At 46.6% G+C, this 283,756-nt stretch overlaps 15 protein-coding genes and 1 non-coding gene across 27 annotated transcripts in view; 10 read left to right on the top strand and 6 right to left on the bottom strand.

Annotated features, from left to right (window-relative positions):
- Window positions 1–110,354: 110,354 nt before the first annotated feature.
- hira (histone cell cycle regulator a) lies at window positions 110,355–126,948 on the bottom strand. 3 transcript variants are annotated; one of them, XM_018728750.2, is made up of 25 exons: window positions 126,186–126,948; window positions 125,289–125,351; window positions 123,285–123,395; window positions 123,104–123,194; window positions 122,893–122,987; window positions 122,442–122,537; window positions 122,053–122,213; window positions 121,652–121,819; window positions 120,711–120,824; window positions 120,328–120,398; window positions 119,382–119,487; window positions 118,921–119,127; window positions 118,615–118,700; window positions 117,603–117,779; window positions 116,639–116,827; window positions 116,047–116,248; window positions 115,861–115,959; window positions 114,711–114,859; window positions 114,388–114,549; window positions 113,875–113,933; window positions 113,380–113,485; window positions 112,827–112,949; window positions 112,346–112,509; window positions 112,164–112,252; window positions 110,355–111,991 (listed from the first exon to the last, which is right to left on the bottom strand). In XM_018728750.2, the coding sequence occupies exons 1-25, from the start codon at window positions 126,220–126,222 to the stop codon at window positions 111,875–111,877; spliced, it is 3,042 nt and encodes a 1,013-aa protein (XP_018584266.2). In that variant the 5' UTR covers window positions 126,223–126,948; the 3' UTR covers window positions 110,355–111,874. The 3 variants fall into 3 exon arrangements, with proteins under 3 accessions (XP_018584266.2, XP_018584267.2, XP_018584265.2); XM_018728751.2 differs by having other exon boundaries at window positions 116,639–116,830; window positions 123,104–123,143; XM_018728749.2 differs by having other exon boundaries at window positions 110,356–111,991; window positions 116,639–116,830.
- Window positions 126,949–127,044: 96 nt separating this feature from the next.
- mrpl40 (mitochondrial ribosomal protein L40) lies at window positions 127,045–128,977 on the top strand. The gene is made up of 4 exons (XM_018728752.2): window positions 127,045–127,171; window positions 127,872–127,955; window positions 128,262–128,420; window positions 128,648–128,977. Exons 1-4 carry the CDS (start codon window positions 127,134–127,136, stop codon window positions 128,955–128,957), a joined length of 591 nt encoding a protein of 196 aa, XP_018584268.2. The 5' UTR covers window positions 127,045–127,133; the 3' UTR covers window positions 128,958–128,977.
- A 403-nt stretch (window positions 128,978–129,380) lies between these two features.
- On the bottom strand, window positions 129,381–132,016 carry c21h22orf39 (chromosome 21 C22orf39 homolog). Its single transcript, XM_018728753.2, has 4 exons — window positions 131,961–132,016; window positions 131,609–131,769; window positions 130,991–131,158; window positions 129,381–129,726 (listed from the first exon to the last, which is right to left on the bottom strand). Exons 2-4 carry the CDS (start codon window positions 131,642–131,644, stop codon window positions 129,595–129,597), a joined length of 336 nt encoding a protein of 111 aa, XP_018584269.2. The 5' UTR covers window positions 131,645–131,769; window positions 131,961–132,016; the 3' UTR covers window positions 129,381–129,594.
- A 1,623-nt stretch (window positions 132,017–133,639) lies between these two features.
- ufd1l (ubiquitin recognition factor in ER associated degradation 1) lies at window positions 133,640–139,621 on the bottom strand. Its single transcript, XM_018728665.2, has 12 exons — window positions 139,473–139,621; window positions 139,000–139,132; window positions 137,939–137,971; window positions 137,713–137,834; window positions 137,016–137,146; window positions 136,584–136,656; window positions 135,778–135,846; window positions 135,290–135,358; window positions 135,152–135,202; window positions 134,381–134,469; window positions 134,215–134,296; window positions 133,640–133,920 (listed from the first exon to the last, which is right to left on the bottom strand). The coding sequence occupies exons 1-12, from the start codon at window positions 139,473–139,475 to the stop codon at window positions 133,846–133,848; spliced, it is 930 nt and encodes a 309-aa protein (XP_018584181.1). The 5' UTR covers window positions 139,476–139,621; the 3' UTR covers window positions 133,640–133,845.
- Window positions 139,622–139,860: 239 nt separating this feature from the next.
- cdc45 (CDC45 cell division cycle 45 homolog (S. cerevisiae)) lies at window positions 139,861–147,151 on the top strand. Its single transcript, XM_018728689.2, is given in 18 exon segments — window positions 139,861–140,034; window positions 140,681–140,740; window positions 140,849–140,941; window positions 141,048–141,185; window positions 141,565–141,717; window positions 142,263–142,400; window positions 142,403–142,453; window positions 142,558–142,619; window positions 143,124–143,174; window positions 143,454–143,573; window positions 144,119–144,250; window positions 144,422–144,520; window positions 145,010–145,171; window positions 145,678–145,816; window positions 145,971–146,054; window positions 146,136–146,254; window positions 146,491–146,567; window positions 147,029–147,151. Coding segments are annotated over 18 exon segments (1,794 nt in total). The 5' UTR covers window positions 139,861–139,983; the 3' UTR covers window positions 147,094–147,151.
- Window positions 147,152–156,152: 9,001 nt separating this feature from the next.
- Window positions 156,153–158,522, bottom strand: cldn5a (claudin 5a). The gene has a single exon (XM_029247466.1). The coding sequence runs from the start codon at window positions 157,717–157,719 to the stop codon at window positions 157,072–157,074; it is 648 nt and encodes a 215-aa protein (XP_029103299.1). The 5' UTR covers window positions 157,720–158,522; the 3' UTR covers window positions 156,153–157,071.
- Window positions 158,523–159,786: 1,264 nt separating this feature from the next.
- Window positions 159,787–184,392, top strand: zgc:63587 (septin-2). Of its 2 annotated transcripts, none has more exons than XM_018728695.2 (13): window positions 159,787–159,919; window positions 166,481–166,532; window positions 167,040–167,139; window positions 167,394–167,480; window positions 167,939–168,062; window positions 170,645–170,779; window positions 170,875–170,992; window positions 177,412–177,513; window positions 177,618–177,763; window positions 180,007–180,090; window positions 180,377–180,434; window positions 181,731–181,839; window positions 182,873–184,392. In XM_018728695.2, the coding sequence occupies exons 2-12, from the start codon at window positions 166,506–166,508 to the stop codon at window positions 181,797–181,799; spliced, it is 1,050 nt and encodes a 349-aa protein (XP_018584211.1). In that variant the 5' UTR covers window positions 159,787–159,919; window positions 166,481–166,505; the 3' UTR covers window positions 181,800–181,839; window positions 182,873–184,392. The 2 variants fall into 2 exon arrangements, with proteins under 2 accessions (XP_018584211.1, XP_029103029.1); XM_029247196.1 differs by lacking the exon at window positions 159,787–159,919 and adding an exon at window positions 160,850–160,909.
- A 220-nt stretch (window positions 184,393–184,612) lies between these two features.
- On the top strand, window positions 184,613–206,073 carry septin5a (septin 5a). Of its 4 annotated transcripts, XM_018728691.2 has the most exons (12): window positions 184,613–185,635; window positions 185,849–185,862; window positions 196,964–197,054; window positions 197,692–197,778; window positions 199,755–199,878; window positions 200,350–200,484; window positions 201,337–201,454; window positions 202,019–202,120; window positions 202,470–202,566; window positions 203,266–203,401; window positions 203,564–203,666; window positions 204,034–206,073. In XM_018728691.2, exons 1-12 carry the CDS (start codon window positions 185,593–185,595, stop codon window positions 204,091–204,093), a joined length of 1,110 nt encoding a protein of 369 aa, XP_018584207.1. In that variant the 5' UTR covers window positions 184,613–185,592; the 3' UTR covers window positions 204,094–206,073. The 4 variants fall into 4 exon arrangements, with proteins under 4 accessions (XP_018584207.1, XP_018584209.2, XP_018584210.1 ...); XM_018728693.2 differs by lacking the exons at window positions 184,613–185,635; window positions 185,849–185,862 and adding an exon at window positions 191,363–194,176; XM_018728690.2 differs by lacking the exons at window positions 184,613–185,635; window positions 185,849–185,862 and having other exon boundaries at window positions 195,483–197,054.
- Window positions 206,074–206,855: 782 nt separating this feature from the next.
- On the top strand, window positions 206,856–209,381 carry gp1bb (glycoprotein Ib platelet subunit beta). Its single transcript, XM_018728696.1, has 2 exons — window positions 206,856–207,191; window positions 208,364–209,381. Exons 1-2 carry the CDS (start codon window positions 206,961–206,963, stop codon window positions 209,009–209,011), a joined length of 879 nt encoding a protein of 292 aa, XP_018584212.1. The 5' UTR covers window positions 206,856–206,960; the 3' UTR covers window positions 209,012–209,381.
- A 1,978-nt stretch (window positions 209,382–211,359) lies between these two features.
- On the top strand, window positions 211,360–229,967 carry dhx37 (DEAH (Asp-Glu-Ala-His) box polypeptide 37). Of its 2 annotated transcripts, none has more exons than XM_018728707.2 (28): window positions 211,360–211,568; window positions 211,886–212,004; window positions 212,841–213,010; window positions 213,632–213,744; window positions 214,300–214,645; window positions 216,104–216,252; window positions 216,604–216,696; window positions 217,027–217,123; window positions 217,218–217,331; window positions 219,067–219,168; window positions 219,271–219,385; window positions 219,911–220,009; window positions 220,686–220,753; window positions 221,013–221,151; window positions 221,259–221,335; window positions 222,086–222,318; window positions 222,449–222,560; window positions 223,200–223,306; window positions 223,931–224,119; window positions 224,212–224,336; window positions 225,534–225,650; window positions 226,729–226,901; window positions 227,048–227,162; window positions 227,640–227,777; window positions 228,334–228,428; window positions 228,575–228,648; window positions 229,304–229,401; window positions 229,573–229,967. In XM_018728707.2, the coding sequence occupies exons 2-28, from the start codon at window positions 211,905–211,907 to the stop codon at window positions 229,647–229,649; spliced, it is 3,435 nt and encodes a 1,144-aa protein (XP_018584223.2). In that variant the 5' UTR covers window positions 211,360–211,568; window positions 211,886–211,904; the 3' UTR covers window positions 229,650–229,967. The 2 variants fall into 2 exon arrangements, with proteins under 2 accessions (XP_018584223.2, XP_018584224.2); XM_018728708.2 differs by having other exon boundaries at window positions 211,360–211,572.
- A 1,721-nt stretch (window positions 229,968–231,688) lies between these two features.
- trnaa-ugc (transfer RNA alanine (anticodon UGC)) lies at window positions 231,689–231,760 on the top strand. The gene has a single exon. It is a non-coding gene; the product is annotated as a tRNA-Ala (tRNA).
- Window positions 231,761–232,373: 613 nt separating this feature from the next.
- LOC108920143 (clustered mitochondria protein homolog) lies at window positions 232,374–247,060 on the top strand. 3 transcript variants are annotated; one of them, XM_029247176.1, is made up of 26 exons: window positions 232,374–232,697; window positions 235,110–235,219; window positions 235,346–235,517; window positions 235,881–236,018; window positions 236,340–236,500; window positions 236,580–236,734; window positions 236,829–236,951; window positions 237,117–237,252; window positions 237,382–237,474; window positions 237,912–238,639; window positions 238,805–238,878; window positions 238,955–239,059; window positions 239,731–239,876; window positions 239,975–240,127; window positions 241,576–241,638; window positions 241,721–241,956; window positions 242,051–242,135; window positions 242,664–242,817; window positions 243,187–243,326; window positions 243,527–243,607; window positions 243,768–243,893; window positions 244,080–244,189; window positions 244,670–244,763; window positions 244,960–245,088; window positions 245,549–245,622; window positions 246,031–247,060. In XM_029247176.1, exons 2-26 carry the CDS (start codon window positions 235,133–235,135, stop codon window positions 246,566–246,568), a joined length of 4,101 nt encoding a protein of 1,366 aa, XP_029103009.1. In that variant the 5' UTR covers window positions 232,374–232,697; window positions 235,110–235,132; the 3' UTR covers window positions 246,569–247,060. The 3 variants fall into 3 exon arrangements, with proteins under 3 accessions (XP_029103009.1, XP_029103008.1, XP_029103007.1); XM_029247175.1 differs by having other exon boundaries at window positions 232,374–232,731; window positions 239,776–239,876; XM_029247174.1 differs by having other exon boundaries at window positions 232,374–232,731.
- Window positions 247,061–247,077: 17 nt separating this feature from the next.
- Window positions 247,078–251,479, bottom strand: srrd (SRR1 domain containing). 3 transcript variants are annotated; one of them, XM_018728705.2, is made up of 8 exons: window positions 251,256–251,479; window positions 250,952–251,124; window positions 250,638–250,678; window positions 249,986–250,176; window positions 249,802–249,900; window positions 248,838–248,989; window positions 248,124–248,169; window positions 247,078–247,539 (listed from the first exon to the last, which is right to left on the bottom strand). In XM_018728705.2, the coding sequence occupies exons 2-8, from the start codon at window positions 251,107–251,109 to the stop codon at window positions 247,285–247,287; spliced, it is 942 nt and encodes a 313-aa protein (XP_018584221.1). In that variant the 5' UTR covers window positions 251,110–251,124; window positions 251,256–251,479; the 3' UTR covers window positions 247,078–247,284. The 3 variants fall into 3 exon arrangements, with proteins under 3 accessions (XP_018584221.1, XP_018584222.1, XP_018584220.1); XM_018728706.2 differs by having other exon boundaries at window positions 250,010–250,176; window positions 251,260–251,467; XM_018728704.2 differs by having other exon boundaries at window positions 251,260–251,341.
- A 291-nt stretch (window positions 251,480–251,770) lies between these two features.
- Window positions 251,771–259,239, top strand: tfip11 (tuftelin interacting protein 11). The gene is made up of 13 exons (XM_018728703.1): window positions 251,771–252,140; window positions 252,698–252,851; window positions 253,309–253,465; window positions 253,557–253,684; window positions 254,250–254,405; window positions 255,125–255,307; window positions 255,598–255,912; window positions 255,993–256,099; window positions 256,216–256,384; window positions 257,090–257,333; window positions 258,055–258,197; window positions 258,307–258,472; window positions 258,846–259,239. Exons 1-13 carry the CDS (start codon window positions 251,917–251,919, stop codon window positions 259,193–259,195), a joined length of 2,496 nt encoding a protein of 831 aa, XP_018584219.1. The 5' UTR covers window positions 251,771–251,916; the 3' UTR covers window positions 259,196–259,239.
- A 1,790-nt stretch (window positions 259,240–261,029) lies between these two features.
- LOC108920142 (netrin-G2-like) lies at window positions 261,030–278,177 on the bottom strand. Its single transcript, XM_018728675.1, has 7 exons — window positions 277,950–278,177; window positions 272,984–273,627; window positions 271,606–271,782; window positions 269,270–269,289; window positions 263,363–263,530; window positions 261,740–261,874; window positions 261,030–261,250 (listed from the first exon to the last, which is right to left on the bottom strand). Exons 1-7 carry the CDS (start codon window positions 278,175–278,177, stop codon window positions 261,030–261,032), a joined length of 1,593 nt encoding a protein of 530 aa, XP_018584191.1.
- Window positions 278,178–280,427: 2,250 nt separating this feature from the next.
- med27 (mediator complex subunit 27) overlaps window positions 280,428–283,756 on the top strand; it is a 7,592-nt gene continuing 4,263 nt past the window's right edge. Inside the window, exons 1-3 of the mRNA XM_018728683.1 lie at window positions 280,428–280,648; window positions 281,221–281,365; window positions 283,033–283,163. Coding sequence (XP_018584199.1) covers window positions 280,446–280,648; window positions 281,221–281,365; window positions 283,033–283,163 — 479 coding nt within the window. The 5' untranslated portion in view covers window positions 280,428–280,445. The remainder of the gene's footprint in view (window positions 280,649–281,220; window positions 281,366–283,032; window positions 283,164–283,756) is intronic.

Here is a 283,756-nt window from a genome sequence, read left to right as displayed (position 1 = left end):
TTCAGAACCGCTCATCCCACATGGGGTCACGGGGAACCGGAGCCTACCCGGCAACACAGGGCGTAAGGCCGGAGGGGACACACCCAGGACAGGACACCAGTCCATCTCAAGGCACCCCAAGCAGGGCTCGAACCCCAGACCCACCGGAGAGCAGGACTGTGGTCCAACCCACTGCGCCACCGCACCCCCTTTGTCACTGCCTATTGTAACTTAAATTCAAATGAAAATATGTCGCACGTCATGTTTTTGGATATTAACTTGAAAACTATTTTTTCATCCTCTGTTTTTACACAGTTTCTTTGGGTGTATCTACCAGTTTAATATTTGTATCAAGCTTCCTTCTTTCTTGTTTAGTAACTTTCCAGTTATGGTTTTAGTTAAAAATTTTCTGAAATACTACAAGTATTTTATTATAGAAAAAAGATCAAACTCCAGTCTTGAGATAAATTGCAATGAACCATGAATCACAATAAATCCAATGTTCACGGAACGTTTTACACAAAGAGCAATAGCATATTGTAAGAAAATATGGACGTGGCCTGAGTGACGTCGCACGTGACCGACCGAACTTCCCGATTTGCCCCAGCAGTCCTCTCCTTACTCGTCAAAGGAGCTGTGCGGAGGTTAATAAATCTCGGAGGCACCACAGTGATTCATCTGCCCTCTCAATCTCTCTGGGAATGGCCACATAAATCCCGTCTTCGCCTCTTTGTATAACAGAAATAACTCACAGCATTTTACAGTTATGGCTGTAAAATACCCGCTGGAAAATGCATCAGGTCATGACACTATGAAGAAACGCTTCTTTAGGTCCGACAAATTGTCATATGGACTTTGGCAGATTGACAACTTATTGACTGGCACTTAAGGAGAAACAAGGCGGTATAATAGGACATGCGGTGAGAGGAAAATCAAGTTAAGAAATGGAAGCGGCTGGGGGGCTGGGGGGGCTGGTTCTGTCCCGCTGGTGAGAGCCTTTGCGAACAATCTCCTGGAAGGAGGCACACAGGTCACGCAGAGGCGCCAGACAGTGTGTTAACAGGACAACAAGGGTGTGACATGTAGCAACGTGAAGAGGAAGGTCACTCGTGCCCTTGTTTCAGCATCAGAAGCACATTTCAGAGCCGGCAGGAAGAGCGAGGAGCAAAAACAGAAAAGTTTCAATTTGCATGAGAAGTACTCGCATTCAGCTTATTTCAGCACATGGCTTTGTGCCTCCGATCTGCACGTTGCAACGCGCTCCCGTGCCATGGAATCCTGTCCAGGCCGCAGGAGCTGTACATTTTACATCGTAATGTTTCTGGAATGCTCCTGTTCCTCTTCTGCTGTTCATCCGGGGAATCTATATCAGGGGTTCTTATGCAGGGGTCCATGGGACCCGGGGGGTCTGTGGGTGGGCTTCAGAAGGACTGCGAAGCACAAAAAATTAAATTATTAAAATGTTATTAGTACCTTTTCGGTGTCATCCTTTTTCTCCTGCGCCGAAAAAACTCAAACTCCAGTGAGACAGCAGAAGAAAAAAATCTTGCCTTCTACAGCACATCTCTAAATGGGGTTCCAAGTGGTGTAATTTGATGTAAATGATGACCAAAGTGATAAAATGAGACAAATAAACTTAAGAACAATGCAAAGGCTCATCGAATGAAAATCCGTATCGTGGAAGAACACAAACAATGATTTCACGTCGCTTAATGGTTTGTCAAAGTAATCACCATTTCCAGAACGCCTTGAGATCTGGTGGGTGGGGCCGCCCTGGGAGGGTCAGGGTGGAGCTGGTGGACGTGTCCCCACTACCTGCCCTGTCCTGCTCCAAACGCTTTACACTTATCCTCCCAAGAGAGGAGGAGGGAGCCTTGGCGCATATTGAACCATTTGGCATTAAGAGCAAATATAAAGTCCTGAGTAAAACAGCCCAAGAAATGGATTAATGACAAATGGTTTGTTTCACACTGCAAACTAAGAGAAAAAGTCACAAGGTCATCAAATGAAGAACAGAGGCAGAACGATAAGCAGGAATTACGGCTTCGTTACAGCGAGAGCGTCGAACAATGTAGAAATACACACAGATAGAAGAAAGCAGAGTCTTTCCAAAACGAAATAAAAGCAATTGAAGAATCAATAAATTCTAACAACTTCCAGGAAATCTGGCACTTCCTACAGGGAAACGACGCAGAACAAAATTGATCACTCAAAAAGGACGTGCGGAGAACCCATTTGAAAAACCTTTACTCCACGAAATCCGTGAGCCCCGAAAAATGAAGGATGTGAAAAAACTGAATGAAATGGAAATTTTAATTACATTGTACTATCAAGCAGTTTCAGGCTATATGTGTGTGTGCGTGCATCATATCTCACACAAAGACCTGACTGAAAAACTTCAGGATCTCGAGCCCAGAAAAGCAAGTGGCCAGACAGCATCCTCGGTTCATCACAGGGATGACGGATTTAGACGGACGGCTCAAAAACGGTTCAGCTTGGTTCTGGGTGCGAAACACATCTCTCGCATCTGGAACAAGGATCATAACACATGAAATCCAAAAGTGGAGACAAACTGCACCCTAATAGTTCCCAAAGCTCATGTGTGAGCAGTAACATGGGATGTTATTCTGTAGCTTCATCAAAACAACAATTATAAACTGCTTTAGCAAACAAAGAGCATTGAGTAAAAGTCTGGACAGATTCTTCCCAAATTACAAAACGCTACATCGTATTTTCTCATTGACAAACATGACCTAAGAAAAAGCGAGAAAGGCCTTGTATGGCATTAAAAAGTCAATTCAAAGTGAAACATCAATTGGAATCTGGATTAATACTGCAGTCAGTTCTAGAACCCGACGCTCGATATGGCAACAAAGTGTGGGCTCCACCCTTCAAGTAGGAATTTGAAAGATGGGACAAAAATAGAGCTGAAATCCTGCACAGGACACTTTGTAAATGTTTACTCGGTAATAATACATGCAGGGCTGAATGAAACACAAAACACAGGACACACGCGGAATGTGAACACACACAGACACACCACAGAAATGACACTTTTGCACCCGGCTGCAGCTGCCGACAAAGAAGGAAGTGTGAGTTACCGTGATTTACCCACTTCAAATCAAGAGATATTGTCCCTCTTGTCCTCTTGTCCCACGAACAAGTCCAGCTGTCACACGTGCTTCAAGCGATCGATATTCTAAATTGCCCACCATGTGTGTGTGTGTGTGAGACTGTGTGTTGCTTGGATGTAAAACAACGTCAGCTAAATATTAGAGAGAAAAGTGTCCGCTAAATGAATAAATGTAAATGTAAAATTAACAACCAGAAAAGGGTTTACTTATACATGACAAAAATAACAAATTTTTTTCTCACCAACCCTGACAAAGATGCAACAAATAGCAGAAACGCTCACACGGAGCTCGGCATCGGTGATTCCCACAAACATTCGACACAACAAGCACTGAGTGAACCTGGGAAAATACTCATGGGAACATTTAAGAAAACATTAGGGGACTTGACACAACAAATAAATTAATTTAGTGATGCAGAGAAACTTAATTACGTTTTGGTATAAGACAACATGGGGAAAAGACTTCATGTCGTGTTGACAATGACAACCGGCTATTGATTAGAACCTATGTCCTCTCACACCACTGAGGTGCCTTGAGACAACAGCATTTCTTGCCGCGTTACCGTGGTATAATGTTACGTGATACATCTTTATTCAGGATCTCATTATTTTGTTGTTAATTTCACCCCCCTACAATGAGTTCACTTCCCAAAAAACCCTAACTCTACAACGAAGTATGGTTGTGCCAGCGTTATGTTGTGGGGACTCTTCTCATTAACACACCCTCAGAACTTAGGGAATAGGGTGGAACTTAAGGAATGATGGATGGCAGAAAGTGCACGGAAATATTACAAGGGAATCAGTTGGTAGGCAATTCAGCATTCAGCAGCACCAGGATCCCAAGTACAGAACCGATGCATCAATGACATGACTCGGGAACCAAAGGATTGTCCTGCAGTGACCCAGTGAGTCACGATGAAAATACAAAGTGGAAAATGATACGACCGTGTCATCTGTAATTCAACAACATTTCAAAACATTTGCGTCATCCAAAGAACTCTATGCAGACGTAGAAAATAAACAAAAACAATGCAAAGAATTCACATGAAGGCCAGGGTCCGAATAGTTTTGCAAGACAGAAGGACCGCAAATAGATAGATAGATAGATAGATAGATAGATAGATGTGCTGTAAACACAAAGCCAACATGATACAGAAATTAAAACCGCCCAAACAATCTGGCACGGGATGTGCGATTGGTTGCTCATCATCTACAGGCTCTATTAATCCATTTCTGTTTCCACATTAAGATTGTATATATGGAGCTGTTCATTATCAAAATGGATTTGGGTTCATCCACGCATCGCTGGATACCAATCGTCTTCTGCACGGATTTGTGCCTGATACAGCAAATATGCAAAAAGCGAACACTATTCTAATGCATTCATAATATGGATCCTCGCAACGAGACGAAAAACAGGCCAAATCCTTTGGCATCCTGATCATATGCCTCACGGCTTCATCGGGAGTTTATGAGTTCCTTAGAGCAAGTGGAGCAGAGCGGGGGATTAAGTCAAGTCATGCATTAAAAATGACTAATTATAATTCCTGGCGAAAAAAAACAGCATTGTAAACGTTTGATAGTGGACTGCTAGTAACGTACAGCAATTCCGTACTTTCTTCAGCTGCCAACCGAAAGATTACCGGATGACCCAAAGGTGCCTTGGGGGTAAAATTGTTGTATCTTCGGTTTCTCGTCACGGAATCACCGGTCTGAGCCACTGCCAAACACGTTCTTCTCACATTTTCGGAAGTTCAGACATCAATTTATAAAGCAATAAAGTGTCTCGCAGAACTGAACTGGAGGTGGGACACTGAGCACAGAAGTGCTGAATATCAAGGGAAGTTTCCGTCAGCAAAGTGGGAAATCTAGTATTCTCTGTAAACTATTTACACGAGAAATGTATAATTCATAAAAATAAAAACATGTTTGGATTTAAATGGACTCAAAATGCATTTGTTTGGAGGCAAGCCACTAGGATCCAATTTCTGTATTGATCGAGATGCACATAGAATACAGTTCATCAGATCGAAAAATTTCAAAAGACACCAGATTGAGTGCGAATCTTTGGAGCCCAAAGGGCCCAAATACAGTAATACCACCGTCTTTTTGCGGTATAATCCTGCGGAAAAAAGCAACGTTTGTGTTGCAAAACAAACGCTGCGTATAAAGCGCCTGCTACTAGAAGATACAAAAAGGAGAGAAGGAGAAGTTTTCACGAGCTCCTCATAGGGATCAAGGATTTTGTCTCTATATCTGTGTGTGACCCAAACTGGCGAGGTAAACAGCATCTGTGTGTGTGCTGGTTTATCTGGGAAAGCCGCCGGAAACAGAGGAAGCAAACAAGAGCAAAAGCAGCCCAGCTCAACAAGACACGCTGAGTGAAGATGGACCATCGGCGAGGTCCAGTGGGGAGGAAAAGCACGTGGGACACAACAGTTACCCTGTATAATGGACCTGTACTGTACTGTACTGCACTGTATTGCACTGTACTGCACTGTACTGAACTGGAATGGACTGGACTATGCTGGAATGGACTGGACTGTACTGGAATGGACTGGACTGGACTGGAATAGACTGGACTGGACCGGGCTAGACTCATATGTACTTTACTATACTGGACTGTACTGCACTGCACTGCACTGCACCGGACTAGACTGTACTGGACTGGACTGGAATGGACTGGACTCATATTTACTGTAACAACCGCTCATCTTCCACATTAAAAGCAACGAGAATAAAAATGTTGGCAGTAAAGAAAAGGCTTTCAGTCGGGCTGCTGTGACTGACAGCACACGGTTTATAATATTAATAATTAAGTTACTGGTGAACAATAATTTTAGGTATTTTCCAATAAGAGAAAACCGCTAAAGAACTGGTTCTTTCAGTTACCGCTGAGTGCAAGTCGGCGTGGGTTTGTGCGAAAAGCGCCTTTACGCCGTATTTGGCCCGGAGTTCGTGTTTCGAGACGTAAGAAGGCCGGTCCGAGTACGTCGCGAACAAGGGTTAGAGGGTCGTGCGTGAAAAGCTCACGCTGCTCCTCGGTGTCATTCGTCTCCCACCTCAACTTGCCAAACACCGGAGGTGCTATAAAGCTACTGCCCTGAATCACTGGCGCTTGTCGGAAACAATGTGTTGCTCCGGCATTAAAGGTCCGTCGCGTCCAGCACGCTGAGCCTGAGCCCTTCAGCCCCTCGACCATTAATTCCTCCCTCAAGTGCTTCTGCTGCTACAAAATGCATGTTAAAATTGCTTATTGTTCTGGTGACCGTGGGGAAGAAAGGGAAACACCGGCCACCCGCTAAGACAGAAAAGAGCGGATCTGTGACTCTCCGGTGAGTCGCTGTTCAGGGGAAAACACAAGAGGGTAAGAAAATCGATAGTGTCTGATTGTTCCCGGCCGTCCCGCCGCATGTTGTTCACAAAGACCATTTTTTCCCTGCTTTTCAGTGGGGGGTTTGGGAGAAAAGCAAAGGCTTCGAAGGAACACCTTTACACTGGTACCGTGACACAGACAGGAAAGGAGCATTGCTGTTCTGCCAGCAGAGGGCGCGGTGGTTGAGAGCGGTGACCCGGTACCTGACGCTTCCTACTTGTTCCGAGAGCTTAACTTCGGCTGCGCCGGTCAAGTATCAGGCCGTGAAAAAGAAGAGTCATTGGCCAAGACAGCAAATATAACTCAGCTTTTTAAAATGACCAAAGAATGAGGTTGCTAGTTTGCTGCCCAGTTCAGACATGAGGACTGATGAGAGCAGATATTCCCTGGAAGGTGAGCAAGAAGGGCAGGACAGATGTGCTTTTTGGGAAAAACAAAATGAATTTAAGGGTAAAACTAAAGTTCCATCAAGCAACTTATCAAACCAACTCGGCAAGTCGGACAAAATTATGTGCAACTTTCACCAGTAACCAAGAGCTACTGCTGCCTCTTCCTCCTCCATTTCCTCATCTTCCTCTTCCTCTCTCCATTCTTCTTTCCCTCCTGTGAATGAGCTCAGCTGCGTGGAGAACTCTGTCCGTGAGCTCTGTACACAAGTGCCAGCTGTAGCATCATTAGCCCTTTGAACGTTCGAGGGGTCGCGAGTTTCCTCCGCTGAGTGCGACGCGATGGAAAACGCGGCCTCCGTTCTGGCTCTCGCTGCTGACTGTCGCCGCGAGCCCAGAACAACCGGACGGTCCGCCCGACGGAGCTCGGAGACGCCGCTCGAGTCCAGGCCTTTGCACCCAAGACCAGGGACTCTTTTTCCGCGGTTCCGTCGTGTGCCGTAGACCCGGAGCTGCCGTGGCCGTTCTCCGCGGACAGCGGGTGCCCCCTCCGACCGCCCCAAAGTGCGCTGCCGCAGCGACGTCCGCTGGAACGCCTCGGGGATTTTATTTCTTCGCATTCAAGCTCGCGTGTTGCGGGGCAGCGAGGGCCTCGGAGTTTAATGGCTTTACTCATTCCTTTCTTCACTTTTGTGTGCCCTCTACCTTCCTCACTTTACTGTCCATACATGTCGATATATTGACTTCTCTCCCGTTACTTGTCTTACTATATTTTATTTTTTATATGTTTCTACTCTATATTGCTGTCTGGCTCGCGAATTGCGGTCGACAAAAATAAATTGAATCCAATCGAAATGTGAGTCTTTTCGCTTTCGTGACGTGCGGCAGCTCCGAGAGCAACGGTTTCGAGGTACCTTGAGCCGTGTGCTGGCGCTGGCAAGTCGCTCTATGTATTTTACGGCGTCATAAATTGCGCGCCTCTGATACGCCGAGCAGCCTCGGCTCTGCATTAGCGCACGGCCGCATTGGCTCTTTCGGCAGCAACTCTTGAAACTCCAAAAACCGAGAGCAGATGAAAAAAACAAGTAAGAACACCGAGGTGAGTCTGGTTCGAGAAGGCTCAGATATGGGATGCCGGGGAGCCTCTCGTACCATTTCATGTCTACTCAGCTACTGCTTGCTGCAGGAACACAGGCAGCGCTATTGAAGCATCCAGACAACGTTATAGATCGAATCTCGATACAGGAAACAACGTTTTTGCCCCTCTGCTATTGGAATGACTTTGTCAAGTTGCTCAGGACTCCAAGTAAATGCTCAAAAATGCCCTGTTCAGATGGACTTTCAGCCAGAGAGGCTGAGTGCTGCGAGCGAGTGTCCCAGGATGTTGTGTGTAAAAAGGTGTTGCTGCGCTTCATCATGCACATCTTTTCTGCAGTCGACACATCTGTTAAATCATGATATACAATTCTGCGTAAGTATAATTTAAAGTTTTAAAGCGCTCAATGAACAAACTCAGACCTGTCTAATGGAATAAAGAAGGGGCATCATGCCACTGATGACAACACAGATATACTGAGAATTATTTGCAAACACAGAGATTTTTTTTGTGAATTTCGTTTAGAGCAGCGCTACAGCTACATGGTCAGAGGGTCGAGCCCTTGAGGCTTTTTTGCAACCCGTTTCTTCTTACCACCTTCACTGAACCCATCTAACTGTTAGTGTCAGGAGGAGAGGCAAACAGCCTCCTGCCCTCTGCTGCCCAGGACTGTGAGACCATGAGACCAGGGTGCGAGTGCTGCAATTGACTCAAACTATTCTAACGTGTTGTTTGGTGTTTTGAATCAGATGGGCTGAGACTCAAAGTTACAGTAACTACAGTGCATTATAAGTGTTACATAATGAAGGACATAAATATACAGGATGGACACATACTGCATATTGCAGCTCATTTCCCGTGAGCGATTGTCCACACGGCTCTGCAAATTGGTCCTGCCCTTTGAGTCTTCCGGCCACAGATGACAATGTTCATAAGCGAACGAGACGGATGAAATAAGAGGCATCTGCACATTTCTGAAAAATCAATAAGGGTTCGTCAAGGGGAGTTTCAAATCAAACAGATGAGGGCTTTGTGTTCCCAAAATAAAATCTCTGGGACAATTTGCCGACTCATAATTTTTAGATGTAAGTTGGAGCTTTGCAGGTTCGCTTTGCGCTCATTGCTGTTCCCACAAATTGTTGGTGATGCCAAAGACAGAGCAGCGGTGCACTGCTACTAATGAACATATTTCTGCTGACTTGCCATATCTCTTCATACCAAAACACTGGAGGAACTCTGGGCCCCAAAACGCAGCCTATTCCAGTCTGTTGTGTGACAGCCAACAAGTTTTGAAGTTGCCGTGGTTACGGTGCCGAAAGAATCATCGTCGTTGCCTCCATTGCTGGGTCCGGTTTCCCGGCAGTCCTTTCTTCCCACTGGTGACCCCACCATCCCCGCCCCTCCAACAGGTCCCGCCCCCTTTTCTCGTGCCCCCTGACCTGCTGGTGTTACCTGTCCCACTTGATGCCCCTCTTATGGCAGCTGCCACATCTCCATCCCCTCAGAATCAGAGTTGCCCTCCCTGCAGTTCCTCTTCCAGCCCTTTCTCCTCTCTGGTGCTCTCACCTGCCCTGCTTGCTGTCAAATCCCGACAGGTGCAGACCATCTAGCCTCCCTGTTCTCACCCTCTAAACTCACTGTTCCGTCCTTCCCCACTGCCACCAGGAGTTCAGCGACTACCTTGTTATCGTCGCCATCCTGGCTAGCTGTCGAGGCTCCCGTCTTTACACATATCGTACGTCGTTCCGAGAAAAAAGCAGCGCTGCCAGTGCATCTACTGGGGAACCCTAGACTAGGACCTGTGCTGTCCGATATTCACAGGCTTCAAGGCTTCCACCTGCACAGTCTGCAGCTCCCTCACTCACTCCACTAAGTCACGTCCATTCCGCTCTCAGTCATCCTCACAAGGTCACTCTTCGCACGGCTCCATCGCCCTCGCATTAATGGTCCTCTTGATAGTCACCCCTCCCAGCCAATGCAGCTCTGTCAATTCTCACAGATTCTTCATCATTTTTAGAGACTGAACACAAATCTGCAATAACTTTAATGATGCCGGTCGCCACATGTCTAAATGCCATTTAATGCACATTTAATACGCCGAAGCTCATTCCTGCACTAATTGTGAGATTTTTTAATCCTAGCAGCTTAAACAAGTCCCGACTAGATCAATATCTCTCGAACCCCATAAACATTCCACAACACATTTCCTCACCCGCCGTCCCAAACGTCATTTTGTGTTCCTTCACTTTAAAATACCACTTCCTCCCCAATATCAATACACCCCCTACCAGTCATCTGTCACTATTTAAAACGAGCAATAAATGAGCTTAATGCAGTGACAAATGGATCTGGTTCTATTATAGGTCCGTTCTCCTCTCTGCCTTTCTCCACCTATCGAATTAACCCCCTCTGGGTTGCAACTCGGAAACACTCCAGCAAGAAGCCCCCCCCCAGTAAGTCCGTCCCAGCATTAATTAGCCTAATTCCGTAGGCTAAGTACTCCACAATCGATCACACCATTTCCCTCATTAAATTCGGTAGCTGCAGCACATGGTTAGCCAAGGTGGATATAACAACAGAATTGAAAATCCTTCTTCACAGTTCTCATGTCTGTCTCCTCACTGGAGTCTGGTGGAGGGATGACTTATTTCTCCGTTTAGCCACCTTTCAGCTCGAAAGCAGTCCTAAAATAGTCAGCTTCTTATCTGAGGCCTTGTGCCTCAATGAGTCTCAAGCGCCCTTTCTAATCCATCCACTGAACTGAACTTCTTCACAGTCACACCGTCCACCGAACTCCTCCAGTGGGCGTTTGTAGGATGCACTGAGCTTTTTCACTCCCTGGCATACCAGTTTCAGTCGAGAAGGCCCTTCGTCCATCAACCATCCGCAAATACTTCAACCTTCACTACCTCTCGAGAGAAAAACTTTATTGCATCATCGCTATCTTCCAATGTGTCCTCCAAACTTTACTGTAGAAAACATGAACTGCTACCCCTGTTGGGTCACCTCAACTTTGCTATGTGTGTATTCCCAGTTGTTTACTCTTACCCTTCTGTAGATTGTCTTTTCTGCTGAAGCCCTCTTGGATCTGGAGAAGCCTGACTGCCACTGCTTGGCAAACTGTGGTTCTGGCCTCTTACATTTACATTTATTCATTTTGCAGAAGCTTTTGTCCAATGCAACATACATCTCAGCAAAAGTACAATTTATGCATTACATTAAGAGAAGGAGACATGGCTGCAGACATGTAAGTCTCAAGCAAACCTAGTTTGTTACCTTCCACTTGCTGCACCGAGGCTCGTCGCTCTTGTCATTTCTTTCTGACCCTGACTGGATCTTTTGCCACCAGCAGGTGTTTACACACGATGCTCCTTCACTTTGACTTTCAATCGCAGAAACTCAAGGCCTCGGCTCCCAGCGTCATCTCCAGCACGTTGATATTCCAAGTTTATGTTCTTGTGAACCATGCACTCATGTTTCTACTCTTTAGTGTTCAAAAGGCCCTCTTGTCAGCAATATCTTGCCACATGTTACAATTATACCGGTGTGCCTCAAACATATTCCTCAGTTTCCACCAGAAATCCCAGATAACTTATCCCAGCTTTCACATTATGACACAATCAAACCTTAGAACCTTCCTCTGGCATCATAAAAACTTTCAAGCATCCAGCGTCAAAACTTATCTCAGTGGGTTGCGTTTCTTCTATGAACTGATGGAGCACTGAGCCTCTTTCAAAAATCCGCAGCCGATTCATCTCAATCCACCAGACATCTGATTACCACAGAAATCCTGAGGTCCCTCCTGACGTGGATTAGATCAGGCTATATTTCTCCTCACACTGACATCACTCTCAAATCAGTGTTTGCTCTCACCTTTTACGGCTTTCTACATGCTTCTGAATTCACTTCACACAACACACAACACAATCCCGCTATTCACCCGTGCTTCTCAGACCTTTGCATAAGAGATGTCCGGAGCATCGTTTTTAAAGTGCAACAGATCGGATCAACTCTACATGTTATTTCAAAATCTCTACATCTACCCGTTCCTACGAAATCCTGTGCAGATACTCTGCCTTTAGCCATCTGCTCTCCTTGACTTTTTCACTTGGCATTTGTTCCAAAAGCATAACTAGGCCATACAGTAACTCCCTGGATTCCTGCGTAACTTATTCTATACTTGTTCTTTCCGTATAGGGGTCACCGCTACTGTCCCCACTGAAGCATCCCAACAGTATCGTTGCAACACCCCGGGAAAGAGAACTCCGAACACACTTATATTTTACATCCCAGTGATACATAAAGCTCCAGCAATATGGACATAAACCAAACCCTTAATGCCATCATTCTCGTGATTCATCGACCGATGAGTCCTGCCTAATAGCCCATGTTAGGGAGCCCAACACCGTCACTTGACAATGGGCGCGAGCCCTCCGACACACTTCAAGCCCAGTTGGAAAGTATACCAAGCACTCCCCTGAATCCATGATCATAGTCTAATCCCAACTTCCGAAGTGAAGCTTGAAGCAACTAAATTTCGGGAGAGAAGTATCAGATCGAAACATGCCCACGCACACGTCAGTCATGGCAAGGTTTTAAAAGCCTCACAAACTTTGATGCTTCTGTCATGTTGGACAACCCACCACAACCCAATCTGCCCCTTTGCCCTTTTCATGTTGTCCTACAGGGGATTGAAGAGCCTTGCTCAGCAGCAGGTGCAACACCTCAATGAACTCTAAGTGCTGATGGAAAGTACAACAAACGGCAACCCAAATGCATGCTCACAGTCCAATGATTCTAATTCCTGAAAAGGCAGATTAATATAAAAATATACAAACATTTCGGGGGTTTTTTAAGCAATTCCATTATTTTCTTTTGTCAGGACTGATTTTCAAGAGGGGGGTGCGGTGGCGCAGTGGGTTGGACCTTGTCCTGCTCTCCGGTGGGTCTGGGGTTCGAGTCCCGCTTGGGGTGCCTTGCGACGGACTGGCGTCCCGTCCTGGGTGTGTCCCCTCCCCCTCCGGCCTTACGCCCTGTGTTGCCGGGTAGGCTCCGGTTCCCCGCGACCCTGTATGGGACAAGCGGTTCTGAAAATGTGTGTGTGTGTGATTTTCAAGAACAATGCAGGGAACAAGAGAAAATGATACTTGTAAGAAACTCTAATGGAACAGCAGCAAAGTGAAATCACTGCGTTCCATTTTATTTTCAGGTAATTATTACCGAGTTCATTACTCAAGACCCTGTCCAGTTAAATATAAAGCCTGTAAAAGTGGCCCAGCCTCTTAACTGCCTGTAATTTAAAACCTCAGAATCCTATGTCACAGAAATCAATACACCTTTCACTGCATACGCTGGAGAAAATGGACATTACTACAGTAAATACCCCGGTGAACAGACTTTTGAAACCACTGGACAGCAACTAAGCTCTGTGTAACTAAAGAAGCTGTTTGTATGGGTTGTGTAGCAATAAACTGAAGTAAGAGATATCCTTTTATTGAAAAGGTCGGTGACATTGAACAAGGTTGTGTCAAAACCCACTTTCGAATGAATCGTTCTTTCCAGTTCATCCCACATTGAATCAATAGGCAAAGTTTTCATTTTTATTTTGGGCAACATGTTTGTCGGTTGAGGTAATGATGTGATGCTCAAATTTGATTAGGTTTGACAATCTGACTTTTACTCAAGCCTGAAGAAGGAAGTTTGAGACTTGTTAGTAATAATGCAGAACATATTTTCCAGTTTGCCTCCATCACATTTCACAAAGGGCGACTCTGCAGCCAAAGCCTGTTCCAGAACGCATGTTGAATTTGCTGGACTCTTGGAAGGAAAGACTTCGCTCATTCAGTTGGATTCTTATACCAAGTTGTTACAAGTGGCCTCTTTGTCTGTCATTAGTTGTTTGTTTCTCTTTCGTGAGACACGTGGTTTGCCAGATGTAACTCGCTCTCACAATGACACTGCACTTACTTCTGCTCAGTTCCATACCTTTGCTCACAAAGACGGGACGCAGCATGTGGTGACTGCCCTGTACCCCCAGTCAAATGGATAAGCTGATCACGTGGTCCAGGCAACAGAGGATGCTCTACGTAGAATGTCCTCCAGTGACTCACAAATATGTGTTGCCAGGTGAACATGTCACCCCCAAACAGGCAGAAGCTTCGCACAGTTACTTCTGAATGAACGACTTTCCACAGCACTCGAGTGGCTCTACTTCATCCAGCAGTCAACATTATTTCTCTTTGCTCTCAAACAAATCCTCGCATCAATGTGTCAAAGTCCATCATTTAAAAAGAGTCTTCGGTCGGTTGACTGACCACAGCAGGCGCTCATTGCTCCCTAAATCGAGCCACCCCAGGTAGGCTTGGCAAGGCTGGAGCCCTAAGAGCCCAATGACTTATCAATTTACACTGTGCAAGGAAATCAAACCAGAAAGCAATTGTTTGACTGAAATAATGATTCAGCTGTTCCCACACTTCAATCCTGAGAGAATGAACTGTTGAGAGAATATCTTGTGTCATAGAAAGGGAAGAGCAATACATCAAATACTTCTCCTTGGAAGCTTAATTAAAAAAATTGCTGATTCTCTTTTTAAAATAACTTTTAATGGTCTTAGCAAACTGTAATTAAGGGATCACATTTGCTTCAACTCAGGAACAATGAAAGCAAAATAGCAAATACTTCTTCAGTGGAAAGTAACTTCTTTAAAAATACATGGAAAAGTTGCAAGAAAGGATGACCTAATTCTTTCAATAAATCTGGATATTTTCAATGCAGCCACTTATCATGAAAGAGCATGTCTTAATTCGGCTGTGAAGGAAGGCAGAAAAAAATAATTGAAATGGTGTTTTGTGTCATTCAGCTAAATGAGGGGAGTTTAATAGCTGTCATTGAAAGATAGAAAGTCCAGTGCATATGTTACCGGCTTGTTAATTACTGGACTGAGATACTCACTATCATTACCTCGCCGGCACTCAACACATAATAACTGGACACACAGGACGGGCAAATTATTTTAATGTAGCTATCACTGAAAAATGTAAAGCTCATTGAAAGAAAACCTTTAACCTGGGAAATGCATAAACTCTGAATGATGTCAGGGATTTGGTTTGCAAAAAAATTGAATAGAATATAGGAGACCGTTTAGAAAATAAAAACACAATATAGTAGGTTTTTTAAAATGACAATAGAAATAACTTATTTAATTAAGTGTTCAATTTCAGACACCCCAAGTCTGAAAAATAATTTTTAGAGAGGAGAGTTCCTCCCATGAGAACTTGTTGACTAGGTGGGTGGGGGGTTGGGGGTATTTCCTCTTGGAAAAAAGCTGCACATCCCACCCCAAGGTGGTATGAAACACTCTTGCTCTGACTGGTCAGGATTAAACACCAATTAGTCTCGGCACAAACCAACTAGGACTTTGAAACCAGCCAAAGCATCGGTGGACAGTAAAGACATTTTTAATAGTTTACCATGAACACCATTGAGTGACAAGTGACAAAAGCAGGTGAAATCCAAAGAAGACACGCTGGTTTGCCAAAAAAATTATTTGATTGGGTTTAAGGGGTGAAAAATCAAAGCATTCAATGTGAAAAATCCCAATTTACTGGAGTAAAAGTCAAAAGCATTGTCTTAAATTTATTCTGTACAATTTGTCAAAAAAATGACTTGAGCACAATTCATGTGTCAAGTCCATGCCCACAACTCAATCGACAGCATCTGACTCCGGTCCAGCACCTGACTAACTCCTTACCCTTTAAAAGACACTCCGCAGCTCCCAAAACTTTGCGGAATCTCGTCAGGGACAACCGCCCTTCCTCGTGACACTTCGTTCACAAGCATCGCTAACTCTCAGTTCACATCCTCCGGTTTTTGACTCTTCGCTTCGTTTCCCAACCACGTCCACGGATCCTCGTTCCTGTCCTGTTCGCCACTCGACCGACCCTTCGCTAACTCCCTCGACCTCGCTCATGGATCTTCGCCCTGACCCTGACCGCCAATCAACCGACCCTTCGTCTGTCCCGGACACCGAGAACTCGCCTCATCCCTCGACTCTGGACGAACGACGCTGCGCTTGGGTCCAGCCGTCCCGGCTCCCTGTGTTTCGCGTGACATCATGGCGTAAAAGTACATTATTATGATGATGTTTTATACTGGGCACCGGCTTTCGAGTGACACTACTCTAACTTATTGTGATGAATTTGTATGCAGCGGAATCTGCCAATGTTCAGGTACAGTTTACTAGGCTACTCACAGAAATGTACACATCCCCTCAGAGCAATGCAACTGACACACACGTCACACACTGCACACGCCTTAGATGGACTTGTCCACGAACAAGGGAGGAACACAGAACAGCACAAAACAGTTGTTCACCTGGGGAGGGAAGCAGCTTTTTGTTTGTTCTTGCAACTGTTTGTTTTTATTTTGCACTGAAGCCTGAGTGCATCTTGAAACCTGGCGCAGCAAAGGCTGAGCTCTTGCAAATAAGAGTCACAGTGGATCCTATAGAGGCCCGTAAGATTGGATCAAGTGTAGTAAAGCTGCTTTGCACTGATGTATGTGAAACAAACATCGAGAAAACGTGAGTCCTTATACATTTTTCTTTCAGATGTGCTACAGAGCTGCTGCTTTTATTTGCCATTTCAGCAGAAAAACAAGTAATATTTAAAGACAAGTTTAAAAACGGTTCTTACTCTGTCAAGACTCGGAGAAAACAAGTCATTTCCTCCTGTGCCCCACCAAAAAAGGTTTTTGGATGTATTTCTATATCCTACCATGGACTGGCATCCGGTCCATAAGTCTTTAATGGGATGATTGACCAGACCAAAGTGCTTGTGTCATGGTCCGTTCTGGAGGATCATGAAGGACCTGTTGGACTCAATTGCAGAGCGAACTGGTGTTTATTTCAAGGATGAACAGGAAGCGTGGTCAGGGACAGGCGAAGGTCTTCGATCGGCAAACGTCGTGCACAAGGACAATCCAGAAACGTGGTCGAGGAAACAGGCAGAAGGTCAAAATACAAGAAGACTGATCTGGGTTCAGGAAGGGGAAGAGACATGGGACGAGGACAAGGGCAAAGGCAAGGGCGAAGTCGAGCGAAGGCTGACTCTTGGTGAGTGAGCGCTTTGGCGAACAACGTTTCACATCCGACTTCGTTCTGCCTCTACCTTTTATGCCTCCGCTCCGTCTCCGTCGAGTCCCAGGCGTGCTCTGTCATGCCAACGACGTGGCAGCTTGCCTGATGCCCACAATGCTGTTCCACAATAGGCACCAGACCACCATGACCCTTACTTGGACAAGCTATTTTACAAGTTTACAAAGGGGATGAGCGAGTATTTCTGTTTTTCTAGTGTTTCAAAGAAGGTGCTAGAAGCTCATGTAAAAGCAGAATGTGTAGAATGTCATATATATACATATGTAGTTTGGTTTCCTCTAGCGTGAGCAAAAGGGAATGGATGGGCCACAGGACGATATTAACTGGTTTGCATTCATCAAGATGTGCAAAATATTTTCAATTCATTTTGAGCACGTGTTAATTTATATATAAACTGTTTTTAAATTCTGATTTTTATAAAATGGGTATAATTTAAAGGGTCTACATTATAATGTGGCCCTGCAGCCAAAAAGTTCACCCATTTTTACCAAATTTGCATAATAATGGTATTATTATTCAAAGAAGAACAAACAGCCTGATATTTATCACAGGTTATTGTAAAGAACTTAAGGAAAAGCTTTGTTAAGATGTTTTCTTGGTGATGGTCTCTGTCCCCACTACTTCCGTTGGGAAACACTGCAAATCATAATCACTATCAACGATGACAAGAACTACAGGTAGAGTACGAAATGTTATGGAGTGTTTCATAAACATACCTTAAAGAAAACACACAAGGTAAACTGTTTACAGGAGGTACTCAAGAGCGGAGAAAGAAAAAAGGCTCGCAGGGGGGCCTTTCATGTGCTCTTTGACAAACAAAAAAATTTTCAGAAATCATGATGGGTTTATGTTGGGATGATTTGTGATGCAAATTGAGGAAAATGCTGGGTTTGGGTGCTGGACAATGTAATATCCAGCTTGGTGTATAATAAAAATTTTACATAAAGCCCAGTACAGCCCCAGCAGACTGAATTCCACAAAACTGTGTAGAGAACATAAAGCAGCACTGGGGCCAAAACAAACCCAAAACAAGGCAACATAAATCGGAGCAAGAGCTTCACCAAGTGAGGGTCCTAAAAAATCCTCAGCTGGAACTTTAAGGTCAGGAAAGAGATTGTCTGGGATTCCACACCAGGGTTTAGGGAAATTACTCTCCCGGAGGAGTGAGAAAATTACCACAGTGGGGGTCCACCACACAAGTCCTTTTCTCCATTTCTAATTTTACGCTCCTGTTAATGAAAGTACTGCCAGCACATGCATGTAGTTAAAGCAAGGAAAAATAAGAAGGAAATCAATTAAATAGAAACCAAAAAGCTCAAAGCAACTGAAAAAGGTGGTGAGACCATGTTTTAAAGGCAATTTCAAAAGTCAATATAGTGCAGGAGTGCTTCACATCCTGTAACTCCCAAAGGATTTTCAAAATCATCAATACAAATTTATCCTGCAGCGTTTAATACATCCAAATGCCAATATCAACTCATCCCCAAAATGCATCAGCCAATCTTACACAATTTCATGCCATGTAATGAAAGTTCTCTGCTCTATTGATAAGCATCTGCCCAAGACAGCCAGCGGTTGACTCTTGGAGCAAATTAGAAACGGCCGTCCCGGCATCGCCATGTTGTGTCTCCCACCCGGTCAAAGAGTCCCTTCGGTGTGGGAAACGTCACTGGCTGCCTCATTCAGACGTGTTTCCGTTGAAGCTCATACTCTTTCAGTAGAGGTTAAATATCCTTCACATGTGAGGCTGCAGCTTGTGACAGGGTTTCAAATCATGATAATAAGCTCAACGGCTTTAATGTGGGCCATTAAACTCTTCCACGGCTCTAAAATAGGGATCAATGGGAAGCGATGTGAGCGGCTCCTGTGAACAATGAATTGGCTGTAAAGGGGATCCTTGCTGAGGAAGGTCTGGAGCCCAGCGAGAAGATAAAATGCTTCAGGTTCAACAGCGTCCCTTGACTGATATCGCTTGCGTTGGGGCGCCGCCTCCAAAAATGGTGCGAGCCGTTGGTCGTGTCTTTGGAAAGAACAAGTCCCAAAAAGCAACAGCGGAGAGTCGTCTCAGGACATCCAACAGGAACTTTTCCATGAAGACAGATGGACCCGTGAGTCCCGACGTCGTCCGCAGAGCCGAACTCCGGACTGCGCAACAATGGCCTTCATCTGTGGTCCATTTTCGGCGAAAGGACTCCTGTAAAGGAAAGCGTGCGCAGCAGGCAGCCTCCCGGGCAGCGGCGAGCCTATCTGCCCCGAACAGGCGGACACACCTTAACGCAGGCTAGTTAACCCCGGCTGCGCTTGGGGGCAAAACAGTGCAGAGACGTCAGGAGGCCCAGTTCAGGGGAAATAGAGCGAGGCTCTTTAAGGTGAGTCGTGGCCCAAGTCCCGCTACATTTCCCTGGTGCCTGGAAAAGGCAGACTTTATTGAATCGCCGTATTTTCGTTGTTTTACGCCTGCTTTCTCTGCAGTTAAATGGAACGTGGAAACTCTGGAGAAAATTGTGTTTGTAATGCAACTGTTTGGCAGAAATACCTCGAAACAAGGAGAATACGGGTGAGGAAGAACTCGTACTTTTTTCTCGTCTACAGAATAAGACAGAAAAGGTTTCTTAATGTATTTACCCATTTTATTTTTCCTGTCATTTCCCAAACTTTGCTCAACGTTTCAAGACACCTTCTTCTAGCAGGAGCTTCTTTCATTCTATCAGTAAGAAAAAGAAAAACAGCTCCCAGGTTTGCTGTGTCAGACTGCTGTCAGGTCTGCTTGAATTTTTTAAATGAATTGAATTTCACCATTAAATAAAAAATTCAAACTTTCCCAACATTTTAAAATAATTCATTTTCGTGCCTCAAAATTCAAACCTACATCCGAACAAATTGGTTTCAGCTGTGAGGCAGCAGCACGATCCACTGCACCACCTCTAGAGAAGATTGATGGTGTTCGCAGCTCAGGTTGTTCATTCAGATGTTCAGGTGATGACGTCACCTCGACTGGCGATGAACCGTTTGCAGTCTGAGCACCAAACTCAACGAACACCTGAGTCATTTCGGTACTTTTTTCTTTTTTTAACAACATGTTTAAAATTTGACTTTTCATCCATTACTCGAGGAAGTGGTCCAGTGAAGCAATTCAGTCCCTGCACCCCTCTGAAGAGCCCACCAGCCATTATTTGTGTGACATTTGAAGTGGGAACCTTTGGACAAGGTGCTCGATTCTTCAGCAGTCCTGAAAAACAAACCCTCTCTTGGGCTTTTATACCATCATGGTCGCTCACATAAGGATTTACCAGCTTCACCTTGCAGTTGAGCACTACGAAGTACATCTATGCATTATTATCTGCGAATGAGATTCCGTATTTGTGGCTTGTTAAAGCAGCATGCTGGATCACAAGCTTGGACGTTAGAAAGACACCATATTGCGCTGCATTTCATGCTGCGCAAATAATTTATAATCCATTGCACATCTGTTTATAGATATTTATATATTTTGCTTTTTCGTTGTGTATGCATATATAGATTTTAAATATTTTTTACATTTTACTACTTGTTATTTTTTTAAACTGTTATGTCGGACAGCTGTATAAAGCATTTCACCGCACGTCCTACTGCGTATGGTTGTGCATGCGACAAATAAAATTTGAATTTGAATTTGATTGTGAATTTTGAAAGGGAAAATGTCAACTTGGTTTTCTCTTGTCAGGGTCACATAATTACAAAGCCTACATTGTACTTTGCAGGGTTTCGTGATGTCCGCGTGTCTATAGAAATTAATTTGCGTTCTGGTGAAAGCAGGAAACAACACACTCCTGCCGTTAAAAAGTAGTAATAAAAAGTATAAATAATGTAAATTTGTCCATGGAACTGCAAATTACTTTCGGTATACAAAGATTTTCAGTCTCTTTGGCTACAGATCAAATTTTATTCTATTTTATTATTCTCGGCTGGCTAACACAGAATTTCAGAAATGGGAACAGACAGAATGCATCTCTTCAGCTGTACATATTTTGAACTTTCTATTTTGCACCGGGGGGTGCGGTAGCGCAGTGGCTTCAGCTGGGTCGGTCTCTGGCGGGCCTGGGATTCGAGTCCTGTTTGGGGTGTCCTGCGATGGACCGGTGTCCTGTCCGGGGTTAGGCTCCGGTTCACCATGACCCCACTCGGGACAAGCGGTTTCAGACTGTGTGTGCGTGCGTGTGTGTGCGTGTGTGTGTGTGCATTTTGCACCAAAAATATTCACAAAGGGAAACAAATATTTACTAAGATTTGTTACAAACACATAGATTTCCACACACCCATCGAGTGCGCTTACAGGTTTCGGCATCTTCACCTCCAGTCACATCTTTTTTTACTGGCGGGTGGAGCAATGGAAAGGCACACAATTTAATCAGGAGCAGAACCAATTAAACGTTTGGTTTTGGAGCCACTTTAACAAGCCTTGATAAATGACAGCAACTCGCCCGTATTCCCAAGGAACAGGTCATACCCACAGCTGCCGGGAGAAGGCCGGGTGCAGCGCCGGTGCCGTCTTCCATGCCATCTGTTTTCCTTCCTGCCGCGATTGCTCCACTCCTGCCTTTACAAGCACCTCCTCTTTCTTTCCATGACTCTGACTCAGGCAGATGGAATTCACAGGGAGGCATCTGAGCAAGCATCTGTGGCAGCATCTGGCGCTATGACCTCCCTTTCCAGCCCCCAAATCCCAGCACTGTAAACAATGCATTCCCCCCCCTAGCGCCCAGCGTGGGTGCTGGGAAAGTGTGGTGTCATCACAAAGACACGGTTCCTTTTGTTTCCCCCTAATGTATTTGCATACTTCACTGCCTTGTTATGCCTTTTGTTTCAGAACAAAGTGACCAAGAAGGTATAATTCATTCCACAGTATTGTATTATGCAGTGTGTAAAAGGAGGGGGGAAAAAGCTGTGTAGGTAAAAAAAAATTACAAGTCATTTTAAACGGAAGTAAATAAGCACAGTCTGACAGTCTCACATCTGAGCAGCAAGCGTGTAAAGGGCGTCTTAAACACCACAGGGAGACAAGGAAGACAAGTTTGAGAGAGTGATGACAAATTGCAGAGTGACTCAAAAAATGTCCATGCTTTCATAATCACCAGGACCGTGAAGGGCCGTAAAGGGGTGACAGGAAAGAGTTGAGCAGACAAATCGAACCTAAGAAATGGTTTACACCATGTCATGTTAGATTCTTTTCCACAGCCCTTATTGACCATAAGTGGGGCTACGAGCATGTCGAACCCCTGCTCCATCCAACGCCCTGGGACTGGGTGCTGTCCGTGGTGCTGAACTCCAGTGCCACCCTGACTAATGAATTATGAAAACGATAATCAGAACTGGTTCAGCAGTTCGCTGCAGCCTCAAGTTGTAGTTTGGGACTTTGCAGTCTAAAGACCGGCAGTTTGAGCTCCTCTCCTCTCCTCTTGTACTATCGTTGAGGAAGGCACTTAGCCCGATTGTCCCTGTAACACCCGGTTCAGTAAATGTGTGAATCATTACGAAGTGATCCCTCTAACATTCCAAGTGACCTTGGACAAAGCAGTCAGCTAAGTGAGGGTTAATAATAATGAAGTGAAAGTTAGAAAAGGGTACCATGTATGTGTGAAAGAAATCTTTCCCCCTCCCCTTCAGCCATAGGAGACCCTGAAGGAAATACACTCAGACACGCAGACTTTTCACAACAACATCGTTGGGACAGCCCCGGAAAGTGGGTGTCTCCCTGATCGGTCTTTATTGCCTGCTTTTATTTGCTGAGCTCGTACATAACTCATTTCAGGGCGTTACAACAGGTGTGTTCAATGTTTTCCTGCCTTTTTGCCCAGTAACTTTCCTCTCCTTTGTTCTTAAAACTCATCACCCTAAAGCTGAACCACCAAACCCCCATCAACCAGCTGACCTTAAACTGACCTCACTCCAGGCAAGGCAGGACCACCAGCTTCTTATTTACATTTATTCATTTACCTGACAGTTCTCTCCAAAGCCACTTACAATGTTAAGGTTACAGTTATTTACCTGTTCATACAGCTGGGTAGTTTTAGTGGAACAATTCAGGGTAAGTACCTCACTCAAGGGTACTATAGCCTGAGGGGGGGATCAAACCTACAACCTTTGGATCCAAATTCAGTGGCGCTTCCCAATACGCTACCAGCCGTCCTTACCCGTAATGTGTTCTTGGTGTCCGCAGCCTGCCTTTACCAGATAACCTCTGAGCTGGTGCCTGGTACGGCCTGCTCCTCGCACTGGACCTTCTGCACCAGTTATAGAACGCGTGCATAGAAAGAATTCTACGTTTAATGCATACCATCATTTCTGCTCCATTTTCTTATTTTCTCTCACATGTGTCAATTGCTTTAATTTCAGAGTGAGTAGAATAGAAAGAAAGGGACATGCCTTAAGAAAAGTAGGGACGCAAACAAATACAGCAGTAGCAGGAAAGAATCTCCCAAAATGGCAGCTTAACCTACGCTGGTTGTCAATGGAGCGCAGGTGCCCCACGACTGCGGGAAAAACGAGCCTCACTTCACGTCTGTAGTACAGTGAGGCATCTCTTACTTACTTAAAATGCTGGGGGGCACTAAACCTACTCATCTGTGTCCCCCAACAGCAAACATCCCAACACAACTGCATTGAGCCTTGATTGACAAATGTATTCACCTCCTCATTTGAGATTTATCTTTGCAATTGAACACATTCTCACGATTACTGTACAGTTTTTTACAACCATATCATCATAAAATACATGACTCCAGCAGAGTGGAAGCCAAAACATAAGTCACAGTGAAAAGTGTAGAAAGTGTAAAAGTGAAGACACACTCTTAGAGATGATCACAAGATATTTCGACAGAAGTACATTCAAAGATTTTCAAGAGTGGATTTACATATTTCAATTGTCAGAAGTGTGTTCCGTTCCCAAAATCAGGGATAGTAATAAACCGAATGTGAAATTTGGACGTCAGTAAATGTGCTCCCCAAAGAAGAGAATTAGGACCCCATTTCCCGAATAGAAAACAACATTTTGAAGAGAACAACGGCTACAGGTGGTAGAAAAGGTCAGAATAAGCCGCTACAGGGCTAAGACCATTAAAACAAATTGCTTCCATAAACATACAGGATAATTTTATGTTGGAATTGAAAAACACTTGGAATACAAACTGACAAAAGAATGACTTGTTCAGATCATTTGACAAATTTTATGCAAAACACGGAAACTGACGGCTGTCCGAAAAAGGTGTAGCGAAAAGCACAAAGCAGTGGGCATCATGTCAACACCTAATGAGGCCTCTGGATTTGAAACACCGTGTCCGGTTATGGGTTTGGCGGGATGAAGGGGACCCAGAAACCACAGAAACAGGATGATGAAGAGCAAGAAGATGGAAAGCCAAAATCAGGCTTGAGATCTTGGAAGCAACACAAACTTTTCATTGTTTGCGGGAGTTGGCTGCGGTGTTAACATTTATAAATGAGATCAACGGAGTACAGAAATTAACAGTGAACAAGGAGACACAACTGGAAATTAGTTACGGAAACATTAGAAATGCATGGAATAGCTCACTGAGAAGAGCGGTGGAGCGAAAGAGCTTTTCGGCACGTTCACCACGAGGATGGTTGCATTTCAGACTTCGCCGAACGCACTTAAGGGAGGAGCGGGTTTCATGGAGCTCCAACTGGCAAAGGGCATCGATCACATTTTGCTGAAGTGCTACTTTAATGTGCTCTCAAGTTTTTTGGAAACTGCACGTTTGGGGTTGCCCGCTTTCGCCCCCTTTGCTGAAACTTTTAATTGATGATCTGAGGTTTGTTGGGGGAACATTGATGGACACTAGTCTCCCAATCCTGGTGAGGATTTGCTGTAAGACTTTGCCGGCACCACTCAAGGATGCCTTTTGTTGACGTTCTCATTCGTTTCTGTTGAAAACCAATTTTCCTGGACTTTGCTTCATCCGCTTCTCCCTTGGTTCTCACAAACCTTTCAGTCTCTGCTGAAAAGAAACATTTTCCCCGATGAGGACATGATGTTGCCGCCTCCACTGTCATTTACATGCTTTGTTGCAAACTCCACAGACAATTTACGATGAATCTTTCACAAACGGCTCCTTTCTTCTTGCCACGCCATATAGGGCAACTTTGAGTAAAGACAAAGATACTGTCAATACATGGCCAGTCCCATGAGATCACTTTTCAAATCACTGCTTACTGCACGGTGGGGAGTCATGTTTTGTGCTGAGGGCTGACGCAGCTTTTTCTGTGTGTGCTGTTTGTGCATTCTTTATCACGCACTGGAGCGTATTCACAGGGACAGACAACTTCTAAAAGGGTTACAGAGCCCATGATGCGCATTTCTGTTACTTTGCTTGTTTCAGAATCAGAGAGATGAGTCAACGTCTGGCTGTTCTTATTACGTGACAGAGGGAACACGGACTGATATACAGTACGTATTCACAGGGATAGAGTCAAACCCCTTCTTTATGTAAATTGGTAGCATTAAATTAATTCTGACACCTTTTAAACTCATGTCTTGTGTGATCTAATATCTTTTTTTCTCTAATGTACTTTTATCAAAGGGCCTGGCCAATTCGACTACGGACCGTAGTGGAGAGAAAGGATGATGTGAGACACTGTGTTCATTCAAAGCTCAGCACCTTCAAGCAGACTAGATTTTCTTAAGATAAAAATCATGTTTGAACATGTCATGACTATAAGAACGGTTAATGACAAAATGTGAAATCAATTACTTTTACAAAGCATTTTACAGCAATCACCACCTTGGTGTTTGACTTAATTAGCACTTGGTTTACAGGGTTCCTCTTCTAACTGCAAAGCGCTATTAGAAATGTCTGGGTTTTTCTCCTTGCGTTTCAACGTGGTGTTCGTGTGCCTTTAGAGACCTGGGAAGGTGTAAAGAAATCATTGCACCGCTGCTATGCAGTATTTGCACTGCTGGAAATCAGTGTTGCAAGTAAAGCCATACGGAGGATACATGAGTTCCTTTGCTCCCTCAAGAGTGAGCGATTGCGAGACTTTCGCAAACCACATTCTTCTAACTTTAATGGTGTCGCATAACATATTTGCCGTGCAGTGAATCCTGTGCAGAGCAGTCAGTAGGACGGCTACTTGACAGTGCGCCATAAATTATGTTCATCTAATTGTTCACTCAAGGCCTTGTGTATTTCACCACTGGCAGCAAAGAAAATTGCCCACAGTTCCTGCTGCACCGCTCATTTCATCCTATTTTGTGCAACACCGTTTATTCTAGTTAAGGCTCAATATGTTCGAGGTGGGCAGTCGGACAAGTACGGTTGCCTTTATTACTGTCGCTCACCGCAAAGACCAAGTGTCACATTTCCCGCGATTTTACACACGGATTCGGTAAACATGGCATCGCCCGGCTGATGTGAGCATATCAATATTGTTTTTGTCAAAAAACCTGCTCTCTGAAACCCGTACGACTCTGTGCAAGATTAAACAGGTTGCTGAGATTCTATTTTTCCCCCCAAGCAATTTTTCATACGTGGAAAAAGAACCCGGAGCGATTTTCCTATCAGAAAAATTGCAATCATGGCGCAGCAGCCCTGTAATAGCAGTAATCACAGTGCGACTGTTTCCCGCCGCTTCGCTCAAAGGCCAACTGTGTGTTTCTAGAACGTCAGGAACCGAACAGGAGGGCAAGCAGTGACTTATCATCTTCTTGTGCCCTACGGATCTCCGGGTCATTTCAACACGTACAGTACATGTCGATGTATTTATCAATACACATAACTGATGGATGTGTTGTGTTGTGTTTTTTTTTGGTGTCTTCTCAATATTTCACTATTTGCTTCTGCGCTTAAATTGATGTTTCACTCCATGATATTCTCCAAATCTGCCTGAATGATCACTTATTACACTTAAACCCAAAGTGGCTTTTCAATCATTTTGGTGCATCAGAGGAAAATACTAAAAAACAATGAAAATATGAAGTTCACCTTGTGGAGCTGCTACAGAATATTCCGCTTGTCATTGTGTCACTACCTGAAGTAAACACAGCTACTTACAGAGAGTAAGAGATTAAACTGTGCTCTGAGCCAGCGGCTCTGAACCTTTCTGGCCAAGACACCCCATCAAGGGTCGGCCAGGTGCTCAAGTACCGTATGTGTGCGCGCTAAGAAATCATGTTGTTTCGGTGTAACTTGACTCTTTTAATGCATCTCCAAATCCTAAACAAATAGACTTACTGAAAACAGTTTTTTGTCCACAGACACATAGAAATATTTTCCTAAAAATGATCACATGAAAACGCACCGTAGTGGATGCAGCCCCTACGGTAACCCCTTGTATGCCTAAAGGTACCTCAATGGTTCACGTACCTCTGCTTTAAAATCACTGCTCTCAGCTACTTGACACACAAAGTAATAAACATATCTACTAAAATAAATGATAACTATAATAATAATGACAGAGTAATGTGATGCTTCATCAGATACTGATATAACATGAAAGCTTTAGAATCGTAGATCTTTCAATTCCTAACCCTGGATTCTAGGTAGGATGTCCAGGTGAATCGGTGACCACACCTTCCCTCTGAGTGACTGTCCCCAACACCAGTGAGACCCTGAACTGTATAAACACTCAAAACAAAATTACTGTATGTGAGGGAGGGAAACCCTGACTCATCTTTTAGTGATGATGAACGGCTCTCCATCGCGTGCTAAAGTCTTGCCATCCGCACCTTCCTCAGCATCTAGGAAGGAAAGTTCAGCCACAGAATTGACCTTAATCCACTAGTAGTACTTAGGATATTCCCAGGGAGCTCTCCTCTCAAACATCCGTCTGCTCCTTCCACTTTGAAACCGTGTTCTAAGAAAGTGGTGGGATACAGTCTTACTGGAACTGTGTTCATTGAAATATTAAAAAGGTCAGACAGAAAGGAAGTGTTTTTTTTTTTTTAACTGTTACAGTCCACACCAGAAGCTCTACTCTACTCTAGTACTCTACTCTACTACCCCAACCCTAACCCTAACACCAACCCTATCCCTAACCTCTTACCCTAACCCTAACCCCTAACCTCTTACAATAACCCTAACCCTATCCCTAAGCCTAACCCTAACCCCTAACCATAACCCAAATCCTACCACAAGCATGTGGTTCACTAACAGACTGAAGTGTCTTTCTTCCACTAGAGATGTTAACATTGGAGCTGCATGACAATTGAATAAAATCTCAAGCGTGTTGCCCCTGCACAAGTCGCGCTGTACACTGAAACACGGTATGAGCGATTAAATGCTGCAGTAACACCTGTGTAGAGTGTCACACCTTGAACTTGACCATATGGCTCGAGGAATCAGTGTGAAGAGACTAAGACTCAGTGCTCTGCCATACAGCGACTTTCTTTCACCTGTGGATGAAGCAGCGACACAAACGTGGTCTTTCCCATTGAGACCCAGACCCTGTACGAAACCCCCACCCCCAGAATGCTAACCGTCTCCGGTGAGAGGGAGTGGAACCCGGAGCCAGAGATTGGATGCGAAGATGAGAAATAGCCTCTGGTCCCAGAGGCCCCCGAATCAACAGCAGGCTCCCCACTCCAACGTTGCCTCTCTGTCTCCACAAATATGGCTTCGCTTTCATCATCCACAAAAACAAATAGCCCGGGCTCGGCTGGGCCTCCGAGAATCATTTATTTGTCTAATTTCTTCCCACCATACAGAGCAGGACATTTTATTTGTTCCTGCAGTGATCGATGTGCTGGCAGTTTTTTGATTACTATAAGCTTCGATCTCCCCCCTGCAATGTAATAAGAATAAATGTTCTACTGTAACACTAAAGGTAAGGATGACTCAAAGGCTGCTTGCAAAGAAACATTGCAGGCTATTTCTGTGCCCCCTGCCTTATCGGTTTCCTTCCAGCTCCGGCGAGAATTTTTCCCAGATACCGTGTTTACGCACAGCCCTAATTGTGCCTTTGCAAACAGGGGACTTGCTCTGAAACTAATGGCTTTGGCATTTATCTTTAACGGTGGCCAGGAAACGCAAGAGCTATTTTTCCATATTTGCACAACGACTCGTATTAAGGAGCCAAAAGCAAACTGCCCTCCGATGACCTGTAGGTGTGCGAGCGAAGCAGGCGCTCTGCGCTCTCCATGCGCAGTGGAGAACCACTGCTGGGGACGTGAGAGGCCTGAGAGACACGATGCACAGCTACGGTCATTCCTTCCACGCAGAACTCTGCTCAAGAAGGCCTTGCACTGATGAATTGCGTGTTATTATTATTATCCTTTCAGTGTTTCATGCTTTATCCAAAGCAACTCGCACACGTATCCATTTGCGTGGCAGCGCGTTGGGTCGCGCCTTTTGGATGTAGGTTGGAATCCAGCTCAGTGTGCGTGGAGTGTCCGTGTTCTCTCTGTGTCTGTGTGGGCTTCCTCCAGGTGCTCTGGTTTCCTCACACAGGTCAGAGGCATGCAGTTTGTGTGAATCGTGGATGCTCTATATTGCCCGTAGTGTGTGGCTGCCCTGCGATGGATGGGTGTCCTGTCCAGGGTAGTACCCTCCCCCCCCCTCCTTGTCTTGCGCCCAGCCAACCTGGAATAGCCTCTGGACCACCATGGCCCTGAGCAGGAAGAGCAGTTACCATGAGCCACGTTGTGAGGAAGCAAAGGGTTAATGCTGGTCATAACAGAAGGAAGCCGCCAAAGACCTGAACCAGCAGCTTCATAATTCCAGGTCCTCCATTACTTCTACCTGCTCAGGACACCGATCCCAGAGGAGGAAGAAAAAAGTGTTAATAAGGCAGGATGAAGAGAACACAGGAGGAGACGATGCAGGTGTGGGATTTCAGCGCTCTACACCTGCTTTGTGGACTTTGTGCAGCACTTGCCCCCTTGGTGCCCCATTCACCACCCCCCCCCCGACCGACCACCCGCTATGCCTGTGAGCAAAGGAGGTCTTTCCGGGTGGCTGCCCGCTGATTTCTGTACCTCAGTTTCACACCCCGATAAGAAGGAAACAGCTTTTCTTATCTGTTGAAGACAGACCACCCATGTGCCCACCCACCACTGACCTCCCACAGTGCCACCAGGTGAGCCCACTGTCTTTACAGCAGTCCTCACGTCCTCATGTCCATGGGTGAGGCCAGCAGTACTCGTACCTTCTGGTGCCTTAGGTGCCACATCCGTACGGTTGTACCCAGAGCTCCGGGAGAGTGTTTGGAGAGCACGTGCGCAGATACATACACACACACACACACACACACACACACAACTCCCTCTTAGCGCGTCAGTCGTCTCAGTCCCTGACCTCTGTAAACTGTCACCTCCGCTGCCATCGTTGTTCCCAGTACAACCATGGAAACCTTCTTGTTCCCCATAATTGGGGCACAAGAGCTCAGCGTTGGCTGCAGTTTCGAGGAGCACGATTCTCAGCAGCCTCGGTCGGTCTTAGCAGCACAGGACTTTTCCAGAATGGTCACACTTCTTCTATCTGCCAGTCTTTATGCCATGGCACGTTACATTTGCATTAAAAGGGCCATATCCAAACGCAAGTGTATGAACATTTGGCAGCAGGGGGTGGTCTTCACCGTTCCTTGTGGGCAGCCTGCTTACCTCACTTAGCTGAGCATTAATTCTGCAGCAGGACCGGTTATCTTGGTAACTGCAGGACGTCCCTGGTCTGCATGCTCACACTCACACAGTACGTCTCCAGATGTGGCCCCAGGTGTGTGTGTGTGTGTGTGTGTGTGTGTGTGTGTGTGTGTGTGTGTGTGTGTGTGTGTGTGTGTGTGTGTGCTGCCACCTGTTGGTGGGTATAGATAAGCGCTGTCTCACACCCAGACTCCTTATGTAAGGAGAGGGCGGCTCTGGAAGCTTCTCTGCCTTTCACAAGGACGAAGGAAGAAGGCGAAACCTCCGACGCCTTGATCCGAGCGGAGATCCTGGCTCCAGCGAGCGAATGTTCGCTTCCCGCCCGGGATGTTACAAGGAACAGCAAATGAGCTGCGTGCTTCGAACTCCTGGGGCTGTTATTCGGTTCCCCTTACAGTACCAAACGTACAGTGCGTGTATGTTGGTACCTGGGGCTTCGATTCTGTAGACGATTGCTGGAAACATTTGTAAGCTCGTGCCGCACTCCAGAGTTGCACGGTGTGATGAAACGTCATTTTATTGCTCACCAGCTGTTAGCTACACGAGGCCTTTAGCCGCATTCCAGTGCATTACAGCAGTTTGCCGTTCTGGGGCGACGATATTCGTCCCAAAGTTCAGAGTCTCAATTTGAGAGGGTCATTTAATGTGTGTGGACCCGACCAGCCCCCCAGCACAGCCTTCCCTCCGCCGATTTGCTCACCCGGCCTTTCCAGTATGACCCCTTGACGGCTTTCCTGGGCCTTTTACAGTAAAGGTCTATCGGTTCAGCCCCATCCTCCCACGACCGAGGGTCCGAAAGGAAATGCGAGATGCGCACAAGAAGCTCATGCACACTCTCTACCTACATGGGAACTTGATATTTTGTAAATGGTCTCTTTTCCTGCCTTTTCCACTCAGTTGAGGCCTCACGAGCATTAATATGCACATAATATTCGTGCTACTCAAGAGTGGTGCTTCTCGCAGGGTTTTACCATAATCTTTCCGCCAGCGAGTGATTTCCATGGGAAACATCGGGTGGCCCACGAATGACTCCGGATACACCACTGAAGTCTGTAAGGCAGAACACATCTCAGCTGTCAAGGAGAGAATGGAGCACCCCGTAAATGTGTCACCTGGAGTCAGGTACGAAATGGGTATGGCGTCGCGTGAAGGGCACAGACAAGTGTAGCATGAAGGCTGCTGGTTCAAACCCAAACCGACTGATACTTTACTTAAAAAAATCAATCGGTTAATTTGGGGCAGTAGGTGCCATAGCGCTTATGTACGTTGTGTTCCAGGACAAACGGGCAGGGTTTGCTCCTGCTGCTTTACCCTTGAGTACGGTACTTGTACCACAAGTGCTTCAGAAAGGGGTGAACTTGCTGCACGTAGACAAAGACAGTCGCCTTGGACAAAGGTGTCGCCCCAACAAAGAATGAGGACAAGTGCGGTCGGTTCCCTCGCTTTATTGCCCTGCAAAACAGCGAAAAGTCAAACTGCATTGGCCGCAATACAGACCAGAGTCGGTCTGTCGACATCATCGACTGTCATCCGTCTCGCTTACTTTTAATTGGATAAGTAACTTAAATCACTGTTTACATTAAACTGCGTAGCATACAGTATCTCTGTCAGTGCAAAATATCTGCGTTTACCAGTTATTAAATATCGGACTCGAAGCTATACAAGGGAAAATGCAAATCATTAAATGGAGGCAAAATCCATACGTCCTACTGGAAAACAAATGTGTGTCTCTCGCCTCGCTCTGATTTAGGGCCACTGCTGCTGCTTTCTTCTCTAATGACCTGTTTCAGTGGCTGCCAGAGCCACAGAATGATTGACATTTGAGTCCAAATCTATTTTAACGGAGGGAGAGGCATTTAATCGAGGTAATGCGTTTTGTCAAATGCCAAAATCATTTAGACAGTAAATAAAATTTATTGTTGAGCTGCGGACGTCGAAAGCAAGAGCTAAAGTCATTTCAGGAGCGCTAAGTCGTTAGAAAATCATTTCACTGTCAGATTGCATTTAGCCCGATGGCAGCACACACATCATCGGTTAGATAAACCCGGAGCTCCTCGGATGTCTGCTCCGCACGGCCCTGGTACCGCCGGTGGCAACATGTCGTTTGTAGCGATTCTCCGGCATCGTGCAGCAGAAGGGATGTGAAGGACCACGAAACAGCCTCCTTTACGTGTCGCCGCCGCCATCATCGGCGTACCTCTTGCACACGTGCGCACGCACACACACACACACACACGACAGAGCTGGTGGAGCCCCGGTAGCCCGCACAATTCGGGACATGCGGACGTGTACCAGACGTGGGTCGCTGTAAATGTACACTTAGCGCAAACACCGGAAAGACGAGAAACTAACTCTGTTACAGGTGCACAAGTGTTTCATGATTCACACACAGCACCTTCCTTTCACTGGCTGTATGGAGGCTGCAGGTTAAGCAGAACAGATGATAATGAGACGCCGCCACCACCACCAAGGAAATCCTCCAAGTCGCTGGAAACGCCGTTCGCTGCGCTTGCAAAGATGTAGCGATTCATCGAAACGACTCAAATTGGTGGAGTAAATATTTCAGCTCGCTGTTTATGTGTGTTGGTGTGTGCATGTGTGTACTGTGCGGGCATGCCTACAAGACGTTTCTGAGTTAGAGGCTCCGCCGCCTTCAGATAGAGCACAAAGTGTACAGGTGTAAACACTGTAAACACTGTAAACACTGTAAACACCGCAGCTCAACTACCAGGTTTGAAAACCTCTTTATTCCGTAAGACAAATTGTTTGCTTTGTACTTCTTTAGCCCACAGGAGGTGAGAAATTGGCACGGAAGCTTCATTTCTCCTCTTTCTGTGCGTTGAGGACTCGGGGAGGGAGTCCGTCCACAGCTCCCGCAGACGTGGCGAAACTGCGAATGATGCAGAGCGCTGGTACATTTCTACGTTTCCACATTCCCTCCTGGTGGATTTCGAAGCTGTCGGCATCACGGCAACGGGAGCAGCGGAGGCGGCGGCCCGTTCCGGGAATCGCTCGGTGACAAGGCTTGGAAATCCGCGAGAGAAGCGCTCAACTTGATTTTGATGAGATTTTACCTCATTTTCCCACAAAGCACCTCTATTTGGTACTTTTAAAAAGGTTGTGCCGCAAAGCAGCGTTCCTGAAAGGAAACGGCATCGTGTTCACGAGTATCTCTAATGGGAGCGATTCACGTGCGAGGATACGGTGGGAGCAAGGCGGGTCGTGTCTAATAGCACGTTGCGCCACAACATTTCCACCGTCCCACTCTAAACGGCTGGTGAAAATGAACTGTTGGCTTTTTCAGCTGCACAGTTTCTCTTTGAGCTGCTAAACAACGTTCCTGAATTTGTTTTCTGCTCCTCCTGGCTAAAAAATGGTAATACATTGTCAAGACCTGCCATCTTGTCGGGAAAATAAAGAATAAGGGTGTAGCACTTACACAGCGTTTAACCTTCAACTTACTTTCAGAAAAAAAGCGAGTCATTTGTCAGACCCCATTTATCCACTGTTACTTATTGTGTTAAAATTCATAGTGAGGAGGCTTCAAGTTCCCCGTCCTCCTTTTCAGTGTGAAGGAGCCGAAAAGAAACAGTGGGAGTGACAGCGGCGGGCAGGAGAATACAAGAACGCGGAAGCACTTTGCTACCTGCCGCACCCCTATAAACACATCGTGAGCCTCTCTAAGCGTGGAGGTTTCGCAAACTGCATTGCTTCTCCACCGTGTCTTCGGTGCACTGACTCCCTGAACTCTTCCCGTGGATCCCTCCTCCGCGTCTCCCTCCGCTGCTCTCCTGCAGCTCCCCGCTTCGAGCTCCCCGCTCTGGTCGCGGCCTACGAGACCATCAACAGACGGAGACCGGTAGCCGCTCCCTCCAAGACCCGATCCGAGAGGTCCGACGAATGCAACACCACAGTGCTCCTTCTGCAGTGGACTAAACCTGGTCACATTTCAGGTAAGAAGGGAGGATTTACCGAGCTACTGAAAGAAAAGGTCCAGCAAACCACACGGTCGTTCCACTACAATCTGTTGAGCGGCACAAGTTCAAGAGTCGGATTAAGACTGACGTCGGCAAATGCAATTAAAGGCGGGATCACGCATGGGGTTAGTTAACGTTCCAGGGGATCGACGCTTCCTTTGGGCTTCAGCATGAGAGTGCTTATGATCCGGTTATTGGCCCCCTCTCTGGGGGACGAACACTAATATAGATTCCTTTCGACAGCCCGCAGCAGGCTTTCATCTTGTTTCTCCGCACTTTGGGCAGAGAAGAAGGGATGTTTGTGGGCGGCAGCCCAAATGGATGTTGCATCTCCAGTTAAGTGGCTTGCTATGGGTGTCTGGCCATTTTCCCCGCAGGGTGCCCCATCGGCTTGCTTGTACCACGAGAGGAGCGGAGGGCGCACCTGTGCGCGGTCGCTGCGTCCGGCCGCTGGCGGGGCAGCACTCTAAAGCCAGGGATTTCAAGAGTTTTTCAGCAGACGGGAGTCCGTGAAACCCCATCAAAGAGCCCTCTGGACAAAATTGCCTCCTGCCATTACAATTATTACCGAGCCGAACCCGAAGCGTGGTAAAGAATGTTTTGCTACCGGGACGCATGTTCCCATTTGTCCAGCAGCAAAACAGCTGTGATTGGGTTGTAAAGGCGAGGCGGGAAGGCCTGCCGTGTTAACTGCACTTCACATTTAGCTTGGATCTTAAAGCTGCCGATGGATTATCGCCTTGGCCCATTTTCCTCCACCGTCAGGTTTCCATCGTAGGAAGAACGACATCGTGCGTTCGGACGTCGAAACGAATGTGTTTTTCTGCTAAAGCATCACTCTCCTCATTTTCTCAGTCAGTGTTATAACTGTGTGCTACAATACAATATGTACAACATTAAATGTAAATGTGAATTAGCCAGTGGGATTGAATATATTAAAAAAAGAAATTGATGTTTAAAGTAGTAGATCAACCAAGCCTGGTGATATATTGGTCAATGTTTTTTTAAAATATTTTTGTGCGCTTGGTGTCCCTTGGATACATTCTAAGATGGATATGGTTGTTTTGATGAGTTTCTCGATACATATTTGATAATTGACAACATCAAACGGAGCTGGCAGTCAGCAAGTCTCTTTTACATGCAGTAGATTGTCACTAATGGAAAACGATGTGCAGTGCAGTGTGCGGCGTTGTGCTTGCAGATTTTTTTTTTTTATTTTTTGGCTGCTGTGTGGAGATTTTCACAGAAAAAAAGAACTGGTGAAAAATAAAATATGCAAATTCTATATGAGCAGTAACATTGTGCACAAGTCACATTCATACCAGGCATTAGAGCTCTGAAAGGAAATGTATTCATTGAGAAAGGGGAATAAATCTGCGTGGTGCACAAACACAATCAAGTGACTCATGTGAGACAAGCGTAGCTCTCCGGATAACCTCTCGTAGGCGCTACGACGCTCCACAAGCGCACCGCTGGGTGCCGAGCGCCGTCGTTGGCCCCAGTTTGCCGAGAAAGCAGCCGAGGGCGGTACGAGCCGTGTGACGACTGCTCGGTATTCCACGCGGCAATCAGCCCTGAATAATAAGGTAAACAATGTTGCCAAAGCACAATTGGTCAATTTGCATGTGTGAGCTATGAAGGGGGTCTTTAATTTCAGTGGCGCATTGCACCACAAACTCTGAGAATCTGCCCTGCGGCTCCAGCAATTCCATCCCAGAAAGTGGGGTCCCGGCTCGGTGTAACGAGAGCTCATCCGCACAACTGCATCGCACAACTTCCCTCCCGACACTTTTCCGCTGATTTTCGTTTGTAAGAGGGCTCACTGTGGCTCCCGCCATGCTCTGCCTTTGGAGTCCGCCCCCTGCTCCCGTGATGCCGTGCGGCGCGTCTTTGCACAGCTGGAGCAGGTGTGCGGCTCGGCCAGTCGTGTCTATGGGTAGAAACCGTTTCACTTCCATTTTCCACATTATTTGTTCAGCGGACGCTCATCGTTTTACAGTTTACCTCTTTCGTACAGCTGGACGGTGTGTGTTTTTTCTTAAAGGGACAGTTGAAGGGCTCGGCCACGACGCCCTCCTTGGGCCTCAGCTACACACTGCCCCTCTTGCAGGTTTCATTGAATAAATTACTGGGGTGAAACTGCGCCTCCAAACGTTGAAACGAAGAATGTTTCGATAACTATAAATTCTCCAAGCAAATACTGTTATTTCAATATTACTCATATGATTATGTGGCACGCAGGAGGACGGCCACACCCACTTCTGGGATCATCAGCCACATCTGACCGATGGGGGTCAAGGGCGGCTCCACACTGTGGACCTCTGACTGATGTGGGTCCAAAGTCACCCGGTGCTCCTGTTCCATGTGCCATTTGTTCCACTGCCTGCCTTATATTTTAATAAAATAAAATAGACCAAAAAAAGACAATAATTTTGCAGTGGTCAAGAAGGGCATAAGATGTGCTGAAGTGATGGACTCGTGGAATCTACATGATCTCAGCAGAATGTCAACATAACGGAGAAACCTGTTTATATCATTTCTGTCTTGAGCAGTGACTTACATTTTTGTGCATTTTAGTTTCTCTTACATTGACCGCAGGTATGAGCACGTGGTCAGACAGGTACACACACACACACACATTTTCAGAACCGCTTGTCCCTTACGGGGTCACGGGGAACCGGAGCCTACCCGGCAACACAGGGCGTAAGGCCAGAGGGGGAAGGGGACATACCCAGGACGGGGTCAGACAGGTAATTATGGAAAATGTGTGAAAGTGTGTCTGTTTGTCACAGCAGCGTGAAACTGGTATGTTCTGCACAGCACCGTAATCATCGTCATCGCCGTCATCACCTTCCTCCTCCTCCTCATCATCATCATCAATAGCACTTAATTTACTCTATCTACCCAAATTCAGTAAGCGCATTAAGACCTGGGTTCAAGCTTCTTCATATGTTTCCTAAAATACAGAACATTTCTTCCTTGGCAATTTCAGCTTCAAGGACATTAAGTTTGTGCCAAAGTGTCCTCTCTCCTTTCAAAGACGTGATGGAAAGAACTCAGAGGTCCAGTAATTTTCTCTCGTGGGCTTTCAGGTGCTTCGTGGGCTGAGTCACAGGCAGGAATCCAGCTAGAAGATGGACCACGTCCCTTGGAAACAATGGGTGCCGAGCTCCAGACTTTAATTTTGGACATTATGTAGACAAAACAATAAACATGATGGTAAAATCTGGCAGTGAACCGCATCTTTTAGTCCAGGAACAATGAGTAGCCTACTGGAACACACACAGTATTTATTTCCATCAGCACATTTTAATGTTTATTTTTTTCAATTACTCTGTATAATTGCATATGTAGATTTTTTTTTAAAAAAATTTAAAAAAACCCCACGCTTTTAGAGTGTGAATAATATGGTAACTTTCTTCTTTAAATGTTTTCTGACTTAACAGTAATGGTAGCTCGCAACTACTACGAATTAACACCAGGCTTCGATTTAGGCTGTTAAACATAAGGCATGTTGCTTTCGGGAAGTCCTTAATAAAACTCTGATTATAATGTGCAAAACTCTGGGCAAATGGGAAAACCAAAACTCTCACTCTCATCTATCATATAATGTTATATAGACACAGGTACTTATATATACATGGGTGGTTATATATACACACAGGTAGTGCATACACACACCACTCATGACATGTGCAACTTGCAATGACCTGGACTCAGGACGGTCGTCCCATCAGCCTTAAATTGTTGCGTCCTGACGTTCGGTCGCAGTGTTGGATGACAGCGCGATCCATTTGCTCTACGATAACATCAGATGTCCCCATTGTCACCAGGCACCAATATATCTTACACACTCAGTGTGTATCCATGACTGCCTTTTATTTACACAACATCTTGTGATTCCATTAAAGTTAACGTTTTTCTGTGGCTGGGAAGCTAAAGAAGAGATAGAGACATTAAAAATAAGTGCAGCGTGAAATATCAAATCAGGTTTTTGTAATCTTATTCATTAGTGTTCTTTCAACACGAATGTGTGAAATGAGTGAAAAAAGTACAAGTAAGGCCCATTGCGCAACATAGAATTCACTCGTATTAACCGTTTGTACATTTCTGTTTTAAATACAGTGTAGCGGATGGACACAGTTATGTGCAAAATGCTACGATTATAGAGTTTTTGGTGTCGAACCCTGAGATGCAGAAAATGTAAGAGAGTTGAACGTCTTCAGTTCAGAGACAAATCGCATTTCCATACAAGTACTTTGTTTAGGAGCGTTTGCGGGTTTGGTGGAGTTGATGCAGTGGAAGCCCCCACACCCCCCCACACCCCCCCACACCCACCCCCCGACCCCCCTGCAAATCAAACAGCCTTTTTCATCTGTGTGGATAAAAACAGTACCAATTAGTGAGGTCCCCCATCAATCAGAACAAACCAATTTCCTTCAATTTCCCCAATTTCCATAGTGAAGAAAACATTGTGAAAGTGGCCGTGATACCTGAAAGCCCAAAACAACAATTGTTAGAGAACACATAAATGGCCACAGGGCGTGATACTCGCATGTGTCTCTGTCTGTATTTGTGTAAGTGTGTCTCTAGGTACACTTGTTCTAATATACCATGAAATTTACCAGATGCTTCAAACCTTGGAACCAAATGAAAAGTGAAGTGTTCCAGAAAGAAATCCCAAAACTGAGGAATTAAGTTTCAAGTTATTTCCATACCTATTTAGGTCCAAGCACAAATATAAGTAGCATAACAAATGGTGGCTTTGCATGCAGACACATTTGACAAAGCCTTGGAGTAATCAGAAAAGTAAAGACTGTAGAGCTCAAGAAGTGGGACTTTCTGAAATTACCGCAGGTCCCGAAAGAGTGATGAGCACAGATTGAGCGAGCGTTCGCCTTCCATCATGGGGACATCACTTTTTGTCACCCTGGTACTTTGATTTGCGAGCTTCTCCTCCCACCCATGTTTGCAGAGAGCAGGTACTTTTTACTGCGCCAGTTATTCTTTAGGGGACGAGAACGAGGGCAAAGAGAGCCGGGGAAACAGGCCGACAGCCTTGCCACCGCTCAGAGTTCACCGCTTTCCCTTGTTCCCGATCAGGTGCGGAAGAGGAAGAACGAAAGGAAAGCAATGCAAATGTTATGTGACACCTCAACGTAAACAAATAGCACTGGGACCACTGGGCTGCTCTGCCACCCCACCGCCCTGCAGGCTCCGTGTATCCGTGCACCGACGGGCCACCAATCTTGCGAGGTAAACAATTGTTCGCTGGCATTTCTTCGCACCTGAAATTGGTGTCAGGTCCCCAGGCAGCTCCAAGCACAATTTCTGCGGTTGAAACTTCTAAAAATTTCATTAGTGAGTGGAGCTACGGTGGCGATGGCCCTGTCCCCCCAGCCTCTGTGGTGGAGTGTTGAACTGCTTCGCCTTGCTGTTCATAATCCTCCTTCCTTAATGTTTAAATACACTGATTTGGATTCCTGGCTACGCGTTACTTCATGAAAGAGCAGAATTTCTCCGCACAGTGAGTCGCTCTCTGAGCAGGAGGTTCATGTTTTTCACAAAAAGGTTCCATGAATATTAAGGTGAAGGGGGGGCTGCGTCGGGGGCTGAGTCCTTTAGTTGTGAACGTTTCGGCATCGTGCGAGATGCCATCTTCACCGCATTGGCCAAGTAACTTCACGACATCTCTCCATAGCCACCTAGACGTATGATCCTCTTAGTCAAATGATCCAGTGTAGAAGTTATAGACTGTGGTACTGATGTCAGAAGATTGAGGATCATAGGCTGGGTCACAATGGCACATGGAGGATCATGACACTGCCTTGCTTTCCACTCTCTTGTCTCACTCAATGATCAGTCTGTGGTGCATCTATTCAGGCATTTCCATACACAAAGCCAGTGTTACATTGCTAGAGCAGATATTGCCAAACAGGGATTACTTGGTCTCAGTGAGATGTTGACGCAGCTAATGGATAGCTGTGATTTACTGAGTCCAGGTTTCTTTAAGACAATCTACCCAGAGAAGTCGACTTAGGGATGCATGCAGACCCAAGTCTGTCAGCAAGCAGCGTCTTGGTTTCCCCCTCCATGACAATGAAAGCTGATCCCAGGTCAGATCTCTCAGACGGTGGTCATGTTGTTAAAAAGCATCACAGGCTGTTACAGCAGAATCGTAGCTGGCAATTCATCACCTCTGTATCCCTTGAGGAGCACAAAAGAGACATGGGAGAGACAACCGAAAAAGCAGAAAATTGTCACCTACTGCTCCACCAGGAGTGTCAGTGGGCAGCACTGCTCTTGTGGTCTGTCTTTCAGTCTGTGTTGGACTGTAACTCAGCCTTCTCTGAGATTTTCACTGAATGCTTAGTATCACCCAGATCTTGTTACACCAAATGCAAAAAATTTCACTGAAATGTCCATTTATTTGTGCGCTTCAGACATAATAGAATCAATGAAAATGTTTCTTTCCCTTATGGCAAAGTTACTAGAGAAGGAAAAGTGAAAAACCAAAGCAAGTTAACACACTGAGTTACAGTAACTAAACAGTGTCACACTAATGAAGAGTTGAGGGAGAATGAAAAGCAGCATTCGCCGTGGTCCACGACAGCAAGGACGACCTACTCCTAGCCTGCATGTTCTAATCAGTAGATTAGCACAAGCATCATTAGGATTATTTCCTGAGCACCGATCCCCAGAGACACCCATGGCCTCGATGACAAGATTCAAGCAGCAGAAGTCAGAAGAAGTAGACAATGGTGCAATAATGTGGAGTTTTATCACTGTAGATGAGCAGGAGGGCGGTAACATAATGTAATAAGTGTACAGCGGTGAAAAAAAAGACTGCGGCCTACAGAGACGTCCGTTATTCCTGCACCTAATTCTCTTTGTGTGGCTCATTTTTCTACTTCAGAGCATTGAGGGACAAGAGCTGTATGAAGGCACAAGCTCACGCGTGTCTGCTCCATGGAGAGGAACAGGCTGACGGCTGCAGGTTGAGGAGATGTAAATTCTTGGTAGTGTGCAGTGCTCACAGTGTGAGTGTGGCGGGAGCAGCCCGGCCCGGCACCCAAGGCCTGAGCCAGCTTTGCGTGCACTTGTAGTGGTTGGATGTCGCAGGGCAACACGTTGCAGAGAAGTTCAGGACACAGCTCAGGAGGTGCCCTCAGGTGTTACCCTTGAGAACAGCCTTCATGTTGAGCTGCAGCAGTAAAATAACCAAATGAGTCCGAATGAGATCAACCACCTGGGTCCAGAGGAGAATCTGGATTCCGTCTTGACTCGTACCTCCTGCTTCAGCTCCTAGCAGCCCTGTGCTCTACACTCCGAAGAAGTCATGCCTGTGCTTTCGCCATCACCGTAAACGAATGTGCGCTTGGATCCACCTACCTTGTCGTCTCAGTCATTACATGGTCCTGCAGAAAGAGGTGAAATGTTAAGATGCGGATCCAGTGTAACAGAGTTGGTTTCATTTGTTGATTCTTCAAAAGGCCTTTAAAAATATTTTATTGCTCAGGGCCTTTCTTTGACCTGTAAGATGTTTCCTCAGCAGATTCAAACATTTCATTTCATGTTCATTTCTGGCTAATAAATGAAATTAAATGTTTCAGAAATGCCACTGGCCTCTGATCCAGCTTCTCACTGGGCACATCAAGGCACAAATATGTATGAATCCGACTGATATTAGAATTAATTAAGTGGGGAAACAGGACACCGATGGCCAGTAGGGAGAGGCCTGTAGCTTCCATTGTCCTTCCTCTGGAAAACGGCCTCAGCAGTAACATCATGCTGCAGTGGGCATTTCGGATTAAATTTACAATTAAGTTCGCGGAGGCTCCGCAGGAATGCATTCGCTAAAAGATGGTGGCTAAAATAAAAAAGGCAAAAAAGTATTAACATCAAGTTTGTTGAACTTGTAGGTCATATCATTAAGGGAAAAGTAACTTTTGCGAGTCCTTTATCACTCTCGATGTGCACATCAGTGCATGCCAATTGAATTAGCCAGAGGTTCCACTTCCTAGCTCACCGTTCTGATGAGCGATACATTTCATTACATCAACTTCCATTAACGACGCACTGGATGGCAGACGGAAATGAAGCCGGAGCCTTTAACTAGCGCAAAAACTAGCTGCGAGTAAACACAGATCAATCAAGTGATGTGCTCCAGCAACTACATCTATAATTAGCAATAACTCACGACGTTGCGTCAACCAGTAACTTGCTCGTGTAGGCAGCAAATCATTTTCGTTACGTAATGAGTCAGGAAGTCGGTCTGGGTGGACATTGAAAATTCTTGCGGATTAAAAGCTGCCGCATATGTTTAGACGCTAGTTTGTGGTTCGGGTTATGAAGAACACTACCGAGTACCTTCCGCATAGAGATTTAGTGACATGCAATTGCTGGAAAGCCAAAAAAAATATACAGGATGTATAAATTATAGAGTGTATATTTTTATACCTGCTACAGTGGTATGTTGGTTCTGTTCTAAGCAAGACAACAGAACCTACTGGCCTCTCCCTGCTATATAATATACAGCACATATATATCAATACCATTTTTCAATTGTAACTTGATTTGACGCTCCAGATTGTTAGTAAGCATTTTCATCCTGAACCATTCAAATAAAGATGGGAAAGTTCAAGTAAAGATCCTTTAACCCTTAGTAGAGGTACAGGAGGCAGTGGGAATCAGTGAATTCTCAAATTAGGAAAGTCATCTTTCACTTGCGTCGCCTGCATTAACGTAGCCCACAGCTGCAGTGAATGTCACATGCGGTTTAGAGTCTCCTGGTTCTATTTAGTGTAATGACTGTATCCTTGTCATAAGGCAATCGTTTATCTTTCGCCTCTTAACAAGTGGCAATGACCTGGTGAAGGCTCTTGAGACCACACTAGATGCTATTCACTCAAAGCTAATAGGGTCTGAAATGAGCAAAGTCTGCAGGGAATAGCTGATGCAATATGGAGCCTGTTCGATTTAATTTGTTTAAAGATTTAGCACGCTGAGGGGGAAGCGGGGTTATTTCTTTCGCGAGGTTCGCGGAGCACTGTGATGATCGTTAAGGTGGGTACGATGCCATAGCGGCGAATACGTATGTAGAACGTGCACCCGTGGAAGCCACCGATGTCCAGGAAGGTGTCGGAACATTTGTACCCTCCTTTCCCCCTTTTGAGGTCAGAGGGAAAATGACACTTCGGCACAAAGTTAACATTTATACACCTGTTGATAGACACAAGTACTTTAATATGTTCTAGTTAATAGGAGTGACACTTTCAAACGTCTTACAATGCAAGAGAGAGGCTCACTGCAGGGTTTTATGCATAGCAGGAGATAAACAGCAGCGGAAAACCCGAAAGTGTGCTTGGTAAAACATTTTTATAGTACAGAGATGGCAACAGATGAAAAAGCTTGGATTCTAATTTCATGCTGCTTTTTCATAGAACATGCAGACAAATTTTCGGCTCGTGACGCGTAACATTACCTTGAGCATTAAATTGCTTAATTGAAAGTCACAAGATATTTTTGGATGAAAGGTAAAGTATTTACTGTGTGAATAACTCACTGACCTTTGAAGATATACAAAATTCAAAGATTTGACATGCTCTTCTGCATGTACCATGAGCCATCAACATGACAGTTATTTTTCTTAATGCAACAGAATCATTCAGTTTTGCCACTGCAGAATGAGTGACGTGCTGAACTCGTAGAAGACAAGAGCATGTCCAGGGTTCCCGAGGCCCACTGGTGCCTTGAGAGCTGACAGCTTCATTTCAATGCAAAGCTCAGAGCTGCTGGCTAAGAGATGTGGAGAAAACCCAGTGGTCGGATCACTGAGGGATGTTAATTAGCAGCACCAGCGATCTCAACGGGGAAGACGGGGTGAGCCAGTCGTCCACGTGAAATGCCGTGTGAAGACCTAAAGGAAAACGACCCGAGGGGAGAGCCGCCCGATTCATTCGGATGAGGTTGGAACTATATTATAAGAACGTGCTAGTAACCCTGTGCTTTTTGACATCTTGGTAATTAATGGTAGTGTTTGCACCGTGTGATACCTGGCCTCCATATTGAAAGAGTCGAAGCTTTCTCCCAATTTAAAATACCAAGCGCACTGCTGTGCTCCGCCATGAAACAAATGCCAACATGACAGACAATGTTCTGCCCCATTTCTGACAGAAATCATCCCTTGGAGCGGCAAAAAACTCTGCCAATATCCTTCACTTCGGGAGAAGAAACATAGAGCAGCTCCCATCGGCTCATATCCCCCCAAATTTGCAGTTCTTCATATTCTGGACCCAGTTCCCCAGAGGCAAAGCGGACCCTGGAGGGATGGCTGCACCTTGACAAGGTTTCCTTTCTTTTCAAAGAAGCAGGGGACAATGGCAATGCTGATGGGTGTCACCTCCATCAAGCAGGAAACCGAGAACTTCTCACCAAGTGTGAAGGAATACTAGGAAGTCAAGTCTCAGTAGTCCATTACAGACAGACAGGAAAAAAATGTATATATGATTTGATGCTGAAAAACCAATTTTTCAATCCCCCCCAGAAGTTTCACAGTCCAAGAACAGTCTTAACTATCAAGTTCAAAAATATTGTTTCATGGAGTTAGCAGTTGCAGTTACTTCCTCGAGCATCAATGTTCCGTGAGGTACCATAAGTCCGTTTTATAAAATACTTAGCAGAGCTTTAACTCTTAGGATTCATAAATAGGCAGCAATCGTATCCGTCCATCATATTACACGGTCTCATACAACATGTCCGCAACATCTTATGAAAATGCATCTTTTTTTTTATACAAAACAGGCTTATTACTAAGCAGTAGAGCAGAAGTTTTTTGGGCTAAAAAGGTAATATTATTCACTGCCTATTATGTGCTTCACTCTGCAAAATTCTGGGCTTCTTACATAACAAAACCAGCCACCATCTACCATACTTCTTCTCATCATAGCAAGAATGTCAACCAATCGCATCAGCTACGGCAATTATAACTGTGGCCAGTTGCAGGGCACAAGGGACACAGGGCAGGGCTGAGGCACAGGACAGGAGCAACGGGGATGACAAAAACAGAAAAGCCCCGTCTCTAGGTTGCTCCTCACACAACCGCTCAATAACAGCAGCCAAAGCGCTGCTCCCAAAGTCCTCAGACCAGCTGCTTTTTCTAGTCCTCCATAATGGCCCTTTATTGGGTGCAACTGGCCTTCATCCACTTAGTGCAGGGTTGGGGTCTTGAAACTCCCATCAACTCACGTAGCTCACATAACATAACTATTTGAAATAAATTGCATGAAATATTTTTTTGCACTGGTAAATTTTTAACCGTTTTTCTTCATAAAAATCATGGCAATCGAAGAATCCTAATAATGGAAATTACCCTAATTAGGCGATTTCATGGAAAGAACTAGTCAGTCCTGTTTGGAAAGGGATGGGTGTGTGTTTTGTAGTGTACAGTACCATAGCCTTCCATCCAAGTCATTTGAATTTGGAAAATGTGGGGGTTTTTTTTGTAAAAAAAATGTCCAATTTGCACAGACATGTTATGCATATGTGTCTCAATGAGATTCTCACATGAAATCAGTTTTTGTATAAATGTTGTTGCCAATGGTACATGTATTTCCCAGGGGCCATACAACACTTTTGAAAACATCCCCCATTAGCTGGCTGAAAAAACTCTTGAGCCCCCAAAATGCGCATTGGCAATCCCGAAAGGATTTGTCGAAAGGACAGTGTTTAACTGAGCAGGATGCTTTGCTGCTTCTTTTTAAGTTGCATGAGCCTGTTTCTCTTGCTAAGAGCCTAACACATGCCACATTGCTGTCCTTGAGTGTATTAAGGGGTGATGGGCAATGTGCCGGGAATAGTAAGCATGTGTGTCCGCCTGATAATTCAAAGCTCCTCTGGGTAGACATCTGCTTCTCTTTGTATTTTTGTATCGCCATCCCATTTTATTTTTTTATTTATGTTTATTTTTTTTATTAATAACATCAGTGGGACACGGCAACATAGAGGCAGAAACAGCACACCGAGAAATGACAAATCCATTCACGTACGTAAAACAAGAGCATAAGATGATAATATTTGAAAGGTGTGACCGCCCACCACCGTCTAAGGGGTACACAATCCAAAAAGGAGCCCAAAAGTGCCAGAATTCTTCTGAATTGTCATGCAAATGTTATTTTTTCTATCAGAAAGAAAGTTAAACACTGCCCATGTTAATAGGTGTGGAATAAAAGCTTGAAGATGAGAAGAGTTTTTCTTTTTCCTGCTTATCACACTGCTGGTTTACATTTGTTGAACAAAGGCACTGGCACCATATGTCTGATATGCAGGCTTCTGCGGGGTGAGGGGATATGGAGCAACAGCTCACGCAAACCTTTTTCCTGTTGCTTAAATTATGTTGTATCTAGAGTAATTCACAGCAATATCAAATTTGTCCGTTTGGCACTGAGAGCCGGTCAGATTTCAGCCCAACACCTCATTCAGTCCTATAAAGATTGCAATGTAGTGCCTGACATCCACAGCTCAAAGTCATCCATCCATCCATCCATCCATCCATCCATCCACACCCAGGAGGACACTGATGGTGGACTCAGATGGCGTGATGGCGGAAATCGCCTCTCAGGATATGTGGAGGAAACCTCCTTTTTCACACCGTCTTCATTACACAGCTCTATCCCGACGGCAGCCTGCTGTTTATGCGAGACCGTGCAGCTGTGTCGGTTATTGCTCTGCGATGCAAGTGCAAATCTAATCTACAGACCAAGGTCGGACAGGCTGGGTGCCACAGCGGCGTGCTGGGAGGCTTTCGGCAGCTTGCCGTCTGGGCGCCTAGGAGGAGGACGTCTACGATGGGAGCAGGAGGTTTTCAGCAAGAGCTAAAAAAGATGCAAAAAAATCCACTCCAGACCAACATAGAGCTCTCGGTTTAACGTACGTAACCCTGTGAAATGCACTTAGAATGTCAGGGCACAGGGCTCCTTAAGAGGAACTCATTTATTGCTTTCTCCAACAAAGGGAGCTCTTTGAAATGGTTATGGACACAAGAGATCAGAAGGACACAGGCTCGGTGCTCAAGGGCCACGGGGTGCACTCGTTTTCGCTCAGTCCCGGCTTTTAATTGCAATACTGAACTTAACTGCATGGGACGTCACCTCACCTGGCGTTCCAGGGGTCAAGGAAGCGCCCTTTTAAAAGCATTCTCGAAGATCCGCAGGACCGTGGCCCAATAGGCTTTTTGTGCACTCTGGTCCACGCAATGTCTCCACAGCGCTGGACGGAAAGGAGATTGTCCACGTGGTGCATGAGGAATTGCTTCCCTGTGGTATCTAAGCAGGGACAAGGAAGAGACTGAATAATTGTTGGGTCGCTGCTGTACTTCTGAACAGCACACTAACCCTGAAACGCTCCAGTAAACATTTTCACATTTACATAGACGAGGTGTGATCCAGTAGTACGATGAAGGTACTTAGTTTTCAAAATTATGAGATATAACATAAATTCGAGTGAGTCACCCTCAGAAGAGTGCCGCTGGCTAAATACACTCTCGTTCTCACCATCCTGCCATTTTTAGAAGAGATTCTGGAAAATTTCCACCAGATATGCTGTCATAGCTGCTTGGATCTCCGGAACCGACTCAAAACGGGTTCCGTTCTTTGTCATTTTAATTTTGGCGAAGAGAGAAAATTCGCAGGGTGCCAAGTCAGGCAAGTTCTGCAGGTACAGTGAATTTGTGAATTCGGACAGGACATTTAATAGATCCAGGATGATTCCACGTGTCAGCATGTGTGTTTGTATAACTTGGATAATATTATATTGAGCCGTTATCTGGGTTTCCATCGCGATAATACACTGAACTATTATACCACCTAATGTTGTTGTTTTGTTTTTTCGGCTTTGTTTGCTTTAGCCAGCCTTTTGGTGATTACAGTCTGCAGCAAACATGCTGTGACATCACAGTGCCATTCCACCCTCTGGGTGATCAGGCAGCCTGGGCAATCGCCAGTGCTAGAGCAGGGCAGGCAACCAAGAGCCTCTTTAAACGCAATCTCTCCCTTCCTCATTGCCACCTGGCAGCAGATTGCAAGGCGCAGAGCACCAGATGATCATTAGGGTGGCATTAAACATCACAACCAAAGAGCAGATCAGTTTAATTACCTCCTTCTCCCGGTGCCAAGGAAAACGCAGCGCAGCTGTAAACATCTGGCACCTCGGGAAGACAGTACTCTTGCTCGGGGGTCCCATCAGCTGCTGTCTAGTAGGGAGCGGATGATCCAGTTTCATGGCGATTATCACCGTCTTCGGAGAGCTGTCCTCTGGGAGTGCGAGCATTTGTTCAGACGCAATGAACATTAAACCCTGAAATCCAGAGCATCACGTACATCCCTTTCTCTCCCAGTCTCCGCATCAGGAACCGGGCCTCGGGGCAGGCCGTACTTGCTGCCTCGAGGCAGGAACTAGCCACACGGCACAGACCTCAACAAAGGGACATAAGCCATAAAGTGAAGCCTGTTTGTACACCTCGTGCCAGCGAGGATCCCTCAGCTGGAGAATCAGAGCAGGAGAATCCTAAGGTGAGAGATGTGTCATCACAGGAGAATGAGGATGAGGACTGTCCCTGAACTTAGTGTCCATGGTGTCGTTGAGTGGAGTCATGCGCCGCTTAACAACATTTCGCTTAACAGCTGAGCGCAAGTACGACGATGGTCCCGTAAAATTATAAGGGAGCTGAAAAATTCTTATCGACAAGTGATGTAATAGCACAACGTGTTCTTCACGTGTTCGTGGTGCTGCTGTAAACAAACCTACTGCACTGCCAGTCATATAAAAGTATAGCACATACAATTATGTACAGTAGATAATACTTGATAATAAACACCTATGTTATTGGTTCACTGGCGTCCCGTCCTGGGTGTGTCCCCTTCCCCCTCCGGCCTTACGCCCTGTGTTGCCGGGTAGGCTCCGGTTCCCCGTGACCCCGTAAGGGACAAGCGGTTCTGAAAATGTGTGTGTGTGTGTGTGTTATTGGTTCACATATTTACTACACTGTATTTTTTATTGTTATTTTACAGCATACTCTTTCTACTTATAAAAAAGTTTTCTGTAAAACAGTATGCTGTGTTACGCCGGCAGCAGCGTCATAAATCTCGTGTTTACCGTGTCTCTTGGCTGCATCGAGGCTATACCATGTAGGTGTGTATAAGTACACTCTGTGATTGAGGCTATACCATGTAGGTGTGTATAAATACACTCTGTGATCGAGGCTATACCATGTAGGTGTGTATAAGTACACTCACTGATCGAGGCTATACCATGTAGGTGTGTATAAGTACACTCTGTGATCGAGGCTATACCATGTAGGTGTGTATAAGTACACTCACTGATCGAGGCTATACCATGTAGGTGTGCATAAATACACTTTGTGATCGAGGCTATACCATGTAGGTGTGTATAAATACACTTTGTGATCGAGGCTATACCATGTAGGTGTGCATAAGTACACTCACTGATCGAGGCTATACCATGTAGGATGTATAAATACACTCACTGATCGAGGCTATACCATGTAGGTGTGTATAAGTACACTCTGTGATCGAGGCTATACCATGTAGGTGTGTATAAATACACTCTATGATGCTCGCACAACGACAAAATCGCGTAACGACACATTTCTCATAATGTTTCCCCACTGTTGAGCAACACATACATGTATTTCAAAGACCACCTAATGGCTGTTGGCATGTTTTCCATGGCTCTCTGCGTGTTACATCTCACATGCTAATAGCAGTATTCTGACATTTGGCTGTGATGAACTGGACAGAAGCCACCCTGGTCTGGATATGCAGCTCCTCCAATGAGTTTTTTTCTTTTTTCTCTCTCCTGCAATTCTCACTGGCAAAAAAATTATTTCCAAAGATGCCCACATATAAAATGCTTTAAACATTTAAGTTCCCAAAAATAACTGCTTAATTGTCAACTGTTGAAAGTTTAATTGGATCTTGTACCTACACTGTGGAGTCTGCTGTACATTTACAGCATTAATCTACATTTACACCCAAGGCGTATCACTCAAGTCTGCCGTTTAATCGGCTGCATATAATTTTTATTTACGGTGCTATATAAAATTATTCCTGTCATTGTCTCCTTGCCTATTGCTAGGGAATGTGTACGATATTATTTAAGAGCAAATTATTTTTAAACACCAAGCTTGATGATAAGGTTTACAAGTGTACAGCTACGCTTAATTTAGCTAAGAAGAACTGAACTGCGAACCCTTCCCACTTGCTTCTGGTGATTAGTAGAGCCTTGGAAAAGGTTAAAAATACAGCCAAGGCAGTAGAAATGGCAGAGCCACCAAGAATTTTCTGCGAGGCGAGAAGGTAACCTGTTTAAAAGTAAACACACGCAAAAGCCACACTGCTGACAGCCTGGGAGCCACAAGTACGATATTAAATACAAATGTAGAACCATTTCCAGCCCGGTGAAGATCTGGCCCATCTTGCCATGTCAAGTTAGCTGCCAGATTTACTTTGCACATATGATATTTCCTGTTCGTGTTCAGCAACAGAAATTGCGCTCACACTTCTCTTGCACCAGTGCAAAAACTTGCAGATCCGAAAACTAACTGGAGCACAATGGGATTGTTAACAGCGCTAAGAACACATTACACACAAGCCCTGTTAATGTCCTATTAACAGGCCTGTGACTGAGGATTAAAAAGTGACTCTTCGCCCACATTCGGTCACAGCAGCCTCAGCTTTGAATGGCACAACACCCGGGTTTGAACCCAAGTTTGCTTTAACTGGTACTTACTGTAACTGCACATTACACTGAAAGGGGTTTTTCAGCTTCTGCCCACTGAAACAAAATAAGTCAAGTGTATTTCTCTGTGTTTCCTTGTATAAAAGGCTTTTCTTTAATTTACTAAGAACTTTAGAAGAGCATCTCACCGATCCAAAGCTGTCAGGAGACAAAGTCTTTTTATATCTGGCACAAATTTAGACTTCACTCAAAGGAATGCGTTCATTCAACTGCTTAGAAAGAGCTACGTATAATTTAGTGTGAAATGTATGTCAGTTGAATGCACTTTTCATACAGACCAAAGCTTCTTGACCTGTCATTCAAGGCTAATAAATGTTCAAACAGATACTGAAAAGCTGGTTGTAATGTTGCACTTTGAATATAATATAGCATAGTATAGTATAGCACAGCTCAGCATAACATAGCGCAGTATAGCACAGTATGGTATAGTATGGTGTGGTGTGGCGTGGCGTGGCATAGCGTGGCGTGGCGTGGTATGGTGTAGTACCGTATAGTATAGTACAGTATAGTGTAGTGTAGTGTAGGGGGGTGTGGTGGTGCAGCGGACTTGGTCAAGTCCTGCTCTCTGGTGGGTCTGGGGTTCGAGTCCCACTTGGGGTGCCTTGTGATGGACTGGCGTCCTGTTCTGGGTGTGTCCCCTCCCCCTCCAGCCTTACGCCCTGTGTTGCCGGGCGAGGTGCCGCGACCCCTCTTGGGATGAGCAGTTTCCGTAAGTGTGAGTATGGTGTGGTATGATGTGGAATAGTATAGTCATGTCGGATAGAGGTGCCTGCTAAATTCTACATGGCAGATTGGAGAACAGCGCCTAGTAAATTAATTAATTTATTAAATGACATTTTAATTAAAGTAATTTACATTATACGCTATACAGACAAAAACCAAAAGTGAGGACATACGTCACATATAATAAAGAGAATATTTTGCTTCTGATACCAGTTAGCAGGGTCTTGCACAGCTACATTCGCCAACAACCTCTTGAGCAACATTTAATTTACATAATCTGTTTGCTGCAATCGGAGGGTATTTTTTAAGAGGGATGGGTGAGGGCTTTGATTTAATGCACCTCTTATGTCTCGGAGGCCAGTGTCTTTTCCGCCTGTTTTATGTGGTAAAGTTCCCTCAGCGAAGGATGATTTATGAGCGGGCGAGTGCGGCTTTCAGCCCCGGAGACAGACAGCAGGACGGGTGCTGATAAGTCCACTGTCTGCGTCCCGACTCCTGTTCTCGGCGAGTCGAGCTCTGCGAGAGGAGGCCCTGCAAATTAACGCTTGGCTGATCGCCTGGAGAACCGGTGGCTGCTGACGGCTCAATCTCTCAACTTGATTAGAATGCACACGTAAAGCTTTCTCCCCGCGCTGCCCCTCCGACGATGTTTCTCTCGCCACTTAGCAGTCGGAACCCTCGCAGCTCATCCTTATCGGGACAACAAATATGATTCTGTGGAAATGAACATTTGTCTTTGTTCTGCCTGCTCTTTGCCCCTTTTCTCTGTCTCTTTTGTGCTCTCGTCAGTTCTTGTTTATTGCGACACTTTGTGGTTTCGGAGCACAAAGCTCCTTTCATGAGTGCACAATTGCAGCGAAGAACCGCGGGATTAAAATGAAGCGCTAATTGTAATAATGGCCTTCATCCTCTCCGAATACATGCAAATTAAACTGAGAGCACGCGATGAGATGGAGCGAAGGAGGAGGGCCGAGGTGGCGAAGTGTTCGCGAACACGCGACAGCAGCGCCTGCGAGAAGGCCCGAGGTCCCGATGTGAGGCTGGTGGGGAAGCACCAAGACATCCTGCTAAGAGCGTAAATGAAATCAGCTTCGAACCGAGTTCCTCGCCTCTCCTATGGACCTCGACCGCAGAGTACAGGTGTCACCTGAATCCCTTTGGGCTTGGCTCCAGCCCGTCGGTGAAGAGGTCCAGAGACCTCCAGAAAGCGTGGCCTGAGCACGTGGTATAGCGCTGTAACCCTCACAGGTTACGCTGAACAGCTCCGAATTTTGTGTTTCTTACCTTCATTAAAATAACGGCCCTTCTGTTTAAGATGTGCTGCACGTGACCTTGCAACGGTGCGCGGAGCTCGATGAAACGTGCCACGTTCCACCCATATTCCATTCGATTCAATTCAATTCAGCTGAATTCAATTCAATTCAATTTCGTAGAGCGCTCTTCTCACCAGAGTGACACAAGGTGCTCAACAAGGTTGTAGCGGTAAACAAGGTTACTGACAGCAATGCAAAATTACACTTAAAACACACGTAATGAACAAAACGGTAAGCCAGCTGGCAGCAATGGATGGGAAAACAAAAAACTCCCAATCAAGCCAAAGGGAGAAAAATAAGCCTTTGTTGGCCCAAGTAGCGGTGCTGCCCACCCCTCCTGGGCATTTTTCTGTGGTGACAGAGTCCCAATAAGAGACGGAAAAGAAAAAGGGGGTGGCAATAAACAACACGTTTGGGAAAAAGGTCATTATTCTGGTAATAACAGTTAAGAGTAGAATGAGTAGATCAAGAGTAACTCTACAGTGGGAATGCAAAGGAAAAAAGTCAATCTTAAGCCTGGATTTAAAGGCTGAGACTCCAAAAGGCATTCCCGATAGTACCGGCACATTATCCCACAGCGTAGGTGCCATATAACGAAAAGCACAGCCTCCCACTGGAATCTTTTCAGTCGTGAATATTTTAAGACATCCAGCATCTCGGGTTTATAGACAACTTTCAGGAATATAGGAATGAATAATATCGCAAAGGTAAGCTGGAGCAAGGCCATTGACTACCTGGTACGTTAAGAGAATGATTTTATAATCAGCTCTGAATTTAACCGGCATCCAGTGTAATGACTTCAGAGCTGCTGTTATATGATCATATTTCCTAGCTCCAGTGACAATCCTGGCAGCAGCGTTCTGGATGATCTGACTGGACACAGTGCGACACAGACAGCCTGTTAAGAGAGCATTGGAGTAGTGGATCGGCCTCGAGATACTGTAACCGCGTGGAGCGGCTTCTCCGCATCTCTTCTAGATGAAAAGCACCTCAGTTTAAATACAGTTCTCAGCTGGAGGAAACAAGATAGATAACCTGGATAACCTAGATAACTCAGCAACACGAGAGCCAAACGATAGATCATTATCGAATAGAAGTTTTTACGCAACGCAGTCGGAGTAGTTAAAATGTGTTACAGCTACCCCAACCAATCAAGAGTATTTCTACACGATGAAATGAGCTTTCGGGCCATCATTCTTATCTTTGTCTGCTGCTCTAATGCTTAGAAACTAAAGTAAAAGATGTGCATGCATGCAATATAATAAAGCAGTAATGTCGGTGTGTCATTGATACAGATTTATGTTTCATTGGGATTTCTTCCGATGCTCATCGTTTTTCTACAGCCTGTAACTTTTCATTTATTGATGAAACACGAAATCTTTTGTAGAATCACATTAATATTGTACTATTAGCACACCCACTAGTTACACAGCGAAGCCGCTTAGTGAAGAACGGATAAAGCAAACAGAACAGTGCTGAGAATTGCTGCTGCTCTAATCTGTCTTGCGGAACTCATTCGCGATTGTGTCTCTTCTTGACATGAAAGAAAAAAATGCTAAAAACTAATGGCCTTAAAGTAGTTAAATGTCTTTGGCAAGAAGACTGTCAAACCAGCTTCTTTCCCCTTTTAAGCAGCACTGAGAATATATGTACTTTAGACGTGATTTACAACTTTATAGGAGGCAGCAGTATGACGGAAATGGCCACCCGGAGTATAGTAAACCTTTTATTTCGCATGAGGACGGGGGGGTCCTGTAGCCACCGAAAGGGACCGCGTACCGCATTTTCCCATTTCCGAAAGGTAATCACCCAGCCGGGATACCCTGTGCTCAGAAAAGGAAATAAGAAATATATTATCATTACGTGTCATTTGCTGTGTGAAATGAAAAAGAAAACCATTTCCCGAAATTAGCAAAGGACCGCGTTCTCTGCTCAGCTCTGGATGTGCGCTAAAGCAAACTGCATCCGGACCGCTGACCCTAAGCCAGCAATTTTAGTGTTTTTGCTGGTTTGTAGTGTAAACGTGAGCGGCGCAAAGGTGTTTTGGTCACTAGATACACAGAGCGACACATACAAACGTAGATATTATATAACATTATGCCACTTGCAGGAAGTCACGTGTTTCTCCGGCTGCTGACAAAGCGGCACGGCTCCACGTCAGTGCTGAATTTTACCCTACTGGACCATGTTTTATGTGGCGACCAGGTCCAACAGTAGCCGCTGCTCTTGTTTCTTTGTTCAGCAGTTAATCTCTGTCACGGAGCTCGAGGCCACTGTTTGCTTTGCCGCCCTGAATCGTTGCAGCTCTGAGAATTAAAGAGGAAAAGGTCGGCGTGTTAATTAAGCAAAGCGCTCCGGCACCTTTCGTGCGCCGATATTGGGGTCGGGGGTGCACGTGCGGGGTGCCACACCAACAGAGACCCTTCTCATCGGGGCCTTGGCCTCATCTGTTCCGCTGCCGCCGAGCAGATGCCAATCTTAATTATTCTCTTTGTCCCGCGGGGGGGCGGGGGGGCTCTCCGCGGAGAGTGGCATTTGGAGCCACGGAAACACACCTCCGTCTCACGGGATCGCTGAACCCGCACCCCACGCCCATCTCATAACCGTCTTGTCTTTCCGCCTCATCTTATTAATGACTCGGCCGTCACGTTTCCCGCCTCTCCTTCCACCTTCTCCACCCGTTACTCGCAGAGCACCGAGGCCGAACTCCCGGCGAAACGTTTCATTTGCCGTTGAATGTCGCCCTAATCCGTTTGCGTGTGACGGGGGGCAGCTGGCCGGGCAGGTGGGGGCTGGGAGCATTGTAGGGGGCCGTAGTGGCTGGTGAAGGAGGGTCGGTGTTCTGGAGGCAGTCGAGGGCTTCGCCGGCATATCTGCTCCCCGAGAATCAATGATCTGAACCTCCCGATTATTTATGTGGTCAATTACTTGGTCTTCAAAACAAGCCCAGAGTGGAAAATAAATAAACGACCAGCAGTGACTGTATAACAGGCCTGATAAATCGGGAGTGCTTTTGTGCTTTCCAGCATCTCATAATCATGCTTTGTTACCATGGCAATGAAGCTTCGGTCATTATGATGCACAGTCCTATTTGAAAAATAGTTTAAAATTTCAAAGAAAACCTTGTAGATGCAATATCCCAAAATAATCCAAGTTATACAAACTAATCAGAAACTACAAATATCCCAGATTTTAATTGTAACTGAAAGCACTGTTTAAATTTCAGGTTTTTTTACTAGAAGGCTGAATATATGAATATGTAATACAAAATTCACTCTATTCAGTCGCTGAAACTGTAAGAAATAACTGCTATATATCTTGCATCACACCTTATTTTCACGGCAAAACGTAGCGATTTTTTGGGCTGTTTTTCCTTTTTCTTTTTTCTTTTGGAAACATCTCAGCACATGAAGGATACTTGTAAAATTCAGCCCATAAATTCTGAAATAACTAAGCACTCGTGTGAGCTTCCCCTGCCTTTGACACTCCCTCCAACCATCCCCCGGGGATTCGCTATTGCAACTCATCTAGACAATTCCGGGGAAATATTGCGCCTGATGATCAGTGCTTGACAGTAATGAACATTCTGCACAGGACATTCTTTGGGAATATTTTTTCCTGTTCAGTTCTGTCTACTTTATCATCTTCCCACTGCTGACAGGACTACATTAATCCTGCCTCTGTAGCCCTCCAATACGAGGCCATGTTTGAAGGATTTGCAACTTGGCAGTTTAAAAGCCCACAGACAAATGACATCTTCCGAAAACCTCCAGTCAGGGTTCCAGGGATTAGGGACCGGACTCGGCGTCCCCGCCCAAAGTCCGGCAGGACGCGCGGAAAGTGGCCGGCGGCCTCGGCGAGAGAGGGAAAGGGGCCGAGCCCGTCGGAGCGCCGCTCGGACCCGAACCGCGAAAAACCTACGGAAAAGCATCTACGGGATTTCCTTGTCGCGGATATCGCGGAGGAGGAACCGGCAGGGTCCGCGCTTGCCGTCCCGGAGCCCTCCCCACGCCGAAACGCGTCCCCCGCTCCGGTTTCGTCCCCTGCCTCTCTGTGCATCCTCATCCTCTCACCCCCCAGCCAAACAAGCACCAATTGACCCATTTCATTTGCATTTATCGGGAAGGCTGCGCTCGAACGTGGACAATTACCGACAAGGGTCCTCGGCCATGAAAAATGCGGAGCTCTTCTACCGCGGCAGCCGAGGGCCCCCGTTGGTGACGATTCGGTACGAGTGGATCTTTGTTCCTTTCATCTTTTTCCCCCCTTTTAGTGCTTCAGTTCCACATCTGTTGAAAAGCGCAACCGATCTTAATAATAAACCCTTCTAAGGCTCAACAGGGCTTCTTTTTTTCTGGCAAAGTAGTTGCGCTGTACTGTGTGTATGTGATGTTATTTCTCGTATTAATGTGATGTCATTCGGGTCATTAATATTAGCACGTATTTCTATCCAAACATTGTACTGACCACAGAACACACACTTTCTCTCTCAATTGCCATCAGGAGTCTGAAATTTCGACAGGTGAGTAAAACAGCAGCAAAGCACCTTTACATGCGGTACGTACGTCATGGCAGCATGGGAAGCATGAGCTTTAACGCGGACCCCCTTCAACAGAAATATTACTCTAATGTGTACAGTAAACTAAGTCGTCCATGTCGTCCAAAGGAAGGCGGTGCGCTTGAATGCGTCTCACTGCAGGGGGCACGTGGGATGTTTTCGGCATCTGTCGTCTCCATCCAGCAAGGGAACTTGTGCAAATGCACAAAAGTTGCAATTAAATGTAGAAAAATGAATTAAATGGATGTGACTGAAAATGAATGAAAACAACAATGACTTCAATACATGTGGATATTTAAAGATTTTTACTGCGAGATCCCTACTCTGCCCAGTGAATATGTTCCACACGTGTAGATCCTCGTCCGCCACACCCTGCGTCTCACACCTCGTGCCTCTCTCACACAGAAACGCAGTTCGCTCCGCGCGGTTCCACTTGGAAGGACTGCGTAATGAGTGCAGTGAACTTTAAAATGTATTTACAACAACACATTTATAAATACAGCTGCTACTGTAGTGGTTAGAGCTGCTGCCTTCGGCCCCCAGGGTAACAGGTTCAAATCCTGCCTCCAGCTGTAGTACCCTTGAGCAAGGTACTTACCCTGAATTGCTCCAGTAAAAAATGCCCAGCTGTTTAACTGGGTAAACATTAAGTAGATGGACACTGTAATTTGCTTTGGCAGAAAGAGTAAATGTAACGTAGGGAAGGAATTAGCGTAGAATGCGATTCTGAAGGAACACGGCGCTACATTTCACCTGTAACATATGGAATGTAACTCAGCGGTTATGAAACGCAGCTCCGGAGCAGCGCTGTATGCCGCTGCGATTCAGGCGCCGAGTGGAATTATGTCCCCTCGCCTTTGCTCATTTTTCATAGAAAAAATTCATTAATGCCGAGAATTTATGCATATTCCCCTGGCGTAGAGTTAGAATAAATATGTGTCAAGTCTAGAGAGAGTTAGCCACCCCGAAATGAAGAGCTGAGATATACCGCAGCAATCGCAGCACTGGAGCGGGCGGAGAAGACGTGTGCGGCTCTGTAAATTTTACCCCCCTCTCTAGTTCCCATTGCATCCGCTAGTCGGTGCGTCTGCAGGTGGCACGTACGCACAAGGAAAAGCGGGACTTGGCGAGCCAGAGAAGGGCCGAAAATATGCTATAAAGTGCAGCCCGTCATCAGCTGACGTGCAGATCTTATTATTCATGGCAGAGCGAGGGCACATCTGCTGCGATCTTACTCTACAGTGGGCAGCTAACAAATGGATTCTGTGCAAGATATAAGACGGGCCCAACATTTTGACCAAGGTCACTCCCTATCCACGAAGAAATGGAGCGTGACAGATTTGTAGTATCACGGGGCAGCGTTTTATTAGTGTCGGCGAAGTGTCTCTCCGGTGCCCTGCCTCCTCCCGCAGCAGCACACCGAGGCGGAACCCGGGGTCGATTCACGGGGCTTTCGGGCTCGTTACACCAGCTAACTAATCGGGCCATCGGAGACCCTTTCAGCCACGAGAATTTGCATATTATCTTTTTACACTGAACATTATTGTGCTGTACTACCCTTTGCTCTACATCCTCCTGTATGGGTGAGAATGGAGGGAATCCAGATCTCCAGCGGAACCCCACGCCTGACTGGACACACGGCAGATGTACAAAATGTGAATAAAACGCAAAATGAACCGAGCGCGAGCAGCGTAGCCCGGGGATAACTCTGCAAGCCGTGTTGACTAAGCAGCACAATGAATTAGAACATTCATAGCGAATATGCACATCCCTTTCCTGCACAAAAGCGCGCGCAGTGTGTACTGTACATAGCAAACTGTGGCGCCACAATAATGACAAAGTGATCTCCCCCCTGTTGTATTAACCATGTAAAAATGAAGTTAATTCAGCAGCACCACTTGAGTGCGAAAGCAGATGTGTGACTCAAGAGTGAATTTCCGCTTTCCTTTTGCCAGGAGATGACTGTAATATTCAGTCAAGAGGAAACGAGGGGCCCGAAATACACGGGCTACTAAGGAAGACACATGGAAGCATAAACAACATATTAAGAGAAAGCGGGTTTCTCGCGTGCAGTGGACCAGCTTTGGGGACATCACAAAGAAATGTGTTTTGAGCACATGCTGCAGAATATTTTCTATTTTGGCTCCTGCGTGGATTCAAAAAAAAAAGCAAATATCTGATGAATGATTTTGGATATAAGAATCTCTGAACTGAGGAATGTAGCAGACATGCAGCAGTAGGTACTCTGCCTCGGTCTGCTGCTCAGGCTACCAGCTCTCCTAAGCTTATAAGCGAAATGTGAGCAGCTGGTATTGAGAGAACATGACCCGGTTCAAGTTTCTGCCCTTGAGTAAAACATATAACCTGCAGTGTTTTAATAAACCTTCCCTTCGAGTTGAAAATTACTCTTGATAAAAGTATCTAACAAACAGCAAAAGAAGCAGTGAGCTGCTGTGATTTACTTTATTAGCGTTTCATCTTCCCTGTGAAAACATCGACTAACAAATTTTGCAAATGCTCTAATTTCTGCTATTCGGTGTATCTGCAAACTAACTGTTTAATTCTGTCTGGTGTCTAATGACCTGCACTTTAAAATCTTCATTTCAGAAGCTCAGATGTATTTGTTCTCAACAATTACCTCATTATCTTCATTGTTATTTGCAGGTGTGCAACTGGTAATTACTGGGCACAGATCTACTCCCGCTTGCCGTGAATACCTCAAACTGAGGGGTGTGTAGCGCGAGGGAAGTGTGTATGTGTGGAGGGAGTGTGGCACCAAGTGGCCGAGGGGACGAAGGAGTGAGTGAGCGAGCGGGCGAGCGAGTGAGCGAGTGCTCGTTTGAAAACTGTTGTGTGTCTGTGTTAAAGCTTTCAGTAGCCAAATAAAAGTTTATTGTCCTCAATCTCTGTTTTATTTTGGGCTTTTTCTGTGCAGACACTAAACACAATGACTCATAAGATTGTAAAACGAGTCAAAATATAGCATCTACTCGCATGCTCCACTGGCTAATGTAATAAAATGCACTTCCTCCAGTTATGTGGTTTTAATCTGACTTCATTTGCTTGATGCCTTTCCTTTTCCTATTGTATAGTAAAATTCTTATGTGAAAAATGTTTAATAAACCATAAAAGCATTTTAATTTTTTTGTCTGCTGGATTGCTGTTGCCTAATGCCTTTGAATTTATTTCTTTATACATTTCTTTATAATTAAAAGGGAAAACGTGTTTTCATCAGGTATCCTGGGAGTCCCTGTTTAACAGAGAATAAAGCTTTATTTATCATTGCAATATTTCGACTACCAGAATTAGGGAGAAGAAATAATTAGGCTGCAGACAGACGAAACCCAGAGCGCACTCCGAATCCGAGTCGTGCCATTCGGCTGCTGTACGAGGGGGGCCTTCGTTGCCCCGCGGGAGGGATCGGCACCTCGGGCGCTAATAGGGTTACGCGTGAGGATACCTGGTTCCCGGTGCCGAGGGGCCTCTTCCTTCCTCCCGTCTCACACTCAGCAGTCAGGATGCTGCCGTTGGTTCTCATTGCGCAAAAAGAGCAGTGCTTGTTGAGGGCATGTTTTGCGAGCACCGAAATTCACCTTTTTGTTTTTTTAGGATATTCACAGTCGCACCTGTCACCCGTAATTAATTCACGACAAATTCCACGTCCCCCGATTAAAGTGTTGCCAAGGTGAGGCCGTGGGGCACAGCGAGGAGCTGCCAAATATGCCTCGAATTTTAAAAGTACTTGCAATATCAACAGCGTCATGTTCAAAAGCTGCGTTCAGTCAGTCGGGTCCCATGTGCATTAAAATCAAGTTGAGCGTAAACTCAAAAGGCACATGGAGGATTTCACCATGGGAACAGACTCAGAGGAACATTTTTTTTAAATACGATATTAAATAAGAAGGAAGTGGCAGCCTCATGCGGGAGTCATTAGGATTTTCACATTGTTATACAACAGCGATGTCACTTTGCCAGTTGCCCCTGTTTGTCTCAGCAGTGCTGTTTTTCACGTTGTTACCACATGGAAGGGAAACGACTTAAAAAACACAACGCTTTTCGTGGCGAAGAAAGAGGACGTGAAGCAGCTGCGATAGCGAAGGCCACGAAGGGGTCCCGTGTCTTCTGAGGGGGCGTCATCCCAGCAGTTTTCGGTTTCAGAAGCACGTCTGCATGTGATCTCACCTTGAGGAGACAGCAGAAGGTCCTGCTCTACTGGGCCTCGTCGTATTCGGCTCGCTTGGATGTATTCGGGATCTCATTCCCATGGGTTTCCTTGCACGGGGTGAGCTCAGTACCATTTGCTCTCCCGAGAGAGCGTTCCTCCTCGTCACCGTCGACGAGACGCATGGTCTAATGCCCCAGGGACTCTCCCTGCTTATTTAGACATCAAATTAAATCTCCTCTTCGAGAGAAGGAGACAAGGAGTCAACATGTTGGGAATGTAAAGGTGAGAGCAAATTGTCGGGTCGTGTAAGACAAGAATCAGATTCTGTTTTCTATTGAGAACCTTCAATGTGGTTTTGATTGAATTTTTGCGTCCGCCTATGAGACGCGGTGACACACAGCGTTTACAAACAGCCTCCTGAAGAAAGTGTGTAAATTATGCCAGACGTGGGTGTCGAATGAAAAGAAGGATTTCATGTCTTTATAACAAAATGAGAAATTATGTCTGCTGATTTTAATTTACATTTGCATTACAAGGACTGAGAAAAACAGCTTGAGAACCTAGGCTTGCCTATAGAAACCCCCGTATCCGACAAGTCCGCTATAAAGGAACCTTATCTTTTAGTGCTCTGATATATGAATCACCATTTTAACACCGAATCCCCAGCACAAAGGATTTCAGAAATGTTGAGGCCATGACAAATGTGGCTTATGATATATGGTTAATCTAAGATGTGATCTTTTGACAGTCATAATAGAGTCAATTGCAAAAAAGTAATGACTGAACGAATTAATTTACATTTATAGAGTGATAATAAGACAACATTGTGTGGCTGACAATCTATTAACCAAAATTTATTATGGGGTTAATGACCAAATATGAGAACCCGGGGGTATGAAATGGAGTCATCTTGTTACCATTTTCTCTTTCTAACTCTTTTGAACCACTGGTGCAGTGAGGAAAAAAGGTTATTTCTGCCAGTGAGATACTGGATAATGCACACTTTTCACACCATTCTATACACTGATCCCAATACCAATAGAACAGTTTAAGTGTCCAGTGGTTAGGAGCCTACAATGAGGTTTCCTCACAAGGCTTTCTGTGGGAGTAGAAATAAAATGACTAAATACAATACAGTACAATTTTTTCCTATAAAAGGAAAAAAACTGGAGGAAGGAGGGCATCATGGTGCAACGAGTAGCACTGCTGTCTTACAGCGCCTGGGTGGTGCGAGAGAATGTGGGTTCGATCCCCGCTCAGTCTGTGTGGAGTTTGCATGTTGGCTGTGTGGGTTTCCCCTGGGTGCTCTGGTTTCCTCCCACACTCCAAAGACATGCTGTTCAGGTTCCCCCATAGTGTATGAGTGACAGAGAGAGAGTGTGTGTGTGTTCCACTGATGTATGGATGAGTGACCCGGAGTAAGCAATGTATCTAGCAGTGTAAGTCACCGCGGTGAATAAGGTGTGGGCTGATAACACTACATGGAGTTCACTGGAAGTCGCTTTGGAGAAAAGTGTCTGCGAAATAAATAAATGCAAAAGTCCTATATATCCCTCTGTCCTGACCACAGACTCAATTCACAGGGTTACAAATAAAGCAAAAGACAAATCACCATATCCAAAACATATGAAAAGACTTAGAAACAATGAACAACGAATATAATTTAAAATCAAATCAGTGACCTCTGCCACCCACAACCCTGAGTAATGGGCCAGCGCTTGGTCAGTCATCTCAGGAGATTTCTAATAATGTCACCAGAAATTTCAAAAGCTTCTCACTTTGCATTCCAATATCTGTAGTATTCTGACATCCCACTTTGATGCCATCAGACGAAACCAATGAAAGACAGAGAATAAAAAGGGTCAGTTGCCACCAGCATGACAACTAATACAGGACTTAACAAAAAGACAATAAAATTGTGAACTCAATAAAGTCATCCTGCAAAAAATTCAGAAAAAATTCCTACATTTGCTTGGTGTTGTTAAAAGTAAATAAAAAATTTGATTTAAGTAACTCCTTAACACAGTATAGTCAAACAAGCAAAACTACAATGGATATTCTACACTAAAAAGAGTCTTAAGCCAGGATTTAAAGGCTCAGACTGAAGGTGCTAGCAAATCATTTTAGAGTCTCAGCCATCTGTCGCTAAATGGGTGACCTCATACCGAAATCTTATTCATTTTTGGCACTGTAAGACATTTGGCATCCAGAGATTCTGGAGAACAATCCAGAATGTAGAAACCCAAAGAATGCCTTCAACCCATAATGCGTAATGCCAGCTGTTAAACACGATGTTGAGGGTCCTTGGGTCCTTGGCTTTCTCTACATCGTCGAACAAAGGCCATGGAAAAGGAGGCCATTTTACAGAACAAGGTGCACCCTGTGGTGCAAACACTGTTCCCTCATGAGGTTCCCACTCTGGCCCTAGATCAATAATTAGAAAAGAGGTCGATCGTATCGTGTTCATCTTTTGGTCGGATGGCTTATGATCACTTAAATGGGTTACATACTATTTTTGTAATGCAAAAACAATACGAAACATTCAAGCTTGGCATCAAGGTGCATAATGAAAATGCAGCCTGATACTCAGTTATTATATCAGAAATGACTGAAATGGTAACGTTTTAATGGATTCTGGCCTCATCGCCTGGGGTTAAGTTTCAGTGTCTCTCTGTTCTTTGCCGCTATGATTCTCATTTCTGCACCACCTCTAATAGGACAATGTTATGTCATTCAAGTTGTCTTTGAATGCCTGATCTGCACAAATAAGATTATTAGCAGTCATATGGAAATTTAATGTAATGTCAATGCGAATAATGACTCTCATTTAAGGTGAAGAAGAAGCCTACGGCAAACGGGAATGTTTCAGCACGTTGTGCTAAGGCCGTGCCTTTGGCAATCCTTTCCCATGCGGGATTTCACAAGTTGGCCAACTGACCACAATGTCTGTGATTTAGCAGCCCTTTGCCTGAAAGAGAGTGAACCTTCTACACGGCCATTACAGCGCCTGCTCATACAGGAAGGTACATGGATTACATGAAGCTACATGTACATGTTTATAAAATTTACCAAACGCACTGTTGTACTTTTTTGCACGTCAAGTAGTTTTCAAACCATATTTCCATTTCTGTTCTGCATCTACAAAAGTAATTACACGGTTATATCAAGTACTTATATCATGGGCACCTTGAATTGGGATGTAGTCACAGAGCACAGATGCAACGATAGGCGTCCAGTGACCCAAGAGAGCACCTGAAATGCAAATTCTTTCAAGTCTGGGGCTCATAGACACCCTTGGAATGACTGCATGGCCTCAACCGGATGATGTCTGTGGTGTGAAACAATGTAAACAGGGAATTCTCCAGCTGCGGTGCCTAAGTTTTGGCGATATCGATATTTCAAGGAGATACAAGATAGAGGTGAACGAGGCCAGCGAAAGGTAAGCAGCTCTCAATTTTCACCAGACTTATTAGAGGACAAGGACGAAGAAATTGAGCGTGTATGTAAATATGTGTGCGCGCCATTAATGAGCGTATGTATGTTTGTATAAGAAGCAGAGAGTAGACTCATTACAGGCCACATATTCAATCACTGCTGACAGCAATAAAAACAGAAGGATCGAACGATTAAAGGAAGTCAAATTGTTCGTTCTATTCTATAAATGCGGCACATCTGCAGAATGAAGGCACGAGACAGGAGAGGACCGCACTGCCTGCTGCCCCCAACGTTTCCGCGCGGCGTCTCGGATGAGCGCTCGGAGCCGCCGCGCGAGTCCCAGGTTCAGCGGGGCTTCGTCACCTTGCCGGTCCTCATTGCGCTCGTTCGCTCTCCCAGCGTCGTCATGAAAATTGACTTCACAAGGACTGCATTCTATATTCATGTTTGTTAGACAGCGTCCATTTCTGTCAAGAAAGGAGGCTCCGGCTCGGAAGATGTGTCGCCATTAATCTCGGCCACGCGCTGCCGCTGGCCCATTTTTCAGGCAGGTCGTTGAGAAAAACCTGTGGCTCGTGTCCCTCAGGGGTCTCTATGCATTTCCCTCTCGTATTTATTGATATTCTGTTTCCCTAAATACATCACCATTTGTCTCCGCTGTCACAAGCCAGGGCTGCCGTGCGCACGAGGCGAACGGGGCACCCAGGGCAAGCAGGGCTCGAAAACGTACCGTGATTGATAGGCAATCTCGCCAACCCTGTCACCCCCGGATTTTAGCGTTTGTGCGATCGGGGGCCGGGGCTCATCGGAGGGCGCCCGACAAGCCTTAATTGCCAGTGTCCTGGTGCTAATTGCTGTGCGTATGCGGCGCGATAAGTGACATTAATTAATTTCAGAAAGGGTTTCCTGGCTGAAAGGAGGCCGAGCTGCGCGGACGGCTGCGTCTTCCCTGTTCCCAGACGTTAACCTCCCCATTTCCAGCGCTGCCTTTAATTGGGTTGCGGCCCTTAATTATGTGTAATTCCGCACTCGTACGGCGCTCCTTGTTGCCGTCGCGGGCTCGGCACGCGTCCCGCCCGCGGCCGTCTACGCGCTCTCGCTGCTGCGCGCGTCCATCGCACTCAAAGCCGGTCTCAGGTGCAGCGCCGCTCATGCACAAATGATGCGGCGAAGTACGCGGATGCATCAGTAACAGGACTAATTGTGGTTCGAGTCACACAAAGGGCCCCGCGTCTCTGCCTTAGATAACGGTGCTTAACCTGTAAAACTCGCCACTCGAGAAATCGGCCAGAATTGCATATTGAATTGACTACGCGACAAAATGACAGTAGGAGCCTCAGAATACCCTAGTGAGAATGGTACCCAGGATCAGTGTTTTGTAATGCAGCTTTTTAAAGGCTCCTGCAGAAAAAAGAGAATCTGTTCATTCGGAGGATGCTTTTCTCCTAAGTGGCGTGCGGTCGTTTCGGTGATACATGTGTTCCTATAAAGCCTTGTGTTATGGAAAATAGCACAGTAAAAATAACAGCAGTGCAGCGCGCGCGCGCGCACACACACACACACACACACACACACAATTCAGAGTCCTGAGTGCACCTGAAATGCATGTCTGGACTACAGGGGATTAAGTACACAGACTGAGCCACATTCGAACCCACATCCAAACTCACGGCCCAGCAGAGGCGAGGCTCCAGTGCTGAACCGTCTCACAGGGACCCGGCTTTGAATTTAGGTTTTTTTGCTTTTGAGCAAACTACCAATGATTTGGCAGGATCCCTTAAAATGAAGATGATTAATGTTGAGTCAACATTATAATGCGCTTTGAAGGATTTGTACACCGAGAAGATACAAATGTTATTTGTTATTTATTTTGGCAGAACTCTATTATTCCCCTCAAATTCAGTTTTTTTTTTAATTCCCAATGAATTTCATTCAGTTCGATTCTTTTTTCTTGTGCTTTTATCTTTTACTCGCTGAATGTGTGAAACTGACATCACAGATATTCGCCACACGTAATTCTCCTTGTCATGTCGGGACTATTGTTCAATGGGAAATCGCGTCTCTGCTAAATTTGCTCAATAAATGACTGCAAGGTGCAAATTTCCAGTGTTATTTCTTAATTTCTTAACTGCGGCCATCGATGGCGTTTCACCGAGGAGCGACATCCACGCCTTTCCAGGCCGCGCGCTGACTTTTCAGCTCGCTCCACAAAGCGCTGCGCTGAATAACAGGCTGCTGAGAAAGCGCCGTGTGTGTAAATAGCTTTGAGCCAACATATCTACTGAGCAATTGGGCAATGCAGTGTGAAAAAATGGACCCAAACACGGGAACAGCAAGTACCAAATAAACGACACAAACAGGATCCCTGGGCGCCCCTGGCAGTTACCACACCTCAGGACACAGCAAGTACAGGAAATTTTGCAAAAGTTGTGAGAAGTCACTCATTTTCTCATCGCCCACCTCTGGCTTCGCATTTGCGGCGTCGGACTTCCGATGGGAAAATAAAACACCGGCGACCATCAGCCAGCCGTGCCCACTAGTACACTAGCGTGAGGAATTAGGAATTAGATTTCCCAGTGGAAACCATTTTTCATGCACATTTAAAGGGCTTTAACTAAAATGAATGAATGTTTTTCCTCTTTCTCCTGATATCAGATACAGTAACTCAGTGTGGATTCATCTTGATTGTGTCATTAGAGCTTCGACTTGATTATAAAAGGGGAATTCAAGTGTGAAAAATGGGATGGCTGAGCTTATATAAGGTGGACACCGCTGCGAGAGCGAAGACCCAGGTGTTTGGCCCCGAAGACACGTGCTCAAACAGACGCTTCGCTCTTTCTCCTCACCTACAGCATGTTAGGATGTTGCTAATCCTCTTTTATTACATTATTTATGAAGCAGGCCCGACTTGTCATTGTTCCTCTTCCACAGCCCATGAACGCGGGCTCGAACCTGTGGCCGTGGGTCAGAGCAAACTTTTGTTCAGCATCTTGATGTTCCACCACTGCCGGACGATGGCGCTCCCTGGGGACACGCAGTGTAAGACACGGTGTTTACGGTATTTACCGGTTTCCTCCGCGCCAAAAAGGCTGCTTCTCTGATGCCGAGTCCCCAACATTCACCTTCTGCTGCTCAGCTACTGCCTGTACTCTACAGCTCAGTCCCCCTTCGGAAGGGGATTATATTGTGAAAAAGTTGCAATTATCCCAAAACTGCCCCAAAAATGTGGCACATCTGTACCAGAGAAAGTAGTATGCACAGGGTGTCTAAAAGGAGTGTAGGACAAACCGCCCCAGGACAAAACCCCCTCGGGACAAATAATTAAAATTTTTATTCTTCTGACTATTTGTAGTTTATGAACACTTCTCTGATTTCTAAAATACTACATTTGTTATATAATGACACTGCAATAAGGAAGGCATCATAAGTGTTGTATTGTAGCATACATTAATACTTGCATTAGAAATTTACAACATAAAACTCCTTTGTGCATAATTTGCACAATTATTAAAGAAAGCATAATTAAAAGAACATCATATCTTTGAAAAATAAAAACAATACTAAAAGCATCATTGAGTGTTTATTTAAATTTACTACCAGCTGATGCTGTGTCCTGTGCCATTCAGAAATGAATCAACACAAAGCCTGAAATATTTTCTAGGATTACTTCACTATCAAATTACTTTATATTTTTTCTTCCAATTATAATGGTATTAAATGGCAGTAAAGTGCAAAAACAGAAAAAATGGGCTTTTGTCATTTTTTTTTGTTTAGTTAAAAAGATTTGTCCTACTTTCTGTTTCAAAAGGGGGGTTTTAGGTCCTGGGGGGGTTTGTGTGGACCCCGTCTAAAAATGTGGCACAGCTGAAGTTTGCCGCTCATTCGCTCACTCAGAACTTGGCCTCATTCAAACTCACAAGGCCCCTGTAGACCAGATATCGACCTCCAATGAATTGCGGAAGCAGCACGGCAGGAGACGTGCAAAATGCACTTTTGAGAAATGTAACGCCCGGTATGCCATATGCCATAATTTGGGGCCACTTGGAAATTTGCACATATATTTGTCTTCCAGGATGGTACAGTGGTGCAGCAGATAGCGTGGCTGTGCTACGAGGTGTGGCTTCCAGCACCCTTCGGCCAGCGTGGTGCCTTCATGATCTCGCCCATTTGTGACCCCCGGCTTCAAGAGCACCTTCCAAATCCTGCACGCTAATGCAGAAGAGGAGGATAAGAGAAAACACACAAAAACATTGTACAACGAAAGGGCACAAAATAGCGGTCCGTGGCCATGGAACGAAGAGAGAAACAGACGAAGGGTCAAGCTGACGGCAAAGTTGTGAGTAAGGCGAAGGTGTGAGCAACGTTTTCCCACACAATGTTGTCTGTAGTCCTCACGTTACGCCTTTGAGCAACACACACGGTATCCAGCATCACTGGGAGCTACAGCCACATTCGAAGGGGGATTTTACGCTGCTCACACGTGATATAAAAATGCCTTGCATCCATTCAGTCAAAAAGAAAGGAGCACGTAATACACACACACACACACCATCTGAACCACTTGTCCCATACAGGGTCACGGGGAGCCGGAGCCTAACCCGGTAGCACAGGGCGTAAGGCTGGAGGAGGAGGGGACACACCCGGGACGGGACGGGACGCCAGTCCGTCACAAGGCACCGCAAGCGGGACTCGAACCCCAGACCCACCGGAGAGCAGGACCAAGGCCAACCCACTGCGCCACCGCACCCCCCTTGAGCGCATAATAGACGTGTAAAATTATTTTTTCAACGTAACGAAACAGACTTTTCAAGGAGACGGAGACGCACCACGCGAACCTGGACACGACACGTAGCGCCCGTCACATCTGAAACGTACACGTTAAAAGGTACTTGTCTAAAAATGTATCTCATCCGTATCACCAAAAGAAAGAAAATTAACAATGTCAATATAGTACTAAATGTGTGAACAGCTTGTTTAACATGCAAACTGGGCAAATGCCCTCAGTGGGGGGTCACGGGGAACGCAGGCTGCTCTTCCCTCAGGCCGCTCAACTCGAAAACCGTTTTGGATAAAAGCGTCAGCGAAGCTGTATCGACAAAGAGCGAGGAAACAAAGGTAGAGGACACTCTGCAGCTGTCTGTTCGCACCGACTGGTGTGCGTTAGTGTTATTTATAGGCGTCGCCCTTGCCCTTGCGGAGCACGCACTTCCCAGCACGCATCGCGGACTGTTCCCGTCCCTCCTGTCCCTCTGCTCCGCTTGCAGTGATCAAGGTTGATTTTGTGAGCCGCCCTGTGCAGTCGCTGCCGCCGCTCCTGTCTGTCAAAATAGATGAACCTCCGTCTCATCGCCACCTAATTACGTCTGTCATGACTGAAAGGCCCACTGACTCAGAGCCCAGAGTTCCATTAAATAAAACTCAATATTAATATTATATGAGGATCACAAAGACAAACTTTCAAATGCTTTTTATCTGGAAGTTTCGCATGTGTGCACAAAGCCAGAGACGGGATTAATAGAAAAGACTTGAGGCATATTAGTAATCATTTTTTGTCGGTACAATATTCTGAACAGCTTGTCCTTGCAGGCAAGACAGAAATCTATTTATTTCCAGACTTCACGTGCAAGTGTTTAAAATGCATGTAAAACACACTTTCGGAAGGAAGCGCTGCAGTCAATACCATAGAGCCCAAGTCCAACTTGAGTTTGGGAGCACAGGGGGTCAAGATCAAGTCCAGGAAGGGGTTAAAGGGGGTGAATCCGAGCCCAAAGGAGCAAAACCCGAGCAATAGAAATGTTACTCGACATCAGTTCTTAAATAGTTGCGAAATGCCATCATCATGCATGTGCCAAACAAAAAGTGTTACCGCGAACGTTCAGGCTGTCGGCTCATATATTAAACGTAAGTCATTAAATTAATGGCCTGGAGCCCTGTTGGTTCATGCAGTATGACGAGCTGATGATAGCTGCTGAAATTAATGGAACATCTTGACTTAGGTGTATATCATGTTATTAGAAGTGTGACATGTCAATTTTCACAGTGAATACACTAAAACCTCAATGTGTAAAACTTTACATTTATTCACTTAGCAGATGCTTTTCTCCAAAGCGCCTTACAACAAACACTGTGTAGTGTTACTAGCCCACACACCTTATTCACCAAGGTGACTTACACTGCTAGATACAATGGGTCACTCACACACTATGGGGGAACCTGAACAGTATGTCTTTGGGAGGAAACCAGAGCACCTGGAGGAAACCCACACAGACACGGGGAGAACATGCAAATTCCACGCAGACTGAGTGGGAATCAAACCCACGTCCCCTTGCGCCACCCAGACGCTGAAAGACACCGGTGCTATTCGCTGTGCTACCATGCCACCTCAGTGTGTAAAACTTTGGGACTTCACCACGGTAATCGAAGCGACCGGCTGTCGGCACTGTTGTCATGAGCCAAGTCAGCATTTCTGGCCCAACCATCGCTTTACTGGAAAGGAGCGAAACAATACAGGACAAAATATGAAATACTGCAGACATAATAGCTGAAATTAAACCAGTCATTTACAATTTCTTTCATTAGATTCGGCACTTAGAGGAGACTGCAGTGTTTACCACCTGCATCTGGGCAGAACACTACAGTGACTTTGTTTTCATGGTTGGACAAGGAAAATGGTCATTAAATCCTTTTGTCAGCAGTGTGGTTAATTTGCACATAACCCTTTTGTATTAACTATAAGAATAAACAGTATTTAATAACGTTTAAGGAGTTATTCGGCCGTGAGCCATTAGCCTCGAGTGGCCTTGTAGCATTTAGGTGTGTAATTTCAAGTGATGGGAAAAATGAGTAGGTGCAACTTGTAGTTCATTCAGCTGGGTACGTTCATCACGGCACTGAGCAGATCGTCCCGTATGCAGAAAATATGAGCATCATGCGCTGGTGGTCTTGCGAACATCATTTACGTAGATTCTTAGCATCAAGGCTAACTGAACACGACTGGCTTTCTTGAGTTACTGAACGAAAAGCTTTTAGATGCATTGAAGTTCAGGTTTACAGAAAGCAGAGTTCAGGTTCATTCATTAGAACGCCACAAGCCAAGCTGCTGAAACCAGCAAGGCTGTGTGCCACATCGGGAATTCGATGGGGGGCGGGGGAGCTACGGAAGATGGCTGAAAATTAGAAATGCTCCAGAGCAAAACATTCAGTAATGCGTCTACTGTAGTGTGGCTGGCTACTCTAATGTGTACGCAAACATGTCTAATCAGCGAAAAGAGTCAAACTTTGGCAGATTAAGAGTTCTTACCTTGTCCTTTGATTCGACGTAATGATTGCGGTTAAAAGTCGTCCTCCTGGTCTCAGATCTGAAGATGAACTCACAGATGGTTGACGTCAGCAAAGAATAATCGACAGTGCAGACAACATTACAAACATTCAATTGGTAATCCGACATAATGATGTGTAGCTAAACTCCTGTACAGACAACATCTTAAAATTCTTTTTAAATTAGCTTCGCCTGGCCTTGGAGAAGAAAAAAAAAAAAAGTCAGATTCCACCCTCGTTTGAGACCGCGACAAGACCAAGTGCAGACGTACCCAAGACAATGACACAACCAAGAGCATAAAAGCAGTACTTGTGTTGACCAGTGTCAAGTGCTACAACAGCAATCATTTAGAGCAGATATAAAACCAAGAAGATGGTCTGTTGATGGCAGAGTGCTGAGCTCGACTATGAGCACGTTCCCATTCCAAGAGGGTGTCTGCAGCAATGACCCCCGAGCGGAAACCCCACGTACAGTCCTTCCTTCATCCTGTTGACAAAACTGAAACCGTTCATTTTCACAGCTTTTCGCTCTTCAGAAGGGATCCAGCGGAGAAAGAGCAGGTGAGCTGAACGGTTCGTGAGGCCCAGGAACACCCCTTTCACCAGAAGATAGGATTTGTCTACTTAACCTGGTGTCACACAGGACCCGGGACGCTAACAAAAGTGGTGAGACAAGCGGAAAACAGAATCGAGAAGTGTAACAAAACCAAAAATGAGAATGACAGGTCTGTATCTGTGTTCCAGCGATGCGAAGTCCCACCTTGTGTTTGACCATGTCTGCAGATTCAGTGGCGAGGAAACTTATCTGCTGTAAAGACAAAGAAGCATATCTCTCCAAGAGATGAAAGGACCAATGCTTGTGTCCTATTCACAAGTTATTTCTTATCTGACACATTTTCTGTGGCATAATTGGAATTGTTTAAGAGGTAATTAAATTTATCACTTTTGAAAAGGAAGAGCCAGCTCAGCAGTTAAAATATCGGAATTGTTTCTCCTCTGGAGGCGTGTCTCTCCTTCTGTTCAGGCAATGGCAGATTGATAGAGTCGTGTGTTTGTGGGCCTCAGGCTGTCCCACGTCTTCTTCGGCCTCCAAGGAGGACCTGGAGATGGTCTGGAGCAGCCTGGTCGCGAGCGCCTGACACGAGCGTGCCGTCGGGGCGGCGGCCACTCAGTGCCTGCCCAGCTATTTGAGCGTTCCACTGAACGCGGTTGATCACCGACTTGCAACCTTACCGGCGATGAAAAGTTAGTCGCATGCGATACACGGCGGAAGGGGGCTTGTCGTCGACTCCATATGCCGCTGCTCGTGTGACATACCGTGAAGAAAGCAGCGCTGCCGGACTGAAAGACTGTGCTTTGAGAATCGCGAGTACGCGTCTACAACTGGTGCCTCTCTCCCGCGCCGCTAACATCCGCTGACTTTGTCCTCGCTCTTCTTCCTTTTGTCTTTGTTAGGCTTTCTTTCGCTGTTACGGGTGAAAGGAATAAAAATTGCCTCGAGGCCACCCGCCACACACCTCCACCTCCACCTGCCTGGCCACCCTCCGAACCCGCCATACCCGGAATACCACACGTAGCGAGGAGGAAACACGGTCAAGGAGTAGCTAGGCTGAAACGGCGGTCGCACCGGGAGAAACTCGGTGTACTTTCAAGTGCTGTAAAGTCACAAAGCGGCGAGTGAGACTAAACCCGGACTCCCAGTGCCTTTGGCGTTTTAATAATTCCATCAACATATTCGGTCATAACAAAAAGTATATTTTACCGTACTATATTTACTCGCCGAAGTCCCCTGCTGAATAATTTAAAACGCAGTTTAAAGCGTTTTTTCTGTATCCTTGAATTATTGAAGGCTTCGAGAAACAGGAATATGCTAAATGAGGAGGACGTAAGGCCGAACTAAAGAAAGAACCGTCACTCAGATTGCGCCGCTAATCCGAAAACACAAAACAGTCCCTGGCAGAAGTGCAAATTCTGCCACTTATAACTTATTTACGTAGGCCTTCCTGTGGTCCTGTTTGATATTGTGTTTCCTGGTAGAGTCTCGTTGAATTCTGACCTCAAGAAGTCCTTTTCGACCGAAGTATTCAAACTCATTGTATTCACAACAAAGCGCAGTTTGTGCTAAATAAAGAGCGCCTTAGTTAGCGCAAGTAGCTATTTTTGCTTAAGAAAACCGCTGCCTCCCTCATAGCTCTCTTTTCTTTACACAACATAATTAGCCTCTTTTTTAGAAACTCATTATCACTTGTATGACTAACGACTAAAAGAGGACAAACGGCAATAGCTGTCACCGTTTAGAATGGCACTTGCATTATACGCCGTTTGTCGTCTGGCTGCCTGTAAGGACTCGGGACCCAGAATCAAAATAACTGGCAGGCAGGCAGGCAGGCGGGACGAGCAGTTTAGTGCAGGAGCAGTCTGAACGATCCCTACGATCCAGAAAAGACAAAGGCATTGTTTAGCTGAAAAGGGAAACTGTTCGTTTCACGTTCAGCGGCGGTGCCCATCGCTCATTCCGATTTGTCGACTGTACTGCAGCTATACTCTACGTACCCTGGGCCCGGGACGGCCCGGGACGGCCCCTGATGGGCAGCGCTCCGCTGCCCACCTTTGAAAAGTGAAAAGATCGGTCATGACTGGTTTTGGTTTTGCTTCTTTAAGTTTATCGTATATTTCTTTTAGCGTTGTTTGCCCGGCGGCTCAGCGGCTTTACGCTCTTCCCTTAAAGGGGCCACATGAACAAAGCCTTTTTTGTCTGGAAAAACCTGTTGTCCTCCTTGTTGCTTCAGTCGTGCCCTTGTGGCCACCGCCACCCACAATCAAGCGCACGTGTATAAAATTAAACAATTAAAAGTTGCCTTAAAAGAACTACAGAGCGTAATTTAGAAAAACAGAACTGTCAAATTGATATTCTCCATAAGTTATTTCTTATCTGAAAATTTCTCAGTGGCACAATTTGGATTGTTAAGAGGCAATTAAGTTAATCCATTTTCAAAAGGAAGTACCAGTTCAGCAGTAAAGTATCTTAATTATTTCTCCTCCTCAGATGTGTTGAGACATTCATATTTCATAGACTGAATTGGAATATACTTCTTGAATCTAATTAGTGCTTCCCTATTGTTCTACTGTACGTGTAAAACAATGTGCTGCGAGAGAAGCAGGGAGAAAGATGGGTTGGGACCAGAAATTGGACATGTAAGGGCAAGGTGAGTGAATCCGCTCTGAAAGGTGGCCAACAAGGAAATATGAAAGCAGCTGGAGAGAAAAAAAAAAAAAAAAACAACAAACTGCGTACATGTTAGTGAAAGTTTAGGTAATAACTCTCCCTCCTTTACTTTCTCACTGAATGTGCGTATGTGTGTATACATACATAGGGCATATGTGTGTATGTTGTACACCGTATGCTGCTGCAGCCAAGAGGAATTTCCCGCTGGGATTAATAAGGTTTCATTCATTCATTCGTTCATTCATTCATTCTTTCTCGAGACCTTAAAGGTCACAGTGCTCAGTTACTTAGTGAAGATAGGAGAGTCTTACCAAGTCCTAACCTGAAGAACCTTCAGTCTTCAAGATGAACAAGTTACACATTTCCCCGGTATGATATTGTGTACTTCCAGCCTAGAGAAAAGAGGAATATCAGTAATTAAACATGACCAAAAATCACACTCATTTTTCTGTGTTTTACTGTGCAAATTATATACTGTATTTACATTTTTCTCCAGATGCATATTTACACAAGTCACATTTTTAAATATTTACTAACACATGTACAGTATTGTGAAATAAATACAGTATTTGTGTGGTAAATCTTTTTTTGTTGTAAACATATGATGTACAAACAATTGTTATATATAAATAGTGGATACAGATTTAAAATGATTACAATACTGTGCTTTATTTGTCTGTGAAACAAAAACATTACAAAAATTTTTTTTTTTTTTTTTTAATTTCTTTGTGCAAATATTTCAGTTCAGTGTTTCATATTTTGAATGATCGTGGCTCAAATTATTATATTACAGTGGGTTTCAAAAGAGGGGGGAGAGAGGGGTTGAAAAGGAAAATCTTTTAAGAAGCACCCATGAAGGAAATTAGGTTATAAAATATGATTTAAAAGATTATAACAATCATTTTTTAAAGACTTGATTAGAGGCTAATCTAAATTGAATATGTGAATGATGACCTTAATAAACGTTGTCTCCTTGACCTTCAATAAAGATGCAAAACTTGTTTAAATTTATGCCAGACCACGGAAATCCAGAGGGTGGAAAACTATCGTCTCACTCTTAAAATTTCTTTCCGATTGGCCCTCGTGCGACGCCCAACTTCAACTGTTCATACTGGGCTATAGATTAATGTATACTGTACACGTCATTATTGTGTGCTGTGCCCTTCAGAGTGATCTTACCGACGGTTCCGATTTCTCCCGACGTTCCTGCCGCTTTCAGAAGCGTTGCTGGACGTCTTCAAGCGTGACCGAGATCCGCCATCATATCCTTTCGGATGCTTTGAATGTCCTCAAATCTCTTCTCTTTCAGCTTGATTTTGACCTTTGGGAAGAGAAAAAAAACACAAGGTGCACGATCATATGGAGGGTGGAGGGTGTGGTGTCACAGGAACTTGTTTTTGCCACAATTTTGAATGGAGATGGAATTGTTTTAAGGTCGCCGTCATGGGGCAGAAACCACTGACCCTTCGGCAAAACCCCTTTGCTAAAGGCCTGATTAGGGTTAAGGTCAAGGTCAGGTCAGGGTTAGGATTAGTTTGACCACTTGGTACAAATTCCCGATGAGCAGTACTGCAAACAACAGAAACACACACACACACACAGCCAATGTACACTGGCAGCGATGGCAACACTGCACAACGTCTAAGGTTCCCAGTGTGTTATTCATCTCTCCTGAATCATGGACTTGGGAGCGTTCTCTCCACCGAGAGACAAGAGTTTCGCTCAAGAAATCCTCACTGGAGGCAGTTCTTAACATCGGGAGCATTTCTACTCCCCTTTCCCACAAAACTTGATACGCACACATCACGCCTCTTTTCCACCCACTTTTATTGATGACGGGACAAGAGATATGTCTGCATTTCAGCAGCCCTTTCTCAGCACTGCTACAGGTTAGGAAAGATTGGGGAAATGGCTTGTTCTGGGGGTTCCTCGGTAGGCCTGGTTTATACACAGCCCAACACAGCTCACTGCCTCTGTATCACCACTTGTACGTTTACATTTATTTATTTAGCAGACACTTTTGTCCAAAGCGACTTCCAACAAATTCTATGTAGTGTTATGAGCCCACACACCTTATTCACCATGGTGACTTACACTACTAGATACACTACGTACACTGGGTCACTCATCCATACATCAGTGGAACACACACCCTCTCTCTGTCACTCACACACTATGGGTGAACCTGAACAGCATGTATTCGGAGTGTGGGAGGAAACCAGAGCACGTGGAGGAACCCCACACAGACAGAACCTGGAAACTCCACACCGACTGAGTGGAGATCGAACCCATGTCCTCTCGCACCACCCACACACTAAGAGACAGCAGCGCTACTCGCTGTGCCCCCCGTAATAAGTAAAGTCTTAGAACGTCTCGATCAGACCTTGTAATGCCGTTTTCCCCTTGACTGCGGCACTCCGCACATTAATATAACAACCTATACTTTCCTACAAAATAATGCAGCAGCCTGTTTACGGCGTGTCGATGGTGCCACCAACGAGAGATGGGACACTGGACGCAGTTCTTTTATCGTATCGTAGCAGACGTTTTTAGAGAGAATAGAAACATTAAATTAGCTTATATCAATAATCAACATAATACACTGAAGAACTACACAAGTAATGAAACAACAACAACAACAACAACTTAAGGTTGAGCAGCGAAGGATTGTGGGAGGGCAGCAGATTCCCATGACCACCACAATAAAGACAACGGCAACAGGTTATTAGACAGTGCCTAGATAAGTAGGTTTATTGCTCAATTTTCTGTCTCGGGGCAATTCAAAGAACAATAACGTACATGCTGTAAATAGTGTTGCTGAATGCACTGCGCACACAATGTATTTTTGTCTGGTAGGAAAAAGTCAAACACCTATTTACATAATTTTGCATAGTACTATAAATATAGAAAAATTCCGAGGATAATAAAAAACTTGTATTTTATCACTTCAGGTGTGTGAAGCGTGACGTTAATGTCTGGGTATAAGCCTTAATGTGACATTTGAGCCTGACAGCCTGGAAGAAAGAGATGCAGAGACAGAGTGCAGTGGGGGAATGGAATGGAATGGAATGGAATGAAATGAAACAGAACAGAAGACAAGGGTGCAAGGAGGTGGCAGCAGGGATCTCAATGCTGCTCTACTCATCCATTTCCAGTCACCCTCCTCAGTGCAAGCAGGCTGAAATAAAATGAGCACCGCGATTATACCCCGATGAGTGCTCGTACGTTGGACCATCAATAGGAAATACTACACGGCATCACCGCGATCGCAGACGCTGACGGGGATCCGCTCGAAGGAGCAACACCCAAGTGCCCTGTACCCATTTCACCGTAACACAGTTTAAGTTGGTATAAATTGACTAAAGCCCCAAAGTTTCAGGTGCTCCAGTTCCGTTTTGTTCATTTTGCATCAGGACTTCTGCAAAGGTTCAGGCGGCACCTCGGTGTGATGGGACTGGCGGTGTACGGTGCACGTCATTATAAAGCGGGCCGCTATTGGCAAAGCGGCCAAAAGATGAGTGTGCTTGAGTGTGTGTGTTTGTTCGGTTATCAGCTCTTTCAGGGACAATAACAAAAAGCACCTTTCGGCACAATTTTTGGATGAACTGCAAATTCAACCAAACATTCGTAATTTTTTTACTTCCAACATCAACATTTATCACTATTAACTGCATGCTTTGGCACTACAAGTGATACTATAGCCGAATGTCAGACTCTCAAACCTTCCGATATGGGGATAGATGGGTGACAACAGGAAGATGGTAAAGACACGGTAAACCGCCCCCTGCACAAGAGCCGTAGAGGCAACTGAGCGGCAATGAAGACGAGGCACCCAGACGTGTCACGGGTTCCTGCTCCAGGGATCTCATTTTCCGAGCAGAAAGGGCTCGACTGTTCGGCTGCAGGGACTCGGCCTAGAGCTCAGTTGCCGATGAGCCAAGCGTGAAGGTCTGCGCTTCAACCTGTGCTTCTGGTTACCTCGTCAGTGTCTGTCGTGACTTTACTACGCTGAACATTGTGTGTGTTCAGGGCACTGATTTCTCTTGTGCAGTCGGGGGACAATATGAGTATTAATAAGACGGCTGACGGACTGACGAAGGCAGGGAAATTCGTTACAATGAAAATAAGTAGACCGGCACTAGTGGGGTGGCACAGTGGTTCGAGCTGCTGCCTTTGGACCCATAGGTTCGAATCCCACCTCCAGCTGGAGCACCCTTAAGCAAGGTACTTTACCCTAAATTGCGCCAGTAAAATTACCCAGCTGTATAGATGGGCACATAACTAAGTTGATTAACACTGTAAGCTGCTTCAGAGAAAAGATTCAGGTAAATATAAACGGAGTCTTTTCACAATTTAAACTGACACCCTTTGCTTAATACAGCAAGGTCCAAATCATATACAAGAAGGATAATTTCCAAACAAAAAAAAGACATTCCTGCTCCAAAAGCAAAAAAAAAAAAAAAAAAAAAAAAATGAAGATGTTAAAATTGACACTTGAGGACACTGTGTTCATGGGCTAAGCTTTATGAATTATAATCAGTATATAAACGCAAGGCACAAGTGGAATATAAGCTGAGAGCAGGTACCATTGTGGTTAGGAAAACTGGTACAGAAATAGTTTGTGGGTTCAGGTATGGAGCTGATTGTCATTGTGCCATCATTGCCATTGTACATCGCCAAAATTTTAATAGAAAACACATGACAGGATTGCTGATCCTGCTGGAAAAACACAAAAAAAAAAAAAATTACTGTTGAGTGAGGGGGTGTGGTGGCGCAGTGGGTTGGACCACAGTCCTGCTCTCCAGTGGGTCTGGGGTTCGAATCCCGCTTGGGGTGCCTTGCGACGGACTGGCGTCCTGTCCTGGGTGTGTCCCCTTCCCCCTCTGGCCTTACGCCCTGTGTTGCCGGGTAGGCTCCGGTTCCCCGTGACCCCGTATGGGACAAGCGGTTCTGAAAATGTGCGTGAAAACTTTTTCACGCACTGCTCGCATAATGTCCGTATCTGAACAGAATGAAGCTGATCTAATGAGTTATTATTGATATTTGAATAATAGCTGAAAATTTCAGTGTTCATATCGGTGCAGTAAACAGAGTCGTTGGTGACCTGGGTTCGAATCCCTGCTCCTACTGAATGTGCTTCACTCTAAATTTCACAGCTGCCGAAGTGGGGAAATCACTGTAGGTACCATGGTACAGAAACATTGGAAGCTGCCTTGGAGAAAGGTGCCTATTAGATGAATAACTACTAAAAATAATGTTATATTACAGTCTGACAACTTCAGTGAGATATCCCCAATATAGTTGGGCTATACTGGTTTATTATTATAATTATTATTATTATTATTACTGTGTTTTTCAGTTATACCCTGTTGAATTTCCAGTTAGGAGAACTTTTCCATGATTTCATGATTAAAAACCCAAGAGCACTTGATTCAATACTGACCAGACACTCTAGATTTAGGGCACATTCACTGAATTGGTTCTTGCGCTTGCAATATTTTTTCAGCAATCCATATCTACCTCCAGGATTCACCGAATCCATTTTCAAACGAGGCACAAATAGCACGAACTCGGCGACCTCAGTGTTTTCTTCTGCTAAAGGTTTCATGGTGTTTGCTTTATTTAATTGACCTTACCCTCATACACCTCCTTTGTGCATCATCTCACATCATCTTTTGCTACCTCAGTCAAGAAACTCATCCGCTGATTAATTTCAAAACGGTGGTTTTTGTGGACAAGGAATCAGCTTAGAGGGCTTCTAAAGGCCTTTACAGTCGCTTGCATGAAGCTGGCAATGGAGGGAGCAGCTGTGTTTTCAGCTGACTGCTGAATCAACTCTGTTGTCCCGAATATTGGATTAATGCCTTTTATACAGATCAGATGGGGCGGGGGGGTGGCGGCGGCGAATCATCATGGCCCAGCAAAAAGATGCACTTACCAGTGTAACTGTCTACATTATTCTGATTTTAGAAACATCTGCTCTCGATGCAGAAAGAAGGTGAGAGTCTCTTCGTTTTGTTGGGCAAAACTTGCCTCCGTGTGACGTTGCCAAGGGGCTCGTCGAGCGGCGTTTGCCAGCCGAAGCCAGGAAGCCCGTGGATTCCCATCAGACAAGGTGTCCCGACTTTCTGCTGCATTGCGGATGGGTCTGATGGGTGGCCAACGGCGAGAAGATCACTTCTCCTTCAGTCAGCACTTGGCTCTAATGCAGAGTCACTGCGTGATTTGCAGTGGGAAACGGAAGTAAAGTTGGCGAACACATCGATCGAAGGAACACCTGTCTGTTCGCAGATCTGTTGCGGACAGCAGTCTGGAAACGGAGAAAGGCGAGCAGGGCCGGGGACAGGGAACTGCTTGACCGCGGTCCTCTTCCGCACTCGTGCGAGTTAACGGTCGTGATGGAACGTAACCGCACGGTCGTGACGACCGGTAACCTCCACCCAAAGGAGGTCCACCTCTATGTTTGCAGATGTGTCTGTGGAGAACGTGCTGCGGGACAATATCAGAAGTCAGTTACGAAAAGAGGAGGCTGGAGGTTCGCTGCATGCGAACACAAACCTGACGCTTAGGGTCAGAGTCAGAGTTAGGGTCAGGGCGTCCCAGCAGTCGTGCACACTTGTTACTTTGAATCGTTCCTATAATAAACAGTAGCTGCAGAAATGGACAACAAACCTACATTTTCTGGCCCACAGCTGAGCAAACAGCAGCTGATGATGAACAACGAAAATGTACTGCAATAAAACGTGGGGAAAAACACGGTATCCTCTTCTACTCCTCCACAAAACGTGGAATTACACAATGCAGTTGAACTGCGACTCTGCCAGCGCACAGGACAGCACTCAGTTGTTAATTCAATGGATTTTCTCAGCTGGCAGATATTAACGTGCAAATGGGCCAGTAAATCTCTGCTAAATGAACATTATTGCTCAACGGGCGTGGAACACAAGAAGAGAGCAGTCGAAGCGGCTCTGCCACGTGGACTTCCGCTTCACAAGCGCACATTTCAACGGCCCGTTAGCAGAACGTGACCCGGAGGTGCGGCCGCGTGCGGCTGGGCGAGGGCTAAGGGACCTTTCGCGGCGACGAGCGCCGAGCCCCAGGACCCCCCGCAACCGCAGCGCCGTCGCTTCCGGACGTCTCCTAAATACGGGAGGCGACCGTACAGAAGGTGAGCAGCGCCTCGTTCCCCCTCGCATTTCCACTGCCGTGCGAGTGCATCTTGAAAACGGAGCTTTGCGTCACTTTTTTTTCTTTTTAATTAAAAGCAACGGCCTGGATTTGTTCATCTTTAATTATATGCTGTCCTAATGAGCGCTTCACCCGAAATGAAATTCACTTCAAATGAAGTTTGCTCCTCTTCTTCTCCTTCTTGCCTGTAGACTGAGCCCGAATGGTGTCTCTCACACACACACTCATGTCCCACCGCATTTCTTTAACTATGAGAGAGATATGATTGGGACTGCTGCCAACGTGGGGGGCGGGCACTTTGGACATCTGGAACACATCTGTCTTGGTCACATCCACAAGATATGATTCCTTTCTCCAGTGCAGCTCACCCACTCGGCCTGACAAGGATATGAAAGACATCTTTCATAAGCTGGCAGCACCCAAACTCCATTCTGACTAAGGAAAAGCTGCAGAGACCCCTTTGTTCTTATTTGCCCGACTCCCAAAAGAATTCCGCTCTAATATCTATATTTTGCAAAGTGACAGTGATGCAGGAGCAATAAACTCAGACCAGGTGCTGCATACTGTACATGAGCTGCGCACTGATTCGGTGCACGAGGGTCACGTCGTTAACGCCAAGTGTCCGTGGGTCAGTCGAGGCCGTTGCCTTCTACGGGTTCCAACAAGAAGGTTTGGGGTTATTCTCCCGTTGAACTGCGCAATTCGAAGTACCGCGGTGTTACCGTCAGACTGCACAGTGATATCAACGCGCAGGCACTGAGCAGCTCTGACGCCGATTCCCTCCTATCGTCCTTGATGCTCTGACTATCATGTGCTCAGCTCTAACGAGGGCTGTCGGTGCGCCGGCGTTCCGTACCGTTGATGGACGGGCACCTACGTCTTCGCCGGCCTATTCGTACCGGCAGACCCAAAAGCTGGTTCGAGATCTAACTGCTGGCACAGGCGCATTATCCTCATTCTCATCATCAAGTGTCGTAATGAAGCGCTCGGGCTACCGAGGGCAGGAGAGACGGCCACGTAACGTAAGGGAAGGTACGAGAAATGCCACCAACGCCGTGCCGCTCTCACCAAGAAAGGTCAACTGGCGTCGCCCACCAAAGGGACTCTAAGACACGGGCTGTAGAGGAAGAGGGAAGAGCAGAGGCTGTTGGGCAACCGAACGTCTGCAGACAAAGCGAGGGGCGCACTTGAGCGACGGTCCAGCGGCTCACAGATCGGCCCACGAGCGGCGGCCTTTGCCAGGCGACTCGTAAAACGACACGGAAAGACGCCCAGACCTTGAGTCATTTCGTGCCGTCAGCTACGAGCCAGAGATGATGCATCTCCTCTGCATCATCATCAAAAGTATTTGCATCGAAACACACAGTATGTTTTCCTGAGATTTTAGCTCGCTCTGTTTTTCATGTCAAGACGCAAAGGACAGAACACGACTGATGCACGTTAACAGGTGGAGCGGCGCTGGGTTCAGCCTACAGGTGCGGCTACTCCTCCTCCTTCTCAGGCGACTCCAATAAGACAGCGTGTCCATCAGAGGAGAGATGATAATTGCCCATCCAAAGCCGGCGCACACGCACGCACACACACACACACACACACACACACACACACACACACACACACACACACACTCACACTCATCAGCTAATGATGTGGACAGCGGGCAGTTACAAGAACTAATAAAGCTGATCCACTGCGTGGCTTCAGGGTCTGAAGAGGCTGTGCAGCCACACACATCCATTGGGGGTGATGAGCTCGCCTGGCAGAGTATTAATTACAGTTCTGGCTATTAACGCTGTGGCGTGTGGCGCACCCCCGACACCTCCCCTCACACACACACACACACAAGCAGAATATGGGAGCAGAAATATTACCCTACTATCCTGTCCCACATTGCTCACAAATGCATTGCTGTGATTGGGAGACAGAGTAGGCCACGCCCCTTTAATTCCACCCACCACCAGGTGACAATCACACCCAGGGATGTCACACTGAAAACAGGTGGACCTCCTCCGTTCCAGCTTCTCCCACCGTCACCCACCCACCCACACAGTGGCCGCTTTCCAACCCAGCACACCCCTTTGGTCATGGGGTCTCGAAACTACACAGCTCCGTTAGCACCGTGTGTGAAAAAGGGGCAGAGCTTCTTTAAAATGCAGTCTCGCTGCTCACGTAAAGCACATCTCCTTTTTTTGTAATTTTATCCAGTTGCAGTGATTCTTCCTTTTCCTGTGTGATTAAATAAAAGGCTTTAACAAATGAGTGCCCTTTATTTATGGCTGAGGGTTTTAGGGCTTATTCATAAATATTGAACCCTGCCATTTGAGAGGAGCACAGCGTTCAAGGGACCTTTCGGTGCGATTGTGTTCTTCAGATGTCTGTCACAGGGAGCAATTTAGAGCGGCCCTTTGAATGAGTATCTGTCAATAAACAGCAGATTGGGAGCCATATTCTTTAAATAACCTATTGTACCAGGCTTTGGCACATTCACTCTTTCCCCCCTCCAGAGGCTGCTGGGAAATCACTGAACGTGCCGCTACCGCCCTCTTGTGCCGCCACCGCTCATGGCAAGAAAGCCCTGACCAATGGGAGGGGGCATTGCGTTCTGCATTGTTTCGCCGCGATTGTTTCCCTGGCGTTTCGCATTCCGTCATTAAAGAGGTATCCTTCCCCGATGTTTGCGCTGCTCCTGGCGCCGCGCGCCGCTCTTATTTAACCGGCGGATTAGCCGAGAGGGGAGCGCGGCAAACAAGCAAACAAAGAGACAGACAGACAGAGCTCTGTGGAGCCGAACGCACCCGGCGCCAGCCGACCGGAACTCGCTTCCTCTCGCTCTTGTTGACTCTGCCCCGACCTTTTCACAGCCGGCTGTGCCCTGGCAGCCAGGCGGAACGCAAACAGAGCCACAGAGGGCAAAACCTGCAGGCCGCCGCACGTTCCTCGGAGCCACGAACGCTTTCGCACCGGCCCGTTCACGAGGAGGGTGCAAGGTGCCGAAAAGGCCCGGCCCAGCTGCCGATGCCGTGCCGTGGGCTCCGCGGTTCCGCTGCCGGCGTGACCTTTGGAGACGGCCCGGTCGGCGCGGCCACGCTCGCAGAAGGGGAGCTGTGCTGGAAATGAGAGGCGGAGATGCCGCAGGGCTGCCCGTGAACCCCGTGAGCCAGGCTGCCTCGCACCGCAGCCAAGCGGCCAGGGGGCAGCTCTCCGCTCGCGGATGTCGAGAGATTTGCCAGAGCGCCGGCCGTCTCTCGGGGGCGCGGGGGCGCGTCCTCCGCAGCCCGCACAAAGCCAGCATCCCAAAGCGCTCTTGCCAACGGCGCCGTGCCTTGACAAACAGCGTCTCGATGCGGTGCGGGGCACAGGAGGACGTGCAGATCAGGAGAGGGTCTTTAAAATTCCACCGGTGTGTGACAATTGCGAGAGTTTGCCGTATTTCCATCCAGCGACACGCAGCCTGGAACGGAAGGCGAGGAAGGGAAAGGGGAGGTTGAAATGCCGCGCCGCCCTCCCCACCCCACCCCACCCCACCCCACCCCCCTTCACAAAGGGTATTTTTAGATGTGAAATGGAACGAGAGGTTTGACGGCAAATCTGGTTACGGGGGACAAAGCCCGGACTTGGAGAGCACCTGCCCGAGAGAGCAGGCTGACCTTCGACCCCCTGAGCTCGTCCAATGAACGAGCCTCCAGAGATTAAAGCCTAATAGCCGTTATGTAATTGCACTTATATAGATTACGGCCATATTTCTCCAGAACCCAAAGGAAGAGCACCTATTCAATTTAAAATCAATTTTGCTCCAGCTGTTGCAGAGCATAGGCCTGTGCGTATTGTGCGAGTGTCCGTGCGCGACCGCGACCACACACACACACACACACACACACACACACACACACACACACACACACACACACACACACACACACACCATCTCCATCGGGGTCCACTTTGCCCGTGACCTTGAGATCAGGCAGCTGGGTGTCACTGACAATTTCACTGCAGCTGCATCTTAATTTGAATCCTTGCTGTTGACACACAAGAAAAAAAAAAAAAAAAAAAAAAAAAAAAAAAAAAAAAAACTTGGAATTTACCCCTAAGGCAAGAAGATTCTTGTCGCTTGAATTCAGTAGCGAAGCCTCAGTGGAAGCTGCAGGTAATAAAAAACCTCAGACAGATGACTCAGCCACAATATTGCATTACACAATTACAGCTCACACCTACTGCACCACTTTGAGTTTAGGATCAATAAGTCAAGGCAAATATTACAATATGTAAATTACAAGTGGAATTATAAAACAGGCGGCACAGCGAGTAGTGCTGTCGTCTCGTAGTACCTGGGTGGTGCGAGAGGATGTGGGTTCAGTCCCCACTCAGTCTGTGTGGAGTTTGCATGTTTTCTCCGGGTGCTCTGGTTTCCGCCCATAGTCCAAAGACATGCTGTTCAGATTCACTTAGTGTTAGTGACAGAGAGAGTGTGTTTGTGTGTAGCACGCCCGGGTGGGCTAAGGGCCAGCCGGAGCAGGGGGCGGAGCTACAGCACCAGATTCTAATCGGGAGAGGAGCCTGGGCCCCAGAGACGAAGCCGAAGGCCCAGGAAGCACGAGCGAGAGCACGCAGCCCCTGATCCCGCACCTGGAGCACCACCCCCCCCCCCCGACTCCAGCTCCCTGCGCCCCCCTCGTCCCTCTGTCCCCTGACCCGTCTACCCATTAATAAAACCCCGTAACGAGCACCGCGCGTGACCGTCTTGGCCTCCCTTCCGTTACGGCGTGTTCCACCGATGCAAGTAGCGTATCTAGCACTGCAAGTCACCACGGTGAATAAGGCGTGTGGCCTGATAACACTGCATAGAGTTCGCTGGAAGTTGCTTTGGACGAAAGCGTCAAATATAAATTTCGTTGCCTCCTCTCGAACGGCTGCTATTCGGGCTCCTGCTTTCCTCCTCCCTCACCCTGGGCTGATCACCATTCAGCTGTGGTGTGTTCACGCACACACAAGACTGTGATGCTGTGTTTGCGCGAATGACACACGAGACAAACGGCAAACCGATCCAGAATCCAGTAAAGCGCAACAGGCGTTCGCTCAAACACAGCATCACAGTCACACACCTGTGCGCCCTGAACCGGAGCTTCGTAAGAGCACGAAGTGCCAGTGGGACGGACGTCGTATCGGAGCGACTTGCGGCTGCACCCATGACACATATATATATATATATATAAAGAAGAAGCAGCACCGTTGACCGTTCACGAGACTCCGAGGCGACACGCAAAGTTGCATCACCAGCCATTTTCCCAAGAGAGCACAGCTAGAGCCCAAGAAGTCAAACTCTTTCCAACGTCACGCCCAGAAGGCAGAACAACCCGAGTAGTAATGCGTCGTCAACAAGAAACACGACGAAGCGCCCGAGAGCTCCGGCACACACGGGATGATCGTGTCCCGATACAGGTTCTCCACGCCTTAAGTTGGGGGAAAGAAAAGAAAAAAAAAAGAAAAAAAACACGTGCGACGAGAACACACTCCGGGGTTGTGCGGAGACGCACTTTATGATTTGAAACCGTCACCGAAGACTCCTTTTAAAGCTCATCATGAGCAACCGATGCTGCATGCTCTTCTTCATTACTTTCTAATTCTTTGCAGTTCCCCCACTGCTTTCTCGAGGTGTCGGTTTCTGCCGAAAGCTGCCGAGATGACGTTCTTCGAATGCAATTTTTCGCCTCCTTTTCCCTCCAGCACACACCGACCGGACAGGCGCGGCGAGGGCCTCGGGAAAGCGTCCGAACGCCGGGCAAAAGCGGATCGCCATGATGGACACGGTCACGGAGCCTGGAGAATGAGAGTGCGTGGCCCTTTTACTGCATCAGTCCACGGGCTTGAGCCGTGAAACAAAGCTGCTATATTATATATCCCTCCAGCAGTCGCTCTTATTGCGAAGAGCGCTTTTCCAAGGCCATCGTAGTCAGTGATCAATTCCTGCTTCGAAACAACCACGGCAGCAAGTATGGAAGTGTGGCAGAGGGCAACGTCGTCGGAAACGGTCAGATGGTGGGAACTACACTTGTGAAATTAAGTATTCTGTGGTTTTGTGTCCACTGGCTTCAACAAACTTTACTTAAGAGTGAGTGCGAATTAAATATTTCCGTTGCACTTCTTCAGCGTCTGTCATTCACCAGCAGCCTGACCGTGAAACTAAAATAACCTGTCGAGTTGTTCGCGGTGCCGGAAAGGTACACGAAGTTGTGACGTTAAACGTTGCTGCGCTCAACAAACAGCTCGAGGACATGATTTCGTGTCTTTATTTTGCTTTTTTCCCCCCCCGACCCGAGTGCGAGAGAACGCGACGACTTCGCTCTCTGCTCCGGGTTTCGATGTTCTCGCCGCGTTCACGTGCGTCTGGCGCAGCGCCAACCAACCAGCAACCTCCTGCACTTACCCGCAGGGATTAATAAAGCACAATCAATATTTGATATTTTATTCATAACATGATGGTTCATTTGTCAGCGGACCAGGAATACACTGACAAAGTAGAGAGAAAATTACTTATTCCAATTACTGTAGTACAAGCAGAGTATAATAGAAATAAAGTTACCAGTTAGAAAGAACTTTAAGTGAACTTTGTGTGCGTGACGCCACTTAAAGCCGGGCGGAGGGCGGTCGTGACGCTGCAGCGATTACTCCGTAAATCGTGAAACACAGGACAGGTCAGGTGGAGCAGTCAGGGACGGGGAGGACCGACTCACCCCACGCTTCGGGGCGACTCGGTCGCTTTGTTGCTGCTCCGACACTTCATTTGGTCAAGGCAGCACGAAGAGGGCCTGGCAGCCTGGCCCTGGGGTCCGGCGCCCGTGGTACACGTCTCTACTTTATTTATGGGACGCTTTAATCCAAGGAGACTTCCGATGACCCCTACAGCCAGGCTATGTAGCGTTATGAGCCCACACACCTTATTCACCGCGGTGACTTACGCTGCTAGACAGACTCCCTGTGACACGCACACTGTGGGGGAACCTATTGTGCTGGAATTCTACGCACAGCTACTCGCGTTGAGGGAAACGGCGGAACGTTGGCGTTGGACCGAGCGACTCGACTTGTAGATACGAACGTGAGATTCTCCGTCTCCGAGCACCACGTTCTCGTCCTCCTCTCTCGCCGTGTTGAGAGACCCCTGTCCTGCCATTCGTGAGCCCTTGTAAAAAAGGAAGGCCAGCGAAGGACATGAGCGCAGTTACTCGGGCGCCCGACAAACTCAAAGCGGTGCCAACTGCTCCCCGGGAGTCGACGGCTTGGGTGAAGCTTTAGCGCCCAATTACTCTGGTAATACTGTTTTAAAAAAATTAAATACAAATACCGCTAAAACATTTAGAACTTTAAGGAGTTTGTTACTCGAAAGGCCATAAGTGGAGAAGGCGCGCTACTTACGCGTACAGCGCCGTGCGACACGCACCTGTTCGGGTGGAGCGCACGTAAATGTGACCCTTCCCCAAACACGCGCAAAGATTAAGATGAATTGATGCAAATGTTTTCAGCAACTATCACAGTCGTTCATTTTATCATTTCACACAGATATTTAATTTCCCTTGTAGCACAGATGGTTGCCTGATATGCTCAATTTTCTTTCTAGTTAAACGGCATGAAATAAAATATTTAAAAATGCAGGGAACGGGAATCTCATCCACCGGGGAAAACAAAGCGCTCCGTTTTTGGCGCTCTCTCTTTGAACGTGCTAGTGTTTCCACCAGGCTTTTTCCCTTTTTTTTGGGGTGGGGGGGGGAGCTGGACAGGGACTGTTCCTTGACAGGATGCTTGTTGAAGTGTCCTTCAATGTGTCTGCTCACACTGCAAGAAGAGAACAGGAACTTCAGCAGAGGACAGACGTGTGCCTACTCTTAACAACAATCGCAGGGCTTTGCGTCACTTTACTGTTTATTACACGCTTTGAGAGGAACAGCGACTCACTAAGGCATCGTTTCGAGGGGATGGCAGTTGAACTTTACGCTTCTTGAGCATTGCTCTCCACAGATAGTTTGTCAGATACAAATTTCTGCATTTGTTCCCACTTCAGGAGGAATTACCCCGAGGTCCCAGTACTGTTCTTCCGGTGCTGCAGTTTCAGTCTATAAACTACTTGAGGACGACTGCATGCTACCAGTAATGAGTGCACTGTAAAGCGAAGAAGCGCTCATGAAGTGCTCAGTACCGCTCCAGATGGATGAGATGGGACCGGTGGGAACGTTACGATCAGGGGAGGGGGTCCTTAAATCTTTTGATGCGCCGCTCTGCAGATTTGCAAGGTAATGAAGTAATTAGTCTCAACATCTGTGGATTGATTACAGCAGAACATGAGCCCAGCGCTGCATAATGAAAACAGGACAGTGGGCAGGTATTTAGAGAGGGGGGGATGGGGGCTGGCTTCGCCCACCGAGAGCATCACACACTAAACGGAAGAGACAGCTTCATTTGAGGTGGGCCCCGCCGGCGGAGCTGCGCCGTACGACACTGCTGTCACAAGCGCGGAGTTTGCCGCCATATAAAGTGCGGAGACGACCGAAAACACGATCGAGCCCAAACAGCAAGTGGGGAGGAAAAAAAAAAAAACACACACAACACTTCATGGTTAGAGTTGCGTTTGTGTATCGTTGCCTGTATGCTACGTCCTGCATGAAAGCAAGGCGCTGGGATGGGACTCCAGTCAAAGTCAAGTTAAATACGCAGTGAAGCTTCTGCGTTCGAGGGCTTCAGAGCGAAGACGTACTAGTCGGGGCTCTTTCTAACAACAGCGATAACATCCTGATGCGCCTCACACCATGGGTCGCGCCGAACACTTATCTCCTTCTGAAGGCCTCACTTCGGTGAGCTGCAGCCGCTCCGATTCACCAAACTCGAGAGTTACAAAGCAGAAAGTCAAACGGATGAAATAATATGCGTTTACCGCTTCGTTACCGTGATTGTGGCACCGCTCTGCTGACAGTCGCAGTAAAACAGAACAGGAGACATTAAAACTCATGTGTGAACTGCTCCCCCCCCACAGAGACAAAGTGTGTTTGCGTTGCCACCCTCGACCTTGTGCACAAGCATCGCTCTTCACAGCGAACTGTGTCTTAGCTTCCTTTTTTTCCCCTTAATTGCTCCCTGGAAGCAGAGAGCAGGAAAGATGCCATTTTTGGTGATTGTGTTTCACTGCCATTACAGGAACGTGATTACACACTCCCCTATCCTTATTCCACTTTGAACAGAAGGTCATTCTGATGCTGAAAGCAGGTATTTTCTGCTTTATGCTTTGCTGCATGGTCACACTCCCTGCTCATGAGGCTGTTTGTCTCTTGCAGAATAACAGAACATGATTCCATGTAGACACCAGCTCCACGCTCTTCCGATTAGCACCAAGACTGGCGTGGCCCCAATGCACAACCACTTGGGAAATAGCACGTGGTGGAATATGTCCGATGACATTGAGGCACGTCTCCAACTGCAGGTCTGATTATCAAGCCCTCTCTGTCTCACTACAGAACTCACATACCTCAACGACACCATCCGTCAAAAGCCTGGGAGTAACAACGCAAGAAGTTTGTGCTTCTCCCAAAGAGGCATGATGGAGCAACAGGTAACTCCAGTGCCTCAGGGTCCCTGGACTGAGCATTCAGACAGATTCAAACCATACTGTAAATCTAGCAACAGAGAGCCAATGTTGCAGACCCTTCAGCTTCTGTATAGTCTAACAGAACATCACATCCCAACGGTATCTATCTCTTGGTCCAGTCTATGATGAATCTCAACTCCTCATCACTTTCCAACTGCTTCCTATGACTGCTACCTGCAGAAAAGAGTCAAAAAGATTACCCACTTTAACGTCATACATGCATAATTCAAGCATTCACATTAACACTGATTAAATCCAATTCCATACAATAATTTCAAAATGAAACAGGTGTGGCATGTGCGATCAAGGGACTGACCAAGCTGGGAGTGAGTGTGAGAGGTTCCCAGGTGCCTGTCATTGTTCCATCCCATAATCAACTCACAAGACACCAAGCACCACAATAATAACAAGGATAAAACAGCCGGTGATGAATTTGTGCTCTAATGAGTCTGTATTTTTAAGTCCTTTTGCATAATTGCCTCCACCTGGGCTTTTTATTCTATGTCCAGGTTGGTACCAGGTGCAGCTATCAGTCTTAGGTGGGTGGGGTCAGGCTATGATCATTATGGTCTCCAAAAATTTCTAACATGACCTTTAATAACTCAAGAAGTCATCAGCTGGTACTAGTGGTTAGAGCTGCTACCTCTGGCTCCAGAGGTCACAGGTTCAAATCCCACCTCCAGTAATTGTACCTTTAGTGAGATACTTAACCTGAAGTACTCCATTAATACTGTAAGTCCCTTTGGAAAAAAGCAGAAACAGGAGTGTCTTCAAAGTTCCTGAGAAAGAGACAATTATTAAAGTTGACAAAATAAAGAGCCAAAAATAAAACCTTACAAAAGTGAATAGAATGCAAAGGGAATACAAAGAAAATGCTGAACCTAACCATCTAACACAAGCAAATTTGTAACTCAAAGGCTGGAAACAAAAGAGGTCAAAACCTAAAACAAAGTCCACCATTTTATTAACTATGCAAAGTTTACATACTTAAAGAAAGAGAAACAGACAAACAGATGTCCAAACACTATACAAGTGACAAAGAAATAAAAATATCAAACTGCAGGATGGTTTTTTTTATATATATATATATATATATATATATATATAAGGTCATTATAGTATATGTAAAATCACACCAGAACATTACTATTATTATAGTTCTATCACATATAATGATGATACGTTATTATAATTTTGTTTGTTTTTCACCAAATGGCCTCCAGGAAGTTCTCTTTGAACCCACAGGAAGTCCCGCCTCTCCAGTTCAGCAAACTAAAACCATCTCTTCGAGACGGATGTTGATGGACAGGTGTCTCTCCAAATCCAAATCAGGGGAGGGAAAACCCAAAAAGAGACAAACAAAATGGACACCCTGTTCCTTCTACAATAGATGCACTTGGACTCTTCATACTTTCCTGTGAATATTACCTTGAATCATCTTTGCAAAAATAGTGGAACTTAATCCATGCTGTATAATAACCATAAAAATGTATGTTTTGTAATTTTTCTGTATGCGGTACTCTTCAGAATATAATACAAAACATTTTTATATTATTATTCAGTTGCTTCCAAACATCACATGGTGCTGTTCTTGCACCAAAAGCAAGACACCTGTGGCTCATGTTACAAACACGGTAATGCAGGAAGGTGCATTAAGTGCCGTCACGGCTCTGGTTTGGCCTATTTTACCTTCGTTTCAGCAAAACTGTACTAAGTATAGTATATAGTCAGCTATCTTATTGTTTATCCCTTTGTTCAGTGCTCTGCATCCCTTTGCGAGAAGAGTGGTCTATAAAAGTAAATTGAATTGAAAAAAGTAAATATTGATTTTGTCTTTTTTTCTTGTTTATTTGTTATGTATTTTGTTATTTATTAGTTTTTAAATCATCCAAGTTCTTAGTTGAATTTCCTTTGAGTCAGTAAGTATCACGATTCAAAGAGCGTCGGACGAAACGCCGCTATGGGGGACTGAAAATGTTTTTGACTGTTCTGAAAATGAGTTGATCTAAACAGATGGAGGTGCATCAGTACAATATTTCATTGTTGATCCGTCCTAATGAACCAAAAGAATATTACTTTTCAATTTCATTTTCAATAATCACTGTGATAGTTGAAAAGTGAAGAACAATTAAGTTCGCTGCACTGGAGGAAAGTGTCTGCCAAATGAATAGATGTAATAAATGTAAGATATGTAAGCCGCAGCTACTGTTTAATTGTGGTAATGAAGAGCACTATTGAAAAGACGTCTTTGCTGATCACTGTTACTAGTGTTCCTTCTTACATAAAGCTGATGGAACACTATTAAAACATCCCTGAGCCTTGGAACTAATGTGTTCGTATTAACACTGTCTGGATCGTGCTGCCTTTTCATGAGCATTTCTGTCCAGCCCAATCACTGTAGCTGTCAGTTGGAAAGGAAAGCAGCACACAAACGCTGTGTGGGGCATCAGCAGAGGTGGAGTCCCTCGCTGAATCTCCTGCTGTATCAGGATGCCTGGCAAATCGCTGCTCGACAAGTCCTCCTGTGCTAAATCGGGTTGTCTGGGAAAAAATAGAATTCCTACAGCAGAATGAAGAAGACATACTCAGAGAAAACTATGAGCAAATAAAACGTATCTGGACAGTGAGGTGTAGTAATTAATTGTGTCCCTTCCAGTCAGCTGGAAGAAGAAACACAGCTATGTATAAGTGTAACAGGCAGTAAAACGGTACAGCCATAATTGGCACATTTCCGACAAACACACAGCACGTATAGAAATTGGTTTGATGGTGTTGATATTTATACAAAGTCAACTTCCGAAAATAATAAGGGGCAGGAAGTCCGTTCGTAATTTGTTTTTCTTCACTGCAGTATTAAATCACAAAATTATTTTAAAAAATTTCATGCGTATACACCCATTCCTCACATGACAGGGTTAATTTGTTCCCTGAAATCACCCTCTTTTGAAGGGATAAAACTGACATTTTCTCCAGTGGAAAAAACACTCAGTCTTTGTAGAAGGAAAATGACCTCATAGTCAATAACTCACTGCTGTTGTAGGGGATAAAAAGCCAAGGGTATGAAAAGGGGAATAAAGGTTCCCCCACATAACAAAAGTAATTTTTACAAGAATTCAGAGTTATGAGCAAATGTCATTTATGAGCTCCCCTAAGAAAGGCCTTACGAGAGGAGACGTTTTCTTTCCAAGTACACATGCTGGTGACGTCTCGTGTAATGTGTATTATTATTACTACATTAGTACAGCAGTAAAGACTACCACCTACAAAGCTGAAAGTTGAGAAGACAAAAGAAAGTCCTCCGTGACACCCGAAGTGTTGAAACGTACGGAATTCTGCACTGTCGCTGTGACTGATTTTGTGATTTCATTTGCTGCTCTTTTAATGCAAATCATACTTTATAAATAACTCCGCAGAGAGGGGTTACAAGAATTACGAGTAATTACAGTAATTACGAGAACGGCCTCATTAGGTAGTATTCTGAAAATAATAATCTTTTTATATCGCACATTTTAAAGACTTTCAAAGATGTGTGCGAAGGGAAGTATGGCAGGAACGAGGGCACTGCAGGGTGCGGCTCTCCGGTCCCTGTGTGAGCGCACTTTGAGTGGTGTCCATGTTCTCCGTGTTGAGCTGAATCCATCGGAAGAGATTCCACCAGGATCGCCTGTGATTTCCACGAGTGTGAATCAGCGTTTCGCTGCCAAGTGTGAAGCAGCGTGTATGAAAATCAGCACCTTCAGTTGCGAGGTCATGATCTTCTTCCAATAAAGAGCAGGTTGCCTAGTGGAGGAGGTCAAGTGCCTTGGGGTTCCTTCATGAGTGAGTCAAAAAGGCAGCTTTGGCGCAGTGCTGTGGTGCTGAAGTGCGAGTTGAACCTATGAACACTCTTCTTGGTTCGGTATGTGTCCCCCAACCTCGCCTATGGGAGTGAGCTTCTGCTTCTGAGACAGAGGATACAAGCAGCCAAGATGAGACTCATCGGACAAGACTCTCTGGAACAGGGTGAGGAGTTTGCCCTTTCCAAGTCCTGAAGAGCCTTGGAGAGAAGATGCCGCTCCTCAGAGAAAAGCCATGTGAGGTATTTCGGCTCCTGCTGGAGTTACACCGAGAGGGGGAACCTAGAGGAGGAGATGCCGGAGCAGACCCACGACACATGGCAGAGGTTGTATCTCTCAACCAGCCTGGGAACACATGGGATCCTAGGAGGTGCTGGAGACTCTTTCTGGAAAAAGAAAGGTTTGGCCCACCCTCTCCAGAGCAAGGAGCAAGGGGGAAGAAAGTCATTGACTGTCAGGGTTCCTGTGACCAGAAAAAACTTCACCTGCTTTACACCAGTTGATGTACTGTATACCCATACATTTTAGCACTTCTCTAACATTTACACTTTTACATTCTTCCATTAGCAACATGGTGAGCCTGTATTCGCTTTCCATGACATTGCTTTCCTTCGGTGGCGCCAGCGTTGATGTGCTGAGCGAGTCCCTGTGCCCCAGGGCATGCTGGGACGCAATGTATAGGCCCAAAACACGATATAAAACGTCTAATAAATAAATTGCACAAAAATGTATTCTGTTCCAGGTAGAACCCACATGATCACATGATCATCCCTTTGTCTGTCTGCAGTCTTCTTCCAGTTTTTCAGCTCAGGTGGCCTTTCCAGTACAGTCCATTACACCTCCAAAGAGGAGTCAGTTGGGCATCATTAATGGGGTGAGATTTGCACTGGCCTGAAAATTAATCACCTTAGCGGCAGAAAGTCGGTAATTACAGCCACGTGCCCCGGTTCCGTCTCGTGCTGGCACACCTCGCATTGTGCACAAAGTCACTCTTCCTGTCTCTCTGCCGCAAAGAAGCGAAAACTCTTGTAGGTACAGCTAATGAACCTTAAACTAATAAAGCAATTCTCAATCATTCATTGTCAGTAGCTGCTCTTCAGTCAGTTTCCACCTTATTGATTTCTGCAAATTGTAGAGACTTGTTATTGTTCTTATTGTGCATTTATCAGATTTTTTTTACATATAGAAATATTTGTGCGCGTATATATATATACTGTATACGCTCAATCTTTCATCTTTGTTGTGTGAAATTTATTCAGCCCACATATAACTGGGTGCCATACAAGAAAAAAGCTCCACAACAGCATATGAAAGTAGATATGTTTTTAATTCAATGGGATTGCTTTTAGTATAGAGCAGTCGAATGAGGCAAATTAGGTAAATGATGACGGCGGGGGGGAACGCAGAAGTAAAAATGATTAATAAAAAGCACTAATTCATTTCCGTCATTCCAAACAGTAGTTTTAAGAGAAAAAAAGCCGCTCTGAGGAGTGCGGTCGCTCTGCAGCTTTCATCGTGTGTCCAGTCTGGTTCAAGGGAAATAAAAAACAATAAAAAAAGTTGAAGGATTTCAAGTGTGACAGTGAAAAAAATGAAATATTCGAATGCAAAGCACTGAAAACAAGCAGGAGAGTTTCTTTTCAGAGCTTCTGCCCTCCTCTCATGAGCGTTTTTCAAACTCTCTTCAGTTCACAGATGCTGCTGTAAAAGTGTCCCCAAAAACCCTCTTTAAATGAGTAAAAGGGAACGTGTGAAAACACGTGAAACTGACGCTGCGCTCCACAAAACGAGAAGCGCAGCTTGAAACACAGGCCGTCCAGAGAGGGACATAAATACGGTTTGCAAAGGTGACCCCGCTATGCCCTCGATCGTATGGGGTTTGTGCCGAGAAGAACTCCCTCGTCGCGTCTTCGGCTTGACCGCAACTCGAGCAGAGCGTCCTTGCGCTAGAAAAGAGGTTTTCGGTATTGAATGGAAACACAGCATTAAAAGACGATGGAAAAATAGTTTGTTATAAGAACAAAATATGAGCGACATGCAGTGATTGCCCTTGTGGAGCTTTAAGGAAGGGGAACCAGACCAGGGTGAGGACTGCATCCATGGGGGACGTGGCGAAATAGAGCAACCTCAGTATGAATTTCTTAAAAACCTACACAAGAGGTACAAAATGAATTAAAAACCGGAAATACTGCCTGCAGGCGGGAGCGCACACCCACCTCCTCTTTAGACCAGCCTCTCTTCATTATAACATTGAATGCACTGACAAGATCCTGTTTTTTCTCTTCTTGTGCATTTTTTTCCTATACCGTGTTTCAGCAAAGCACTCCAGAAGTGCACCGTACAGGGGAGACCAGGGATGATTGTCACACGTCTCTCGGTTTGAGTGCATCACAGGAGATTCGATCCGACCTGAAAGACTTTGGGTAAAAACTGGCACCGCTTTTCTTTTGTGTTATTAGCTGTCAAAGATGCTGAGAGTTTGTGACAACAAACCCCATCATGGGATTCGCTGTCACAAGGTACAGTATGGAACAGGTTTTCACCAAAAAAACCCTTCTCACTTTTTTTGCTTGCTTGACCCAGAAACTCTAACAAAAATTCAGTGAATGTGAAATTAATTTAATAATTAATTAATTAAAAATTAAAGCTCCTCTCTTCTTTCCGGTGAGTGTATGTTTGTTTCTATGTGTGTGAGCACCGCTTGTTACAAAAACAAGAGAAACATTAAAAGTTATTTTCACACACGAAACACTAATTTTACACCGGTCTGAAATGCGTTGGCAAAGTTTGGTACCTTCTTCAAATAACTGAACAAATATGATCCGGTCAAAAAGGTACAACTTTGCTAGGAAAATTATTACATTGCGCAGTCTAGTTCAGCTATAATTAGCACTGTGTTCTCACTACATTAAAAAAAATTACTGATCAGCAAACTATTATATTTCTGAACTTCACTGCAGTTAAATTTCACTTACAGAATATTAGCGCTGAAAATACTAAGCACACTTGCAATGGAATCAGAAAACTCTTATTTCACAATATTCCTCTTTGTCGGGGCTGCACCTTGACAGCAAAATGCTTTCAAAGTGGGAAAAAAAGTTGAAATGAGATCACTCCGTTTTTACCCTGTTTTCAGAGCTTTTCCATCGTCGGAGACGTGTCTGGCAGCACTGGATGTGTCTCCGCAGAAACTCCACAGTCAGGCTTACCTTTCAATCTCACGCCCATACAAGCTTGAGCCAACATGAGCCTTGAGAGGACCTGCCTACTGTTCAGGGAGCTGGGCTCTGGGCTGCATGGAAAACAGGGTGTGTACCATAGTAATCACAGTACAGCTGCACTTGCACTGACATCTAGTGGAATGCTACTTCAACACTCTGCGTGTGTGTGTGCGCGTGTGTGTGCGCGCTTTCATAGAAACCTGGCCAAGCCTTGGGAAAGGGAGATGCCACATCTGCTGCTGACCTCATGGTACAGCATGTCTGTTGTACAAGATGTCTTTTACATGACGCTTTACTCCAGAGTCATTTGCAGTGTTAAGCTACTGACGGTTGATTCACTATTTGATACATTGATCGAGAATATAACACACCGACACAGTATAGGGTACATTATAGTGGTATATTATCTATAGGATATTATAGAATAGACAATCTAACACATTCTGTCAGATGTATCATACAATGCACAAAGTTGATATGTTGCAAATTGACGGCTTTGCTACGCAGGTATTCACAAAAATGTTTAACGATTCAGTGAAAATGCTGACTGAATTGTGTGCTTCTTACCCTTGAACGTTAGTCAGAAGGGGAACAAATATTGATCGATCCCTAATGAGCCACAGATAACAAAGACAAGACGAGCTTCATATTGTTACTATTCATATCACAAGGTTGCACTGTGTACAATCAAACATTTGAACGAGGAAATTGGAATCAGCATTTTCAAAATATGCATCGGAATTTTTCTATTGCACTATTTATGTTTAAATTTTTACTTAATTACCCGCCGGTATAAATGGGTACATCATAGTAAGTGTGTAAGACTCTTTCTAGGAAAGTGTGAGCTGAAAGAATGAATGTAAAGTATAACTTGACTCTCAGAAAGGCTGTGATCTTTCACAAAATGTCCCTAGTAATAAGAGGGTAATCCAAAGAAAACTCAAGTAAACGTGCAACTACTGTTAAAAAGGTACTCAAAGTACTCGTCCAAAAATCGACTTTAGTGGCAGTTAAAAAGCACACCTGCTCAGGTTTAAATCACAGTGTGTCGACAAGGTTTGTGAGTCTCCTCTACCCCAAGTGCAGATGTGACCTCTAGGACGTCCCCACCGTAGGGCGCAGTGATCCTGATACATGTTGTACCATGCTGTACCATGCTGACAGTAAATGTGACATGGTTGCATCTCCTCATGAAGTTGAGTGGTCACCCGTTGAGTCAGTTTATCAGACAGGTGTTCTCCTGTTTTGATCAAAGTGGTAACTGTGGTAAAAAATAATGTGCTTAAACCTCTGCTTTTCATTCACTGTGAATGGATCATGTGATGAAAAAGTGACTGTATTTAATGGATGCTCTCACTTATCTCCATACAAGTCCCCCGAAAGGAGAATCGTGGCACCGGTGCTTTTTTCCCCACTAAGTCAAGCCATTCATCACGACACCAGTAGGAAACATCCCTTTTTGGGAAGGAAGCACAAAGTGCACAATTACATTTTGGATGGAGCCTGGGGTTTGGAACCAGGCAAAAGCGGCGGCGTTGATCACATTGCGGAAAAAATATCCTTTGAGAAGACGACAATCATGGGAAAAAAGACATTTCCTCAGGTAAGTGGAGGGTGGAGAAAAAATGGTTTTGTTTTCTGATTGATGGATCAGCATCTCAGTATTAGGGTCACTCACTCATTCGCTCATACGGTCACTCAGTCACCAATGCAAACACCTGAAACGCATGTCTTTGGACATCCAGTCCATCCGTGTCCTGCCTCACGCCCTCTCTTTCCAGAATAGACACTGGAGCACAGCAACGCTGCACAGGATGAGTGGTTGATGACAATGGAATGAATGAATAAGTGAGAATCTAAGCCATGAATAAATCGAGGGTCGAATGCATTAATAAGCTCTTCTTGACTGTCACATGATTGGATTCATGAACAAATCCAGTTACAGACTTCAGGCCCCAGTTGCATTCCTGAGTTGAAGGCTTGGTGTAGTATTATTGAGGCTGAGCTCAAATCCACAAAATTAATTCCTTTATTGCATCTTCCAGATGTGTGCGTTAAACAGATATACTGATCCACGGACGGATGCTCTCTGGGAATTGCTTAGAGCAAACATGCTGGTTTCTTGGATCACTGGAGTGAAGGTGGGAAACAGGGTAAGGAAGAGACTGTTGAGGCAACGAACGCCTTCCTGCCGTTAGCCGCTCACCTTCTCTTGGTCTTCGAGCGACAGAGGAAGAAACGTCTCGGCGGCTGGTGTTTCTCGGGCGTACCTGTGATGAGGTTCACACGCGGGCAGAAGGGCGCTGGCATGCAGGGAACGTCGGCCGAGCTTCGCCTGGAGTTCCTTTCTCGGAAGGGAAGACATCTCGCTGAGCTTTACCTCGGTTCCATCTTTCCCTGTGGTGGGTGGGGGTGATTGCTGACCAGGTCCTCAGCAATGTTGGCTAGAGCGCGACCGGTTCACCGTTGAAGGACTGCCTGCCCTGCGTGTACCAGGCTTGGCCCATCGGCCCTTCGGCTTCTTGTTAAGGGTTAGTTTGGCCTTGAGCACCTCTTGCTGTAACTTGGAGTTTACTGGTGAACCCCGGGCGGCACCGCTTCGAACGGCCTGATCCCACTGTAATACCCTTGAATTACCTGAGCAGCATAAATGGGCAAATAATAGTAAATGACATTGTAAAGATGAGCCAAATAAATAAAGAAGTTCTGAAGTAACACCCCTGGATCCACACTGGAGCCCAGAGAAGAACTAGTGCTGCAGGCCAGAACCTGAAACTCATTTATGCAAGACAGACTAAAAAAGTAAACATGAATCCAATTAACAAGGTATCCCATAGGGCCTCCGTCCCAGACAGCCGTCGACACAGCGAATGGCATTAAAGAACAGGACTACCGGGGCGTTTTGTTTAAATATCACTGTAGGAACAATATTCTGTGAACATGATAGCGACACGTTTTAATATAAATGGGCGACCTTGTCTGTTTAATTTCTTGGGTGAGGCACGTGGGTTGACATGAAGGCCTCAGCGAGGGTGTTTTGGGTCAATATCACACATTTAATTAGCCCTTGACCCACTGCTGGGAGAACATGGAATACTGTGGGGGGGTCATCCTTGGGCACGATTCCCTAATGCAGACCATTCATGTGGACAAGGAGACCCCAAACCTTCACGCGTCCTTCGGGGAGACCGATGACCAAGCGGGAGAGCGGAAACTTGGGCCACACGTTGCCACTCCTAAGAGCTCCAGCAAGGTGGCTGAAAACCATGTAAAATGACTGTAAAATGCCGCCTAAGAAAGGTTATTAAAAGTGGACAGAATGCCAACAGTGGTGAAGGAACTTGTGGAAAAAAGAAGGTTGCTGTACTATATTGAGTCCAAGGTTCTTTCACATGGAGATGTTCCTCTAAAGTGGTCCAGCTGTACATGTGGGTAAAGTATCAGCGCGGAAGAAAAATGAACACAGAAAGGTCAGGAGAGTCATTATGTTGTTGTGGGGGGCGAACCCGCGGTATTGTTGGCATTGCGAACTAGTGAAAACGAAGTATAGGAACGGATTCTCAGCGCTGGACTTGAGCTCTCTGGACAACGTCGGACAATGAATTTCCACATCGCAGCGGCAGAGACGACCCGCGTCCGTCCTGTGTCCTCGTAGCGATGGTGCGGCCCTACAGTTGGACGGCTGAACTGTACAGCACACACCTCCATGTGGCCCTCTAGCGTTAGACTACAAAAGTGTTTTCTCCAGGGGTTTGAGCATTTGTGCTTCTGTAGTCTCCATCTCCTCTCGTTCTCGTACACGGCAGTGTTTGCCGATGGAGGACAGCTGGTACTCTAGTGCTCACAACTGCTGCCCCCGGACCCAAAGTCCGCACGTTTAAATCCCACCTCCAGCCGTAGTACCCTGGAGCAAGGTACTCTCCCTGAACTGCTCCGGTGAATTTACCCTGATCACTCAGACGATGGAATTCAAAACAAAAACACTTTTGACAAAAAAGAAAGAAAACTTTGAGCCGCAGCCTGAAGGTCGAGTCCGAATGGGACGTCGCAGAGAGAAAGTGCGGCTGCAGGAAGGAAAGACGCGACTCATCGAGTCTCATCTCATCAGAGCTGATCTCGGTCAAGAGGTTCGCAGACGACACATGCGTATGGAGGCACTGAAATATCCACAAGACCCGAGAGCCACACGTCTCGTTCCAAGTCAAGTGTCGCCAACAAACCACGAGGAGCCGAGAGAGACGAGGCGTCACGTCAAAGCGGCGGATACAGACGACAAGGCAGGCGAAGCCTCCCAACGGAAAGGCCTTCACGAGCGCCTTCCTCCCAGAGCAGGGGGTGAAGAACGTGGCGGAACACACGAAACGGCACGAGTATCGACGCTCTGAATGCACCACTAACGCCGAGGACAAATGTTTTAAGGCCATACGGAGCATCGCTACTTAGCCGACCGTATGGGAAGCGACACGAGATGCAGATGAGAGAATCGCGGCAGCCGGCACTCATGTTATTTTTGGCGAGCTCATACGATAGGCACAAAGGAAGCCGCGACCGTTTATGCGCTTCTTCCAATACAAAGAGCCTCGTCTCCACCAGAACGACGACCCTTGTGGGAAAACGCGGTAAATTCTTTAATGCTATTTAAGCGCAAGACTCAAAAGAGGCTCAGTGACGTCTTCCTGAACGGACAGGCAAAGTGGTTCCATGGAGACGCAGCGGCGGTCCTTCGGATGGAAGTCACCATAGAAACGGAGCGCTGCGCCACGGAGTACCTGACAGCAGCGGGGCCCGGAGCGCCGAAGGCGGGAGGCGCAGGTGCCGTAGAGCGCGTTCCCCCGCAGAGCCGCCGGCTTCCCGTGCGCCGAGCTCCTCGCACCTGGTGCGCTACGGTCTGAGGACAAGGAACTTCTGCTGCTTCCGTCTCTGCTCCGCCGGCTGCACACGCAGCTTTTCGTTCTGCCAGAGTCCCCGCGGAACCCGATCCGTTGTCAACAAGTGCCAGGCGCCGTTTTCATTCACTAATCACCTGCGGAACCGTTCGTTTGCGAGGGACACGTTGATGCGAAAACACGACATCAGTGTCGCCGTGCACGTCGAGCACCCAAGCAGAATCGCTTCGGAAAAGCAACGGGACCAAAGAGCCGTCGGGGGGTCAGCGAGGCCGAGGGCGTTTCCCGTCGGATCGGCGAGAGTCGCTTGACCTCCGAACGAACAAACTCGGCGGGTCGCGGTAGTTCAGCAGCCGCGCCCGAGGACACGACAACCGAGGGCTCCGCCAACGTGCGAAGCCTTGGGCTGCGGTTCTGCGAGATCCGCATCAATAATAATTCCATCAAGAAGAGCCCAGGAGAAAGATCTCAGGTGTTTCTCCGCAGGTGAAAACAAAGGATTGCGGGAAAGCTCCTTGCTCCGACTGGAGTCGGACGTCTCCCCAAAGCTCACAGCGCCCCTCTGTGCCGGCAGCAAGGAGAAGCCGCGCCGTTTCCAGGCGTCTGGCAAGCGACACATCGCCTGGACCACAAATCTGGTTTCCACCGTGTAGAGATGCGGCGCAATCCGCCCCCCTTTGGAGGCCCTTAATTCTCTAAGTCCGTCTACTGCATGTTAAGAAAGAAGGACAACGTCAATTGCAGCAGAAGTGCACTGTGTACATACAGTATGAGGTGGGAGAGCGGCAACGTGGCACAGCAGGTAGTGCCGCCTCAGCGGTTCGGATGTGGGTTTGGATCCAAGTCGGTCCGTGTGGAATTTGCACCTTCTGTTTGCGTGGGTTTCCCTGAGTGATTTGGTTTCCTCTCACAGTCCAAAGACATGCAGTTCAGGTGAACTGGACACTCCACATTGCCCTGAGTGTGTGAATGGGTGAGTGTGTGGCCACCATGTGATGGACAGGCGTCCTATCCAGGAAGACCACCCCCATCCCCGAGCCTTGCAGCCAAGGATTCCAGGATAGGGTCTGGACCACCGCGACCCTACCCAGGACAAGCCGTTAGCGAAAGCGAGCGAGTGTGTGATGTGCGAGTGTGTGATTAGCAATAATCCGAAGAGGAGCTTCACACAGATAGTGGGGAGGGGAAGTCAGGCTGACGTGAAAAACGAAGCGTATGAAAAGACTTGGGGCCGCAGACGTTCGCTTCTGGTGCGAATAACAGCTCATAAAACATCTGGTGAGAGAAAATAGATTTATTCTCATGAAAATTTAAATATAACCAGTGAATTAGTTAAAAATAGAAGCACAGCCAGATAGCAGATCACTTAAGTTGAGGCGCTAATTGCCATGGAAACAAGTAGCAATGGATGTCGAACAGGAGGTAAAGGACAGTGAACAGTGTAAATGGAGGAAAAATACAGACGTAGCAGGAGTGCTTCTCGCCGCTCCTGAGCTCCAGGGCCGTCCACGGTGGCATCGCCACCCAGAAGTGTGGGGCCAGCCCCTCCCCATCACCCCCCTGGAACCAGCAAATCTCCCATTTCCCAGCCAACAGGCTTCACTAACTCGGGTGCGAACCCTAACCTTTCCCCAGTGCTCTCCAAACCGGTCACAGCGGGCTGATTTATGGGCCTGGATGGGGTAAGAAGGCAGACTGGCGCAGAGTCAGCACAACGTGGCATCAACAGTTATTGTCCGTTTCACTAGTTTTAAAGCCTTTATAAACAGTGGAGTTCAGCTCCTTCTCCGTAAAAAAGCACTTCGCGGAATCTACTTCTTCATTCGTTTCCTTGCCTCTTTTCTCAAGAGTGGCTTAACTTGCAGTGATTTACCCAGTCATACAGTGGGGTAATCTTAAGTATATCGATTCGTGGTAAGCCTCTTGCTCACAGGTACCGCAGCAGAAGGTGGGACTCAAACCCAGGTCCCTTGAGCACAAGGCCCCCCGTTTGAAAAATTACAAAAGTACAAAAAAATTCAACAATTAGAGAAATGTAACACCATGCTCATTAGCGGTGGCAATTTGCACACTACATTCGTTTGAAATGTAGGGTAATGACGTTAAATATCATTAGATACGCAGCGCTGTCTGACTTCTTCCAAGCTGAGGTCAAGCTACAACTCGGCACGTCTCTCCTGCCCCCTGGTGGCGGCGATGACGCTACACGGGTCCTCGCACCCGAGCCCCTGCACGACTGTATTGTGCGCGACATCCATTACCTGCGGCACCAAATGAGCTTTACCTCAAAGGGTTCCTTTCCTTTGTAAAATTGTATTAAAAATGTTGGCGGTTCCAAACGGCAGAAAGAGCGAGCGGCAAAAGCGCGGTGATTTGCGGAGGATGGAGCGACGTGTGCAGAAAGCCCCCCGACCGGGCTCCGTTTTGAAAAGCAGCCTCTGTGCGGCGCATCTCGCTGTGCCCGAGCTGCCAGGAGGGGAGGTAGAACGGCAGCGCACGCAGCCCAAGTTTCCTCTACTTGTGGTCGATCGTGGGTCGACCGTTTCATTTCCATTTCAATGCCCTTCCACTCGGCACCCCCCCCCCCCCCACTGCACAAATCCCATTTGCCGCTCATTCATCCTTCCTGCCATGCAGCACCTCGGCAGCTGAACTCTCCCTGCTGCCGGAGAGCAGATAAACCCAGCTTGGTGCTGTAGTGAAGAGCTGGTAAATGGCTCGTGACAGGAAGCTCTGGTTCCATGTAAGAATGACGTCCAGCGGGGGGGGGGGAAGCGGTACTTCAGACCGCTGTAAACCGATGACCTGATCACGCGCTTCCTCCACCTCTGCTTTCTCGACGGCACTTTTTGGCACACGTACGCCGCCGGTCCAGAACACACCTGCGCAGGGGTAACCGCTCCTGCCGGTCTGTTCCGCTCCTCACCGCCCTTTTCGTTCCTGGTACTGTGCGCTCCTCCGGTCGGCGACTCGGTCACTTGCAATATTAATTGACAGAGAGCTATTTAAACCCTCTGTAATACTTCTCTCCTGCATTTTGGGCGAGTTATTAATAGAAGAGCCAACACAGTACATTTAGTGTGTCCCTCTCCCCAACCCACCCCTGCTGTGCTTTTGTACTCAGCTGCCAAGGGGAAGGAGCTGCTCTACTCATATGGGCCCCTTTAATTATGCAGCGAGACGTGTCGTCGCCGGCGCTCCCCTGCACTCGCTGTGCGCCGACAAACAAAAAGCACGCTGGTGAATCCTTCGCGGCTGGAGACTGAGGAATTGGTGGAGCAGGCAGCAGGGCAGAGATGACCACTTTCAAGAGTCTGCAAAGGGGAGACCGCGAAGCTGTACACACAAAACGTACTCTTACCTCTACATTGGGCATCACAAACCCCAGGAGGCACCGACCAGCGGCAGAGGGGAACTCCCCTCCTCCCCGAGGGCCTGGTCCAACGGCACGGAGCGACTCTCCTCTGTGCCGCTCCGTTCACTTTCGGTGTGTATGATCAAACTCGGCACCTTCGTCCACCATCGGCCCTGTTCCCGTATTGCGTATGACTCAAGAATCCATCCAAACGTTGACTCAGTGCAGCTGGATTCCATCATTCCATCAGAGAATGCCTCTCGAGCCCCGGGCCCAACACCTACAGCACCTCTCTGGGTCAATGAAGAAGGGGCTGCAAACTGTACAAGGAGACCATCCACCCCCTACAACTACCAAGGGTCACCCATCAAGGGCTCACCTGATCAGTGCAAGGGCTCTTTGCGTCGATGTTTGCTTTTCTGTTCTAATCAGCCTGAGGACTTCAATACCAACTCATCCCAGGTCGGTCCATGACCACCTGATATGGGCAACAGCAACAGGGGACCAGCCAACTCTTTTGTCTCCTCCTACAGCGGTTGCACATCATGGTTTTTGAAGACTGATTTTCTGGGTGGAAGCAGTGGGACGCATCCTGACAAAGACCACCTACGGAGATCAGAATATAGCGCAGTATGCTTTGGAGTTTCTCGAAACCTGGCCAACATCAACGAATGGAACAGCAGCAATCTTTTGTCCTCCTATTGTCAGGGATTAAAGAAAGTCCAGGTCGAGCTCACTCGTTGGAACAAAGAGTGGACCAAGGATCAACAGATGCAATGCTCAGTCTGGATGGACAGTCTTGCTAGAGAATGTTCAACCCCCACCTGTTCATCTTCCCAAGCACACGTTCCAGAACCATTGCAGATCAGAAGAGGAAACCTGAAGGACTTTGTTCTTGTCCACACTGAAGAAAAGCAAATCACTTCGGGGTCTATCTACGTCCAGATCATAGCGGGGTTTTAGTTCCTTCAAGCAGAAGGAAGTAGACTCCAAGTTCTCGGGGTGTAGACTGTCCTGGCTTGCCCACTGGAAGGGGTACAATCCCAAGAAGCGCTTCTGGGAATCAACAAGTGACATTATGGACCCCTCTCTCATTTCCGACTACTACAGGGACCACCCGGACCATCGGACATCACGCCTCAAGGCTCACAGGGGAAACTGCTTTTAGAGCAAGGGTACCATCACGATCCCATGGAGGTGTTGTCCAACAGCAGCGGGGGATTTCTGTTCACAAGGGGGACTCCACCAATTCCCTGTTCTGCTCACGTTATTTGCTCGAGAGCTCCAGTGAGTTACACTATGTAATTAAACTCCGCGCCTGGGTCCACCACCATCCCTGATCTCATGCTGTTGCACATGATATCGGGTCCTTGTGAAAGGAACATTCCAGTAACAAATGTTACTTGGCTTGCGACAGACCGGCATCCCGTCCTGGGTGTGTGCCCCTCCCACCCCTCGGCCTTGTGCCCTTTGTTGCCGGGTAGGCTCCGGCCCGCCACAACCCTGCTCAGGACAAGCGGCTGTTGACGTTGGTTGGTTGGTTCTTCAATTGTCATTCCCAAAATTTGTTGTGGAACATCACCTGCATTGCCACATCCTGTCATTTAGTTGGCAGTAAAGAGCACCCAAACACAGTTAGGAAAGTAGGACCTGAATGACAGCGATCAATAATGAGATGAGGAAGATTGCACGTTTATGGGCTAAATCAGTCAACAATGAGCATAAAATAGAAATTTATGGAGACAACATTTTTATTTTCAGTCATTTTAAATTAATTTCAATGTAACTCAAAATTAATATCGTTAAGACTTAAGACAGCATAATTTTTATTATAGCTATATGAGTCTTTTACAGAACCTACCCAGTGAATAAATCCAGGTCTGTCCCTATTATTACACTTTCACTGATTGTATAGATAATAAAGCAAGCAAAGTGGCCAGATGCTGACACATGCTGTACACATTGCATCAAGTGAATAAAAGTTAATAAAATTTGTGCGACGGTGTCCTGTCCACATTGCACCCTGCCTCACTCCATTTTCAGGACAGGCTCTGGAACACAGCGACCCTGGTTGATGAATATGCAATAAAGCATTACAGCAAATTTTTTATTCATTATAACTTTACCTGAGGTTTTTACAGAGCCTAACCTGTGAATAAATCGAGGGGCATCTGTATTAAGCTTATACTGATGCAGTGGCTGGATTTACAAACAAATCAAGCTACAGACAGACTTCTTGTCCAGATTGTCTGCAAGCTGGGGAGCATGTAAATTTTGTGTAATGGCTCCTGTTAAGTTAGATAGCTAACAGAACAATTTCATATTTCTATGGCTGTACACTGCATACATCAGCAAAAAATTCCTGACATGTTTCCACCCCTTTAGCTAGCAACCTGGCTGAAAGAAAGAGACTTTCCTTAAAGAAAAGGTTATGTTAGCAAGAAATGTCGCAAGAGCAGGTTTATGTAGCTTTACATGCTGTTCCTCACTTAACAGGATTAAAGTACTGATCCAGGAGAAATCACACCGCTGTCCTTACAAGATTTCCTCCTTTCCATTGATTCATTTATCTAACGCTTTTCTCCAAAGCAATACAAAGTTAAGCTACTTAAAATTATGTACCCATTTATGCAGCTGGTAAATTTTACTGTAATCATGATAAGTACCTAACTCAAAAGATACTACAGCAGGATGTGGGATTTGAACTTCAACCCTTCGAGTGCAAGGTGGCAGCTCGCTGCTTTCTACAGTCTAAAAACTGGATTTTACACCAAAAAGTAACAATTATAGAAAAGTATTGCTTGCTGAAACAGCACTTCAAAAAACCTAAAAAACTGGATTTAGAGTCAGTAACATTACCAAAGCATTGCTCAATGATTTATTTGAGTTTTTCCCCTTTTTATAGAAAATGGAAAAGAAAATGTGTTGTACAAACATTTAAAAATGACTAACAGAAATAGGCTGTACAAATTGACAGGGGGACACTCGTAAACACACAGACCACTTTCAAAGTTCAAGGCTTGAACAGCGGCACGGAGCTCTAATGCTGGCTTTTTGTTAGGTCTTCTGCACTGGGAGATTACTATTCCTATTTTAGGTAAGGCGACCACACCGCAACCCGCCGCGCCTGCTGCCGTCCCGCCCCGTCATCTAGCCGAAACTCGCTGCAAATGGGGCGGTGGAATCTGCGCTTCCTCCGACACAGTGATCACAGTCCTCGTCAATTCTCGCAGCCCATGGCGCTGTTCTTTGTTCCTCTGACATCATCATTAATCGACATTTATCATAGCACTATCTTTACCAATAATATTGACGATACCACAGTAGCCAAGTCCTCCCATGCAGTCCTTTGGACATTCCTGCCTCGTGGACCTGGAGACAGGGGTTGCGGGTTTGGGAAATGGGTCCAAACGACAGACTCCTTCCCTAGCGGCGTACCTCTGTGGGCAACAAGCTGGGCGGGACGCGGCCGAGTAAGTGCTATTTGTTGCGGAGGAGCTCCAGCTGGTCCTGGTACTCGGTGAAGACCCGCTGGAAACGCAAGTTTTGCCCAATGACAGGAAGCACTTCCCGCAGCAGGTCTCTCTTCCGCAGGCCCTGCAAGTGCACACAGGAGTGGTCATAGGTTAGACCCACCCTTCCACCACTGGGAGGTTCAGCTCAGGAACTGAGACTGATGACAGACTGGCCAATGATTAACAAAATGCTGAGACTTAAGAAGTGCAAAGGGAGCACAAGCTGCCAAAAAAGCGGTTTACTGCACACTGACCAGAACAGTGTCTTCCCAGATACTGCCAGCAGATTTGTGCACTGGTCCCAGAAGGTCTTTGCACAGCTCTCGAAGTCGATGCTCGGCGCCTAAAGATTTAATGAGACTCCAGTGAGACGTCAATACGGATAGGGCTCGGAATGACAGGCATATGAAGACATTTCAACGCTCCCCTTGCTGACCTTCATTGACCAGGAAGCGTGCATAGATGAGCAGCCAATGACGGTATTCCTGGCTGGATCTGAGGATAAGTGCTGAGGCCAGCTGGTTCTCCAGGTAGGCCAGGGTCATTCCCTGCTGCAGGTGGTGAGGAGTGGAGGACAGCCTGGACGCAAGGCGGCCCGCACTACAATCAAACAGTTGAGTCAGCGAAACGAGACTCAACCAGAACACTCAAATACATTTAGACATATCTGATACTGTTTGCTTCATACTGAACCCCCCAGTCAGGTTTTAGGACCACAGATCAAATCCAGAACAAATTAAGAAGTTCTAATAATGCTGTACAGTAAAAAGGTGTCTTGGGATACTGAATATGGTTGTCTTGAACAATGGAGTCATTATGAAAAATACTAGTATTCTGTGCTCCTCAAAGTGACTCCTTCTGCCACACGCTTGGTTTATATCTGGAATGACAGTGAGCACTGAGGACACGGTACTTACTTCAACGTTCGGCCCTGCATTATGGCCAGGGGCCCCGAGGAGACCATGGGATCCTGGGAGGGAAGGAAGTTCCTGAAGTCGGCACACTGCACCAGGGAGTCCTGCTTATCGGCAATAAGGTTCCTGATGAAGACAAGAAACAGCCCATTTTTTATCTTCCAGTGAAGCAGAGAGAACGTAATTTTACCAAGTTGGTAAACACTAAATAGCTAACTCAGCTCCTTGGAATGGAAGTATTCAGTGGAAAACGGTCATTATTTTAATTACGTTATTCTGTATTTCTAACTATGAACACCAATGCTGAACTTGGGAGTCATTTTTGCATATTTTTTCCCACACTCCGATTAGTACTAGTATGGTGGTCGCTGCCACCACGTTCAAAGGTAGGTAGCACATAGTCTTCATGCAATCCTCACTGCAGTTTAAATGTATGTAAGGTACAGAACGGGACGAACAACAATAATGCCACCATGTAGTATTACAGAACCCAAGTTACCAAGTTTTTTTCCAGTAACAATCGTGTAAAAGACAAAAGGTAACGCAGCAGCCGTACCACGTCTCTAGGGAGGAGTTGAAGCAGTAAGACCTCCCATTAGAGAGGCTGATGACAGGTACACCCTGCTGGGTCAGTAGGGACTGGGAGACTGTCGTGTCTGTGCCTGCAAAAAGCAGAAAGAGAGAAAACACACACATTCATACTTTTTAGCTGCAACAAATCCAACTTATATGGGATGACTCCACAGAAATCAGCATCATAAATGCAAGCTAATTTTATTTAAGTTAAACACTATCAATACACTGCAATGGACTTCCACCCCCTCTGGGGCGTAACCTGCCCAGCCTACAGCTCTACACTTCAGGAAACGTCTCCAGGTCACTGCAACCCTGTCTAGGACAAGTGATTACGGACAGTGAGTGACAATCAATACAAATCACAGCAGTCCAGCAGTGTTTCCCCAGCCCTGCCGGAACAGAGGTGCTACTTTTTGCTATAAGCAGCAAAAATGCGCGATTTTAAAAAACAGTAAATATATGAGATTTTCCTCACCCGATAAGATAGTCAGCAGGGACACATTTCGTACCAGAATGACCTGTTTCTTCACATCCCTACAAAACAATTGAGTGCATCTTGTAAGGAAGTCATTTGGCAACAGCAGGAAGGACACTCAAACAATTCCTCAGGTGTGAAAGCAGAGTAGGTTTTGAATTTGTCCAAGTTTTCCGGAGACAACTGTAGTAGTGGAGCAGAGTTACATGGCTCAAGTCTGCAAGGAAAAGCAATGGTCAACAAGGACATGTTAAATCTTTCCTGAGCTCACATTAAACTGTCGAGCAATTTGCTTACGTGACAGCATGAGCACCAAAGTGGACTGCTGACTGATACATGTTCAGCACAACTGCTGTACATACAGTTCGGGACATGTGTGTCAGCTAAAAGAATGAAAAATCAATATAAAGGCGACCAGGGTTCAACTGAGGTGCACTTTGTTGATGAGGTCAAACCATTTGGAGAAACATCAGCTGTTAGTGCTACAGAGGTTCCCCGGGGATGGGTGCTCACCAGACCGAGAGCGTGGCACACGCCGTCAGCACCATGACGAAGGAGCCGGAGCAGTGCAGCGCGGACACGGGCGCTGGCAGCAGGATGGCGGGGAGCAGTCGTCGACCGCAGGCCGACAGCACTGACAGCGTGCGGTCCTCACAGGCCACTGCGATCACTTCGCTGTACATACAGTTCCAACAGTGAGTTCTGTCTCACAAAACAAGTCGTTCGGCATCTTCTTCCCCCACTTGTCCCCATCGCTGCGGCGTTAGCAATTTCTTTCCTCCAGCAAACAGTCCAGGCTGTGTCTGTACAAAGAGCGCGCCGGAAAGGATACTTGCCTGCTGCCCGCCACGGTGAGGATGCGGCTGGTTAGCAGCGTGTCCCATTCTCGGCCCTCGCGCGTGCACCGCAGCTGGCTGAAGCGTACGCCTCCCACTGTCGACACCTCGTTCTCCACCTCCACAAACACAGACGACTCCACGCTGATCTGTCCGGGACAGGGTGACCACTTCAGAGTAAGACACACGCGGTACAGTTCACTGTATTTAACACCATGCTAGTGAACTAAGAAAAAAATTGCTCTAATGCCAAAGTCAAAATTAAATACAGATGCTCCTCTACTTACGATGGTTTGACTTACAATTTGTCTAAGTTATGATGGTACGATAACAATACATGTTCGGCAGAATCCTTACTTCGAACACTGAATTTCGATCTGTTCCTGTACTTGCCACATGCGGTACGATACTCTCTCTACTAATGATGGGTGACAACAGCCAGCCGGAGTATCCACTCAGCCACGCTCAGTCTCTGTAGCGATCACGCCGAGTGTAAACAACTTGTCATACAACTGTCATACATACTTTAACTGTATGTGAACTGTAGTTTGCATTTCATTTTATAAACAAGATTACAGGAAAACCAAATTCTAACGGAAACACCTGTACATAGTCACTTGGTACTGTAGTTTCACAATTCGCCGCCTGGTGGTGTTGGTGTGACTGTCGTTACTGGTTATCGCACAGCTGATGGATGCTTTGGCTGGCGCCATATTTTCTGATTAAAAATTGTTCTTTTCGGTTTGGAATAAAAAGTATTCAACATTTAATGATAAAATAGGCTTTGTTTTAGATAAATTTGCGCAGTTGTAGGCTATGGTAAGCGTTCCGAGCACATTTAAGGTAGGCTAGGCTCTGATGTTCGGTAGGTGGGGTACGATATTCTTTTTCAACTTACAATTTTTCCCACTTACGATGGGTTTATCGGGAAGTAACCCCATCGTTAGTCGAGGAGCATCTGTATGTATTTCAGCTACTTTCATCCAGACGTTCACACTACAGCTGTTTATATAAGTGACATTTAGAGACGCAAGGCTACAGCGGTGCTCGGGGCCCGTGAACCATCAGCCTGGTCTCCGTGAGCTCTTGTTCCTCAGCACAGCACCTTTTTTGTACAGTATATGAGAAGCGCTGCGGGACAAACGCCGACCTGGAGCGAGAACACCTTCTGTAGGGTCACGGTGGGCAGTTTCATCGCAGCCGAAGGAGCCGCCACCCGCGAGGTCTCCTTCTCCAAGGACGGAGTCACCTGGGCACAAGTCAGAGGAAGACGCCGTCACCCCACTGTTCCTTCACATACACGGCCTTTCCGACTGAGGCCTGGGGACTCACGCACCTGCTGTACAGCATGGGACACCGGTGTCATCTTAGTGTCTTTCCTCGGCCGTCCCTTTTTCTTTTTCTCCACCACCTCTGGGCCCTCTACCTCGCCTTTCCTCTTGGTGAAGGACAGCTTTGTTACCGCCATTTTGTCCTCGCTGTCACTGCTCGTCTCCTCCTTGGGCTTTGGATCCTTTAAGGGGCCGCCATCCTTCATTCTGCATCGGACATGGTTGCACACAGTACAGCCTGAGAACCGCAGCTCTACCACCCAGCAAGCTGAACTGCATTTTAATAATGCTTCTAAAGCAAGTTCTCCTACATTCTTTACACCAGGCAATGGGCTGAAGGAACGGGTCAAAGATGCTATGAGGCACTTCAGGAAAAGGCCTCAGATGAGGAACTAATTCAGAGAGTTATAAAGAAAGAGGGTTTGGTCCGAATTTTGCTTTAGTACTCAGTGGGACACTGAAGTCAAGCCAGAGAGCAGCCCTCCAGGCTCGGAGCTCAACAGTTTCCACACCCACACTCTAATGCTGTCAGCACCCGCTTCCCAGCTGCGGTGTGTTGACTTCAGCCAGAGCATCTACCTTTAGCTCCTGCCTTACCTGTCCAGCATCGTGAGGCCAACAGCAGAGGACGAAATGGTGACCCCCGGTGTGGCCTTTGACCTCTCGGTGAACCGCGAGTCCAGGGCCTTCATCGGTTCAATTTTAGCAGCCGAGGTGAGCAGCAGGTTGGGCTTGATGTTGTTGGAGTTCACAGCAGGTGCGGCACCGGTGCCCAAGGGGTTCACGCTGCTGGAAAAGGAGAAAACGCTCTTCACAAGAACTGGCCATGCGCTGAGAAAGCACACTAGCTCATATTCAGGAATTAACATGTAGCACTGGACTCTTTTAGGACGACGCAGGCAATACATTAGTAATGTGCTTAGTTAGTTAATGTCTATGGTCAGCATATGGAAGGCATTACTTCAATGCCAGTGGCAGGTCCATTCCTCTAGAAAAGTGACAAGAAAGGTTTCCAGTACAACTGCACTCCTCACCTTTCATTTCCACTTACAACACATACTGTTTGCAAAAACACCTGGTTGGTTGCACCTGATGCTTGGCAGGATTTGACAACAGAAAATGTTAATGAATGCTAATGAGAAGGTAACCAATGTGAAGACAAGCATATGCTGCACACTATACATGCCTTTGAATATTCATGGGGCCTTGCAGCACACCAAAGACACTTAAAGGCTTAAGGATATCATAAAAAAAAGCAAAAGAGGAAGAAAAAGAGAAAGACCACATGGAGCTTTGCTTATTGCACACTGCAATTAACATTATTTTATGCCAGTGCCATTTCATCCACTTAAGTCTATATCTTGTGCTTCCACTACACCATGTGTTTAGCTGTTAAACCTCAGTGCTGTAAGTTGACTAATACCAAAATAATAACAACATGGTCTTTGCCACAAATCAACACCTACGCTATGGCCAGTACACAAAAGAAATGGTGTATGTGAAAATGCTGTTTAAAAACGGTGTGTTTAATGTAAAGCCGATAAAACGTGGGTCTCCTGACCTCTCAGCAGCGGCATCCGGAGCCTTGCCCTGGGGGGCCAGCGGGGGGTCGGAAGCAGGACGCAAACCCAGCGAGTTGGCGGTGTTGGAGTCGGAGGACAGCTGTGGTGTCAGCTGGGAGGACATGGAGGAGCCCGGCAGAATGGGAACACTGTTGAAGAGGGCCGGCGAGAAGTCCCTGGCAAAGGATCAACGCACGCTCACAGTTGGGGGGAGAAAGACGACTCCCCCAGAGACGCCCCAAAAATGTCACTAAGCTCAATTTGCATTTTACACGACCAGGTGCAGCACTCGGGATTCTGTTTAAGTGACATGTGAGGTGGCAGCGGCAGCGGGCAGCGCAGTTCATTCAGCAGTAAAAACTGTTAGCGGGTCCATGAGTTCTCCTAAACACTCGCTTCATCTTAGCAGGAACCGACAGCTGAAAAAATTACTTTGCCATTTCTTTTAGGACTTTTTCTACATACAGCAACAACTGAGAGCTATTGCAACTACCGTAATAAACTGCCTTATACCACTGTACAGCATGTTTTATTTATTATTCATGCCTTCCACCTCTCCTGGGGCATAGGCTGCCAACAGGGGCTCTCCGGGCGTTTCTGTCCACTGTACAGCATGGGTGCCAAGTTAACCCTGCCAGCATCGCTTTGTAAAGCTGTGCTACACACACCGGGGTGTATATAGAGGAAAATGAATTGGAAATGAACACTTACAAAAGACTCTCTAGGGACACAGACAGCGTTTTCGAGCTGTGCCACAAAACTGCCAAGTCACAATTTCTGACTGAAGAATGGTGCCACACTTCTCCAGTACACTTCCAGACACCTGTACACCCCTTGCTGAGGTACACCGAAACTGTTCTGGAGGCCTGAGGGGGCCCGATGCCCCATTAAAGTAGTGGGCAGCCTTGGGGTCTCCAGTATTTGGACAGTTTTGCATAGGCAAAGTAACTTGTCGCAAAGGAGTATTCAAAGAGGGAGCCTGGGCAGAGTCACGGTGCAGCGCTGTCCTACCCCGTGTCCAGCTGTGCGATACACAGCGGAGTGATCCTTCTCCTGCCATCCGCTGTCCTCGTCTCCACCTGCTTCTTCAGCAAGTTCTGCAAGCACACCCCCAAACACACATCACACTGCATCCACATCCCAGGTACTGCAGCATCCAAGAAAACGCAAGACAGGTGTTCTTGCTGCAGGGCCACTGAATACAAAGTGCTGATACACACTTCTTCCAAATTCTGGCGAAAATGAACATCATCCTTCATCTGGTTACAGCCTGAGAGCCCTCCAGGGAAAGTGTCCCCAGATGGGTATGAGCCACACCTTCCGTATGTCCTCCAGGGACTCCCCGTTGACCACACTGGTGAGTTTGGGTGCCTGGGTCTCGTGGTCAGCAGCATTGTGATGCTCCACCGGACCCTTCTCCTGCTGGTACTTGAGCATTTCCGGGTTCTCGATTATTGTGGTGGATAACTGAGCCTCTGTGGTGATGGCAAGGCTCTTCCCATAGATGTTCTGGTGAATCGAGTTCTGGAGAGGAAAAAATAATAAGTACATACTACAGAGCAACTGGACTGCACCTGCAGGACTGCGTAGTAAAACAAAGCCCTGCAACCAGACCCTTATTTAAAGCCAACTAATGAAAGTCTACTTGTTTAAAATGGACAGGTTAAAATTTGGGGTTTTGCATCTGAGAACAAACATCTAAGCAAAACACAAGGGACATTCTGAAAAAGGTCCAACATGCCTTGTGTTTTAATTAATAACCCTGCAGCTTGCTATACCTTTTCATCCTCATTGAGGGGGTCCCCAAGTTCATCCTGAGAAAAGTCAAGGAATGCCACAGTACCATCCATGGAGCACACTAGAATTCCAAGTCCATTGAGGGTCCTGTGGGTAACGGACAGAGTCACAACGAGGCACAACCCATGTGAAACTGGCACCACCGCGAACAGAGCAAGGATTACAAAGCAAGGGTGCAACAGACAGGAAGTTGTGTGTGTGTGTGTGTGTGTGTGAGAGAGAGAGATACACAGCAATAAATACTGTAAACAAATTGGGTCCGTAAGTCTGCTCATAAAAATCTCTTGCAACTGTAAAGTGACAAATAAAAGGCTATACAATACTTGCTGTCACTTTCAATTGTACCATTTATCTCTGTATCTACTGTTTCTGATGTTACTTAAACTTCCCTCTGTTGTTTTTAATGTATAAAAGCACTAATTTAGAATGACTAAAAATAAAATTACTTCTCTCAAAAAAATCGAATGCCAATTGTTGCCTGATGCACCCCATAAACACAAGCCGTGTTCTTCAACTTACTGCTCGCTGACACACACAAGAACTGGATGCTCACTGTAAACACTGTGGAGGTAGGTTGAACAAAGGTAGCCCCACACTCATTTTCTACTTCTATTCTAAGTTCTAACTTTATCTTTCAAAATGTCCATAACATTAGGAGCGCGTGTAATCTGGCGATTATAATAAGCCTTAAAGAATTATAATTAAAAACATGGATTAACTAAAAATAAATTACTGTAAGCGTATAGGACATCCTTTTTCCTGCAGACTAAGAGTAGCAGCTGCACAGTGGACGGCAGCACTGGACACACCACACAGATGGAATGAAAACCACATGACAAACTCCAAAAATGCCAAATGTACTAAATAAAGTGGAAACATGCAGAAACCCAGAATTTCAAGAGGACAAAAACACCTTGCAGGAATTACCATGCGATGTCCATGATGGACTTATCAAACAGGTCGTGGATCACTACGAGAGGACGCTTCAAGGACGTCAGCTAAAAATAGAGAAGGGCAGCATTAACACTCATCCATTATTGAAGACTGGCATTCTGTTAAACTTTCATGACTGCTAGTCTAATTAAAACAAAGTAGAAACTGAGCCCCAATACACTGTTACGACATGGAATAAGCAAAATAAATATTACGAGATCACAAGTTCGTTGCAAGACAGAGCCGTCAGGACACCGACTGAATTAGGTGTCAAGGCCACGTCAAAGACACTCCTTCGTTCGCTGGCAATCGTCGGTCTTAAAACAGCCTGAACAAGTTCCACCAAAGCGAAGCCCGTCCTCTCTGCACACACTTACCCAGACGGACACAGAGCGGTCCTTACTGCCCACAGCACAACAGCAGTAAGGGCAGCTGGGCTTCTGGGAGCTGCCATTCTTCTGCTTCTTCTTAAAAATTTTCGGGTTGAACTTCTGCAGAATGGGGGGACGGCATGAAACAAACACATGCCGTTGAAAGGAATAACACTCTAGCAAGTTAACGTGCCTGCTTGACATGAGGTTTAAGCAGCTGTAAGGGCCTGGATGAAAAAATCTGGCTCAATTTCTTTTGAACTCATGAGAAAGGAGCTGGAGCTGCTACAGTAATATACTAAGTGTGTATATAACCTGTGTGCAGCTATGAAAGCTCTACACCGTTGGCCAGTCACACAGCATTCGCCAAGCACTTGCCAGTTTTGTTATAGTACAGTTTCAGTCAAGTGTCTGCACTGCAAACAGTGTAAAAATTGGCTGTGGCACAAACAGCACTCAGTAGTGTGAGTAGCACCTATTTCAAAACAGAAAGAGCAGCTTTTTTACTGTTAATGTTATTTGCTTACAAAAGTGCCTGCTCTATAACCCTTTAACAGAGAACTGAATAAAACTTCTCACTCTCACTAGCTTTCCTTAACTGCTTCTCCAAATCATGATTCATTCTCCAAATATTATTTTACTTATTTAATAATTCTTGTCTCTGACTAAAAAAGCAGTTTATCCCATATGAGCATTGTTAGTTATATACATAGCAGCCCATGAACTAATACCCTACTTGCCACACTCCATGTCAATCCCCAGTCCTGCCTATGTCCCTGTTCGCACAATAAACACAGAACAGTTGTTCAAACTGGACTTCAGTGACCCCATATTTACTACTGCAAACAAGTAAGTGTAAAGGTACTATGCTCAGCAACATCCTGCTGTATCTTATTCATGCGTTGGGGTCAAATCCAAGTAAGCAGAATTTGGGTCGCATCCCTCACCACCACAGTCACTGCTTTCCGGTGACCCACAAAGTCCATGTTGGTCCTCCAGCCGTCCCTCTCGATGATCTGAGCTGTAGGGCCAGAGTTGTTCATGGCATGGGCCGACACCAGGTACTGCCCGTCCGGAGACCAGCTCAGGCGCAGCACGTGAGTGGTGCCTCCGCACTGGAACACACAGCGACACACCTTTAGCAACATGCCACGATGAGTGAAAATGGGCCCAGGATTATCCTTTGCTTATAGAATAGCCCATAATCGTATAAACGCATAAGCAGCACAGATGAAAAAGTGTTTTTCTTAGGCAGAGATTTAAAAGCTCACGAGGTTCACTTTTCATATGTTATCATACTGCAGTAACAGAGCTGCTGTTCACCATACAAGCCTCTATTTGGCTTTACCTCGTTGAAGGGCTTTGTGATATTGGTCTCCAGCTGCCAGTCCATGGTCCTCCACACCTTGAGGCTGCGGTCATCAGCCTGGGAGGCAATGTACTTCCCCACAGGATCCCAAGTGAGCCCTTTCACCAGGCCTGTGTGACCCTTCAGCAAGGTCACAATCTCTGAAGGAAAGAGGACAAAGAGCCTTTCAGAGGCCTACGGAGGCCATCGCAGCCAGCAGGTTTGTCGCCCTCACACTGACGTGAGGTCTGCATGACCCGCCCTGGAAGCCAGGAGCTCTGCGCAATCGAAAGACCGCAACATGAACGCAAAAATGCCTGCTTTCCACAGAGTTCCCACGTGCATATGTATGCCTCGGAAGGAAAGGAGGGGTCTACCGCAAAACACACCTGGAAACTTGCGCGCATTCCAGATGACGATAGTGTTGTCGACACTGCAGGAGGCTAGCCACACATCATGTGGAGACCATGCCACATCCATGACATCTGAAAACAGACATGCGTTAACACTGGCACAATCACCAGGGTCCCCGAGGTGTGGAAACAGAACGTGCTGCAGCAACCGAAACAATCAATCAAGACTAGCCAACGTTGTTACGGCACTTCCTCGTTCTTGTTAGAGCGATCGCCACAAAAGGTATGCCTCACTGAGCAGTTTTCTCCAAGCTTAGACTCCAAGAATAAGACTGATAAAATTACTCAACCAGCATGAGAAAGTATTTCAGTGTGTAGGAGACCGTTGTGTGGAGCAGCACAGGACAGTATGGGGACAGCGCACACGTCCCGCGTTAAGAGCGATTACACAGCCTGACCGCTTCCCCATGTCCCCGTAGTCACGTACCCCCCGTGTGATTCCTGAGGATGGTCACACAGCGCCACTGCTCCACGTTGGCCAGTTTGCTGCTTGACCCAAACACAGTGCTGGGACCGATGTATCTGAGAGGATCAGGGAGTCACAAGCATGCACCTTGTCGCCCAGCATCTCAAAATCCAACTTCTTAGCATTTGAGCACGAGCAACATCATGCAACAACACTGTGTGACGATACTTACGCTGCTCTCTTCCACACCATGACCAGTTTATCATCTCCCCCTGAGGCGAGGTAAATGCCATTGTTAGACCAGCGGACGCAGTTGACACAAGCTGCAACAAAAGGCGTTAAAGTTATGAGTGATTCTGAACGTGAAATAGTGAGGGATAAAATCAGCAGAAGCAGGTGTGATGCTCACGCACCTAAGTGATTGTCCATCTGACACAGCATCTTTGGAATGTTCTCGTTTTTCTCGTCCTCCTCCCGGAGGACCGGCGCCATGTTCCATATGACAACCTTCCCAGAGTCCTCTCCTGCAAGAGCAGCACATCAAGAGTCCAGTGCTTCTGATAAGAGCGCAGCGCTACAGAAAACTGAGCAGTGATGTGAATGAAATGTATGTCGTGAGTCCACGTTAGGACAATGTTCCCCACAGTTCGCCTGTGACCACGTGGGACAAACGTACAGTCTACAGCGATCGTTACTGCGGAACAACACATCTGACCTATTTCATCTTTCATATTTTCCTGCTGACACCTTATATTCTCTCCAGTCAGATTAAGTTTCCTGCGATGAATAAAAAGGAAATAAAGTGAGCTGAGTTCTATTACTAAATCTACACTTTGTGCTAAAAACACATCAAGATGTGAAGAGCAAACTGAAGCCTGGAGAACGCAAAAAAGGTGGGATGTGTAGTACATGAAAACTGCATTTCATCACTATAATCCAATTCTCACCTAATAATTATCGCATTTTCAACTTTCCACGCTTATTCTTTGTTATTTTACCAATCTAACAAAAGGGTTACAGTGTTGTGGTAATTCTTTAGGGGACTGTAAGCACATTACCACGGCACAGTGAGCCGAACACAGGAGTAATCTCACTGCTGCACAAAACACACAATACTGTCCTGTAAAATACAGGAAACTGTAAACCCCACCAAAATACCCCATTTTATACAGAGAGTCTTGTTTCTTTATTATATTTGCAGTTAAGTAGACACTTTAATCAGGTTCTGCACACTGTCTCTTATTTAGTGGGACGGACCTCATCTGCTTCTTTATATTACAGAAGAGTATTTTCCTGAAACATCTTTTCAAATCTTAAATCCCACTTTTATAATAAAAACCATCAAGAAAAACACATTCTTCACTTTCCATCTGCAGGCCTGTCAATGTATGTCCTGAGGTAAATACCATAGAAAGACATGGCACAAATAAGGTGTGATGGACCTACAACACAGCATGTAGAGGGGCACCGTGTAGCGTGGGTCCCTCCGTTACCAACGCACTGCCTGCCCAACTTACAAATACAACGTGGGCCGCAAATCTCCTCGTAACTCATTGTGTTCGCAACTCCAAGTCGCAATCAATAAAAACCAGGTCAACGACACACAGATCCCTCCATTTGCGTGTTAATTTTGTAAAAATCTTTGAAATACCTCCACTTATTAAGTTCACGCTACACTGACATGTGTAAATGTAACTAAAATGACTAAAAATGAAAATATTGTCTCTACCAACTCCTCTTCAACTCCTTCCTATTCCATCAACTCTGATTGTTGACAGATACGCCCTATAAATGTCTAACATTCGTCATCCTGTTATTGACCTGCAACACGAGCTGTGAACACTGGAAGCGAGTTGAACTCGGGTGGCCCCACACGTACACTCTTCAGGCACATGTTACTGCCATCAGCTGGCTTGGAGCATAAACATGTGTGACCTTCTCTGTACTACACACAGAAATTTTGGAAAACAGATAAGTGAAGAGAAGGCAATTAAAAACACATTGGAAAATATGGGTATCTCTGAAAACTCGAACCCTGATTGTAGTGAACACTGTCAGTTTACCCCAATACAGAGCCCAAGTAAAACAAAAACACCAAGAGTGAGGCCTTCAGCTGCAGAATATTCAGTGTCGTGATGTGAATTTTTTGTCTAACTATGATGAACAACATGTATCCGTACTTGATCTCACACCACCGTCTGTGGTCCTATAACTCAACTGGACTCGACAGCAAGAAAGTACCATATTGAATATGTACTGCACGCATTCATACGGTGGAACTTTAATTGTGCAGCAGCAGCACGTGGCCCTGGCTGGAGCAAAACTGAGAGCACGAGTTCAGGAGACAAGTGTGTGTGACAGCTCAGCAGCAGGGACAATGAGACAGAGTAACACAGCTGGACAGACTGGTACTTCACCTTGTCCGCCCGTCGCAAACTTGGACCCCTCGGGATGGATGTCCACAGAAAATATTGGTTTTCCTGAAAAGAAAGCAGAACGCATGTATTTGTATGTTTTCATATGTGCACAGCATACTATGTATGTATGTATCCGTTCCACGTGCAAAGCGCTCAAAGACACGTTCGTGCAGCACCGACGTCACAGCGCGAACAAAGTTGAGCGCGCGCCTGTTCCGCGCTCCAAGTGTAAATGACTATGCAAATGAGTCCCGCTCTATTTGAATACAAAGCGCCCCGCTGGCCAATGAGCGGCCCGAACACAGTTGAGTTTTCAGCTCCATGTTTGCATTCATTTCAATGTTAACGAGGGCAAATGGGCCGCGTCGCCACTTCGCCGTGAAGTTGTGGCGCCTCTCGGCTCTTTGTTGAACCAACAAACAAGCACACGTTTCGAGGAGAAATTCTCTCTCCGAGAAGCACAAACCCGCCTTAAACGCGCCGGAGTGTCGCGAATCCTGCGAATGCTGCTGCGGAGACGGAGAGTCCGCCGGCTGGGCGCTTAGCCGCCTGCTAACGGACTGAGGAGCTGCGCCGCGCATTCGACTTGGACAGAAGTTAGAGGGCGAACAAGTGCGGCGTCGACACCGCAAGGACCCCCCCGGCCCGAGGAACGCGCGGCACACACACTCAAACACACACATGATCGCCGGCGTACGGTTAAACCCGTGCCGCTCGTGCCCTCGACGCACAGCGACGAGCGAGCGTCCGGGCGGGGAAAGACTTTGAGAGAGGAGAGGCGAGGAGAGGAGAGGAGGGAGGGGGGTCCGGTGCAGAGAGAGAGACGCTCGCGCTCCGCTCAGCAAAACAAAAGCGCAAGTTCGTGGAGCGCGGATTCCGGCAGTGGGGCGCACTCACCATTGTGGTTCACCCAGCTGGGCTTCAGCAGCTTCATCTCCAGCGCGTAGCCCTCACACACACTGCACCACCACGAGCGTCGCGGCTGCGGCCGTCTTCTTCCCCCTTACGCGTCTTCCTCGCCCTCGGCCGCGCTGCGCTCCTTTTTCCCGTAGCGTGTGAGCGAAATGCCCTGCGGGAGCCTTCAGTGAAACTCCATCGCTCTCTGGCATCCCCCGAGCCCCTGGCAGCGGCTGCAGCAGCAGCAACACCGGAAGCGTCCGACCCGTTGCGCGCTCCGCCCGGAAACGCGGCGCAGGGAAGAACTCGGGACCTGGTTCCCCCGAGCCGAGCCTGGCCGAGCTGAGGACACACTGGCAGCTCACACTCGCGGAGCCGTTGTGCACACTGTTCGATATTCGGCTAAAGGGCCCCCTAACCTGCGCTCCAACCTTTGTTAATGTTTCCGATTGTGTGTGTGTGTAAGGCGCAGAATTTACTGCATGACAATCAATGTGCATAAAGTATTCAAAATTCAATTTCTTTCTTTAGAGCGCTCCTCATAAGCAAGATGAGCTCAGATACTATAGTATATATTGTTGCTCTTCACTGCTCAAAACAAGTTCCTTTTCGCTTTTGTTCTCCGACCTGAGTGGCAACGCCAGTACGAACGTGTCAGTCACGTTTGTCTCTGTCCCAGCAGACTTTTGCGCTGGTTGAAAAGCGCTGCGGAAATCCCGCAGAGGTGCAATTCGTTTGGGGCATGTTCCATTCGGGCCATACGTTCCCTTGACCCGGACATTCTACACGTAAGCCGTTAAAATCTCGCCGGAACCACAGCTGTCAGGAACGCGATACCTTCGACCCCGCGTTGCCAGCCGGAAGAAAGCAAGTGCGACACGACGACCAGCTCGAGGAGGACGGCGGGAGCGGCGGTCAGGTAGCTGTGGCGGCGGGGGAAGGACGGCCATGTGCAGCCCGATGCTGAGAGCGCTGAGCGGCCGGAGGTGAGGAGCGCAACTGGGACACACGAGCCGGGGAAGCGTGTGGAAGTTCCGTTCCTGAAGATTATTTTATTATTATTTATTTAATTAATTAATTTCCTTGCGTTTCTCGACGCTGAACGTTACGTATGCCACTGAGCTGGTCGTTATTTTGTTACTGGAGCACTAGACAGTAGTCTAGTCTAGGGTACGTCCCTTGCGCGCACACAGGTACTACAGTTGAGTTGTTGTCAGGCGGGCTTCGAACCTGCGACCTTTCGGGTCAAACCAAAGCAAAGGCAACAGCTGTAACCGCTGCGGTACCAGGCAGGCAGGTATCCCAGCTCTTCTTGTTGTGGACAATTACAGAGGAAGCCGGTGTTTGTTGTTGGAGAGAGACTGGGCACAGAGAATAAACATACAGGTGCTTGGTGTAAATGGTACAGTATAGCAGGTATACTAGTTTTTAATATACCATATTAATGCTAAATTTCACTTGCACCAAATTAATTTATAGCTGGATGCCAGCAGTGCAGTATCATGAATATGAGTGACGGGCACCTCAGAGACAGACATGATTGAGGGACATTTCGGGTCCTTGGGGAACGTACCATGTGGTCACATTCCACACACATTTCCCCCAGGTGACATGTCATGTTTGTTTGTTGCGCTCTTGCTCCATAGTAGTAATATAGTAATCATGTATCCTTTATTGTTTCTTCAGCATTGTCCCAGGATGCATCAGTCCCATCAGGCAGAGTCACTGGTTTCCATCTGTCCTGGCACTAAAGACATCTCCTCCTCTCAGGTAGGGGTGGGATCACACACCCTACTGTTATCACTGTTAAATGTACATTTATTTCTTAGGTTGACTCTCTTCTTTCCAGAGTGACTGACAACAATGTTAAGTTCCTTCCACTGATTTACCCATTTATGGAGCAGGGTCATTTTTACTGGAGTAATTTACGGTTTAAAAAAAAAAAATCTTGTTCAAAGGTTTTACAGCAGGAGATGTAATTCAAATCTGTGTTCCTCAAGTGGTACGAGTGCGACTATAACCACTACGCCACCTGCAGGGAAATACACGCTGCTGTGATGCATTTTGCTTCAACAGAGCAGAACCCGCAAAGAAGAAGAAGAAAGTCGACCCAAAACGGGACCAGGAGGCAAAAGAGCGTCTCAAAAAAAGGATCCGAAAAATGGAAAAAGTCGCCCCTGAGCTCATACCTATTGAAGACTTCATCATACCAACCAAGTACCTTGATGACCTCAGGTACCCTTGTGTCTTTCACACAAAAATGATGGCAAAACTTTGAAAAACATCCATTCTAGCTGGTCATCTTGTTTGTAATCTCAGCAGTTGTACTGTCTATAAAATGCAGTACAGATGTGGTTTCACTCATGCCCAGCATTACAAAAGACTTTGCAGGTCATACGCAGGCTTTCTGCGCCCACAGTTGTGTCCGTAATCCTAAGCAGCACTGCACGTACCCGTTCCAGAGTGCGAGCGGTGCCACAGCTGTCGTCGGAGGAGAGCGAGCGCAGAGCTATGCTGCTGAAAGAGTGGGCTCGCTACAAGCACCAGCAGCACCAGGCTGAGATGGCTGCCATCAGGGAGGCCCTGGAGGCCCAGCAGGAGGCTCTGGAGGAGCTGAGGCTGGAGTCTGAAGAGCTCTATAAGGCTGCGCTAAGGATAGACCCGGGACTTGTGCCCTTCCAGCACCAAGGACCAAGCCACACTCCACCAGTAGCCAACTACCAGGCACCAGAAGGAAAATTCAATGACATCACCAGGGTCTATGTACAATAAAAAAAATTAGGTTCCATTTACTTCTCATTCTTGAGTGCTGTCTGTTTTATATAGAGCTGTTGTACACTTTGTCTAGCCCACTCTACTTTCATATGTTCAGTCTTAAACATATAAAATATGTATTTAATTTTACATATATGTAGAGCTGATATAGGGTGCTGCTGGGGACTGGCCTCAGACCCACTCCTAAAACTGATGGCTCTGGACCATCAAGACCCTACTTTGGACAAGGAATGTTGATAATCAATGGATATAAGACCAGTTACAGAAATAAAATATTGCTGATCCATCTCTGAAGGGGGAACAGGAATTTAAATCAAAACATGGTTTCAGTTAATTTGCTATTTAACAAGGTTTCTTGTGTCAACAAAAATGTATGAGTCAATTGAAGTGACAAGTCTGAGCATTTTTATTATGTATTTTTCACTGCATGAAAGTGTTGTTTAAAAAAATTTAAAAAAAAAAAAAGGCAAACTGCCTGGTTTCAGTCTAAAACAGATACGTACTAAGTCAAATGGCAACACGCTGGAAGTTTCCAAAAGCAGTAATACAGCACGGTACAAACGAAAACCATTTCACAGGTGAGGCAGGTGACAGCATTTGCAGGTCCAATAGAAATGGTCACAGTGGAGGTATCTCAGGAGTCCTGGGGCTTGCTGTGGTCCAGCGGGAGGTACCAGTCATCTGGAGGTTTCTGCCGGAGCTGCCAGACTGGGGCAAACTTATTCTGTTCTGCCACACGGGCTCTTTCACTCTGCTGGAGCAATTCCTGAGGACACAGACCATTCAGGGTTATTACTGTACATATTGTGTTACTCTGGAGTCATTTCAGAAAAGCTTCTTATACATGGCTGTTTAACTCAACTTTGTACATATAAAATGAAATAACTTCACAGACAGTAAAGGCTTCAGTCAACTTTATGCCTGCCACATTGAAATTTTGCATAAAACTACACTATGCTACACTATAGTGGGCTCCACAAAGGTTTCCTCCACTTTCTCCAGGAAGTCACCTATGGGTGACTGGGTGCCTGTACAAAACAGCACATTCCAACACAAAAAAATGTTCAGGGGCAACAGATGGCATAGTGGTATCAGAGCTGTCACCTTGCACTTGAAGGGCACAGGTATGACTCTCACTTCCTGCTCCAGTGCCCTGTGATTAAGGTGCTTAAACTGAATCGATATAATAAAAATTACCCTGCTGTGGAAGTGATTAAGTGGCTGTAAGCAATGGGAGGCTCTGGGGGAGGAAAGTTCAATGACATCACCATTCATTTATTGTCCTGTTTTCACAATTATGTCAGTATAATAATCTATTAGCAGTCACACCTTATAAAAGTAGACTTGAGAAATCCCTCAGATTTTTCGCACAGGAACTCATTCTAAGTTCAGCGCACCTGGTTTTTCCTTGATTCTCACAACCTTGAAGTGTCCCACCATACAGCACGGCCTTCACACATACATCAATATATTAGATTTGAGTTTGCACTCATAAAATATTGAAAGTAGCAAAGTCTATGATTTCTCTCATTCACACAGGTTGAAGGACTCGCTTAAAATACGAGGTCATGTTGGATGCGGAAGCCGTGCGCTTTAATGTTCAGTGAAGTCCAAAGACATGCTGCTCAGGTTCACCTATAGTACGTGAGCGACAGAGAGAGAGAGTGTGTGTGTGTGTGTTCCACTGATGTATGGATGAGTGACCCAGCGTAAGTAGTGTATCTAGCAGTGTAAATTACCCTGGTGAATAAGGTGTGTGGGCTGATAACACCACATAGAGGTCACTGTAAGTTGCATTGGACAACAGCGTCTGCTAAGTAAATAAATGTAACGTAACGAAAAGACGACAAAGGGAAAACAGGAAGGCTTTTCCATCCACATCCACAGAAGAGCCTTCAGCGTGTGGCTGCTGTCACCTCTTACCTCCGACACGCAACACATCCACAGCGGCTCAAGCAAGCCCTCCATGTGGACAACGGCTGGGGACGAACGGCAGAGCAGCCCGTGTCGCCCCGAACGCGCACACTGACCTTGGCCTCGGCGCTGGACTCTTTCTCCCACTCTCGGCAGGCCTCGTAGTCGGCCTTCCATTGGCGGCAGGTGAGAGAGGTGCCGAAAGCGTAGTAGTGGTGGAAGCGATTCCACAGGCTCTTGCAGTGCTTCCATTCGCTCCAGTAGTCCTCACATGATCGGGGGGGCTGCAAAAGCACATGCAAAGGTTTTCATGATAGGGCAACACACAGTGTCTATCTATTATGTCCTGGAACAGCTGCTTTGGACCCAAAAGGTCTAAGGTTTGAATCCCACCTCCAGCTGTAGTACCCTTCGGCCTTGCCTTGAGCGAGGTTACTCCACACCCACTCGTACAAATGGATAAATAGTAACTTAACAATGAATGTAAGTCACTTTGGAGACAATAAAAAAAGTAAATGTTAAACACAGGAGGAGCTGCTGAGTGAGACTGAATGGGCACGAACGGATTATAATAATTCTCAGTGACAAAAAGGTCGTCCGACTCCGAGATGATGCGTAATTATTTTAATGAACAGCAACAACTGATACGACACAACTAAACACGTGCGCGTTACAGGTTTGTATACGTAACTACGGGTGTTTATGTGAAGGGGAAAGAGCGAACGCGCCCTCACCCTCCACGCCACTGCGGCTCCAGCTGCCGCTGTCATCGTCGCGCTTCTCCGCTGCCGGACGGGAAGTCAATGCCAAAAACGACTCGTGCACATCCAACCAATGAAGAGACGAGCTCTTTATGAGGTCATTTGAAGGCGTCCACTTGAAGCTACGTCACTTCCTGTTACGGCGGTTATAGATACGAAGCCTCAATAACAATAGCACAAAAGAGATGTATTAAATTATTAGAATAATAACGCACAGGAACATTAATACAGAACAACAAAAACAACTAAATTAATAACTAATTTGTCAGTCACTCCAATGACCACGAACGTTACATCAACATCTTAAAATATTACAGAAACTGACCGTTTTCCTGGCCTTCTTTACACTCCTCTCAAGTTGAACCGTTTCAATCAATTCTTCCAAGAAAAACAGAAAAGTTTCTTTGTGAGCAAATTTACACCAGTGAGTGTATATTTGACTAAGGTAACTATGAAATTAATAACGTGAGGGGAAAATATTGTTCGGTGCGTTTCTGACGAGAAATTCAGTGAGGTGTGCAGTTTGTTTCGCACCAAAAGTTTCCTTTACAGCGATACTATTTCCTGTACAGTATATTTACTGTAGGCCTCTATAGCTAGGGTGTCCTACCGAGTGCTGAGGTGATTTCCTAAGCACAAACAATTTCTTGTTCTAGAATAATAACCCACTATTCTTGACCATTACTGCCGAGATACCTTAGTAAAAGTGAATTTCACAAATATAAACATTGTTCTTTTTAATCATAAACATTGTGTTTAAGCATGAAGACATTAATGCTTTAATATTTAAACCTGTGTATAATTTTTCCTCAAATATAATCACTAACAAAAATGTATTTGTAAACCATTACTTGACAAGGGGGGGGGGAAAAAAAAAAAAAAAAATCACAGATACTGTATAACGTTATCTTCTTAGTAGCCAAATTTTACATTCATACGTGTGAACTGTGATTCACGACCTTCCCCCATTTATGAAAGAAGTTAAACATTACAGGAACACAAATGTAATCTGTAAACCCCAAAAGCCAGAAGTCTCGATGTCTCTCATTGTATGATATTCAAGCTCTTTCATTTCACCTTATGCTTCTTTTGTCTACACATGACGGTAACTCCTCTAATTGTCTTTTTTTGCCAATAGAATTTATTGGGGTGGAAAAAAAAAAAAAAAACCCTACTGTCCAAAAACAAGATTTTTGACCCCTGTAACTTCAATGGATTCACAGACAAGATGAGTGTGACTAAGAGGCCCTGGAGTGTCAGCCCTCAGCACCACAGGTGGAACTGCAGTGCTCAGTGCAGAAACACCTCTACAAGTCAGTGTTGTACTAAACTGCGTTAAAGAGAATTTAAAAAAATAAAATAATTCACAATTTGCTCACTATCGTTTCTAGTGAGTAATCAACTGAATAGAAAGAATTACTTAAGAGCACAGCCATATAATTGCATATTTAATATACAAGTTCAAAATATTTGTAAGAATAATTAAATTTACAATAACTCAGATAAACTTTTGCAAGTTTCCATACTAGAATCAGAAGTACATGATCCAATAAATCCTAAGTTTGTATCAGAATGCAAAATATGGGGGGGGGGGGAAAAAAACAAACCACACACCTCAGGAGGGGAGGGGGAAGCTTCCATCAAGTGTACTTAAACTTTTGACTAGTACTGTAAGTTTTCAATTCAAAGAGCCATCTCATGTCATTGTTTGGCTGTAACAGTAATCTCAATGATATTTTAACTGATTATGGGGCATATTTCAGAACAGATGAAACACCTTTATTGTACAGGAAGTATTACTTATTTTATACTGAATATAAATAAATTGGAACTGCCTCTCAGTACCAGTAATAATGAAACACGGCCTTATAAATAATATAGAAATGTAAAAAGCTGTTGTTTTTCTTTAAAATTAATACTTCTCCTACAAGGATCTAGCCTATCTTTAAGAAATCCAAAAACTGGAAATAGACTCATTAATAAAATATACTGGGGGGGGGGGGGGGCAACTACAACTTTCTTCTGGAAAAGAAAAAAAGGCTGAAATATGTGCATTTATATAAACAAAATAAAAAGTCATATTCCAGTTGAAGAAAAACAACAGATTTTTAATCATCACCTTGCTGCTCTGTTTTTGTGTTTGGCTGTACTGGTTCTGTGGAGCAACATTGTTCAGTATTTTCTCTCGCTACATAAAGCCAACCCGCTTTTTAGGGTTTCCTGCCCTTCTTGCGCAGAGACTGCCCCTCGCCAGAGAAGGCAATGAAACGGTTCATAGCATCCTCCTGCAAACAAACAAACATTTCAAGCTGTTACAGATGTCAAAGAATTCTTTAAAGCATTCATGAGCATTTAATATTACATTAACGTTGTAAGTCACTTTGGAGAAAAGCAGCTGAACAAATAAATGTAATATTTACTAAAAAGAAATACAGAAAACATGCCCCACAATTTCATGTAAATTTAAATATATGCATCCTGATTTTTTATTTTTTTTTTTATTTTACACTTAAAAGCAGTTTTAAATTCAGTATTTTAATGGATATAAATGTATTTGCCTCAAAACTCTTCCAACTTACATCATCCACCTTTTTCGGCTGAGGGCGAGAGTTTCGGATAAAAGTGATCTTCCCAACTTTGTAGTCATAGTTGGGGATCCCTCTACAGAAGAGATGTGTACAGACCATCTGTCATGACAGCAATAAAACCAGTTTTAAACAGTAGATGACTTGTTCACTTCCTCACCTCTTGATGTCACTTGGATCTATAGGGGCAGGACTAGGCTCAATGCCTTTCTTTTTGCCATCCAGGCGATTTCCTGAGCCTGTGAACGCCTGAGGAGAAAGAAAAGTAATCAAAAACAAAGGATTATGGTTTTATTATTCATTCATGTAGCTGAAGCCTTGCTCCAAAGAGACTTAAAAACCTTCAGTTTGTATACTAAACCGCTTACAGCTGAGTACATTCATTCCCTGAGGATGAATTCTGGGAAAGCTCTTTGCTCAAGGATGGTACAGCAGAAGGTGGGTTTCTATTCTGTATCTTTTGATTGCAAGGTGACAGCTCTAACCACTATGCTACCTGTTGCTAAACACAGTGGGGTTTTCACATTGTTATTGTATTGCGTTACTATATGAATTACCTTGCATATTGTGCTGAAATAACTAGGAACAGAGAAAGCAGGAAGAACCGGAAAAGACATACTTCTTCATCCATACTTCTTTAATCTAAATGTGGTCTAATAGCTCAATCCATTATTTAAATTTAAAAAAAAAAAAAAAAAAGTTAGCACTGGGCCTAGGAAAGGCACATGCTTCATGAGATACCAGAAAACGGTACTGTACTCACACGATCAAACTAAGGGCAGTTTACACTCACCATGTCACCTCAACTGCAAGTCTTAAAACACAAACACACAGCCAGCTAATTGGCCACATAAAGAGCCAAGTTCACTATCAAATCTATCACCCAAACTATGAAAATTTCAACTATGGACTTTACCACAGTAAAACTTACTCTGAATCCAACGTCCATGTCGGCATAACTGCTGGCGTCACCTTCTTCCTCCTAAAGGGAGGATGGACACATGATGCTAAAAGGCAGTGAGGAAATACTGAGCAACAACGTTAAAGCCTGAGATTATAATGGACGTACTGCAGGTTCCTCGTGGTAATGGGATCGTCTCTCCGGTTCTTTGTAACCCAGAGGTGCATCAAAATCCACCTGGAAAAGAACACGGATTTGTTCAAACCGCAGAGGAAATAAGACCAAGTGTGGACAGACCTGGAAAACTCGAGCAAGAAAGAACACTGTACTGCACTACTTCCATAAGTAGCTCCTAATGTAATGTATGCTTTGTAAACAGTGGTAACTTGACTGGCAGACTGTACTTCGAGAACTGCGCATCTGCATCGATATATCTCCTCCCGTTTTTGAAACACGCTTTGGTTTTCTCCGAGTTGAGTGTCACTTTGGATAAAAAAAGTTTGCTAAATGTATACTGATGTACACTAGTTATACTAACGTATAACTCCCTGGGAAATCAACAGAACTGTTAACCCCTGACTTTTACTAAATTTGAGTTCTTCCCCTCTATAGCACCGATTATGTGGCACAAGTATCAAAGGAGAAGCGAGTCTTACATTCATGTCACACTCGATGATGGATACTGCCTTGTCCGGCTTGGTCTCCATCACTCGTAGCTCATAGATCTGGTCAATGCACAGGAGGGAAAATTGTTTCACTTCATTTTTGTCCTCTTTTCATAACACTCTTCAACAATTAAAACCAATAGGAAACTGCCCACCCCTAGTAAGTGTATTAGAGATATTATGGATTCTATGTTTCAGAATTATCTCAGATTGAACACAAAAAAAGGCAGTGACTGAAATTACTGGGGCTCAACAACCTTACAATTTAATTCCCATTAGGGTTTCCTTTCAAATTAAAAACATACCATCTATAGATAAGTGTTTTTGTATTTCAGGTGAAAATATATTACCTTGATTAACACTATTCTGACTGGATTATTATTAGTTCCCTCAGAAGGTACTTGATCCAAAATGCCTTGGCTTGCCTTCAGTTTACACACAATACAACTTTGTAGTAAGAGGCTTCACAACTCCTGCCTTGGCATTTCTACACTAGTTCCCAGTTATGATGGAAACAGTCTCAGAAGTATTGCAGTTATGAGTTTGGTCACAGTTTACAAGCCGATCATTCCTAATCTCTTGACTAAAGATATAGCCTACATTGATCCGTCCAGTATTCTACCAACATCATGCTTTGGAAGAGTTTGCCCATCTGTGTCCTGTTTTACTTACCACCGCTCATTAAAGTTGGTTTAAGCATTTTTTTTTTTTTTTTTTTTAAAAACTGTCAACAAGTTCTATTTAGTTATACTGTCACTTTTAGGTTATTCTTTCTATTTGTGAGCTATTACAGTTACCTTTTCGTTGTAGTTTATAGCAATAACATCACCAGTTGTCAAGCAAGCAAAGTTTCTTAAAGCATTTTCCAGTCTTCAGAGGCACAGTTAAGGAATCATGGCCATAAGCTTGTAATCATTTGCAACGTATGATGGACACAGGCTTTCTAGATGCACTTAATGATCATATTAAATACAGTAAACTAATGTCAGAATTATGTCATAACATGCAGCAGCAAATATGTTTAAGGACTTCATGAAAAAACATTTTACATGTCACAAGCTTAACAGATCCTCTTAAGAGCAAAATGTAAAAACAATAAACACACAAAATTACATTGACAATATAAACGTAGCACATCAAAGTGGCAAACTGCAATACAGGGTCATTCAAAACTACTAAAACTGTTTCATTCACAGACTACTTGCTTCCGGTAGTAACAAAAAGGATACACAGCTTTAGGGTTCGTAATGTCCAGGAAATCTGGGCTTTGTGGCTGGAATTTGGAATATGTAGCTACCATAAGGTTGACACTTTCCACCTGTACAAGGCCCCCCTCCTCCAGAAGCAAATTCTGCATCATCTGGATGAAAAAATACAACCAGACAAGACACACAAAACCATAAACCAATGATTACCAACTAACATTATGATCCAATAGCCAGCATTTTTATTACTGATAATTATACCACACTGAAACACTGCCACAGCTAAGGATAGCCAAGAAATGGTAACCGAGAAAAGGTAGAAGCTGGGAGGAAAAAAAAAGTTTCATGACAGGCTACAGACTCAATATATATGAACTACTGTTCAGGTAGTCGACAAACTGTAAAATCATACACCAATTTATAGAAGAGAACACAGTTTCTCTCTCGCTCTCACATACACACACTCGGAGGCAGATATAAAGAGCTGGCTGGCAATATTTGAAACAGAAATACATTTGGAATGTGATAAGAAACCCATGTGAACACAGGGGGAAGAACATACATACTCCATACAGACTGATCCACAGCCTAGGAGGTGTGAGGCACCAGTTCTACTTACTGCACCACCACATAATGTCTTCGTGTACCTTATTACAGTAGAAGTGGTATGTTAGCAAGCAATAACTCAGTAGTACCACCGATTCCGTTTGTGGAGACTCACCCAGTGCGGCAGATAGCAAATACCTTCATCTGCAACAAACTCCAACACACCACAGTGTGTCATGCGGTCGGAATTCTTATTCGTCAGTTTAAACAACATCGGATATGTGATGTTAAGACGACCTGCAAGACGACACGAGACCACGCTGAGAGATGTGTCATCTTTAAACAACATACATGTTTAAATACATAACTCATTTTTGAAGTGTACACTTTCCTATACTTACTGAGTTGGTCTAGAGCAGATGGAGGCATTATGACTAAAAAGAGGAAAAAATATTTTCATTACACATATTCATAAATACACATTACACAATCAATCCATCTGCAGAAACTGCACATGCAGTATAAGATTTTGATGATCCTCAACTAATCCCAGAAACCACAGGACACAACGTGCGGTACTGCCTGCATGGGAAGCAAGGCTGCTGAATGCCAACTGCACGCACACATGCTCACTCACTCACCGTAAGGGAAAATTCAGACTGATAAGAATTAAAATGTATTAAATTGTCCATTTTCTTTAAGTTATAAATAACTAACAACGCCTTCATGCTGAGCATTGCTTCCCCACAATAAGAACAGAGGGGGGCTGGCCGGCCGTCACGCAAGCACCCCGTGCTGACTGAAGACGACCAACCACCATGATGGATGAGATGTACCACGGTGAATTGGGAGACTGGGTTACCATGCAGCAATAATGCTATTATTAGTTATAGGTAGAAGTCTTGTTTAATCTAGAAAGCCTTGGTGGGGGTGGCAGTTTGATAAATGCCTTGATAATGTATTACAGTAGTCTGTAGTCAACCGTCTTTGTTCCTTTGCCTTATGCCTTCGGTCAAGCGCTCCGTGTCGCTGCATGAGAAGAGCCCTCTATAAAAATAGACTGATCGCTTTCCATTAAACAACTTGTTGGACAGCGGGAGGAAGCCAGAGAGGCAGTAGGAAGGCCACACAAACAAAAACAGGACATTTAAAACTCCAGAGAGTCAGATTCAAACCCAGACTTGAACGCACAGCCAAAGAAAGACCGGCGTGGGCTTCAGGCCAACATAGTGCAGAAATGGGAGTCAGTGACACTGTAACACATCAAGGGACGCGCATGCGCGGTATAACCAGCACGTGATGCTAACAGGTCGCATCTAAACATCATATTAATATCATGTGAGCCTCCCGTGCTGCGAGCAAACCCTGTAGAGAGGCCTACAAACAGGCCATGATTCAGACCCCTCTCTCTGCACTGACAGGTGCGGCCAAGCCAAGGGTGATGAGCCGAACTTGGTCATACTTTTTCCTCCTTTCTCGACATCGGAGCGGTCGTTGGGCCCTGCCAGCATGGACACGGAGTAGCAGCGGTACTGTGTGGAGAAGCGGTTCTGGAAAGCCCGAGGGATCGGGTGGTCGAACATGTTGAAGGAGAACTGCGGAGAGAAGAGGAGGAGGAGGAGGAGTAGGAGGGAACAACACACGAACAGACGCACATCACTGACTTAGTAAGGCTAAAGCATTAACAGGTAGCGGTGTGTTCTTCTAGTACTACTACAGCAATTCGGATTCCACCAGAAACTCGATCGCAGGAGTTCCACTCGCACATAGATGTTTAGCTCCTCTCTACCCGTTTTGCAGGAGATCGCAATATACACAGAAGCGCGGTGCTTCTGACGCACAGTGACTCCGTTATTCCCAAGTTTACGGACAGCGAAAGACGGCAGCCACCTGGACTGCAAGCATCTCTACACTTAAACACCCACAAATACCTACCATATCTACAACTTTTTTTTTTTTTTTTTTCCCTCTTCTTCTTCTTCCCTCTAATCACTACACTACGTTTTGAAGTAGCCGATGCCTTAACTGTTATGATTCAGCTTATGTTGTGCTTTCCTTTTAAACCGGAAGAAAGAAATTAGCCGGAAATGATGACATATTGCGAAAGCCAATCACAGCATCGTTTAAGATCCTGGTGCCAATGATTGGCTGTCATTTTTGTTTTCGTCGGCAATGCCGTATTTCAGTGGGAGAGTGACAAACGATGACTTGATTGGTCACTTTTAGAGAAACCGTCAACTCAAGGTTAATTTCTATTGGTTAGTTTAATCTTCGCTAGCCAATGTAAGAAGTCTTCAATTTGGCGCCAGGTTTGTAACGCGGGATCCCTGGCCTCGAGCGAGCTAAGACCGAAGTTCTTTTGACGGTGTTATTTATTTATTTATTTGTCTTTTATTTTTTTTAACAACGTTTTTAGTGTGTCTGGCCGCAAGCTGTTAGAATCGCAATGTTTGTTACAGACATTCGCAAGGAATTTTATGACATCGTGGTAAACCAGGTAAGTAGGTCACGAGTCGAGGAGGAGGGTGTCTGACAGTTGTGTTTCTTTCTGCTTACAGGACTTGCGATATCATAAAAGCTCGGAATGTTACACACACACAACGTAGAAATAACACTGACGTGCCGATGGTTCTGTCTCATTCGCACGACTAACTAGCAAAGTGTAAGTGAATGAAGTCGCGGTCTGAGTTTGTTGCTTGTGTGAGTCTTTCCAACCGGACAGCAGCACCGCAGACTAGTGACCCAGGCAATATAATATTACTGGGCAACTTATAGAGGGGAATTCAATCAGAAAACAAGGCTGGGTTTAAGAATAAATTCTGAAATCACACAGACACACACGCATGCCATGCATCAGATCAGTTGCTGACAAGACACTGACTGACAGATGCCTTATGATCGCAGCCCGAATATTGAAATAGACACCGCGTAGCTCCAAATCAAAATGGTATTTAATAATAAATACAGGAAATGCATCTCGAATTTGAAATCACTCAGCCATGATTTGTCATTCATTAGTCACGTCCCTTGTATTCCTGTGTGCACTTTTTTACTTTGGGATTAATTAATGAACTACTGCTCATAATATCTGTGTGTGTGTGTGTGTGTGTGTGTGGTGCTCCACTTGTGTCCTCCTCCTCCAGAGAGTCGCCCTCCTTGTGTCTTTGGACGTTGACGCTTTGTGTGCCTGCAAAGTGCTACAGGTGAGTTCGCTGTGCGTATCCCTCAGATCGGCACTGGACAGCCTGATACTGTGTGTTACACCTGGGTGCTGCGAGGTAAACCGACCCAAACCCTGTGGCTGTATTCAGGCTCTGTTCCACTGCGATCAAGTCCAGTACACCTTGGTGCCGGTGAAAGGCTGGCAGGACTTGGGAACAGCGTTCTTGGAGCACAAAGAGCAGGTGACGACACATTTGTTTTGATTTTTTTCCTCACTGCTGGTACTCTAGTTCCTAGGAGGTAGGATGTTCCGTACATACTTATTTGAATGGGTTTTTTTACGTGCAGTTCCGTTATTTCGTGTTGATCAACTGCGGGGCCAACGTTGACTTGCTGGAGACTCTGCAACCGGAGGAGGAAACCATCTTTTTTATCTGCGACACTCATCGACCTGTGGACGTTGTCAACGTCTACAATGACACTCAGGTACAGTGTACACTTGAGCACACTGTGTGGGCTCCAGGCATTGCCAGGAAGACTGTTCTCTCCTACTGCTGTGCACGCCAGAGGTTTTGTATGGTTGTCTCATTTTGACATTGTATGTTTAATTGACTTTGGTGCCAAAATATGGCTGTGTAATCTGTCGTTTCCTCTGGTGTACGCAATCAGTCTGAAGGCGCGTTTCTCTGTTACATTAGTATATTTGTTTGTTCACTTTACTTATTTGTTCATTTGTTGTGGTTAAATTTTGTTCGAAGGCTGTGCTGTCTTTAAGAGGCTCACGAAGCAGAATGCTTGTGGGGAAAAAAGTGTGGAAATGGCTCAGTGTACCTCATTTAATGACACTTCACTCAATTTTCTCCAGATCAAACTGCTCATCAAGCAGGACGATGACCTGGGTGTCCCCTCCTATGATGACATCTTCCGAGATGATGAGGAAGAAGGGGGTGATCAGGACTCTGGGAACGAGAGCGATGGCAGTTCTGAGCCATCTGGGAAAAGGAGACGGTTCGACGAGGTGAGTTTAATTGCAGCAGCTCTTATCTATTCCCTGTGAATCACTCACCTTGTCAGTTCTAGATGCAGCCTGATTACATCTTCACGTGGCTATTGTCATGGATCACTTACATTTATTCATTTAGCTGATGCTTTTTTCCAAAGCAACTTACAGTATTAATGTACTTACAGCTGTTCACCCATTTATACAGCTGGGTAATTGTACCGGAGCAATTTTAGGGTGAGTACCTTGCTCAAGGGTACTACAGCTGGAGGTGATGCTTGACCCTCTGACCTTTGAACCCAAAGGCAGCAGCTCTAACCACTGAGCTACCAGCTTAAAGCCGTTTAGGTAAAGATAGCGAGCAAAAGCTGGAGTTGTATGATTTTCAGAAAATAAACAGATTATGACCAGAAACAGTAACTGAGGTGAATTGCTGTCAAAAGTATTAGCTGTTTAAATGATGAAGCATGTTGGGATGATAACCAACTTACTGTCCAAAGACACACAGAGACCCCCAAAGTAGTGTCTCACACTGTTGAAATTTCAATTTTTTTCCCTGACAGGGAGCAATAGAGAGGAGGATAGAGCGGCAAAGGGCAAGACGAGAATGGGAGGCGAGAAGGCAAGTCACAACAGTAATGGAGAACAGGAAACACTTGTTTGTTGTATGCAGCTTTGCCAAATGTTCTGTTCTGTCGTCAACAGGAGGGAAATTTTGTTTGATTACGAGCAGTATGAGTACCACGGCACAGCGGTGAGCTGCTCATCAAACTACAATTAGATGCACACTTATTTTACTACTTTAGGCAACTGAGAAGTGGTTCTTTTCTCTCTTTCTTTTCCTTTTGCATATTTCAGTCTGCAGTGGTGCTATTTGAGCTGGCCTGGGTCATGAGTAAGGATACTAAAGACATGCTATGGTAAGTGAGTAGATTTGGGAAAATGTTGATGTAACTTTGTGGGAATCTTTCTGGTCTCATACAGTACAGATTAAATGAAAAGGAAATGGTACATCATCACAGGGGCAGCTGGTAGCATACTGGTTAAAGTTGCTGCCTTTGAACCCAAAGGTTGCAGTTCCAGTCCCACCTGTACATTTACATGTATTCATGTAGCAGATGTTTTTCTCCAAAGTGATGTACATCTCATAGAAAATACAATGTGTTCATTACAGTAGCATGAAGAGACACTTAGATGCAGACACTTGATTCTTACATGCAGTAAGTTTAGTTAAGCTGTAGTACCCTTGAGCGAGGTACTAACCTTAAATCACTCAAGTACAATTACCCTGCTGTATAAATGGGTAAATATGTGTAAGTGCCTTAATTCTGTAAGCGGCTTTGAGGGAAAGGCATCATCTAAGTGGAAAAAATGTAAATTTTATCACCACCATTAAATGTGACAACTCTGATCTCTTTTGACAGGTGGGCCATCATTGGACTGACAGATCAATGGGTCCATGATAGAATCACTCAGTAAGAATAACTTGATTTAAATTCATGCTTACAGATAAGAATTTCTTTTCCTTGTAATGTGTTTATAAAATAAATGCTTTTAAAGCTGGGAAAACTAACTGGTGATGTGACTATGACTCATTTCCAAACCTTTAAGGGTATATTTGTTAACATTTATTACTGTATCTGGCTGTTCATTAAACACCATACATTGATATGTTATACATATAATCCTTTATGTCTGGTGTATGAGTGAGTCCCATGTATATCAATGTTATAAATGTTCTTTGGGTTTCCCAGTATGAAGTATGTGACAGATATAGCAGCTCTGCAGCGCCACGTCTCTCGACACAACCACTGCAATGAAGATGAGGACAACTCCTTGTCCATCGACTGCATGAGGATCTGCTTTGAATACGAGTATCCTGTCAAGGCTGTGGTGTTTACAGTTCTCCAGTTTGTCTGCTTGGGTACAAAAATTCCATGAGCTATTTTGACAGTTGTCTTGTGTAAAACCCAGCGTTCGTTCTGTTTAAGTTGTGTGATCCCTGTGTTCTACCTATCTGCTACGTGCTACTACCATACCTGTCCTGTCCTTGACGTGTCAGTCCCTCTGCTTTAAAGCTATTCTCTCTCAAACTGTCCCTCTTTTTCTCTTCTGTAATGTTTATATTTAGAATGTTTCTGTTGCTGCGGTGGCGCAGTGGGTTGGACTGCAGTCCTCCTCTCCGGTGGGTCTTGGGTTCGAGTCCCGCTTGGGGTGCCTTGTGACGGACTGGTGTCCTGTCCTGGATGTGTCCCCTTCCCCTTACACCCTGTGTTACCGGGTAGGCTCTGGTTCCCTGCGACCCTGTATGGGACAAGCGGTTCTGAAAGTGTGTGTGTGTTTCTGTTACATATGCAATTAGTCATTTGGCTCCATCTACTGAACAACAACGGCTGGATTCCTTGACTCTTTTTCCCAGTTTGCGTCTGTCCTTGTACCAACACTGGTCTCTGTACGAGAGCATCTGTAACTCCTGCTACACCTTGTCCACCTTTAAACTGTGGTCCATACAGGGGCAGAAGAAGCTCCAGGAGTTCCTTGCTGACATGGGGTACTTCTTTGCCAGCTGCATTTTCCAGATTTTACATCCATTGTGTGTGTGTGTGTGTGTGTGTGTGTGTGTGTGTGTGTGTGTGTGTGTGTGTGAATGCAACATTGTCTCAGTAAGTATGAGTCAGTTACAGTGGATGCACGGCAGCATGAAAATTAAATGTATTTCCAGTCTTCCTCTGAAGCAAGTGAGACAGAAGTTCAATTCAATGGACATCGCCATCAAGGAGAACCTGCGGGATGTCATAGAGGAGTCATCTAATAAATATGGGTTAGTGTGTCAGCATCGTGTCTACTTCTATTTCATATAGATGCACTGCTGAAGTGTAATTACTTTTTATTACTTGTATTACTTTTACACTTTTTGTTGTCCTTTTACTTGTGCTGTAGAGTGTTATGGAATATAAGGTACCTGCGTAGCTTTGTAATTTCCACAGATGTGGGGATAAGATAGTAAAAGGCCTCGACTAATTGTTTTGAGAACATCTTGATCAGTAAGTTTCAGGCTGTATTCAAAAGATGTAACTGATGTGCTGCGGGCGAGCACACAGGACACACACAGGCACAATGACATCAGCGCAGCTATATGTCCTTTTTATGTCTGTTCATACATCAGTAGAATGGTGTAGGTGTTACCACAGAACAGTAGTTAAATCCTTTTTTTAAGCTTTTTTGTGCCTTATCAATGAGACCCGAAAGACCTCTGAATAGTCTGGAAGCGTAGCAATTCCAAACACTTGTCACCCTTGCCCTCTTACAGCATGAAGGACATTCGTATTCAGACTTTCGGTGTCCACTTTGGGTTCAAAAACAAGTTCCTAGCTACCGACGTGGTGCATGCTGCCGCTGCCCTGCTGGAGAGTGTGGAGAAGGACGAGAGTGGCACCGACAACTTTATCAAGGCTCTTGACTGCCTCTCCAGGTAAGGGCTTCGTACCTGTAACAAATGTACATTCTTTTCTCTGCATTTGTGCTGAAGTCCTGAGAAGTGTGTTCTAGTCTCAGGGCTGCTCCTTGAGATCTCCACAGGCATGTTGTTCTGTGTCATTCAGTATTGCATGTAGTCGAGTTGTAATAAATGACCTTTGTTGCTAATATGACACAACCTGAAATGCATGTGTTGTGTGTTAATGCTGACAAAAAGATATTTGGGTTAAAATTTAAAAAAATGCATCAGATTTTGGTCTCTTGAATTTAAGTAAAGATCAGAACAAAGGTCTTTTGACCTAACAGGTTGTTCTTAAAAGCAAAGGCACTATTCAACTTGTAGGGAAATGCTGTAACGGTGAGGTACAAATTTTATTTATTTATTTACATGTAGGTCTTCTTTAGGGACACAGTACTGCACTGATCTTATGCAGTGGTCATGTATTGCTAAAACTGGCTTCTCTGCGTAATTTCTTCCCATTGGGGCTCTACGGGCCGTAGGAGCAACCTAGACCAGCTGCACCGAGGCATTGAACTGGCCAAGAAGAAGTTGATGGCCATCCAGCAAACAGTGGCCAGCTGCATCTGCACCCATCTCATCCTCTCGCAGGGACCCTTCCTCTACTGCTGCCTCATGGAGGTGTGTCTTTGTGCGGGGGATGGGGGTGTGTGTTTGTAGGGCATCTTCCTGGGTCTGACGTGACTTTCAGCTGTAACCACTAGTGAAGGTGGCCTCTGCTCCTTCTGCTCGTGTGTAAGGTAACTGCTCAGTGTGCGTTTGCGCTCTGATGTAGGGAACCCCAGATGTGAAGCTGTTCTCCAAGCCTCTTGCACTAACACTGCTCTGCAAGTATCTGCTGAAGTCCTTTGCTCGCTCGGTGAGTGCACCTCCACCTCCGCTATGGATACACCTCTGTGGACACTTCCTGAAATGCTCACTTGCGCCATCTCCACCACAGACAAGGAATAAGCGCTGCAAGATCCTCCCACTCGTGATGGCAGCACCCCTGGATGTTGAGAAGGGCACAGTCATTGTGATGGGCATCCCACCAGAGTGTGAGACCTCTGACAAGAAGAAGTAAGAGAGCCGCTAAGTTCTCAGATATGAACAATATTAAAATAAATGTTTTTAACTGGATTTCTACCCCCACCCCCTTCTTTTTTCCTAAGTACCTAAAGTTTTTTTACATCGACTTTGTTCCCCTCCCCCCAACTCTGCTAGGGTGATGTTCTGTGGCACCAACTGCAATGTGTAGTTGTAGCCACAGAAAAACAACTTCATGTCCCCCTCACGGCACAAGCGTTGTGTTTCAGCTTCTTCGGAAGGGCTTTTGAAAAGGCTGCGGAGAGCACAAGCTCCAGGACACTGCACGACAACTTCGACATGTCCAGTAAGTGCAGTAAGGACATTTTAGTCACCTTCTCTCTGCTGCAGACCCTGCACCCAGTGGTGGTTGTAGTCCTTATGGCCACCAGGTGGGGTAGCAGCCCCAGAGCTTGTGCTTCCCCTCAATATGTGTGTGAGCCACTCCAGGAGAAGTGTAGCTACATGTATCAGGTGCTCTAGTGACTCCCTTCAGCAAATGTTTGACGTGTCCCTGTTCCTAGTGACAGGTGGTTTTGGTCATCGACAGCAATACGTGAGCTTTCGTTCCCATCTTCAAAGAATTGTTTCTACCTTTTTTAAATAATGAGGCATTAATCTACTTTACATACATTGTCATTATACATGGGAAAAGTATGTGTTCAAATAATTTTTGCCGCAGACTGGTGAAAATACAGAATCTAAAAGTGGAGTTTGTAATGAATTCTCTTCTATTTATGTCACTGTTTCCTCCCTCTTCCTTTTCAGTCATTGAGCTGAAGATGCAGGACAGGAGCAAATTTCTGGATGCACTCGTTACGTTACTGTCATAAGGATGAATGTAGTAGATGTAAGTTAAACTATTTCCACTTTCACAACTGGAAGGACTCCCCCCCCAACACATTCTTAATGGTATTTATATGCATTACTTTTGCTGATGGTTAATCTGGGATGTTTTGCTTTTCAGGCCTGTTTCTACCCCTGTTGATGTGCAGTGTGTGGATTTTTTAAAAATCTTTTTCATAGAACTTTTCATACATTTTACCTTTTTTCCACTGCAATGTAAATACCATTGTTCATTCATGTACTGACTGATTTAAATAAATTATTTTATTAATGTGCTGAAATGGTTTTTGTTTTTCTGAAATTATATATATTGCCATTTAAACATGAGACGTATTTGAAGTGCAGAATTATCACAAAATAAACCATGCATCATTTTTAGAAGATTGAAAAACTTGTTTTTAAAATACTAACTTGAGGCTTGTGTACAATAGTGTTGACTTTGCTGTATTAAAGATGCAATTAATGCTATTAATTTTACTTCATGCTAAAAAGCATGTTTCAGCAGTTTTGAATAAAACTGATCCTGACCAGTGAGCAACATCACTGTGATACCGTTGTGATTGGGACAAACTTTTTGCTTCTTTTTTTTTGGAGTTCTCCCCCCCACTAAGTAAATGTTTATGTCCTTAATAACTGCAATTTTGTTGCTGTAATTAAACCAAATCTTATCTGTCTCCCTTTCGGTTGTTAAATTCTGCTCTGATACCACAGTGGTTTCAGAGATGCTGAAAATTACAACTGTTAAGTTAAATGTGCCTGTTGGAATGTAACTGGGGACTCGGGGGAAGAACATTGTGTGTGTTCTCAAATGCATGTTTATTATATATGCATTTCATGCTCTCATTCTGCACATTTTAAGCACCCAAAGGTATGTTTACAAGGGAAGCTAATTATACATATACAGAGAAGCCTTGATGTATTTTCTGGATGGAACACGTTGAAGGACCGTTGTGAACAAAACACGACACTGTCTCCCCAGCTTCTTTGTTGTGAGTAGTTACTGCTCCACTATTTACAGTTTTCTCCAGAGGTTCCGTTGTATCCATAAATACTGAGTGTTCCGGTTTTATCATTTAAGTTCCGCTCATGTCCTGGTACCATAAAGCACTTGACTCCATTATCAGAGGCACATTAGTATTGTAGCTCATTAAATTTGGATGTCATGGGGATTTATAGTTTTCCACAGGAAGAAAACTGAACTCACAAATTAAAGATGTTGGTTTATTGTGTACTGCTATTTTGATTCATTAGTCTCTGAACTAGTGGATCCTTTTTATGAAACAGTTATTACTTAATTCAATTAATTACATTTTTATTTTTAATTGTAAGGAACCTCATGGGCTTCAGCTTCAAATGTGACTCAGTTCTGTGTGCAGTTGACGTGTGTCCATGTCAGTCCTGTATGTATGGGTTTCCTCCCTTGTTTCCAACACTGAGGTCCTGTTAGTGTGAGATGTTCCTGTTGTTGCATATACGAGGAACCGGAATCTAACAACGACAAACCTACTGCACTCCAAAGAATATTCTATAACAGCTCGTCCCCACAAACGAAAGCTTTTCATTTTGCAGTCAGTAATTTCGGTAAGAGCTTTGTAACTAAGTTCCGTTTGTCTCTGGCACGAGGGGCGAAAACCTTTCCTAAACTACTCAGTAGAAGTGTGTATCTTTAAAAGAAAAGAATTGAACACAAGGGGATCTGCTGCCAGCCGTGATACGGAAACTGATTTTGTAGCATTGTTTTTCTCTAGTGGGGTGTGGTGGTGTAGAGGGTTTGGCTGGGTCTTGCGCTCTGGTGGGTCTGGGGTTCGAGTCCTGCTTGGGGTGCCCTGCGATGGACTGGCGTCCCGTCCTGGTTGTGTCCCCTCCTCCTCCAGCCCTACACCCTGTGTTGCCAGGTTAGGCTCTGGTTTGCCCCAACCCCACTTGGGGCAAGTAGTTTGAGGCTCTCTGTGTGTGTGTTTTGTTCTCTAGGACTGGCATATCAGTAAAGGTACCAGATCACCAAATAAGGAGGAGAAGCTGTGAGCTAAGTATTTAAGTGTGTGGTGTTAATATGCTGCAATATGGGGGGAAAAAAGTGGTGAATGTTTACTGTGGTCATAATTCAGAAGATTGTTAAAGTAGAGAGCTGCAGCTCTGCACGCAAAAGCACCCTGTTTACAGCCTGTTTATACCCTCCACCCAGCACTCTGATTGCAGGGAGGATCCGGTAACATTCTTGGGTGGTAATTACCAATTCGCTGGATGGTCCTAGTAAGCTAAATAATTGTTTATGCATGCTTGTCTTGGGAGATAATGTGCTAAGTAAACAGGGAGCCGTTGGCTACCGCAGCTCTGCTATCTCAGGGAAATAACACTTGCTTCTGGGCGCTGTTCGCAACCGACCCCCATCGGCTGCACGGCTGCGCCCCGGTGCCTGCCGTTTGCCTGTCGGTGTTTCATTCAAGGTTGCATGTGGTAGCTGCAAATGTCCAGCACTCGTACTTGTTTAGGTGTGCAGCACTGGAAGGCTACTCACAGCCCAGGGTTGAGGTGCCATTCTGTCGCCTCTGCTCATGTTCACTCTGCCTCCCTGCCCTAATTGAAGCTCTCAGCCACTTCGGGGGGGGTCACTGCTTAATCCCGAAGATGTGCCGCTGCCTCCTTCCTAAGGTGGCACCCGAGCATTCCAGGGAGATGCGCAGGTACAGGCCTCTGTCCCCGAAACAAAAGACCTCACTGTAAGCACTCGTACAGAAGAAAGTCTCTTTCGACCTGCAGGTGATCTTGAGTATCTTCAGTTGCTGATGGCTGACTGTTTGTTTTGGAGCCAATAACAGTAAGAGAGGCGAGAGGGAACGTGACACTTTGGATCCTGTTGGGCTCCCTTATCCATCTGAATTTAAAAAAAATTATCCAGGTGTTTTGAGGGCATAAAAAGTAGCATTGTACCTGCCTGGGATTAGGACCCCAATACAGTAAACATACCCTGCCGTGGACTAGTGTCTCGTCCAGGATCTAACCTGACTAGCTGTGGGCTCTACGCTTGTGGCATAAATTGTGGACCACCCCGCAGTAGTGTAATCGGTTACTGACACAAAGTTACTGTAGTAAATAACAAGTGACTGTGTTTAAGCCAGAATGAAATGTGTTCAAGCCACAATAGTCCACCTTTAATGAAGTGCTGGCCCCTTGCACGGAGGGACATCCTGTAGCACGGCCCCCAACCCCTAGAGTGTGTGCCGGCAGCGTCCTTTCCGCCCACCTGCCTCTGAGGAATGCAACACACCCACGAGCGGCAGACAGGAGGGGCTCCATCCGCCTACGCAGGAGGAGCGCCGAGGGCTTCTGGGGTCCGCCGCCTGCTACGGGCTTCATGGGCCAAGAGTGCCGCTTGTCCTTTCATAGCCAGCCCTGTCTGTGTGTCTGTGTCTGTGTGCCTGTGTGAGAGAATAGTAGCAAATGAATGATTGTCTGATTGCCCTGTGCTTCTGAAACGTTCACCATGCCACCCTGACCGCAGTGGACACACCGCTCTCAGTTCAGCACTGAGTGAGTAGTACCACCCAGCAGACTGCTGTTTTCCTCTCCGTTTCTTTCATAATGTATAATATTACTGGCACAACATAATTAGTGTCTTTAAAAAGATATTTAGAGATTTTTTCATTACTTAATGTCTCATTTAACATTAAAAAACATTTAAAAAAATAATAATTTGCCCCTTTTACTCAGGATCATTTTCTGACCTTTTTTAAAAAAAAAAAATAAAATAAATAAATAAAACCTGTCAAGTAACAGTGCTTGTATTTCTCACTGTGCGCCTCTGCAGATAGTGCTTAATGTGGAACCTTACTGTAATTCATGAAATGACTGTGTGTTTTGTTGAGGGAGCCCAGTTGCCCCACCGAAGGAAATCCTGCCTGGAAAGCCATTAAAGCAGGGCTAAGAGTGTTGCCTCTCCTTCCCCCGCGGCTTCCGGAAACATCCCTTGAATTTTCCGGAAAGGTCCATCTCCGAGCTTCAAGTCCTTTGTGCACGTAGCAGAGTGATTCGCTCCTTGGAGAAGTGCTGAGCGCTCTGCACCTGCCAGCAGCTCGACACGTTAAGTCCAGGCAGGACAGGAAGACGTTTACTGTTTTTTACAGAGACGCTGTGAGAGTTCGACTTTTTAAAAAAAAACAAAAAAAAAAATAAGAATAACGAACTAAAAACATTTATATTCTTTAAGTTCCACACCACCATTATTGGAAGTCATTCAATAGTCTTGTGCTTGTCTACACAAAGTTCTGGGTATTATTATTATGTTAGAGTGTTGTGTTACAGCTGCTATCTTGCACCAAGGTACTTACCCTGCCCTACCCCAGTAAAAAAAAAAAAAAAAAAAAGACCCAGCTGTCTTTTTTTCAGCTAAATACTTGTAAGTGGCTTAACACTGCAAATTGCTTCAGCATCAGCTAAACAAATAAACATAGTAAAATATCAATAGCTGCTGAGTGCCTCTGTTTCTCGCCAGATGAGAGCGCACACATCAGCTGCACCGTGTGTCACAAGCTCTGTTATCATTTCCATATTTTCCCCACACATTTAGATGTGTGTAAACTGTGCTTGGGGTTGGGGGGTGCGGGGGTGCAGCGGCGCAGCGGGTTTGACCAGGGCCTCCTCTGCGGTCAGTCCGAGGTTCGAGTCCTGCTTGGGGTGTGTCCCCTCCCCCTTCAGCCCTGCGCCCTGTGTTGCTGTTTTAGGCTCTGGTTCGCTGCGATCCCACCTGGGGCAAGTGGTTACATACATTGTGTGTGTGTGTGTGTGTGTGTGTGTGTGTGTGTGTGTGTGTGTGTGTGTAAAAACTCTGCTCGTATTTGTGTGCTTTTTTTCAGTGTGTACCGCTGCAGCTTTTGACCAGAGATTAAGGTGAAAGTGCACCCTGCTGTCACCCTGAAATCCGTCTTAGTCTGAACACTTGGGGTTGTGTGCCCCCCTCGCCCCTTCAGTCCCCGGGGGTGGGGGTGATGGACAAAAGCAAAAAGCCCACAGCGCTGTAACAAAGGAGTGTCCTCGGCTGTGCGACACGCTCAATCCAGCGTCGATTCTCCTTTAGTACCAAGCCCGCCTCCCTCAGATGCAGTGGGAAGCTGGCAAAGGTTTGAGAGGAGTCAACCATCAAAAGTTATAAATGGCTCTTCGTGAGGGACGTTAGAGAAGCATCAAGCTGTGTGTGACAAAGGTCTTCAGACTGCTTCATGGCCACCGTGTGTTGTTTTCACCGCCGTGCGGCCGTCATTGTGAGCTAAAAATACTGGAAGCCTTGAAATAGCAGCACATAGAGAATTTCCTCCAGAACGCAATTAGTGTCAGAACAATACCTGCTTTTTACATCGGGACACTAAGCGGCGTGATCGGGGTCCGTGTGTGTCTTGTTTTTCTCCGACTGCAGATTCCTACGTGTTTTAGCAACCGTAGCGGAAGACAGCCAAACGAGCATCTGTCCTCCTCCCCTCAAATTCACCTGCGCTGCTGCGGACAGAAAGAGAACGCGGCAGGGAGCTGAACAAAGGACGTCACACGCTCCTCTTCTGGGCTCGGTTCACTTTGCTGCCAACTAGAGGCTGGGCTAAGAAACGCGCTGCAATTTCCCTCCAGAAACAGACGGCGCTTTTAGAAAACAGGTAAATGAAGGAAATGCTATTAACTACAGATAAATAAGTGACCAATAAAATGTTTGTCCCTTCGGAAATGTGCAGCTCTAAAGGTCCTGAATGGGTGTGACCTCTTCCAAAACTGTCCTGGTTGTTCAGCTATATGGAGATTGAGGGATGCGAAGTTTGTTAATACGAAATTAGAGAGAACCTTCGGGCCAAACCCCAGACTCGCCCACTAAGCCCCACACCCCGTGCAAACTGGCACATCCTATAAATGCTGCCACTTCCGCTTCCTCCCTAACGCTCTTGCTCTGTGCTGCTTTCCCTACCCCCGTTTCCTCGTAGTCTCAAGCAGCCCCAGTTGGCCCCAGTTTGAGCGCCGCCACCCCACCCGCGTTCGAACCTCCCGTGGCTGACCCACAGCTCCATTCTCTTTTCCAGGTCCCAAGCCCAGGTTCATTCTTCACGTTTCTTCACACATTTACTGCTGCGCACTTACAGCGACCAGCTCTTGGACTCGTCCAATTCTTTATTCTCCCAGTCCCCTGCAACGATGGCTTTTGTTTTTCACCTCTGTTGCCAAACACCATTGCTTTGTCTTTTACTCCAGCTGCCTCCCCTTCATTGTCTCTTAGCTTTTATTACTCATTCTCACAGTATGCATGCCATCTCTTTTTGCGTTCCATGTCTCAAAGCCGAGCATTTTAGTAGCAGAGTTTCCCCGATGGGTCCGTTCTCCCTCCATGCCAGGCCATGCCCAATTTCCTCCCTTTCCCTCCCTTTTTCCAGCTCTGGAGTCCACCTGTCCTCCCTCGCAGTTTGCCTCTCTCCATCTCTTATCGGACGTCCTAGCACCATACCTCTGTTACCCCGTCCTTTCCCGGCCTTCACAATTGCAGTGCCCACTTTGGATAATGATGGTAGGGACTCCAGGACTTAAACTTATTTCTGAGTTACAGGTTCAGATCTCACCTGCTGCTGTAGAAGCCTTGAGCAAGGTACTGTGGCATGCAGCGCCGTGGGTTTGTATGGGGAGAAGAAGGACGCAAAGGCAGCGTTCGTTTAGAACATTTTATTCGAACACCGGCACACAGGGAAGTGACGTTCTCGGTCCGAGGACCCCGTTTCCTGCAGGACCTGCATCTCTAGCCAACCTTCCCACCTTGCTTAGTGGCCCCAGGCTTTCTCCTCTTTCTCTTTCCGGCAGACGCAAACACCCCTTTATGTTCCCCATACGTCACCGAATGCTAACCAGTTAACAATTAACACATTTCCCACTCAGAACAGTAACGCAGGTCGTTACAGTACTTACCTAAAATGTTCCAGTAAAATTACTCAGCTGTATAAATAGGTAAATAGATGCAGGTAGATTAACATTGTAAGTCACTTAAAACGTTTTCTAAAAGTTCTGTCTGTTTAGGTAGAGACAGGGAACTCTGTTTCTGTGCCCAGCCGGTAAAATGGCCCACAGGGGTGTGTGTCCACCTTCCCTCAACCCCCTTCCACTTGGTTTACAGCTCGTTTCTACTGTTTCTGGTTGCTCCTGATCAGTAATAATATGACTAACACTGAAAAATGTTTGGAACACAAAGACAGTAAATATGACTTTGTAAAAATTTTTTCACACATTTTAAATTAGGTTTAATTTTATTTAAAGTTGATGCTGCAGTCTTTACAATATTTTTGTTTGCCATGGCTTTAATCAGTGTTGTTACATAAACTACTCAAACTGAGGGACGTGTATGTTAAGCTTTTTTAATGGTATAGAACAGGTAAAAGTGGTCTGTAGCTGATGTACATCGTTCTTTACATGGTGAATCAGTGAACAGCACAGATTTTTTTTTTTTTTTTTTTTTTTACCTTTTATCTAAAACTTTCACAGAGCCTCGTCTGTAAATAAATCTCTGGAGTTATCTTTTAATAGCGTAGACAGTGCAGGGAAGCGAAAGGGGCTAAAATATGAGCACCGCACTCCCTACGGGCTGAATTGGTCATAATACGAGTTTGCGGGAATGATGATGGACTGTTTCATGTTCCGCAGTTTTACAGTAATTTAAATGTTGTGTGGAGTTAATAAAAATGACGTTAAGAGCAGTTCTTATCTCTTGTAGCTTTCCCTGAGGTTTTCACCGAACTTGGGATTTAGGGACGATTCGAGTTACGAGCTCGTAGGTTGACGCGCGCCCCCGGTATCCGGGCAACGGCGCGCCCGTGAGCGGTTGCCATGGTGAGGACTCTTCACAAGCGCCGTCTCGTCGCTTTTATTCGGGAGGCTCATTGAAGGCGCGAGCTGCGACAGCCAACCGCCCCCCCCGCCGAAAACCACCACCACCACCAACACCCCCTCTCCGACGCGCGCGCTCCCGGAGCCTCAGGGTGAGCGGAGTTGAACTAACCGCCGGACAATGCGTTCGTGAAAGGGCTCGTCCCCGTGTCCCGGGAAACAAAGCAGGTGCCAAAGTTGGAATGCCAATTAGGCGGGAAGGTCAAGGGGGGCCGCTCATCAGTGCGCAGGGGCCGACGGGAAATGCGTTCTTCTGAACCCGCGCGCGTGTATCTGTGCGCATCTATTCCAGCGTCCGCCACTTGGACTCTTAAGTGTGGGGTGTGGGGGTGAGGGGGGTGAGCTTTTCTGTTTGTTTCTTTGTTTCATTTCGCTCTTCCCGATCGTCTCACAAACTAAGGCCTCGTTCCCCCGAGATGCGCGTCACCAGGAGCGCGCGCTCGCCTTTGAGGGGAAGGTGTCTGGTGGGCTCTGGTGGGCTCTGGTGGGCTGCCGTCCCAAAGAGAGTAAAGCAGAGTGTAAACAGTGCGGAGTTGAGTCCGGAGCCGCAGGGAACATATGACCGCTTAAGCCTAAGGCGCTTATTTACTGGGACTTTCAGTAAAGCTTTAAAAATAAAATCCCTCTCAAAGCTGCGGGGTCACGGAGCGCAGCGATTCCATGAATTCAGTTGCGCGCAGTTCGGAAAAGTTCTCCATAATTGTCGCTACCCAGCGTTGTAACTTTACCGTAGTGTGGTTAAAAAGTCCAGCTGCTGATTTGCGTCGGTGGCGAAGGGCCGAAAAGTGCGCTATAGCCGCTATTCCTGCACTTAGGTTTAAGGGCCCTTAAGTTCAGCGGCAGCGACGGAGCAGAGCTTCTGGAAAGTTCTTTGTGTGAAAGGGACACGGCTCTGTCCCCTAATGGCTCCTGTCACTCCCTTTTTACGCTTTTACCCTGATTCCCAGTGGGAAAATACCGGCCTGCCTGGGAAAGCGGTACAAAACGTCGGGGAGGCGCAGTGGACGCACTACACAAAATGTCATGTTTTTGTTCACTTTGTCACAATGTGTAAATTCATAGGTGACTGTCGTTTCTTTTTTACTTTCAACGACTCATGAAAAGCAGCTAGCTGTCACGTGTCCAATTTTTACACAAAGCAAAACCGCTATTTGGACTTTGGCGTTTATTCTGTAAATAACAACAAACTTCTCAGAACAACGAACGAGCAGTCGCAGCCACGTCAGGAATAACAACTTTATTGCTAGAGTTTCGTAAGAAAACAATAAAATACAGCAGACATGATGATGACGGACACGCGGACGGAGAACATTTTGATGATTGTTACACAACCGCAACAGTTTCCTTCGTTCTGCACTTTTAGTTTTTCTCACTGGCGGAAAAACTCGCTCCAAACGGAGCACGAGGGAAAACGACAAAATTTCAATATTCCCAACTTCTGCCCAAATACCTGAGGTCGCGCGGGATCGCGCACGGGCCACTTTGTCATTCCCCGGTTCACCGTCATTCGCTTTGAAGTGGAAATTCTTACAAACTCTGGAGGAGCAGCTCGCGGGAACGAAACGAAGCGCAGCGGAGCAGGAGCGCGAGAAGCTCGCGTGGCTCGCAGTTTACCAGAGTATGGAGCGCGGGACACTCTACACTTTTATACATGGCATGGGAGAGAAGTGAAGAAAGGTACAAATTAGGGTAAGGGCGTTCGCGCGCCCACGGGGAAACGGGTAAAAGTTCCGCTGCACGCGCCGAGCGCCCGCCGAAGTGCAGAAAACCAGAAAGTTTAGAGACGGACTCTTTACTTTTTCGTTTTTTTTTTTCTTTCCCCTCCCCAATTTCTCGGCATTTTTTTTCTTCTTTATAATTTTCTAGAAAGTAACGCCGCGACTCGGTCAATTCGTAAATTTGTTTCTTCCACAAATAAACGTAATTTGTTTCCCCAGTCCTTAGAAAAAGAAATAGAGTAAACAAAAAAACGGGACATCATTTCGTTCCAATTCGAGTTCGTTCGGAAAAGCCTGGTGATGTTTTCAGGTGCGCGAAGGGGCTCCGAGCGGGAGCGCGCGGCGCGCTCACACGTAGTTCCTCTTGTCGTAGTCCCCGTTCTGCGAGGCTCTCTTGGTCGGCGCGTACTTGACCGAGTAGGACGCGCTGCCCGCCGTCGGGCACGAGCAGCAGAGCAGCGCGCCGCCGAGGAAGAGCAGCGCCGCGGCCGCCCAGCCGATGTAGAGCGACGCGCCGATCTCGCGCTTCTGCGCCGTGGGCACGTGCGGGTTGTAGAAGTCCGAGATGATGTTGTTGGCCATCCAGCACAGCGGCACGAGCACGAAGAGGCCGCTCACGATGTAGATGACGCCGCCCGCGTTCACCACGCGCGCCTTCACGGCGTCCGCGCGGATGCAGTTTGTGCACTGCGCGCCCGCCACCGTCACCAGGAGCCCGAGCACGCCGAGCAGCGCCGCGATGACGGTGAGCGCGCGCGCCGTCTGCAGGTCGTGGCTGAGCGCGAGCATCGAGTCGTGGATCTTGCACTGCATCTGGCCCGTGCTCTGCACCACGCACGACATCCAGAGGCCGTCCCAGATGGTCTGCGCCACCACGATGTTGCTCTCGATGAAGGCCGTCACCTTCCACATGGGCAGCCCGCACGCGACCATCACGAGCAGCGAGCCCAGGATGCAGAGCACCAGTCCGAGGAGCTCGAGACCCGCGGACAGCATGATCGTTCCTCGCTCTGTCTGTCTGTCTGTGTTCTCGCGCGGGCGCCTTTTTCGTGGACCGATCGATCGATTGATCGATTGACTGACTGACTGGCTGGCTGGCTGCTCGGTGTCCGACTCGTCTTGGACCGGCGCTCCGAGACCGCAAAGTTCTCTCGGTTCTAATTGGCCGTTTCAGGGCGCATCGCTTCTTCTTGATCCGTGCGACAGTCCGGCGCGGCCGCGCGTCGCTCCCCTGCACGTTGCGCGCTTGAGTGTGTGTTGAATTAAACCGCAAAGTCTATTTAGCGTGGTGGGGGGAGCGGCATCCCGCAAGTGTTAAAGCGAGCGGAAAAACTTCTGACCAATCACATCGAGCGCTCCGCCGTCTCAGCCTATGAAATTCCTTTTCGAAAGAGAACCTGGGCAACAGTTACTTAGCGCTAAACGCGCGCGGAGTGGTGCTGTTGGGGGGCTGGGGGGGGGGGGCAGCAAGCGTGTGATAGATAACGCTGTGTGTGTTTGTAGGTCTCCCGTTTTCTGCGCTCATGAGACACTTCAATAAGGCCACGCACTGCAACATAGGTATCTCTCCAAATACAGTACATAGTGAATGTTTAACCACAGTGTTACCAAACTGGCCAGGTCATTGCTGAAGAGGTCAGCAGCTTTAGTTTACAACCGCAATCTTGAGTAATTACATTTAGTAATTTCGTTACAATCGTCAGTAAAATTTCATTTTAAATTGAAGCACTGCTGCAGTGGAGTAGAATTTCCCCCTGGGATTAACAGAAATTCATCCATCCATTCATGTGTAAAAAGTAGTAGTTACCCATCATATTTTGTAACCTTTTTTCCCAAGGATATTATAATATATGCAGTGTTCCAAAACCATACTGAATATTAGGTAGGAATATTAATATATAAAACTCTACAAAACACTACATATTCTTACTAAAATTTTGTTCCTCTGCTAGCATTTCCTCTTTTCTGGGTTTAAGCTTTCATGTTATTTTTTTTTCCTTAAAACACAATTCTTTTTCTTCCTAAAAAGAATGAATGCAGTTAAACTGTATTTAAAATTATAATAGCCACACAGGCCACCAATAAAATACTACTGACTTTGATTTTATGTAGTATGCTTGGCATGCAGCTTGTGGCTTTGTTGTTTAGGATGACATGATGAATTTCAACTATTCTTAAGGTGATATTACCTCTCAATTTTCTTTTATTAACATATGTTCCTTGTGTATGCATTCTCAAAGACACAAGAACAATTTCCTCCATTACATCAGATGATTCTCTGGATAGTACACGCTCCAGTCTCCAGAAGGACATTTTGTTCTAAAATACAGCACATAAATGTATATTCATTGCAAGAACAATGGCTGGTACTTCCACAGACAGCAAAACTGATAGCAGAAGCAGTGAAATAGGCCTTCAACATCACACTGTTAAACTTCACAAAAGAGCAACAGGTGGTTATGTTTAAATTTTCAATATACATTTGAAATACGGTGGATTTCCTCCCAGAGTGTGTGTGCCTCACTTGGGCTTTTGCCCTGGTAAAATGATGTTGACAATTATACTTAATAATTATTGTCTACACAAAAAGTGCTGCAAAAAGGTTGTTTTTGGCAGTAAAACGAATAGCTGTTTTGACTGTAAGTGCCGTTATCTTTTTTTTAATCTCAGTGTTGTGTTGTTATTCTGGGTTCAATATTATTATTATTATTTATATGTTATATATACTATAATAATGTGTTTAGTTAATTATTAAATATTTATATATTATTGTCATCATTATTGTTAATACTGTTGCTATACCTGGACTAAAGATTTATGCTCAAAAACCTTTGTAATTTCACTATCTTCTGGGACACAACAACGACTACCTGTAAACCCCGTCCCGACGCTGGGGCGGCTGTTGGGAGAAATGAGTGAAGAGCGTTATGTGAAACTGCACACCGACTGCCATCTTGGCTCTGGCTCTCGACGCATTTCAGCGGTATTCCCGCCAGAGCCTGGAGCCGTAATGGCCACATCGCTTGGAAAATCCTCGCAGTCCCGCCCACAAACCACAGAAAAACTGGCATTATGGGATAAGGGCGGAATGTAGTGGGGAAGTTCCGGATTCCCTAGAGTGGCCTCGAGCGGACAGACGCAAAGAAAGAGTTCCTAAATTAATAAGTTAACGTTTATTTACGTGCAGTACCCAGAGGTAAGGACTTGTCTTGTTACAAAGTTAAGGAAACTTGCTGTTGTTGGTCTCGTTTGCGGAATCATGTAAATTATGCAGTGAGTGATAACTAGTCTAGACTAGTAGTAGTACAGGAGCGGAGCGCGTCGCGTTTCTTCTTCTCACTTCACTTGTCTTGAGAAACTGAACGCGCGAAAAAAGTTCTCGTTCGTCATTAAAGTGTAGAGAAAAGAGCGCAGTTTAAAGGCGGAGTGTGTGGAAGTGAGTTTCCCTCCCTAGGTTTGCGAAGCGTGGTTTTAGCTCTGAGGCGGCTGCCTGTACTGGGTGTGTCGTCGTGTGACTCGCCGCCCGAGACGAGTCGAGTCCCGCGCTCCCCGCTCCGCGAGCTCGAGCAACTCCTGCTCACTGACTGGAGCACGCGACATGTACACACACACACACTGACTTCCGGCAGTCATAATACACCGGCCGAGCCAAGCGTTTTCAGCGGGAATGGCGGGGATGACGGATTGGAACAACAACTCCGCCACACACACACCTGGCGTGTTACGTCACGGTAGGGCTCCGGTGGCACGCGGACCCCGCGTGAGAAACGCGTTCGTATATCGTAACTTCGACGTAGCTTTAGCCCCTCAGTAAGCCAAGTAAATCAGGCCTCCCGCACTGACAGGTCAAGTTCTGTAGAACTTTTAAGTTTAGAGAAAAGCTGTAATAATGTAAAATTTCAGTTAATTTTTCTAGACTAGAGCACTCTCGCGCACTAACAGAGGGCCGCGGCGCTTAAACGCACAGCATTATGGCATGATAACATAAGGCAAAGAAACAAATGCATCAAAATACATCCAAAACACTGTAACACTGTTATCTAATATATGTATCCTTCTCGTCCAGTGCAGCGTCCCAGTCATCTGCTCTATGGTGCAGCTGGTAGTGAACTGGTTAGAGCTTCTGCGGTTGGACCCAAAGGTTGCAGGTTGAATCCCACTTTCGGCTGTAGTACAATTGATCAAGGTACTTAACCTAAATTACCCAGCTGTATAATGGGTAAATAATTGCAGGTAGCTTAACGCTGTAGGTGCTTTCGAGAAAAGCTGAATGAATAAAGATAGATTTAAAGGCAGGGTTTACACCTAAGATGACATCTCTTCATCTCAGTGTAACAATAGTTTTTAAAAAAATGAATGAAATTACATTCGCATTTATTCATTCGTCAGATATTTTTCTCCGGAGTGACGTAGATCTCGGAGAAGAATACAAAAAGTGCATTATGTCAGTAGGAGGGATTTAGAGGCACATGATGACTCCTGAGTACAGTTTTGCAGTGTACATCACATGAGTACCTGCATATGGCCTTTTCAATATTAACCAATTTCTTATAGAACATATTAACATTTGAGCGTTTGAGGTTAAAAGTTTATTCTCAAAATTTACTTATTGTAAATTTGTCATAACCTTCCGGTCAGTGCTGTTGACTGTACGGATCTTTGTGTGCATAAATTACAGCCCGCTTTTAACTTTATCCTCACAATTAATAAAACAATTCCTCTATTTATGTGTAAGGTTATGTAGCATTTGGGATAAAGCTACAGAATGTACAGTTGCTTTAAGACACTTTTTTTTCCCTCCAACTTGGAGTTGCATTGAAATTAAAGTTAAATTTAAATGACTGAACTTAATTTCTTCCCACAAACTCCTATTTGGTGACTGTTGTTGACTGATTCATCCCTAAAACATCTTCCAAATTCCTCATCTTGTTACTGAGCGAGAAACACAGGACGTGAGCTGTGAACACTGCGAGTGAGCTGAGCGAAGGTAGTCCCACACTCCTCATCTGAGTACATTTTACTGGCAACCGAGTGCTGTGTGCGAAGATGCAGGTGGCTAATGCTCCGCAATAGAGAAATTTTAGAAAATAGAACCATGGAGAAAACACATCTTCCAATTTTTAATTGGATCTTTTAATGTGTGTAGCTCAATGAGACGGTGTACAAATAATGTGTTCGTGAAGAAGACTAATTACTCGTAAAAATAAATACATTTGACTCACCGGTGTGAACTATGCACTTCTGCAAATAATGGTGATATGCATACATGTTTTTAGCGCATGATTTTACACATTTCTTTGCATTTGTTCATATAGCTGATGTTTTTCTCCAAAGTGTCTTACAATGTTAAGCTACCTACCGTTATTTAGCCATCTATACAGCGCAGTCATTTTTACTGGGGCAGCAATTTAGGGTAAATACTCGAGGGTACTACAGCTGGTGGCGGGATTCAAACTTGGGACCTTTGGGTCAAAAGGCAGCAGCTCTAACCAGTACGCTACAAGCGGTTCCTATTATATCATTAATTAATTGATTATGTAATTATATCATTCCCGTGTCCCAGCACAGTGACATTTTCATGGCCAAGGCCGCTGTTGAGTTATGTACTTCGTGTGTGTACAGGCCGGTCCCTTGGCTGCAAGCCACATATTTATGTGCTACAATAAACAGTTTTCGGACGTATCTGAGGCTGACGATAAACAAACGAAGAAGCAAACAGCATGGCGGGTTTAGAGCTGGGGGTTCGGTAGCACTGCACAGACAGAGTTGACACTGTTACATTTACTGTCACACTCGTTTGTCAGAAGCTTTTCTCAAGCGTATATCATCTACTGTGATGTGATTCTTAAAGTACAGTCATTTAGTCCAAAACCACCTTTTTGTGACACACATCGCTTGAGTAGCTGTATGTAGAATTGACAGGGAGTATGTGTTTACATTTATTCATTTCGCTGACACTTTTCTCCAAAGCAACTTAGAGCGTTAGTCTACCTACAATTATTGACCCATTTATACAGCTGGGTAGCTTCTTTTTTTACTGGAGCAATTTGGGGTAGACACCTTGCTCGAGGGTACAACAGCCAGAGGTGGGGATCGAACATGCAACCTTTGGGTCCAAGGGCAACAGTGCTCACCACTACGCTACAGCTGTCCTCCGAATGCACTCTGGTTTAAAATGACCACGTAGTGCAGTGCGAGTTAATGGAGCAGTTAGGTTTTCATCTCAGAAATACGTGTCTTTTGACACTCTTGAATGTTGAGAGAGATTCAGCAGTTCTGAGGGACAGGGAGATCCTTCTACCACATTGGAGCCGAAACTGAACCTTCAAGCTTTTGATTTTAGACCTCAGTAGAAGTCTGTGAGACCGTTGTCGGAGGTACACTGCCCCTGTTAGAGGCATTACCTTTGCAATCTGTTGCTCCCAGGATTGAATCCTACGCCTTAAGCAGTGTGCTTGCTCTGAATTGATAAAGCAAGAATACTGTAGTGTATAAATGGGTAAATTTGCTGTGAAGTTGCTCATTTAACATTATATGTTGCCATGGATAGACGTGTTGCCTAAACAGATAATGAACATGCGGGTAGATTAGTCTCTGTGCTTTCAGTGTGTAGCAACACACGCACTTAGGAAGAAATAACGTACGTTCGTCGCAGAGAAAGGATTTGAAGTGACGTGGAAAAGATGTGTAATGAAACGAGTCCCTTACATCAGGGCTTGTCTTTTTCACCTAAGGGCCCAAATAATTTGTGTGCACCGCTCTCGGGGCTGTACGTGTAAAAATCATCGTGAGTGCCGTGTGTGTTTAAGGGCGTGTTTGACTACGGCTGTGTCTTCATGTGATTTGGTAGAATTTCCAGCATTTACGGTAGGTACAGTGCATACGGTATGAGTCTTTTTACAGATGTTCTCGTGGTGCGAGAATTGGCTTGATGCACGTCGGACAGCTCGGACATAGAGTTCGATAAACTCTTCGTGAACTCTTCATGTCTCCCTGCGTGATGTGCGCAAAAGTGAGAGGAGAGTCATTTCACGAAGGAACGAGGAGTTTCCTTTCCCCTCCCCGCTGTATTCAGGGTGGGGGTAAGTAATCGCCTGTTGTAACGCCCTGTTGTTCCTGAACTGCAAACGGAGAGTTCATGGTCCGGCACAGGATGCTGAACATTTGTTCTCTTCTGCTGAAATAGTCAGATAACTTATGGAAAGTGCAGCTCTGCGATGCCACCTGCCCCCTCCCCCGCACATTGGCTTTCTCTGACCTTACCATAACCCTAGAATGTATTCAGCACAGATAGCGTTTCACATTTCCGCTCCTACGTGCATTTGAACTTGTCGGAGGCACTTCATTTTGGTGCGCACAGCTCCTGCGTTTCTGCTGCTCCCCTACCAGAAATACTGCTGTAACCGAAACATTGATTTGCCCCTTTTGCCGTCTAGGGAGGTCACACTGTGAGCCTTGAGTCTTTCTCAGTTTTGGGTCCCCCCCTCGTAATTCACTCTGGAGGGGAGGAAAGGCAAAAAGCGTGGCATGATTAAATATTTTTTTTCTTTTCATAACATTTTTTAAGGTCCTGCTCATGAAACATGTAAGGCTGCTTTATGTTAAAATTGATAAATGGGGGGATTTGGCCCATTTAAAAATTTACTGTAGCAGCCCTTAGAAACCAAAATAGTACAGGATCTATCCTGTAATTTTATATATATATATATATATAATATATATATAAAATAAATAAAAACATGTAATATAGCGAAGATAAAGACAAAACAATAGTAACATTAAACTGCTCCGCTGTCAAGCGCTCCAGCCGAGGAGAGCCCTCGTGCACCAATGTAACATTAGCTCATTTCTTTTTATTGACGTTCACTTGCGTATGGCGGGGCGGATGCTGATCCTAAAGATACTGAAGCAGATGTGTTTGATCCTTTTTTTAATATTTTTTAAGTTGGATGTCTTGTACTACCCCCTGCTCATTTTTTACATTCCCGAAAGGCTCCCACACTGCTGATTTACAGTGCTTTTTTATGGGGGATGTAAAGCTGAGGTGTCTGAGCCAACACACGCACACACCTCATGGGAGGACTTCTCCAGGGCAACATGGAACACGTTAGGCTTCTGAAATAGCATTTTACCGTAGTTTCTAAAATTTCCACATATTTTTGGAAATTCTTGGAAGCGTGACGTTTTTAGTCGTGCTTAATAGGGAAAGGGGCTAATCCCGACGTCCTGAGTCCTGTCTCTTGTGTCGTTATGCCTGTAAAGGCTTGACACCAAAAAGAAATAGCTTATCAAAGTTTACAAAAGTCTACCAGCTGGCTCAGTATGGTTTTTGTGGTATGTGCAATGAAAGCATTACAAGAGGGATCTCCTCTTCCATTATGGCTTTCACTCCCAGGGGGTTCAAGCACAAGTGTTGAATTTTTTTTTTTTTTTTTTGGTAACACTTCAGTTTCGCTGTGTCAGTAAATTCAGATTTGCAAATGAAGCTATGTAGGTTTTGCAGTGCAAAGTTGTACTTTGCCTTGCAAAATGAGGCTCTGCAGCTACGCACAAAGACGTGTCCCGAATGTTGTTTTCATTGCTTCACACACCCTGGAAGTCATGGAACCCATCTGGAGATTGCAGTTAAAGCGAAAACGTTTTTGCCAGGTCTTATTGTTTATATTCTGGAGAACATGAGTTAGTTACTTAATACTCTGAATATGTAGCTTTCAAGTTCCCCCAGGGTCTTGCCAGAAAAAACAGACCACCCTGTGTCCGAAAGCGACAGGCTGAACCCAAGCCGCGTTCTTTCTCCTGTGAGATAGTGCAGTGTTGGGCAGAGAGGCATGTTTCCTGTAACAGCAGCAGTTTGTCTGTTAGACTCCCCCGTATTAAGCAAATATCTGACAACTCCCGTTCCCTTTTTTGACTATGACATATGACAGCTGCCTTTATCATCTGCATTCTGTTCAGTTTTTAATATCTGTATGGGGTGAGACTACAGTCTTCATTTTACCAAGGCGAGTTGCGGTGTTCTTTCTGAAGAATAAGGAATTTAGGGGCCTTTACCCATTAATGCAGCCTCAAGTTTTTACTGAAGCAGTTCAGTGTTTTAACATTGATCAAGGGTACTGCAGCAGGAGCAGGGATTTGAACCGGGGACCTTTCGGATTGCAAGACGAACATTAGAGCCGCTGTGTCTCCTGTTGCAAAGTGAAGCTCTTTAGGGAGACGGGCTCACTGTACATGGATAACTAATTTTTTCCGTTCGATGTCAATAGGTGCTTGGCCACTTTGGGGCCGTGGTCCTCTGGAGCCTATTCCAGAAGGACCGGTTGTGAAGCAGGGTACGCTCTGGATGGGATGTCCATCCTGTACAGGGTAGTCTCACACACACTCGTTCACCCACACAGTCAAGCAGTGAGAGACAGTCAATCAGCAGTTCTCCCTGAAACACGTCTTTGGGCCGTGGGAGGAAACCCATGCAAACGCAGGGAAAACGGGCAAATTCCACTGTCACTTGACCTGATTTGAGCCCATGTCCAAATCCAGCAGCCCAGAAGCGGAGAGGCACCAGTGGTACCCTCTGTGCCGCCGTGCCACCTGATAATTAAGTAATCAGTTTGTTACTGTCGAGATACTTGTTCCTATATGTGCTACATTGCTTTTTTTTGCAGTGTAGTATTGCTGTGCTGCACACTGGTGCTTATAGCCAGTCCAGTTTACACAGTAGGAAGGAGTGCAAGTGTTAAAGAGATTCTGTGTGTGCTCTCAGGTTTTGGCTCCTGACGACCGTGGAGATGTCTCAGCCTGCAGAAAAAGGGAAGGTATGTTGTGACAGTAACAGTGGGGGTAACCCGGGTCCTAGCGGGCCATGGAGGATCCTGGTTTCCATGCCAGCTTCTAATAACTTACCCTTCATTAGAACTTTTAAGGATTAAAAAACATGATTTAAATCAGAATAAACAAGGAGATTGACATTATGGGTGCTCACTGGGACACATTTAAGTAACAGTATGAAATTGGTATGGAGTGAAAGTAGTGCAGATTTAGGATGAGTCCCTTTCAAACGAGTGTAATTATGATCTAATGAGTTGAAAAGAAAGATGGTTGGCTTTAACTTGATGTTGAAGGAAATGGAAATTAGAACTCTTTGTAACTGGTTTTGAGATCAGAACTAATTGTTAAGCCATTATCAGTGCATCACAACATAGTTTCAGCTGTTCATCAATACACCTGAAGGAGTAATAGGCTAAGTCCTTCTGAAAAGGACAGCTGAACATTGTTTGGTTGGCAGAAGCAGTCTGTACACATGAGCTGTGCTGTTCTTCTAGTTTCCTGAAGCCGCGGGATACGTGGGCTTTGCAAACCTGCCCAACCAAGTTCACCGGAAGTCAGTGAAAAAGGGCTTTGAATTCACACTGATGGTTGTAGGTGAGTTTGCAATTCGAAGGGGTCATTTTCTGTCTGGGGTCACTTTTCTGTTTCTTTGAAATGGGCGGTTCCATGTTCCCAAAGCTGTTAATGAGTCTATAGAACATTTTGCTTTTACAGTAGTCAGGCAGTGATTTGGCTGTGGTTCGCCACTGGGGCGAAGTTGGGGGCACATACACTTATTAATAAGAATAACTGTCAGAAAATCCGACTGTGGCTGTCACAAAGTGAAAAGTCCATCTCTTCCTCAACAGGGGAGTCTGGTTTAGGCAAGTCCACCCTCATTAACAGCCTGTTCCTGACAGACCTTTACCCAGAGCGCTACATTCCTGGAGCTGCAGGTAAGCGCTGCAGATGATAGGAGATTTAAGGGTTTTGTAAATATGACTGTCCAGTATTATTAGTTTAAACAGTCAGTGAAACCTTAATGCAGATGTCCCTCAACTGATTAATGGGTTAGGTTCTGTCAAAACTGAGAAATAAGAATTACTTTAACACTTCCACCCATCCATTGTCAATAACTGCTTGTGTAGTGTAGGTGTCTTCTGCATCCTGGAAACATGGGGAGACAAGGTGCACCCTGGCCGTGACTACTCTGCAATGTAGCGCATGAATTTGAAAAGAAAAACTGTTTACTTTTGTTATGATCTTTCAATAATTTTAATCTCCATCACCTTCTGTTCATTTGTGTTGCCTGATTCCTCAGGTAAACGTGCAGTGTTCGTCAGCTTTGGCTCATTTTCCTTCACTACACAGTCAATGAAATGTATTTGCTGTTGGTTCCACTTATGCCAATTAGAGAAAATTGAGCGGACGGTACAGATCGAAGCATCCACAGTGGAAATTGAAGAGCGGGGTGTCAAGCTGCGCCTTACCGTGGTGGATACTCCTGGATATGGTGATGCCATCAACAGCCAGGACTGGTAATTCTTCTTTTCATCTCTGGTCCTTTTCACTTAAGAAGCCATCAACACTCTGCTTTGCTGTTTCCCTTTAGAAAATCTGCTTTATTTTACCTTGATAATAGAAAATCATTTGGGAGAGTTCAGTGTTTTTTTATTTCAGTCTCAGGTGTTCACATACCTAAAAACTCTGGTGACCATCTTCTTCCATTATAACTTCAAGTAAAATATACCAGGCACCACTGAGTTGAGACCGGCAATTCCTTTTCAGAAACGTCCCTGTTTCCATAAAGGACAAAACTGTATATGAGTAAATAATGTAAATGAACACAAATATTATTTTATTTCTTCAGTTCACACTTTTCCATAGCGGCTTAGAGTGATTTACATGTTTCTACAGCTGGGTCCTTTTCGCTATCATTTAATATAGCCTTTTGCTTTGGTTTATGTTGTTTGCCGTCCCTCGCAGTCATCTGCGTTTCACTGACACCACCCTCTCCCTGCAGAACACAGAGTCTAGTGTCTAGTGTTCAGTGTCTAGTTTGGCACATCGTGGCACTGCCAGTGTTTCTTTTCATTAGCAGACAAAGGCGGAAGCATCTTAAACCAGTACTGTCTTGCTGGCTGGGTGACAGGAGGTGGTGGGAGGTGGGGGCACAGGGGTGCTCACCCCACAAGCCAGGAAATTGTAGGAAATGCCCATCCCATCTTGCGTGGTGCAGAGAAATGAATCAGTCCAGCACTGTATTCATTCATTCATTCATTCATTCCTTCCTGCCCTCCTGCTGTTATTTAATTCCCTGAATGAGTTGTAATGCAGTGGGGCAGATGTTTTCCATGTTTAAATGATCTTTCTCAGTCATTCGTTAAGGATGCTTGCTTGCTTCCTCATAGTCACTTTTTTTGGCTAAGCATCTACAGGGGACTCAAGTACCTTTGTGATGTGAGTGTGTCATACAGATGAGACTTACAATGTGTGTTACATCCCACTGATCTACTCTGATACTGCTCACAATTGCCGTGCTGCAGCTTTTACATCCAGACTGATTCTTCCTATTATGGGTCGTTGTATGGAAGGGCTCACTGAGCATAGATATCTCATACCACAACGTGTTGTTTCTTGCCCCGGGGAGTTGAAATGGGGTCTGGGAGAAACAAGAGCTTCCTCCCAATCTCAACATTATGGCTTCTGGAGACCCCAGGCTGAGCATTGTCCTCCCTCCCCAGCTTCCTGTTGATTGTCCTGAAATGCCTGTGTTTATTCTTGTGGCCTTGGCCCAATCGGCCACAACTGTTCTGCACACCCTTGTCCAGCTTAGAGGGATGGAAAGTTTGTACATCCCCTCAAGTTAGGAGCGAACCTTTTGCTTTCATTAACTCTGAATTGCATATATTGTCTATATGCAGTCCGGTTCTTCTTATTAGCAAAGGTCTGAGTATAGAGAGGTGGCTCTGTTTGAACAAGGGTTTCCTATGACTTTGCTGCTGCAGGAAGTGGCCTGCATTGTTAATGAGGTTGACCACACCAAACTGGCCGGTAGGAAGTCATTAGCTGAACGGCAAGATGGCGAGATAACGGTGCCTGCCTAGGTTTCGGGAGCCGTCCTGACTGAGACCCTCAGCTGACTCTCAATTAACCACTAGCGTGGACGCTTCCTCTTATGGGACACCTCATCAAGTAATGTTCCCTAGACTGCCATTATTCTTAAGGCTGCAAAAGTGTCCGTACATGTTCTTTACAGCCATCAGGACCGTTTTGGAAATGTCTTCTAGAGATGCTGTCGAGATCCAGCATCAGAGCACTGTTAGGTAAAGAACCTGTTCAGCCCTTTATATGCCCCTCTTGTAAAGTCGCTGCAAGCATGGTATGGAACAAACAGTATGGGCTTGATTGCTCTGGGCATTGTGTTCTGAAAAACAAATCTTTTTGTGCAGCTTCTACACACAAACCTATCAGTACATCAGTATTGTCTAATCGCTTTAGCTTTGTTGCCAAGTGCTAATCAGAGCTGTGACCTGTGGACTGGTAGGTCAACATCACACCCTTTTTTTTAAATTATTTTTATTTAGCTGCTTAGCACATGATAATTATTTTTACAGGTTATTAGATGGACCATTGGGTCCCACTCTCTGGTGGGGCTCGGGTGCAAGTCCTGCTTGGGGTGCCTTGCGGCAGACTGGCATCCCCTCCGGGGTGTGTCCCCTCCCACTCCTGCCTTCCGCCCTGTGTTGCCTAGTTAGGCTCCGGTTCGCCACGACCCTACTCGGGACAAGTGGTTTCAGACTGTGTGTTTGCAGATGGGCCATATCAAGTTCCTTGCTTAGGAGAAGAGCATATGTTCTCACTGCAGCAATAATTAAAACAGGTGGTGGACCTTCCCAGAATAAATGGAATAAATTATAAGTGGGATGGTAATTGCAGTCATACGTGTGTTTATTGCAGTGTGTGATTATGACATATGAATGTATAGGTAATTGCTGAGCTGTCTGTCTTTGGTTTCAATGATTAGAGGTTGGTTGAAGCCCTTAACTGCCCAGCTTCTTGCTTTGTGTTTGTGCTGTCTGTACCTGCTGAGTTCTGAGTGCTGCACCTGTGCTTGTAGCTTTAAGACCATCATCCAGTACATTGACAATCAGTTTGAGCGCTACCTGCACGATGAGAGCGGCCTGAACCGGAGACACATCGTGGACAACCGAGTGCACTGCTGCTTCTACTTCATCTCACCCTTTGGACATGGGTAACATTGCCTCTCCTCGGTTACTGTAGACACAAGGGTCACCTGTCCTGATGCTGTAGGCCAAAGCAATGATGTGTGCTTGGTGGGCTTTGCAGGTTGAAACCCCTGGATGTAGAGTTCATGAAGGCCATCCACAGTAAAGTGAACATTGTCCCAGTCATCGCTAAGGCAGACACGTTGACGCTGAAGGAGCGTGATCGTCTCAAGAGGAGGGTGAGTCGTTTACTGCTACAGGCATCCCTCAATTTACCAGATTTCGTTATTCTAAATTACAGTATAACAGCTCTTGGCTTTTGGTACGCCATTTTTGATGTACGGAACAAAAAAATCAATACAATGAAATTTATCCTAAGCATGTCCTAAGAACTTGAAATTTGCGCATCACATGAGTGAAGTGCGAGTGCAATAATGTACTATAGAACACTTGGGAAACACAAGATGTACATGGGGCAGCACTCAGCTGTGGCCATATTTTCATTACAATGTGGAATGACAACACGAGAAATGCGGTCTCACCAGACAGTACCCAACACAGGTGGCCACTGCTGCAGTCTCGGCACTGCCCCTGGTGCATCTCCGCTCTCTCTTGTCTATTTGTACCTGTAAAACAGACCATCTGAGGCCTGCTGGTATTCCAGAAACTTTCATGGCAGACAAATGAAAGGGAAGGTGCAAAGGATAAGGGATGGCATTCAAATTCAGCTATGATTGAATGAAAATGGGTGTAATGAATACTAAAACGCAAGTGAAGAATAAGTCAAAGTAAATCATAATGATGTAACACATAATGAAGAAGTAGTGGCGAAGTATGTACACCAAAGAGACACGGTGTCTTCAGCCATGTGGGATTGCCATTACAGAGCACATACAGGTACTATCTGGTGTTAAGGCACTGAGGAAATTTTGAGTGTCGGATGTCTCTGCGTCTGGTTACTTAACCCTCCTGCCTGCAGCACAATAGCAATAGCAGGGCTTCCAGAGCACACATCGCCGCAAGGTCCTCGCCAGGTGTTTCCTCAGGCCCAACCTGCTGTGTCCTGGGGCATGACTGAGCGTCTGCGCCTCCACGCGTTCCTGTGGGTCCCAGTTCTGACATTCGGCCTGAGACAACATTGCGCCCGCTGTCTTGTGGCCTGGTTCCAGCAGACCTCCTTTATGTAGTACTGCCAAAGGCATTCTCCGGCACAGAGCGGCCTCCTCTGTACCTTGTGCAGAACGTGATGTGCGCAGCACCCCGCTAGACAAATAAACCTCACATGTGAGAGAATTCAATTGTATAAATAGGATTTCCTGCTACTGTTATATTGCCTTCGCTCCCGCCAGCCTGTGACTGACTAAGCAATTGTTTCAGTGCAAGGTGCTTTGTTTTCTCCCCATAAGGTCATGTGCTCCTTTGAAGTCTCGAATTTGTCTGATAAGGCTGCTGGATGCATTTGAGGTGGTCATGGGATTTCAGGGGAATGGCTTGGTAGGGATCCCTTGTTCTGAATTTTACAGTGTTTTTATTTTTTTAAGAATAGTCTCTTAACCACTTGTTGTACCTGAGTATACATAGCCGAGGAGCTGATAGACATCTCATGGAGTACGGGGGGGGGGGGGTGGACGACTTCTGCTACGTTAACTAGTCTTTAACTAGTTAATTGAACTGTCTTCTTCTACTTGGTCTGCCACTACAGGTGGTCCCCGATTTACGATAGGTTTCAGGGAACGTAACCCTAACATAAGTTGAAAATATCATAAGTTGAAAATCATTTAATACACACCTCTGCCTGACAGAATGGGAGATGTGGATTGCTGTCCCAGCATCATGAGAGAGTATCACTCTGCGTATCGCTTGCCTGAGAAAAAATCAAAATTCGAAATAGTTTCTACTGAATGTCTATTTTCAATTCATCATCGTGGAGTCGAAAAAATCGCAAGTCAAACCATCGTACATTAGGGATCACTTGTACTTATTTTTTGCTCTATTTTCCGTGACTGACTTTAGACGACAGTGGAGGACTGAAGAAGGGCTGTCCAAGTGCTGATAATGGACTCCGTTACCATTCCCTTTCTTGTGTGACACTGTTGGATGCGTTCCCCACGGTGCTGCCATTTATGAATTAGTCACTGGCTTTAACAAACAACGCTCCTCACTAAAATAACTGAGTGGGGCTTAATTGCAGCACTTACTGTAAACTGTGCTGTGCGTCTCTGGAATTTGCAGTTAGTCACATGTAGGTACAAATAAGGAAATGCTTATTTTCATGTTTTGATCAATGCATATTATTCATGTTTAAGAACCCTTTCTAGAAGCTTTTAGCTCGTTACTGGATTCCGATATGTCTTTCATGCGACTCCAGCAGTAGTTTGCTAGCTTCTTTTTTTAACCAGACTTCCCATGTATCTTTTCTCCACAGCAGGAGAGTAAATTCGAGACGTGTGCCATCAAGGTTATTTGTTGAAATTTTACAGTTGAAGAAAATATGATTGGTAGTCACGAGGGCTCAACGTTTGGTGTGTAACTGTAATAATCCGTTCAGAGTTTCAGACAAGGGCCACAACCTGTGTTCAGGATGCTGGAGCATCAGCAAGCTCATAGCGTTGCTCATTAAGCAGAGATGTGTGTTCTGGAGCAGCGTCTGTGTAAGAGCACAAGCCATCGGACCATCTCGTGTTCACAAAATCATGCGGTGCCACGTGCTTCCTGCATGTATTCTGCACTAGATCTCTGTTTATTCACGCTTTGGGAAACCATTGTGCTCTGCTGTGAGAGCACAGCATGAGCATGCTTCGTGTTTGAGGAGGGGGGAAAAGTTAATGATTGACCCGCCCCTTTTAACAATGGGGCTAAAAATTGACATAATTGTATTTTTGTTGATTTATATGAGTCATCTTTTTAGAAAATTACGGTGAAAACCAGCAGGCGTACAAATGAATTCCGCCACCAGAAACAGAAGCTCTGAGGAATGTGTTTGGAGCCTCACACTAGACTTATGAGAAGTTGGTTGGGTGGTCTTTCATTTACTGGAATCTAGTCACTGAGCAACTAGGTTCCACTGCAGATGTTTTTTTTTTTTTTTTTTTTCCCCCCCCCCCCTCTCCTCAGTAATTTTGACAGTTGCCGTAGTGATGCTCAGTCATGTTGGCTCCCGTGACCTGCAGCCCCCTGTGGTCCGTGCAGCTCGGCCCCGTCTAATTAAATGGCTCCCTGGAGCTCGAGCTCTTATCAGCGGTAGCGCTGGGGGCTTGTCATGTCCCGCAGGCAGGCTGGCCTTGAAGGAATGTGCCAGCGCAGCCCTCCCTGGCCATCTGAGTGGGCCAAGCCTCCCCAGACTGGTGTCAACAAAGCTGTGCGCATGAGGATGTGCATGTTGTTGTCTAAGGTACCGCCGCAGTCCTGTAGCTTTTTCCTGCAGCTTTTTCCTGCCTCGCTTCCATCTATCATGGCTTCGTATTTGTTTTTCTCCCCCATTTATATATGTTGTACGGTCAAGTTCTAAGTTGTGGTTAATGATAGAGCTCTTACTCCTGCCAGTCCTGGAACTTATCGACAGGAGCACGTATAAGGACTTGATGGTGGAGCTGTTTCTGGGCTGTGGTTTTAGACCTGGGTTCAAGTGGGGGTGCATGTGGAGTTTGCACGTTGTCCAGTGTACGTTTGTTCTTCCTCCCAGGATCCCCATAAAGACATAGGATGAAGGGGAGGTGCTGAGCCCCTTCATACCCTCCCCTACGTACCTCGAAAACCACGTGGGTTGCCAGAGGTGGAGGGTAACAAGTTAAAGCTGATAGCTTAGTGGTTGGAGCTGCTGCCTTTGGATCCAAAGGTTGTCTGTTCAGATCTCACCTACTAATACCCTTGAGTATGATTTTACTGGAGCAATACCAATGTCAGCTAAATGAATAAATGTCAATGTACTCGACTGTGCAGTTTGGTAGTGGTGCTCAGGTGTGCTGATTTCCACCTGCTTGTCTTCAGCTGAACAAAAACTACTAAGCCCTAACAGAACTAAGAAAAGGTCTGTTTTGGAGAAATCAGTTGCTTTGGAGAACAGCGTCCCCTAAACGAATAAATGTGACTGCAGCGAGTTACTTTTACTTTACTTGTACTGTAAATCATGGTTAAAAATAATGGTTAGCAGCTAGTAGTCTTTTACTGTAATTGTCTAATTTTATTTCTGCAGCACGTCATTTATTGAAAAGACTCTAGTTAACAATACGATGTTAACGTTACTAGTGGTTCATAACTTTAAAACTCTCTCCAGGCAGCCCAGCTGTTGTTGGCTGCGGTTCCTTCTCTGGCTTCACACATGGTTTTATCTTCCGCCTTATGACAAACAAATTAGAGAAAATGTCAGCAGGGCCTCCTTCCTCTTTGGGCTGCGATTCCCCTGATTGGACCGTGGACCATTGTCTCTCTCGTCGTTCTGGCAGTCAAAGCTGACAAACAGCACAGCTCATTAGCAATATGATTGCTGAACTCTGCTCTAGTTTTTTTTTAATTTAATTTAATTAGTTTTATGAACAGCAGGTTATAGAGACAGTAAACTGAAAAATTGCAAACATGTTCACTTTCATAAAGCAAGTTCTGTCCTGTAGACCAGTATTTTACAGATGGGATCTCTAACCCTTCCCAGGAGGATGTCCAGCCATTGCAGAATTGCATTGAATTTTTGTGCAGATCGAATGTTAAATGTGTCGAGCAGAGGAAAATGAACACTTGTTACCCACATGTTTACAGAGGGAACGTCAAGTCTTGGGGTTAGGTGTAGACAACACAGTAAACACGTTAAAATAAACAGCTTTATAATATACTTCCTTGCCAAAAAAGAGTAGCCTGTCAATTTTCCATAATTTCGTCACAGGATAATTTGGGTCTAATGGTCAAAGTAGGTTAGAATGAGCTTTGAACAGACGGCACCTGGCAGCATAGTGGTTGCTGCCGTTTTTGGCCTCAATGGTTATAGGTTCAAATCCCACCTCCACTTACAGTGTCCGTGAGCAAGGTACTCACCCTAAATTGCTCCAGTAAAAATTAGCCAGCTGTATCAATGGGTAAATGGACTTAATATTGTAAGTCACTCCGGAGAGAAGCATCATCAGCTGAAAAGAGTAAATGTACCGTAAAGGGACGGGTGGCACTGCTCTCATTTTTCACCCTCTTTGTTGTATGCTGTTCATGACTGGGTCGTCGCAGCTTTTACATTTCCCAGCCATTCTCCTCTGTGTTTTGTTGTTTTTTTTTTTTTTTTTTTTGTACCACATAAATACAAATCAGTTCCATCTTTGGGTATGTAGCAGAGTTCTTGACTGGTAAAATAAACCTCATACCACTGCCATCCTGGAATCAGTGTTGCTGTTTGCACCCTTTCCTGCTTTGTATGCTGTGAGTTTATATAATCTGTTTTCTTGTTTCTCTCCCTTGTCTGTTTGTTTTACCTTTTGACAAAAGTCCCTGAACTTTTGAGCTCAGCACGACGCTGCATTGATGTCGGTTTGGACAGGAACTGAGGCCTCGTCCGATCGGGAACAGGGCTGGTCAGCGATCACGCTCGCAGCCCTGTGATCGCAGCGCATTTATTTTCAGTGCTACTGTACAACAATTGCCCTGTGGCCGTATCTCCCCAGCATTCACTTTGAATTCCCTTCGTGCAAGCAATCGTCAGTCATAACAAGGTCTTTCTTTTGGGAAGAAAAAAACATCCCCGGTTCCTGCCTTTTTTTTCCAGCACTGTCTTTTTTAAATGCAAAGAAAGTACAAAAAAGTTGGCAAAACAATGTTGTACATTTTTCTCATATTTGTACAGTATGCCATTAGTGCACTGCTGTAACATGACTTTAATGTCATTAAAAAATACTTGTCTGTTCCCTTGGCAATTGTTGAGAAAAATCATTTGTTTTGTAAGTTTGTACTCAGTTAAACAGAAGGGTGGGGTGAGCTGGTTTTTTTTTTTTTTTTTTTTTTTGTAGACAGCTCTTACACAGAAAAGGTAGGATTTTTAGGCCCAGAGCAATTTACACTCATTCACCCCCTAAAAGTAGTTTTGAAGTCCCTAACCCTCAGAAATATTCCCTGGATTTAATTTGCCAGGGTGTTGGATGTCTGTCCCATTCCCCTCCAATGTCGAACCTCCTTTTGAAGGGCAAAGCATCGCATGTTTTTGAAGCTGAAGGCCACTTTTTTCCTAGTCTCAGTCTTCCAGGTGCTTTTGCAGTCCATAAGAGGAGAGAGACACTGCACCAAAGTTTTATTCCTGTAATGAGACGGTTAGGTGAAAAGTGTGATATGGTTAAGGAGGACATCCACAGAGGAGATGGAATTCTGTTGGGGTGCTCTGTGTTTTATTTTGAGAAATGCCTTTCTGAGACCCTCACTGAAAACCCAGAACCAAAATACTATGACCACTTATTCTGTTTATTTACACTGCTCGTTTGTTTGCTTTAGTGTATATACATTTGTATTTATTTGTGTTAACAATGTTATTCATCAGAGTATTTAACTGTTTCCTTGCATGTTACAATAAGTGTAAAGTTTGTTGCGCTAATAAAGCACACTAAATCGAATTGAGATGCTGCATGGACTGTAGAGCTGGGGGGTGACAGATCTACCTTTTTCGCTACTAACTCATCTGTCAATAATCTCTTGACAGATCTTGGATGAAATAGCAGAGCATGGAATTCGCATCTACCAACTCCCAGATGCTGATTCAGATGAAGATGAGGAGTTCAAAGAGCAGACACGGGTGCTGAAGGTAAGTGTGGGGCTACTAGAGCCCGTGTTGAACCTGGCAGATTTTTGTAATGCCGCAGGCCCATATACACTTACGCCTTATGCTGCTTCCGTACGCGTCGCCAGGCCAGCATCCCCTTTGCGGTGATCGGCTCCAACCAGCTGATTGAGGTGAAAGGGAAGAAGATCCGGGGCCGACTGTATCCCTGGGGTGTGGTAGAGGTGGAGAACCCCGAGCACAATGACTTCCTCAAGCTGCGCACTATGCTTGTGTAAGTGGTTGTGACCTGTCGTGTCAGTGGGTTTCGTGGGGTTGTGTGTAAATGAAGTTGACCTTGGATCATAGAAATGGACAGTCCTCAAATTAATAAGCTTCCTGAAATGGATGGGTGGATTGTAACCACTTTTTTTTTTTTTTTTTTTTCCCCCCCCCCTTCTCTCCTTTTAAAAGAAGTAATTTTTGGTTTACTTTTTTGTCTTTGTTGTGTGCTGAGGTGTTAACAGCCTGCTTTCCTTGGAAGAGCACACGGTTTACTTCAGAATGCACAAACCGTCAAATTCCTGTTTTGTAGCTGCTTGTAGTCATAGCGATTTGTGTACAATTTTTTAAAGTTTTATTATATATTGTTCATATAATGGTGCATCATGGGAGTGACACTTTGATCTCCTTAATGCTTTTTATGATTCTGTACTGCCACCTGTTGGTTGAAAATAGGACTGATATTAGTTACATAACAGCTGTGTGTGAGATGGCGACTACACACTGGGTCTTCACCTTACGAAGTTCACAGTTAGGACATAAAGTTGGAGTGTAACTCAAATTGTTTGTATGAATGTTTAATTTTAATACCAGACATCCCACAATTTATTGAAAGGCTGAGTTCCGATTTTTTTTTTTTTTTTTTTTTTTTTTTTAAATGTAAAGGTCACATAAGCTATAACTAGTTGGACCGGGTCCTGCTCTCCAGTGGGTCTGGGGTTCGTGTCCCGCTTGGGATGCCTTGCGACGGACTGGCGTCCCGTCCTGGGTGTGTCCCCTCCCCCTCTGGCCTTACGCCCTGTGTTGCCGGGTAGGCTCCGGTTCCCTGCGACCCCATATGGGACAAGCGGTTCAGAAAGTGTGTGTGTGTGTGTGTGTGTGTGTGTGTGTGGTTAGTTATAATTAGTTATAATACTTTATTCTGTTTTCATCAAGGGGGGGTGCGGTGGCACAGTGGGTTGGACCGGGTTCTGCTCTCTGGTGGGTCTGGGGTTCAAGTCCCGCTTGGGGTCCCTTGCGATGGACTGGCGTCCCATCCTGGGTGTGTCCCCTTACGCCCTGTGTTGCCAGGTTAGGCTCTGGCTCCCCGCGATCCCAAATGGGACAAGCGGTTCAGAAACTGTGTGTGTGTTTGTTTTCATCAGCTGCTCCTCCTATGATGAATCTCGGTGTTCCAGAGTCTTCCCTGGTATGAGACGGGGTTGGGACTCCTGTTCATTGCAGGACTTTTCTCGTGTTAAGCTAAAACAACACCAATAAACATTGTCAGCTTTAAAATGACAGACAGTGCAGTGTCCTTCCTGTGCATCCATAGCAGAATGGTGAAGTGGAATAAAGGAAGGAGAGTAAGTTTGAGTGTAATGGAGGATTGCATTGGGAGAACATATTAAAAAGTGTTTGACCTTAAATACCACATTTCATTTATGACTGCTGACAACACAAAACTGGTGATGAGGATGTCAGCATCTTGAAACTTTCAGTCTCTTTATCTATACAATGAAAGGATAATAATACACACATACCTCAGCTTAATTGCTGGGTAGGTTCTGTAAAAATGTGGTAGTTATAATAAAATACTCTTATTTCAGTATTTTTTTTTAATGACGCTTCAAAAAAATTGAAATGACTGGGGGGCGCGGTGGCGCAGTGGGTTGGACCAGGTCCTCCTCTCTGGTGGGTCTGGGGTTCGAGTCCCGCTTGGGGTGCCTTGTGACAGACTGGCGTCCTGTCCTGGGTATGTCCCCTCCCCCTCCAGCCTTACTCCCTGTGTTGCCAGGTTGGCTCTGGCTCCCCGTGACCCCGAATGGAACAAGCAGTTTAGAAGGTGTGTGTGTTGTGTATGTGTGTGTGACTGGAATATGACCAGACTGATACATTGTCTCCATAAATTCCTATTCAGGGCTGATTGTCGCTCATAGATGTGCAGCATTTGTCTTGTTGTAAAATTGTTAAAAGCCAGTTGAATTAATTGGTCTTGTTTCCCTACTCTGGGATTGTTCTCCTGGCAACTAACATCTGTTTGTGAAAGTGCAGCTGACATCCAGTCCACAAGGTTTTCCAAATGGTGAAGAAAATCCAATTAAAAATAAATGCCAAATAAATATATAAATCAATAAATGCCAAATAAGTTTTTGTAATGCCAGTACCCAGTGTACCTGTGTAGGTGTGGAACAATTGGCTTTCAGCTCACACCGCAGTTCTATGAGCGCATGTAGCCATGTGTACCATATTTGACCAGTTCTCAATGCGTCACAGCACCCACATGCAGGACCTGCAGGAGGTCACCCAGGACCTGCACTATGAGAACTTCCGCTCAGAGAGGCTGAAGAGAGCAGGCAGGTGAGCCTTGTTAACACCAGCTACACGTTCCCGCCACATTCTTGTTATAGCACAAATTAAAGTAGACAAGCTTTTTCTTCCATTAATTGGTTTTAATTTTGTTTGTGTCTGGAATTCATAACTGGATTGTTGATTATAAACCAAGAAGGTGTCTGGAGTTCATGAACTGTGATATGACAAAATGGGGTCAAGGTGTGAGAGATGGTTGGAGCCTATATCCGCTGATATCCGTGGAGTGGTTTGTGTTGAGAACACCGTTATGCATCAACAGTGTGCTCTCCTACAGGGCTGTGGAGGAAGATGTGGTGGACAAAGATCAGATCCTCATGCAGAAGGAGGCTGAGGTGAGTGCTTTAACTGAGAGGCTGCTGCTGGAGCCTTCAGGTAGACCAGGAGTGGGCAGCTCTTTCCCCCCCCTCTCCTGGCCACTGACGGGACCACACTGTCAAACATTTCAGAATTGGGTTGGGGTCCATTTCAGAATTGTAATAAAATTCTTTACAAACTAATTTTGCGTTGGATTCTTTTGCGTTAGTTGTACTGCATTTTTATTCATCATCTTGTAATATTATGGCATAGATGATGTAAAAGGCTTGGATAAATACTCAGATAAACAATCTTACAGTGACATACACTCACGATAGTTGAAATATTTTGGAAGTACTTACAGCATAATAGTTTCTTTTCCTAAATCATGCTGTCCACATATCTTTACCCAATGAATATTAACCGGTGGTTCACTCACAGCTCTTGTAGGAAACGCAGTGTGTTTTACATTTCACGCAGGAGTACAGAGGGCCATGTTTTGCTTATTGGTGCAGCACTTGGCTTGTTGTCTTAAGCATATCAGCATGTGTGTTAAAATTAACCATACAAATACAAAAGAGAACAAATGCTAGGGGAACAGAATCAGATTACACTTGACTTTTGGAAATGCGTAGTCTTTAAAGATTTAAATTTACTGGTGGTAAAGATGGTATCGATACACTGCTGGATGACGACACCAGAAAAAGGTGATACTGAGCTAGAAATGACGTCCACTTATTCCTTGTTGAATTCTGAAGTACCTGCTGAAACTGAAATGTGGCTTTTCCAAAATGCAGAACATTTGAGTTCCTGCTTAATTTCTACGACAACCAGCGGTTTTTTTTTTTTGTTTTGTTTCAATGCAATATGGAAGCTTTTATTCTTAGTATTGCTGGTGGCCTTGAGAGTCACACCCTCTTTGCACCATTTCCCATACCCTGAGGAGGACCACTGGAGCCTTCATATACAGACACGTGTGCAGGAAGTGAGGCCGACTTCCACGCTGATAGCACGTGCTCTAGCCTGGCCTAGTTAGTGCTGAGTGACCCAGTCGACATTTGTAGAGCAGTTTTCTTTACGTTGTTTACAAAGTGTGTGCAAGATTGAGTGGTGTAGTTGTAAACCTTTCAGCATCACATAAGATGCCATCTTCAGCCCATCGTAAGTGATACAATGTTTTTACCCTGTAAGTTTTCATTACACACCGATATCATGCTCAGGAAATGTGAACCTGTGAACATGTGCTGTAGAAACTGTGTGGCTCAGCTGGTCATCGTCTCCATTCTAGAGCTAATGGTGCTGTTTGCTTGAAAGTCCTGTGTTTCTTCCCCCAGCTGCGACGCATGCAAGAGATGATTGCGCAGATGCAGGCACAGATGAGGATGAAACCAGGAGATGACTGAGGTGTGACTGGTACTAAATACCCCCTACGAGCACTAACAGGTAAGTTGCAATCATTATCATTATGCACTTGGACCTCAATTTAGGAATGCAGCTGGGACTGGAAATATGATTGTAATGCAAATTGTTCATCCAACTGATACATCAAAATCAGTAAAACTTAGATTTATTCACAGGTTAATTTCTGTTTAAAAAAATCAGATAAAACTATAAAGCGGTAATGAATAATGTGCTGTAATGCTTTTCATCAGAGGATCATCATGGATGGTTCATCATGGGCATGTACCACATTTTATCTGGTCACTTTCACTTTGTCATCTATACAGTAAAAGCATAATAATGGATACAGCTGTTTATTCGTTGAGTAGTTTTTAGTATAAAAATACATTGTAAGAAGTTTAAAACATGTATTAGCTACATTAAAATTAAGACTAATTTGACTGAAAATATTAAGGTACAACTTTTCTATAAACTCTAATTCAGTACCGATTTCTGCCCATGAACCTATAAATCGTCCTTCCCTTGTTGTCTTTGATCCTCTGGTTGAGGAAAACCAGGCAGGTGCAGTAAACATTGTACACTTCATGTTTGAAGGATGTGGAATGATGATGCCCTGTGTTCCTTTTGGAGTTTCTGTTCTGAGCGTTTTGCTGCCAACTAATGGTGGCAAGTGGAAACACAGAATTTTTATTCTGTGGCAGACAGTCTTACAATAAAACTGTGAAGAAAATGCAGTTAAAAATAAATTTGGAATATTTGTAAGGTACCAGTGTACTTCACATGTAATTGGTAGACTGTGAGACAAAATAATGTTCTTGCATACTACGTAAAACACTGAGAAGACATAAATCACTTACCCTTACATGGTTTTCAGTTTGACTCCTGGTCTAAAGTCAGAGCTGTAGTGCAGTAATTAAGGGATTTTTTTTTTACTCGGTTAGAGGTTAACAGTTTAAAACCATCCCTGGATCCTTTGTAGTTTTTTATGTTTGTGTGTTATGTCAGTGACCTGTGAGATTACTTAAGAGAGATCCAGAGCTGAGCAGTGCATTCATCGCATCTTTCAACCTTGCAGATTTACTACGACCTACATCATCATCATCCTGCTTCCCTGTAACTGACAGGGTCCTGCAGCCCATCTGATGCCTTAACTCTGTGGCGTCTCGCAACGACCACTGTCTCTTCTGCCTTACATCCCCTAAAGCAACTCCCCTCCAGACATTTGTAGGTTTTTTGCCTTTCTCCATTCTGGTTCTCTTCTGTACCATCACATCATTCATGATGCTTGCTACAGTATTGGGCCTGGACTTCTTACGATGCCTTTTAAACCACTGAAAAGTAAAGCAATGGTAAAACACTGAGAAGAGAAATTCCATATTTGGGTAGTTTTTCTTCATTAGGTTACTGTGTCTCCTGGCTTAAGAAGATTTGGTCAAACAGAAAATGAGTGTAACTTTTTAAAAAATTCTTTAATTTGATAATCATTCATTTGGGGACTCGGTAGATGGCAGATTTTTCTTATGGTACCAATGTAAATACATCGTTGCCTGTTATATCCTGTCCTTTGCTGACACCCATGTGATAATCTCTGTGTGAATTGGGCATCTTCAGAAAATCATGATAATGTTTTACTGTCCGTGATTCCTGGGAAAAATGTTTAACATCCTACAAGGCTACTGCTGCGGCCCTGATCAGGACAAGCGCGTAACGAAAGGGAATCTACGTATATGTAGTTTTTCTTCCCCCCCTCTCATGTTCCATTGCCTTTGACTTTCCTTCCAACTGAGATGAATTCCACGTTGATGTTTCTGATTAAAAATGTCAAGATTATTGATCATTACAACCGTAAATATTGTGCTGTCCATTTCAAGAAGATCCATCTGTGATCACTTGTGTGTTGTGGAGTCATTGCTCCAGTCTGGAAAGTGGGCTGTTTAATTGTTAAATAATTGCTTGAGTCCTCATTATTAGGGAGAACTCGCACAGTTCCTTCCTGAAAACAGAAATGGCTCTACATTTCCATATAGTACATGTCCATGACCATATTTTTAGCCCTTTGTCAGTGAATTGTTGCATCTGTTTGATACCTGTGTGCATCACTGCTGGTGGTGGTAGTGGGGTTCTGATAGTTGGCCACAATGTAATTTTATGGTCAGTATATGCATTTAACATTTGTGAAGAATGTTTGTTCTGAAATATTTAGAAATGGATGTGTGTCCTAATATCTGTGCCCTTTTTTCTGTTTTGATGCTTGTCTGTTGGATCATAAGGTTCTAGGTACATGTTTGTCAAATAATTTGCTGACCAATGTTCCTAATGTCCATTGACACTATTTGATGATAGCTTCAGGTACTTTTTTTTTTTATTAAACATTTTAAGTGCCCTAACAGGTTGAAACAAAGTTCTTCTTAAACAGAATCCTGTAAGGTCTTCGTCATTACTGTATTTGAACATGAGCTGTTGTGAAATATCACTCTTGGGTACCAATAATGTCACCTTTGTCATGGTCCCGTAGAGTGATGTTCCTCTGAATTTCCCCAAATTAGCACATTACTTTTGCCCTGTTATCCCTTCCAACATATTGAGAGTATTTGTTTTTACAAACATTAGGGCTTGTCCACACGGTGGCTGACAGTTTAGTTTTTGTCAATCTTTGTCTGTGTACCTGCAGAACCATGTTTTACTCTGTACATGACAACCTGCTCATCAGCACCAATGTTGTTGGTGTAGTACAGCGGGAGGCGACTTGACTATCTTAATTTTGTTTACTAAACGTATGCAAATATTTATTCAGCTGTAGCCCTTCAGGTGTCAGTGTATCTGACAGCTCATCATGTCTTACGTTTTATACTAAGGTAAACAGTTGTTTCCCTGCAGCTACAGGTGTAACGTTAGTGCCGCTTTGCCGCCTTTGCATTTTGCCTCTTTACCCCTATAGGTGTCTTCCATACATCTGCCTCAGTGGTGCAGCAGAAAGGGCCTCAGTGGTTCCTACTTGTAGCACGTGTCACCTGTAGAGAGCGCCACCGTTACCGGAGCCGATCGCAGCGTCGCCGTGGTGCCGAGCTGTGTGGCCGAGACCCGAGAATGAAACGCAAATGGGCTGAAAATGAAAGGCTGCCGATTCTGTTGCTGTGTGTTGAGGAACGGCACTCGGTCACCGTCTCCTCTGGGTTCTGTGCTTCTGTGGTTCCCAGGTCCTCCTGCTTGCTCGCCCATGAAGCTGCTTTCCATGAAACCTTTTGGGGCTCTGTGCCACCTTTTTTTTTTTTTTTTTTTTTTTTCCCCCCCCTTCTTTTTCTACTTGAACACTACCATTTTAATGCAGTTATTGAATAATAAAAGTTTTGCCAAAAAGAAGAATGTGGTGGTTCTGTAGTTGGTCCATGTGAGTTTCCTCTTGGTGTGTCTTGTGTGTCAATAAATGAAACGAATAAATTAGAATGGTGCTTTTCGGCCAGGATAAAATTTAAATTTTTGTACCATTTTCCAAGGGAACCTAATTTATCACGCGGCCTTCATAGAAAAATAATTTAAAAGAGAAACGGTGTCATTCTTAGTGCTGCCCGGTTACGTTTCCGAACGCGTCACTGAACGCGTCACTAACCGCGGCAGGTGGAGCGATTCGGTTCCGTTCGGTTCTCTTCGCTCCGCCGTGACGCGCGGGCCCCACATAACGCGCTCGTTTCCGTCGCGCTCGCGGGCGGAGCTCCACGCGCCTCGCACCCGCCCTCTTCTTCCTCCTCCTCCTCTTCCTCCGTCGCGTCAGTCGGCAAACGGGAGCGAGCGGCGAGGATGAGTACGAACGTGCGCTTCAAGAGTCGCCTCATGAAATCCGGTAAGTAGTGGAGCTCCGGCCGGTTCGGCGCTACTGGCGCTGCTGCCTCAGTCTGCTCTGCTGCCCGCAGCACTGACATCCCGTCCTCTTCCTCCTCCTCCTCCTCATCATCATCATCTGCCTCCTGCTCCTGCCGCATCTCCGGGCTCCTGCCTCGCCACCCCCCCCCCGCGGCCCGTGTGTGTGTCGCCCTTCGCAAACGGACCCGCGCAGAGGATGGTGGAGAGGTAAGAGATCCGGTGCGCGCGCGGTCGGTGCCTTGCTTTGTTCAGTGCGGCTATAAATGGCTCCACGGGTCTGTGATCGTGTCTCTTTGCGCCGCATCCACAAGCGCGGCTGCGCAGCCCTCACACGCGCTCTCACACACGCGCTCACACACACACGCAGGCGTGTCGTTGTCGAAACGTACTGGATTCGCAAGCAAGATCGGTTCCGTTTCTCTCCACCAAGAGCAGATGGTACGGTGTCGCGTGCAGCGCTGCATCACCCCCCCCCCGACCCCCCACGGACTGCTCAGGACGGCTGTCGAAGTCCCCCTGTCTTGTCCACTGTGTGTCCGGAGGCGAACGGGAGACGCGCTTTTGTGGCGGTGCTGAGGAGAGGAGCGGAGCGCCCGTCGTCATGGAAACGCTACAGGAACCGGGTCCGAGGAGACGGTGGACGGACTTTTCTCGGGGAGGGGCACGTGAGCGGCGCCCGACGCGATTTATGGCGCGAGTGACGATTACAAAAATGAAAGAGGCTTAAAAGCACACTTGTAATATCCCGCCCCCCGCCAAAATCCCCACCCCCACCCCGGGGACACGACAGGAGGAGGATGCTGGGAAAATGCGGATTGGCACCTGCTTCCGCTCTCCGGGTTCCTCGTGAGCGATGAGCTCTGTCTGTCTGGGCTTCTGGGTCGAATTTGTCTTCGCGTTACGTTGGTGTAAAACCTGCGTCGTACGCAGTACACACACACACACACACACACACACACACACACACACACAGTACAGACACAGAACACACAGAGCATATAGAGGAAACGCACTCCTGAAAAAAGTACTTGTTTTCTATGTCTCCCTGAGCCCCATGACCGACGGCCACTTTTGCTACAAAATCATCAGATGCCATCGAAAGGGACAGTTATTAATGAAGAGCAGTTATAATAACGGGACGTAACAGTGCAGTTTCCCTCCATTAGTTTCTCTCTAATATCGTGTGTCTGTGCCCCTTCAGCTCTTTCGCAGCTCTCACACGCCGGGCGCTAAAGAAACGAGGCGCGAACGTGACCCTCGGCGTCGAACCTTTGACGGGAAACACAGAACAGTAAAGACACGAGAAATGAGCACATCGAAGGTTGTGTGGTCAGAGTCACGGGAAACGTTTCTTTCCCCATCGAGGTCTTCCTCGGTCCAGACCCCCCCCCCCCCCCCGTGTGAAGATGCTGCATTTCCTCGGGAAGGGGCGAGATCCAGGGGAGGCGATGCAGATCTCTGAACCGGACGTGTTTAAAATGGTTGTGGGCTCGCGTCCCCCGGTCTGCTGTGCCTTCATCAGAAGGCGTCCGCTTCGGGACTCTGGCTCTCGGTGTGTTCGTTCCAGATTGCTACGCAGGCTGCAGCGAGGAGAGGCCCTGTTGCCTGGCAACGATACTCCCACCATCCGTCTCACGCTCCACTCCTGGGAGGCGGTGCTGGAGCACCAGGCTGTCGTTTCCCCCTTAAACTCGTCACTTTTCCCACTTAAAACGTGCAAATGCTTAACCTTTGAGATGCGACCTCCTGTCGATCGGTCCACAGGAAAATCCGGCACCTTCCGTCAGTTGCCGCTGCTCTGCCTCTTCGCTGACATCATTACTCTAGTACCAGCGGTGGTGGTGGTGGAGGAGGGCGTGGTAAGGAATACACTGGTGAATATTTATACCACATTGATGGGCACAGTCGCCCTGAGCCTGCGTGTGTGTGTAGTCCGTGCCCCCCCAGCCATGTCACTCTAGCAGCTGTATCTAGGGCAACCGGCTCCCTAAATGAGTTTCTCCATCAGTTCACATGATGAGGGGAGCTGGCGATGGGAGGCACCGTTCTGTCGCTGCCTCAGTGTCCTTCTCTACACGCATTTACGTTTGTTCCTTTACAAATGATACTTTTCTCCAAAGTGACTTACAGTGTGAAGGTATTTACAGTTATCTACCCCATTTATACAGCTGGGTAGTTTTACTGGAACAATTCAGGGTAAGTGCCTTGCTCAAGGTACTACATCCTGGTAGTGGGAATGGAACCTGCAACCTTTGGGTCCAAAGGCAGTACCGCTAACCACTATGATACCAGCTCTCCCCAGCAGAGCAGTCAGAGCCAGGTGTAAAACGGTGTAAAAAGACGCGTTGCTTATTGCTGCTGTACATGGTTTTCGGTCCATGCAGTACGTGACCAGCGGTGATGCCCTTACCTTGCTTTACCTTACATTGATTGCTGTCAGGTGAGGAACTGAAGAGCAGGACCCATCCTGGGCCCGCACCCAGCAGCCCGCATGCCGAACCCCTGAGGTCCAGGTGCGAGCCAGGTGGTGGCGATGTTCGCCAAGGTGGGCGTGGCCACAAACCACAGCTGAGGGAAGGGGTTCGATCTGCAGCGCAAGGATTCATCCTTTTTCTTTGATATGACATTACTTAGCAACATGTAGAGTTCCCAGAGCACCGCGGTAAAAACACAAGAGCTGAACTGGGATGGTAAGCACAGAGCTATGGAGCGCTGGACCGGAGGGGCACCAGAACCTTCAACTGGGGGGGTGAGCAGGGGGTGGGACAACGGCGTGTCCGCTGTGGCGAACATGAGAGAAAGTGCATTATTAGTGCACTTAAAATATATGTATAGATAGAAAATTCCTATATAAAAATGTATAAGAATGAATTGGACACTTCCCATGGTGCGGCTAACGTGCTAATGCTAACTCGCTCGGACCGCAATGCGACGGGGCTGGGGGTGTCGCTCGGCCGAGTCGGGCAGGCGATCCGCCGTCCGTGGCGCATCTCGCCCCGCGTTGACACGGCCCCATGTGGACGTGGACACGGAGACGAGACGGCAGCGTTGCGCCGCCCAGCGGTAGTTTACATTTACACGTATTCATTTAGCAGAAGCTTTTCTCCAAAGCGACGTACATCTCGGCAAAAATACAATTTGTGCATTGCATTGAGAGAGAGACATAGCTGCAGACACGTGATTCTGAAGTAAACCTAGTTGGTTACTTTCCACTTGATGCACCGAGGTTCATCGCTCATGTAGGTGCATAGTTCCACCCCCCCGAGGGGTCATGTGCTCGAGACACCTTTCCCGTCAATGTGCTTTTGCACACGTGGTTAAGGGCACCAGAGAGCGGCTGTGCTTGAGTAACATGGCGTGTGGCTTCGAAAAGGCCGTTGAGCCGTCCAGGAATGTGAGGGTACAAAATACCCACAATGCACCAGGGGCAGTGGGAGGGAGGTCATGTGACAAGGACTGTTTTTCTTGTGTGAAGCCACCAAGGGGATGAAAGCTCCTGCTGTGCTTACACACACACACACACACACACACACACACACACACAGTCCAAAGCAGGGTCGTGGTGAACTGGAGCCTAACCCGGCAACACAGGGCGCAAGGCTGGAGGGGGAGGGGACACACCCAGGACGGGATGCCAGTCCATCACAGGGCACCCCAAGCAGGACTCAAACTCCAGACCCACCAGAGAGCAGGACCTGGTCAAACCCGCTGTGCCACCGCACCCTCCTGGCTGCACTTACATTGGACATTTATTTCTAGTATTTATCAGACACTTTTGTCCAAAGTGACTTCCAATGAACTCTATGTAGTGTTATGAGCCCACACACCTTATTCACCGTGGTGACTTACACTGCTAGATACACTACTTACAATGGGTCACTCATCCAGACATCAGTGGAACACACACACTCTCTGTGTCACTCACACACTATGGGGAACCTGAACAGCATGTCTTTGAACACTGGGAGGCAACCAGAGCACCCAGAGAGAACATGCAAACTCCACACAGACCGAGCGGGGATCGAACCCACATCCTTTCGCACCACCCAGGCGCTGTGAGACAGCAGCGCTACTTGCTGTGTTACCCACTTTATCACATCTTTTTAGAGTTGTTACTCTTGTCCATCCTAAACGCCCGTAATACATGCACCGGTACATCTCGTCACCTCTCGAACCCAGCACACCCTGCTCTCCACATGCTCCTTTTTCAGCCAAACTACAGGATGTGGTGAGAAACTCGATGAGCTCAGAAGGAAACCTGACCCGTGATGTATTTAGTAACACATCGCTGACATCACTCATTTAGCGTGAGAACATTCTGGGGAAAGAGGGTTCGAATCTCCCCTCATGAACTGCTCACGAGTCCCGCTGCAGGGCGTGGACCCAGGATGAGTCCCTCTCTTGTGTCCCTCAGCAGGATGCCCGATTTGCTTGGGCATTGTTTGTTGTCCTTTAGCTGCTGGTGTGTCGCCCCCGCCCCCCCAGTTTCCATAGGGGGCACTTGGCAGGTTAAGCAGCATCCTGCATGGCTGGACAGAGTCCATTTAGAGTCCAGTTAGAGTCCGCTCGACTGCCCGCTGGGACACGCGCTGATGGACGAGGGTTCGAGGCTCTTCTTGTCGCCCTCTTTTCTTGCCCCGTCAGACCTCCCCCCCTTGGAGGCTTTCAGGGCAAATTAGCTGGAATGGACACGCAGGGGGTGCGAAAGGGCGCTTTGCTCACGCTACGCTGCGCCTGTCTGTGGGACGGCGGAGGAACGCCGTTCCCTGGGACGCAGGGAGGGAGGGAGGGACGTTACCGGGACGACTGCGGAGCCGCCGAAGGGGCCGAGGGCCCAGTTGGCCGCTACGTCGCGCTGGGGTTTCAGCAGGTTGTTTTTCAGCTTTGGGTTTGTTTTCACCAGTTTCATCGCTCCGGGGGGGTTCGGGGGTTTAGTGGGCAAAATAATGAAATCTGAATTTTGTACCTGGGTGGGCCACTCGTGTCTCGACCCAAATTCCTACTGTCCCTGTGTTCTGTGTGCCACTGCGAGGATTTGGACTTGTTGAGCTATGGCTTGTGACCCTGGAACGAGGGTTTGCTCGTTTGTGTGTGTGTGTGTGTGTGTGTGTATGTGTGTGTTGGGCCACCTTCTTCAGTGCGACTGTAGGACTCCCTCAGAAGGGTTGCGCTCTACGCCTGTAAAATATTATATCAGTTACATTTGTGTGTTCTGTAAACACTTTCCTCCGAAGCAACATAGAACTCGCCGTAACCTCTAACCCTAAAGCAAACAACAGTGTGTTTCACCACGGCTCAAGAGCTTCAGAAACAGACACATTGTGCTCGAAGCAGAGCCGCTTTGTCAGGAGAGAAGTTGGTCTAAAAGAGATCGGTTTTGAGACCCTTGTTCGGTGTCGAGAGGATTCAGCAGCTCTGAGGGTCAGGGGTTACAATTACCGCGTCACCGATTATAGACGGGATCTCTGCACTGCGGCGAGAACAGGGACTCAAAAAGGGGAAGCGAGTGACACCCAAATGGGAGCTGCGCTGGATCAGGGCTCCGTCTCGGTCGACCCCGGGCCGGTGTGCGTTCTCGTCCCCCGTCAGCCCGATCGTGTTATAATTTACTGCTTCGGCACAGTCACCTTCTGTGTTGAAACATCTCATGGAAAATACAATGTGTTCATTACATGAGCAGAAAGAGACACTTGGATACAGACGTGTGATGAAGTGCAGTTAGTTTCTTTCTTTCCACCATACGAACCGACGTTCATCACACGAGTAGCCGCATAAAACTGTATCCCAATTTCCACGATTCCTTCCTAGTAATTTTTTTAATAAAATATATAAACATTTACGTTACATTCCAGGAGTAGTTGCGTGAAGGTGTATCCATATACCGTGGTATGTGACAGATTGACCGTACTGGAGACTGAAGTGTTTGTAACCAAACGTCTCCTTGTAGCAAAGGCCTCTGAATCTGGGACTGTTATGAAGACGACTTTAACTGTTGTGTAATTCTGTAAGGATGTGCTATGATGATGATGATGATGATGACGATGATTGAGGAGGAAGAACAAACAGAGCGAAAACAATACAAACACGGAGCATTTCCACTGCGGTCGGCTCTCGGCTTCCTGTCGCTCAGCGTGGAGTGAATGTGACGCGACGTGTTCCGACACACAGTGACGTCGAAGGGAAGGGAGGACGAGGTGAACGACACGTGTCGTTGACGGAGGGAGGTGTGCGCAAACGGAGGGAAGTGGCCGCACGATCCCTGCGCTCGTTACGCCTCGTCGCTCATCGTTACGCCTCCGCTCCCTCCGCCGGCGGACCCCGTCCCGCTCGGGCTCTTCCGTCGGCCCTCGTGCGGCCCTGGGCGACCCCCGCGGCCGACGGAACGGAAAACGGTTCGGCGAGGGCCCCGCTGGCGCTTCCGCTCGTCCTCCGCGGATTTGCCGCCATTAATTAATTTTTCTTTATCCTTTTTTATAGCTGGGACGAAGCGCCGTAATTACCGCGTTCGAGTGCGGTACCGCGCGTGGCCCCCCGGGGCCGAACCGGAGCTGTTGGGTTCCGTCACGATTTAGGGGCTTCGCTATTCCCGTCGTGATCGGCGGCGTGCGATACGCGATACGCGTCTTGTACCGTGTCTTTACCTTCCTGGCTCATGTGGGCCGTGAGCAAAGTGATACCAACGTGGTGCAGGGCAGGGTTTGAATCCCCACCCCGCGCCCGCTCCCAGCGTCGGCTCCCAGCGTCGGCTCCAGGTGCCGCAGCGCAGCAGACGGCGGCTGGCGGACCGCGGGCTTCTGCGGGCGCGAAGGCACAGATGGGGGTCCGGCCTTCGGCTCCGCCGTGTCTCGCGGGGACATCTGTTCCATTCAAAGAGCTGCGCTCGCCTTCGTGGGGGCGGGGGGGCAGCAGCCAGAAGAAAGGGACCTAATGCTGCACCCTGACCCTCCAACCCCCACCCGAGCACGTGGCGTCGGAGCAGCTGGCGTGGGGTGTCGTGCTGCTCCTCTAAAACCGACACCGGCGTAACTCTGTACACGCGAGTTTTTATTGTTTCGTCGTTCATACGAGCGTCTGCGAACCAGAGGGCGGCCGACGCCGTCCACACGCTGCCTTTCGTCGCTGACCCCACGCGGTCCGTTCTCGTCCGCAGGGAGTATGGACACGCACTCACGCACGCGCACTTAAGTTTGTCCGAACAGCGGCGTTTCACCACTCGATGTTGGCCGCCCTTCAGAAAGGGAACTTGCTGATGAAAATATCGCTGGGCTCTCGTGTAAATGAAGAGAAGACAAACCGGGAGCAACACTTTTGTTTCCATTTTGGTAATTCGGCAATTGCGTCATAGTTCCGTTTCCGTCTGTAGCCGTTCCCTGCCTTCAGAGTCACTCGAGATGACGGCGTGACGGGTTCGGCGCCTCGTTCTCCTCGCCGAATGGCTCCCTCCCGTGGAGGACGTGGAAACGGCCCGCGGGCGTTTGACGGCGGTTCGTCCGCGGAAGCGTGAGCTGGAAGGACAAGGTGTGCGTCGCGTGGCGGCGGACGGAGCCTCCGAATTCACGAAACGTTTCCGGAACTTTCTGCGGGGGACCGTTGCCGAGAGCGCTGCGGGAGCGTTCTCGACCTCACGAACTTCCGTCCAGCTGAAGTCCAGCTGCGTCCCTATTTTACTGCTCCTTGGCAGCATCCCCGAGTTCTGCCGGACTCGTCTGACGCTCTTCCGATGACCAGTTCAGGCCCATTAACCGTGTCTCCGTCCTGTCTCCGTCCCTGTCCTGTCCCATCCCTGTCCCTTCCCTGTCCCATCCCTGTCCCGTCTGTGTTCTGAAACCTCACGAGGTCCGAGTGGAGTGTCGGTGTCAGTGTACGTGGCTTAACGCTCCAAGTGTCTTTGGAGGAAAACGACAGACAGATGAAGGAATGTGGCCGCGTGAACAAGGTGCTGAGCGCAGGAAAGAAGGAAACTGGTTCTGGGTAAAAGATCCTCACGTGATCATCGGAGGCAAGAAGGGAGGTGTCCAACAAGTGGTCTCCGCTGCGAGGGACGTGGCTCCGAGCTCCACCGGGGAGCCCGTCCTGTGCCCTCCCGCACACCTTCTCCGTCGCCCCGAACCTTTCTTTCGTTTTCCTCCGGGAATAAGAGGGCGAACGCGTGAACGCGGCCCTTATCCTGCACACGCGTCTCGTGTTTCTGCTCTCTCTCTCGCTCCTCCCAGCGCAGGCCAGCGCAGGCCAGCGCAGGGGACAGGAAGTGCCGAACGTGCGCGAGGAATTCCTCCGGCGCCCGTCTGAGCGCGGGGCCCGGGCAGGCGTTCGGGGGAGGGCCGGCCGCCTGGGCGGGACCTCACCGGCTGGGGAAGGAGTGGGAGGAGATGCGGCAGTTTTCCTTCGTGCTATTCTTGGCCGCAGCGCCGGAGCTCTGGGAGCCTCCGCCTTCGCTTCGTGTGGAATGGATGCCATCATACTGCAGGAGAAGCTGGTCGAGCGTCTCCTGTCTCCCAGAATGAGGTCGGCCAGAGTGAAGGTAAAAGGAGAGGGAAGGTGCCGCAGATCCGGGAGAGCCGACGAGCTCCGGAACGCGGCTCCCGCAGCCCTCGGACTCGAAGGGGCGGCGGAACAGATGGCCACCAACTCCGTAGAGCAGGGCGAGGGTCGGACGGGGATCTGCCGGTCGGATCTACTGACGGCGGGTGGGGGCGGGCGTCAGAAGACTCCGAGAAGCGGACCTGCTGGAAACAGGGTTCAGGAGAGAAATTAGAGCGTTTGGGAAACTGGAAATCGCTGCGAGTTTGGAAGCCCTGGAGAAAATGTGAGCGAGACTGGAGGCACCGGTAACCACCTGAGACAAGTGTAAAATTCGCTGTGAAAGTGGACAATAATAGTGCGAGAGGGAGAGAGAGAGAGGGAGGGACGTCTGCCCCGGGCGAGGTTGTGTCGATCCGAGGCGTCGGGGGGTCTTTGCGCCGAACGCACGTGGAGCGGGAAGCGGGGGAGACCGTTGGCTGTTCCTCATGTTGGCCGTGCCGCTCGATGTCCGTGCGCCGACACGGGACCGCTGGTGCTGCGGCCTGATCCGGTTCACGCTACTCGCCACCATCTCCAAGTGCCGGTGCTCACGGCCGCTCGGCTTGCAGACGTCGCTTCTCTTCTGCCTCGCCGACACGTGTCGGCAGAGGAGGACGCGGCTGGTTTTGGGATCCCGTCAAGAGCGACGGTGGCTGGCGAATAATTTTCACCTCCGCTTCGTTACGGAGCCGATTCCTTTGTCCAGGAGGAGTTACCGCGGTTTCGGTACACCGCGCTACTTCAGCGGGGCCGTTTTTGCCGGGCTACTTCGGGGCGCTTGGCCGTAGGCAACCGCAGCCGAGCGGGGATCCGAACCCGTGACGCCGCGACTGCGAGGCGAAGGGCGTCGCCGCCCGGCCACCTGACGGCCCGTCCTCCGCGTTTACCGTCATTTCAGAAACACGCCGGGAGATGACGGATGGTGGAAGTTTTACTATGGCTGTGGGCGTAACGGACGAGGCCTCGGATCCCCGAGAGCAGAGCCGGTGCATCGCCACGATATTTTTAAAATATATTTTTCTGAATTTTCAAAAAGGGGGGTGCGGTGGCGCAGTGGGTTGGACCGGGTCCTGCTTTCCGGTGGGTCTGGTGTTCGAGTCCCGCTTGGGGTGCCTTGCGACGGACTGGCGTCCCGTCCTGGGTGTGTCCCCTCCCCCTCTGGCCTTACGCCCTGTGTTGCCGGGTAGCCTCCGGTTCCCCGTGACCCTGTATGGGACAAGCGGTTCTGAAAATGTGTGTGTGTGTGAATTTTCAAAAAGATAAAATTAAAAAAGCGGCAAAGTGGGACATAAGAAAAAAATTATTTCAGTGTTTAAAGCGATTTACTCGTATAAAACCTTTACTGATGACAAAGGAAAAAGATAACTTATAAAATGCGATTTAGTAAAGAAATGTCAAAGTAACCGAGGGAATCCTTGCTACGCCGGTGTGTATTTCGTCGCGTTACCGTGTCGTGTCGTGCGCTCGTGACGACGGTGCTGTTGCTCGGCGAAAATCCAGGAGGAAGCGGATCATAAACACACATGCTGTTGAAGGTTCGGCGTGCGTGGGGGAGACACGAAGAAAACAAAATGTGACTCCATCGAAAGAGATGGATTTTTGCGTGTAAAAACCTTCTTTCCCTCCTTTCATTTTCGCTGGTCGGGGCCTCCTGGACCAGCTTCGACATCCCCACCACGGTTATGACAGCCGCGGCGGGGTCTCGACAGAAAGGCCCATTCAGGGGCTCTCAATGGCACCACTGTGTCAGGGCTCCGAGCCACGGTCCGGTTTGCGTTTCCACCGGCGCTCGGGCCCGTTCCGGACTCGGATCCCCGTCCGCGACGGAAGCGAAAAGCCTTCCCGGGCGCGGAGGAACGGCCGGGGACGGCGCCCCCCTTCTCCAGGTTGGCCCGTCGCCTGGGCGTCCAAGACTCCCCGCAGTTCTGCTCCTCGTTCGCGCTGCAAAATACAAATAGGTTCCAAACGCCGCTATCCGAGGGCCGTCCGTCCTGCGGAACCTTCTCGTAAGTTCCGTGCTTTTGCCGTTCAGGCCACGGGCGTCCCACCTTTCTCGTCCAAGAGCCCAGGACCGTTATTGTGGACGAGTTCGAGGGACACGTGTGAAAACCATAGCGAACGACGTGCGGGACTTTAAATGTAGTCTACATTGAGCAATTATTACTTATTTGATTGTATTTCATCCGGGAGCAGCGTTTCTCCGTCTCTGCGTTCAGCTGTAACTGCATTGTCACGGGATTCAATCGAATTTATAGCATTTAGCGTCTGTACAGTATACGGCATTCGGCCCCTCCCATTTTTTCTGCATCACGCAGAACCCCGTTACGGCAAAGCGGAAGCGCAGATTTAGGAATCTTTGCCTACTTCCGAAAAATAAAAAAATGGACAACAAAGTGTGGAAAAGGAGGCCTCGGTTCTTTCCGACAGCGCCGGAGTCCTGAATGTTGATTATTGTACAGTGGCCTTGGGGCCCCACGCCGGAGAGGGGGGGGGATCTCTTGAAAGAAGCGCATCCACCGCGTGAGAGACCATGACTCGTGGCTTGACTCGAGAGTTCTTGCCGTGTGTCCTCGGCTCCATCCGGACCGATCCCAACTTTGCTCGCTCCGGAAGAATCGGGACCCGAGCGCAGGATTCATTAAGGTCGGGTCGCTCCGTGGCGTCGCCGTGTGCCGTCCCCGCCGTACGGCTCCGTTCGGCTCTGGACCGACTCTGTCGTCCCACCGGTGCCTCTCTGTGTCCGCAGGAGAAGCAGTACGTGGGCTTCGCCACCCTCCCCAACCAGGTGCACAGGAAGTCGGTGAAGAAGGGCTTCGATTTCACCCTCATGGTGGCAGGTGAGGCCGGACGTCTGTCTCTCTCTCTCTCTCTCTCTCTCTCTCTCTCTCTCTCTCTCTCTCTCTCTCTCTCTCTCTCTCTCTCTCTCTCTCTCTGTTTCGCGTCTCCGCCCAGACAGGCGTCTTAAGCAGCACTTTGTTGCACATAAAATTTCACTTGACTGCAGCTGCGTTACTCTTTTTACACCTAAATGTACTACTGTTCACCTGCCCATGACCAGCCCTCATGTGACCCCACAGCCCAGTGCAGCACAACATTTTTTTAAATGTATTTTTCTGAATTTTCAAAAAGGACAAACATTGAAAAGGTGTAACATAAACTTTTAAAAAACATTTATTTCAATAGTTGAAGTGATTTACTTGCAAAAAACATCTTCTTGTACAAGCAGATTTGGTACATAAACTCTGTACAATGTAACTGAAGGGAAAATAGCCACAAAAATATTGTGTTTATTATGTCATTTTCTCATATTTTGCTGGGTTCAGTTTTTACTATTATATTATATTATATTCTATTTGACTGGACCCCCCTTGACCCCTCAGTCCAGTTATGTGAGGATGAACAGTTTGTCTGTTAGGTACAGGTATTAAAACGATGCATGTACGTCACTGATGACTGCGCCTCTCTGGGGTCCAGGGGAATCCGGCCTGGGGAAGTCCACTCTTGTGAACAGCCTGTTCCTCACGGACCTCTACAAGGATAGAAAGCTCCTGAACGCTGAGGGTAGGTGCTCCACCTCGCTCCACCTCGCTCCACTTCACTCAACCTCACTCCACCCCACCTTACCCCACTTCGCTCCACTCCACCTCGCTCCACCTCGCTCCACCTCGCTCCACTTCACTCAACCTCACTCCACCCCACCTTACCCCACTTCGCTCCACTCCACCTCGCTCCACCTCGCTCCACCTCGCTCCACTTCACTCAACCTCACTCCACCCCACCTTACCCCACTTCGCTCCACTCCACCTCGCTCCACCTCGCTCCACCTCGCTCCACTTCACTCAACCTCACTCCACCCCACCTTACCCCACTTCGCTCCACTCCACCTCGCTCCACCTCGCTCCACCTCACTCCACTTCACTCAACCTCACTCCACCCCACCTCGCTCCACTTCGCTCCACTCTGCTCCACCTCGCTCCACCTCGCTCCACTTCACTCAACCTCACTCCACCCCACCTTACCCCACTTCGCTCCACTCCACCTCGCTCCACCTCGCTCCACTTCACTCAACCTCACTCCACCCCACCTCGCTCCACTTCGCTCCACTCCGCTCCACCTCGCTCCACCTCGCTCCACTTCACTCAACCTCACTCCACCCCACCTCGCTCCACTTCGCTCCACTCCGCTCCACTTTGCTCCACTTCGCTCTACTTCGCTCCACTTTACTCCACTTCTCTCCACTTTACTCCACTTTGCTCCACCTCACTCCATCTCACTCCATCTCACCCCACCCCGCTCCACTTTGCTCCACTTCACTCAACCTCACTCCACCCCACCTCACCCCACTTCGCTCCACTCCACCTCGCTCCACTTCGCTCCACTTTGCTCCACTTCGCTCCACTTCACTCAACCTCACTCCACCCCACCTTACCCCACTTCGCTCCACTCCACCTCGCTCCACCTCGCTCCACTTCACTCAACCTCACTCCACCCCACCTTACCCCACTTCGCTCCACTCCACCTCGCTCCACCTCGCTCCACCTCGCTCCACTTCACTCAACCTCACTCCACCCCACCTTACCCCACTTCGCTCCACTCCACCTCGCTCCACCTCGCTCCACCTCACTCCACTTCACTCAACCTCACTCCACCCCACCTCGCTCCACTTCGCTCCACTCTGCTCCACCTCGCTCCACCTCGCTCCACTTCACTCAACCTCACTCCACCCCACCTTACCCCACTTCGCTCCACTCCACCTCGCTCCACCTCGCTCCACCTCGCTCCACTTCACTCAACCTCACTCCACCCCACCTCGCTCCACTTCGCTCCACTCCGCTCCACCTCGCTCCACCTCGCTCCACTTCACTCAACCTCACTCCACCCCACCTCGCTCCACTTCGCTCCACTCCGCTCCACTTCGCTCTACTTCGCTCCACTTTACTCCACTTCTCTCCACTTTACTCCACTTTGCTCCACCTCACTCCATCTCACTCCATCTCACCCCACCCCGCTCCACTTTGCTCCACTTCACTCAACCTCACTCCACCCCACCTCACCCCACTTCGCTCCACTCCACCTCGCTCCACCTCGCTCCACTTCGCTCCACTTTGCTCCACTTCGCTCCACCTCACTCCATCTCACCCCACCCCGCTCCACTTTGCTCCACTTTGCTCCACCTCGCTCCACCTTGCTCCACCTCGCTTCACCTCGCTCCACCTGCCTGTTTCCCCCCCACCCTGCGGAGCTGTCCAGGTTGCTGACATTTCCATTCATTTATTTCATAGATGCTTTCCTCCACAGCGACGTACATCTCGGGGTAAAGGAAAGTAAACTAAAGGTGCATTTCACCAAGAGGGAGACACCGACACAAACACGAGATTGGCGCTCCGTGTCACATCTGACGTTCAGACTTTTCACGCAACAAACCAACTCTTGGTTCCAATTGAATTCTTAGGCTGCGCACCGACTGTATAATAATAAGAGCTTGAACTGATGAATGATGGGCGGTGAGTAAGGAGCTCTGACCCCTTGTCCTTCAGAGCGCATCAACCAAACAGTGGAGATCATCAAACACACGGTGGACATTGAGGAGAAGGGTGTGAAGCTAAAACTGACCATCGTGGACACGCCCGGCTTTGGGGATGCCGTCAACAACAACGAGTGGTTGGCAAAATTAATTTTGTCTTTATTTGCTTATTAGATGATGCCTTTTTTCATTTTAAAATATTTATACATTTTTCATCTTTTTTTAAAGACAGATGACATGATGCTGATGCTTTTTGTTTAACTCTGGCTGTGGGTGTAACAGGCAAGGCCTCAGCTGTCAGACCATCCAGGCAGGAATGACTCAAAAGATACTTTATAATCCAAATAAAACCAAAAAGCTGAGCTGTAACTTACACGATTACTTGTTCACCAGTCGCCGAGTCACTTGGCGTTGAGTTCTTGGCTCTTCATAATTTAATTTGTCACACGTGTAGTTATTCTACTGTGTTTTGGCATCTTGGCAACTGGAGCTTCGTCGTTTTATACGGTTCTGTCACGTGAGTCGACCCCCCATTAGTCTGGTCATGCAAGGGTGACCCGTCGTGTATTACTGCGGTAAAACGAGTGCACGATGCGCTTGTCTGTCAGCTGGAAGCCGATCACCGACTACATCGACCAGCAGTTTGAACAGTACTTCCGCGACGAGAGCGGCCTCAACCGGAAGAACATCCAGGACAACCGTGTGCATTGCTGTCTCTACTTCATCCCACCATTCGGACACGGGTACGACACCCCTCTCGCCTCCGCCCTTCTTTCTCATCCTGCACGTGGCTCTGGACACCTCTGTAGTTCATGTACACGCAACATTAGACACTACAATTATCTGCGTTTATGTACAGTACATCTATTTCCCACCACCACCACCACCACCGTGAACACACCACTGATGATGTTATGGGTTACATCAACTGATCTACTATTTACATTTAGCAGACACTTTTCTCCAAAGCAGCTTCCAACAAACTCTAGGTAGTGTTATGAGGCCACACACCTTATTCACCACAGTGATTTACACTGCTAGATGCACTACTGCATTGGGTCACTCATCCATACATCCGCAGAAGACACACAGTCTCTCTGTCACCCACACACTATGGGGGAACCTGAACAGCATGTCTTTGGACTGTGGGAGGAAACCAGAGCACCCAGAAGAAACCCACACAGCTGTCTTACACCCCCACGCCTGTAAAGCAGAGGCTTTCTGGACTAATGTCTGCGTGACACATGGGTGTGTAACACCTTTAAACCCAGGAGGCGAATGACAAGTTTGAACTTGCTGCTGGAACACATGTAGCTCTGTAAAACCCACAGCACAACAGTGAACCATGTAAGCAAAGGGCTTTTACACTGTGAGCAAAGTAACTTAAATTGAGTTATTCGTCAGAAGTCCCTCTAAGAGCAGAATGGTGGCAGAAAGTATGAACACAGTGCAAGGAAAATCCTTGTTCATTACATCCACTGGAAACGAAAACTTTTAAGTCTTCGAACTAAAAGTTGTAAAAATGTGAATGGAAAATGAGATGGGAAGAGTAAAAACGTGGTAAGCGCATGATTTGTTTTGTTTTTTCTCGCCAGGCTGCGGCCGGTCGACGTGGAGTTCATGAAGGCCCTGCACGAGAAGGTCAACGTGGTGCCGCTCATTGCGAAGGCGGACTGCCTGATGCCTGTCGAAGTGAAAAAGCTCAAGGACAGGGTGAGAGAGCACGTTCTACACGTCTCCAGTACATCGCCACTCTTTAGACGCCTCGTTGGAGGGACGTGAGCTCAGGTCCGTCATTAGAAGCATCGGCAGACAACTTCGTCTTCGCTCTCTCCACTCCGTTCCCGCTATTTACTCAAGTACTCCTTTATTTACCTATGTATTTATCGGTGTAGCCTGTATATCTTGGAAATGTGTGTTAAATGTGATTGCTTCCGGTTTTTTTCGATTTATTAAAGTATTTTTTAATTGATTCATTTTAATAACTTCGATAATGTAATTTGAGAACTGCATTTTCTCAAGTGCTGTATGTGCTGCATGAGAAGGTTTCTCGTGTGCCTTGCGTGTAACCGTATGAAGATGCTCTCAGTCGGTCTGCAGGATAGAGCATGAAAACAGGAGTAAATGTACAGTACTCTACTGTATGGTGCTGTACTCCGTGATGCCTTGGACGCTCAGCTCTGACACAGGACATTACGATGAGGAGGATGAGCACTTGAGGTTGAGACACATCAGTGATTAACACGACTAATTGCGTTGTACCCCGTTCCCACTCAGATACGAGAAGAGATTGACAAATTTGGGATTAAGGTCTACCAGTTCCCTGACTGTGACTCCGATGAAGATGACGAGTTTAAGCAGCAGGACAAAGAGCTGAAGGTGAGTGAGAAAAGGCTCCAGGCGTAGCACTCTTTTCAGTCCTGTCTGCTTTTCGCCGGGGCCGTGGGAGAACAAACGCTGCAGCTCCTTTCGTTAGACTCCCACCATTGGGAGAACATTGGTAGAACATCATGGGAGAACATTGGAGCACCTGCCGGTAGACTCGCATCATTAGACCTCCTCCGCTGGCGACACTCTTCTGTTCTCATGATCAGCAGGCTTTTCCCTCTAGGTGTCACTCCTACAGTACAGGGCTGCGGAGATGAACTCGCAGCATATTGATTCACTAGGAGAAAAGTCGATGCAGAGAGCAGAGTGAGAACGCGGTGAGCCCTGTTGCCTTTCCCAGGAAAGCACGCCGTTCGCTGTGATCGGGAGCAACACAGTGGTTGAGGCCAAAGGACAGCGTGTGCGAGGGCGTCTTTACCCCTGGGGCATCGTGGAAGGTGGGACACATTCTTTCTTACCTGTACATTTATTCACTTAACTGAGTCTGTTCTCCGAAGCAACAAAGAGTCTTAACTACTTAACAGTGATTTACCCGTTTATAGAGCCGAACCATTTTTAGTGAATGAATTCATGGAAAGCAGCTTGTCCAAGGCTACCGAATGCTAGCGGTGCCCATTGCCCTCGGGGCCCAGAGGTTGATGGTTGGAGTACCGGCGGGGTCCTCCTGTTCTACCTCTGGGCTTCGTTTGTTTGCTGACTTCTTTGCACAAGGCAACTTACAACGTCAGGATTGTCTTTGAAGCAAGTGGGGTAGCACTGACACGGTAACAGTCTCCATATTTCTGCTTTCCCTCTTAGTTCATATCCAGATTTGGGATTTCAGCTTGATTAAAGTTACCAAAAAGTCACAATAACTTGGAAATGGCCTGTTTCCATACGTGTGTTGAGTCATGTTGGGAATACGTGCCCTTGTTTACCATGTTATTCCTGCTTGGTAAGAGGCACTTAATGTGAACATTCACTGAATCCTGTCAATTTTTTGAGTTCACGTTTCTTTTCTATTTATTGAGACAGATGATCAAGACTCTGTCTTCACCTTGGTAGTTTGGTGTGCGGATTTCCAGGCAGGATGCACGTTTTGAACAAAGTCATCGTTTCGTCATGTATTGCGCTGCTTATTTTGCGTCTCTCACCAGTGGAGAACCAGTCCCACTGCGACTTTGTAAAGCTGCGCAACATGCTGATCCGAACACATATGCACGACCTGAAGGACGTCACATGTGATGTCCACTATGAGAACTACAGGGCACAGTGCATACAGCAGATGACCAGGTGAGAGGAGTGGCCACACTGGGAATTTGTGTATGAGTAGAGCTTGTAGAATCTACTCGTGGAGAACCTCTGAATATATATATATTATATATGTATACTGTATATAGATGTGTGTGTCGTCGCCCAGTGTCGTCAGTGAGTCACATTATCCTTCTCCCTTAGCAAACTAACCCAGGAGAATCGCATGGACAGCCCCATCCCCATTTTGCCCCTGCCAACCCCAGATGTCGAGACGGAGAAGCTGATCAAGATGAAAGATGAGGAGGTGAGCTACTCTCTGCAGCTGCTGATGTGATGTTGCAACCCCCCTGTGCTAAGAGTGACGAACTTGTGCAGGAATGAGTAACGTGTTCCTTCTTGGCAGGCTGTAGTGCCCAGGTGTGCGTCTGTCAATGTGCTTCTGACTTTTGCCTGATGACTCGTAAGATAATTTGTTAGGTTCACTTCTAGGTTTTGTGCGGTGTGCTCACATCAAGATAGTTATTCGAAACAGAAATTATTTTACAAGATGGCTTTCAGTGCAGTCTTGGCAGGGCTACTGTGGTCCACGTGGTGGCAGAGGTGGGATTTTATTAAAGCAGTTGATCTCAGTTCACCGCTGGGCTTCACAGCACCTCTTCCTATCCCTACAGCTGAAGCGGATGCAGGAGATGATCCAGAAGATGCAGCAGCAGATGCACGAGCAGGACTAGCGATTCTTTTTCTTTAGCTCTCAAAATCTGGTCAGAACCAGAACGGCAGAGGAGAGCCCAGGAAACAACAACCTACCAACTGGCATTTCAGTTTTACCCTTATCATTATTACTGTATTATTATTATTATTATTATCATATAGAGCGGCCTCTGAAATCAGTGGCACCCATGATAAAGATGAACAAAAAAGCAGTATCAAGTAAGTGGTTCACATAAACAGCTGTGTCGACATGAAAAAGAGTAAAACGTTAGCTGTCCATCTGCACTGTTTATTTTATACTGCTTTTTCGTCCATCATTTCAAAGGCCGCCGGATAAAGAAAATAAATGCCTGCAAAAACATATATTGTACATACAGCTTCCTAGATCTGTTTCTGGAGCAGGGTGAGTGGGCACTGGAATAGCGTGCTATGTGCTGGTGTCGGTGGTACTGTACTATGCAGCGGCATGATTTGTGTGTGGTGCTTAGGGGTCCACGTCAGCCAAGAAAAAACTAAGTGGATTGACCACTTTTTTTTCTAAAACCATACGTCATGTCTGTCTTAAAATTATTCAGAACATTAACAGTAGAAACATGGTGTGATATTTAAATGACAGTATTTATAAATATTTTTTTTAAACAGCATTCATGCAGTGGAAGCACACAGGCTTTGTCTCAGTGCAGTTGTGGCATTGTGCTGTATGTCTGTCCGGGTGATGGTCAGCGAGGGAATTCGGAGAGCGCTGCTTCCCCTGGCAGCGAAGGGAACAAGCCTGACACAGACACCGGATGTCTGCGTACATCTGAGAGCAAAAATACTTCCTTTCCTCTACGCAGACGACATACATTGTTCGACATGACCGAAGCTGCCTCCGCTTCTAAGATTTGAAAGAAACAAGTTTTGTTCAATGGTAATAATGATGATGATGATAATTTGATCTTGTTTCAGCCTAGCTAATTGCTTTTAGATTACGATTTAAATGAACATAATGTTTTTTCCTATGCTCCACTCTCACAAAAATCCATATTCAGGCTTCACTCGTATAACAAGTGCTCCTTTTGCAAAAGTTCAGACTTGGGAACAAATGTAATTTGTATTGTAAAATTGATTTAACAAGCCTTAGTGATGCTGAGCATCATACGAAGTGAGAAGCCCCCCCAACACAACATCTCCATCTGTCTCACCTTCTTGTGCCTGTCGGCAAGCCCCTTGAAATTTTCAATATCCGTAATACTAATGGGCTCTTCATTAAAGCTATTTTGCTTTAATTGCTAAAAGTTGAAAAGGCAAAGGAAAGGCTTACCTATCAATTTAAAACTCACGGTAATACAATGTATATATTCCTCCGGAATGACAATATTATCACAAATGACTGTATAATCTGAGGGGTTACAAGTGGGTTGCAACAAGAAATTTACAGTATATTTCAGCGTTTAAAAATTACAGTGAAATAAAACAAAAAGTATTTAAAAAATAAAAAGCATAAAAGAAGAACAAAATGCTTCCGTGATAACTTTGTATAACGCAGAGTCACAGCAGAAGCATAGATAATAAGGCAGGGCAGTGGTGCGCGCGCACACACACACACACACACACACACACACACACACACACACACACACACAAAGTACAAGCAATTTAAAATCAACTCAAAATCATGTGTGGACTGTGTAAGGAAAGCAGACCACCAGGAGGAAGCCCAAGTTTAAGCTCAGATCCAAGGAACTGTGAGGCACTTACTGCACCACAGAGTTGCCAAAGAGAACAACAGAATTAAACAACAAAAATAGAAGTATTTAAGTAACCGATGAAGGAAAAGGAGGAAACTGGGTAGAAAAAGGAGCATGCAAATGTGTTTTGCATAAGCAATTTTGAATGTGGCGATTTTAAGCCTGGATTTAAAGTTGTCCAGAGAAGTTCTGATATTTTGAACTTGGTTCTCAGTGAAATATTTTTCAGTTTTTTAATTTTAAAAAAAAAAAAAAAAAAAAAAAAAAAAACAGCAGGAATTTTGCAGGTCTGCTGAAAAAAATGGGCTCTGGAATTCATTCAATAGCCCATTTGTTTATTTTTACCATTTAAATGAACGGTAGTTAAGACTTTGTTTTACGATAATTCACTTTACACGCAGATCTTCAGGAATTACATTTGTTATGCAGCTGAAGCCTGTAGTAAAAAAAAAACGTTTTTCATTCATTGGACACTTTTTTACATGCGGTCGTGCTCCGAGCAGAGCCACACGCTCATAGTCATACGCTCGGTCGACTTCTACTTGCACACGTAAAAATCTAAACGAGTCTTAAAGCGTTTACTGTTTTTTATTCCCTCTAAGAAAGAAGACAATTCTTGTGTCCTCTCACTGTGCGTGTGTGTGCGTGGGTGTGTTTCAGGGGAAGGTGGTGTGTCTACATGCTTCTCGGTGTACACGAGCTCTGGTAATGATCTACGTGACCTGCTTCAAGTAGTGCTAGTGCTCTGCCGGCGTGAAACTCTTGCACATTTAATGGCGACTTAATTAAAAGCGGTTTGTACACAAAGTGGTCTGAGTGTCGTTCATCTGACCGACCGGGCCGTTCGTTCGCTCTCTGGACTGGTGTCACTAGATGGGGCGCTACGCAAGCCAGTGTGTGGCTCGCAGCCACGTCCCACGTCCTTACTGGTGCAGTCCCACATTGTCAGTATTAATGGCAGGTACTCTGCGTGTGTGTGTGTGTCTGTGTGTGTGTGCGCGCGCACACGTGCGCACATTCTACTGATTTCCCTTCTAAGACATCCCATCACGGCATGGCGTAAGTGGTCAGCAGGCCTTATCGGAGCAGTCTTGGCCCTGAGGGCTGGGAGCGCCAGCACCGTGCCCCATTATCACCCCCCGCTGTTTGCGGACAATATGTTTTCACCGCAGGGGCCCATGACTGACAGCGCGGTGACAAGGAGCGTGAGCTCGGTGCACTTCCTGTTTCCTGCTGCCTGTCACAGGGGCCTTTATCAGTGGCGCCCAGTTGGGACTTGCCCTCGACGCCAGTCCCTCCATGCGACACGGAACGCGGTCCCAAAGCGCAGTCCCAGCTACGACACCCGCTTGCAAGCACACAGAGTAAGCGCCGATCGCTTTACCACGGTATGTTTCTCGTCTTCGCGGTTCCTGCTATAATTAGCATTATTACGTCCATCGATCGATAGGGATTATCATTACTGGTGTTGCGCAATAGCAGCCTTTGTACCGTCTTTTTCGTAAGTCACGTCTGTGTGCTGCACCAATTTCTACAGCCGAACTTGTTCAAAAGCCACTTTTTCGGGGCACGGCAGGACCCCTTCGGTCCACTGTCTTAGGCGCTGTGTCCCTTCTCTCGCGCACTAACCGTCTTCTGCTCTTACTGTTGAGTTTGTCCTGAATGTGGTGACCTTTTCTGTGCTTCTTTATTATTTAGAAATTTCTTAGTTCCAGGAACATAGCAACAAGTCGTTTTTAAGAGGGTGAAAAATCGTTAGCAGTGTTACTCAGAGCAGTTTTACACGTACTGGGGCATTTTACACATAGCAAACACTTTAAAATAGGAGCAGGTAGCCTACTGAGAATTTGCAAGATTATGGAAAACGGTGAGGGTTCCTGTACGAATCGGTTTAGACAACAAAAAAACTCACATGTTTTTTCTTTAATTTAAGCTTTTAGTTTTTCTGAGTTTTAGAAGTCCAAAAAAAGACCAAAAGCCATGGTATTAAGACGCACCCTCTGTCCACTCTGAATGTGAACAGACAGCTCTTGACATGCATTTCTCTGCCTTAATTTCCCATACCTGAAGACAACAAATTACCGAGATTAAAGGTAAACAAGGTCTTCGGTATCTCTCTCACACACGCTGAACCGCTTGTCCTATACGGGGTCGCGGGGAACCAGAACCTAACCCGGCAACACAGGGCGTAAGGCCGGAGGGGGAGGGGACGCACCCAGGACAGGACGCCAGTCCGTCACAAGGCACCCCAAGCGGGACTCGAACCCCAGACCCACCGGAAAGCAGGACCCGGTCCAACCCACTGCGCCACCGCGCCCCCTCTTTGGTATCAAACAAAAAAACAAAAACATTTTCAAGCATCACATCTATATCTGTCAACACTGTGAGCAGGAAACTGAATTCATACTCTCTATTAATGAGTAAGAACTGAATTTAATTCAATGACCATAACATACCTCATAGACTTTGCTGCTTTCGAAGCAGTTTCCAGCTCTTGGTCTTGCGCGACTTCCTACTAATTAACTCACTCCTTACTCCTCCTCACTCACTCCTTCTACAGTCAGAATATTTACCGAAGATGCGCCACACCTGGCTGTGTGTGAGCCAGCTGCTCTGCGTGCTGCTACCCCTGCTGGGGGGCGAGAGTTGCCCCGCTCGCTGTACCTGCCGCAGGGGGCGGATCGACTGCAGCGGCCGTATGCTGAGCGGCGACGGTCTGCCTGCTACCTTTCCCCGGGACGCCACCGAAATCCAGCTTCACGACAACCAGCTGAGCTCCCTGCCCAACGGCCTGCTGGACGGGCTGCCCGCTCTGCGCACCGTCACCCTGCACGGCAACCCGTGGGTGTGTGACTGCGGCCTGCTCTACCTGCGCAGCTGGCTGCTGAAGCAGGAGGACCGCAGCCTTTACCGCAACATCACCTGCAGCTCCCCCCCAGGCCTACAGGGAAGGTTGGTCATGTACCTGGTGGAGGAGGAGGTGCTCCAGTCCTGCCGCTACTGGTACTGCAACCTGGCTCTGGCCTCGCAGGTCAGCCTCATGGTCTTCATCGTCATGCAGGCCATCCTGCTGCTCTTCCTCATCCTCTTCCTACGGCGCTTCGAAAAGCTCTCGCAGGAGGCCCGGCACACAGCTGAGGAGAGCTTAACGGGGAGGGAGACGGGAAGTGACAACGAGTTTGTGCCCCTGAAAGAGAGAACTGAGTAAACTGGGTGGGGGGGTCAAGGTGCAAGGCAGGGCACGCCTGGACAGGTACAGCATATTATGAATGCCTCTGATTCGAAAGCCGAACTGGTTTGGCCTCGCGGGACGTCGGAAGAACGCTGCAGCCTTGCTGAGGTGCGGATGCTCCCCACACATGTTGTTCCACCAGAAGCTTTGGATTTTTACTGCTCTGCCCATGAGGTGAAATGAGCACTTGACAGGAAAACACAACAATCGCTATCAAATACATTCATGTACTTAATACACAGTCTCAGTGACTATTGAGAATATTATATTTCATGCTTTAATTTTTCGTAATGGTAAAAAATTAATATAATAATATACGTATAATACACACACACGTTTTCCGAACCGCTTGTCCCATACGGGGTCGCGGGGAACCGGAGCCCACCCGGCAACACAAGGCGTAAGGGCGGAGGGGGAGAGGACACACCCAGGACGGGACGCCGGTCCGTCGCAAGGCACCCCAAGCGGGACTCGAACCCCAGACCCACCGGACAGCAGGACCCGGTCCAACCCACTGCACCCCCATATATGTATGCTACTACTGTGTTATTTCGCAGTATGTCTGCAAAATGAATTCATGTAGATGTTTGTAACTCATATTTGCACTATGGCCAACAGCCACTTACACTCATTGTCAGTAACAATGTACTCAATAAATATCATTTTATTAGGTTTTACTTACCTTGTTTTTCTGACCACAAACAACATGTTTTCAGCAGGTTATTTCCCTGATTAATATGGTATTTAATGTGTCCACTTCAGTTCCGATTTTCCAACCAGTTTTCTTCATTTGCTACATGTGCTTCTGATACTTTTTGTGCAATAAAGATACGTGGGGTCTTGACTGACTGTGCGTTTGATTTATTACGTTACGTTGTTGTGTTGAGAAAGCAGTGGCACTCAGTGGTTATCCTCCAGACTGAGGTTCGTCAAGTTTCATGGTACCGGAGCAGCGGACACTGCACCGTTCATGGCCAACGCCTCGCAATATGAGTGATCCTGGTTTCAGTCCCACCTCGTGTTCTCGAACTCCTCATCCAAGCGCTCAACCTACTCCACCGAGCTTCTCCAGAGGGCTCGCCCTAATCCGTCGTGCAAGCTTTCCTGGAGAAACGTCAACGTCCTTCCTGGATACAGAAAGCTCAGGGATGAGGTGGACATCTGCAATGGGTGGAAAGGGGACGGGGGCTGTGGCTACACAAATACGGACGTTTTCGGGTTCGTCCGTCCTGACCCCGTGGTGCCGGACGGGTTTTCTCAGCTTTCTCGGCGTGGGCCAAGCGAAGGGCTACTTGTTCCTTCAGGGAGAGTCTCTGCATCACCATCTGCGCTTGAGATGAAGACCTGCATAGACAGGAAGAACCCAAGGGCAGCGTAGGCCCTGGCCACCGTAGCTTTGGGGAAAGGACCACCGCTGCTCCAGGTGTCCCCAGCACAACTTACCCTATACTACGGTATGCTACGGTACGCTATGCTACGCAATGCTACGCAATGCTAGGCTATGGGATGCTGGGAGGAACGTGGCCTACCGTTGTTGAGTTGGCGACACGTACGGTAAAGGGCTCGTTAGCTGTGGGCGCCCAGTCCCGGTGGGTCGTATTCACCGGCTACCTTGTTTGTGCCCAGAGGAAGGGGGCCGAGACACTTGTGGTCATGTGAACAAAGGACAGGACTTTTTTTGGAGGCGACCAGGAGGAGGAAGAAGAGATATGGGAGGGAGGCCGGGTTGGTAAATAGTGTTGCGCTGGGGGGCGGTTTTAACACCCACCCCTCAAAAGGAACAAGAAAACTACCTCCCCCCCTTAAGGTTACAGTTATATCATGTGTTTTAATAATTTTTGAGTGTATGTAGAATTTTAATACGTCCTATGTTGTATTTTGATGTTCTTTTTTCTTAAACTGTTTTTAATAGTCTGCAGTAATTCGTTTTCCATAAACCTGTAATTAGATTTTTTCTTAAAGTGATTAAACTTGATATGTCTCACAGTTGTACGAATGACGGGTAGTTACACACTACACTTGTTTGTTACTGTCAACAATTATTAATTCAATTGTCTGTTGCTTCAGTCTCTTACTACAGTATGTTTGTCTCCCTTTTTTCTGCTAATGTACTGAACACATTGTATTTTCTATGAGATGTACGTCGCTTTGGAGAAAAGCGTCTGCTAAATGAATACATGTAAATGTAAATGTAAATAAATGTACACATCTCGTCTCTTAGATTCTTCTTTCGCTGGAATGCGCTTCCAGGCGGCTGCTGTGTGTCGGAACCTTGTTTGCGATTTGAGTTTCACCGACGGAGCCGTTTGCCTGTAGGACACGTGTCCCCCGCGCGCACGTGTGTTTCCTCCGCTCCGTTAGCGCGCTGCCGCTCAGCTCCTGTTCGCTCTTCTCTTGTCATTAAAGTTTGTGCGAGTCGCTCTTTAGATCCGAGTTTTCATGTCCGTTTGCGCCCTTCGGGTTTCGAGACTTTATATTCGTTTCCGCTCTGAATTGTGACGTGTATTTGGCTGCAGTGAGTGATTTGACTTGTGTAAGTAAGTAGTCGTGACGTGTGCAGCAGTTCTCTTTTGCTCGTTACACAACAAGTCAATTGTTATTAACTTACAAAGGATTATAAGTTGTTCTATGACAGTGATACAGGTGGGGGCGTACTCACTGTGTCTGTAACTGTCCCAGTCTATTAGAGTCATTATGTCCAGTTATTGTTTGTGTGTAATGAAAATCATCATGATGATCATGTCGTACTGATTATTTAAGTCATGTTTTGGTCCCCAGTCGACGTGTCACCTGTTTACACCCATGGTGTGTGTGTGTGTGTGTGTGTGTGTGTGTGTGTGTGTGAGATAGTAGTGCATGTGTGGTGAGGATGGGCAGGCTGAGGAAGAGACACAACTGGAAGGGACGGCAGCAGAACAGTTCTCAGCCAGCAGGAGGAGGGAGCAGTGATGTGGTCGTGGAGGTCCAGGGTGAGGAGGCACTTCCTCTCTCTCTCTCTCTCTCTCTCTCTCTCTCTCTCACACACCATATACATTTCCTTTCCACAGTTTACATATACATAACACGCAACAATATAATTTACTTATTTTGTGGCACTTATCTCCAGAGTGATGTACAGCTGAGTAACCAGAAGTGCATTTCACAACAGACAAAGGCTTATAGACACACAGGTGTGTGTGTGTGTGTGTGTGTGTGTGTGTGTGTTGAAGCTCAGTTAGTGTGTCCAGTTCTTTTTTGAGACTGATCTTGAATGATGAGAGGGATTCAGCACCTCTGAGGAACAGAGGGAGCTCATTCCACCACACTGGACCAAAGATTGGGAACCTTTAAGTTTTTGATGTTGGACCTCTTACCTCTTGTGCAAGTGGAGGAGTGTAGCAGTCTGGTGGGGGTGCAGTGAGTGATCAGCTCTTGTAGATACTGCGGAATACATCCGTTGATGGTTTTGTAGGCCGTAACCTGAATGTTGAATTTGATACGGTGGCTATAGGAAGCCAATAGAGAGAGACGGGGCGGGGGGGGGGCACATGGAAACACCACCTATAATTGCGTTGTATTGCACAGCAGTACAATGACAATTAAGTCTTCAGTTCACTTTTGGTGGTCAAACACAACTAACTCTTCTTTTAGAAAAAGACATTGTCACCAGAAGGATCTAAAAAGATCTAAAACTGGAAGTAAATTTTCAGATACTTTTAGCTCCACCCAGTGCTGAGAAGTTGTTACACCTCAGGATGTGAATGAACTTTGGACCTGCTGTCTGTGTCCACTTTGGTGTGCAATTGTGTGATACTCTGTTGTTCAGATGCAGGCACGCTGAAGGGTGTGGATGAGAGCAACGCACTGGTTCTTCCTGCTACGAAAGCCACCAAGATGAAGGCTGTGGAAAAACAGGTCCCGAAAAAGCAGCCGCTGACAAAGAAACAGAAGAAACAGCTGCAGAAGGTGCTGGAGCTCAAGCAGAAAAAAGCACAGGTAACATTGTTTGTGTAAGACTGCAGTACTTTGAGTTCTGTCCCATCAGGCCAAGGTTTATACGCACCTTTTCTACCACCCTCAGCACTCAGACAGTTGATCCTGTGATTTATTCGGTTTTAAGTCAATCAAACCAGAAGTAGTCCAAGGGGTTGGGGGGGGGTGAATACTTTATAATTGTGTTTTTTTTTTTTTTTTTTTTTACACTGCATTAGTTTAGGGTAACTGTCTTGGTCAAGGGTGCTACAGCGGGAGGTGGAATTCGAACCTTCAGTCCTTTGAGTACAAGGCAGCGGCTCTAAGTTTCGCACCTCCTGCTGTCTCTTTAAGTAACAATTTGATGAAGTTTGATACTGTAAAAATGAAGAGTTTTCTTTGGATTTTTCATCTCTCTGAAGGCTGGGTAAATTACAGACAGCCCCCATCAGATATACAAATTATGAAGAGACAGATTTTTTTCTTCCCTTTATTCCTGAGATGAGTTGTAAAGTTCTTCTGGCAATTTAAAACCAGATACAAGTGTGAAAATCAGATTTCTTCCCAGAAATGTTCTTCTGCCCATTCTGCGCTTGTTCTTTTTCAGCTGATGTGTTTATGTCAGTCTCCCCCTGTTTTTTCTAGCGTGCCGACATCCTGGACAAGTTGGCGGGGGTCCAGCTGCCAGAGAGTGAGATGAAGCTGCTTTACACCACATCCAAGCTGGGCACTGGAACCAAACTGTTCCAGAAGAAGCAGTAAGTGCTGGGATTAATTAAAACTGCACAAATTGTATTTTCTATGAGATGTGTGTCGCTTTGGAGAAAAGCATCTGTTAAATGAATAAATGTAAATGTAAAATGCACTAATGAAGTCTCATGGAAGTCTTTGAGATGTCTGTCTTAACACTTGTTGTGAGCTGTAAACACTGGACGTGGGTTATGCTGAATTAAGGCAGTCCCACACTCCTGCACTGTTTGGGCGAGTTTTCCTGCCAACTAAGGACTGAGTGTGGAAATTCAGGTTGCCTTTTGGTCTGGAACAAATTTCGGTCTGGAAAATAAGCAAAGAAAATGCAATTAAGATAAATTGATAAATGGAAAAATGCATCTTAGAGAATACGTGGCTAGAATGTTCACAACCCAAGCACCCAGTGTAATTTCATCAAGTTTAGAGACCTGAGCCACCCAAGTATAAACTGCGGAGTCTGCTGGGTTTATAAACGGCGTGTAAAGGAAACATCTAATGACTGATTGTCGATGCATCAGTTCGCTTTCTTTCTCTCCAGCTTGTTTTTGCTCTGTGTTGTTCAGACATTTAGACGCTGTGGAGGACGTGGCATTGGCCGAGGGGAAGTTCAGCAGCCTGACTGGAGCTAAGAGGAAAAGGAAGGATGAAGAACAGGAAGAGGAGGAGGAGGAGGAGGAGGAAAAGGAAGAGGACACAAACAATACAACAGACTCCTCATCAGAGGATGATGATGAGGAAGAGGAAGGTGACCCTGTGGAAGCTGCTGATGTCCGCAGTGCAGAGGAGGAAAAGGCAGTGGAGGCAGTCCAAGACAAGGCCCCTGAGAAGATGCTCACGAAGGAGCTATGTAACAAAAGGAAGCCTCAGCCAGCTGTCTTCATACCTGTGGACAGGCTGCCAGAGATCCAGGTGAGTGAGTGTGCTCACAAATGTATCTAAAGAGGAGCTTGGATTAACTTTGACATGTCACTATGCACAGGTGTGTGGCACAAATTAAATATGCATCTGGCAGATTCAAGTGTCACGTAAAGCAGCCCAGTCCCCCGGCACACGAAAGCATTGATATACAATGTCACCATTGAAGTAGGGACATAATGATAAATACACATAAGGCAACACTGGCCAGTGATCTTGCAGTGCTAACTTACATTGTTAGTCACAATGAAAATTACTTTACAGGTATTCGGTTCACTTGTTTCTCGTGTTACGACCATCTGAGTTATGAAAGTTGCAAGGATAAGAACATTTACCATTTTTTATTTTTAATTGTATTCTGTTCATTATCAACCCTGACCAGGACATTTACATTTATTCATTTAACTGATGCTTTTCTGGAAGGTTCCTGACAATATTAAGGTACTTACAGTTATGTACCCCTTTATACTATGTTACTGGAGCAATTCAGGGTAAGTACAGTACCTTGCTCAAGGGTCCTACAGCTGGAGGTGGCGATTGAACCTGCAACCTTTGTGTCCAAAGGTAGCAGCTCGAACCACTACGCTACCAGTTGTCCTGCTGGACAAGTGGTTACCTGGGAGTTTTTGTTCCTTTCCTACATCGCCAGTAGCATACTTATAGCTCTATAAAAGCATTATATTATGATATTCAGTAGTCGACTGTCTTCTTTGTTTCTTTATATGATGTATGTTTTTCTTGCCTTATCCCTGTGTTAAAGTGCCCTGTGTCACTGCGTGAGAAGAGCGCTCTATAAAAATAAATTAAATTGAATTCAATTAGTTCTTTTCTGGGGGGCGCGGTGGCGCAGTGGGTTGGACCAGGTCCTGCTCTCCAGTGGGTCTGGGGTTCGAGTCCCGCTCGGGGTGCCTTGCGACGGACTGGCGTCCTGTCCTGGGTGTGTCCCCTCCCCGTCCGACCTTACGCCCTGTATTGCTGGGTAGGCTCCGGTTCCCCGCAACCCCGTATGGGACAAGCGGTTCCGAAAATCTGTGTGTGTGTGTAGTTCTTTTCCAAAATATTTTGGTTTCGGAATGAAAATGGCCTGTAGTTCTGCTTGCGGCCTTTAGTTGGCAGCAAAACGCAGTAAGGTAGAATAGAAACTCATCTGGTGCTCTGGGGGCAGCTTCTCAGACCAATGTCATTCAGTGTCTTATTTTTTATTGTGGTGACAGACATTCACAGAAACTTCCCAGCAAATAAAGAGAAGTATATGTATGCGTGCTCGCAGAGCTTTTTTCAATTGCATGTGTTTGTCGTGGAAAATACAATTGAAAAATGGGGGTCAAATCATTGTAAATGTTAACTTAAATGCTCATAACATGAGGATGTGGTGTATTGTGTTTATAACTTCTTTAAGGCAGTTAATATGCTATAAATGTGTGAGCAGCACCCTGGTGTCTTGTGTCGCAGGCAGCTCGGCTGAAGCTCCCAGTGCTGGGAGAGGAGCAGGTGATCATGGAGGCGGTGAGGGAGAATATGTGTGTGGTGCTGTGTGGAGAGACCGGCAGCGGGAAGACCACACAGATCCCCCAGTTCCTGTATGAGGCTGGATACGCCAGGTGAGACGAGCCCTCTGTGACCAGCAGTCTGTTTGCTCTGTTTATGCACTGTTCAGATTTCAAATAGTTCAAAACGGTGTCTGTTTCATTTAGTACATTAACCAGACATTTTTTTTTTAATTCTGGCAAATATATAAATAAAAACATTGTGATGCACAATATATTTCCAGTCCAGTCATTCTGGTATTCAGTCACTTGAGGTTTGGTCATACACACCCGAATTGTGCTGTTAATCTTGTCTAGTGTAACAGTGTGCACTTAAACCAGTTCAGAGCCTATTTTGTGTTCGTAAATCTTTCCCTTATGCCTGAAACAAACTAACACCCTCTCCTTCTCCCTCATCCCTTGAAGTGGAGATGGTATAATTGGCATAACGGAACCCAGACGAGTGGCAGCAGTCAGCATGTCCCAGAGAGTCGCCATGGAGATGAACATGTCCACACGGTATTTGTTTGTCTGTCCATCCATTTATTTATTTTTCTTTGTTTATGTGTCACCCATCTATGTATGTATCCATTAACTTTTTGATTGGAGTCTTTCTTCATGGCTACTGACAACAACTGATTGTTCAAGCCAAAATGATGCCTTTGGCGTTGCGTGATGACCATTAACTGATGACCGCTAATGGTTTCCAAATGAAACATTGTGGTTCTTTTTCAGCTTGTTATCCCTACTGGTCTTTAGCTGACTGTTAATGACAGTGCTGCAGTTGTTAAACAGGTCCTTCTCAGACCCTGTTCCCCCAGCAACTCATGTTTTACTGTCTCTTTCCAGGGTAGTGTCTTATCAGATCCGATATGAAGGCAATGTAACCAGTGACACCAAAATTAAGTTCATGACTGACGGTGTGCTGCTCAAGGAGATTCAGAAGGTAGTGCCCTGTCCCTGTTCTGTCTGCTTTCGTGGAGCTTTTGGAGGAGTCATGTTCTGCCCGCACCTGATTCTGCTGCTGTTGGTCTCCCTAGGACTTCCTGCTGCAGAAGTACAGAGTGATCATCATCGACGAAGCACATGAGCGCAGCGTCTACACCGACATTTTGATCGGTTTGCTATCCCGGATCGTACCACTGCGTAACAAGGTGGGGACCTCATAGTTACACAGCTTAACACCTCATCAGAGTGATCTGTTTTAATGGCTGCGATGCAGAAGAAATCTTTTAACTTCAGAAACTTTCGTTATTAGTCTGTCGGATGCAGTAACTGTGACGTACGCTGGGTCCTCAAGTCCCACAACTCAACTAGGACCAGAAGTCTGTATGCAACATCACAATCAGTAATATCTTCATAACAGAGATGCCCTTCAATTTATTTACAGGTTCAGTCCGCTTAAAACCTGTGATAAAGCTATAATGAATTAAAAATTTGCTGTATAACTTTATTCCATACCATACCATCTTCCTCCGCTATCCGGTGCCGGGTCGCGGGGACAGCAGTCCGAGCAGAGTCCTCCAGACTTCCCTCTCCCCCACACACCTCCTCCAGTTCCCCTGGAGAAACCCCAAGGTGTTCCCAGGCCAGCCGGGAGACATAGTCTCTCCAACGTGTCCTGGGTCTGCCCCGAGGCCTCCTCCCAGTGGGACAAGCCCGGAACACCTCACTAGGGAGGCGTCCAGGAGGTATCCGGAACAGATGCCCGAGCCACCTCAACCGGCTCCTCTCGATGCGGAGGAGCAGCGGCTCTGCTCCGAGCTCCTCTCGGGTGACTGAGCTCCTCACCCTATCCCTAAGGGTGCGCCCAGCCACTCTGCGGAAGAAACTCATTTCTGCCACTTGTATCCGCGATCTCATTCTTTCGGTCGTGATCCAGAGTTCATGACCATAGGTGAGGGTAGGAACGTAGATCGACCGGTAAATTGAGAGCTTCGCCTTACGACTCAGCTCCCTCTTCACCACAACACACCGGTACAATGACCGCATTACTGCGGATGCTGCACCGATCCGTCCGTCAACCTGCCGCTCCATTTTTCCCTCACTCGTGAACAAGACCCTGAGATACTTAAACTCCTCCACTTGAGGGAGCGGCTCCCCCCTAACCCGGAGGGGGCAATCCACCTTTTTCCGACTGAGAACCATGTCATAACTTTATTCCATTTTCATTAAACGCTCATGTTACACAAGGTCACTGTTTCAGAGCCTAACTTTTATTCAGTTGAATGTGCATCATTTGTCAGCATCGCACGACTTTCACCGTACTTTTTTATCTATAATTTAGGTAAAACTCAAATAATAGATGTACCTTGATTTATTTGCCTGTTAGTTTGTGTAAAAGTCTTGGATATAGATATCAATTTATTCTTTGAGGCTTTTTATCATTTTTGTTAATTTGGAGTTGCGTTAAAACCAGTATGACTGAAAATAAACTCACTTAAGGCTAACGGTTGAACAACTTATGCCATAAGTATATGTAGTGTTGCTCATCTTCTTGTTGATCACGGAACACCAGATGTGAGCTGTAAACACTGTTGAAGGGAAATTAATTAATCTGGTCTCAAGCTCCTACTTTAATAGGTAGACAGAAATGCAGGTGAGGTTTGCTGTGAAAAATAGGCATGTGTAAAAAATAAAATTAACATTTTTCAGTGAATATATTTCCAATCTTTAGAAATTTTTAACCCAGTTTATTTATGGAGGTTTTTTTGACCTGCTCTGTTGTTCAGCCCCCTGTTCCAGTTTGTTGAGAAGAGTGCTATATGGAAGAAAATTTAATTTTGAATAGATGCCATGAGTATTAATATGAAGAAGCCATGTGAGTGTTGGCCTGTTCTGGACAGTATTCAGAGAATTATTTAAAATGGCTCTGTGTGCCCTCTGCAGAAAGGCCGTCCCATGAAGCTGCTGATCATGTCAGCTACGCTTCGTGTTGAGGACTTCACGGAAAACAAGAAGCTGTTTCCACGCCCGCTACCGGTTATCAAGGTGAGCTGCGCTGTCCTACTGTGTCCTCTCCCTTCGTCCTCTTGCTGTACCTTGTTGTAGGTCTTTGATGCAGCGCATCAATGTGTGTTCCTTTGCCTGCAGGTGGATGCTCGCCAGTTCCCGGTTACTGTCCACTTCAACAGGCGCACGCCTACAGATGATTATGTCGGCGAGGCCTTCCGGAAGATCTGCAAGATCCATCGTATGCTACCACCCGGTGAGCAACAGAGGTCTGTCCCATATTTTAGGGGCCGTCCACTGGGAAGAGGGCACTGGCATGAAGGCTTGGATTCATCCTGTGGCCTGGACTCTTACCTATCTTACCGATCGCACTTGTCCACATTGGACAGGAAGGATCATTTTTATGTATTTAAATTTATATTCTAATAAATTCTTATGGTTCATATGATACAATTCAAGAAAATGAGGGAGGTTAGCTCATGATGTAGCTGGAATGGAACCTTGTTGTAAGTGGAGGACCACCTGTGTTTATCTAGCTTTTATTGATTGTGACCTACAGGTAAAAGTGACTTTGGATTTATGAACAAATTGAGTTATGAATGGACTCGTGGTCCCTTTTGTGTTTGTAAGTTGAGTAGCCTATATATTTATGTATGTACAGTATCTTTTCTGTGCTGCTGGGAAGTCTTTGGAGTGGCATGAAGCCACATTTGTCTCTTGCCAGCTGCCCAATTTTCAAATAACAGGTTGTTGTTATTCCATCTGCATGTCCCTGGGACAGGTGGGATTCTGGTCTTTCTCACAGGCCAAGCCGAGGTCCACTCTATGTGCAGGAGGCTTAGGAGGGCCTTTCCCTTCCGGTCAAACCGCACGGGATTGGGTGAGTCCTTTCCATATGTGTCTGATTTAAAGGCCTGAACTGCAGGAGGGGGGTCCCTGATTTATCTGAATCTGAATCACTTCTGTATTTATAAATTAAATATTAGCCCCTTTGCCCTGTTCCCCAGCATCAACCTGTCACATCTCCAAAGTGACTTCCAGTGAACACTATGTAGTGTTATCAGTCCATACCTTTTTCACCAGGGTGACTTACACTGCTGTACACTACTTACAATGAGTCACTCATCCATACATCAGTGAAACACACTTTATCGCTCACATATTATGGGTAATTTAGAGTCACCAGTCCACCTGAACAACAGGAGGAAACCAGAGCACCCAGAGAAAATCCACACAGACACGAGGAGAACATGCAAACTTCACGCAGACTGAGCAGGGATCGGGCCCTTGTCCTCTCACACCACTCAGGTGCTGTGAGACAGCAGTCCTAGTCACTGTGCCGCCCAGTAGTAGTAGCAGAGACTGTGTTACTACGTGACTGGACTAGAAGGCTGCCAGTTTAAATCAGAGCCAGGAAGATACTGTTGTACCTTTGAGTTTGAGCTTAACCTCAGTTCATCTTTCTGACTTGACGAAAAGTCAAAGTTCTCCACATTGCCAGAGATACATGTGCCTTGAGGACAGTGATGTGATGTGATTTGCCATGTGCTCACCAGAAAGTGACCCAAAGGACACTGAAGAGGAAAGAAAGTGGTTCAAGAAGGCGAAACAGAAAAAGATGTTGGTACGTAATGTATTCTGCCTTCAAGCTGTTTTACATTTGCCTTTATTCATTTAGCTCATGCTTTTCTCCACACTTACAATTAGTCATTTATACAACTTGGTAATTTTTACTCTATTAATGCAGGGTAAGTACCTTGCACAAGGATATTACTGCAGGAGCCAGACTGTGGCCCTTTACACCCTTCCTGTTCACCACCAAGTCCATTTGGAGACTTGACCGCTTGTGTCACACATGTGCTGTTATCCTTTCCTTCTCCCAGTCGCTGCCCCGTATCAATCTGGACAACTACTCCACCCTGCCGGTGGACGAGGGAGATGAAGACCGGCAGGCCGGCATCGGCGATGAGGAGGATGGCTCTGACCTGGACCTGGAGCTGGGGGACGACCCTGGAGACGAAGGTCTCGTGACATGTCTGGGCTGTGACTGAGACTTTTGACGCGAGCAACGCTGTCCTGCTCATTTGCTCGATCCCGAGCCCACGTGCCCTGTGCTTCTCTTGTTTCAGAGGAGAAGTGTGATCCCATGCTCCCGCTCTATGTGCTTCCTCTGTACTCCCTCCTGGCCCCAGAGCAACAGGGCAAGGTAGGGGTGACCTCCTGACCTCTTCTCATGTGGGCCTCGTGCAGCATTTTTCCACTTGTAATGCATTATATTTCATTGTGGGGGGCGCGGTGGCGCAGTGGGTTGAACCGGGTCCTGCTCTCTGGTGGGTCTGGGGTTCGAGTCCCGCTTGGGGTGCCTTGCGACGGACTGGCGTCCCGTCCCGGGTGTGTCTCCTCCCCCTCCGGCCTTACGCCCTGTGTTGCCGGGTAGGCTCCGGTTCCCTGTGACCCCGTATGGGACAAGCGGGTCTGAAAATGTGTGTGTGTGTGTGTGTGTGTGTGTGTGTGTGTGTGTGTGTGTGTGTGTATTTCATTGTTATATATATTCACAATGTCTTATTTCACTGAGTGTTCTAGTGCACTGGTGTCTCAACTCACGAACACAGCTACAAACCTGAAGTCCTTCGATGGCTCAATTTGTTTGTAACTCCAAAATGTCTTTCACAACTAAGTCACAATTTAATAATCCTGATGTCCCCTTATTTATTTACAGGTTAATCTGTATAAAATTTCACATAAAACAGGTTCCCCTCTGGTGGAGACAGAAATTTTCGAGCATTAAGTGACAAAAATGCCATTAAATATAAACATAATCTGGTAAAAATGTTTGAGTGCTTGAAAATTTATAACTCAAACGTTTGTAACATGAGAAGCCAATATTTGTGTTTAAAGGACTAAGATATGAGTCCTCAAGTTTCAAGGGGGTGAGTGGATTGTTTTGTGTGCACAGGTGTTCCGTCCACCACCCGCTGGAACCCGGCTCTGTGTGGTGGCCACCAATGTGGCAGAGACCTCTCTGACCATACCAGGCATCAAATATGTGGTTGACTGCGGTCGTGTCAAGAAGCGCTTTTACGACCGGGTCACAGGCGTCTCCTCCTTCCGAGTGACATGGACGTCTCAGGCATCAGCCAATCAGAGAGCAGGGCGGGCGGGCAGGACAGAACCAGGACACTGCTACAGGTGAGAAAGAAACGGGGAAAAAAAAAACAAATTTCATTTCTTACATTGGATATTCCCGTGAACAATGTTCATTTGGTTTTCTGTATTTGTGTGTGTGTGTGTGTGTGTGTGTGTGTGTGTGTGGGCGCAGGCTCTATTCCTCTGCAGTATTCTCTGATTTCCAAGAGTTCTCAGAGGCTGAGATCACACGGCGACCTGTGGACGATCTGGTCCTGCAGATGAAAGATCTCAATATCGAGAAGGTGAGGAAGAGACTTGAGAAACGTTACAAAAAAGTACCTGTGACACTCGGTGTTTATGTATTAATTCAGTTTCTAATACAAAAAATCCAACAATAAAGACATAGAAATCCATGAAAAGAATGCTAATGAATTCACGCTCAACAAAAAAGTAGACGCCGTCCGATCGGGCCCATGATCGTTGAGATTATAACAGTTGAAACTAACAAACGAGGTCCGATGGAGGTTGAGAAGAACCACCAACACAAACCAAAGTATGAAGGAAAAGAAGAGCTCATGGTCACTCTGGTCTTGCGCGACCAGGTTTTCAAGGGACGTATTAAATCCCAATTCTATAATTATACGCACACACGCATGCTGTCTGAAACCGCTTGTCCCAAGTGGGGTCACGGCAAACCGGAGCCTAACCTGGAAGCGCAGGGGACACACCCCGGATGGAATGCCAGTCCAACGCAAGGCACGCCAAGCGGGACTTGAACCCCAGACTCACCAGAGAGCGGGACCCGGCCAAACCCACTGTGCCACCGTGCCCCTCCTCTATAATTATATTCTGCTTTAATTCTATGTGTAGCGAGTCTTTTTGCCCACAGTGGTTTGGACTTTTTGGCTGTACTTCAGGAGTCATTCACCTCTCTTTCTCAGGTGGTGAACTTCCCCTTCCCCACACCGCCCTCCATGGAGGCCCTCGTGGCAGCGGAGCATCTGCTGGTGTCACTGGGCGCACTGGAGGAGCCCCCCCGTGTCAGGAGGTGAGAGTTACCTGCGGTCACCTGAGCCGATAACATTTCTTGAGGGAGTATGACAGGTACAGAAATAGGGTAGCATAGTGCTTAGAACCTGCAGGTGGCGTAGTGGTTTGAATCCTAACCTTACACTCAAAGGAACTGGGTTTAAATCCCACCTCATGCTGCTGTATGTTTGATCGAGGTGTTTAAACTAAATTGATGGAGTAGCAACCATTGGAAAAAAAAAAAAAAAAACAGAAAATGCACTCAGTGTAAAAATCCAGGTAAGGCCCTGAGTGCTGAGAACCCCCTGGTCTGTGTGTGCGCATCTGTGGGTAAGTAAAAAGTAAAACAAAGACGGGAGAGCGCACACAGGGTTATCAAAATATTGCCTTCATCAGAGTCTGATTTTAGAGTAAAAGCTCTCCAGCTGTGAAATGGGAAAATCAGTGTAAGTAGCTCAGCATTGTGTGCTGCTTTGCATAAAAGGGTGAGAAGAGTGAGTTAACAAATGATGTGAACTTGTTCAGTGTTCCAGTGTGCCAGAGGGGTTTGAATTTTGTCTGTAATTTTAATGGGGCTTTTGGACAATACGGTGGAGCTGGCACAGTTTGTCCCACTGACACAAGTTTTGTTGCTCTCCCCCAGTGCCAAGGACATGGAGCGGGTGCGACTCAGCTGCCCCATCACCCCTCTGGGTCGGGCCATGGCCGCGTTCCCTGTCGCGCCGCGCTACGCCAAGATGCTGGCCATGGGGAAACAGCAGGGCTGCCTGCCGTACGTCATCACCCTGGTGGCAGCCATGACTGTGCGAGAGATCTTTGAAGAGACGGACAGGTGAGGGTGCCACAGCAGTCACGCATGGTCCATAAAGGTCACGTGTGTGCGCGGAGTGTGCAGTGAGGCATGTGCTCTGCGTTCGCCTGCAGGCCTGCGGCCAGCGAAGAGGAGAACGCTAAGATGGCTCAGAGGAGGGCACGGCTGGGCCAGATGAGGAGACTGTGGGCTGGGCAGGGCGCCTCCCTGCTCCTGGGGGACCTCATGGTCATGCTGGGTAAGGAGGGTTCTACTGATCGATGTATGGAACAAGTGTTTTCTCTGGAAATGCTTCTTACTTATCATCAGTAGTTATATTTTACCCAGTAAAGCAGTAATGAGTGAAGGGCCTTTTCACATTTACCTTTTGAACAAGAGTTATATTTTTAACTTGATAGCAATTATAAGTACATGTGTAAATCTTACATACACTATTTATTAGGTTATTTATTTGTTTAGCTGAGTCTTTTCTTTAAAGCTGCTTACAATGTGAGGTTTGTACACTGAGCAACTTACACCCATTTATCCCTCATGGTAATTGTTGGTTCACGTTAAGTACCTCAGTTAGTGGTCCTACAGCAGGAGGTGGGATTCGAACCTCAGTCTCTCCATTATAAGGGTACTGCTAGAACCACAATGCCACTTGCTGCTCATATGTGACATTTACATTATTACTTTAGAAATATGCCTTTAAACACATAGACAGTAATATTTTGTGATTCAGATAATTACTAATTTGTCTGGCATTTCCAAAATGACTAACCCATTTAAATGTAAATTCAGGGGAAGTTCCTTGCTCCAGGGCACTACAGCAGGACTTGGGCCTGAAGGGCACAGGTTCAAATCCCAAAGGCAGCCGCTCCAACAGCGAAGCCACCTAGTGTCTTGGGGTTGATGAAATATTTATATTTGCTTTTAGTTCAAGTTCAAGTTTTATTTGTCACATACACAACCATATTTAGTACGACATGCAGTGAAATGCTTTTCCAACTGTCCGTAGCACAGACTAATAGTACAAATAAAGCAGAAATTAGAAACCTGCTACAGAAATATTAAGAATATATAATGATGGAAAATAGGATAAAATAAAGTAAGATAAAAAGATACTGGTAAAATAAAAAATATAGTGGTTTAAAAATGTGGAATAACAGAAATATAATGGAAATGTATTAGAAATACTATACAGCAAAATAGAATGTATTCGAGGAGAAAAAATGCAATACCGATGTGGAGTCCAAATGTTAAAGGTTAAATAAAATGCAATATGTGCAATGTTGTGGGGGGGCTGTTCAATATTCGGCTCAGATAGGCTTTGGCTTTATTAACTTTAACCTTTATTTAGCTCACACCTTTCTGCTAGATCACACACAATATTCAGCCCTAACCAGAGCCCTACGCACTGTCGTCCGCTGGGGGCTTCCCAATGTGCCCACAGGTGCTGTGGGTGCGTGCGAGTACGCTGGCTGCACACCCAAGTTCTGCCAGGAGAATGGGCTGCGCTACAAAGCCATGCTGGAGATCCGCCAGCTGCGGGGGCAGCTCACTACCGCAGGTAAGCGCCAGCATTCCTACAGCCTCAGCGCTCATTGCCGTTACAGGAATAGCTGGGTTCAAGTCCTGGGAAAAGCTTTTCCGTCATACCATTGAGGACATCTCCAAATTGCTCCAGTAAAATGTTTTTAATCGTCCGTGTCTTTTAAGTACACACGCCTCAACTTACGAAAACAACTGGGACTGCAAGTGTGTTTGTAATTCTAGTTGTTTGGAACTCCAGAGTCAATTTTGCCACTAAGCCACAGTCATTGGTGATAAATAATAGACATGTCCCTTGACTTATTGACAGGTTGACTTCTATAAACTCATCACACTAAGCTGTACCAAATAAAAATAGTGTGCAGCAGTTCCCCCCTCTTGTCCAGTACAGGTTTGGCAGAATGCGTTCAGGACGAGATGTCGCTCCATGTAACGCTTTTCTCTGTTAACTTCGCAGTAGAATAAAATGAAAGTTCACACTGAAAATAAGAATGCATTGTCCCCACGCCAGGGGGCGCGGTGGCGCAGTGGGTTGGACCGGGTCCTGCTCTCCAGTGGGTCTGGGGTTCGAGTCCCGCTTGGGGTGCCCTGCGATGGACTGGTGTCCCGTCCCGGGTGTGTCCCCTCCCCTTTCAGCCTTACGCCCTGAGTTGCCGGGTTAGGCTCCGGTTCCCCGCGACCCCGCATGGGACAAGCGGTTCAGAAAATGTGTGTGTCCCCACGCCCTGGTATTCAGCGCTGATTGTTGTCTTACTGAGCCCATGACACCATGCAGTGCTCCACCGACACTCAGTGACACCACACAGGAGCTGTAAACACCGAGGGAGGCGGTTGAATGAACTCCTCTTCCGTTTGCGTGCGTTTTACTGCCCACTAATGGGTGTGTGCAGAAACGCACGTTGGTTTTGCTCAACAGCTGATAAACGCGACAGTTGAGAAAATGCAATTAAAAAATAAGCTGGAAGATGTTTCTATCATCAAAAATGTATGACTGTCATATTCGCAAATTGAGGAGTCAGTGCCTGTTGAGCTGGTAGTTTTTAAGAGTGTAGCTCCCGTGTTTGTCCTGTCAACTCTGACTCACCCTCCTCTCATAGTCAATGCTGTGGATCCCGAGGCGAGACTCTACCTGGATGCCAAAATGGCACCCCCTACAGAGAGCCAGGTGCTGTGTCTGCAACAGATAGTGTTGGCAGGCCTGGGAGACCATTTGGCACGCAGGGTGCAGGTCGAGGAGCTCCTGGATCCCAAGTGGCACAATGGCTATAAGGTGAGCGTCCTGCTCTGTGTCCGTCTTCGCCGCTTTGCTCCAAAAGCACGACTCTGAATTTTGTGCCACTTTATTATGGGATTTTTTTTGTTTGTTTTCTCCCTGTGGTGTCTGACCCAACTACCTGCCGCTTCCGCCTTGCCCAGACCCCTCTCCTGGACAGCCCCGTGTTCATCCACCCCAACTCTGTCCTCTTCAAGACTCTGCCTGACTATGTGGTGTACCAGGAGGTCCTGGAGACATCCAAGATGTACATGAGAGGTGATTCTGCAGCTCAGCATCCAGCTCTTCGCACATTTCCTATGTCTGCAAAAGCACCTTGTTTACACTCCTTGCCAGTGGAGCTTTTCATTTTGAACACTCATCAGAGGCAGCATTTAATAGCTGCATTCTTTGGACTAGTGCATCTTTCCCCCTTTGTATGGACATGGGCTTATCTGGACCTCTGTGTAAGGACTCTCTAAGACCCAATGCACAGCTGTGCACACAAGCTGTGATTTTAAGTGAATTTGTGTCACTCTGACAACAGATTACAATGTGTGCCATAAGAAGTGATGGGAACAGCGTATCCAGTGCCTTGAGTCCCTGCCTTATAGATGGATTCTCAGGAATAATCAGGGCTCTGCTGCCAGCGGAAGGTCTGCTTCAGTGAGCAGATGTAAAAAGCAGTGAACACAGTCGTTGCCACATTCTGCACTGGTGCCTCCCTGCTGTAATGGCTCGTTCTCTCTCCTGCAGGGGTGTCTGCTGTCCAGGAGGAGTGGATCCCCCAGATCTTGCCCCGCTACTGCCACTTTGGACCCCCCCTGGAGGATCCGCCCCCCCGTTTCTGCCCCGACAGCGGCAGGGTGAAGTGCCACTGCAAAAGCACTTTCTGTACGTGGATTCGACAAGAGCTGCCCATCTTTGTGAATCTGGGGTTTTGATGAACATGGCAACGACACCAGTGGACTGAGTGGCTCTTCTGCTACTCACTTTTTCTGGAGCACCAGCAGTATCAGACCAAACTCCTTGGCAGCTCAGTTCTGCCCTGTACTTTAGTGAAGTGGCGTCTCGGTGGCATCTCTGCGCTTTTCCTTGTGTTTGCAACATGCTTCTTTCATTAGGATGCTGATTCCCCGACTCTGTTGGTGTTGCGGTCATGTTTTTATTGTTGTTTTTCTAAATCAGTTTGAGCCAAAATCACCCCCCCCTCAACAAAAGTATGCATTTGGATGTCCAACTCAAAAGTTACCTTGAGAAGCAGTGCTCTGTTTTACACTTGTCTGTTCTATTCTTTCTTGGTGTTTTATATTGGTTTATGTCCAAAAGCCCTCATATAGTGGGGGTACACACCTGGAATATATAAGCACCAGGTCTTTTATAATAATGTCGTGAACAAACGTGTGTACAGTGAGACTCGGGAAAACAGACCCTTTGTCGTCTCTTGCAGTCCGCGTGGGGTGGCCACTGCCGGCTGTCGAGAGGGATTATGCAGAAGGCCTCGACCGCTACAAGCTCTTTGCCAAGTTCCTATTGGAAGGACAGGTGTGGAGTGATAGTCATGTCTTTCTCTCTCTCTCTCTCTCTCTCTCTCTCACACACACACACACACACAATGTGTGTCTTGCCAAAACATCACATGTGACCCGAGTGGAACTTTGAGATGAGCTGCCAATTTTTGTGCCTTCTAGGTGTGTCCCAAACTGCGGACCTATACCAGCTGCCTGCTGTCCAGTCCCTCCACAATGCTGAAGACCTGGGCCAAGTGAGAACACTTCCTACATGTGCATCATCCTAGCGTTCAGTTAATATAATTATATGACTATTATGTATTATATTATTATTGATATAATTATTCTCCAGGTAGACCATGTGCTTTCTTCAGGTGATGGCCATTAAGACAGGTTGCAGGTCCGAGTCCCAGAATGAGACCTTTTGTTGAGATGTTCAGCAAACACTGAACTCTACTGTTGAGTGAAGTGTAAAACACCGGTGTAATTTTGTTCAGAAAAATTTTAACAAAGCTGTCCAGGAATATGTGAAAAGAACAGCTTTATTTAAAACCCAAACAGCACAAGGATAATGAAGGACTTTAAACAGACAGCACCCCCTGCCCCCAATTGCTAGTGCAGGGTTTTCTGAAGCAACAAAAGTTCAGAGTTGTTTCTTAAACTTTTTCTAGTTGTTTGATCATTTCTTAAAACTCACCTTCAAATCGTTTTTAAGATGGAGTAAAATCCAGCCCACTATGAACCTGTGTTGGGCGAGTGGTTATTGATAATGAATTAATGAATATACATTCTGTTACCATTGTTTTCATATGATGGGTGGTGGACATTGAAACCCATATGGATACATTAATACCATCTGCACTGTGTTTAACGGGCCTTTCCGACGCTTTGTCTGCTGCCATGTGGTAGATTGCAGCCGCGCACAGAGGCCTTGCTGGGGGCGCTGGTGTCCGAAAAGGCAGACTGTCGCGAGGCCCTCCAGTCAGCGTGGGAGAAGAATAACAAATGTGAGGTTCTCATTGTTAACCAATCAAACTCCAGACTGGTCTGTTGTGCCCAAAAGGTTCAGTCTTGGTCATCAACATTTCAACATACTTTCCGGAGAATTATGTTAGCTAACCTCTCTCTTTGTTGATGGAAGGATCTAGTGTGACGTTTTCTCCTATGTCTCCTTGCAGACCTGTTGTCAGCGTACTGTCAGTGGCTCCCTGAGGCTTTGCACGAGAAGGTAGCCAAGAGCTGGCCACCCATCTGAGCTGAGGACGAACACCGTGCCCATCATCTCTTCTGCAGCATCAGCATCCCTTCTTGGAAATTATACACCTATAGAGACTGTCAGGGGTGCTTGGACTTCTTGCTGGACAGTAATATTTCAGAAAATGTGGGTCAAGGGCTCTGGAGACACTGCATCGAAGACCATGTTTACACTTGTGCGTTTCTGCTCCCTGATCTCCTGAATGAGTGGTTGATCCAAGCTTCAGTCATGTACATCTGGTCTTCAAGAGACTGTGCTTTAAATATTTGTTCATATTTTTTTATAAAAATATAGAATTTTTGTCTCATTCATTTGCCATTATGTCTTCAGCTTGATTAAAAGCCAGTAAGTAGTGGTAAAATTTAAACAGTGTACAATACAGGTTTCCCAGTGTGTAAACTAGGCATTCTTCTACTACATGTACCACTTAAGAGCAAATGAAGTTTGTACTTTAAATTTACATAAACAGGTCTCTACTCACAAGACAAATTTAAATTGAAAAGGGGTGCTTTGGTGAGGGTGCACCTGACTAAGCGAGCAGAACCCCCCATGGGGGGCGTGGCGTCTCCTGTACGTCGCTTGCAAGGAGAACTTATGACAAGTAGAAGGATTTCCTAAATGCCTGGAGAACCTTTTGGAACTTCTTAGTGCTACATGATCACACCTGCGAAAAACTGCAGCCTCTTCCCCCTCTTTTTCGTATGTGGATGCGTTTGCAGTTTCTTGGTGCATTTTCTGTGTGCCTCTTATGTTCCTACTTTCTTTTTTAAGAAGGGTGGCAGCAGCAGCGGGACTCGACCCGTGGCCCTTCGGGTTGCAAGTCGACGCGCTCGGTTCCTCCGCCACCTGCGGTGTCCAGCTAGTCTTGCGTAGCTGCCGCTTATCTGGCTGTTTTATCCAAATTATGAATAATTTTTGATGAATTGTAACATAGTTTGTATCCAAGCGCTGTGCAGGACATTAAAAAAAAAAGAAAAAAAAACTATTCATATAATACCAACTGAATACTGTAGCAGTGGGGTGAGGAGGGACTCGTCCTGATTCCTTGAAGCTTTGGGCTTCGCTTACATCCGGTGTGTCGTCAAAGTCTTTGTACATCTCGTCTGTTATGGTGCTTCTGTGCTCATGGGAGCTGCAGCCTTGTAAATTTTGAAGGATAAATAGCAGAAAGTAGCGGAAGAAGGACACACACGAAAGAGCTGTGGACAGAACGCCAGCAGTAGTAATACTAGTAGTGGTAGCAACAGCACTAGTACTACTAATAGTAAGTTAGTGGTAGCAGTACTAGTCGCAGTAGAAGTACTGATACTGATAGAAGTACAAATACTAGAAGTGCTAGTAGCAGTACCAATACTAGTACTAGCAGTAGAAGTACTAATACTGATAAAAGTACTATTACTAAAGTACTAATACTACTACTAGTAAACTAGTGCTATTGGAGCAGCTGACGTGTTTCACAGGTTTCACACGAAACGCGCCTGTGCTCTTCAGTGCTTTTCCAAGGAAACACTAAACCACAAAGTGGTACGAGGATTGTTGTTGCAGGCAGATCATCTGAGACAAGATCGTTGGAAAATTACCTGTGAGGGCAAAGGCACAAAGACGAAGAAAAAAGAAAAATAAGGAGAAAATATCTCCACACAGGAGCAGTGCGCGCGGACGGAGCGGCTAACCGCAGCAGGGTTTAATGTGTGGAAAACGCGGGATTATCAACCGTTTTACCTCACACGGTTAACACGCTCTACTACTGTAGTGTTAGTGTAGTATTATTATAGTAATAGTGTAGTATTAGTGCGGTCTCCGGCCCCGTAGCGCTGTTACACACACGTTGCGTTCATGCCGTAACGATTGTCGCGGTTCTACACAGTGGTACAATTCCAGTTGTCCACTTTACTGGAGTAACTGCAAGTGAAAAGGACAAAATTTCAACAAAAAAACTCCCCAATAGCATAAAGAAATAATATGCCGTCTGAGGCGGTTTGTAGAAACCAGGTCTTTGTTTTTGTTGAAAGGCGTGCGTGCCGCGCTCTTCTTTGCAAGGGGATGTAGCTCAGTGGTAGAGCGCATGCTTTGCATGTATGAGGCCCCGGGTTCAATCCCCGGCATCTCCAGTAACTTTTTTATTTTTAATTTAAATAATAAGAAAAAAAGAATAAATATTATTTTCGTTCTTCGTCAGCGTCCCTAAAAAGAAAACATGTTTTCCGTGCTTTGCATCAATGTAAACTGTACGCGGTAACCCACGTTCGCTCGGTGGCTCATGGAGACGCAGCGCACAGCAGCGCCCCTGGTGGCGAGAGCGCAGAATGCGGCTGGCGGCCGCTGTTGGAACCGCCGCTTCGCTGCGACCGCCTTCTGTGAAGAGCCGAACCTTGTCCTCTTCCATGGAAAAGTGTCAACGGCTTTGTGGTTACACTGCAAGGAAAGAAGGGAGAATGCTTGGCATTCAAGGAGTGTATGCATGCCTCTGGTTTTTGAAGCAGTGCATTGTGGGAGGAAGTGCACTACTGTGTGTGTGTGGGTGGGTGGGTGTGTCTGTGTGTGTGTGTGTGTGTGTGTGTGTGTGTGTGCCGGTGTCATGTTACCACCCCAGGGCTGTGGAAGCACTCTTCTGCAACAGCTGTATTGTGCGGGTGCTGAGCCCCTCCCCCCTGCAGTGAGGGGCGATGGTATTGGGACACACCCCAGCCACTGAGCGTGGGTGTGAGTGTGGGTGTGGGGGGAGGGCTGTCGGAGGGAGGTTGGGTGCCTTCGGTGCGAGAGGGAGTCTTTACTGGGGCCTGGAGCAGACACACCCCAGGGAAGGGCCAGGTGAGGCCACGCGGCCATTGGAGTGAGACGGGGAGAGGAAAGAGGAAGCTCAGGGTTCGAAGGCGGGGTGGCCGTAGAGAAGGGAGCAGATAAGGGCAGGCGAGGCGACGGGACGAGACGAGACGAGAGCGACGCGAGAGGAAAGGAAGGGAAAAGGGAACAGAGCTGCTGCTGCCTGGAGAGAAGTTTGAGACCAGAGGTGGAAAAGGCCTCGTCTACAGCAGCATGAAGGACAAGGTGCGGCCTGGGGGAGGAAACGCTGTGGAAGCGGGTGAGAGCCATGTGTCCATCTGCCCGTCCATCTGTCCGTCTGTCCGCTGGGCTTAGCCCTGCTCTGTCTGCCCACAGACACACGCACGCACACACAGGTAGGTACTTAGATGTAGCGCCCTAGAAGGAGCCAAGGCTTCAGCCGTTCTGCTGCTTTTCGTAGTCCATCATGATTCATATTTTGCATTAATGCATTAAAGCTCAAGGGGTATGAATAAACATAGGCTCTGGGTGCTGTCCAATCAGTGTAACTCACGTTTCTACTTCGTTTTAACCCTGTAATCAAATTTGGTTATCTACCCCCCACCGCCGTCATTCATTTAGCCGATACTTTCCTCCAAAGTGACTGAGTGTTCAGTTGCTTATGGTAATTTACCCATCTGTGTGCAGGGGTTAGTGGTACTATATAAATTCGGAGTAACTATTTGGGTCAAAGGTTCTACGGGAGGAGGTGGGATTGAAACCGTTGACCGAAAGGATTTGCTTTTTTAATCACTGCGCCACCTGCTGCCCATGTTATCGATTTGCTCCTGGAGTATTATTAGTACCTTTCTTTCTCAAACTGCTGCTGATACTTGCGGGACTCGGGGGAGGGGGGGGTACTCTATAATCTCAATTTCTGAAGTTTTTTTTTTAATTGTGGGGAGGGGTCATTACGTTAGCAGCTGGACTAAGTGATGAAGGTTTGTTTAAAGTACCAGAAAGGCAGGTACTTTCCAGAGATCCAGCTTTAGGGTTGTAGCCCAATGCTTGAGTCCAGTCCTTCAGTTTAGCAAAGTCAACCCCTTTTGTTCTCTCTCTCTCTCTCTCTCTCTCTCTGTCTCACACACACACACACACACACGCCAAAAAGTGCGGCTCCTGTGCAGCGCTGCTGTGTCAGTACATCCAGTGTATGATGGTGTATTTTATACCCTATCTGTCAGAGGTCCAAAGGAAAAGTGTCGAAACACTTATGTCACACGTAGAAACGCTTGTCCCCGGAGGGCAGATGGGAGTTAAAACTTGTACGACAGCCTGTCGGTCCAGTTGTTCTCCTCCAAACAAATGTATTACCTTGTTATAAGTTGGAAGTCAGAAATTCCCAGGACTAGGAGGTCCAACAGTTCCATCGAGTCCTTTGGAGAAGAACATCGGCCCGTCCGTTTTACTTCGATATTCTCAGTCTGGTGGCTGCAGTGATGAAATCCAGTGAAATTTTAATTAATTCTACTTCAAAATGGATCTTATCATTATTTTGCTAACTGCTGGAATATAGTTTTGCATCAGTCTGTCTGTCCTGCTGTCATGTCTTAATGTATGTGGGGGAGGTGTCTCCTGGCGTATTGAACATGTGTCTGTGCTTGGAGGGAGAACCAGCGAGTCCAGCTTTGGACACAGAGAACGTTCTGGAGATGGTGGAGCATGAGAGCGTGTGTCCTTTCGGGTTGAGCCCGTCGCTCAGGGACACCGAGGCCTGCGAAGGCCACCGACTCCCTGCTGTTAGTCAGGAGCTTCTGCCGTTTTTATTATTTATTTTTAAACTTTTTTAATTGGCTGCCTTAGTAGCGCCTTTGTACCCGAGCCAGGCCTGGCAGCGCGCTCCTCCTCGAGCTGCTCGTAGGCAAATTCCAGGCGTCAGGTCCAAACGGCTCCCTCAGAATCACGCCGAGTCTTGTTCCTTGAGGGGAGTGACACACCGTGCAGGCGTGTGCTCGGTCCCAGCGCTCCGTCTCCGCGTTCTGATTCCCACGCAAATAAATCACAGCTGCGATGCCACGGGTTCGATAAAGTCGAGCTCTCGAACCAGGGGTGTCAAGGGCCGCAGTCAATACTGTGAACGTGTAAAAAGTCACAGTAAATGACACCAAATCTTATTTGTCTCAGCTGAAACAATGTTTTATTTCGAATAGGTGAATGTTGCTATGACTATTGTCTCGTGGTTCAGTGGGATTTAGAGTATTTATGGTACCTATAGTATATATTAATAAAAAACAAGGGCCTTGTGCCACACGTCTGATGCCCCGACCTAAACTGCCAAAGCACTTCAATGTCCTCTGTAGTGGACATTCTAACTAGAAATGAATGGCAAGCCTTCCAGACCATGTAACACACACCTGTGTTGCACTGCAGACACTCCACACACCCCTTTTTTGTGTCACTCACACTTCCACCACCCTGAATTTCTTGCTCTACCTGTTTCTACAAATTTACTTTGCTTTTGCCACTTGTCTCGAGCAGCTGTCAAATTCCTCGAGGACATCTAAATGGTTTGTCGTTTAACACTGTTCATACGTGCATGTTCAGCACGGCAACATGCACGAGTGTCATGTACTCTCCATGTTCTTTTTTTTCTCTCTTTTTCCTTCCTCTTCCACGACCAAATAAACCGGACTTCAGTGTCTGTCGGTGGAAGCACAACCATGGGACTCAAGCAGACTGAACAGGAGGACAGTGACTCCTTTCCCGTGAAGGTCCAGGGGGCAGGTGTGGAACCCTTTGAGCTCCAGGTGAAGTACAGAGCACCTCAATGTGACCTTTTTTCCGAGACGAATCAGCCCTGTTACGGAGATGATGGGTTCGTAGGTCTCCAGCTGCTCTCACAAGAGGATCTAAGTCACATGTTCTCCACACAGGTCCAGGGGTTCTGGCTGGTCCAGGATGCTCTTCTGGCCGTGATGAAGCGGGACGAGGTGGCTCCACGAACCTGCCTCTCCTTGGCCCTGTCAGGGGCCACACTGGACCCCTTCGTTGAGCTCCGGACCATGAAGGGCCTCAAGCCAGGGGCCACACTGCGATTGGTGGAGGGTGGGGACACATTGTGAACTTTCTCTGCATCCCGTGGTATAAGTGTGTGTGGAATGTGTGTGTCTGATTTGGACAGACATTCGTGTCTAAAGTGACTCAATAAAGGAATATAAAGGAATAAAGCAATAATGGAGAGCAGCATTTTATTATGGTAAAACCACAATCTTTAATCTTGCAGTAACAAAGCAGGTAAACACAGGTCAAATACCAGTTCCAGTGTTTTTTTTGTCTACGTCTTCGGTGATGTGCCAGTTCGTCATCACATGCTGTACTCCAAATGGACCCTGAATTAATGCTGTAAATGACACAAACAAAATATTTGTTGCTCCTTAATGAATATATAATATCTCACACGCCCCCCAGAGCCCTACACCCCTCGAACCGCCCGTGCCCACCTGGCCCACCTCCAGGAGCTCCTCAGGGCCCCAGGTCCCCATGATGCCTTGAGGGAGGGCTGCTCTCCCAGTCTGCTCAGCACGCTCTCTCCTACACCTGGCACAGGTAAGTCTGGAGCTCCAGCTGGAGAGTAAAGTACCACGCTTTACATACACAAAAGATATTTGCAAACAGTAATAAATGAATTAGCCCAAAAATGGCATTTTTTTACAAGAGGAGGTGAAAAGGCTTATTTGATGAAGGGATCACTTATAAACAGTTTGTGGTTTGAAATACTACGGTGACAATCCACTGTAATAATGCTGGCTTTACAGTTATTTCCACGTGAGACAATAATAAAAGGAGCTGATCTCACTGTGAAGGAAGAGATACCAGAAAGGAGCTCATCTATCTGTCTATCTGTCTGTCTGTCTGTCACGCACGTAGAGAGCCCCGCAGCGGGTCACCCTGGGAAGGCGCCAAAACGGCCCGGGAACGAGCCGAAGTCTGAGCAGCAGAGCCCAGAGGGAGTGCCACCGGACTACGTTCTCCCCGGTTCCAAAGAGCGCCCCCTGCTGCCTCTGCTGCCCAACGGCATGCACAGCGAGGTACGCCGGAGCGGCGGGATGCCGACCGGTCAGTGCTGCGGTCAGTTTGGCAAGCCCATTTCTCCTCTTTTTCCCTTAGGTCCCAAACTGCTTGACAGACCTGTCACTGAGCTCATGGAACCCGCCCCCCGGACCCCGGAAACTTCAGGGCGACTTCCTATACATCACTGTATGCACCTTAGAGGGGCGGTGGTGTGACATCACATCCTGTCCTAGAGGATTCTTTCTTAACAGGCAAGATTTTAATTCAGTTATTTGTACCCCACCCCCGAAGGCAATTGACATATCCTACCCATGTGTCATTCCTTTGTTTTACCGTGTTTCTCAGGTCCACCCTGGACATGTACGACCCTCGGGCCGCTTCCTCTTCTCCACCTTCGCACTGTCTGGCTGATCTTTTGTCACAGCTCAGTTCCGGGTTCAAAAAGGGATTTGCTGCCCTCAGAAACCGGTAAGACCATGCAAAGGCCAATTATTAGGCTATTCTTCTTATTATTATAATTAGTGTGTTTCATGTACAGTTCATATGTAAACCTCTCAGTTCAGGGTAAATCTGTGTGAAATCCCACTTGGTCATGTGGGAAACCGAGTGTTTGTTGGTTTCGCTTCCCTCCAGGTCTCTGCTGCCCCCCCTTGAAAATATGCCCACTCCGTACCGGACCCTCAGCTGGCTGGGACCCCCCTCAGCCATACGAGGCCATCGCAGTTCATTTTCTGCTAGACTGGGACTGGAGGACCATGCTGGAGCACAGGTGTGTGTGTGTGTGTGTGTGTGTGTGTGTGTGTGTGTGTGTGTGTGTGTGTGTGTGTGAGAGAGAGAGAGAGAGAGAGAGAGAGAGCTTCTGTGGCTTAGCCTTTAGCTTCTACCATCATGCCCTCAGGCTCCAGACTGGAACGAGGAACTGCAGGCAGCTAGAGACCTCCCGCTGGGCAGCCTGGAGGAGCGACTGCTGCGGGACCGAGCCTTGCTGCAGGTGATCTTGAACATCGACCACAAACACTAGCGATACAGATTTTGCCCGGTGACCAACAGCAATTTTTGTTCTTCTAATTAAGACACAACTGGAGGTCTTTCCCATGTTGTTTAGCTACTCCTATGATTTAATATTCATAGAGTGTAGATAAATCCAACAGAATTTGTAGGTTCCTTCCGTTACAGTCACATTTATTTATTTAGCTAACAAGTTTTGTCCCATGATTTACCCATTCCCTTGGGTAACTTTTAGTGTATCAGTTCGGGGTAAGTACCTTGCTCTAGGGTACTACAGCAGGAAGGGGGATTCAAACCCAGCTCCTGGGGGTGCAAGCTGGTGTTCCTTAGCCCCACGCCACATGCCTTTCAGAGTTGGACAGGGCACTATTATTGTCTGACATTGTTATTAATTCCCTGTCCCCCCGCCCACATGTCCAGGTTAACAGCGCCTTCGTGTGGGCGGCCGCGCAGGGGGCCGAGGCCGCTATCGACGGCTGCGTGGCTCCCATCGGTGGAGGGGACGAGGATGCGGCCTTCCTGTGGGGTGGCGTGTTTCTCAGCCGCGGGGGCAGCAGTAACGGTGCCGTTCCCGGGGCAGAACGCAGCAGGAGGGCGCTGCAGCGGCTCGAGCTCAAGGGCGTGCAGGCCTACAGTGACCTCGGGGGGGCGCTGCAGGGTCTGCACACGCTGCCCACTGCCGTGGTGGACTACCGAGGCTTCCGGCTCTCTGCCCAGGGCCTGGCGCCGGGACTGGAGAGCTCCGCGGGGCCACAGGGGACGCCCAAGGGTCTGCTTTACGGGGTCTCCGCTGGCATTCACGAGGGTCCCCAGCGGCGCAAACTGCTGGAGCTGCTGGCCCAGGCAGCCAAGAGCCTGTCGGTGCAGCGTCATGCTGTGGTGGGTCCCAGCGGCAACCAGGTGCCCCTCTTCACCTCAGCCCACACCCAGGGCCTGATGGGAGCAGACGGCAGACTGTACCTGGTGAACCTGTTCCACGTGCAGCCCGTAGATGCCAACTTTGAGCTCCCCGGAGGTGCGGCGGACAGCAGCCAGGAGCAGGAGGGCTGCGCTGCCCCCTACTGGGCATCCTGGGGATTTCCTCGCAGCTTCCCACACCAGCTGTGCCAGCTGAGGCCTGAGCTCACGCAGGCCTTCATTCAGCACAAGTGGGTTTTACTCTGTGTGTGTGTGTGTGTGTGTGTGTGTGTGTGTGTGTGTGTGTGTGTGTGTGTGTGTGTGTGTGTGTGTGTGTGTGCATCCTCCCACCTGTGCAGCTCCACCATGAGGCCTTTTGAGCTTAAACCACATTCACGCATGTCTATCTGTCCCAGGACAGCCCAGTTCTCCCAGTGTGTGAGGCACAGGATGGAGGAGAACGGTGGGGTGGAGGAGTGCACGCAGCCTGGTGAGGAACCGCACGATGCTCCTTCATCTACATCAGGCACGCCCCTCCCCACATTCTGATGCATATGTGCGTTCAGGAGACCCACGCGGGACCGAAGCGGTGCGAGCGGCCTGCAAGGACGTCGGTTCCGTCAGCGACATCATCTTCGAGATGCGCTTCAACCCGGACGTCTTCTGCCCAGGTGCTTTTGTGACAGCCCACTGTCACCCCCTCTGCTCCTGGGTCTCGAACCCGGTCACGCAGGTGGCAGCAAAGTGCTACTAACACCCCACTAGGCGGTCGGGGAACACCTTTTCCCTTCCTTTAGCCTCTCTTCAGAGCTCTATAAGGTTCCGCAGTCACAGGTAAGAAAGAAGTATGTAGATTCGATCTGCGCTGCAAAGTGTCACCCGACGCACTGACACACAGCGAAGCCATATAGTAGCGCTGCCTTAACACGCAGTCGCGCATGTGATACTTCCAGTTTAGCTCATACGTCACCGGTTCGGCACCTTGGTTCAGAACAAACAGACGAGAACCTTATCGATCGATGGATCCCACAAGGCTACAGCAGCACACATGCAACAAGGTGGCGGAAGATTCCGGAATCACACTATACCTGGTCCCCTTTAACATCACATTTGCACTAAGTGATGAAAAGTACAAAGAGTAAAGTGAGGGTAATGGAGCAGGGTCCATCCTGGCACTTGAACGAGTCCCTGTCCAATACAGTACCGCACTGCTTGTGTTTCTTGGTTAACAATGAATGAATAAATGGATGAATGAAGAGTTTATTAATCCCCCTGGATATTTTACCATCATTCATTACACCTTATACCCTTAACTTCGCTTCAAATCGGATGACCCTGGAAGGCGAGTGTTTGCGCTCACAGACCTTTGTGCACCACACCTGCCTAGGAGTGGAGTTCCCGAACTCGGAGGGCAGCGCCGTGCGGCTGCAGAAAAGACTCCTGCGGGAGGCTGCTGCCTTCCTCGTCACGGAGCAGATCCCCGCCTTTGTGAGTAGTGGCGCGCGTTGCCCGCAACCCCTTGGCCATCAGCCCCTTTGGCCCCTTTGGCCCCTTTGGCCCCTGCTCACCTCACTGTGTGTCTTCAGGTGGAAGACTGCCTGCACTTCCGGGTCTGCCCAGTGGATGGCGTCACTCTGTGCCAGGCCATGCACCAGAGGGGCATCAACCTGCGCTATCTGGGCCAGCTGGCCCGAGTGCTTGACCAGTCGGAGGACAAAGAGCGGCTGAGGCACATCACGGTAAAGCTGCTGTCCTACAAACAACACCGACGGAAAATCCCTTGAGTTTGAGCTGCATCTCTTCTGTTTTCTGCCGTGAAAATTAGAATTTATTCCATTTTTGTTCTTAAGATAATGGCAGTTATTTTTCGTCCAGGGTATGATGTCATTCACTCCCCCTACAGCAGCAGAGAAACCGCAAATTGGGGGTATTCTTCAGTTCTGCCTTTGTGCTCATAAGTGCCGTTTCAAGCATCATTCTACTTCTTGCTTTTTGAGATAAAGCAATCCCTCCATTTATGAAACTAACCGGTTCCTGAAAGCAGCGCAGATATCGAAATTTCAGATACCAGAAGCCTATTAGAAATTTTTTCCCAGCTCAACCGAGAACCCCAAACCAATTTTCCAAAACTTTCGCTGTAAAACTGGGTACATCCTAGGAACAGAGTAAACATTCAATAAAATTTAATTAAAAAATGAAGAGCAGACAACAATTTAAAATATGTAAGACACTTTACTGTACTCAGCGAGTGAAGAGAACACACACACATTTTCTGAACCGCTTGTCCCATATGGGGTTGCGGGGAACCGGAGGCTACCCGGCAACGCAGGGCGTAGGGCCAGAGGGGGAGGGGACACACCCAGGACGGGACGCCAGTTCGCCCCAAGGCACCCCAAGCGGGATTTGAACCCCAGACCCACTGGAGAGCAGGACCCAGTCCAACCCACTGTGCCACTGCGCCACTGCGCCACCGCGCCCCCCCTGTGACGAGAACAGTTGATTGTAAGTTGTGGGAAGAGGCTTGGCAGTCATTCTTGCACTGTGACTGGACAAGCACATGGAAACAAAGCGAGACAGGAAATAGCTGAGTGTACACTTGCGCCAACTACAGTACATTACTGCACTTCCACAATTCACAACCTTCAAACTTTTTTTGGAAAACACACCTCTCAGATAAGTTCCCCCTGACTTTTGTTCCGTTCCAGAAATTGAAAATTGGGTATCAAAAGGCAAGTCATTATACTGAAATTTTGGATAAAGAAAGTTTTTAAATTGAGAGATACCTGCAATAATGATTATTTTATATGAGGTGTGATATCACCCAGTGCCCCTACAAGTCACCCTCGGACCTAGAACCGGGTTTAATCTCTAGTGTTGTGTTTTTAGTCTCATTCTATCCTTAATTTTTTGAAATATTCACGTTTATTATTTGACTTTTCAGACTACTCTTTTACTGGTTAAACCCCTTCCCTCTCAGTTCCGTTTTCATTTGCCTTAAAATAATAATTTTATATGAAATTATGGGCGGCATGAGTACTGTATACATAGTTATAAGTGTCAGTTGTTAAATTCAGTAGGCTGAGTACCCTTCCACTGCCTTGGATCCCCAACCTCATCGAGAGCCCTTCACGTTCAGGCAAAAGGACTGATGGACTTGGTGATTCCGAGTTTTTCCACTCTTTTCCAGAGACTGGTGTACGGAGAGATGGTCGTTCGCTCGGCCCGGCGGATCCTCAACCCTTATCTGCAGGTAAAGTGTTTGTGTGAGCTGTGAACCACCTTTTCTCTGTCTGAGAGCTGCTCCCAGGTCAGACCTGCTCCTCTCGCCACAGGCTGTCGAAGTGTCCAGCTTGTCGGCCGCTGTCAGCCACTTCCTGTGCTGCTTCCTGGCGCCACATTTCCCATCTGTCACCGCGGCCGAAGAGCCCAAGAAGCGCTCCAAAAGGCGTGGCCGAGGGGGCGGGGCATCAGCCGAAAGCACGGCGTGGAGCGCGCTCAGCGGAACCGAGCTGTGGAGCCTCTTAAACCAAGACGCTAAGGAGACCTACCACCTGTCTCACAGCCTGGGGTCAGAGCCTGTGCTCCACCTGCTGACGCTTGAGCTCACGCACCAGGCGCACTGAAATGGCCCCTGACTCACTGTTCCTGTCCCACGGCTTCAGGTCCAGCGCCGACGACCTGGTGGCGCAGTACGGACTGCAAAAACTGTCTCTATTGAGAGGGCTGTGCCTGCGGGCCGGAATACAGGTCAGTATCTCCACACCGTTGCCAGCGAGGGTCGCGCCGGTGTGTTTTACATTACATTCTCTGATAAGGTTATACTTTATTGTCCACTATATTCGCAAATTCAAGTTTGCAATGTGCATTCAGACACACTTCATGTCAAAGAGCAACATTAAAGTAATGGAGTATAAGTCAGATGGAGATATAGATGGACAGATAGACATATAGGAGATGGATGGAGACTTTATTGATAGCAAAATGAAACTGGCACAGGTTACAGCAGCAAACGTACAATTATTGACAGAATGTAGATGTACTGTATGTATGTAAGAACACAGGAATACATGGTTAAATAAGAAATATGGACACTAATAGAGCAAACACTACTCATAATCCAACTAAATACAAGTAAATGAGTAAAAAATAATGTAATGTAATAATACTATACAATTATGTATACGAGCACAGATGTTGAAACGGGGGATATAATATAAAAAGGTCAAACATGACTCGTATTTCTTACTGCAACGATGGTCTTCTCTCTGCACACAGCTCCGCTTGAGAGAATACACCCTGGACAGCAGCAGCAAGGCCCCCATCAGTCCTGATGACATCCTCAACATCTTCCCTGTGGTCAAGCATGTAACCATGGCAACCAGCGATGCCACCCAAGCATTCCACTCTGCTCAGAAGAGCATTCAAAAGGGTGCGTGAAAGGAGAACTTTCTGACTGGTGTTCACATATAAACAGTATTAAGTGGCACATTTGAGCACATTGTCCAGAAGAATCACGACCCCAAACCCCCGCTATGCTGCTCCGTGGTGTGAACACCATATCATAAATTGGTATTTATAAATTTTATTTTTGCAGTTACTACACTAATGTCCATTTTGTTGTCTTATTCTCTAATATTTAATTTATACATAGTGAGAATGCTTTGTGTCAAAATGATTTTATAAGTCACATGTATTATTCAAGAATCTGGGTTGTTTTTCTTTAGCACACAGCCATAGAGCCCTGAATGGGACTCAGAATACCACGGTAGCGCAGTGCTTCATGGTGTGTTTAACACAGGACAGCTGTACCGCGCCTACGAGCAGCTGAAGGAAGCGGCGTACCTGTTCAGCCGCGTGTGTGATGACCTGCATCCGGAAACCTGCGCCTGTCTCAGCTCTCTGGCGCGGCTCGCCTACCTGCAGGGCAACAGCACCGAGGTGGCAACCGCACGGCAACCGCGATCCTGACTCTACATCTTACCCCCACACACACGCAATGAAAGTCATCCTTATTGTACATCATTCGCTCACACACACACTGACATCTAGACCAGGTGTGTAACTCTAAGTGGTGAAATGAGCAGCTGCTGGTTGTTTGCTCAGCGACCCTTTTCCGACCGCGTTCCTCCGCGCTCCAGGCCCGCAGCGTGCAGTTCAGAGCGGTGGTGGTGAGCGAGCGTATCCTTGGGTTCGACCACCCAAGCACCATCCAGGAATATGTGAGTGCCGAGTAAGAGTTGTGGATTCTCACTGACAAGAGCTCTGAGTCTCCATTTATAGATTTCATGCTGGTTTACAGTTGTAATATAAAAAGTGAGCAGATTGACTGTTAATATGAACTGGTAGTTAAGTGTTGTGTGCGTTTGTGCGTGCGCTCAGGTTCTGCTGGCTGTGTACGTGTTCGCTGGCCGAGAGCTGTCGCTGGCGCAGCGCTGTCTGTACCGGGCGCGACTGCTGATGCTGCAGGTGCACGGAGAGGATCACCCATACATGGCCACCCTAGACGTAAGTAGCGCTGAGCCTTAACCGCCTCGGTGCATCTCATGTTTTACCAAACACAAATCAGAGAATCCCCGCCAACCAAGTGCCCTGATCCTGCGTTGTACTAATCATATTCATGAGAACGGAGCACATATCGAAAAAGCGGATAATGAAATTGCTCATATTGCCATTATTTCTCATTTCCCGCAGAGCTCCTTAGGCCTGGTCCTGCAGGGGGTGCTGTCCGTGCAGTACCTGCAGAGCGCACTCCGGCTCAACACCCTCTTCCGTGGGGCCGACGACCTGCACACTGCTCTCAAGTGCGTCTCCTCAACAAAGTACCCTGCTGTCGACCATCTATTACATATGAACAGAACACAAACTGATACCTGAATAACTGGAAACAGACAAACAAGTCACTGAGTGAAGGTGGTTAAGGGAACAAAAAGATATTGACCATATTTACTATCTATGGCAAGTTCCCCTACAAAGCTGCAATATTTCAAAGACGCAAGGTGGTGGTCGTACCATGTTTACATGTTTAGATGGCAGAGCTTCACTTTCCTCAGAAAACTGTTAATTATTATTAAGCAATATCTATTTATTTAAAATTGTCGGCGTGACAACTGAGCTTTTCTTTTCATCATAAGAGTCCCAGATGTTTTATAAATGATTCCACATAATTTCATTGCACTATCATGATGTCGTGTTATTTACCCTGAACTGGACACATCCAAAGTCATATCAGCGAGAACCAACTGGGACTCACCAAGGACTCGAACCCCTTCCCTTGTCTGCAGCCACCACCTGCTGGCGCAGAGACTGTGCTGCGTGGGTGACTACCGGGGGGCCATGGCCCACGAGAGAGACGCGCTCGCCATATTCCAGGCCAAGGTCTGCCGGCTCCATCGTGTCCAGCGTCCCCCCTGAGAGACGTTCACTTGCCATGCTGTACATTTTGGGCTTTCCGTAGTGATACACACTGGGAGAGGAACACAGTTCATGTGTTTCCCCATTAACTAGTGGTAGTGGGACTCTACTCTCTTGTGGAAGTTACTCCACCCCAGACGCTGCTTGTCTCCATGAACAGTGTGGACAAACCCACCAGCAGACCCTGTGCAGCCTCGACTTCCTGCATGCCATTACCCAGCAGGCCGTGCGGATCGAGCGCTCCCTGCGGCAGGGCGGAGCAGAGCTGACGGACACAGCGCCCCCCGATGTGAGTCCGCATCGCATCGTTCTCCCGGCACCTTTTATAGCAGACGGGATCCAAACCTTAGTGAACGGGTCCGGGGGCCGAACATAAAAGTCACAGTAGGTGACGCTGATCTGAAAAGTGTCAAGTCAGTGTCTTCTGTGTCACTGCAGATTGTGTGTGTGTGTTATATGCAAGTGATTTGCAGGCATATAACTGTAAATATATAACACAAAAGTATGAAATTATTCAACATTTTCTTTATTACAAGTGTACCATCGTGTTAAAAAAATCATGTATATGATCAGTGGTCAATCACATGAGCCCCCCCTCCATCCCACAAGTCCAGCCATGAGGACGAGCAGTATGTGAGTGTGTATCAGTGTAGCACTTCACCATTACACTCATGAGCCACTGTCCAGGGCGGTAGAGGGACAGAGTGATGATAGATGGTGTGAAGCCACAGCTCATGTGTCCCTTGCAGAGTCTGACTCCCTCGGTTGAAACGACGCTGGAGCAGCTGACGCTTGTCAACGGGATCCTAAAAATATCCGTCAGGTAAAATCACCCTGAACCGCCAGTAATTGGCCCGTTCATCCCATAACCACGTGGAACGTTCCTCAGCTGCTCGCCACCTTCAGCTTTGTTTCTATATTGATCTCCATGGTAACGCCATACCTCTACTTACTGACACTACTGGAAGGGCGAATACTCTCGACCACCATCTGTGAGTTGAATTAAGGTGGTCCCTCTGAGTGGGGGCTGCTGCCACCCATGGGCTCTGCGGGCAAATTGGGTCACGTTCCCTATGACACAGAACTCTAGAAAATCGCTAAGAAAATCCAATGGAAAAAAAGCTGAAAATCTTTGAAAATGTGTAACTCAACATGAATAACAAGGAGCTACTGTATTCTGACTGGTTCATTTTTACACCCCTCCTAACTCTTGCTGCTGTTTATTTTGTAGCGATAATATCCTGGAACTGAAAGAGAAGCTGATGGAGGCGATGCCCTCCACCGTCGTGAATGATGGGAAGCCTGAACCTGCAAGCACCATCAATGGGGAAGGGACAGGAAAGACTCCCTACAGGGAGGAAGAGTCGATCACAGTAGGAGTCACTGGCAGTGAAAAGATGCTCAACGGAGACCCAAAGGCAGACATAGTGACGCCACATGAGGAGAACCGCTCCGCCAACATGCTGCCCTCCACCCAGGGAGAAGATCCGTTCGGGCGTGGGCTCACCAACAACGTGGAGGCAAAGGCGCAAAAGATGGAGCAGCCAGACTGCGGAGGGCTTAGCAAGGAACCTTGCGCAGGGGATGAGCAGTCAGTTACAGCTCAGTGTGGGGAGGCAGCAAGCCGAGCGACCGACGGTCAGCCAGGACCCGAGAACGCACTGGCAGAAGATTCTGGAAAGGGAGAAATCAATGGAGCTGGAGCAATGGATGAGGTGAGATCAGCAGACCTGAACGGGGAAGGGGAGCGTCAAGCAACGGCCAACTGAACAAGTGAAACCAAGTGGGAACGGCAACTAGTCACCGGTGGTCCACCAGTTGACTTTGGGTTGGGGGATTGTGGGGGGTTCAAAGAATCTGGACCTGTGTGTGAGTGGGGGGGGGGGGGGATCCAACTGAGAGGAGAAGATTCCTCATTGAGACTCTGCACAGGTCACCGATCGCAAGGCAGCTCAGCTCAACGTTCACTATCATATGCAAATATGTGTAGACGTGTGACCACTGACTGGGGATGGGGGGGGTATGAGGGTGAACGTTAATCACCACAAGGGGGAGGTACCGTCACTGTATGTATTTGACATTTGTAATGACAATCACAGACTGACACAGCTGTACTGCCCTTGTTACCCCAATGAGCAGCTCTGTTCACTCTATTTTTCAGTGGCTATAAAGGCATTTCCCTCTTTGGCACTCGTCACATTTTATTGTTACACATTTTCACAATCAAAGAACATTCTGTCAACACACTCCAAAGGATTTTTCAATTACACATAAGAGTAACCTTCTTTCCCATGATGCACAAGCTCCTCAAAGCTGCAGGACGACGTGGGGAGAAACAGGTGAGGGTCAGGACCGCTTCTTGACGGGTCGCAGCGCCTTTATCCACCTTCAAAAGCAGCAGGAACTCCTCCGTAACACGTGAATTTGCAGACCACCCGGGAACGAGGACAAAGCTCCACCGGGGTGCATTTACCAAGTTTTTACACTATACCACCGTCCCTGAAAATGGGAGGGTTGGGCTGCGATGGAGAACCGGTCTTCCGTCACCCCGCTCTTTGTCCCTCAGGATAATCTCCAGGTCTGAGCAGTGCAGGTAGCGGGGCTCTGGGGCCCGTGCCCAGGTGTGGGGGGGCAAGGTGGCCAGGCGCTGGAAGGGGAAACGGACAACAGCCGTGTCGTTGAACACATCGAGGAAGCGGGGGGAGCAGGGGAGGGGGGTCTCCTGGCACACGCTCCTCACCTGGCAGCACGTGTCAAGGACTCATTCATCAGCTCAGCTAACTGCCCTGTAGAGGTGCCCCGGCTGCAAACACACTGCCCATAAATACACTACTGCCCCGGTAATCTACTGTACCTTTACTGCTTCTGAAGTAACACAATACAGCTCTGCGCTTGAGGATAAATTAAGATGAAGCTCCTTTGCAAAGACTTGTTGAGGAAACGTACTTACTCTCGAGACATAAGGCACAGCTGCTCCTCCACTTACAGCGACCGTCCGCTCAACTTGACTGTTTTCTTGTTGAGACGCCTAACAAGAGCCGCTGTGTCTGCTGTACCGCAGCATGACCTGGTCGCTCTGCGGCAACGTACCGTATTTCTTATTCACTCAGTCTCGCTCACTCAGCTTTTTTTTCCCTTTTTTCTTTTGAAGAAATAGCAGAGCCCTGTTCTCATCCCCGTTAAGCTAATACATGCCTGTGATTCACATTATACACCTAAGAGGAGGTCGGCGCTCAAGGATTGCTTGTCCTACCAACATGGGCACCGGTGCACAGTGACACTCGTCATCTTGAGGACCAGGGCTCATGCCGCTAGATAGGATACGTGAGCAATGAAGCTGTAGTCCCTCTGGAGGTCCTTCTGCACCATCCTGACACAGCAAAGTAAAACAGTAAACATGGGACCATCGTCAGATCTTAAGGTACAACTGAGGCACAGCATCCAAAGTGCTTCTCCTTCGTTTCTCAAAGTCGAGAGTTCTGAAACGGGCCGTGGCGAGAGCCTCCCGCTGCCGATTTTTAATACCAAGGCATTCCCCACAATAAATTATAATACCTATAGATGCAGGAGCCATAAAATATGGAAGAAATGCAGGAAGCTGAATACAGTGAAAAAGGACCACGACATTCACGTACGTTCCTAATAACTACACGAGTATATTTTCCTTTCTGAGAGTAAAGGAGGTAAACAATTGTTGGAGGTTGAGTGCGAATCCCATTGTTTGACAGATGTGGTATAAAGGTCCACAACTTCCTGTTTTTCACCTGTTTTACAGTGTAATAAATTGCCGTAACAAAATATGCGCACAATCACATGGGTGGATTTTTCTTAAAGCTGTCAAACAAGGCGACAGCGAAAGGAGCAGCGCTAACCCTGAGGACAGGGCCTCGGCAGCGTGGCGGAGCTGTACTTCACCGAGGGGCCACAACCGCAGAGTGCAAAGGAGTTTATTATTCATGCACCCGATAACGGAAGGGAATTATTCGCGGCTGTGTGAACGGCACGATGAGGAGGTGGAGCTCCGGTGCGAAGGTTCACCTCTCCTGGAGACCCTGAAAGCTGTTCCCCACGATGGTGAGCAGTGCCAGGCCCTGGGGGCTCCAGTTGCTCCACAGCAGGTTGTTGTACAGCGCTGTACCGCAGTGCAGCAGGTAGAAGAGGGTGGGTCTGCTCACGGGCCGCTTCCCTTCCTAAAGGAACGACGCAGGGAGCACGAAGGGTGAGTATGGTAGCAATCCCATCATACCCCTTCCCTGTAGGTGTGTTTCACACCAAAAGCAACTTGAGCTCGGGGTCAAAAACGTCTACGCTCACTTGAGAAAGGGCAGAAGGAGATGTTTCCCCAACAGCGTTCTTTCACCGACAAACGGTAAACAACACGTCGCTGTATGTTTGTGTCCTTCTGAGAATGAAAGTCATCATACCATTTTACTTTATTAATTACGGGAACCAACCACTTCCTGCAGTGGACAGATGGGTTTTAAACTGCACTTTAATGTCCCGCCCGTAAAGTCTTCCTCTACTGCCTGTCCACCAAAGCGATGCCAATTTCCAGAGAATTCTGTCAAACAACCTCCTCAGCTGCTTTTCTTTAGTGTTTCACAAAGGTGATCCCAGCCACTAAAGTGTGTATTTCGTTACTACTCATGGTAACATCAGGGTGTTACACTGAACAGACTCACATTTTCACCCGTTCCAGTATTTTGCACACATTGTTTCAGTAAAGCTACTAGGTTCATTTTTTTAGCTAATGCTTTTCTATATAGCTACTGACACTGATTTACCCATTTAAAGAGGTGGGTCATTTTTACTGCATCAATGTAGCGTGTAGGATAAGTACTTCGCGCAAGGGTACTGCAGCAGGAGGTGGGATTCAAACCTGCCTCCTCCAAGTGCAATGCAGGGATCTGTAATCACTACGCCACCTGCTGACTCTACTTGCTTAGTGTTACTGTTTAAACAAATGCAACAATACCATGGTAATGGACACCGAAGGACTCACCTCATTCTCAGTCAACACAGTGAGGCCAAGCGACCGCAGCACGTCACACTCTGCTGCCGAGAACACGGGATCGAATATACTGCAGCGCCCAGGAGGGATCTAGGAAATACCATAGTACGACACAATTACCGCTGTGCCCGGCTGTAAACTAAGGGCGGTCAGTGTACCGGCGTCCATTTCTTACGAGGACGTCTGCAAATCTGCTCACTTTCAGTGCCTCCAGCAGCAGCAGCAACATGGCCAGCTGGTACCTGGAGGAGACGCTCGACAGGAAGCTGCCCAAGCCGTAGCACACACACTCGCACACACACCGCGCCTCCTGCTCATCGGTGTCTGGAACCCGGGGCCCCGCAAGCAGGCGGCTGGTCAGCACCTCTGCGGAGGGATCGGCGCATTCACAAATCAAAAGTGACCGTCGTGGGAGCGTGCCGGCCGAGCGCTCCCTACCCACAATGCAACGGCGGCAGGCTAAGTGTCCTGAACGGAAGTGGACGTGTTCAAGCGGCGTGTTACTCGTGACACAATTTAGGTGTCCATGCGAGAGGACAGGTGTTCTTTCAGAAACATTTCATACATGCAGACAGCATAAAACAGGGCAACAGCAAGGGATAAATAGAAAAATCACTCAGTGCAAATACACAGCAGATATAAAATCTATTTGGGATTGAATAAAAAGGGACTTGACCCTGAGCCTTTTTTCTTTTTGGCAACACTGAATCACAAAGGATTTACTGAAACTTCCCGACCCTGATGATGAGAAAATACAGTTTGGTGTCAAAGTGGAAACGTTCCTGCAAATATGTGGTGTTTCATTTCCACTCCAGGACTTCACTCACCTTTCCAGCTGCGCCACAAGTCCTCGCAGGTGAGTTCAGCCCTGAAAAGAGACAGAGATCGCCGGTCCTTTCAAACGTTTCGCACACCTGTCTGTCACTTTCGCGTCACAGCGAAACGTCACATGCGTCTCTCACGTTTATGGCTGTCGCGAGGGGTCCCTCCCCTCCCCGCCCCACTCATCCCACCCCACCTCCCCACCCCACTCACTTCCTCCCCACCCCACTACCCTCCCCACTTATCCCCTCCCTCCCCACCCCACTACCCTCCCCTCCCCTCCCCACTATCCCATCCCGTCCCCACCCCACGCGCTCACATGGCCTCTTTCAGGCGCTCCCGGGCCCTCGTGCTGTCCGCCAGCGACTTCCCGGCATCCCCCAGGTCCCGCGGCTCTCGCGCGCACCTGGGGACCGCGCGCGCCGCTCTCCCCCGCCATCGCACGACGTGCTGCCACTCGCCATCGCTGCCGGCCATCGGTTAACGCCGGTACTGTGACGAATGACACGGAGCACAACGTTCAACTCAGTCATGCGAGACCACTCCAAATTTTTAAATTAAATCAAATCAAATCATGGCTGCCCGGCGGTGCAACATAATTAATAATTTGCCTGCGTGCTTACTTACTGCAAACGCCTCAGTCAGTCTTAGTGCCGTATCCGGAATTACAATTCTTTCCAGCTACCTATACATCCTTCTTTACTGAGCACTTTATCGGTACGTTAATACACTGTCGATTCACTCCCGCGCACAAGTGGAATAACACGTACTCTGTGTGTATAAACACGCTTCCGAAGCTTAAGTTTACGGAAATGACGGACTCGGACTGAAGTCGGTGTGACAGGAAGTGAGCGAATTCCGGAAGATGCGTCACCTCCAGTCAACGTATTTCAAACGAAAAGTACCCCTCTGTGTATGGTAAAGTGTTGTGCCGCAATAAACACGAGGCAGCGTCATCCACGCTACCCTTCAGTGCTATAGACTATTGTCTGACATTTAAGGCCGCCAACACTTTTAAAAATGATATTTCAATGGTGCCGTTCCTGGAATTAATAACCGCTTTTATTTTGAACGTAAACTCTAGTATTGAGGTACCGGAAGTAGATCGCTTCACGCGCGACTGCGAAGCGGTGACGTTGTTTGTGCGCTCGCGCACTCGAGCGCTTGTTTTCTCGGCTCGCTTCTTAGTTCCGTCTCGTTTCGGCAGCGCCGACCGTTTTTCTTTTTTTAAAATTTTTTTTCGGAGGCGCGGTTTGCGTCTCTCCTGCCTGGTGCGGCCGCATCATGTCCATGTCCCATCTGTACGGCCGCAGGGCCCCGGCGGGAGAGGGAGAGGAGGAGGAGGAGGAAGGGGTCGAGGTGGAGAGCTTCGAGGTCACCGACTGGGACCTGGCCAACGAGTTCAACCCCGAGCGCCGCAGGCACCGGCAGACCAAGGAGGAGGCCACCTACGGCATATGGGCCGAACGCGACTCGGACGAGGAGAGGCCGAGCTTCGACGGCAAGAGGTGCGGCTCCGGGGGCGAACGGACACCAGGCTGGGGAGACGTACTGACTGAGCATGCGCAGTGCGTGCGCGAGTGAGAGCGAGAGAGAAGGAAATGCAATAAATAGACTGGGCAGCAGGCGGCGTAGTAGTTAGAGGCGCCGCCTTTTGGTCTTGAGGTTGCAGGTTCGAATCCCACCTCCAGCTGCTCGGACCTGAGTTGCTGCAATAAAACTTACCTGCCTCTACAGATGGGTAATGACTGAGTGTAAGCAGTATTTAACATGATGGTGAGCTACTACTATCTATGTAAATGCACAAACAGTAATTAAGTAAAACTGCTGACATGGATGTGTTTGAATTATAATTCTGAGAAAGGTGGATATAGAGGTGCAACAGCTGCAGTGTTAAGTGTGAATAAAGAAGAAATGTGAATAAACGTGCGCTCGAGAGGCCGGAGAGGGACTCGAGGACGCAGATCGATGCGCCTCCCAGTCCGGTCATCGTTTTCCACCTAATAACCACACTGAAATGTTCCTTCACTTTTAATATCACCTTCTCCACTCCCTGTACACCCAGGACAAAGGATTACTCGGCGCCAGTCAATTTCGTGAGCGCAGGACTGCGCAAAACCGCCGCTGATGAAGAGGACGAGGATGAAGAGGACGAGGAGGAGGGAGGGGGGCGCCCTGTGGCGTCGGCACGTGACGCTGCCCCGAAGAAGCTGCTCACTGTACGAGAGCTTCTCGTGTTTTGATCCGTTTGCTGCAGTACAGTGGCCCTTGGGTGTAAAGTAACGGCACCGAATGGAAGACTGAAAGCCCTACACATTACTACCATTCTTACCATTATTTTACCATTACTACAGTATCCAGGAGTGATTTCACATAGGTGTGTTGTGCGTAGAAGACAGAATTAAATAGCCTACTGACTAGGTGGGAAGAAATAATAAAAAATAATACAAGAAATAATGAATAATATGGCAGGGTTTTGCTCTGTTATATGGTAAATGACCAGCATAGTAATAGCCATTTTTTTTCTGAACTTTTATCCTGTTCATGGAGAATGTTCACATTTGTCGGGGAAAAAACTCCCTTTGAAGACCGTGTGAGAGTTTCCTTTTTAGCAGATATCCCTCAGGAAACAAACACTAATTTCTCCCTTTGCTCCTTTTGTTTGACTGTCTTTAGGGTGGAAACTTCAAGAGCTCTCAGAAGACCTTTGCAGGGGGTATTCGACCGGGGCAGGACCTGGGACAGTGGGAAAAGCACACGCGAGGGATTGGCCAGAAGCTCCTGCAGAAGATGGGTTACGTGCCAGGGAAAGGGCTGGGGAAGAACGCTCAAGGTAAGAGCCGTTCAAACACTGTGACCCGACGATCATGGTTCCTGGATGACGCCCGTTTGGACAACATCTGAGTGAACGCTGCCATCTCCAGGTATCGTGAATCCCATCGAGGCCAAGGTGCGCAAGGGGAAGGGAGCAGTGGGGGCCTACGGCACGGAGCGCACGCAGCAGTCCCTGCAGGATTTCCCAGTGCTCGACTCAGAAGAGGAGGAGGAGAAGGTGAGGACTGCAGCACCGGCCGACGCCTTCACCGATGCTTACTGGTCCTTCGGCAGGAGGTGGGACTCAAACCTGGGTCCTTGGAGTGGAAGGAAGCAGCTCTGCAGCCATGCAGCCTGTGGTTCGATTTTGGGTTATCTTTTGAATGTGGATGTCCTGTATCTTATGCGGTAGCAGAGAAGGCTCAGCTTGGACCTGCTCCGTTGACTCCATTTTCCCAGTGAAAATGTCTAGCTGTATAATGGGGTAAAAAGTACAGTGATGGACTGTGAAAGTACTTAAGAACCATCTATTGCTGTGCAAATGACAGTTTAAACGGGTTTTGCAAAGTCACGTTAAAAAGTAAAAGCCACTTTCCTCAGGCTCAGACAGGGAAAACATGGACGATACAGTGTATTAACTTAGGTCACAGTTTACACTGTGATGGACCGGTGTCCTGTCTACCTTCTGGAATAGGCTCTGCCTTGCCGTGACCCCAAATTAGACACACAGTTGAGAGTAGTGAGTGAGAGTTACTTCACGCTGGTATGTGGACGACTGAGTGTGTCCCTCCTAATGCTGGCAGGAGTTTCAGCGTGAGCTGGGCCAGTGGAGGCGCGAGCCAGGCGTCGGCAAGAAGAAGCCCAAGTACTCCTTCAAAACAGTGGAGGAGCTCAAGGCCCGTGGGAAACTGGCAGGCAAGAGCATGAGCGCCCCTGCAGCGGAGCTGGCACAGGTCAAGGTGAGGGGTGGTGTGTGTGTGTGTGTGTGCTGTGCTGTGCGTTTCTGCCATTTCATTCTTGATGGAGCTCTCAGAACCGCAGCAGACACCTCTGCACCGTTTCACTTTGGTCACTGTTTTTGCATCCCATCTTATTCTTAAAATCTAACATTTATTTATTTGTGTGACTGCTCTCCAACTACATTTACTTTTACATTTATTTATTTAGCAGATGCTTTTCTCCAAAGCGACGTACATCTCAGCAAAAATACAAATTTGTGCATTATATTAGGAGAAAGAGACATTGCTGCAGACGTGATTCTTAAGTAAACCTAGTTTGTTACTTTCCACTTGATGCACCCGATGTTCATCGCTTGAGTAGGTGCATAAAACGCAGGATAGATGGATCCTGATAACCTTTCTACAGCTTTTTTTTTTTTTTTTTTTTTTTTGGGTATACAAACATTTACATAGAACTCACATTGTTAAGCTACTTACACTGATTTATCAATTCATATATCTGGCTAATTTGACTGGGACAGCTTAGGGGTCAATACCTTGTTCCAGGGCACTATATCAGTAGGTGAGATTTGGCTCTAACTACTACGCTCCCTGCTGGTCTGTGTTCCTGTCACTGTCCTACTTCTAATTAGCTGCACTGGATTATTTTGAGGGCTGTGGGCTCCTCTGCTACACGTGTGCATGTTCCCGCTGAAGCCTGCCGTACGCTTGTGCTGCAGGTGATTGACATGACGGGCCGGGAGCAGAAGGTGTACTACAGCTACAGCCAGATGAGCCAGAAGCACAGCGTACCAGAGGAGGCGCCTCTCAGCGTCGGGACGAAGGCGACGGGCTTCACGCTGCCCGAGCTGGAGCACAACCTGCAGCTGCTGATCGATGTGACAGAGCAGGACATTCTGCAGGTCGGACCCAGAGCCGCCACCGCCCCCTTCTGCCTCTTGGCAATCTATAGGGCTTCTGAGAACAGTTTGTTAATCCTCAGCAAACCATTTTTAAAATTGTCCAACATAATCCGGCATAACAAGTGCGACTGGGAGTCATGTAGCAGTTAAAGGACGAGGACAAAGGTCGCAGGTTCGAGCCACTCGTCGGCGTTCTGCTCAGCTTCTCACGCTCGCCTCTCCGCATTTGCGTGAGGACGTTTGCCACCACCCCCCCTCACATCCCGCTGTGTGTCCCCATCCAATGGCAGAGTGCGCGGCAGCTGCAGCATGAGCGCGACGTCGTCGTGACGCTGACGCACGAGAGCTCCGCTCTCCAGAGCAGGCTGGCCGAGGATCAGAAAACCCTGGAGCGCCTCGAGGAGGTGCTCGAGCTCGTGGAGCGCTTCGAAGGGGCCGGTGGCGCCGGAGGCAGCGCGCTCACCCTGCAGGAGTGTGTGTGTGTCTTCGAGAAGCTGCAGACCGAGTATTACCAAGAGTACAAGGTGCTGGGCCTGGCCGACTTGGCTGTGTCAGTGGTCCACCCGCTGCTCAGGGAGAGATTGCGCAGCTGGGATCCCCTGAAGGTGAGTCGCTCGCCCCAGCACACACGCACACCTCACACTCGTGCCTCTCCCAAAGCAACCAAAACATTCTCCCTCCACAGGACAGCGTGTTTGGCCTGGAGGAGGTGGGCAGGTGGCGAGCCATTCTGGAGTCTGGGCAGCAGCCTCACAGCGCCCCCGACAGTTCGCACATGGACCCCTACCACAGGTTAGAGTCCAGCAACAGCGGTGCTCCCCCTGTGCACAACTTTGATCATCTTTGCCTTGTTGGAAATGACGAGTCCCAGTCCTGCCAAGTGACCGCCCGTTACCACGCTCTTGCAGGATGCTCTGGGAAGTGTGGGTGCCAGTGATGAGGAGCACAGTGTCCCAGTGGCAGCCCAGGAACGTGGGGCCCATGGTGGACTGTATGGAGAGCTGGTCCCCCTTGCTACCCGTCTGGATCCTGGACCACGTGCTGGAGCAGCTCATCTTCCCCAGGCTGCAGAGAGAGGTGTGTCTCCATCCTACTGCTGCCCCTGCCAAGTGTGTATAGACACACAGCTATGCGGTAGTACCTATAAACACTGTTGACGGGTGCTTAGTCCTTGTATTTCTCAAATTATAATAATATATAGAAAATTATAAAAATAGCAGGACAGCTGGTAGTGTAGTGGTCAGCGTTACTGCCTCTGGATCCAAAGGTTACAGGTTCAATCCCTACCTCCAGCTGTTGTACCCTTGAGCAAGGTACTTACCCTAAATTGTTCCAGCAAAATTACCCAGCTGTGTTAATGGGTAAATAACTGTAATCTTAACATTGTAAGTCGCTTTGGAGAAAAGCATGAGCTAAATGAATAAATGTAAATAATTCCATTATTATTCTTTGTTATGTATTCAGCACGCAGTATTCATTGGTGTTTTCTTACCCCATTATATTCTATTTGTACTCCTTGTCTTTGGTGTCTATAATGTGCAGAGGTTGGTGAGGAACAGCATCTGGTGAGATTCTGCAGAGCTGTAATAAACCATTTTTACTCTTTCTTCTGCTTTGTTGTTGAGACTGCAAAGAACCACAAATGGTGTAAAGATCAATTCTAGAAGGACTTGGCGCATTATCCTTTAGTTGCTGCTTTCCTGTTTTTGTCTAACGCATCATAATTTGCACACACTTTATTTGTATGGGTGTCGCACTGATGTGCCGAAATGTCTCGCACAGGTTGAGAGCTGGAACCCGCTGACGGACACCGTGCCCATCCACTCGTGGCTGCACCCCTGGCTGCCACTCATGCAGACCCGTCTGGAGCCGCTGTACCCGCCCATCCGCAGCAAGCTGGCTCACGCCCTGCAGCGCTGGCACCCTAGCGACGGCTCTGCCCGCCTCATTCTGCAGCCCTGGAAGGATGTCTTCACCCCAGGCGCCTGGGAGGCCTTCATGGTCAAGAACATCGTGCCCAAACTGGGTGAGAAGCTGCTGCTCGTCTCTTTCGGAGCCGGTTAATTCGGGTTGCTCAGGTTTATTAGCTGTGTGCTGCTGGACATTTCTTTTACAGTATTTAATAAAAAAAAGTTAACGGCTTGAGAAGTGGGATGCGTCTTAGAGCCGATGGTGGCATTTAGAAAATTTAGACCCGTCAGTGCTGTTCAAAACGTCATCAAAAGATTGTACTGCAATACAAGTTTTTGTTCATTTATTTTTGTTTTTTTCCCCGTTGGAAATCCTATTAAATTTGTGTGTAATACGGAGCTTTTTTATTGAGTTGCGGGCTGTTAATTTGTTACATGGTTTTGGTGTGTTCTTTCTTTCGCAAAAATGCATCTCTAAATCTGCGGTACTTCTTACAACCTGTAGTCTTAGAATGTGGTAAATACGGTAACGAGATAAGGAGGGAGCCTGTGGGTATTGCGGTGCTTAGAACCACAGCCCTGTGGTCTGGTAAAAGTGTCCTGGTGAAAATCCCACTCCTGTCACAGTACCCTGGAGTAAAGTACATTCCCTGAATTACTCCAGTAAGAGTACCCACCTGCACAATCGTAACATTGTAAGTCATCTTGGACAGTTGTGCTAGATGAAGAGCAATGATGATGATGATGATAATATTAGTGATATTTAACTTGACTGGAGGTGAGAAAAGTTCAGCCTTAGCTGAAAACACAGCGCTGATGTTTTCCCTTTCTTGCCAGCCCTGTGTTTGGGGGAGTTGGTGGTCAACCCACACCAGCAGCACATGGACCCCTTCCACTGGGTTATGGACTGGGAGGGCATGCTGTCGCTCTCCAGTTTGGTGGGGCTCCTGGACAAGAACTTCTTCCCCAAGTGGTTGCAGGTGAGTGGGAGCTGAAGGGGTCAGAGGCCCCCCCCCTTTTGTTTTGCATGTGTGTAGCGTACACAAAGGCATGAAGAATAATGGCTAAAGCAGATGTGTCCACCTGCAGGTGCTCTGTTCCTGGCTTAGCAACAGCCCCAACTACGAGGAGATCACCAAGTGGTACCTGGGCTGGAAGTCCATGTTCTCAGATGCTGTGCTGGCCCATCCGTTGGTCAAAGAGAAGTTTAACGAAGCGCTGGACATCATGAATCGTGCCGTGTCATCTGGGATAGGTGAGTTTCACCCTCCCTCACCCTCCTCCTGCCCAGCTGGACCAGTCACATTCATATGTGCTTTGTTGTTTGAGCACCGTTACTAGCACTCACGCATTTCCAATTGTCAAGCGCTTTGTGGAAATCTTTGCTCTCCTCTTCACAAACTCACAGGAGTGTCTCCATCGGTCACACAACCTTAGTCACTGAAACCTGTTGTTGTATCCATCACGCTCATCAGGATTGTTGGAATGTAAATTGCAGCTAAATTTCACTAAATTGCAGTGGTTTCAACTAAAAGCAAATAGTTTTTGGGACTTGCGCAAAGCAGCTCACGCGATGCGCTCACAGAAAGTCCATGTCCACCCATCCTCACACCCTTCTCCCCCCACAGGAGGGTATCTGCAGCCCGGGGCCCGGGAGAACATCGCCTACCTGACGCACACGGAACGGCGCAAGGACTTCCAGTATGAGGCGCTGCAGGAGCGGCGCGAGGCAGAAAGCGTGGCACAGCGAGCCATCGGGGTGACCAGCGTGCCCACCAACTTCAAGGACCTGATCCAGGCCAAAGCCGAGGAGAACAATATAGTCTTCATGCCCCTGGTGGCAAAGCGGCACGAGGGCAAGCAGCTGTACACGTTCGGGCGCATTGTGATTTACATCGACCGCGGCGTTGTGTTTGTGCAGGGCGAGAAGACCTGGGTTCCCACCTCCCTGCAGAGCCTCATTGACATGGCCAAGTGACTCGTCCATTGAAGTCCCTTGATCCAAGGGGGGAAAAAAAAAAATTGGAAAATTAAATGGGCTATATTTATTTTGCTGAGAAGTACTTTTAAAGAACATGCAGAAATTTTTGGCATGAGCAGCATCAACATTCTGTATAATACAATATGTAGTTTTTTTTTTTTAAAAAAATATGTCCCTAGATATTGTCCTTGTTTTGTAGTGGAAATGTTACGTACTTGGTTTTAAAAAGGTTGTCTATGTTTTGGAGAATGAGAGAATTCATTAAATATTTTCAAGTCAAGACCTAAAGCATGCGTTTTAAATTATATAAAATTTAGTACATTTAGTACCCCGTATGGGACAAGAGGTTCAGAAAATGTGTGTGTATGTGTATTTTAAATGTACTAGAAGTGCATACCTACTTATAAATGGGCTTTCCAGCATTCTGAAACATACAAATATATTGTATAATTTATAGTTTAAACTAAAGTGCATGGCATACTTTCACATGATCATATGACATCATGGACAAAGGAAAGACATTATACCTTATTTTAAACTTCTCTTGCAAACCAGCTGTGTTGGGTTCAGCGGGTGGCCGGATGTGGGCGTTTCATCACAAGCACTGGATTGGCTTGTTGAGAAGAAATGAGCACCAGGTGAGGCCAATTCTGAATAACGAGGACTTGAAGAGACTAACTGAAGTTTTGAAGATGGAAAGAGCCCTTTTGTTAGTGGGCTGTTACTATGGTTACCGCTTTGACTCCAGGGAGCCAAAGAACACTAATAGCCTTAATCCCACCCTGTGGTTACCTCTAGCATGGAAAAGCATACCGGTATTTTTGCCTCTGTCATTTTTGTTTAGATATTTCAATTTACAATTCTAAAATGGGTTTTGTTATCCTTAATATTACATTTGATTTCAACAGTACAGTAAAATACATGAAACTCAACAGGGCTCCTTGTATCTTGACTCTACATCCATCTTGATGTACCTGTGGTGTTTTACCTGTATTAAATATTATAAATGATTTGTTTTCTGAACAGTTTAAGTTCAGCCCAGAGATAAAGTTCAATATTAACAAAAGAACTTTTTCCTAGGATTATGTTTACATCTGAGAAACGGGACCAGGAGTTTTCGTGAGCAAAGCAACAAAATACCTGTAACTCATCCTACAGTGTTTGCCTTTATTTTGATTATTATTGATACATTGATTTAATGAGAACAATGATTAAGTACATTTTCCTCATTCTTCGTCATTGTACACACCACTGCTGTGCATTGGTGTGCTTATGATGCGTGAATAATACAAAATTATAAATGCATATGAAATTGATCAAGCAAGAAGTAACACCAACAAAGACCACACTTTTACTATTTTGTGTCTAAAATGTCAGATTCTACCAGAAAAGTCTTTTATGCTGTAATATATTGGTTTTACAAGACTTGAGGTTAGAGTGTAATTGTTGTATTAAGTTCCATGGAAAGTTTATGACAGCACATACTGCACATGATTGTACATTCTCTCCTGGTTCAATCCTCCCGAGACAACAGTTTCGGAGGAAGCGGAAATGAACCCCAGGTTAAGTTCTCAAAAGGGCCCCAAAATACACGGAAAAATCATGTGGGCTCTTCAGTGGGGCAAAGATTTCAGGGGATTTCTGCTCATTTCTCATTTGTCCATTTTCTCACAATTTTGTTTTTGTTTTTTCTAGAGGAATAATCACGAGCCCTTGGAGAGATGAGATGTGTGGACTCCTTGACGCACACTGATGGAACCCTGCTCCTCATTTTCCGGACCGGCCGGCCCCAGGCAGTATGGCGAACGGTCCGCTTTGATGCTGGTGGAGCTCAGTGGGCTGTCAGTGCGGTAAGGACACTGGGCAAGATGCAGAGCAGCATTGTGGGGAGGCTGGGGTCGGACGCCCAAGCCGCATCGCAGCCACCTTCCTTCTCGCACACGGACCGCTCACACAGGACACCCTTGAACTCCGGGGTGCACAAGCACTGCTGGTTCTCCACACAGGTACCTCCGTTCTGGCAGAGAACCAGCTCCTCATCACAAAAATTTGCTGAAAGAAAGAAACCGGTGTCAGAAAAAGTGCCCCGAGAATTTCTAACTGGCCCTAGAGGATATGGTGGAAATCAACTGTACACGATCTCACTTAATGTTGCGGTTGCACTCAACTAAAAACGACAATTGCATCAGTACTTTTTAACAAGGTCACCTCTGGACAGCCTCCACTTGGCTCTCGTTTTTCATTATTAATAATAATAAGTGTGTAAACAATATTCACACATTCATATGGAGCACGGGGGGGGGGGGGCAGGCTTTGCTTACTTCAATTTCCAGTCCTCTGCTGGTTTATAATTGGTCTCGTTTTATATTTCTATGTAGTACAAGGCAAACTTCTGACATCTGTGCAAAGGTCTCTTAGCATTATTCTTACGTTAATTTTGGCCTTGTGGTTTAAAATTATTTTTTCGCAGTAATTCCCTCAGATTTGAGAAAGAATTATTGAGAAAAAGGATTATTTGCATCCCCTTGCTGTTGTGCTTACGAATGCAGCCTTGGTTCCAGTAGTATCCAGGTAGGCATTCTTCGCACCGTATCCCGGTAACGCCCTCTTTACACCGGCAGTAGCCCATTTCATTACAGCGGTCGTGAATGGAGCCAGTCTCGTTGCAATTACACTCTACGCAGACAGGTGAAAAGGAAAGGACACACCCTCTGAGTCGGGTCAGACCCCACACACTTCGCTAGGAGAGAAACTATGAAGACAATTCAACATGAAATCGCATACAGTATCAGCAGCAAAGAGCAACACCAACCCAACTCAACTACTCTGCAGAATACAAGTGTGTATATATATACTGTACACACACATAAACATTCATACTTCTGAGTATCAATGCGCAGCAGCAGCAGCAGTGACACAGCCTTTGGACACCCTGGATTTTACTCCCATGTGTTTCTTGGTTTACACCTCTCATAAGACCCCACTGGACTCTTGTGGTAGAGCTGGGAAACCCTCCCAATAACCATTTTCCAGCCAGCAAGTTAACCAATATTATCGCACTCCCATAACCACCCATAACCACAGTCGAATGGCCAACAGGGGTGGGCAGACACTGCTACTTGGACCCCCAGATGTGAATTTCCCTCACTTTCTTTGCACTTGGGAATCTTTTGTTTTCCTCTCCTCATCTGTCAGCTGGCTCACTGTATAGTTAAATATTAATTGTTATAACGATAATACTTGATCATTTGAAGTTACTGCGTTTCACTCCGTGTGGAAAAAAATGCTCTCTAAAAATGAATTGAATAGAATATCAACTCTCTCCCAGGTTACTGATGCCTAAATAGCCCTGCTGCATTTTGACATTTCTAGGTTAACAGTTGTACAAAGTGTAAAAGGGTAAGAAAGGAGTTAAGTGTTCGGAATTAGATGAGCCATAAGTTACTGTATAGTGTTCAGTGGGTATTTAATTTTTTCACAGTTTGTTTTTTGAGTACAATTTTCATAAAAATGTTTATTATTGTACTAGTTGTATATTTTTTTTTTGTGATATCACAAGCTCATGGTAGCCTATCCCATTAGGTTTATATGGTGAACACAATTTCCTCAATTTAACATTTTACTTTCTAGTAAGTTCTCTTTTTTTCCATGAATCTATCCAACTATTCCTTTCCCCACTGAACTACACACCACAGGGCTTTTCCCAAAACCACTGCAGCGTTAAGATGATCATAATAGGCACTAACCAACCAATGTCTACAACCGCTTGTAATCGTATGTTTTTCAACCCTGTGGACCTTAAAATCATGTTTAAGTTTTGACAGGGGAACATGTAGAAACTCCATGAGCTGAATCAAGAGCCCTGGAGCTGTGCAGGAAAAAGCACAACGTTCCAAGGTTTTGTGCTGCTTCCACAGGTTCTTTTCTTATTGAAACAAATTATTATTGCTATGAATTGCATATGTATTAAATTTATAGTGTTTGCACTGATGAAAGTCAGATTAATCATATAGGTGAATATACTCTTATTTCTCTCACTTTACATCAGAGTTCGGATATATCTCATAAGGACAGTCCTACGAAGGGCATCGCTGTGAAGTTGTACTAGACTCCCCGAACGGACAAACAGCAGAGGCTGAAGGTGATAAAAGTGTCCTGACTGACCGATGCAAACATTCTCATCGTTCAGCTCAGCGGAAGCATTCCGGAAGTATCCCTGGCGGCAGTGCTGGCATTTTTGCCCTCTGGTGTTGTGTTTGCAGCTGATGCAAGTCACGATGTTCAGAAAGTCAATGTAGCTGCAGCGGTTCGAGTGTCCGTAGCACTCGCAGTCTGCCGGGAGAGAAAGCAGAGCAGCTTTAACGTTGTCATGGCAACAGCGTGGGTAAACAGCAGGGGGGAAAGCAGAAATATGGAAAAGGGTTGTAGTGCTGTCACATCTGCATGGTTCTACTAGAAGAGGAAGCAAGAATTGTGAGGGACGGTTTGGACAGACCTAAAATGTACTTTACCTCTAAGACAAGCGGCAGCTTAATGTAAATTTTACCCAATTTAAATTAAGATCAAGGTATATAAATTGCACTAAACTCCATCACCGTGGTAAAATGAGAGCCATCGGTCTCTGCTTACTCCGACCTCAAAATGAAATTTTGCTTGCTTTATTTCTTACAATATTTACTTTGCTCAAGTCACGTGAACTTTTTATATCAATATTTTACAGGCTGTCGGAAATGGGGAGGTGCCGCAGACACACACTAGTGTTCGTTCCACGTTAAAACAAAATACACCGTAAAGGAATCAGGCCACATCATATAAGGGAAGGTTATGATGCAGGGAATGCTGGGAGTTCTTCCACTCCGGTCTCCGAAGAAGACCGAGTCGTGCGTCACTTTGGAGAAAACATCCTCTGAACAATGAAATGAAACTCTAACTGTAGGAGGACGATGAGATGCTTACCTTATGAAACCAAGCATGCAGACAATCGTGGAAAGGAATGGGTGTAAAAATAGACAATGTTGAAAGAAAAAAGTCATAGAGAGCGATGTGAATTTTTCCGCAGAAAAAAAAGTTATTTTCACTTGCTCACAAATGTCGGTTGCTTTGCTTTTGCTTTGCTTTTTGAAGGAACGCTCATTGAAAATGATGAAGTCTATTCACGTCACTGTGAACTATTAAATATGAGTCTCTTTTAATGAAGTCTGTCATTTTTTTAGTGCAGAAAAGTTTCCTAATCAGATATCATTGTACAGCTAAAATTCAAACCTTGGCACATGTAATCTTATTTTCGAAATAAGGGAAAAAAGATTTATGCGTTACAGACACATAATTTTATTTATATTTTACTCTATTATGTGTTGCCGGGTAGGCTCCGGTTTCACCCGTGACCCCGTATGGGACAAGCGGTTCTGAAAATGTGTGTGATGTGTGTGTCTATTATTATTATTAGAATTTCAGCGTTTGTCCAATGTCATCATGAGCAAAAGAAGTTCAGTGTTTCCCACTTACTCTTTTCAGTTTACCCTTCCATACGTTCCAAAGCCAGTGATACAACAGTGAGTCTTACCTTCAAATCTGGTGTATGTAATTCCTGTTAGTTCACTTGTCTTGGGCTGGCCAGGGAAGAACACCTTGGGCTTTTCTTGGGAATAAAGGGGTCTTGTTTATACTTCTGCTGTCATTTATAGATTTTTCTTTTTTTTTTTTTTTTGTTTAAATACCGAGGGCTTTATTCTTGAAACGTCACAATAGCTATCAAGCTGCTCACTATTTATTTTATTAATTTATTATTACACTGTGATGGTTTGTGATTACCTGCACTTGTATGACCAAAAATGCAAACTGCGGTGACAAACAAATGCACAGAAAGTACTGTGTGTGTGTATATAGAAATGGCTAAGTGCAAAGTGCTCATAACCTATTATTGCACCAGTCTGCTACCATTTCCCTGCAGAAACATTAAACTGAGCTCCTTATGTGATACGTTTAAGACACATGAGTTGAGTTGACCCCCAAACTTGGCCTTTTTGGTACCTCTCATTGAAATGGGATGTAATTTCGTTCACTTTTGTTGATCTCTTGACTTTTTCCTCTACCTTTTTGGCGAGTTCTTTGTTACTGTTGGTTTTGGCTTCCACCCATAGTCCTCCCCTCCCCGCTCTCTCCCTGGACCCAACAGCCCCATGTCACCGATTTGCCAGGGCGAATGGATAGCCTTCAAACTATGAACGCAGCTGGGCCCGGAGATCCACTGCTGCAGTTGAGTACCGCAAGCTCCGGTCAGTAAAAGTAGAGTAAGCGATGTGTCCCCCCACCTACTGACAGTCTGACTTCCATAAGAACCTCAGCCAACACTAAAATAAAGATAAAATACTCAGTAACACTTCCACTCATCCAGTATCAAGAAGTCCTGTCCAGTGCAGAGCTGTGGGGGTCTGAAGGCAGGGTACACGACAATCACAAAATTAATATCAAAATATGAAGCTGAAACTCATTGAAAAGTACTGAGAATAAAAAACACGTCATCTCCGTAACGTGCCATTCGGTGCCGTTGACCAGCTGACCACATAAGTGCGTCAAGTGTTCCTCATCTTCGGGCCACTTCCAACTATATTGTCCACACGGTCAAATAAAAGCTTCGTAAAATGGTTATATTTACAGGTAAGGTTAACATAACTACAGTGAATAAAAATTTCTCAGTAAGACTTCTGACATTTTAACTAATTTTCAGCCATGTTAAAATTTAAGATGATTCATAATTCCTCACTGTTATTGATCACCAACATGCAGGAAGCTATAAAGAAGCTATATATCATATATATACACACTGTATACTGTATATCTACATATATACTGTACGTATATAGATATACAGTCTATATACGTATATAGAGTATATACTGTATGTGCTAGCTATAACACAGAGTACCTTTTCTCTCAAACGTTTTATGTTTTCGTTTTCCCTTCATGTTCTTTTTAACCTTTTCTTCTTCCTTCCCTTTTTCCCCAGAAGCCTCTTTTCTCTTCTCTTTCTTCTCCAGTTTCCCTATGCCATTTTTTTTGCCTGTATAATTTAGAGTACACAGGAATCAATATGAAGTCAATATATTGCAATATTGAATATAGTATGTTGAAATATGTTGTAAGCTAATCGTGCTTTATCAATCCCCGTGGGGAAATTCACTCAGGCTTCTGCTGCTCCAAGCACATGTCTTTAGAGTGTGGGAGGTAACAGGAGCACCCAGAGGAAACCCATGCGAGCCAGGGCAGAACATACAGCACACTCTCTCGCCCCGTCCGTGTGCTCCAAACCGAATTTGCTATTTTCCGCAGGAGTGACTTGAACGGCTGGTGACCGAGTTCATAGGTCACTAGTCCCGAGTCACTAGTGGTCCGGAAACTGTCCAGCTTGGGCAGAGTAGCCCCCCCCCCCCAGATGCGACAGCAGCCCATCGCAGGATAGCTACACACGTGTACACTTTATAGGTAAATTAGCATCACCAATCCACCTGAAACATATCTTTGGACTGTGTGAGGAAACCTGAGCACCTGGGAGACATTCACATGAACGCGGGGTGAACATGCAAACCCCAGACAGACTAAACGGTTATCGAATCCTCGCTGAATCATACAGCCCGGGTGTGCGGCACCTGCACTACCTACAGCACCGCTGTGCCCCCCACTTCAGTGCAGCACATAGTGCGTTCTCACACAGTATTTCATTAACTGGCTGGCTGTCTGTTCTGTAAACCCTGTACTTCTAGAACTTTCCATAGCAAGTGCCAACGTTTGCTGTTGTAAAGTCTTCTCTCGGTCATATATTTGTGCCACAGTTCACCTCGTTTTGGATCTGGTTCGACCCCCTTGAAACTTTTTCTCCCTTAATTTTCTCTACAGTGGCAGTAAAGTGCTTTCATTATTCTTACAATTTTATTTACAGCACAAAAATGTATGCTTAATAAAGAGCAGTTTGTCAACAAGACTCTGTTCACCTGTCCATAAGTGTATCTTACCTTCTTTTACACTGTCCACTGGTACAGTCTCCACCACAGCTGGGGAAAGGGCCATGCTGGGGGACACGATGCTCTCCGTCTTGCCTGAGCTCCCTGTCTTGGCGTTTCCACTGGTCAGTTGAGATTCCACTGGACTGGACTGTTCTGAGTCAACCGGACCGATCTGTTCTGAGCCCACAGGACTGGTCTGTTCTGACTCCACTGGGCCTATTTGTTCTGAGCCCACTGGGTTTGTCTGTTCTGACTCCACTGGGCCTATTTGTTCTGAGCCCACTGGGTCTGTCTCTTCTGACTCTACTGGACCGGTCTTTTCTGAGCCCACTGGAATGGCCTGTTCTGCCTCCACTGGGCCTGTCTGTTCTGACTCCACTAGACCAGTCTGTTCTGAGCCCATTGGACTGGTCTGTTCTGACTCCACTGAACTGGTCTGTTCTGACTCCACTAGACCGGTCTGTTCTGACTCCACTGGACCAGTCTGTTCTGAGCCCACTGGACTGGTCTTTTCTGCCTCCACTGGGCCTGTCTGTTCTGACTCCACTAGACCGGTCTGTTCTGACTCCACTAGACCGGTCTGCTCTGACTCCACTGGACCGGTCTCTTCTGAGCCCACTGGACTGGTCTGCTCTGACTCCACTGGGCCTGTTTGTTCTGAGCCCACTGGATCAGTCTGTTCTGACTCCACTGGACCAGTCTCTTCTGACTCCACTTGACCTGTCTGCTCTGAGCCCACTGGAGTGCTTTGTTCCTGTTCCACTGCATTGGTTTGCTCAGAATCCACGGGGCTGGTACCAGGCGGGGCTCGGGAACTTGTTTCTGCTGGGCTCACTGTGCTGATTTGTTCAGGGGCCACCAGAGTGATGTCTCTCCCTGGAGGACCAGTGTTTCCAGCTGTTTGCTCTGGAGACACTGGAGTGTTTTTTTCAGGAGCCAACAGAGTGACTTCAGTAGGATCCTCAGCCATCCGTCCTTCAGGGACGTCTGTAGTGATTTGTTCAGGAGACCACAATGGAGTGGTTTGCGCTCGGCCAACTGGGCTGCCTTGTGCTGGGTCCACTGGAGCGGTCTGGGGGGGGGCTGCAAGCACCTCTTGGAAGAACAGTTTGAAGTAATTTCACCATTAATTTCTTTCCCAGTAGTTATAAATAATTTGTGGGAATGCATGATAAAACTCATAGGTCTAACAAAGCAGGGACAGGGAGTTGCCTCCCCTATAATAATAATACTAATAATAATGATAAGAAGACGAAGAAACAGATCAATACTGCAGTAATTAATCAAATATCGTTTACTGCAAAGTAAAAAAATACTACTAATTCTATAGGCCTGTTCCAATAGCAGGTCAACTGTTCATTCCCACCTGGGTCCTCAGTGGTGAAGCCCCTGAACAGCAAACTGGGTATGGGATCAGGAGGCTCAGCCGTCAAAGGGGTCACAACTGGATTTTCTTCTTAAGCAAAGAACAACACATTTTCAGTCCTGATCAACTATCTTACTCTACGAGACCATCAACATCTATACAGAGCTGGGCTACAGGTTCGGAAGTATAGACACTAGTAAGTCAGTCAGTCACCGTCAAATCAACCACCTCCTCCAAACATCCAGAAGAAGGATCCTTCTTCTGAATTTGTATATTCATGGAATCCTGTGGATTACCGAGCTTTTATACTTTTACTGTATAAACAATGTAAAAATCTTTCATGTTCTGCTATCCTCCACTATTTAACTATAATTATGCGAAAAGTTTATCTTTGTAGTGATGCTGCAGTCGACACCTGGAACTGAAATTTCTCCGTCCCTTTGTTTTGCTGTGTTAAGAACAGTTTAGCTTCTCAGCTGATTTTAATTGTAAAAACTGACACATGGCGGTGGCCTCGTGGCGCGAAGTCTCCGGGTGCATCGACGAGATCATCTCTCCCATTAGCCTTCAAAACTGACCACGTCTCACCACTGTTATAGAAACCCTCTCTGAGCCCAAACTCAGTCCACAGTTAGAGACCCATCTCCCTCCTGCCTTTCCCTTCCAGAACCCTTGAGTGTGTTGTCTACAATCAGTCATCCACACTCCCGAAGCAGAAAGAGCTCCTTGATGGACATAGTTTGGATTCAAGACTGGCCACTGTTGAAGAAACCTTCTCTGGATCCAAAAACAGTCCAGAATTACTGACCAGGCTCCCCCCTGTCCTTCCTTCCAACAATCTTGTGTGTTTTGCTTACAGTTATCCACGTTCCTTCATCAGGAAGATCTCCTTGATGGACTCCATTCTGGATTCAGGACTGGCCACTCCACTGAGACTGCTAGAGTTGCCACCCTTCTCTTCTACTCTTACTCTTCTCAGTCTCTCCGCTGCATTTTCAAAGTCAACCACTGCACCCTTCTTACCACGATAGAATGTCTTGGTGTTGCTGAAGTACCACTGAAACGGTTTGGATTCTGTCAGGTAGATCATAGCAGGTAGTTTGGTGTGGCTCCCTCTCAGCCCCTCACCTTCTCTCACCAGGTGTTCCACAGGGCTCTGTACTTGGCTCTTTATCAATACAGCTTCCCTTGGCTCAATCATTACTTCCTATGGCTTCTCCTACCACTGCTATGCAGGCAATACACAGCTCTGCCCCCAGTCTACACAGATATATCTTCATGCACTGCACCATTTAGGATTTTTCTTTAACATATCTGCATGCATTACCGATGACCAGCTACACACAATCTCTCCATGACCAAACTCCTGTATTTCCCTACTGGTCTTTCACACTGTCAAAGGCTCTCTTTCTCACTGGAGAACTCGTTCATCTCATCCTCACTGGTAGAAGCCTGGGACTAACAACTGACTTTAGTATCTCCTTCTTCCAACATATTGCAGCCATAACCTGCTCTTGAAGACATTTTCCTCAACATCTCGCCAGAACCTTACCACACACTTCCCATCTCTTGGTCCAGGCCATGGTGGTATCTTGGCTGAACTACTGCAATACTTTCCCAGCTGGTCTTTATACCTCTGGCTCCAGTTTTTTTCCACTTTTAGAGAACGCTGCAGCATGAGTTGTGTTGGACCTGCCAAAACGTTCCCATGCATCTCCTCCTGGTCCTTCCCTTTTGGCTTCCTGTAGCTCCCTACATGAAGTTCAGCTCTCTGGTTAGAGCCTACAAGTTCTAATGAACAAGGCAATGTAGAGTGTAAGCCCTACTTTTTGGCCACCAAAGGAGCTACAGTGGTCGTGTCTGGTAAAAGTACAGCATCGGGTCTTTCAGCAGCTCCCACCTGCTGGAGTGTTTACTGGGGGCTGCTGGAATGTGGTTGTGGTCGCCATGGTAACTGGTGCTGGCTGGGTTTCCATGATAGGTGGTTCTAAGGAAAATGAAGTGCCATCCAGTGACAAAACGAGCCAGCGGTTAAAAATGAAACACAACATATTAAAAACTGCAACAGTGAAGTTGAACAATTACTTGTGTAATGATGCGGTACCACTTAAGAATAAGATAAAAATATAAAGATACTACCAGTGCACATATTTCATCGAATGTTATTTTCTCCTGTTGACTACAATATCATTTCAAAATGAGCAAAGCTGCTGCTTGTGAACAGAAGTCACAACCTTGGAAAATTGCTGATGAGGGACAGGGATGACATCCCTCGTGCTCAAGGGCATCAATTACGAAGAGCCAAAGTATGTATTGCACTTTTTTGTTAATTCTCTGTTTCATCTGTACATCAGACTTCAAAAATAACATAGTGGAAAAAATGGGATGTAATGTTCATGCTCCGATGAAGGGATAAAACTGCCAGAAATGAATGAATTTATGACGAATAAGGAAAACCAAAAAGGCCAAATAGGAACAGGTGACAGACAGGTGTGCAAACAGCCACTTTCCTTCCACCTGGTTACTTACTGCTAACTGTCGGCTCAGAGGATTCACCTGAAAGAGAGGAAGGGTTGATAAATTGTAAAAAACCTTTAATTTCAAAAAATATGTGAAAAGGTGTTACATTTATTTAGCTGACACTCTTCTCCAAAGCAACTAACAACATCATTATACCTCCAATGATTTACCCATTTGGGTAATTTTTACTGGAGCCATTTAGGGTAAGTACTTTGCCCAGGGGTCCTACAGCTGGATGCGGGATTTGAACGTGCAACCTTTGGGGCCAAAGGCAGCAGTTCGAATCACTGCACTACCAGCTGCTCCTCCGTCTTCTTCCCTAAGTCAAGCAGGTCTCTTGTAAGTGCGGTCTCGTCTCTTCCGAGGGTGGACGCACATGCTTAACCCGATGCTTTGCTAGGGGTTACCAAGTACCCCAACTAGTGCATTAGCAGGTCAGGATTGTGGGAGTGAACTGTGAACGATGGGCCTCAAACACTGTGTTGTGAGCTATGCGTTGTGCCCCTTTCAGGGCGTGTGACGTACAGGCATTCGGTGACCCGTTAGGGGCGGGCAGGTAAGATCCCGGCGTCCAGGGCTTGGCTTGGAAGCCACTTTTGCATCGATTGCAGTCTTGGCCAGCGGTGTTGTGATCACACTGGCACTCCAGGTTTCCATCCCGAAATGTGCACTTGTCGGCATGAAGGTTACACTTGCACCTGCACAGAGAAGAGGAGCGAAGGTGGGAGGCCGCGTGGCTCTCTGTCACATACACCGCTCTGCTCACGCTGAACTGCTTTCGGAGCAGCTCAGACATTATTATGTTATATTCTTTGTTCCGTAACCATTCCGTTCATCTCTCCGTCCGTTTTCGGGAAGTGCTTGTCCCGACCAGGTTCGTGGTGGTCTGGAGCCTATCCCAGTTCCACCGAGAGCTGGGGGGGGGGGGGGGGACATACGGAGCTGTCCTGTGCGAGGACACAGATGCCAGAGAGCAGACAGCGGACAAAGTGAAAGGAGACCCCTTTACACCTTTTTGTTGCCTGCTCATTTCTAATGTATTACATTTTGTCAACATTTGAACGCCGAGGAAATAAAACAGTTGTTATGAATTATTCAGAAGAAATAATACATGATTTTGAATTACGTAAAGCAATTTTCGTAACTAGTGCTGTCTGGTTTGGCAAAAAAGCACAGTATCATCTCACGTATTTTAAATGATATGATGAGAAGCTCTGCAGATATACAGTGATCAGTGTCACATGGACAGGACTGGAAGAAAAGATTTCAGGAGCAGGACATTTAACAGTGTTGCTCAGTGGAAAGCAGAGCTCATGTAAAACGGGACAGAGAGACAAACTGCAGCACTTAGAAATGTCTCAGTCCTCCTCTTTGCGGGCTGCGACATGAGAGGGGAGCAGTAACAGTTACATTTAGGCGAAACTGTACTTTGCGGAGGAAATGTTCACGTGGATCGTTTTTACTGTACTTGGTTACATAACTGCTATACACTGTATTTTCATTGAGTGAAATCTGTCGTGCCAATGAAGTTAGACCACTGAAATAAATGAGAAACAGGTGAAATACCACGGTTTGCCAAGTAACTTGCTCACTACTGAAAACCGCTCGCTCAGCGCGGGGCTGCAGCAGCTCTTTTCAAACTTCTGCCACATTGTCAACACGGTAAAAAGACGCAAAATGCCGTTTCTGTCACTGTTACTGTAGCTCGTGTGTTTTGCGCTGCAGCGGCGACTCGCGTTCCTGGGCCGAGGGTTCGGATCTCGCGCGGAGCGTCAGCAGCCCCTGCGGCCGAGCGAGCGGTTCTTCTTTCGGTGAGGATGCCAACCGGACGATGGCCGGCGAGTCGGTGCCTGCCCTCGCGGGGCCGGGCCAGCGCCGGGGAAGGCGGGGCCTCCTTACCTTGCCGGCACCTCGATGTTGGATATGGCGTAGAAATACTTGTCGAGGTTTTCCCGCTGCACGTAGGTGCCGCCCAGTGCGGGCCGGAGCAGCCGCAGACGCAGGTTGGTGAAGGTGAAGAAGTCTCGCAGGCCCTTGGCGCTCTCCATGAGCGCGTACAGGTTGTCCATGTCGAGGAGCCTGGGGCCGGCGAAGATGGCGAAGCGCGCCCGCACCTCGAAGCGCACGCTCTTGTCGTTCCTGGAGCCCACCCAGCGGGAGTACCGCTCCGTGCAAATGACCCGGGTCGCGTTCGACGCCGACAGCTCCTCCACCGCCTTGGGCGGCATAGCGAACGCATCCATGCAGTCGTCGGCGTAGAACTGGTAGGGTTGCCACGTGCGCCCGTAGTCCAGGGACTTGTCCAGCACCATGGCGGTAGGCCTGCCGTACTCAAAGGTCACCTGGATGTCGTCCGTCACTTCCAGGCTCTTGTTCCAGCTCAGAGTGACGTTGGCGAGCAGCGGCTCTGGGTAGCGACGCCACGTGATCGTCTGCCAGTAGGTGAGCGGGCCGCCGCGCTCGCGGTCCTGCATCAGCTGCGGCGGGTGCGCCAGGTCAGGGTTCGAGGCGTCGCACTCGTCGCTGCACAAATACGGGTTCTCCTGGGGACGTGCGTGGAGGGACCGGCGTCGTGGGAAAGAGAACAGAGTCAACAGTCTGCTTTCAGAATTATCTGAATTTGACGGCGTGGGAAGAATTGCCGCGGTCGCAGAGGGAGGATGCGTCCATTTTTCTGTCTCTCTTTCAGTTTCAAATTAAAATTTCTGCGGTGAAAGTGTTTTACAGCACAACATGATTGCAAAGAGGAACAAAGTAACGGGGGCGGTGGTGTATAGTGGAGAACTTCTCCAGGTTCATCACTAGATCCCCTAAATTCTCACAGATCCTGACATTTAAATCAAACTTTTTCTCATTAATATAACTATTATTCTAATTACTAAACATTTATTTGACTACATCCGCCTACAAGATGAGCTGCAAATAAACGTGAGCCAACGTCTCTTGTAGATTTTAGACTTTGGATCCACGAAACCCTGAAACACGAGTGACCTCCATGTGTGAACTTTCTTTTCTCAGCGAGTCCAGTTGATGTGATGGTTTTCGACCAGAGCGGTTATTCTTCTGGGACATTTACGTCATGCGGTATCAAACTCTGGCCGGAATGTGAGTCGCACCTGTAGCCGGTTTACTGCGACCAACCGAACTGTTCCTCTCGTGACTCCCTACTAACCCGAACTTCGAGTCCAAGCTTGGAAACAAGCAGAGATTGTTACCTGCGAGATGAAGAGCAGCAATTTACTGTAATGCGTTTTAGAGCGAATGAGGGCTTCAGCTACACTCGCATGAACTTTGTTTAGTAGACAGGCATGATCATACAGGTGTCAAGTGCAGGTGAACATGCAGCCAGCATGTGCTCTAGGAATTAGCATGGATATGCAGTCAGGACGCACTGTATTATTATTATTATTATTATTATTATTATTATTATTATTATAATACATTGGATAATCCACACATGAGCAGTCTGCTGGTCGCAATGGCATGTGGTGTTGTGCAATAATGGGGAAGAGAACTAAAGAGGAAAAAGGAAATCCAGCTTTACTATAACATTAGCAAAAATGCGTTGTTCTCATACCGCGGTTCATTTGTTCTGCAAAACCATCCTTTTAGGCAAATCCCCGTTGCGAGACGGTCGAACTGCTCTTATTTCTAATGGGGAAATAAATCAGTTCTGCCACTGAAAGACATGTCTCATAAAATTCATCAAAAGCCTCAAAATGACAGACAACACATTTAATATACTGTAGATTGTATCAGAAATGATTTTTTTCTAATTATTTTATTGTATTTTTATAATGTTATACTTTCATTCGTTCATGATCAAAAACTGCTTGTCCACTGAAGGGTTGCGGGGGTCCACAGTCTGCCCTGGAACAATAGGGCCTGAGACGGGTCACACCTTCAGTGGAGAAACTGTAAACGCAAATGTACTTGAGTATAACGGTCAAGTGTATCAATGCCAAAAATGACGCCGAAAAGCACAATGTCTATAGAAATTCTCCTTAGTAAAGTAGTGGAGTAAACATAGCCCATTACCAGCCGCCATTGTACAGCCACGTCGTTGTAAAAAGTAAGAAATATTTGCACAGAAAGGAGAGTCAGACGTGAAGTAAAAGTGATCCGTTCCCCCAGCGGCCCTTCTGTCGCAATCTGATCGAGCGAAGTTCGATAAAATATCCCCGTGTATTTTCAGGTGTTCGTTAGTGTCACTTTAGTGTCGCTCAGAGCTCTTTGACAGCGTCTTCGTTTTGTAAACGACACGTAACGTTTAAAGTGGCACTTGGTAAGCAGTTCGTACTTCGCGGTAGTTAATTTTATTTCAGTTACGCTGTCCAAACTGTCTTAAGTGTGCAAAACATGCGTCGAAAACTTCAGCCGATGCAGATTCATGTGAATATTCTGTATACCATGTGAATATATTCACTGTAATACACGGGATCATGTACGCTGAGAGAAGTTTCCAGAACGCTGGAGGTCAAGGTTTCCCGGAATACACGTTTTTGCTGCAATGACCCAAAGCAAATCCGCGATGCAAGAGGGAAGAAAGCAGACCTCCGTGTCACTGGGGGGGGACATTTTCAGCAGCGCTCTACTCAGCCCCTCCCAGCTTTTCGTACGTACATCAACGGCGTCAGAGCGACGATGGTCTCTTGCACTGGTTTTGCAGGAACGACGGTATTTCCTTTACGGACTCGTGCAGCAGACCGACAGAAACAAGTCAGGATGCATCTCCCTCGTACCGTTTGTCACCCTCGCTGGAGCGGCCGGGGGGGTCTGCTGCGAGGCTAACGCTGCGGTAGAGGTGACCACCAGAGCCTGGTGACGACTGCGGTCTTGGGTAAGAAGATCGGAAGTGTGTCTAAGAAATGGGGAAAGGAGCAACTCCGTCTTGTGCACGGAAAGAATATTCCGGTGCTGGCAGAGCAGCCCAAGGACACGCACACGCACACACATACGGAGGCCAACTGGAGATGTACTGCATGAATAGAAGAGCAACACAACGAAGAGCCAAAATGACTGATCCTTCCACGATTCTCTATGAACCTGATCTCCAACTTCATCTCAGCCCCTTCAAACACTCAGTGTTGTCCCTTCACTCACACACTTTCGATAGTGGGGCATTAAACATGTCTATAGACGTGCCTGAACCTCTAGAAGAATGAACTCGGGTGACGCGTCCCTGCGCTCGTCCCCGTTCTCCTGTTGGAGGCCGCACGGTGGAAGGAGCCGAAGGCGGCTGCGTGACGAGCGTCGGCTTATTTAACGCTCAGTCTCATGGCTCTGCCGACGGGAGGTTCTCTTTGTTGGATGAACCCATCTCCTGCTGGCCCGACAGTCACGGGAAAGCTCCGGTTCTCTTAACTGGGGCTTCCGTGCAAAGAAACATGGCGATAAGAAACACACACAGCTTTCAAGTCGGACCCAGCGAGACACACACACACACACACACACACACACACACACACACACACACACACACACACAGATATTCCATGTTGTACAAGATGATTAGACCTAATAGGGTTACAGCTTCTAATCAGCTGTGTGTGAGTACAGATCATCTGTGGTGACAGCGAAGACCAAATAGCACTTTGAGAGTTAACACACACTTTGGAGAAGAGGACATCATATGAACGAGAGGTTTGGCATTCGCACAATTTCTGGAACATTAAGACATGGCGCTTATTAGTCGGAATGCATCTTCTCTCTTTTTTACAGGCCAAAGCCTCGTGTTACCGCTTCATCGTAAGACTAAAGTCACAGACTCATGACATGAAGGATGAGAACATTTAATTATTTTACCAGAGTACAGCTGTTGTAATTACTTGAAGTACCAGTGTATTTATGAGAAGCACAGATACACCTGTGCAGTAAAATATGGTGATGGGTGTGGTGGAGATTTCAAATGTTCAGTTAATGAGCAGCGAAAGAGTCGCACACATCTACTGCCCGCAGAGGCAGAAAAATGGTAGAAATAAAAGACACACACACACACACACTTTCTCAACCGCTTGTCCCATACGGGGTCACGGAGCCTAACCCGGGGCGTAAGGCTGGAGGGGACACACCCGGGACGGGACGCCAGTCCGTCGCAAGGCACCCCAAGCGGGACTCGAACCCCAGACCCCCCAGAGAGCAGGACCCAGTCCAACCCACTGCATCACTGTGCCACTGCACAATCACACCCCCCCGAAATAAAAGACCAAAAACTGAAAATATATATGAATAAAAAATGACTGTGCTGTTTATTTAAAAGTCATTTAACTTTAATCGACTCACTTTGTCACTCACTCAGTCACTATTAAGTACTTGTCCGATGCAGGGTCACTGTGGTCCGGAGCCTATCCCGGAAGCACAGGGCAAAGCAGGGTATAGCCTCGTACATCGGAAGGCTACGTACCCAACTCATTCACACGTTAGACCGTTGTGACTGGACAATACGGTGTAAACTCATGTAAACTCATTGTGTACTAATTAATTCATTGTAAATTAATGGGTTTTTCAATTTGGATTTTCTTGGTCAATTTATTGAACAATTAACAAACAATGTGATCACCTTTAAACTGGTCATACTGAGGACTAACCGCGACTTTAATATTATGCTGCCAAACCAGAATCCAAAAACCTGTGGAGCGACACATCTGCCAGGTGCCCCGTGATGATGGCATCGAAGCGTGTGACGCAGGTACACTCGGCGTGTGGTGACGGGCCGTTACAGAGCGACAAAACACACGTCGACACGCTGAGAACGATAAGTTATCGAGTCGAGTGGAACGACATGATTTGGCTGTGGGAGGAAACCTGAGCACCTGCTCAACCGCACCTTCCTACGGTCCACTTACAACGCCTTCAGAGAACGTACCAGGGTGCAGAACCTCTCGGGGGGGTTTCCGCAGGTGATGCCAGGTGGTTCCACCTTGATCTGCATGAACTCTTTGGTCGGCATGGAGCTCGGCTGGCAGGCGTACAGTTCCCACGGTGCCCCGGTGTCTGCGCTCACCGGCGACTTGCACACCTCATACTGGCCGAGGGTCCCGGTGAAAGACCGCAGCAGCAGCGGGAGGAGGAGGAGCAGCGGCGTTTGACACATCATGGCTTCTGTAGAGCAGAGCGGCGGTGCCCCGGTGTGACGGTCTGGGGACGACTGGCATGAGCTCGGCCTTTTCTCTCTGCACCACGTTACCCGGCGTTACTCCATCAGAGAGATCGCAGTGTGCCGTGCCAAAGAGTCACGTCACTCAACTGTAACCAGCAAATAAAACTGAGTTACTGGTCATTTGAAGAGGGAGTGGAAACAACTATTTCTTTCTACACCTAGTAAATGACATATAACTAAAAGCTAAAGGTATTTATACATTGGAGTGCGGTACAGGGCAGTACAGGATAATACCACACAGGACACTGCATTACAGTACAGGAGAGTACAATACGGTAGAGGACAGTACTCACCCTGGGTGCGGATGGGAGACACACACACACGCACATGCACACGCACGCACGCACGCGTATGCCCTATGAAGGCGTCGGTTCACCTCTGCTCTCCAGCCTCTGCTCGGTCGGTCCGTGTCGCGAGGCTCCACCGTTAGATTTACAGTTAAGAGGATTTCGGCGCTTTTTTCAACTACAAGTCGGGCTACTTTAGGTGAGAAGACGTCCCAAATCCGAAGGGGAGGGCGATCAGCTAATTGGAAGAGAGGGTGACGTGCTAAATGGGGCTGACATCTGCACTCGAGAAAAATAAGCTTCTCGGAGTCGTTTCATGCGGAGCTACAGTGAGGAACAACTGAAAAGCTTCATAGGGATTCTGGTCGTGTCGCTTGGTGTCCCTCCTCTTCTTCTGCTCCTCCTCCTCTCCTCCTCCCCTCCTTGTACTCAGGGCTCCTTGTTTCTCTCTTCACGTCTCTCTCCCCAGCAGTGCAACCACACACACACACACACACATTTTCAGAACCGCTTGTCCCATACGGGGTCACGGGGAACCGGAGCCTACCCGGCAACACAGGGCGTAAGGCCGGAGGGGGAGGGGACACACCCAGGACGGGACGCCAGTCCGTCGCAAGGCACCCCAAGCGGGACACGAACCCCAGACCCACTGGAGAGCAGGACTGTGGTCCAACCCACTGCGCCACCGCACCCCCCACTGCAGTGCAACCAAATTATTATTATTATTATTAAATCTGTTTTCATTTCCAAGGGAAGAACTCATTTTAATGTTATTCAAATTTGTTTTAAATTTTAAAATGTGCCATTGTTCTTAACTGCAGCCAAGACAGATACACCTTAATTAAAGAAGACTGAATTATGCAGTGAAATGAGAGTCACTTGTATGTTTCTTTCCTTAAAGAATATTTATTTTCTTTGAACAACACAAAACAAAAGCGCAATATTTAATTGGGCCTTAAAACTCCCGTGCTATGAAAATGTTCTAAGATGTAAAGCGGTAATGATATTGTAATTGTGACAGCAGGAGACTTTGGGCTGGTGAATAACAAGGGTTTCATAGGTTTGATCTCCACCTCTGGCTGTAATACCCTTGATCGAGGTACTTACCCTGAGTTGCCCCAGTAAAATCACTCAGCTCTACAAATGGTTAAATAATTGTAAGTTCCCTTGGAAAGAAGCATCACACACACACACACACACATTTTCAGAACCGCTTGTCCCATACGGGGTCACGGGGAACCGGAGCCTACTCGGTAACACAGGGCGTAAGGCCGGAGGGGGAGGGGACACACCCAGGACGGGACGCCAGTCCATTGCAAGGCACCCCAAGCGGGATTCGAACCCCAGACCCACTGGAGAGCAGGACTGTGGTCCAACCCACTGCGCCACCGCACCCCCCGAAAGAAGCATCAGTTAAGTGTAAAATACATTTCATTTGAGTTTTCATAAACATGGGATGCAACATCTTTCCTCTTGCTCCAATTTCAAAACAGAGCCTAACTGAAAATCTATAATTTAAAAGTAAGCAGCAGAAGAACAGAGCAGCTTTTAAATTAATGGAGTAAATATGGTAGATTTCTGTTTAAACTGCACTAAAACCAAATATATAGCAGTAATAACTTACTAGGATTGCCAATTATCCAAAAATCTGAAACCTAGCAGTAGCAAACGTTTTGTTATCTGACCCAAAGATGAAAAAAATCTAACGCTAACCCAAAGATGAAATATCTGCCTCTAAGAAACCCGCAGAAATTTACAAGATTTTTGAAAGACAAAAGCTGTTACTGAGCACTACAACTGAGTACTTTAAAACGCGTCATTTCGCCAGAACGATCAGAAACTACACTACCCATGATGCCCTTTGGCCGGAGAGCGATGACGTTTTAAAGCGCCGGCCAAAGCAGAAAGATGAAAAATGGCGGATGTGATGAACGTTGGGGTGAATTTGGAAGCATTTTCTCAAGCAATAAGCGCAATACAGGCGCTGCGTTCGAGCGTTACTCGAGTTTTCGACTCTTTGAAAGATGGTATGAAAAATAAAGAAACGCTTGAAGGGCGGGAGAAAAATTTTATCTCTGAGTTTCAAGAAAATCTGCAAGCGGTGAACAGAGACCTGAAGTGAGTGATGATTGATGGTGTTAAATAAATAATACACGTTAAATACAGCAGAAAACGAATAAAAAGTCCTTTATGCTCATTAAAAAGACAACGGAGAGCAGAGTTTTTTTTAGACAAAGTGTTGAATGTGGGTTTTAACGTTTTGTGGTCAGGTGATCACACCGATGGTCAGTGTATGACGTCACCAGAATGATGAATATTCATGAGTTTTCAGCAATGTTTTCAGTATTTTGAAGTGTGTTGCTGGTGTAATAATATATTGTTAAGATAATTCCTGTTTCCTGAAGACTTGAAGAAAAGCATCTGCTGAGTGAATAAAGCTCAGTTTAGTGGTTATTATTAATGTGGCAGCATGATTGAGGCGTGCAGTGTTTTTATGAAGGCATCTGAGATGAGCGCTTGTCTGTGTATGCAGCAAATTGATTTTCTATAACCACTCAGAATGTTCCCTTTCTTGCACTTAATGTGTTAGAATGATAAAGTAAAATGATGTGAGATAAGCAAAACTGGAAATTTATGTGAAAGCAGCACAAGCATAATGGTTCATCGTGCATCATGTGTTCTTTGCGTAGTGAATTGGAACGTCTCAGCAACCTGGTCGGCAGACCTTCAGAAAGCCACCCCCTTCATAACAGTGGTCTGCTGAGTTTAGATCCCGTCCAGGATAAGACCCCTCTCTACAGCCAGTTGTTGCAGGCATACAAGTGGTCCAATAAGGTAAGCTAATTAATAATTAATTTTCTGATAGATTTTCTTTGTTGCCTTGGTCTGAGGCAGATCTTACTGTGATTGTGGTGCTCATCTGGTCAGGGACTTCTCTGACATGGAGGTGGTCGCTCACTTTCTTCCATGTCTTTTGATCCCTCATGCAATCAATGTAGAATTTTCTTGTACACTTTCTCCTGTTATGCAGCTTGAAGGTTTACTTTACTTTTTTCTCTGTTTCTGTTTTCTTTGGGATCTTGTTCAGAAGAATGCCAACACTAAAACTTGCTTTCCTTCAAAAAGGAAGTCAGGAAAATGTTCTAAAGTAATGTACACTGGCTCCTGGAGTCATGAATGTTCAAGCTACAAACTTTATAAAATACAAACATTTCCAGTTTATTTTAATTATTTTTCCCTACATTTACATTTTGTAATTTGTCTTCATTTTGGACTGAGTGTGTTTACACAGAATTTACAGATTTTGGTGTTATGGTAAAATTAATGTTTTAAAAAAAAAAAAAACCATTACACATTATACAGGTCCATCTAATTTCCATGAAACCAAAGAAATTTAAAGTGATATGTTAATGAAGGAGAGAACACAGGTGACCTGAGAATGAGTGAGATACAAGAAGGGTTATCTTGTCCAGGAGTTGTAGAATATCAGTAGCTGTGATACACTGGAATTTGACTGACCTGCAGAGAAAGAATGTGTAATATTTAGGCCTTTTGGTTTCTAAATGCCAGGCCTCTCATGGATCTTTCATGTTGTTTACGCCAAATTCTGACGCTACCATCTGAATGTCTCAACAGAAATCGAGACTCATCGGACCAGCCAACATTTTTCCAATCTTCTATTGTCCAATTTTAGTGACCCTGTGCAAATTGTAGCCTCAGTTTCCTGTTCTTAGCTGACAGGAGTGGCACCCGGTGTGGTCTTCTGCTGCTGTAGCCCATCTGCTTCAAGGTTCGACGTGTTGTGCGTTCAGAGATGCTCTTCTGCATGCCTCGGTTGTAACTAGTGGTTATTTGAGTTACTGTTGCCTTTCTATCAGCTCGAACCAGTCTGGCCATTCTCCTCTGAACCCTGGCATCAACAAGGCATTTTCTCCCACAGAACTGCCGCTCACTGGATGTTTTTTCTTTTTCTGACTATTCTTTGTAAACCCTAGAGATGGTTGTGCGTGAAAATCCCAGTAGATCAGCAGTTTCTGAAATACTCGGACCAGCCCGTCTGGCACCAACAACCGTGCCATGTTCAAAGTCACTTAAATCACCTTTCTTCCCCATTCTGATGCTCAGTTTGAACTTCAGCAGATTGTCTTGGCCATGTCTATATGCCTAAATGCATTGAGATGCTGCCATTTGATTGGCTGATCAGATGTTTGCGTTAACGAGCAGTTGAACAGGTGTACCTAATAAAGTGGCCGGTGAGTGTATCTGTAAATTATGCATTTATTTTCATCCTCCAAGAAAACTTTGCTATACTTCCCCGGTTCTGTTTAGTTACATGCTAAATAAATAAGGAAAGAGGCCTTCTTTCCAAAACCACTGGGATATATATTTTATATAAGACACTTACACTGTATGATCTGTGTTTGGGTTTTGAGCAGCCTCCTTTTACTGTGAAATTACTGTCTGAGTATAGTGATTACCCTGTTTGGTGTCTCTCTTTCTAGTTGCAGTACCATGCTGGACTAGCATCCAGCCTGCTGAACCAGCAGTCTCTCAAGCGCTCTGCTAATCAAATGGGCGCCTCTGCTAAGAGACGTCCCAAAGTCCAGCCAAGTGCCCTGGCTTTGCCCCCACAGTGAGTATAGTTTGGGAACAATCTCTGCTTGCTGACATCCATGTAAAACACACTCTGGCTGGAAGTGCCATGGGAGCAGCCACATGGGCAGGACAATGGCACTGGAGAGTAGATTTTTACCACCCAAATGGGCTTTTTTTCCTGAAACATAAAACTAACACAGGGAACATTGTCCCTTCTGGGGGGGAACATGCCAGCCAAAAATGAAAGACATACCCAAAGTAAAGGAAAAATGGCCCCTACAGCATACACCAGGGCCCAGTGTAGATAGTGCACCTGCCCAATCCTGGCTAATGTGCCTCCCCCAACTCTCCTCAGAGTTCTCAGATGAGCTACTTTTAAAGTTCTTGTTGAAAGTCCATCCATTGGCAGCAGCTAGTCTTCATTATTCTGTTGGGGCAAGGGTGAGCTGCTGGAGCTGTCCTGTTCCACCCACACACTCGCAACCCACGTTTACATTGAAAAGAAACATTGTTTTGTTTCTTCTTCAGATGCCTTTCATGTTATTCAAGTTACTTGAGTGCTGGCAGAAACAAAGGAGATGAATTATTGTGCGATCTGCAGCAACTGTCTCAAAATTCTGCTTGAGCTTT

Source organism: Scleropages formosus, chromosome 21, assembly GCF_900964775.1.
Source record: "Scleropages formosus chromosome 21, fSclFor1.1, whole genome shotgun sequence".
Taxonomy (NCBI): domain Eukaryota; kingdom Metazoa; phylum Chordata; class Actinopteri; order Osteoglossiformes; family Osteoglossidae; genus Scleropages; species Scleropages formosus.
This window is presented reverse-complemented; position numbering and strand designations above follow the sequence as displayed.

Coding starts and splice junctions, on each gene's coding strand:
- hira (XM_018728749.2), bottom strand. CDS start 126,222: ATGAAGCTGCTGAAGCCCAGCTGGGTGAACCACAATG. Junction 120,825..121,651: donor GGAAAGCAGTGACTGTGGTG/GTGAGGGATGCG, acceptor CCCATTCTGCAG/AAGTTCAACCCGAAAATTTT. Junction 116,249..116,638: donor GGCCTCACGATGCTGGACAG/GTAAGGCAGGAG, acceptor TGTCCGATGCAG/AATGAAGGATGGCGGCCCCT.
- mrpl40 (XM_018728752.2), top strand. CDS start 127,134: ATGTGCAGCCCGATGCTGAGAGCGCTGAGCGGCCGGAG. Junction 127,956..128,261: donor AAGACATCTCCTCCTCTCAG/GTAGGGGTGGGA, acceptor TTGCTTCAACAG/AGCAGAACCCGCAAAGAAGA. Junction 128,421..128,647: donor AAGTACCTTGATGACCTCAG/GTACCCTTGTGT, acceptor TACCCGTTCCAG/AGTGCGAGCGGTGCCACAGC.
- c21h22orf39 (XM_018728753.2), bottom strand. CDS start 131,644: ATGACAGCGGCAGCTGGAGCCGCAGTGGCGTGGAGG. Junction 131,159..131,608: donor GAGCCGCAGTGGCGTGGAGG/GTGAGGGCGCGT, acceptor GTGCTTTTGCAG/CCCCCCCGATCATGTGAGGA. Junction 129,727..130,990: donor AGTCCAGCGCCGAGGCCAAG/GTCAGTGTGCGC, acceptor CTGTGTCCTCAG/GAATTGCTCCAGCAGAGTGA.
- ufd1l (XM_018728665.2), bottom strand. Junction 137,835..137,938: donor ATCTGCTCTAGACCAACTCA/GTAAGTATAGGA, acceptor GTCGTCTTGCAG/GTCGTCTTAACATCACATAT. Junction 134,297..134,380: donor GATCCAAGTGACATCAAGAG/GTGAGGAAGTGA, acceptor TCTCTTCTGTAG/AGGGATCCCCAACTATGACT.
- cldn5a (XM_029247466.1), bottom strand. CDS start 157,719: ATGCTGTCCGCGGGTCTCGAGCTCCTCGGACTGGTGCTCTGCATCCTG.
- zgc:63587 (XM_018728695.2), top strand. CDS start 166,506: ATGTCTCAGCCTGCAGAAAAAGGGAAG. Junction 167,140..167,393: donor ATTCACACTGATGGTTGTAG/GTGAGTTTGCAA, acceptor CTTCCTCAACAG/GGGAGTCTGGTTTAGGCAAG. Junction 177,514..177,617: donor AGCAGACACGGGTGCTGAAG/GTAAGTGTGGGG, acceptor ACGCGTCGCCAG/GCCAGCATCCCCTTTGCGGT.
- septin5a (XM_018728690.2), top strand. CDS start 196,748: ATGACTCGTGGCTTGACTCGAGAGTTCTTGCCGTGTGTCCTCGGCTCC. Junction 200,485..201,336: donor ATCCCACCATTCGGACACGG/GTACGACACCCC, acceptor TTTTCTCGCCAG/GCTGCGGCCGGTCGACGTGG. Junction 203,667..204,033: donor TCAAGATGAAAGATGAGGAG/GTGAGCTACTCT, acceptor CTATCCCTACAG/CTGAAGCGGATGCAGGAGAT.
- gp1bb (XM_018728696.1), top strand. CDS start 206,961: ATGTTTTCACCGCAGGGGCCCATGACTGACAGCGCGGTGACAAGGAGC. Junction 207,192..208,363: donor GCGCCGATCGCTTTACCACG/GTATGTTTCTCG, acceptor CTCCTTCTACAG/TCAGAATATTTACCGAAGAT.
- dhx37 (XM_018728707.2), top strand. CDS start 211,905: ATGGGCAGGCTGAGGAAGAGACACAACTGGAAGGGACGGCAGCAGAAC. Junction 216,697..217,026: donor GAGATGAACATGTCCACACG/GTATTTGTTTGT, acceptor GTCTCTTTCCAG/GGTAGTGTCTTATCAGATCC. Junction 221,152..221,258: donor GGACGACCCTGGAGACGAAG/GTCTCGTGACAT, acceptor CTCTTGTTTCAG/AGGAGAAGTGTGATCCCATG.
- LOC108920143 (XM_029247174.1), top strand. CDS start 232,686: ATGAAGGACAAGGTGCGGCCTGGGGGAGGAAACGCTGTGGAAGCGG. Junction 232,732..235,109: donor AGGAAACGCTGTGGAAGCGG/GTGAGAGCCATG, acceptor ACCGGACTTCAG/TGTCTGTCGGTGGAAGCACA. Junction 244,190..244,669: donor GACCTGCACACTGCTCTCAA/GTGCGTCTCCTC, acceptor CCTTGTCTGCAG/CCACCACCTGCTGGCGCAGA.
- srrd (XM_018728705.2), bottom strand. CDS start 251,109: ATGGCCGGCAGCGATGGCGAGTGGCAGCACGTCGTGCGATGGCGGGGG. Junction 248,170..248,837: donor TTTCAGGGTCTCCAGGAGAG/GTGAACCTTCGC, acceptor TTGCTGTGTCAG/GATGGTGCAGAAGGACCTCC. Junction 247,540..248,123: donor ACTACAGCTTCATTGCTCAC/GTATCCTATCTA, acceptor ACGTGCTGCCAG/GTGAGGAGCGTGTGCCAGGA.
- tfip11 (XM_018728703.1), top strand. CDS start 251,917: ATGTCCATGTCCCATCTGTACGGCCGCAGGGCCCCGGCGGGAGAGGGA. Junction 255,308..255,597: donor CAGAGCAGGACATTCTGCAG/GTCGGACCCAGA, acceptor ATCCAATGGCAG/AGTGCGCGGCAGCTGCAGCA. Junction 258,473..258,845: donor TGCCGTGTCATCTGGGATAG/GTGAGTTTCACC, acceptor CTCCCCCCACAG/GAGGGTATCTGCAGCCCGGG.
- LOC108920142 (XM_018728675.1), bottom strand. CDS start 278,177: ATGTGTCAAACGCCGCTGCTCCTCCTCCTCCCGCTGCTGCTGCGGTCT. Junction 261,875..263,362: donor CGATGAGAATGTTTGCATCG/GTCAGTCAGGAC, acceptor CTGTCTGCGTAG/AGTGTAATTGCAACGAGACT. Junction 261,251..261,739: donor CTGGAACCAAGGCTGCATTC/GTAAGCACAACA, acceptor TCTTTCTTTCAG/CAAATTTTTGTGATGAGGAG.